Source organism: Pangasianodon hypophthalmus, chromosome 3 (genome assembly GCF_027358585.1).
Source record: "Pangasianodon hypophthalmus isolate fPanHyp1 chromosome 3, fPanHyp1.pri, whole genome shotgun sequence".
Taxonomy (NCBI): domain Eukaryota; kingdom Metazoa; phylum Chordata; class Actinopteri; order Siluriformes; family Pangasiidae; genus Pangasianodon; species Pangasianodon hypophthalmus.
Window position 1 is genome coordinate 12,119,373 of NC_069712.1, and position 288,358 is coordinate 12,407,730.

Consider the following 288,358-nt stretch of genomic DNA (forward strand, 5'->3'; position numbering starts at 1 on the left):
ACATTATTTTTCAGATACAATAAGCCACTAGACTGTGGTGAAAACATGTGGTAGTAGATGATTTTGTCCTACAAAAAAATGGCTAAAGAACAAGTTTAAAAAACATGAAAAGTCTACTGGATAATAAGGGCCTATTGATGGAACTCGAGTGTCCCCGATCTGTCAGAATCCATATAGTGGAGGACACAGCCTAAGTTTCATCCAAGGATAATTTATCAGCTGAAGCCATGAAGGCTCTGAGAAACATGGGTTATTATCCTGAAAACACTGCAGCCCATTGAAAATGTAGCCTGTAACAGTAAAGTGTATCGCAGAGAAAGAGAAACATATTGATAAAGTGGTAGCCATGCACCTTAACTATTAAATGAATGAACACATAAAGGTTTCTATACATCATCACTTCAAAGTTGTTTGAAGTATGACTGCATGTACTACTACAATTTAAAACCGTAGTAGTAAATATTAATCATGAAACATAAAATAACAGATAAACAAGCTTAAAGCTCAACTCGACAACTGTTAGGTGCAGAGTTTAGATTGTCACAAAAGGGCAAGCAACAAATCAATAAGCTTTATTTTACATTTAGCTAATATGATTATAAAGCTGTACAATTGTAGTCAACATTAAAGGAGAAAAGGACACAGTAGACAAAAATTTTCTGCTCTCATCCCTTCTGCCCCGTCTTTGATCGTGGCTCGCTGTTACAGCTCAGGACTGTGTGCAAAAATGAAGATTTATTGCCTCGGATGGCTCAGTGGTCCACACTGACTCATTTGTTCAGTGCAACCTTTAGAAAGTTTACTGTTCCCAGAACTCTGGTACTACAGATGACACCCCTGGAGTTTTTTCCCACTATGCATAATTACTCCTAAAGTACTCTAAAATGTTTAGCAGAAGTGAACTTTTAATAATTTCATTCTCAGTTGGGTGGACACAACATGCTTCAGCACCCTGCAGAGCCTGAAACACTCTGGGGTATATTTATGGACACCATGCACATTACAAAGTAATTATACTTTTCATAGCATGTCCACAAAGAAGCATCAATCCCACTGTTATTAATAGTCCACAAACCAACCCAACACAGTCGTGTTTACTAGAGTGACTTTAGCTCCTGATCAATATTTTGGCATTGATTCTGAGCAACTAATTGTGCTCTCTCTATAAGGTGTATACAATGGGTTTTTAGAAATTAACATTGCAGTATTGAATGGAACAGGTTAGCAATGCAATATTTTTGTTTACACTAATTACTCTTTTTGCTCCTGTTATTTTTGTACTTGAAGAAAAGTATTCAATATTGCTTGTGTGCTGTGTAATCATTTCTACACTCTTTGAAAAAAAAATTAAAGGTTCTATATAGAACCCCACAATAGGGTTTAGGAAGCTAAGAACCATTAACTATCCAAAGAACCATTGAAAAGTCCTTCTGGGAGTGTATGCAAAACCCCTAAAATACAAGTGCATACTGAACATTGTTTCTCAGAGGTGTTCCAAAATAGGAGTTACTACCATGGATTTATGAAGTACGAGCTTAGAAAGAAGGTTAAATCTAGAAACCCCTTTGCTGTTCCTCAGGGAGAAAAACCATAAATGTTCTAAGTAAAATGTTAAAAAGTTGTATTATCAGGCTGTATCTTCTTGAGACAACAGAGACATTTTTTAAAGATTGCTGAGTGGTTAAGATGTTGGACTCCTGATCGGAAGGTTGAGAGTTCAAATCCCAGTACCACCAAGCTGCCACTGCTCAGCAAGGCCCTTAACCCTCAACTGCTCAGTTGTATAAATGAGATAATTGTAAGTCGCTCTGGATAAGGGCGTCTGCCAAATGCCATAAATGTAAATGTAAATGTAAATGTCTGTATAACACACTATAAGAGTAATCACAAGGTACACTACAGAAATTCCACAGAAACAAAAGAAATAAATCAACTGTGTTACAAGCAAAAATTAAAGGCACACTTTCAGATCCGCATGATTTCCACCATCTAAGATCTCGTCAGTCAGCTAACTGTGACGCATCTCTTCACACAGCTCCTGTAAGTCAAAACTCATTTAAGTCCATCCATCCATTAGTGCCAGCTGATGAGCAACACTAATGGCTTTGACCTTCATTCAATTCATATGCATAATAAGAAATATTGCCCCTCCCCTGGACTAGGATCAGGGTCACTGAATTTTTCCAGTCTTTCTATAAATGGCTGCTCAGCTAATTATCTGCATTGGACATTTTCTAACATTTCTCTCTTCTGTGTTCTCACTGAAAACCACAGTTCCATTATTCTTTTGCATGTGTTTATTATTATTATTATTATTAAGCATGTGTATTGAAATGGACACTTGTGTGCTACCTAGAGGTTGCGGCAGAACTGCTGTGGATATAGAGCAGGAGTGGGTAGAGAATCAGAAGCAGGAGTAGTAAGCTGTGGAATTGACTGATTCAGTACTTTTATAAGTTCTCAGGACTGGAAGGGAATCTGTGAGGTGCAGGTTTATGTGCTACATGACTAAAATATTGAGAGAGATCCCTGCCAGTCTGACAGAGCAGGCCATGTGTTTCTCAACCTTTATAGTCAGCAAGAAAAGGCTATGAAAAAAAAACTCTATGGTCTGCTGCCCTGATCTTAAAGTCCAGTCCCAGTGTGTGAAAAGGTTAGATGCTGTCATTTCAGAATAATTTTTTGCTTCATCCTTTGATAGCAATATTTGTCAGCAAATATCTGAGTATCTCGTCATTTCTCTTCATTTTCTTGTTTGTTTGGTTGGTTTGTCAATAAACTTGTAATGCCTATACTGTATGTGACCTGACCAATGTAAAACATGATTGGAAAAAAGCATAGAATTGTAAAGTTTTACTCTAAATTTTGACTAAATGTTTGTGCTGATATGTAGAGTAATATACCAAAGCAGCAGATATTTTCATCGTAAAGGCTGTGCTGTCCATTTAATAAAAATGAGCATTCATTTTCGTGCATTATTAAAAAGGTTCCAGTGCCCTTGTATGTGATCACCATATGACACAGTGCACAGAGCTATAAGAATAATTAGAATAAGGATGTGAATACAAGTGGTCTACCTATGTGATGTAGATAACAAGCGTTTAAATGTCACATATGGTGCGACTTATGCGTTCAAGATCAAAATTGCAATAATGTGCACAAATCACAAATTTGAAATGAAATGTTATTGAAAAGGTTCCCTTGTGCATAGAGATTTCATGGACGGTTTTATTAATTATGGGGCTTTAAGGGAAGGTGTAGGAAAATTAGATAATATTGAGGCTTGAAAGCTTGAAAACTATCTCATATTGCACATTAGTAGCATTGCACACGGTGGCGTCTGCTGGACTGCAATAAATACCATGTTAACAAGTGAAAATATTGTGAATATAGTAATCAATCTTCTATTTCCTGTTATTAGATTACAACAAAGTAAATATAAAATTATTTCCAGACATTTTTTTTTACCAATTTCAAGCTTGATATAGTTTTATTGGCAGATGATTTTGCTAATTTTAAGCATTTATTTCTAGAAAGAAGAATAGAATCAGAAAATAGAATAATAAAATATAAAGCTTGAAATTAGTAAAAATGTCTAGAAATAGGATTAATATTCTTACATTTGGTTTATGATAATCTTGTGATAGGAAATACTAGTTAAATTCAACTATATTCAAGATATTTTAACTTGATAAGATTTTTGCAGTATTTGCAGGTGTTGGGGCTTAATGCCAATGTGGTGCTCCAATAAAGAGCGAGTACAATGTGAACCAGTGCACATATACACAAGCAAACAGATCTGAAAGAAATGAACTTTCAGTGGGATCAATTGGCTGAGGTTGCAAGAGCTTGTGCTTATTGGGAATGGCATTTACACTGCAATAGGTCATCTCTGCAACACCTCATTTGCACACAGAAAATCACTGTAGTTTACTCCTTTATAGAGTAATCTTTTAGATGAGCTTAGGAAGAGCATTTTTTAACATTACACGGTGGTTTACTTTGTATCCATTTATTAAGAAATAGCTTCACAGTTGATCTCCTCTCTTTGTTATACTCACTGATGCTTAGTTAATACAGGAAGTTTGTCTTATTCTTTCATTCATTCATTCGTCTTCAGTAACCACTTCTTTCTGGTCAAGGTCATGGTGGATCCAGAGGTGACCAAAGCAAAAACAAAAGCAAGCCAAAAGTGTTCAGGTAACTGGCCATGGAGAAAAGGACACAGATCATGAGGACACTAACATATTCGCTATACTCAACACTATTTACACAAAACTTTAAATTGTTACAGGGCATACCAAGATGGTTTCATACGTACAATTCATTCCTGCATGACTCAGTTTGTTAGAGATAAATTTAATATGAATTTATATATTAGCTGTTTTGCTATATAAAGCTGTTTTGCTGTATGTTCATTGTTAAAAGTGTTATACAAATAAATATGAATTGAATTGAAAATTTATGGCAGTAAAGATTAGGGTTAGGGGCAGGTTAGTCCTCGAATGTTTTCTTATGACTTCATTTGTATGAAACTCTAATCACATTACCTTTTCAAATTCATATGAATTACTTATGAGATCAGGTTATAAGATTTAATGTGAGCATATAGTTGCCATACAACTTTATGAAACGTCATGAAAAGTAAAATATATCTGACACTCAAGTCACGTATGTTTCTCAGTAAAAGCAGTAGTCCAGTAGTGCATCAAACAAAAGCTGCATTTGACTTCTGTCTTCTCTTTATTCTTATATGACACATTAAATCTATCTCTAATCTGAGGAAATATATAAGACTTCACAATCTTTGCAGTTTTTGAAGCAAAATATACAAACTATGTCAAACAGAATACAATAGAGAATACGAACACGGCCAAGCAGCGAATTATTTATAAACAAAATATTTACATCCCCAGATAATTTTAGGGAATTGAAGGCTTTGTGTTTTAAAAAGTATGTTGTGCTGACTGAAAAGTGCCATTTGTCTGTTTAATACGGTAAATGTGTGGTTAGGTTGTGTTAGTTAAGTAGTTCTGGGGACAATTTTTATGTAGTAGTTGTACTTTCTGTATAACACAGCAACAACAGTTTTATTTGAGTTCTCAAATCTATATATAGAATATCATTAAAAATAGAAATATTCAAATCTATATAGATACATATATACCACACTGCATGTATATGTGATAGCAGTTGAGTTTTTGTTTAAGTTTAGGTCACTGTAAAGCTTGAAATCCTCATGAGTAGATGTTCATGACACCATGATGCACTAATGTTTGTCATGTGTATCATGTGTACATTATTCTCCAAAAAACACTCAATCACTGTTAACTCAATCATTCGCACATAGAAGAATAATCATTTTTTAGTTTTGTAGTGGATAGGAGCCTGATCTCACAAAATCAAACAAACATGGATGATGGTTGTTAAATTTCATATTAATGAATATGTAAGAGGGTAGTATAGCAGGTAGTGTTGCAGCCTCCCAGTCCCCAGTATGATACTAAGCTGGGGTTACTGTCTATGTTCAGTTTCTGCGCATGTTCTTCCCCCGTCCGTGTGGGTTTCCTCTGGGTTCTCCAGTTTCTTTCCACCTCCCAAAAACATGCCAGGAAATGAATTGGGTACTATGGGTGAATGTGTGTGCATGGTGCCCTGCAATGGACTGGCGTCCATCCACTTCCTGCCTCACTTCCAGGATAGGCTCTGGATCCACTGAGACACTGACCAGGATAAAGCAGTTACTGAAGATGAATGAATAAAATCGTAAGAAAAGGGACAAACATTTGCCCCACATGTAACTCTAAGCTTAATCTACCTAATCTACCAAACTGAGTTGACTGAATTGTTACACATCTGCAAATGTGGATAGTAAATGGATATCCTTTATGATCGCTCACTTAATCGCAATTAATTCTGAAACTATGGCTTGAATAACCATTATTCAAAAGAAATATATATATAATACATATATATATATATAATCTAAAGAATAAATATGGGGGGGGCTACTAAATATTTTACAGTGACAAATATGCTTCTCTACTGGACTTCTGCAAGCCAGTGGAGAAGCATATTCAATCACCATATCATCTAGCACTGTGTAGCATCTTACTGTGTACTTCAAATAGTTGGTTTGTATCATTGACTGTACTAACAGATAATTGAATTGTAGGATCTGTCACGGAGACATACAACATGTAGTGTATGTAGAGAGGGTGAGAATAAGAAGTGTCATTTCTGCTTCACAATGGGGTTAGTATTTGCTTTCATAACACATTACTGGTGTTCTGGTCCGCTCTTGTTGTATTAAGATATAACATATTTCATATTACTGTCAAAAAGTAATTACTGTAATTATTGTCTTATTACTCCTTTTCAGCTCTACCTCTTGAGTGGAAATGAATGCATAATTTAAATTGATGTGGAAGATATCAGTGAATTTTATTTTTTTTCCGGGGGGGGGGGGGGGGGGGGCACATTAATGCACACAGCATACTTTCATTAAGAGGCTTACATAGAAGAACAAAATTTATCAAGAGCTGCAATTAACCAACTCAGCAGGTATTCATTAATTGTGTTTATTCTAAGACCAGGTTGCCATGGATACCTGTCACTACTCTTACATATAATAAAAGACAGAACAAGATAAAGAGGAGTGACAGGTGCTGAGAGCCCTTGCACTTGGGTGGACCACATGATCTGTACTCAGCAGGAAAGGAAGTGAGAATGGGTGAGTTGATCAAACAATCAAGCCTGCAGGGTTGAGGGTGAGACTAACACTCACACGTGAAAGGTAGAGTGAGACTAACACGTGAAAGGTAGAGAGGGAAATTTCTCGTGTATTTTAGTCATGCCTGTCAAAACATACTCAAATGCTCTAGGAAAATGATTATATGAATGCGTGTCTGCATAAGTGCCTGCATACAATAAATTATCACTACTATTTCTCTCTCTCTCTCTCTGTTGAACTAGATGTTACTCCTGCTGCCTGATGAGATGCCAGTGATCCTGATTCCTTCTTCCCTCTGGTCTTACTGATCCATCCTGATGCTTGGAGGGTCCTTCATGGATAGCCTGAAGATTGCCTTGAGATTGCTGTGAATGGTACCACATGGATACCCTAAAGATGGCTGTAGATGGTCTCACTGGTATAGTCTAAAGATTGCACTTACAGAAAACAGTTTATGCCCAAGTCTCATTCATTATTCAGTAGATAACTTCATTTGGATACTATGGATTTAAAGCTAAAAAACACAATTTTCTGGGCTCCCTCATTTAGATAATGCAAATCACCTATGTGTAGTTTACACCTCCTAGGTTGCCAATTTTTTCTTGAGTAGACATTTCAGACAAAAGGTTTTTCAATACCACACTGCCCACACCCTCCAGAGTGCAAGTTTGAATCCCAACAATGCCACAGCCATCCATGGCAGTTGGCTGTGCTCTCTGGGTGGGAGGGATTATATATGCTCTCTCCCCTGTTATTCACAGCGACACTAGCCAGTCATGGGGGTCTGTGAGCTCATGCATGCAGAAGGGGGTGGATAGCACGTTCCTCTGAATATGTTACAATGCCCTGTGACTCAGCATGAGCAGCAGTTCGATAAGATGCGGTTGGCGGCTTCATGTGAAAAATTCCATTAGTTCTGAAAGGAAACCACCCTGGTGGTCCTTCACTTAGTTGTAGACCCACTGTTACATTTGTGCCTACCAGTGCAATTTAAATGTTTGAACCTGTAAGTAATAAAAAGAGCCTGAATAGTTCATGCCAAGCTCACACAAAATTCACTGAAATTCACCAGACTTACATTTGGAATCTGACTTCTCAAAAATAATAGCCCAAATAATGATCCATGATTTGCTGAACCATTTCATAAATTATTCTTGCTTTGGTGAACTACTTGATGCTGATAAACAGCATCATGCAGGCTATTAATATAGCTCCACTAGGCTTAGGCAACCACAACCTGAGAGATTTGGACTGTATTAGTGGTTACACACTTTCTGGGAGGCTGTGTATAATGGAAAGTTCACAATCTTGTTAAGAAATTAATAAGCAAAAGAAAGTCTTTCTTAGGAATCCATTAACCACTTGAGATCCTAAAATATTGTTCTGTTCTTCTCTGCTTTAGTAGTTAGTAACTATAGTGAAGCGAATAAGATATACTGTATATGTAGCTACAAGGGTGAGGAATGTAAGTCTGGACTCAGGATGGATCCTCTGAGTTTAGACTCCACCCTTATTCACATATTTAACATCACTGGCACAAACAATTAAAAAAATAACTGGAGCTGTGAGGCAACAACACTAACTTCTGCACCACTGTGCTGCCACCCCAGTAACACATGAGGGAAAAAAAGAAAGAAAGAAGAAATGAGGAAATGAGAAAAACTATTGGTGATTTAAAAAAAACAACAAAAAAAAACAAGTGTTTTAATAACAAAGCATTTAATGTGAATTTATCACATTAAGCAGCCCCTCAGTGTTATGTGGATTATGAAAAGTATTTATTAATCCTGGAGCAGCTAGTAAAAGGTACTTTATGTTTTAATGCCATATTTATATGCAGATTCAAGTTTGAGATAATATTTTTTGGGGTACTGGCTAGATATTCATACAGATATTCATGATTTTCCCAAAAAAAAAAATTGAGTTTTGCAAATGGGTTTTACAAAAACAAGGTAAAAATAAAATCAGGGAAACTGCAATATTCTCATTATTTATCATAATTATACTGGATATTTCTGTTGGTTTAAGGCTTCCATGGATACCGCATTGTTTTGCCTTCCTTTGTTTTGTGGTGCCAAAATTAACTCGAAGAAGTGCTTAATTCAGCAGATTAAACTTAATCTTGCCCAAACATTTATGTTTACACCAACCTAAAGTTTGAAACAAAGCCCAATACCAAGTAATTAAAGAAGTTAAGTTGAAGAATGATTTTAGCTCATAGGGAAGTTAGTAAAGTGACTGGTCATTCCGGTTCAATTTGGTATACCTGGTATATCTTATAATATAATCATTTCAGGAAGTACTTTAGTGTTGAAAGCCCTGCATGTAACACTCCGTTCTCAAGCTTTAAATGGTGTTACAGCTCTCACTAAGGGTGTGAAGGGATTTTATCTCTCTCAGGACTAATCCACAATGCACAGCATCTCTGTGTGATGCTCTGTGGAGCTGTGCCCACCAGTTCATCTCTATTAAGGAGCAAATGAGCCGTCATCTGTGCAGAGAGGCGTTCAGATGGGGATGAATGGGATGTGGTTCTTGTTGTTCCCCTCTGCTCTCGCTCAAAGGATAGCAAACATTGCAGGAAAAGCTTGTCATCATAAGTGCAACTTCTTAGGAAGCATTAACTTAGGCATTAATTAAAAACCTCAAATAGGACAATAGGTCCAGTTTAAAATGAAACCGTTAGTGGAAATTGATCTTTGAATTCTTTAAAAATTATAATGCCAGATAATTGCATACCAATTACATTTTTGAGCTGTATTTCAGCTTGTGAATATCATTGATACATTTTAAGTCTTTATAGTGCACTTATTTTATACTCCTATATATTGTGGTAGCATCCAAGAAATTTAATCATTTTACTGCATGTAGTGCACAGAATGAAGTGGTGAAACGAGTACAAACACACTGACTTGAGTAAAAGTATATAAACTACCATTGTACACATGTTTTTGTGATGTCACGTTAAAACAAATGATATGCTATAGCAGTGCTTACTTACTGTAATACAGTATTAATGAGTACAGTATTTAACACAACAGGCATTCACTAATGAACACTGAAGTTTAATACAAAGCTTTCATATTCTAAAACATCAAAAGCGCTAGCTAGCTAGTCTAGCTCACTCAGCTAGCTGAAAGCTTACTTGTACATGTTTCCGCAGGTCAGATATTGAGCTGTGAAGTGTTGATATCTCCACAGGTTCTGGCTTGCATAATTTGCAGGTTATTATCACACTATTTCCCTTGAAGTGTTTAAAACTAACGATGTGTGATAAATTGGACCAGGGATGCTCATCTGTCTCCATTGTCTCTCACACTGCTGCTGCTCACTAAGCATTTGGTCCTGAAGTGTAGACTTTTGGCAAGAAGCTGCTTTATTTTGATTGTCTCAAAATTGAATTATTTAAAATTTGCACACAATTTAATTAAGTATAAATGTAGCAAAGTCAACTATTTTATTTTAAAAAACTCAAGTAAAAGTACTATGATTTAATAGTTAATTAGTAATTAAAGTACCATTACTTTGAACCATGTACTCAAGTACTATAATGACAGTACATGTAGTTTTTTTACATGTAGTTTTTTTTTTTTACTTACCACCCCTAAGCAGAATGTGATGCTATAAGTGTTATGGTATGATGGTTGTACAGCTCAAAGAAAAGACATGTTGAAGGTTATAAAAGTTATAAGACATTATTTCATGAGTGAAGTTTAAAGAATGTTTAAATTAAATGACAATACATCAGTCTTTGTTTATGTGTGTTATCCAAACACCTGTATCTAGCAGGACAATTCTGATTCAACAAAAACTGTAGCAGTAAAGCTACTTAATGAGTTCAGCAGTTATCTCGGCAAGCACTGAACTTTTTTATGAACGGACATAAAGCTAAGGACATAAAAATTCCAAAGATTAAATTACTTTGAAAGATTTAAAAAGAATGTGAAGTTAAAAGTTAAAGTGCACAGACAGCTACAAACTGCAGGTATCATTCTCTGCCTTTAACAATAGCCACTGATCATTTAACTAAGGTTAAAGGTTAAATGTGCAAAGTTTAAAGGAAAACACAACTCTGTCCATCCATCCTCCATTCCCAATTTATTGTTGATTACCTCCTGATCCATTTTATGCTGCCAGTGTAGGGAATTAGGCCACAGTGAAAAAATTAGCACAAAGCAGGCTAGATTTTAAAATAGATGGGTGCACAAGACTGTTTACTCATCCATCATGATTAATTAGCACACAAAGTATACTAAAGATCCAGGAGTGGATCATGGAGTCCACCTTATTTTTTATTCCTTTGGCTGCCCTACTTTGCGTATGTGGTCGTTGTTTCCGGTTCTTATTAACATTATCCTAACACTCACGTGCAATCCAATCTACCTTCTTTCAATTTTTCCTAATAAGGTGTTGTGTTTTTGTCTGCTGCTCATTGTGAAATACTACATGTTGTATTTCTTATATAGGTTACTCCTGGCTTTCTAAGTTCATTGTTATCCCAACTTCCAAGTCCCTTGTTGTTGTTTTTTAATTTTTCTTTTAATACCATTTTAGCTTTTTCCTAGGTCTGACCTCTGCATGTATTTTTATTTATGAATATAAAAGATAGTGTTAACAGGTGTAATTTTTAGCAAATTATTTTGTTTCTGTTCAAGCATAATGGATTATTTTATGGCCAGGTCCAACCTGGGAAGGCATTTCAAAGACTGATGAATGTTTCTTCAAATGATCACTGGTTCATTTCCATTCATGTAGATTCCCTTTTTGCCAGCAGATTACAGAAAAATTATGGTCCTCTCAACCAAATAGAACAGTTGTTGGAGAGCCCTAATGTATTTATTAAAGGATATAGTCAGGAGTATGGAACAGTATGGGAGATTGTACAGGCTGATATTTAAATGAAGGATAGTTACTGACCAGGAGATGCAATTATATGTTTTCCAGTGGTTTTATCAGCCACTCTTACAAAATTCTCAAGCAGACCTTGTAGTACTTCTTATGAATAATAATAAAGCTGTGTTCTGTGTTTACTACAGATGATGTATGAGGTCACTTTTTTTTTCCAAATTTAGAGTTACCATTTATTTCTTCTTTCATGTGCTACAAAGGTTTATAGCAGTTCTTGGGCTGGTGCAAAAGCTGGAAGGGAGATTACCATCTTGGGATGGCTGCTGAAGATGGGCTAGAAACTGCTGATTCCAACCTGAGTGTGGCTTTTGAGATGGTACTTTATTAGTGTATTTACATATTATTATACATTACTGAATATACTTGACAAATTATAGGAAAATCCAACATAAAAGTGTTTATCACAATCCACTAGAACGGCTTTCAGTCACAGGCTGTACAATTCTCTGGAACTTTACATGGAATATATTCCCTCAGGTGGTTCCTCAGGTTTTGATGATGGTATTGGAGAATGTCTAACATGTTGTGACCTGGTCAAAGCATATGACTTACAAATGTATTTCTTTTTAAATGAAAACAGAGGGAAGCACATCAGTCAGACCTTTTATCATAGAGTTTTTGCACATAAATTGTTGTTTGATATGGATACAGTACCTGGTAGTGGACCAACTGGGTGTGTAACAGGAGGGGATGAGAATATGCCAAGCTTAATGTAAAGTAGGCCTTCACAGTGCATTTAATACTATTCATCATGTTGACGTGTGTGTATCTGAAATGAATGCTTGCAAACAATAGCAAATCCTAGGTTCACTGGTTCACAGAATGCATTACATCCATCGTAGTGCCAACACTAGTCTTCAGTATTCATAGATTCAGATAACACAATATTAAACTTGTCTAGTGCTTAGTTGCAATAACAAATACACAATTCATGGGCTATTGTGAAATATTTTGAAATTTATAGTTAGTTAGAGCTGTCATACACACCTGGGTCAAATCCTTAAACCTCACAAATTTGGCCTGTGTGCCATTTACAAGTGAATGATTTTAACATAAAAGAAATCTTTTAATTATTTTTCTATTTTTGCACTTGTGATGCTCTAAAGAAAAATCAACACACTGTGTAAAAATGAAGGTACAGGTTGCACAGGGTGCAGGTTTTTAATGGCTTTTTGTTACATATGACATTATCCGAGAGACATCAGGCATCTTGTTTTTTTAAATGAGAAAACATGCACAAGCGTTGAGCACATGCTGTATTAATCACAGAATAAATAACTTCTAATAGTCTACGCGCTTAGAAAAGTATACTTAAATCAAGAACCCTTAAGGGTTCTTCATTTGAAGGATACCCTTGAGAGGTTTTTTTTATGAGTGTACAACAAACAATTCAGTTAATCGGTCCATTAGAACTACAGCATGGAGTATTAAATTGACATTCATTATACAGAACCATGCTGGCACCATTGTTTGATGTACCGAAGGAACACAGGATAAGCGCAGCAGCCATCTTGTGTATGCGCACATGTAGTTACAAGCTAGTATAAACCCAGCTGTAGGGGTGATCAGGATAAAATTTCCTGTTGCTAATGCTCACAGATCTCCCTATATCTTGCCATTTTTTAAAAATCTTTTTCCAGCAGCTGCTGGCTATCTATCTTGGACCTTAAAGTGTAGTGATTTTACATGTAATTTATTTTCTTTTATCTGGTTAGCTTAAACAAAAGCTGGCATTCATATGAAAGTAAGCAATAAAATAATATCTTTGTCTGAAAACTGAATTAAAAGCATTTGCAACATAGTTTTTCTGAGGACCTGTACTCCATATAGCAGCCTCACCCAAGACTGTCAATACCAGTGACCAGCAAAGCTTAAAAATTATTTGAAACATTTCTTTTGACATGGTATGTTGTTATCATCACTTATTTCTGTTAGTTCACATGAGTATATCATCATTCGTGGAAATTAAATATTTGCTTAGACAAATAATATGTCAGGGAAGGCACAGGGTCCCTTGTCTGTGTGGGGTTTCTGTGTGTGTTCTGACCGTTCTCATGGTGTCCGTCTAGGTTCTCCAGTTTCCTCTCACCTCCCAAAAACATGCTAGAAGCTGGATTGGCTATGCTGAATTGCACCAAGTGTAAAAGTGTAAGTGTTGTGAATGTTTGTTTGCGTGGTGTCATGGCATCCTATTCAGGGGGTGTTCCCACCTTGTGCCCAGTATTCCCAGGATAGGCATCGAATCAACCACCACCCTGACTAAGATAAAGTGGTTACTGAAGATCACTGAATAAATGAAATCATAAGTCACATGATTGTAGTGTATAGTGTAAACCAGGTAGATCAGTGTTTATAAAATTAGTGTTCAAAAGGTAATGGAATGGGTAAAACCATGGGCCTTGTAATGTGCCATGATATTTAGCATTAGACATGAAGATTCTAGCATCTCCCAAATAATGGCTGTCAAATTGTCCAAGGAAAATTGTGTAAGAAAACAGGCAAATCATCTAAATACAACTTTGGTCACATATTTGATATAAACAGCCAGAAGGAAAAGAAAGCATGACTGCAGTGAGCACAGAAGCACTAAAGACATTTATCAAAAAAAAAAGGCCATCTGAAAGATGGCCAAAGAAAGATCCATCTGAATGTGAATAAACTGAAGAGATCTTTTGAGTTTATTCCCAATCAGATGGATCTTTCCAGCTGGATAATGCATCATACCTAAAGAGTTTTCAGTGATATACTGGCCTGCACAGGAACCAGTTCTCAGCACTAAGAAGGTGCAACATGCTCCTAGACAAGTATATCTACTGTGAACTTTAGGTGGGTGGAAATATTAATATAATTAAATGCATACAGAACAAAAGAAGGTCAAAGATAATGATCCACATAGAACAATTTCTGAATTTTAATTTAATTAGGAACTTTATTACAATGATAAGAAATGTGGATGTGTTTCTGATTCTTTTAGCAACTTATCAGATCAGGACTGTCAGAGATCTATCAGAGAATGAGGCATTTATATAGTGTGCAAATCAGATTAGGCTCTGACTCAGTGCCAGGCATTAGTCAGATTTAGAAATGCTGTGGTTTGATACAAATTCAGACAAATGTATAATATCAGAGATGTCGTTTTCATGTTACACTTTCTAAATAATTCTCTGAAGTATAGATGCTTGTTTACTGTTCACCTGTATTTTGTTCAATCCCGGGACTAAACTTACACAAAAGTAAACCAATAATGCACCCACAGCTCATACAAAAAATAATTCATGGGACCTCAGGTAAAATTTCCTGTCCTTGATGCCTCATATCTCCCTTTATCCAGGCAGATTCTTCTTCAGCATTACTTCAGAGCTTCCTGCTTTGTGAAGCAAATTCCACAGGAGTCCAAGATCAAAAACAACATTTTTCCAGCTGTCTCCTTTGGGTCCTACAACCCTGTATCATCATACTCCCCATCCTATGCACAGAAATGGGCTCTGGCTTGCCTATAAGACACTACTGTCTGCTCCTTTAAAAGGGCTACGAACTGTTTTTCTAGTTGTTCAATCATTTCACATTTTAGGGCATAGTTCTTATATTCTAATCCAAACATAGTATTATTTCACAGTTGTAAAGGGTTGTAAAGACTTGATCTTTCTTTAAGATTTCAAGACAATTGAAATCCTGGAGGCTCAGAGTCTAATACAGTTTGTTAATTTTTCTGCTATACCAAACTAAATCATGTCAGATCTTTTTCCACCTTTATGTGGTATAGCAACCAATAAAATTAAAGTGAAAAACAAATAGAAACTTTTTAGGGGGGAAAAGTAAAAGAAAAAACTCTAGTGTGCATTTTATAATGGAAAATGTGACTGTGCTCAGAATTAACCAATCACAATCAAACTCATGATGGGATTCTGAGTAACTCCAAATAAAGATCAGCTGTTTCTGGAGGATCTTCACATCTTCTTGGTTTCATCTGACTGCAGTATCTCACTGTCAGAAGGTATCGTTTAGGAGAAGGGTACAAAAAATATCCAAAATATTAGATGGAACACTGTGAAGGTGGAGAAAGTGGGGCATCACAGTGACATTACCAAGAATAGGACGTCCCTCCAAAATATACAAAAGAAGAAAACTTATCAGGGAGGCTGCCAAGAGATCTACAGCGACATTTAAGATGCTGCAGGAATATCTGGAACACATTTTGGCACAAAACCTGCAGGTCTCTGTTAGACAGCTGAACATGAAGAAAAATTTTTACCTTCGAGCATTATAACGACCAAAAGCACAGTTCCAAGTAAGCAAAAGGAATGGCTTCAGAAAAAGATCAAAGTTTTGGAATGGCCCAGTCAGAGCCCAGATCTAAATCCTATTGAAAACCTGTGGAATGACTTGAAGAGCGCAGGAGATCCCCTCACAATTTGATAGATCTGGAGGTTTTTTTTGTTTTGTTTTTTTTTTTTTTTGCAAGCAATAGTAGAATAAAGATTTTGTTTTGTTTTGTTTTGTTTTTGTTTTTTATGTATTTTTATTTTTGTTTCCCTAAACGTTTTTTTTTTTTTTTTTTTTTTTTTTTTCCCCTGCTTGAGTTTTGTTGGTTGCTATATCACAGTAAAGGTGCAAAAAAATCTGCAAAATTTGTCCTGGATTAATTTTTTTACTTTACAAAAACCTGCAATATTAACAGGTGACTTAGACTTTTTATATCCACTGTATATATGTATAGTTAAATGTTTAGGTTTAGTCCTGGCTTACTCTATATTAATATTCATAGATAAGAGTGAGTGTTTAAGTTTAGTCCTGACTTACTGTACAGTATTGTGCTTCATGCACATTTTTCTCAGACCAGCAATGCTCTGTATTAAATATCTCAGAGGTATTTATAGGAAAAATGCATAGTGTTTGCTGCCATCAAGTGGTTGATCTTTTAACCATGTGCAGGAATAGCTTCTGAATTCTGTCCCATTAAGTATGTCTACAATTCACAATCTCTAGAATTATTTATTGGCAGAGTACTGTCATTTGGTTTATCACTGGCTATTTCTGGTCACTATAACATTTGCACCCAACAAACCATATATTCAGAGAAGATTTCTATTTCTATTTCTATTTCTATTTCTAAGAAGTCACCTATAGTTCAGCCATAACTGTATTTTTTGTGGTTTATCTAAAGATTAAGATGTTTATTTGCTAGCTCTGGGCACTGGGTGGCACTATAACCCAACTAAGACTCGAGCTGCTCACTGGTGGATAGATCTGGAGTTCCAAACTCTTTACAGTCAAGGATACTTTTAACTTTTTTTTATTATTGTTGTTGTTATTTTGTTGAGTTGTTTTTCCCCTTAAATTAAAATTGAGGTTAGATTCCAGTTGGCATTATTTTTAGCCATAATAACTTTAGTAATGATGGGTGTAGTTTTCACCATAGCAACAAAATGAATTACAGGTGCCTGGAGGTCCCCCAAGCCTACTTTGAAAACCACTGGAATAAATAATATTGCATTGAATACACTAGGCAAATTTAAATGCATTATACTAGGAAAATGGAAAATGTGCCAGCTGCGTCTGACTTTGTCAGCTGATGGCCACATGGACACTTTCTGTATACAAGATCTGTTTAACCTGTGTGCCATTTAATAAATTCTTCAGTGTTACGTAATTTAATAATCATAGAGATACACAGAGGTCAGTAATTACGATGTTTGCTTTAAATAAACTTTGTTTCACCCAACACCTAAACAATCTAAGCTTAGTATCAGGAGGCTAACATGTGAGTAAATCCCAGAGGGTAGGCCTGTGCTTATCGTCGTTTTGGCAAACACCAGATGGTAGCCAGCACCACACTTCAGTACATTTTACTATTCAAGGTTAAAGATATGCTATAGGGTAAAATCAAATTTGCACAATTTTTTCAGCCTCAAATTCAGCTGATCAGTCAAGACTTATGTTTCTGTTGTTCCACCCTGGAGTTATAATGCTTTCTTAGCTAACAGGTCAGGAAAGCTTATGACCACCCATTGACATCATGCCAGCTGCATGCAAGTGCATATAGCATAGCATATGTCACACTGCATTATTTAATCTAATTGTGGGGGATACAAGGAGGTTGCATTCCTACACTGTAATCTTCTACTGCAATCTACTGCAATCGCCTGTATGGTAAAGTATTGAACCATGGAGCAGGAAAGCATGTGGGACTCGTTGCCCATTAGCATGTGTTTGCCTTTACAGTAGGAGCAATCCTGTAAAACAATCTTAAATTTACTTGTAAACTTTCCATTTAAATGGATTTTCTTCAGTTGATTTGAGGACCTGTTTGCTTTCCCAACAAGCACTAATCCCTCTAAAGATGTTACATTCATTATTCATTTTTCATCATTATTCAAGTCATTATTTTTAGGCATTTTTATGACATATGAAAATTTTTAATAAGGATAGCTATGTTTTGTATATTTGCAATGAACTCATAGCCAACACTGCAGAATTGTACCACTGGGTGGCTGTAAAAGCCTGTACATACAGGGTATGACCCCTTCTGCAACAAGAATGGAAATTCTTTCAGTTTTAGCCAAAGATTACTGCTTTGCTATACAAGTGCTTAAAAAACAAAAAACAAAAAAATATGTTTTTGCTTCCTTGCTTGTTTGTTTGTAAATTCGTGTAGCTAAATCGTTTAGCTAAAATGATAATATTTTTATTAATTATTTAGTGTATATAAAATTTATTCTTATTATTCTTATTATCCGTATTATTATTATTATTAGTAGTAGTAGTAGTAGTATAGTTGTTGTATTATATTACATTGTATTATTATTATTATTATTATTATTAGCAGCAGTAGTAGTAGTAGTATTGTTGTTGTATTATATTACATTGTATTATTATTATTATTATTATTATTATTATTAATAATAATAATAATAATAATAATAATAATAATAATAATAATAGTAGTAGTAGTAGTTGTTGTTGTTGTTGTTGACTCTTAGACAAAGGGGTTCCTCTGGTGTTCTTTGGAAGGAGAACTCTTTGTTCTAGGGTTATATATAGAGCCAGTAAGGGTTCCCCAAACAGCCAAACCAAAGACCCCTTGAGGATATCAGGTGGATATTAGGTGCAGTAGTAGCAGTTATTACTGTTGCGATTAATTGATGTTTTATTTAGTTATTCTAGGGTTCCTGGAATTAAATAATTAGTTTTATTAGGTTGCTAAACGCATATCGCATCAATGTATAAACTGTCAAAAGGAGGAATGCAGATGGAGCAGTGAGACGAGAGAAGTGCCACTGTGAGCCTCTGAGCATGACGCGAGGCAGCCAGGCACGAGCCTCCTGTCTGTGGGCACAATCAATAACTGTCACTGGTACTCAGGCTGCTTTCACTCCCAGGTGGCCTAAAAATGCAGGAGTATTTTTGCTACATATTAAAGTTTAAAAACAGCTGTATACGTTGCTTCTCCTATACTCCTTAATTAAGCGTTAAGTGTTTTCCTTCACATGGCTTCTGCATTATAACCCCAGGTTTTTTTCTTTGCTCTACGATTAAAAAAAAAATCACAATTTTGTATCATTATTTAATGTTCTTATTATTTAATATTATTTAATGTTAACTGGGAGCATGTCGGGCAAAATTTCTTAACAAAAATATTTCTTGTAACAATTATTAATTTAAAAAAATAAATAAAAATAAAACGTTACCTTGAGGGAATGTGCTCAGTTCACTGAAACTAAAGAAAAAGTAAACTCCGTATTAATAATAATAATAATAATAATAATAATAATAATAATAATAATAATAGATTATGGTATGATCTGAGCTGCAGAGTTCAGATCTGCAGTGATCACACTGAAATAACAGTCTGATTAGATCACTCCAAACAAAACTCAAAAGTAAGACTATTTCTGTGGATCAGTCTGGAAAAAAGGTCTTTTATATTCTGCTGTGTTTGTTTATGGTGGAAAATAAAGATGTTATTGTGCTTCTTTTGCACCAGGCAGTAAGTTAATGAGAATCCGACATGCATTTTACATTCTATATGCTGAACTGCCTGTGCCTCTTTAGGCAGGCAGTGTATACATGTGGGAGCGTGTGTGTGTGTGTGTGTGTGTGTGTGTGTGAGAGAGAGAGAGAGAGAGAGAGAGAGAGCTGGAGTGTGGAATGGTAGCAGATGTGTTATCATGGGGATTTCCTCCTCCCGTTTGCCTCTCTGATTGATTGTTATATTTCAGCTCAAACAGCTCGAGCCTCTTTAAATGTCTGCACAATTCAAACACTGCGCTCTCTGCTAAAGCCCTGCTCATATTACATAACACACTCACAACCCGTGGACACACAAACTGCCCATTAAATCCTGATGAAAATTATACGTTAGCAGGTCGTATACATGATTCCCGTAATGTTTATTTTATGAATAACTCTTGCTTTATTAAGCACTGGATAACAACACAACAGTTTTTTTTTATTGTCTAGGCTACATTTTCCATTAGAAAAATAACGAACTGAATTGATTACGCGTTATATTAAATAATATGCATTTGTTATTGTTATTTTGAGTATCAAATATTTTTCGTTCCAGGCTCACATGTGTAACCTTGTGCACTTTTCCACTGCATGGCATTTTCCACTATTTGATTCTTAATCTACATTCTCATCAGCCAGTACTAGCTAAATCCCCATCTGCTCTCTATGTAATAATATCTCAACCTACTATGGTGTTATCATTATTATTATTATTATTATTATTATTATTATTATTATTATTATTATTATTATTATAGTAGTTACTATTTAGAAGCCCAGCTACTATATTTTATAGTCTCTCAGCTTACTATGATTTATTTTTATTATTATTATTATTATTATTATTATTATTATTAATCAATAATAATAATAATAATAATAATAATAATAATAATAATATTGTTGTTGCTATTTAGATGCCCAGCTACTATATTTGATAGTCTCTCAGGTTACTATGATTTAGTATTATTATTATTATTTTTATTATTATTATTTAAAAAGACCAAAATACTAAGTATACTAAAATTCTAAAAGTCTAACAAATGGTGCACTAAAAGAATGAGTGCATGACTCGAAGCTAATGACTTTGTGTTTCTATTAGAGCTAACAGGCATACAGCATGGCTAATGTGATTTCACGCATGTTTACGCTGTGTGATGAGAAAGACACAATCAGTGTCAATGAGCCTGAACTAATCAGGGAAGTGTTCGGAGGAGCTGTGAGGAGCTGCAGTCACTGCTGGTGGAGGTGACTGGGCTGTGCAGCACTCCTGATCCAGGACAAGCTCTGAGCAGCTTCAGCATGAAGAGCAGCTTGGGCTGCGTGTTAGCTCACACCAAGCTCCAATAATGTAAATAACACAGGAGGGTAAAAGTGTAAAGCATTTGCTTTTTTATTTATTTATTTATTTTTTTTTTCAATTTGTCGTCTGTAATTAAATCATACTAATTAAATAAACATTTGTAAACAGCACTGAAAAAACCCAGCAAACTCAAAACAAAAAAAAAGAGAGAGAGACTAGCTGAAACTGCAGTCCTGCTTAATTCATTAGCAGCAGTAAACTGGTCACACAGCACAGTCGTATCGAGGTTAATGTACTTACATTGTCAGCTGTAATGGGTCATAGAGTAAATGTGTCTTTTTGTCAAATCTGGAAACAATGATTTTCTACAGTATGATGCGTCACTAATAGTGCTACAATAAGAGCTTGATAGAGTGCGGCTTTGTTCAAGTGACGCGCACGCGGAGCGTCCCGCTGTTTGCCCTCCAATCACAGCGCGCCCTCACTTAGCCCCTGTCCAATGGGAAATACGCGCGTGCAGGTGGCGGCGCGGTTATCAGAAGCTCCGGCTGCGCGAGCATCATAACACAGAGTCAATTTAGCAAAGTGAGTGGAGCTAATGCGCGCCATCAAGCGCGGTGAAATATTATACACGACCTCCAGCTTCCGACTGCGCAGCGGATTGTGGATCGCGACGCGGTAACACACACTGAACTACAGGCACTTCTGACCGGGGACTCGCCCGATACTCGGGCAGACATTTCTGTTGTTTTGCTTGTTTCAAACTTTTGTTTCTAGACTGAGCAGCAGCGCTTCGTCTTGGATAAACTTACACAACTTGAGTTGCACTGTGGGCAGTTGCAGTTGTCGCACTGGCGCTTGGTTTAGAGTTGTAAGGTTTTGTTTGGGGTTCAGTTTTCACGCGCTCACTCCGTGGTTCATGCACACAAATGTTAGCGGTGGGGCAAATGGATGCTAACAGGCAGAGTGCTTTCGTGTTGGGTAGCACGCCACTGGCTGCGCTTCACAACATGACCGAGATGAAGAGCTCGCTGTTCCCCTACACGCTGCAGAATCCCGCGGGCTTCAAGGCTCCCTCTCTCACCAGCCTCAGCTCACAGCTCCCGCTGGGCACCCCGCACGGAATTAGCGATATCCTGGGAAGACCCATCACCACGGCGGGACAGCTGCTGTCCAGCTTTCCGCGGATAAACGGCTTGGCCACTTCCGCCGGGATGTACTTTAACCCCGCCGCCGTGTCGCGCTACCCGAAGCCGCTGGCGGAGCTCCCGGGCAGAGCGCCGATCTTCTGGCCCGGAATGATGCAGAGTTCCCCGTGGAGGGAACCGCGACTGCCCTGTCAGGGTGAGAGAACTATCTGAACTCGCTTTTCACACCTTCTTAGTTTTCTAAAGTCTAATCTGCTAATGCAAAATTATGCAAACTGGTAGAGAGCACCAGGATTTAGATTTTTTTTTTTCGTTTTATTTTGTTGAATAGAAATGCATTGCAAAATCCTCATACATGAATTCACAAGTAGACCCAAATGAGCAGTGTAAAGAATAAATTTATACCAATTCTTCAACTCTACAAATATTATTACATTAAAACTGCAGAACTGTGGAAATGTACAACTGGTCATCCACCGCTGTAGGAATTCATTCAACATATTGGGACTGTATTATTATTATTATTATTATTATTATTATTATTATTATTATAAGTATAAATTTATTATATTATAAATGGGAGGTAGAACTTTATAACACATGCTTTGGGGTTGTTTTGTGTTGCTCTCTTATTCCAGTTCGTGTTCACTTTACTGACTAAAATCAAGGCCTCTGAATTTAGCAACCTTTAAAAACAAACCTGTACTTAACTAAGAGAAAACATTTTGTCTCTTTCAGCACAAGCAAATATAATGCTGGACAAAGACGGGAAGAAGAAACACTCCAGACCAACTTTTTCGGGACAGCAAATTTTTGCGCTGGAAAAAACCTTCGAGCAAACCAAATACCTGGCCGGGCCGGAAAGAGCACGCCTCGCCTACTCACTGGGGATGACCGAGAGTCAGGTCAAGGTATGCACCAGTCAGATCTGTGCTCTCATACTACTGATCAAAATCCAAAGAAATAACGCGCGTGAATTCCATTTTAACTCTGGGCGACCTTTTTAAGAAATATAGGCCTGCTCATGATAGAGTTAAAATTACTATTTTAAAATAGCTATCAAAATGTCCCTGATAATTATTATTATTATTATTATTATTATTATTATTTGTTGTTAGTTATCATTATTATTATTATTGTTGTTGTTGTTATTATTATTATTATTATTATTATTATTGTTGTTGTTGTTGTTGTCAGTCATCATTATTATTATTATTATTATTATTAGTTGTTGTTATTTGCAGTGATGAGTGTAATGCATGTAAATAAAGGCTTAGCAGTTAAAACAACAGATTCACTGGGATGGGCTACATTACTAAATCAGCTTGGTCCTATAGCTATATATTTCTTAACATGTATTCCTGTATATAAACGTCTTTGAGGTTTTCAGTTCCAGCAGAACCTCTCAGACTTTCTCTGCCTGTAAAATGTGTAATGTATGAATCTGTCTTCACCAACATGCAGGTCTGGTTTCAGAACCGCAGAACCAAGTGGCGCAAGAAGCACGCAGCGGAAATGGCCACCGCCAAGAAGAAACACGACTCAGAAACGGAGAAGATGAAGGAAAGCTCGGACAACGAGGACGACGACGAGTACAACAAGCCGCTGGACCCCAACTCAGACGACGAGAAAATTACGAGACTGCTGAAAAAGCACAAGTCTGCGAGCCTGTCGCTCATGAGCCCCAGCAGCAGCAGCTCGGACACGTTGTGATGCTGCGCACAGACTCTTTCTCCTGAGGAACAGCTGAGGAGCTTTCAGAAACCTAAGCAGGGTCCACACAGGCCTCTGAGCCTCCTACTGCTGCCAAAAGCGGAACTCACATGTATAGATTTTCTACCGATAAATAAATTATGTTATTAAGCCGCCAAAAGGACATGGCCACTGTGCACTCATCCTCTCCTGTGGCAGAAACCTTCCTTCTCTCCTGTCGCAGAATAACCACGTCTCTCACTCCTGTCCCCGTTTCACCACTTGAGTCTTACTCCGCATCCGAGCTGTAAATGATCATGTACATAGAATTTGTTCTAACAGTTTTAACAGTGTCCTCTCCGGCCGGCTCTTCTCATTGAAAAGGACTTGAAGTTTTAGGGCTACCTCTGTAAAAACAGATCCAGATGGAGGGTTAAATGCTGAATTAAGAGAATATTATTGCTTCCGTGCTGAAGTAAGAAAACCTTTGTATTATCAATAAATTATTTAACAAGCTTATGTTTTAAATATGTCTCAATAGATGTCATTTCGTTATTTATGTCTTCAGATGGTAGCATGATTAATAGTTTGCCTAATGTAGGCTGTTATAAGGAACAGTAAGACTCTCAGTCATTTAACTTTTTGGTGTGTGTGTGTGTGTATGACTCTAGAAATGGCTATATAGACAGTTATTGCTCAGCTGAGGGGAATTAGCCTGTTAGTTTTATTTCCACTTGGAGAAGTGATAAGCAGTGTTCATTAATAAATACAGGGGAAGGAAACTGTTTAAATTACAGAAGTAAGATGAAGATAAGGATAAATGTTTTTTTTTTCCTTCATGCATCATTTAAATGCAATCTGCTTCACAAATTTGGATATCTATAGACTCAGTACAACTGAATCTGCACTTTAATCTTAATGAGAGGGATTTATATTTCTCTATAAATGATATTCTAATTAAACAGGCTGTACAGATAGTTTAGTAAAATTCGATAGACAAATATATACAAATATTAGAGTAAATTTCGTTTAAGGCGCTAAACTTCAAAGAAAAAGGAATAAACTGCAGCAAAGATCATGATGATTCATTTCTTAAATCAAACTTATTATGCACACACTGAACATTACAGTCTTCAGGGGAAGGAAATAGAGATGATCAGTGCAGTGTCTGAATTTTAGTGCACTATTTGGGATGCGGATATTTTGTAGTGGCCGAATTCCCAGTGGACAGTTTACATTCCCTGGATGTTTTATATTCATCATATTATTACCCATAATGCACCGTAAATCCAACGTGCAACTGATGTTAGAGCAAGGCATGGGGCTTTGGTTCAGCTCGGACTGGTCAGGCTGGATACTCAGCTGTAAATCAGTGTCAGTCAGTGTGATATTTAACAACGACTCCAGCCAACAGGTGCTTGTTTGTTGTGTATTCAGTACAGAAAAATACCTCTTCAAAGCGCTTTATAGTATTTTTGTGGTTTCAGGTTTGAATTGGATATGTACCAGGGGTCATGATAATGTGTTTCCGGAGCACTTAATTCAGTGCAGTGTCTCTAGCAGCATTAACGCAATTAAAATGACTAAACATAGGGAAATAGAGTATTTTTTTTAAACCAATAGATATCACAGTCAGTCTTCCCCAAGTGATTACTGATAATGTTACAACTATTTCTATATATTAGAACATGAAAAAATTATTTATTTATGCAAATAAGACTTCAATCACATTAAATATGTGTAAATTTGCAGACTTAATAAAACCAAAAATCTAGTCTTTGGATGATGTTAGATATTAAAATATTCTTGTCACTGTAAAGACTATCTCAAGTGAAACAGTTGTAGGACTACAGAACAGTTTGTTTCTGTAAAGTTCTTTATTGTTTAATCAAGAGAACCCCAAGGCCTGTTATAAACTGTTGTTTTTTTTTTTTTTTTTTGTCATTTTAAAGTATAAAATCTAACGTAAATCCGACGATTATCAACATTTTTGTTGATAATTTCCTCTGTAATATTCCTCTAAACAGGAATAGGAATAATAAATAAATAAATAAATAAATAAATATTAAAATTAAAATTAAAATAACATTTTATGAATGCAGATCAGCAAGAAACTGAGATTTCTGATTTTGAGGAAAACGATTTTTTAAATACAATTTGCTCTCATGTGTTTCCACTTTAGCAAGTGTGGTCTATAAGGTTTCCAAAGGAAACTGACATTATATCTATATCTCATAATGACACATACTGATCTTTAGAAAACAGTCATTTCAGGGATCTATGACACAATGTGATAGTGTCAAGTGGGCGGGGCCAAGTTCGTCATCAAGGTTGCTGTGCTTGAGATAAGATGGTGTGATTTCATCATTTTAATACTACAGTTTACAGTTTAAAAGAAGACATGCTCTATTATATATATATATATATATATACACACACACACACAGACAAACAGCTTAGCCCAAAAGTCTAAAATTAATGATTGACGTGACCAAAATATTGTTTCTACTTGTAGTGTCTTGCCTTATTATCAACCTGTTATCGTAGTAGACAATTATATGTAAATGTTTGTGATATGAATGTGTGGCAGTAATGACAAACACTCAGTTGTTCAGTTCTAATGGATTTATTGCTTGAAGAGGCCAGGCCACCCATGCAGCTCAATCTCTATCTGCTATTACAGAGGGAAACACAGCGCATCACGTGACCGGCGGGAAGGGGAAAGGTTACTGAGCAGTGTCCAAAATGGCATACTACCCTACTAAATAGTAGGCTACTACTAAACAGTACGTCGAAGTTTTTGGCTAATAAAATACATTCGTGTCGTCTAAATAACGTCTTAATTTCTCCCAAAACCTCACATTAATGCAATAAATAGGCCTGCAATGTCAAAGTAGTAGGCTATTTCACATTTTAGTTAGCGCACTATTTTGACACTATTTAGTAGGCTATGCCAGTTTGGGAAGCCACTCTTAAGACGACATGAATTTTTGCTGTAAATTCATTCTCACTTACGGTGATTTAAATGAGGAAAAAATAAAGAAATCCAAATATCAAACTACCTGCTTCACACGGCCTGTGAACTATGTAGTGTACTAAATTAAAATCGATATGAGGAAATGTCGGCCGGCTGCTAATCGCCATTTTAAAGCTCTAACGAGCAGCGAGACAGGATTAATGATGAAATAGATGGAGCAACTCAGGCCACGTCCCAAACCGCACACTACACCACTCTAAAGTGTGTCTCAAAACAGCGTGGCGTATTTTGGAACACTATTCACTCCAGCAGTATGCGGTTTACGGCGTGACCATGAAAAGCGACCGGTTTCCTCCTACCGACTTCACAAATTCTTAACACACACTTGTCTGCTGTGTACAATATTCGGCACCATGACGCAGTAACAAAAAAAAAAAAAAAAAACTTAAACAAAAAAAGTTTACATTTTTTTTTAAAGATACCCAAGCCTATCTAAAATATCACATTCAGAACCATATTATTACACAGAAATAAGTTAGGATAAGAATAATAATGCAATAACCAAGTGAGACTGCTATATGAAACAATATCTTATATAGCTACTTGCATGGCCTATGACACTGGTTAGAATAGCTCAGATAGGCTACATGAAAATCATATGACTGCAGAAAAGGTGCACTTCAGATGATGTGTGTTTTAATATATAACTATAACTATTCAAATGGTTCAGCTGACAAGCGGCAGGTTTCTATCCATACCTCAGTGTAATCATTTTGGTAAGAATCATAAATTATTATCTCTTTAAAAAGTACAGTATATAAAATGAGACTTGGTGGATGTCAGAGACATGGCAGTGTGTGCTGGGCACACGAGTCAGCAAGGACAAATCAAAAGAGCCTAAGGAAAGAAAGGAAAGGAAATCAAGCAAACTAATGTGAACTGCTGAAATGAGCTTAAAAAAAAACCCTAATCTAATCCAACAGAGAAAGACCGCACAAGCTCGCCAAAAGAGAAAGAAAACAGCACTAAAAAACATCAACACCACTATATAATAATCCAATGTACAAATAAACCTAACACTATACATATACAACATCTTTTTTGCATTGCACTTCTTAAAACATCTTACACAAGATATGGAAGTATCTTCTATAATGTAGAGGCATATCTAAAAATCGCAAGTATTGTCTTTAAAATATGTAGTACTTCTGATTTTCTATTAGAGTTTTGGCAACAAGGCTATGTCACATAAGAAGAGTTGTCCTTTAAGTTGTTTGTCACTGTGTTGGTGTTCTGGGAAAAGGTTGCAGGAGAAGTGTCCAAGGAGAGAAGGGAGCGGCATGAGCTGTGTTTTTTGTGTGTGCGTGTGTGTGTGCTTGATGTTCGGTGTGTGTTCCTGAATCTTAAATCACTCTTGGGCACATGCTGCCATTTCTATCGGTGTGATGGCTTGCACTTGTGTCACTACGACTGGTCAGTCCTGCTGAAGAGTCTTATCAGGGTTTTCTGTGAGTGTGTGAGAGAGAGTGTGTGTGTGTCCAGCTGTCTCAGAGTTTCTCACAGGGTCGCTTGTGGTGAAATCCCCTCCATTCTTTGGCAGCATATATCTAGCCAATTAAAACAGACAGACACACACACATACACAGAGAGAGAGATTAAGAAGTCACACATGGTCATTACAACCTACTTGAACTCTAATATTATGACATGATTTAAAAAAAAAAAATGAGAAAACAAAAAATAATGAAAGAAAAAATATTTACCACATCACTGCATGACACAACACTTGTGCTTATTTGCATTAGGTTTACCTGCCCCTGTGGTTAATCGAAAGGACAGGAAAACAGGCTGCAAAACATACAGACACACACAAAAAGAAAGAAAGAAAAAAAAACAAAACAATCAGTAACAGCTTAGTCAGCTTTGACTCTTCCATGTGTGCACATGGGATACTTTTAGCCTTTCCCTATATCTAAAGCAGAGGTGACTGTGCTGTTGATGGCTGTGTGTGGCTCATGCAATATTTCTTGTAGTGACCTGACTGTATCTCACACACACACACACACACACACACACACACACACACACACACACAAACGCAAATGTCCAGCACACAGAGAGCTCTCACGGTCTCCATGCACAATTTGGGCTCATATGTAAGAGTTGATCACCTGGTGCATTTCCAATGAATATCAACATTTTGCCACTTTAAAGTGTCATAATGTGCAACACTATGTTAATGTCAGCATGTAGAAAGTTTTTGAAGTCTTTGGTCAATAAGATAAAAATGAGGGATGTTTAGGAGGTGAGCGTAATTCAGGCTATATCATCAGGATGAGATAATGAGGTTAAACAAGCAGAGATGGAGATGAATCTTTTCTGTAAACTGTTTCTGCTTACCATTTGTTTTCCGTCTTTCTTTTTTTTTTTTTTTTAGGAAGCAAACATGTTAAGCTTAACTGACAAACTCAATGTAAATTTGTTATATAGCAAATTAAATACAGAAATTCAGTCAGATTCAAGACTTGCAGACTCTTACACAGACTCATACTCAGACACACAATTACACATCACACAATCACACAATCACACAAGCCAAACTTCACAGACAGTCACAGACACACAAACCCACTCCCAGTCAGGCACACAGTCTCCCTCCCAGTCAGACGCACAGTCTCCCAGTCAGACGCACAGTCTCCCAGTCAGGCACACAGTCTCCCTCCCAGTCAGACGCACAGACTCCCAGTCAGACACACAGACTCCCAGTCAGACACACAGACTCCCAGAGAGGCAAACAGAGTCTGAGTCAGGCACACTGGCTCCCAGCCAAACTTGCAGTCACAGATTCCCAGCCAAACTTGCAGTCACAGACTCCCAGCCAAACTCCCAGTCAGACTCACAGTCACACAGACTCATTGAGAATTGGCAGCCAGACACATGCTCACAACCATACGCTTGAGGTCAGAGACTTACAGTCAGACTCACACACAGATGCATCACAAAGACAGGGTTACATACCTTGTGGTCCCCCATACAGACATTGGGCCCTATATTGTCATATGTTATTGACTTCTCCTCAGTCTCTGGCTGTGAACAATAAGTAAAAACAAGCGCAAAAAAATAAGTAAAACAGTGCATAAGTAAATGATTACTGCATTTACCATGAAGTCTTAACAGTTTGAACAGACAGAAAAGATTTTGGCATTAGAGCACAAACATGTTGGATATATTGACCCAAATAAATTCCAGATTAACTTGGAATATTGTGAAGTATATTACCTAAAGTGATACACAAAATAACACATGAACCATACCACTTCAGACACATTTCAACAGAAAATTTGTTTTTGATGGAATAAAGATTTACAATTATTGTTATACTGTATATAGCGTATGCATTCACAGAACACCTTTCACTTTTCAGCATAGCTGATTAAATTTAAAGTAGATGTTCCCTTTTGATGTATTCCCAGTTATTATAGCTAAATATCATATACATAGAACGTATATGTATAACAGATGCTCTATGTGTATGATATTTAAGGATAGTAACTGGGAATACATCAGAGTTCCTAGCACCAAAATGTTTCGTCCAAAATGGCTAAAAATGACACATTCAGGTTTAGCTGAAAGAGGGAAAATTCCAAAAGATTAAACACAGCAACCTATTACAAACTGATGCTTGAATAAGTACTTGAGCCTACTTAAGTAATAATAAAAAATATGGCAGTGCATTTGATTTTCAGTTTTCTTTATTTCACACATATTTTCATCTATTGCATAGGTATTAGTATCTGTTTGGGTTAATGTATGTGGTGGATTCCAGCAAACAGCTGGTAACATTCTAGCTGCAGTGAACCACTGAGCCATATCATTAATTGAGACCAAGTTGAGCAAAAAGTAATTTAAGAACAAAATATTAATTTAATATAAATTTGGAGGAGTGAATGCTGTATTTATACTCACTAAGCACTTTATTAGGAACACTATACTAAACCTGGGTACTGCCTCCCTTTGCTCTCAAAACAGCCTCAATTCTTCATGGCAGGGATTTCACAAGATGTCGGAAACATTCCTTTGAGATTCTGGTCCATGTTGACATGATTGCATCACACAATTCCTGCAGATTTTTCAGTTGCATTTTCATGCTGAGAATCTCCCGTTCTACCACATCCCAAAGGTGTTCTACTGGACTCATATCCGGTGACCGGGAAGGCCACTGAAGAACACTGAACTCACTGTCATGTTCATGAAACCAGTTTGAGACGACTTCTGCTTTGTGACAAGGTGCATTATCATGCTGGAAGTAGCCATTAAAAAATGAGTAAATTGTGGCCATGAAGGGATGCACATGGGCAGTAACAATACTCAAACAGGCTGTGGCTTTCACACGATGATTGGTATTAACAGGCCCAAAGTGTGCCAAGGAAACATTCCCCACACCATTACATCACCTCCACCAGCCGGGACTGTTGACACAAGGCAGGTTGGGTCCATAGATTAATGCTGTTGGTGCCAAATTCTGACCCTACCATCTGTGTGCCTCAGCAGAAATCGAGAATCATCAGACCAGGCTACGTTTTCAACTATCCAGTTTTGGTGAGCCCACTGCAGCCTCAGCTTTCTGTTTTTGGCTGACAGAAGTGAAACCCAACATGGTCTTCTGCTGTTGTAGCCCATCCGCCTCAAGGTTCAACGTGTTGTACATTCTGAGATACTTTTCTGCTCACCACAACTGCATAGAGCGGTGATATGAGTAACTGTCGCCTTTCTGTCAGCTCGCACCAGTCTGGCCATTCTTCACTGACGTCTCTTATCAACAAGGTGTTTCCGTCCACAGAACTGCCACTCACAGGATGTTTTTTCTTTAATGCACCATTTTGAGTAAACTCTAGAGACTGTTGTGCTAGAAAATCCCAAGAGATCACAAGTTACCGAAATACTCAAACCAGCCCGTCTGGCACCAACAATCATGCCACAATCAAAATCACTGAGATCACATTTTTCCCCCATAATGATGGTTTATGTGAACATAAGCCGAAGCTGCTGGCCCCGTATCTGCATGAGTTTATGCATTGCACTGCTGCCATATGATTGGCTGATTAGATAACTGCATGAATGAGCAGGTGTACAGGTGTTCCTAATAAAGTGTTTCGTGAGTGTAATGGATATTTTGAATAGAAAAAATACAGGCAATTAAAATATATCAGTATAACATGGTCTGTCTCTGACAGTTCTATTCAATCAAATAACAGAAAGCTTGTATAATGTAGATTGCAGTTTCCAACCGGAACTAAAAGCTTTTTGAATACACACACTCAGACTCAGAACATTACAGTCGACCTATCTGTGAATGCTGAGGTGTGCTCAAACAGAGTGATAAAAAAAAGAGGGCTTTCGAAGCACAAAATTCATTCTGAATGAACTTCAAACCAATAATATAGGAGCATACAGGTCATCCTTGCACTATGATCCGATAACACAAACACACACCCACCCCAAACACACACACACACACACACACACACACACACACACACACACACACTAATTCTACCTTTCCATCTCAGGCTACGCTTCAACATTCCCATTTGTGCGCTAGGGGGTTTTGCTACCAGTGGCACAGATACATTCATCAAAAAGATACTTGATAATTTACAAAGGCAGCATAAAATTGTGGATTTTCGGCCTGCGTAATCTTTAGACAGATAAACAAATTACGGTAGGGGCCGGGGCTGCGGTGACGCGCACGCTTCACCGAGCCTTCATTACGGTGCAGAGCGCGGAAGCTCCTCAACCCGCCGCTGCAGGCAAACCTTCAGCGTGTTAGGGCTCGGCAAGCAGAAAATAACACGGCACAGAGCTAACGGAGCACGGCATGATCGATGACGCTGCGCACAGCTCTGTTTACGGGTCCATGTCTCAACAATCTGTACCACTTCTGCCTTCGAGAGAGGGAGGGAGATGGAGAGAGTTACATAGGGAGACGGCATGAGTGAGAAAGAAAGACAGAGGTATAGGGTAAGAAATTGAGGGATAGAAAGGTTGAAATTAAGGAGAGATTAAGAAATGGAGAACTACAGACCAACAATGAAAGGAAGAAAGAAAGAGAGAGCTAGAGGCCAAAGAAAGGAGACAGAGAGAAAGACTCAGCACCCCATAAGCTTATGTAATCTAATAAAGGATATCTAAATGAACTACTAATGAAGTGTGTTTGAGTTCCTTAATGGGTATTAAGAAAACAAAATGTGATGTTAACTGGCTGGTGCTTTGCACATGTCTTTCTCTAAAGGGCTGCCTGTTCCGTGTGTGGGAGAAAAAGAAAGAGAAAAAAAAAAAAAAAAAAAAAAACAGCCCAAAAGCCAGCCTAATATGCTGCTCCCTCCAAAAGCCTTTCCACTGCTCTTGTCCATCCTTATCATGGCCAAATGTACTGTAATATTAACAAAGTAACATCACACAATACATTTTTTAAAAAGTGTTATTACAACCAGTTTCTTTAAACTGTTCTTTCACCAAGGTCCTAAAATGGTATCATATTATTCCTTTTATTGTCACAAATAAAGAATAGATATCTGAATGAATAGGATAAACTAAGTCAATTGATAACCAGCAGTAACTGCAATAATAAATACACAACATATATTTAGAGAGTAAAAGGAACCTAGGGTTAATGTTAAAACAGACCCAATAGTTACGTGAATAAGACATTAGACATTTCTGTGGTGATTTGAGTGTGTGATTATCTTTGGGTCAGTTTGGGACAGAATTTGACTCTAAGAAAATTATTTCATTTGAATAGAGATTACTTAATGTAATGGTTCACCCGGTCGGTAGTTGTTGTATGATAGGGGAGAGCTAGCTAATCAAAGGGAACTGACAGACTAAACTTTTTGGGGGGAGGGGGGAGAAAATCATGTAACAATGCAAACTACTTGACTACTGCCAAACATCGGAGGCAAAGCTGCTCTTTTTCCACATCTGTTAGAAATGCCTGAGATCAAGACGAGAAAGCAAATGGAGTGAGAGATGGGATGACAGAGACTCCATTCAGACTTGGTATGAACATCTGTCTCATGTGCTCGGATCACAAGTGGACAGGTGGACAGCAGTAAGTACAGGTCTGAATGAGGTCAGATGGCGTCTGTGATCTAATCACTCAGACCACTTGTAGAGATGGTCTGGAACATTGTACATTTGTATTTGAAATGTTTTGTGGTGTGGTTCATATCTGGGTTGATTTTCTAGTCCAAGACTTGGGTGTTTAGCCTACACTGGTTATATCACTATATTAAAACCTGCACTATCAGCCATGAGAAGTGTCCTCTCTTTATTTATGACAATATATGAAATAATACGAGACAATTTTAGAAGCTTGGTGAAAGACATGCTTAAGGAAATGACATGTCTTTATTACTGCTTCATTAAGAAATACTGTATGATGTTACTTTTGAATATTACAACTCATTTTATGACCGGACTTGATGTTGAGCTTTAAAATACTTGTAGTTTATAGGGTTTGAAAGGGGAATGTTTTAAGTTTGGCATTTTCATTTAACCACACAGTCCGTGGACTGTGGCACGGACAGTATGAGTAAAGCAGTTTTATCAAACAACCTGAGTGTCCAGTAGTTTAATTACAAAACAATGATCGACTGCTAAATATGAACAGTTTGTTTGAGTTTATTGGGCTGCTTTTTTATTGAAGTGATATTGGGTTGCTTTTGGCAGATCTGGCAATCCTTCTAGTTATGAAATTATTATTAGCGGTCCCTAAAGATGCATTTGTGGTGCATGGAAATAACAGGTGTGAATGGCCTTCCGTCTCAAAGTACACTTGTGAGCAGATCGTGTGAGGTGGATGTTAATGCCAAGTCTAAACCAAGCCAGAGAGAGACAGAGAAAAGGATAGAAGGAGAGAAAAGGAGTTTACTGTTCTAGTACATCTGAGAGCAGCTCTTGGCCTGGCTGGCTGCAAGTTGACTCAGAGAGAGCAGCCAGAGTAACAGAGATCTGCCCAGCTCGATGGAGACTTATGAAGCTTTATAAAGCAGACATGCGTGCCTGGCACTCTATGAGAGCAGGCCTGTATATTCTGCCAGTGTGGACAATGAGCTTTGCATGGCAGATGAAAGTTTACATATTCAGCACCCGCTCCATCTGTGACCCTGGCACAGCATAAACTACCGGTGAGAGATGGAGAGAACACGGATAGAAATGTGGGAAAGTTGATGGATACGGAGCTAGAATTAGCAGAGATGAGGACCAATAACTGGTCACACTAAACCGCTTGACTTAAACTCTTTAAAAAAAAAATAATAAAAAAAAATCACTGCATATTTTTTATATCAAGTTCCCCACAGAGGATTTGTGTTTAACAGCCTAAACATCTATCTTTAAAAAATCGTGTGGTGCAGTTTCATTTTTCATACGCTCTGTGAGTTATGCATGGTGTAACTGTATGAATGGGGATTTAATTTAGGCTGGACTGACCTTTACAACCAGGTCTTTGGCAGAAGAAGACATGAGGATGCGGTCACACCAGGCAGGGCATCGCGTATTCATGTACTGCTTCCCCTGACTGCTGTCCTCACTGTACGGGTAGCTACGGACACACAAACGACAAGATTGTACACAGAAGCCACAATGCACAGGTCATGTCATGAATTTTAGATACCACACATCATCTTCAAATAACAACTGCATAAAAGAAATTCATCAGACACTAAATTCTTACACACACAAAAAAATTCGGCCTAAAAAAGGAGTGGAAATAAAACAGAAAGAGGTTTTAACTTAAAGGAATTGTGGAAAAGCACATTGTTCCTTAAATGCAGTCAATCAGGAATAGATTTTGGTGTCCTTTTCTATTTTTGGATTAGAGGCTAACAGGCTACAAAGTAAGTGAAACTTATGACCAGCCACTTATAACAAACCATCGATTATTAAGTGATATCAATTAGGCTTACACAAGTGATCTATAAAAATAAATGCAAACTGCATGAAGCTGAAAACTGTAGTGACAGGCAGTTCAAACGTAAAATACCTTGATGTGAATTATATCCGAATACTTTCTGAAATACTTACAGTATATAACTATATAAAAAGAATCTAATTTGAGGCAAGTCTGTAATTGTTGGCACACAGTTTACATTCTAGTTATTTAGAGTAATATGCTTCCATTACTTATACTTGTTCAGGGTATCTTCATGTATTCGCAATTTTAATTAATTCCCTCTGAGATAATTTTAATGCCTAAAACAATAAGAGCAACTCTTGTCATGTGATATTTCTCAAATTATAAAAACAAATTTAAGCCCTCCATGGTTCATATGATACGTAAAAGCCATTTAATGTCTTTATTTCCAGAAAATTGATTTATTGCTTTCTTATCCTTTAGCTTTAACTTGCCAACACCTTGTTATTTCATTATCTGTATCATAATCTGCATTGTTCCATCAGCTGAATCACATTTTGGCAAAACTTTGTATAAATTAGAAATTCCCACAAACTGTTCCAAGAGATAAGAAAATCAGTTGCAGGAAAAGATGTACAACTGGCAGGCAACCAAGGAGACCAGCAGAGCTGCTGTATGGATGAGGTGGGTCAAAACAGGAAGGCAAAAAACAGTGGATTTATGGGACAAGCAACTGTACAGATTGTACGTTGAATAATTCCTTTTGCACATTCACTGATAGCTCGTGCAGATGATTCTAGTTAAAAGGTGCTAGTTTCTTGTGTAAACGTAACTACAGAGAAACTGAAAGTGTGTGTGTATACATGCTTTTCATTAATCATATCCTAGTAAACAGTGTATTAAAATGAATGAACCGAATCAGAATTTCACTGACCAAAGCTCCAGCACTCCAGCTGCTAGGACACAGTCACTTGCTTAGACCAACTGACCAGAAAAGACACACAATATCACACAGGCTGCTCTGATGAATCCCCTCATTTAACTAAGGAGAATTGGCTCAGTAAACAGAGACCTGGCAACAGCTCATCCCATGCAGCCCGGGTCCTCCACAGCTGCCACTTAGCACTCCATCGCTCCGGCCAGCTCCATGGTGATGGCAAACTCGAGAGGGTCAGGGGGCAGAAGCGGGCAGAGCTGCTTAACGCACATCCGGCTAACACACAGCCCCCTGACCGGGTGGGCAAACACAAGCCGGTTGGGGGGCTTTGCACAGGGCCCGGGCGCAATTAGCATTGATGGCGCTTTAAACATGTGGAAATGAAGGAGTGTTTTGGTATGTTAAAGAGGTGCTAAAGAGATGATTCGCTGGATGAAAGAGCTGAGGAAGAAAGACAGAGTGCATGATACAGGAGGATAGAGAGAGGGGAAAGGAGGATAAAAAGGGATAGAGATGCAGAGTGTGGGAATTTGGGCGGGTAGCATGGGGGGGAGGGGGTCTTCAAAGTAACCACAGTGCAGCCTTTCTTCAGGACGGACCACACAACCGAAACAGGAAGTATCAGGAGCAATCACTGAGGCTGATCAAGCAGCAATGGCTAAAGAACTGAAAAGCACGATGGTAAAGTTAGACTAGAGCAGAGAGGTGCCTGTTAAAGGTAAATCAGCAGATATGGAACATCACCACCCCAAAATATGCCTAAAAGTTCATTTGGTAATACTTCATTTAGGTTACAAAGATTTAAAAGAAAGTAAAAATAGAAAGTCTATTCAATCTTTCAAGTCTAAATACAAATCTGTACATAACTTCAACTGTCTGGTTTGGTTCACAGGTATTTTAAACTCAGACTTTTTTTTTTTTTAACACAACAGACTTTTGTGCCTTTCTGTAGTCTGTGTGTAATTTGTATTTGTGTATTGCATACTTTTATGCTACATTACAATTATGCGGACAGTTGCCTACTAAGAAAATATTGTACATCAATCATGTGAATAAAGTTAATAAAACATGGCTATCACATTTAAGATATAAATATTTCTTAGTTTTACTTTCACTAGTTTTAAAAGAATACTGTAAAGTTTAGATGATTATGACAAATGATAATTTAAATGTTTCTCTGCACTGAGAAAAGAACTGAGAAATCTCAATCTAAATGCAGCTGCTGAATTCATACATACATTCATACATTTGTTCATCTTCAGTAATCACTTTATCCTAGTCAGGGTTGAGATCTGCTCAAGACCACACTGCTCAGGATCTAGCCCTATCCCGTTAGTACTGAGAATTCATCGAGGACAGGACGCCAGGACATCGCACACACACATTCACACACTCATTTACACGTAGGGGCAATTTAGCATAACCAGTCCACCTACCGGCACGATTTTGGACCGTGGGTGGAAACTGGAGAACCTGGTGGAAACCCACGCAAACACAAGGAGAACATGCACAGACAGTAACCCGAGCTCATGATCATACTGGGAACTCTGGAGCTGTGAGGTGGCAAAGCTACCCACTGTGCCATAGTGCTGCCCAATTTTGTAAATAAATATTTAAAATGAAAATCCAACAAATAAATACGTAAATGAAACATTAATTAAATAATCCATGTTCATACACTCCTTTATCAGAATTTTATGAGAGGGATTTTGTTTAAATGTCCACTTATGTAAGCGGCACTCTAGATTTTCTCTCTCTCTCACTCACACTCACACACGTACACACACACACACACACACACACGCACGTGCATGCTCAGTCAGATAGAGCTGATCTAGATTACACTGCTCTAATGCAACAGCAAACAGCGGTTCAGTGCAGTAGGGCGAGGTGATGGATGTGGGTGATTAGCACACACAAACGTATCTGCCAGAGTAAACGGCCGGCCTGGGCGTGCGAACCGGAGACCGTCAGCCGCTATCAGGCCCTTATTGCCCATGGCAAGACTAATTAGGCTAATTAATGGGGCCTCTGCGATAAACTCAACAACCATCCACCTGTGTGTGTGTGAGAGAGAGAGAAAGATGCAGAGCAACAGGTTGCTGTGTGCAGTAGCAGTATCTATAGGAACACTTTAAACAATAGCGCAAACAATAGCCTGATAAGCTACCATTACAGTTCCTTAAAAAGTAGGTAAAAGTCATGAATGTATGGAGATAAAGTGGCATCTGTGTGTGTTCCAGAGGGATTCCACACACAGCTCTGAGGTTCAGGCTCTAATGAGACCTCTTCTTCCCTCAGCTCCCCAAAGCACTTAGTGATTCCTCTCTGACAGTGACTTTAATGTCTGACTGACTCCTGACATTATTGCTCTTAATGTCACTGTCTTAGACCTGCATGTCTGAGCAGCATGGGGACAAGAAGTGTGTGTGTGTGTGTGTGTGTGTGTGCCTCCATGGCAATTTTTTTTTAACTGTTACACATCCTATCAGATCCATTATCTTGTTCTACATAATGACAAATAAGTGACAAGCCAAACAAAGGCGCATTGAGACGGACTGTGTGTAATCAGGGCAATATAAACTGGTTAATACAGACAGGAAAAGGCAGGCTGATAAGAGACAAGCTATTAATGAATCAATGTTAGGGGTCATAAACAGTATTTAAAGATGGAAATCACCTGACCTGTGCTGTGCTTGGATTGGTAGGAGTTACTAGTGCTGTTAGTCAAAGGCAGAGCTGCAGAATAAGACTGAAACTCATACTGAAAAGTAGTGTTTGTTTGCTGTCGTCAGTGGAGTGAAGAGAAAACAATAGAGCCAGAGAACACAAGTGTAAACACAAGGGATGTGACCGAATATGAATACATTTATTCTGAATGAACAGATAATGTGTTCTAAACAGAAACAAATAGAGATTTTAATAGCAGGTGCAGTATTATTTTTTTTTTTTTGTCCAGTGTCAGTGGTTTGCTCCACTGGTTGAGGCCGATTATGAACTTGAGTCATGTAGCTGAGGTTGAGGTACAGTAGAAGTTCAAAAGTTCAATAAAGTTATGTTCTGCAAATTTCTATTTTTGTTATATCTTGTGAATGAAAAGTGACTTACTTTTCCAGCAGTCCACAGTGATAGGGTTTAAAATTAAATTAAATTAAAAATATATTTGCAGGACTAAACAGATACAGATGTCACATTTTTCTTCACAAAAAAGTCACTACCTAGTGTGCTTCTGTCAGTGTCACATACATTTACCTAACATTTAAAATAATAGATTAAATAATAACGCAAAATAACAAAAGCCATTTTAAACCATTATCATCATCTCTGTACCACAGTAGATCGTAAAAATAGTCAAAATATTCTAAATGCCTGTAAAACTACTAAAATATCCTCAGAACTTCTACACCTTCACCATATTTATAAAAATCATCTAGATATAATGTATATGCCTGAATATGCAAATTGGAAATTGCTACGTTTTCCTACCTTCTGAAATAGCTAGCTCACAGGGGGCAGGGTTGCCATCTAACAGCTCGAGAGTTCACAATTCAATCCTGAGCTCGGGTTACTGTCTGCGTGAAGTTTCATATGTTTCCCCTGTGTCCGAGTGGTTCTCCACTCTCCTACTGCTCTCAGGTGGACCAGCTATGCTAAATTGCCCCTAGATGAGAATAGGTGTCTGAATTTGTATGTTCATGATGTTTTGTGATGTACTGGCATCCTATCCAGGGTGTATTCTGGGTTTATTCCCAGGCTCTGTATCCATCGTGACTCTTACCAGGATAAACCAATTACTAAAGATGAATGAATGTTAACAAAGTCAACCCAAACATAAATCTACACAATCAGAATCAGACATCAAAGACGTGTTAACCATTTAAAAATCACATTTTTAAGTGTAGGGTTACATTAAGAGCTTACAAAAGCACTACACAGACCATAACTATCCTTAACAAAGCTACTCTCAAGCTTGTCATTAACCTTTGTCCATGACCCATGTGCTAAAACAAAGATTCCCTTTCACAGGGACTAACACAAACATCTTTATGTTCATTTGACCAAAACATGCCACTGAGGGCTAATAGATAGTCCTATGCTATTCACTGTAAAGAACTGTAATGATTAATGTCATGGCACTTACGCTTCAACAACGTCATTCAATCGCTGTCCACATGCTGGAGGACAATAGTCCAGATATCTTGCCAACATGCCTGTCCAGCTTTATTAAACATCTTTGACATGATTGCACTGGAGTGAAAAGGAACATTTCAGTGTGTTGGTGGTAAAAATAAATAGCGTGCTTCACACTTATGCACATCAGTGCATTGGAGAGCTGCCCGTCCATGGGTGACGTCACTCAATAGTTTCACAGGGAGACTGGTGGGAATTGGGGGCGGGGGGTAGGGGCATAAGAGCAGTGAGATGGATGGGGTTTAGGCTGTTACACAGATAGGGACAAACCATGACGGTGACATCACCTCCCAGTGTCCTTACAATGTCAAAAAACAGATTGACAAAACCATCCCACTATTACAAAACAGCCTGCAGTCAGAGTATACAGCATGATTCACAATTTCAACCTTTTTGCAGCCAGGTATCCATTTTCAGTGTAATAATTGTTAAGCATTAAATTAGAAAATAAGCAATTTCATACATGAAACAGTTTAGTGTGATTAGTATGATACGAAACCACTGAATTCAAGTGACCAGTAAAACTGTCAGTTATAAGAGTTAAAAGATATATCAAACTTTAATGTCATATATTAATCATAATGTCATTAAAAAATGTGTGTTGTGGCCCTTCACATACTGAAACTGATTTAAAATTTGAAATATATTTATTTATAGCATTTAAGGTTACGCCCAAAAGTTCAAAAGGAAGACAGTAGATTTAAAGATTTCATTCTGACTGCATCACAGGAGCTTCACAGACATTTTAAGAACCCGGTATCTGATTTCACCCTGAACTGAGTAGACGCATGTCCGCTATAGCACATCGATATCCAACAACTTGATCAAAGCCTGAAAGGTTTTAGGCAAACTGTTTCTTTTTACCACTGAGATTGTTAAACCGGCTCCTTACCTAGCATGGTCTCTAAAGGGAGACAGCCAAGGCAAGATTAAAGAGTAAACAAAAACATTTTCATGTCATTTTGGTGAAATATATTTATGGTTTAAAATTGAGGTGTCAAAGTAAGTAACAGGCAGGAAAGAAAAAAAAAATTGGCCAAAGTCAATTTTTTCAGAATTTTTGTCTGTTTGACAGAATTTAGATGCTGGTCTGACAGCTTTTCCCAGACCACCAGGCATATATTATAACTTATTAGGTCCTAAATCTATTTTAATGCCATTTGACAGTTCCAATATAGACTGCATTTACCTCCTGGTTATACATCAGAGATTTGGGGTTCTCTTGAACCCCACTTTAAGAATGTGAGACACATTCTTAACATATACAGCAAATCTGGGTCTACATTCCTGGTGGCTGCCTAAGTAAGACATGCCATATTTATTGGTAAGTACTGTGTACATCAACTCTGGAACACTTTCTCAACACAGCAGAGGCCCAGAAAACTCCTTATGAACTCTACTGCAGCAAGTATGGATACACTAGTTGGATACACTACTAAATGGATTGTTTATATTTCCTCATTTATTATAATACTAATAATAAACTGCATGCTTTGTTCATTATTGTAGTAAAAATGTCAATCAATAGCAAATGTTTTTGACTTACAGTACTAAAAATGATGTGAGCTTCTTTTGAGACCTATAATGTGACAATACTGTAGTTATTTCAGAAATTATGAAATTAAAAAAAAAGTCTTGGTAGTGAGCTCAGATTTTATGGACCATAATTTATTTTCAAGGCTTTTTCCCGGGTTGCTTAGACTTGTCTAAACACTGGAGGTTTACTCGTTCAGCCTTTCAGGTGCCTAACATGCCAAACCTCAAACTGAGCTGAGAGCCAACGCCACACTGCTCTGTCTATGCCCACATGGCTGGAAGGCATAGAAAGTACAAATCACAATCAGAATTGAGCCATTGAGTTGAGGTCACACTGCAAAAGAGTCACTTTGCAGCTCATCCTCATGCAGCTGTGCATTTTGAGAGATGTATGCTAAAGTGTTTGGTGCTACACCACTCATGCCTGTTCTTATCATCAGTAAATGGTGAAAACATAACAGTAGGTCGCCTCTGACCCCTGCTGGTCTCACCTTAAGACCCTGAGCTTGAGCTTTATACTGCCTGTCTAGACTTGGCAAACAAAAAGACACGGGCCTGGAGCCAGCCGCTCAGTGAAAACATATTTCTCTGTGCACATATCCATCTGCCCCGCTTGCTCTCTCTCTCTCTTTCTCTCTCACAAGCGTGCGTGCACTTTCTCTGTGAAAGGACCTTTGAATTGGAATTAGAAAAGAGCGGCATCCACAGGTCTCTCGTGTCCATTTCCCGTAACCCAGTTAGTGCGGAAATAAATAGAAACTGCTTCCTACAGGTTCTCATTATCCTCTACGTTCCCCCAGGCCAAATTTTCCATTCAATTTCCCCATTGATTTTACATAGAGAAGACTACAATAAAATCATGCAACTCTTAAGCTAACTGCGTTCCTTGTGGATCAATCACAATATGTCATTACAGAAAGCTAATAAGAGCAATAACAGAGATTACTACACTGGTATGGCTGTAAAACAGCACTCTCTGCAGCACTGGCATGCATCAGTGCCCAAGACTGGGGTTTCAGCAGACTTTGAACTTTTAGTCAATTATTAACACCCATTTCCTTTTAGATTTGTTTTGCATATGAGTCATATCAGCTTTTTATCTGCTCTGATATACAATCATACACAATCGCAATCATACATGCATTTTCATATGGTTCCAGTGGACGTCCGTGTGTGCATTTGAGTCATTATGTGCATGTGAGTATGCAAAGTGTTTTTGTACGGAATAAATGAAAGTGTGTGCGTGTGTGTTTGTTCCACAGCTGATTGGCGCAGTCGGTCTGGCTCCAGCACCAATGTTGGCGAGAGAGGGCCAAATTCCACACTCTCATGCCTCAGTACTTAGCCTTGTCAAGGGCCAAACACACATGCACACACACGGCCTAGGTCCTGCTCTGTGAATGTGCACCTTGTAACACATTCTTTAAACAACAACTCACACACAGTGTGTGAACAGACAAGGAGCAGAACACATGTCTCCTGCTCTGAGGTGTCAGTGTTATGAGGATGAGAGCAGCCATGACCTGGAGAAGGATCACCATGCAGTGGTTGTACAAAAGTCCACGTGAAGAGCGCATTGATTGACTGTATAAAACACAAACCTTTTTTATTAAAATTGCACATCTACTAAAAACAGTCCACTTATACTAAATGTCCTTGTGAGCAGATACTATAACAAAAGTATTATTAGTTCTTAAAATCATTTAACTACAGTCAGTACTAGAGCTGTGAAGTGTACTTGAATTTAAATTAGTTAAAAGATCTAGTTTTTAAATGCATTTGAATATGAATTTAAATACTAATCAGCCTATATTAGTATTATATCACTACAGACATTAGCAGTAGTGCTCTGCTGTGACTACACCAGGGAAGGAAAAAATAAAAAAAGTCTTAATGTTTCAGATTAATTTCGTCTATCAACCCAAGTAATGTGCTCTTGTTACTTATATTCAGTTTGATATTATTACATTTCCTAGGAAAATATAATCTAGCTTCTACAACTTTGTTTTTTTTTTGCCCTGAGTTTGTTATGATTATGGCTTCCTATTCACAACACAGGCTCACTACATAGGCTATTACATAATTATTATGTATTATAAAAGCCTTGTAGAACCTATCTACCTGTATATGCCCAACATAATATCTGAGATTTGTTTGTTTTTTTTAATGAAAAAAATGATTATTATTTGCATGTACTAACCCTTATACATAGGGAAGGGCTAGAATTAGGGTTAGGATTACAGAAACTGAGACTGTGATTCAGTCACAATACAAAACAGTGACTAATAAATATCTGTTTTAATTGTAATTTAGTTGTAATTGAGTTAGCTCAATATTTTTGCTGAATATTTCGCTCAATATTTTTAATATATTATATTAGAAAATGAATAGATAATTTAAAAAAGAAATAAATGCCATAAATGACATGCCTAAGTTTACAGATTGGGGTTTCTAGCATGTGCGTGTAGGGCAAAGCAGATACAGCTGAGAATGAGGTGATTGAGAAGAGTGTGTGTGTGTGTGTGTGTGTGTGTGTTTGTTGTTCTATGGCCCTGTGCAATAACCTCACAGATGGTCAGGGGTGTTTCAGGGCTGTCCATGTGATGGAGAACAATCACTGAATGCTTGATTGCTCAAGAAGCACCAGGCGCATCTGACAGGAGATGGGTGTTCAGCGTTCGCACACGCGCACGTCTGTGTGTGTGTGTGTGTGTATGTGTGTGTGTGTGTGTGTATGTGTGTGTGTGTGTGGGCTGTTTAAGTTTAACTAAGCTGTGTCTTTACTCTCACCTCTGACAATAATGTGGCTTGTACCAGACACTACTTGCATCAAATCAAATTTTATATACTCCTTAATGGCTGTGGATTTTTGATTCATCACAGGCAGCGGCGCGAGAGGATCATTTGCATCCTCTCCTCGCACTTCACCATTTCTCAGAGTGTGCCAGATGATTCAGGATTATATACTGGAGACAGATGAGAGCAAAAGTCACACAGTGTAAAAGCCCCATAAATCCACCTGTCACTTATGCAAAGCCATGTAAATGGAGTTAGCTGATTAAGACACAGACGTTTAAAGATACACACGTATGCCGCACACACTCATACACACCCCCAACGGCCCCTCCTCACATGAGCTAGTGGAGCAGTTTATCAAGTAATTATTGTTTGATTACATCGTTTCATTATCTACACTGATTGAGTCAGCGCTGACGCCAAAGGTCAAGCACCATTAGCGGTGCGATGCTTCAGGCTGCTGCGCTGGGAGCTTCTGCCCCCCTGCTGCCTTTCTGAAAGGCCTAATTGTACATTCATTTGTTTGAAGAAGAGGACACACAGAGAATGACTGCAATAGAATATTAATGCTGTTCTGCCTCACATAAGCATTATTAGGCAAAATCAGAGGCATGTTATTTCAGAAGCACTGAGGGGAAAATCTGCTGTCTGTCCATACAAATTACTCAAATGAGATGCCATCAGAAAACAGATACTACCAGTTTGAAAATTCCAGATGTGCTCTAAGAGAGTTTAGGAAAAAAGTATCAACAGGTATTGTCCAACAATATGGATGTACATCATCTAGACTGTGTCCATGCTATGATGCCATTATTTTGTCTCAGTAAGTGATCTCTCGGTGTCCTAACACCAAAACAGTACTCTTCCGTATTTATTCAATTAATTCTCACCTCCTTATAGTTAATTAAATGGCTCTGTGAAAATGATTCAACCAACAGTGAGTTAACAGCATATGGCTGTATTTAATCACCAGGGATACATATACATCATGAAATGAGAGGAGAGGAAGTGAGGATAATAAATCATAATAAAGAAACAGGAAATGAAGAGGAGGTGCAGGAGGATAGAAGAGGAGTTCATACCTGGGAGGAAAGGAGATCTCCAGCTCGTGCAGACGATCCTTAAAGACAGCCTTCTCTTTATCAAACTCTAATAGCTGTGGAGAGAGCAACAGATTTGTAGAGAATTAATTTCATTTTGAATTAAATGAAAAAAAATTAATTATTTTATTTAGCCAACTTTCTGTGCTTGAATGTGATCTCCAGACAAATTAAAATTTATGTTAAAATCTGTCCTTCATTTTGTGGCAGCAATAGCATATACAGTAATGGAAAAAAGAAAGTGCCCCCTCTTCTTCAACTCTATGTTTTTATTTATCAGGGCCTAAATAACAATTGTGTGGTCCTCACCAACTTCTATAAACAAACAAATAATAGCAGGTGACAACAACAACAACAACAAAAAACACAACAGATTTCAATGTGTAGTCATTTTTTCCAAAAAAGTAAACCAACATTCAGAACCCAGTTGGGAAAAATAAGTACATCATTCCTATTTCCACAATCATTCATTAAGAGAGTAATTAAAGGTAAGGTGTCAGTAATAAAATGACCCCAGAGAAGCAATCGTTGCTTCTCATCAATCTGAGAAGGATATAAGGCCATCTCCAAACAATTTGAAATTCACCATTTTACAGTGAGAAGCATTGTTTACAAATTGAGAGCCTTTAAGACACTTGCCAATCTTCCTAGGAGTGGGCATCCCAGCAAATTCAGTCAGTCTGTATAATACCCAGAGATATAAAGAAAAACCCAAGTGCTACATCATGTGATCTACAGGCCACTGTAAGCACATTAAATGTTTATGTTCATGACAATCGGAAAAATATTGAACAAGTACGGCTTTCAACAAAAGTTCTCAAACAATATTCTTTGGACTGATGAGACCAAGGTGGAGATGTTTGGTCATAATGCACAGCACCACGTTTGGGGAAAACCAAACACAGCATATCTCCAAAAATACCTCATACCAACTTTTAAGCATGGCGGTGGAGGGGTGATGATTTGGGCCACAGGACCTGGAAACTTGCAGTCATTGAGACAACAATGAACTCCACTTTAAACCAGAATATTCTTAAGACAAATGTGTCCAGCAGCTTAAGCTGGGCCAGAATTGGATCATGCAGCAGGACAATGGTCCCAAGCACACCAGCAAATCAACATCTGAATGGCTAAAGAAGAAAAAAACAAACCCCATTGAGATGCTGTGGTGGGATCTTCAGCTGTGCATAAACAAATGCCCTCAAACATCAATGAACTAAGGTAATGTTGTAAAGAAGAGTGGGCCAACATTTCTCCAAAACGATGTGAGAGACTGATGTACTCCTACGGAAAATGTTTACTTCAAGTTATTATTGCTGAAGGTGGTTCTACATGTTACTGAATTATAGGGTGTACTTATTTTTTCCCACCTGGTTTATGAATGTTGGTTTACTTTTTGGGAAAAAGTGGTGGATTTGAGTGTGTATGGATGTCTGTGTTGGTGTCAGTATGGATGTGCACGTTGGTGTGTGTATGGATGTGAGTGTTGGTGTGTGCATGGATGTGAGTGTTGGTGTGTGCATGGATTTGAGTGTTTGAGTGTGTATGGATGTCTGTGTTGGTGTGTGTATGGATGTGAGTGTTGGTGTGTGTATGGATGTCTGTGTTGGTGTGTGCATGGATGTGAGTGTTGGAGTGTGTATGGATGTGAGTGTTGGAGTGTGTATGGATGTGAGTGTTGGTGTGTGTATGGATGTCTGTGTTGGAGTGTGCATGGATGTGAGTGTTTGAGTGTGCATGGATCTGCGTCTTGGTGTGTGCATGGATGTGAGTGTTTGAGTGTGCATGGATGTGAGTGTTGGTGTGTGCATGGATGTGAGTGTTTGAGTGTGCATGGATGTGAGTGTTGGTGTGTGCACGGATGTGAGTGTTTGAGTGTGTATGGATGTGAGTGTTGGAGTGTGTATGGATGTGAGTGTTTGAGTGTGCATGGATGTGAGTGTTGGTGTGTGCACGGATGTGAGTGTTTGAGTGTGTATGGATGTGAGTGTTGGAGTGTGTATGGATGTGAGTGTTTGAGTGTGCATGGATGTGAGTGTTGGTGTGTGCATGGATGTGAGTGTTGGTGTGTGCATGGATGTGAGTGTTTGAGTGTGCATGGATGTGAGTGTTGGTGTGTGCATGGATGTGAGTGTTGGTGTGTGCATGGATGTGAGTGTTTGAGTGTGTATGGATGTGAGTGTTGGTGTGTGCACGGATGTGAGTGTTTGAGTGTGTATGGATGTGAGTGTTGGAGTGTGTATGGATGTGAGTGTTTGAGTGTGCATGGATGTGAGTGTTTGAGTGTGCATGGATGTGAGTGTTTGAGTGTGTATGGATGTGAGTGTTGGTGTGTGCATGGATGTGAGTGTTGGTGTGTGCATGGATGTGAGTGTTGGTGTGTGCATGGATGTGAGTGTTTGAGTGTGTATGGATGTGAGTGTTGGAGTGTGTATGGATGTGAGTGTTGGTGTGTGCATGGATGTGAGTGTTGGTGTGTGCATGGATGTGAGTGTTTGAGTGTGTATGGATGTCTGTGTTGGTGTGTGCATGGATGTGAGTGTTGGTGTGTGCATGGATGTGAGTGTTGGAGTGTGTATGGATGTCTGTGTTGGTGTGTGCATGGATGTGAGTGTTGGAGTGTGTATAGATGTGAGTGTTGGAGTGTGTATGGATGTGAGTGTTGGTGTGTGCATGGATGTCTATGTTGGTGTGTTTGGCATGTGTGTGTTGATGTGTGTTTGTGTGTCCTTTGACACCAGGCTCTGTGAACACACATGACAGTAAGTGCCTTTCCTAACAGTAGAGTGTGTGTGTGCACGCGTGTGTGCAGTGTTCATCAATCATGCTCTCTCCCAGCTGCACACACTCGGAGGGAGTTGAGCTCTCGTCTCAGATGCAGGGATGACTGAGACAAGCTAAAGTCATTAATCAAAGCAGAACAGAATAATTAGCCTGTGTGTGTACACATTAATTATGGGAGAGACCAACAGGTAAAACTGACGCCTGCATCACTGCCTCAACTGTGTGTGTGTGTGTGTGTGTGTGTGTGTGTGTTTTAGCTATATAGAGAAAGACATCTATGTGCTCCTGTATATGCCTGCATAGTTTCATTACTGTACATTGTGTTTGTGTGTCTGTATTGTGTTGTGTGTTTGGACTGGCTTTGTGCTTCAAGAAGAGCATCCATCACATTACCAGAGCTGGACTCTTTCACACACACACACACACACACACACACACACACACAAGATGCAAACTACATGCTTGAGTGCATATATGAAATGAGTTTTGTGTATGCCCAGGAGAAAGACACTGAGTATGAGTACAATGTGTGTGTTTCTTAGGACAGGTGTCTGTTTCTTAGAACAGGTGTCTCTTTCCTCTGAAATAAACCTGAGTGAAATTAAACGCAGCAGTCCATCAGGAAAGTTTGTGTAATAAGAGGTGGCATAAGTAAGAGTCTGTGTTTTGCTGGTAAGTGAGAATGTGTATGTAAGTAATGCATTCAACAAGACAGCCTGAGGGCCAAAATTTCACACTACATTTCATTGTGGCTCAATTGAGCAGAATGATTTGCCCCTCTGATGGGTCGGCAGTAAAAACCGAGCTTCGTCCAAGTTCAAGGGCCTGCTGTTTTATAGAGGCTTGTGCTGTTTATCAGTTACCACTAACCTTGAGGCTCGAAAGGGCACAGAGATCACAGGGCCGGTGCACAAGACAAAGGCTCAAATGAGGAAGTACCACCAGAAATAAAAATAAACGTCAGCATTAGCTCAAAATGTGCACTTCGCCTCAATACGCTCAGCCACGTAAATCACGGTGGCTTTGATTGCTCGCTAGCCGGAGACTATTGCTGAGCCTTTCTGGAAAACCGCACAGTGAAATGTCCCCCGGCTTTCTGGCGGCTCATGCTATGTCCCTTGCCATAATTGTGCTTTGATTTATACTTTGTCAAATACGGCCCTGACAACATCGGCCGCCATTAAATGCCATCAATAAGAGCTGGGTGAGAGGTCATTTAATTTGATTTTTACGCCACACACTTTGCCTTCATTGCACGGCCAATATGGCCCCCAATTTTTATGATGTATTCATTATTTTGTGCCAAAACGATATACTGTCAAGCGCAGACACGAAGGAGAGAATGGAAGGTGGATGATCGCCACATCCCAAACACCTCGCACAGAGTTACCATTACATTTTGAATGGAAATATACTAGGGGCATACACGAAATTAAAAAACAAAATAAAGACAAAACAAAAAAACTCCAAACAAACAAACCGAAAAGCCAAATAACACAAAATTACAAATAGTAAATAAATAATATATAAACAAACAAATAAACATCAGTACAAACATATAAACAAGTTATAAACAAACAAACAAATAAATAAATAAATAAATAAATAAACAATCAATACAAACATAGCAAGTATGCAAACAAACAATACAAAAGTACAAACAAGTAATAAACAGCAATACAAACATATAAACTAGCAAGTAAAAAAATAAATAAATAAAAATCAAACAAATTAGCTCATTGTTTAAGGGCATCATGTCGAAGAAACAGTTTAGCCACAAGTAAAGTTCACACCGCGTTTTGAATTGGACTTCTTTAGTGCTGTACTGGAGTTAAAATACCTTATAAGAAATAGAAGTCTATGCTGAACTACTCATTTGCTCACCTTTGAAAAGTTTCTGTTCCTTCCAAGTAGAGTCGGGACTGAGTAGACAACAGAAATCTTCTTTATTTATAAATTTAGATATCATTTTAAGTGATCATAAGTAATGATAAATATGTTTATTTTCACACTTTAATTAGGTATGGTCAGTGGTCAAGTTTTGGGCAGCGGTTTAGGTTCAGTTGCCACTTTGACCTTTCCACACGTGTTTCCTGCCAGTCAGAGAAAGACACTGGAACAGTGTGTTTGGCCACTTCCGCTTGCAGAACACTGGACTCACATTAGATTAGTGCTGCTTTGCTGCTTAGGCTCCCTGACAGATAAAATATGGCTGGACCTACACAGAAGAGCCATGTTATTTATTTATTCGGACTCTTAAAAAGTCTTGAGACATGTGGTGGCCGAGGACGCGAGGAGCATGAGCAGCCTGACAGAAAAGTTCATCACTTGCTCCACTCCTCCCTCCCTGCGCTCTCGTTCGTCCCACCGGCTGGCCAGCTACAACAGATAAAGTTACAATAAAGAGATACTAAAACAAAATCAATGGGAAGATGAGAGATTGAGGGTGGTGGTGGGTGGGTGTGGGGGGGAGAGTACACTTAGCGCAGTCCTCGACTGCTGAATGTCTCAGCCGAATGGTACACATACTCTCTCTCTCTCTCTCTCTCTCTCTCACACACACACACACACACACACACACACACACACACTCCCCCTCAGCAGCAAACCCCACGCCCCCTCGACGCAGCGGTCCCCGGAAAATTTAATCTTCCCAAATCCTCATCAGAGCTCTCCATCCTCTGCACCTGACAGCCACCCGGATAATTAATTATACAATTTCGATGGGAATATCGACTAAACAAAGCTATTAATCATAGCAAAAGTCAATAGGCATGGACACATTCAATCATGTCCCCACCAATGATTACTCCTCTCAAAATACAATAATTATTTTCAAGAGCTGCCTCGAATTAAATTTCTGTCAAGCCGGTACAAGTCTAGTAGTTGATGAAGGATGCAATGGATTTTTATTTATTTATTAATTTTTTTCCCCTTTTGGGAGGGGAGGAGGGACATTTGTCGTTTTGGAAAGGTAGTTTGTTTCATAAGGCTCATAAGACAGTATGTTTAACTGGAACATGACCATCAGATTATCTCTTGTGAGCCATCGAGTCATTCATCTTACTGCTCTCCAGTGATGTGAAAGAAAACACACACACACAGACACACACACAGACACACACACAGACACACACACAGACACACACACAGACACACACACACACACCTATACAGGGACCAAGGCTTGAACACACACTTTCTCTACTGAATGCGTACTAGGACAGTCACCTCCTGTGTTTATAGCCAGGAAAGTAAGGACAGACTATATTTGTTCATTAAACAGGCCTTAAAGACAAGTGTGTGTGTGTGTGTGTGTGTGTGTGTATCCATATGTACATACATACAAGATAAGAAGTTTCTTGTCAGCTCTCAAATGCTCACAAATCCTCACAATATGTGCCTAATTATATTAACTATGTCATAAATGGGGCTGCACTTTCTAAATACCTCTTTTTGACACAAAACAAAAATTTATGAAAACATAAAGACCCTGTTTGATACATTTTGTAATAAAATCGAACAAATGAAGCATTAGGATAAACAGAGAAATCATAACTCACCAGCGTTCCATTGTTTTCCCGGAAAACATCCTGGTTAATGTAGTTAAAAAGCTTCTTTTCGAGTTGTAGCACAACCTACAAGACAGAAAGCAGAGCCGAGTCTATACTACCAGCTTCCAAGATAACAAGGCCACCACTGTAATATAAAGTCATGGGAGAGTTTAGGTTATGGTGCTTATATGTACATTACTATATATGTGATGGTCTTGGAAAACTTGTCGAATGATGCTCTGGCTGGATTCTGGCAAACAGCCAATTAAATAACGACAGATTGGGTTTTGGTCAAAACTGGGTTTTTCTGCCTATACTTCGACACATCTACTTTAAGAAACCATAAATATATTTCACCTTATTCTTGCCTAAGCTGTATTCATACATAGCTCATATGCGGTAAGATGCCAGTCTATCAAATGCAGTGGTAAAAACAGTCTATCTGTATAAATATAAAGTATAAAACCTTGTTAGTACACAGTGAATGTCAGGTTTTTATCAAGAGAAACAAATATAAACCTAATCATTTCAGTTTGTAATGAGATACTGGCTGTCAAAATGTCTGTGATGCTGCAGCTGGAATGAAAGCTTTAAATTCAATTTTCTTCCTTTTCACTTGTGAGGTTAAGCAGATTTTAAAAGGCTGTAACTTGTGGTTGAGGTATATGCCAAAGAGAAACATATTTCCTGTAGTGTTCAGAAATATACACAATAGAAAATGTTAAAATTTGACAGTGTGAAAGGTTTTCCCAGGTGGCCACATGTATATATAGTTTAAATATATAAAATTATCTACTGAAATAAAGTTATTCAGGCTTCTAATATACTAAGATTTACTTAGTAATATACTAAGAACAGTTTTCCACCTGCTCTCTGACTGGCGTGAATCTCAAATAAATAGCAGATGCTCTGAAGAAATGGGTAAATAATTGAAATCTGATTTATGGTGATACGAAGATGAACTATTATAATATTCTAATAGTAGTGTAGTGCTATTGTGAACGATTTTAGTAGTAGTGTGATGTTTGAGCATGTATATGGTTTGCAGTTTTCACCTTGCGGTCATTGTCAGACTCGCGGAATATGAGCTTGTCCACTTCGTTGGTGTCTGCAGTTCGAACCGTCTGCATGGTGGCTGTAGAACACAGACTCTGGAGGCACACAGAGAGAGAAATGACAGATGAAGTTAATAATAGAAATAACAACTAGGTTTAACAAATATTGGATTAATATTAGATGAACTGCCTCTACAACAGTATGAAAGCTCAGGTTAAAAATCTATACACCATTGCTGTAATTTATTTAAGACATAATTAAGACATAAGACACATAATTTTCAACTTTTCTGTAATTGCCATTTTAAACCACTGAAGGGTCACAAACTATGAAACTACTTATAACAATGCAGCTACTCTCATAAACCATAAAAAAAAATCCAAAATGAAAAAATAATAGTCAAAATGGTTCTATCACAAATCCTATACCTATTTTGACTATTATTTTTTCATTTTGGATTTTTTTTATGGCATTTATGGAAATTGGTTCATTGCTTCCACAGACTAGCTACAAGGCTATAGACATTAGGTCAGAAAGAGGAGATATTTTTTCATTTTGTTTAGTACATGACCTAAAGAAACGGCTTTAAAAAAAATTGATGACAAAAACCAAAATATGCCTATCAAATTCAAAACATGAGTCTGTGGCATTAATCAAAAGTGTTATTGTGAAGCACCAGTGCGAAAAAAACATAACCCCTTCAATTTATCTTATTTATAGCTATGAACTAATTATTAATGTTATTAATTTTGCATTAAAAAGTAACTGATGTCATTCAATTATGTTTGTTGCCTTTGTAAGCAAGAACTTTTATGTAACTGGACCTTTTTACACATTGTAGTTGAATACTCCTGGTACAAACCATTATAAATTCCTATTAAAGGTAAACATATTTCAGATGTCATACTACAATATCAGCCACACCCCTATATAACTAATGCTGCAGTTATAGCCAAAGCTAAGCCAGGACCTTTATGTAGCATATCGAGTCCAAACCACCCCAATAACACCCAATGCATTTTAATGATTTTGAGGAACCAGAAATGGAGAAAAGAGCATCATGTCCCTCTGGCCCTCTTTATGTCTTGGTATTGTCCTGACCCCCGAAGACTGTGTGCGCGGCTAAATTCCCTTTTGTCAAGTCTTTTTAACAATTAGTTAAACATTCGACCATCTGTGTTTGAAGACAGTTGAATGAGGTAAAGCCAGTCCTGCTGGTTCCCATCCCACAGGCCTGATTGAAATTCAAAGCACAGATTAGTTAATTAGGTCAAGCCAATATAGCAGAAAGGGGAAAAAGAAGGCCCTTTAGAATGAAATGTCACAAATCAGGCCAGCAAGCTCACAGAGCTGTGCCGCAGATTAAAACAAACAGCGGCAGAAAAGAGAGGAGCAAACCATCTTCCCTCGCTCCTTCTCCCCCTCCTTTCTTCCCTCCATTTGGATGCTTTCTAAGCTCTAACAAATCGCTCCATCTTTTGCTCATTTGGGTCCAAGCGCCAGCTCACGGTGCTCCCTTTGCAGCCTCAAACTAATGCGCTTTACAGGGTTTAAGCTGCTTTGAGCCATGAATAAGCCCAAGAAAAGATCTCCCTAAAAAGGCTAAAGGCAGAGATACTCAGCCTGACAAAGTCATTGTAGCCACACACACTGAGACAATGCTGTGAAATTGATCTTTTTATGTTCTCAGAAATTACTGCTGTAAAAAAAAAAAACATAGTTCAGCTAATAACTAACAATAGTTAGTCTATAAACTGAAAGTCAGTGACATTCAATTTAAGAAAACAAAACACTTTTACGAAGGTTGGCCAAGAAAATAAATACAGAATGTAAAACTAATAATTTTATTTAAATAAGGCCTTTCACTTAGGGTTCAGCTTTTAGCTCTCTTCACCAGAACCCCTCCCTCTGTCCTTGTCTCAGCCAGAGAGTCAGCCAAGCAGAAAACTCTCGCCGTTTCAGACGGGCCACGCTGCCAGAGCATCCTTACTGAAATTAAGAGTATCCATTTATACAGAGTACAGAAGCACAAAATCCATTCATGTTTAAATGCTTTTGATAATCCATGGGGAGCAGGATCTGCCAAGCGCTGATGATGTTTTTGTTCTCACTCACACACATACACAAGGCATATACTCTTACTTCCTTCTCCTGGTTGTGCAGCTAGCCTTTTTCAAACAAACTAAGAATTTAGGATTTCACGAAAAACAAGAAAAATGTCACTACTTTTCACTAATGCAGGACTTGATTTATATACCGTACTGAATGATAAACACATTGAGAAGCATCTTGTGACCTTGGTATTAAAACGTTCTGTCTGAGTTAAGAATGAATGGGGGATAATACTTAGGTCACTTATAATCCTAAGTGTCACAATCTCCAGCTGCTTGTGCCAAGACGCTTTTTGTCTCATTTGGAGGCGTGAAAAGTGAGACCCCTCAGTGGAGATCAAGACTGTCATCCTTATTCATGTGTTCACTGATGAACAGCGAGTCACAGGACGCCTCTCCTTAACGGTGATTAAATACTATAAATCAATCAATCGCACAATCGCAAACACACAGAAACATGCTAACGTAAGTAGTGCTGTCATGCTGCAAATTCTACTATTTTTGATTAATGTAGGAAAAAGGCTCCAAATAAATACATATTCTATTTGATCTTTTATGTATTTTTAATTAAATTGAAATTATATATTTCTGTTATTAATTACAAATAACATTTTGTTAGGGATACTATAGCGATCTACATAGATTTTGAAACATTATTATGTTTTACCCTATGTAGCGAGCATAGATAGTGAATAGGATTTAGCATATCTGTTTGGTGAAGGAAAGGTTATTCCTGCCAGATGTGGATTTAAAGCATCTCCCTCTCTGCGTGGCTGAAGGAGCAGGTGTTTGTGTGTGTGTGACAGAGGAGTCTATAGGAACACACTGCTTTAATCTCTCTGTATAGTCAAAGCATCTGTAAATGAGCAGTGCGTTATCTCTCATTGATGGGATTAAATAAAGAAAAATAAATCTGTAACATACATACATACATACTGTACATACAATAAATTCAAACACAGAAATCTGCTAAATTAAGGTAAGCTTTTTCCCATTTTAACCAAGAAGAAGGTAAAATTTTTCTTCACAAATTTTTGTGCTTAGGAGAGCAAGAAAATGCTGACTACTAATGCTAGTTACAATTTACTTGAAGGAATTTGACAATATTAAAGACCCAGGCCACTATATCTCACCTTATTTTGTCTATTCAACACTTGATTCCATATGATTCCTTTTACCTAGTTTAACCTTATGCTATTGCTTATGAGCTCACTCAAAAGCAAGTGCATCATGATTCTCAGGGCAAAGGAAAGCCTGGTGCTCTCTGCTAATACACACTATAATGACCAGAGGACAGCTGCTGACCTGATCCAGTCATCTAATTGTTGATCATACATCACAATCAGTAAAGTGACAGAGCTAGAGTGATAGACAGAGAGAGAGGGAGGTTGAAGTTTGGTCTCTGGGTCAGTCCAGCAACCTCAGTGAGAGTGTGAACACAGAAGTCTCTTTCAGCTGCCCATTAAAAGGCAGCATCTTAATAAATTAAATCCTGTACACACTCACTAACCCCCTTTAAATGATATTACCCTAACTCATTTTACAGCAACTCGGCTTTTCATTTGATACTCTAGAATGAAATAAAGAGCTATAATACGTGGGAGAGAGGAAATAACCAACTACAGACATTTGAAAGACTTCCTCAGGATACTGCAAGCAAAATATCTATTGATAACAAATTATACAGTATATGCTAAAATACTTCAGAAAAGAGAGATACTAACCCTGAATTTATATTGAATGAGCTGAGAGTAGAGTATCACTGAATAAATCCCACCACAGTAATTTTCTAACACTAGCAATTTTTTATTTCCTAAAAAAAAAACAGTATATGCGTTTTATCCATTCTTAGGTATTTTTAATGTTGAGGAATGTCTGCAAAACATTATATATTATGCATCTTACATTACAGCAGCTATAGACAGTTCCTTCGACAGCTTCTTTTTTTTTCTTTCTCTCTCTCAAAGTTAATAATACAAAAATGCAGCTTGTCGTACTACCGAAAAACCACAAAGTACAAAGCCTACCTTCGTATTGCAAACATGAGAGGAACAGTTTTACTTGTAACTGTTACAAAGTACTGACACTGGAGACTTCATCCAAAAATGCTAAATAAAGTCTCCTCACACAAACAACTGCACACATTTTTAATTCCATTTATGTGAAGTGTCCAGCAAACAAGTTCCAGTGCAAATTGTTTCTATAGGAATGATAATGTATTAGAATGAGTGCATTAATAATAACCTGTGATTTGCCTTACAGCTGAACTACTGTCCCAGCAGTGCTTTCACATAAAATTAATCAACACCTTCTGACCAATCAGAGTGCAGCATTCAACAGTGATGTGGTATAAATACAATATACACTATAGTACAGTGTGATATTGGCATTGTGCATTAATGTAATAATGATGGGTACATCAACGTACAGATGACACAGTGCTGAAATTCTGTGCTACACTAAAGATAAGTGCTGGGTTTCAGTCTAACGTGCCTACTGTGGTTGAAGACACTGCTCTGGAGGGGGGAAAGGTCACCTAGTACAGTCCTACAAACACTCTTCATTAGACCTTATACTGTGCAGCTCTTCTTTCATCAATGGATATTGATTCTCTTAAACGGTTATAAATGAGCCGAAACGATTGGCTGTAAGTAGTTGTGGAGTGTGTCTGATGGGGGACAGTTTGGAGCAAAGCCTACACTTAATGTCAGATGCTCTTTAGAGTGTTAATCCCATCAATGAGAGAGAAAGCACAGCTCAGTTACAGATGCTTTGGCTATACAGAGAGGCTAAATCAATGTATCCTCACAATAAATCCCTCTCTCAGAACACATACCTTCTGCTTCTGCAGCCACACACAGCTGGAGATGGTTTCAGTCCAATCATACAATTGCCCAATACACACACACACACACACACACACACACACACACACACACACACACACACACACACACACACACACACACACACAAACCAGTACAGTACTTCTGTACTGAATGATATTGTTAAGAATAATCCTATGCCTAACTACAGTAAAATAATGTCTTACTGTACACTCTGACATATAGTGTTTTAAAAACATAATTCTTTATCAAATCATGATATTTTTTTTGCAAATGAATCATATTCTCTGTGGACTAATAAGGCAAAAAACAAGCCACAATTTATTATAGTAAAACTGACATTAAGATGATTCACTAAAAAAAGAAAACATTCAGTTATACTAGTTAATTATCCAAGTTAAAAAAAAGTCTGCTAGTCTCATAGGATTGTCCATATTGTTTTGTAACTCTGGTTATAAGCCTGTGATACAGAGGCCTTACACTGCATTGAGCTGACCTCTGAACCTCAGAGCCTCCTCCTGTAGTCTTGTTCCATCACTCAGAGCAGACGTTATTGATTTCCAGCTCATAACTCCTCATGCCACCACTCACTGCTCTGCCATTACATCAACATGATGAGCCATTGTGTATATTTATGGAGCAGAATAATTAGATCTCAATTAAAGAGCGAGAGAAACAGCGAGGTGTTAGAGTTGATGGGTCTCGATGGTGCTGTTTTAGAAATGTTTTTCTGTCACTCCACTGGGTTTGTGGCACTTTGGGTTTGGCGCTTAGAGTCAGAGACCCTGTTGGCAGTCATGGTTCGTTAATATTTTACCACCAATGCTCATAGTGGAGCTGCCAATTCTCTCCAGGCAGTGCCAATCTTGGCAATGACCAACATTATTTCTGGTACAGGCATTCTCAAATCACACACGTTCAGGATGAAGACATTCGCTCAGTATCACTACAATACCCAATGCTGTAACACCTCTACTTTCATTGCCAAGGTACAGGAATATGTTAACACAAGGATTAACCCTATGTTGAGATATTCCTGCAGGATGGATGGTTACCTCGCTGTTGATTTTTTTATTTTTTTGAAAATACAGAATAAAATCTTCCATTTCATCTACATTTTTGGCTTTTTTGGCTTCCATTCCATATACTTTTCTGGCTCAATCAGTGTATGAGATTTTATCTAAAAGTAATTTTCAAAAATATCTTGGACTACTTTTTCATGGGGAGGTGGGGTAAAGTAATTATTACCAGAGTCTCTGGGAATTTAGTCCCATCCAATTCATGTCGCTAATTCCTGCAGTAAGAAGCACAATTAGGAGATTTGATCTTTTTGTTATACATACGCACATGCAAAGAGACTTTTATACAAAGATTTCAAAATAAATACTTCCTTTAATTTTCACCCCAGGGGTACATAGTTTTAAATGGTCAATTAATACCAAACCCAAAAGTGATATTTTTATACTAGGTTATCATATGGTGAAAATTTCAAACCATAACATCCCTGGCACTCTTGGTGAATCATTGTTCAATAATATAGGCAGTTAATAAGTAGATAATATGGCTTTCAATAAGTTCTGTAGCTTTAAAGTGACACTACATGTCTCTGGGTTGATAATGGCAGCCAAGGTGGCTATAACAGGCTTCACCTTTCTCTTTCTCTCTGTCTCTCTCTTTAATTGAGATCTAATTACTCTGATCCATAAAAGTTCACAATGGCTCATCATGTTGGTGTAATGGCAGGGCAGTGAGTGGTGGCATGAGGAGTTATGAGCTGGAAATCAATAACGTCTGCTCTGACTGATGGAAGGAGATTACAGGAGGAGGCTCTGAGGTTCAGAGGTCAGCTCAATGCAGAGTAAGGCTTCCATATTGTGGGCTTGTACCCAACATTACAGGACAACATAGATAACTACTTCAGTTCTAAAAGACTTGCCTCTAAAAAGATATCTGAAAACTATACAACTAGTCCAAAGATAATGCGATTTGATTTAAAAAAAAAAAAAAGCATTATTACTATAACTTTGATATATATGCTATAATATAAAGACCAGAATTACTGTCCTTGAGTAGCTGATGGTATAATAAGGCTTCCACAACATCCTGCAGCTTTGAAGGCCCTCAGTGAAGTTAATGATAGCCAAGGTGGTGTAAGCAAAGGTCAGTCTGTCTGTACACTTAATGATTCTACGTAGAACCTTTCAGCCCTTTCAAAAATGGCTCCAAGCAGAACCCTTTAGGAAGCTAGAGCCTTTAACCATTCAATTTATCCTTGGAGGAAGCTTTTCCAGGAAGTTAAGCAGTATCCAAGAGATACTTGCTGTCTCTGGCTAAGTAATGACACATAAGGCAGCCTGTAAAGATAATCAGGTTTCCCCGGTGTTTTAGGAAATACATTTCCAGTACTTTTTCATGACATTTGTTTCCACAAAGCTACAGGTTTTATTAAACTACCAGTAAGCAAAATATTAATGAAATCTTGCTAATATGCGACAGAGACATATTTTTTGTAGCCTTTCTGTACCTGGAATTCTGATACGGTGTTCATACGACTCTTACAACAGGTAAGCCTATCAATACTCATTTTAATTTAGTCCCTGATCATCAAGGACTAAAATATAGCTGCATATTTTAGCTTATTTTCCACTATTGCAGTATTTTTTTATATCTGTGGAAAAAATACACCAAATTGTGCAATTTCAGAGGCTTTATAGTTCACATTACCCATTTCCATGATTTCAAAGGTATTTTGCATGGCCGGAATGCTGGTCTATAAACATCCAAGTTTTTTTTTTGGCAGATTTTCCAGAATACATGGAATCATAAGGTTTGAAAGGACAAGATACGCATGCTTATAGGCTGTGATATTCCAGCTCTCTTAGCTTCTTACACTACATCTAAACCTGACAATACACCCAGTTGCCACAGGATTAGTCATGTGACCCAAAGTGCCTAACTACACCTTTTACAGTCCACACTCTTTCCAAAAGTACATCTGCATGCCCATGCACACACCTAGCTATCAGTTTGTGAGTGAAGGAGAGCTGGACAGATCACTCTGGGCGGCCATGTAGGGGGTGTGTGGGTAGAAAACAGATAGCAGGATAAAGGGGAGTGAGAGGTGGAGGGGAATGCTGCCTATTCATCTTAGCCAGTGGAACATCTGGGAAAAGCCCTCTAAAACAATGGCATTGGGTCTCTCAGCTAGCTGACGGTCCTGGACAAGCACGTTTGGCCTTGCCTGCACAGAATGGACAGGCCACAAATCATCTCAGCACAACAGGGGTAGGTGGGGAAAGCCAGTGAGGTGATGTGTGTGTGTGTGTTCCCTCTGGTATTTAAGTCTCAAACAGGCCCATTCTCTAGGGCCCGGCAGGACAAATTGGCCAGTTTAGGTGGCTTTGAGAGGCAGTGCAGCGCGAGGAGAATGGGACAGGCCTGAAACACAAGGAACAGCCCCATAAAAATTCATCACTTTGACCCCTTTGACCTTCTGCTGCTGGGGGGCTCCACATACACACACACACACACACACACACACACACACACTCTCTTAATGCGACGAGCAAGCAGTGAGCAAGCATCTCATCATCACACATAACACAAAAAAAAGTCAGCTTGACAGGATGAAAGTTTTTTTTACCTTCTACATTTCCATCATTAAACGTCTCTAATTTAGTAAAGTAGATTTGCTGTAAGAGCATACATGCTGCTCACCAAACACACAATAGCTAAAAAGAAAAGACTTCTTGAGAGGAAAAAGCCACCAGATGCTTCATTGTGCCTGAGTATGTGTGAGTGGTGTGTGAAGTAAGGCACTAAGGGGTGTGTATGTTCTCCTCGCTGTATTAAGCAGAGAATGAGCAGGCATTGTTTCACTCCAGGCTTTTGACACATTTGTGCCACATGTACAAAGAGAGCTAATAGAAGCTTAAACATGGAGAGGCCCTGATCACCTCCCCTCCACTGCTGCTGCTTCAGTCCACAGCTCCCAAACCAGTCACCACAGATGTCCACAAACTGTTTAAGTCTCTCTGCATCAATAAAACCAAGCTGATTCGCAGTTAACCAGAAGGCAATAGCAATGGGTTCTAACATAGCTCAAAGTAGGACTCTTTCCTTACAGTGAGCTGGAGAGATCATAAAAAGTGCCATTCCATCTACACCCAAATACAGCCTGCTGCCTTTTTTATACAGTCTGCATGAACGTCCAAAAAACAATACTGAAACACTCATTTAAACCAACAACCTATCTGCTGCGTTGCAAAAGAGTATGTATGAACCTACAAAAAAATCAAAAAGTCGCATAATCATACTCTCTACTGGCAGCAAACACAAGTCCAACTTTCCCCTTCTCAAGGCTAGTTTCTTATTTTTCAAGACAAATCTATAAATATTCAGGTTTTGTAGCACATCTGAAAAATCATATCTTAATCAGACTGTAATAAAAGACAAAATGATCTCAATCTAAATGCAGAATGAAAAAATAAATAAGGAGACAGAGTGAATCTATGACTATCATCTCAGACTTCTTTACATCTTCCCAAATGTTGCAGTGAAGGTTTTCACTAGATCCCTACGCCAGTGCTAGTTTATCAGCCATCTTATTTTGTACCACTAGTTACATTTCAGATGAGCTTTAAAAGCTCTTCTGATTTTTTATAAAGTCCTACATTATCAGGCAGCACCAAACATTTCATATAATAAACCACTTCATATAACAAACCACTGTCTCTTAGTGATGTTCTTATAAGCAGGATGTCATTTTCCTAAAATCAAATTTAAACGCAAGGGTGAGCTTGGCTTTGGTCATCATCGTGCCTCAGCTTATTTTTTTTTTCAAGTATTACGTTAATGGACCCTTATTTTATTACCCAAGAAATAAATTATTATATATATCTATATCTCTATTCTCTCATTTATCTCCTGATACTGGTCAGTTTATTTGTGTTAAAAGTGCACCATTTGCTGTCTTATTGTTTTGCTTTTAGAACTGAAAGTTTGTTTTTAAGGACAAAATACATAAAAACTTACTGCTTATAACTAGAAATACTTGTGTTCTATAGAGTTATGAACATGCATTACTTGATCACAGGATAAAATCTTCATGTGAACTGCAGTACTGATAATAGTTGTTCACACTTTCCTACATATGAATTGAAGACTAAGTTCAAGCTTATAGAACAGAATTACACAGAATAATTCTGACACTCGAGCCCACAGAGCCTACAGAAGATGTCAACACTGCCATTGTTATTGGTTATCTATAAACCCTGAAGCTGGCATCAGAATACAAATCCCACCACATTGTTTCATAACTAACATGAGTGCAACACTCTTGTACATGTGTGAGAGGCTCTCCTCTCAGAATACAAAGAGCTCAGTCTTCTGAGGTCTGTTTAATGATAAATTACTCCACTCTGTCACTTCATTCAGGAGTCATTTAGCAGAAAGCCATTTTCAGTGAGGGAATATCACACTTAATAAATTCACAAACCTTCTCTAAAAAAGCAAGAACAAGGTACCAACAAACACGAGCTTTCTTTCAGCAATCTATTAGTCTTTACAATCCATTATCATTTAGGTTGAGAGCGGTTTGGTGAGTCATTTAGCATCTATGGAGCTGCGATTAACAATTAGAGATTTCGTCTTAATGAGCAGCTAAGCTCGACTTCATTACTGCGCTAATCAATGCAGACGATCAATGTGTGTGAGACTTTTTTTTTTCTTCTACAAGCAGTGGGATTGTTATTGCTTTTATTAATACAATTCAAACTCAAATAAAATAAAGATGTCAACTTTAAACTTTAATTTTCATAAATGCTATAATGATGATGTAAATTAACATGGATTATTGTTACATGGATTAGTAATTATTATACGACAACACTGGAATTCTTGAAAATCTGAATTCTTGAATCTGACTGGTCAGTTAATTTTCTACAATAGCAGCTCTGACACTAGCAGATTTATATTAATGAACTCAATTTAAAATGTTATTATAAAATTGTTAATATGCTGAAGGTTACTGTATGGAGATATTTATTGAGTCTTGAGTGCCAACACTTTATAACAGTGAGTAAGTTTTCCACCACAGGAAAAACTTCACGATAGAGGATTTTGTGCTTTGTGGTTTCGCAGTAACAAGACTTTTTTTCCTCTTAATAATTTGAAGAGAAATTAAAAAGAAAGGGTGGTGAGGGAACGACTGCTTATATGCCTGCTAGAATGTAAGTGATAACTAACTTGTCTCACAAATGCTCCAAAACATTACATGTAACTATAAATGGCTGAAGAGCACAACATATCATTCATTAATAAATACAAAACTGTAATCGTTGTCAAACTGCTGTTGTGTGAGAGAAATAAAATACTTGCTGAAAAATAATCAACTTCAGGGTAGTGACAGCACTCTGCTGTGCACTGGGTAGTTTTGTTGATTATTTTCGTAATGTCCTGTCGTGTTTTATTCCTTACTTAAGATGAGCATCAAAGATCGTCCAGGTTTAGACATACCCACAAGGCAGCAGACCGAGATGCTGATTCTCTGATGCACAGGACAGCACAGACAGGGAGACATGTTTTGGCTATAACGGCTATTACTACATTAATATGCGCTATCAACCGAAATTATTCAAGATGAGGATGATTATCACCCATGAGATGAAGTATGTCTGAAAAAGTTAATGCTCCCACAAACCTCGTTAAGGTTAACTCTTTTGTTTATCCGGACAATGATCCATGTGTCCCCTCTACTCAGATGGCCATGATGGTGGCAATCTGTGTCTCAATAAGAGTACAGTCTGAAAAGACAGCACACAATGCTGTCCAACACACAATAGCCCATGATTCATTCCCAGCAACACCCTTTAATTTGTTTGCACCATTTCATTTAAATGATCCTCTCCAATCCTGCTGGGTGGTGATCCAAGAGAGGAAGAGGGGGGTGGAGGGAGAGAGAGAGAGAGAGAGAGAGAGAGAGAGACAGAAAGTATAGTCTGAGCCTGGTGCATGGTGAAGTGGTAGACCCCTATCATGTGGGTGGGCTTTGTGATTCGTTTTTTTAACCAATTTTTCATGCCCATCCCTCTTGATGTGACCCTACTGTGGCTCCTTTATGGAGCTGACAGGCCGGCGCAGGAGAACATGCTGCCCTTCTGATAGCATGAAATCAGGAACAAAAGCCCCCCTAAGACATAGTGGAGAGGAGAAGCGGTGAGGCGCGAGAAGCTGAGGCCATCCCCCGCCTGGCTCCCTGGATCTCTCTCTCTCTCTCTCTCTCTCTCTCAGCTTGCCCTGGATGTCCTTCTCTCTCTGCATAACCAGCTGTTAACTCAGTCCTGTCCTTCAGCTCCCATGTGCAAGAATAGAGTGAAGCAAGGCACCTTACTTTCTGTTCCGCCTTCTCTAAGACAAAGCTCCAGCTCCTCTTAAGGGCCTGGCAATATGGCCATCACCGATAAATCAGGAGAGACTTTACACAAGAGGCCATGAATTGTCAATGTGGCACTTAATGGGACCTGTTAAATATGACGGGGTGGTTTGTGGGAAACTTGTGAATGAGAGAAGAGCCAGTGCCAGACATGTGTAGAGATTGTAAGTGCCAATGCTGGCTTTATGGATCCGCACCAATATGGTCCAATGTGATGGAGGTGTAAGTGGCACTGAATAAGTGTACCGAACCTGATAATCTCTCCACCCCTCCATCTTTGCTCTACCAGAGGGGGAGAGAGAGAGAGAGAGAGAGAGAGAGAAGATCCTGATCTAAGAATACTTCATAGCTCCTTCTGTTTTCAACCACCATTAAAAAGGAAAAAAAGAGAACATGCTGGACTTGAGTTACTGAAAAAGACAGATTGGTGCTGCTGAACAGAAAGCAGACTTCATCTGTTCGAAAGGAAGTGAAGTGAACGTGCTTCCAGATGCAGAAGGCTTCCAACCCAGAGGGGGTTTTTACAAACTACCCTGAACAAAAGCAATTTATTCATTTTTTTCCCCTATTTGTTTCATATTCACTCAAGTGCATCTAACACCTAATAGTTTCTCCTCAATGAAAAGCACATTTGTCTTCTACAGATAATGTTATGCAGATGTAAAATTCAGGCTTTGGAACATTTAGCAACAGAGGAAATGAAATAAAAGAGCAACATAAATGTTTAACATGCTGGGAAGCATCATAAGTAAATTTTTCTTTAACGGGTATCACAAAAGTCACTGGTAGGAAGCCAGAGGCAAAAAAAAAAAAAATTCTGACAACTGGAAATGGCATGAGCAGTGCTTATGGGACAAAAGTGAATTTTCCAGACAGTGATAAATGTTTGTCACTTGAATGTCACTTGAATTGTGTGGGTTTAATCTGAACCTCAGTGACCAAAAAACAAGTATAAATTTCATCAACTTTAATCTAGTCTTTAATAAAACTGAGAAACGTGTTTTATGATACTAAATCTCTAATCTACATTTTGACACTAGAACTGGAATGAATTCTGAGGGTGGAAAATAAATAATAAATAATAAATAATAATAATAATAATAAATATCTCTAACTACTTCAATAAATACTATGGTATACAATTAGTCTAACATTTAAGTATGAATTGCATTCATAAAACAAATCTTTGCTGCAGGCATAGAGAGGACACCTCACCTTTTTATGCTGTAGTCCCGTCTAACTAAATACATATATTAAAAAAGACAACTAAAAACATCTTACTAGATGAATGAACATTAATTTGGATTCTCCACCTAATAAACAAAATGGTATGTATGGTATGGAAAGTGCACATAAATAAATAAATTAAATAAATCTCCATTGCAGACAACAAATATAGCACCAACTGCAGGAAAAAAGAAACCAGGTTGAGGTTTAACATTAATTCATTAATGCTTACAGATGTTCTCCAGCACACAAAACCGTTTCTTGCATAATTTTTCTTTCAAGAACTTGCTGGTGCATATGAGGCAGCTTATGTTAATGAGCATTATTAGTTTAAGAGGCAGCCATCTCAGACCACCCTGATGTCCTAACCCATGGTAACTCTAGACACTATTTTGTGAGAGTGATATTGTATTCTCTTCTTCTTGGACAAAACAGACTTGTTCTGTCCCTGCTTTGTTTCTTAAAGAGCCTTTCCTGAGCTGAAAAATGTCTAACTAAAGAACATTCAGCCAGTATGGAAGCACTGAATTGAGATATACAACAACCAGGTTAGCCAAGAACAGCCAGTGGACTACAAAGAAAAAGAAGGGGATGAAAAAGTTAGAAACTGGAAAGGATGTGAAAGAAATGGTGTGGCATAAATGCACACCGGTCAGAGGGATGGTCAGTTACAGGGAGCGCTATCTGATGTTTAAATGAAAGAGAATCACTCCATAGTATGAGTGGGTTCTTATGGCCGCTCTATTTAGCAGCACCATACAGTCCTAGCACAGTGTGTGTGTATGTATGTGTGTGTGTGTGTGTGTGTCAGAAGCTGTAAAGGCATCCAGTGCCAGGCACCTCCCTCACCCCAGTCACCCACCCGTGCCAGCCTCAACCGTGGAGCCCCACACAATGGGACCAGGCCCCAGGAGCACGCTCAACCATCTCAGAGAGGAACAGAAGGCAGCGGTTGTTCTTCATTCTCTCCGCTTTTTAATTACGTCTTGATCAAAGCCGCCACACGCTCCTTCTCTATGTGTGGCTCTCTTTGTTTTAGTGTTATTAGATGGAGAGGGAGAAAGGGATAGAGTGGGAGGGACAGAGGGAGAGAGAAAACAGAGAAAAAGAGAAAGCAGTGTTTGTTCACGCTTGTGGCGTATCAGCCGAGGTCATCAGAGAGATCATGTGAGTTTATCAGGAGTGCTAGTGCATCAGGATGCTTATCATTATACGGTGACAGTCCTCTTATTATTATTAACACTTTTCTCTGTTCTGGGGAAAGAATGGAAAACCTGTTGACTCAAAACTCACTTATAATGGAAGTCTAAAGGCAGGTGTTGGGGCAGTTAATAAATGTTTTATGTGGATGTAAATTAATACGTAAATATGTAATATGTAAATTAAATTACAAATATTTATGTAAATATGTAAATCTGTATATCTGTGTCTTCAAATATCTGTATTCGCATCTGAAACAGTGGGTGTAGCCTAAACCAAATGGTTTTTTTTTTGTTTGTTTGTTTTTTATTTTAATTAAAAATCATTTTAATTAAATATGAACCCTATGCCTCTGGGTATACAGGAAAAAAATAACAGGTAGAAATATCACTGTCAGCATGATCTGTGAATTCTGAGAGTTCTTCAACCTCAGCTACATCCCTCAGTTCATGTAGCTATTTTTTTTGTCGTTTTTAGTTTTGTTTGTACCTGCCTGCAATATTTTCTAACAAGTTCAGTTCTATTTCTGAAAAATACATAAATAAATTGGTATCCTAATTCAAACCCTGCAATCTCGAGCAAGCGGTTACTGAGAAGTACATTCATGTGGTATTTATTTGTCCTTTGAGCTTCATATCTGACTGCTTGCCTGCGCCTGCTTGAAAGTAAAAACCTAGTAGTCACATACTTTAGAAGCTTAGCGACAGAAAAATGCCCATAGACTTTTTTAAAAAGAAAGAAAGAGTTTTCTGTCTTTTCTCAGTACAGGGAAAAAGTGCAATTCATGGCCATGATATTAATCCATGTGCTACAGAAATGCTTGGATAGACGTACTTAAATAAACTGATATTAATAATGGATCTTAATAAAATAAACAATCTAGCATTATTAACTCAGTGATGGAGCAGATGAGCAGAAAATAATGATACTCTTTCTAAAACATATTGTCTTGTTTTAAAAAGCACATTTAGAGCAGAAACTCATTTAGGGTTTAACAAAATAAAGTACTGTTTTCAGATCATCCATTGGAAGCAAATATATGCTCTGTGTGTGTATGTATGTGTGTGTGTGTGTGTGTGTGTGTGTAAGGGCTGGTTTATCAGATGGAGATGAGAGTCACTATCTCTGGGGTTGAGAGTCTCGTAGAACAGAGGGCCAATCAGAGCACGCCGAGTGACTAATGGATGGATGCGTCCCAAAATTAATTAGCCTGACTAATGTAGTGTACACTTAATTTCGCTGCCTGCCTTTTGATTTATGGCAGGCCATGTGCACAAACGCAGCGTGAAATGGAGCCTTATTGTCTGAGGAAGATTTCACCGGTAAACACAGCCATGGCCCCATAGACAACAGCGCACCAGACGCGGCACGGCCTTCCAAGAGCGCTGTAAACAGATGCATATGGACACACAAACACACTAGCAAACATTCACCTGTACAAACAACACACACTTTTTCCTGCTATGCACATCTACAAATAAAACATAGGGTTAGCAAAAACACATAAAACAAGCACACACGAAAACACACTCAAGTCATAATCCATTCTTCTGCTCGCAAAGACAAACAGCGCTTGAGTTGACTTTGGCATCAGGAGTGTGTTGTAAAGCTCTTCAAACAGTGAAAAATGTAATCTTTATTACTGCACTTGTCACTAATGAGCAGTTTACAGGCCTCATATGGATCAGGGATTGTACACAGCTCCACCTTTAATTTCATGCTGTTCAGCCCACAAAACAATGAGGACAAAGGCAAGAAACATTGATTCATGTAAAGTGCCGCCTCCTGCACTTCCTCCTGCTGCACACAGGGGGCGCTGAGACTCGCGTGCTAAACACGGAGCCAGTTCGTCCTCTCAAATCACGCTCTTAATGACAGCAGCCAGTGAGAGCAGCGGGTAAACTCCAATTAAAACAAGCGCGAGTTGTGTCATGAGGACAGTAGATCACGTCAGTAATTAACCTCAGAGCTGGCCCCTATCAATCCCCGACTTGGAACGGCCCGCGAACCACACCATTTTTGCAGGAATTAAATTTACATTCTATTAAGTTTAATTAGGAGAGATTTTAAATATACTGGAGACCAGCAGCGGTGCTGTCACTATACCTGCTGATTCACTACCAGCCGAACCCCGGGGTCCTGCTCCAATCCCAGCATGCACTTCAGCCGCTTGGCTGTGGTCAGACCACAGCTCAAAGGTGGGCACTGTCCACTCTCCTTTACACATCCGCTCTATATCTTTCAATCTCCTTCCAAAATCTGTATCTCCAAATAAAAGTGCTCACATACACCCACAGGACATATTGTTTTTGGCAGCGAATCTAAGAAAGAATTCAACGGATTTTAATGCCAAATATTTTTATGAAGAAAAAAAAAAAACAACAACAACAAACAGGATTTACAGACCTGTGTTAAGACCACACCGTTTTATGACTGGACCTACCCTTACCCCAATCTCTTCCTGTGTCTCTCACTATAAGAAGTGGGACACAGGGACAGTGAGTGCAGTGGAGAGACAGAGACAGAGGAGAGTGTGAGAGAAGAGCGAAGGTCCAGCATTAGGACCCACATGGCTCCATCTTTTGTCCCCAGTGAAAAGCAGTGCTAAATGGGGGTCAATTGAAGCCAAGTCCCTTCTGTCTAACACAATTACTAGAGTTCCCTGTTCATGTGTGTGTGTGTGTGTGTGTGTGTGTGTGTGTGTGTGTGTGTGTGTGTTATAGGAAAGGGGTTGGCCCCATGCCTTTGGTTACTGATCCTGCCGCTCAAGCACTTCAGGAATGTGCCACCTGTATCCAACCACCCCTGCGCCCCGATCACACATACACAGCATCACATGGGATTCCTTCCCAGACAACCCCAGGGCATGCTGGGAAAGAGGGGTATCCTGATTCTGAAGACGGTGCAGAGGTGTATGAGGAACAGGACGGTTAATGAAGGATATTTTTACAAACGTGTTCAAATAAGCTGAATAGTGTAGAGTAGAAATGCACAACACAATGCAGACGAGTTTCGAGGAAAAGAAATCTTATTACAGAAACAGTCAGAAAGTAGACTACAGACTACTATAACTTATTCACAGATATCAATGAAAAAATATAGCTGCACAAACACTTGCACAAAACTATCATGTGTGTGTCTATACACGTGTGTGTATAAGATTAGATCTACATTGTACCAAAAACAGTCAATTCTTAATTCAGTTATAATTGTTTTGTTGGGTAGATTTTCGAATTTTAGACCATTTAAAAAAGGTCACACTAAAATATAGGTGAAATCATCACCATCAAAAAAAAAAAAAAAAGATCATTCTAACAAAGTATGAATCAATGTGTCAAAAAAAAGGCAATTTGAGGAATCAGAAACTCCCTCATAATGCACTAAATAATGTCATTTTCTGGGTTACTTCAGAACAGAATTACACATCAGGGTTGCACAGAATTTAAAGATATTGCTGTTTTGTGTGTGTGTGTGTGTGTGTGTGTGTGTGTGTGTGCACACTTGCACAAATCACAAATTTTAAGCTGGAAGTGAGACAGAGTTCACTCTATCAGCTCTAGAACGACCACTAATTGTTTTTCTGCTGTTAACTGTCATGGAACCAGCCTCATGCTCAGGCAAAGACACAAGTTCAATTTAATAGTATTTACTTCTTTATAGGTAACTTAATTTCAGTGATGACAAAAAAAATTAAAGCACTTCAAAATGTATTTACGGATGCTCTACAGCACAACTGACAAACTAACTAACTAACTAACTAACTAACTAACTGCAATAATAAAATAAAATAAAAATAAGTAAATACACAAAAATATGACCAAACAAATAAAAATATTATTAAAAAATAGTAAAATAAAATATTTGCAATTTTCGTGCAACTTGAACGAATTACATTTCCCATATATTCACACTGAGCTACCTGCTGCTGAGCTAGCAAAAATTACCTTCAGCATTAAGCTAACAGCTAAAATCTTAGTCCATGTAAATCTGAACATAGGACACTATTAAAATGAAGGCCTGTGAACACGCTAATGCACTGCGTTCACTCATATTTACCTTGTGTCATACTGGTGATGTACACTGTATTACCTCATGATCATGATCATATCAGACGTGACTTTTATTCAAAGCACCTGAGACGTGAGGCACAAATCAATCCAATCACACAGAGCTGAGGGTTAACAGAATATCTCAGCAAACTCTGTGCAGTTTTCTCTTTACCCCAAATCTGTCAGTTTTGTGTCTAGTGTCTGGTTTTGCACTGGAGCTACAAGTCTTATGTCGCCAACAATAATGACTTAATGTAATATTAAAGACTAACGTGTGTGATTTTGGATGTAACTCATATCTGAATGATGCAAACGTAAACGGATTTAAGGTGATAAAGTATACTTATGTCTTGTGGGGAGGAAATTAGCTGACGTGTTTGTAAAAGGTTTGTATCGAAAATGTTTTAATGCAGCACTCCCTGAGGCCAAGTGCCTGAACTGCAGCCTCAGGAAAAGAGAACAGATGAAGACTATTATCTCGTTTACCACACAGGATGAAGTCCTTCCTGCATCATTAGAGTTCAGCAATTCAGCTGTTCAACAATTCAGCAAGAAAACAATTCAGCTATTCAAGAAGCCCTCCTTCCCTTCTCCTCCCCTCTCCACTTTAACAGTGAGAACCTCCTCGAGCAGGACAATGACCTGGATCTATCTGTCTCTCTCTGTCTCTCTCTCTCTCTCTCTCATGCACACCCCCCTCTTTCTAACCTGGTTCATTACAACCTACGCATGTATTAATAAGATCTCCAACAAGTGCAGCTTGAATAAGAAATAGCATCCACTACGCATTAGAATGACAAAAAGACAGAATGAGACAGACAGAGAGAATCCTGCACTCATCAAAATGAAGAGCAGACAACGTCCTGCCTCCGATTTTGCCGTGGCATTTTACAGCTGGAGGATTTATGGCTCATTAATGTGCTTACTACTCTCCCAACCCAGCTGTGTTTGCTAACCTGACTGCAAGGTGCTTTGTTATGTTACAGGGTTGTTCTCCTTCTCACACGCACACACTCACTATGTGCTAATGAAGGCCCTTATAAAACCAGGCACTCCTCAGTGAAGTGGTGATTAGGACGTCATAAAGCAGATAATTCGACCACACATACATGAGCTTTGTGGGTTTGTGGATTAGATCAGCAGCCTATATGTGTGTGCATGCATAGGGTGAGAAAGAAAGCAATGAAAGTGTTAAAAGTCAAGTGGTGAAGACATGTTGCACTCAGGATAATGGAGGTTAAAGAGATACTCCGTATTTTCAATCTAATCTCTGTGTACTAGCTCTGCAGCGTATGAGTGGTTAATATGGAGTAACTACTCATATGGGACATCGCCCTGTACTGGGGAAACAAAAACAGGAAAAAACAGATTTACTCAAAAATTAAAAATAACCTACAATGGAAGTCTCAGGGCAGTTGTACAGCAGTTAGTAAATGTTTCTCTGAAACAGTTTTGTAGATTTTTTAGTCAAAGGTATTTGGAAATTAAGTTCAACTTTTTTGTGCAACTCAGTAACATGTCTCAGTTTCTGCATGACACCTCACGGATACCACAAACCACAGTTGAGAGATCATATGTGAAATGTTATGTGAAATGGCCCCTATCACCAACTGACGACAGTATTGGCTAATTTTTTGTTTTTTTTGGGGGGGGTATTTTGATGTGGTGCAACAGGGTGTAGCCATACATATGTAACGTGGGTCGTGTACACATAACCTCACTACATCAGAATAATTAGGGAGCTGGCTATGGGTCAGCTGTAGCTGCAACTGCTAGCATTAGAGTTAACTTTTTAAGCATTACGTACCTGTTGACAAGGTCAGTAATGCTTGCAAAACTGAAGTCGGGACTATAAATAAACATAACGAGCTTGTTTAGCTGTAACTAAGCTCATTATAAAAATTGAAATAAAATTAAATAAACTATGCGTACATGTGCTCGGTGTTGAACAGCAGTGGAAATACTTATTGAATTCTTGTATAGTGAAGTCGGCCTGATAAACAACGCGCCGTTTCATTTTCTTAAATTAAACCCCTATTCATGTTTTGAGAGAGAGGACATTCATGGCTTTATCTGTTCAGCAGAAAGGACAAGGGAAGCTAAGATGCATCAGAGAAAGATGTTTTGTCACTCTGCTCCAAAATCAGACAGCAGGTTATAAAAGTTCGTATAGGATACAAAACAAGCGAAAAGGAAACACATATTATGAAATACAACACACTTTATTTTCGTCCATCTTAAAGCTGCAGACGCCATGTTTTTCCCGACAGACATTTAAATCGCATGACTTGATGATGATAGTTGGAATCTCTCAGCATTCCCAATACTACTGTCAATCGTCCCAAGCCTACCACGTACGCTTTGGGAAAGTCTAAGTAAACATAAAACTACATAACAATTTTGGTATAATATTTTCTCATTTTTGTTGCATCCTAATGTGAAAGCAGCAGTATTGTACTTGCATTTGCAGCACTAAACATTTTCTTGTCATGTAAAAATAAATTCACTCAGTTTTTGAGCCGATTTCAGATCAGACTTCAAGAAAGGTATGATATAATAAAGTAGCCAATGTTCATCACCTCATGCTTCCACACACCTGGCTAACTTTAACCTAAATTTCCAACTGTTGTCACACACAGAGTTGGGCAACATGGATTTGATCTCCTTCTGACTGCCAATATTATTAGTGTACATATTAACTGATAATAGTATTATAGTATACTATATTAGTACTTTACCTTAATAGATAACTGAGGCACACAGATAATGTCGTGATTAACGAATGCAGCTCATGAGACTTATTTTTGGCCGCAGCCAAGAGACTTATTTGTGGCCCAGCTGTTGATAAGGTTGAGAAATACTGGTGGAGGGTAATAGTTGTAGTTTTGAATTTATGCTCAATAGACATGATTTATACCTGTTTATTAACAGAATTTAACAACCGCCCTTAGATGTCTGCTATAAACGAATTTTGAGTACACAGGTTTTCTGTACTTTTCACAGTTTAGTGAAAGGTATCAAAATTCTTGTCCATGGCAATCACAGAAATTAAAAAAAAAAAAAAAAAAAAAAGTGGACAGAAATTTAAAAAAAAGAAAAGAAAACATGCTGGAGTATGCCTTTAAGCTACACTTTTACAGAGATTCCTTACCTCTATAACCTGCTTTGAGTCCAGCCTGAAGTTAAAATCACCAAAGAGGAAATATGGCAGCTTCTCATAACGCTGATCTGTGATCCTAGACAGAGAAAGAGAGAGACAGTGGTCATCAGCATAGTAAAAATCTGATTCTTGTTGGTATCTAATAGCAAAGCAATGATCATCAACTCATTTTCTAGGGAGTCGTCATCTTAGAGAATTCAGTTACACCTGACTCCAACTGAGCTGATCTGGCTAATCGAGTATTGGGGCAGGTGTGCTGGATCAGCGCTCGAACCTCATTCTGTAAGAAGGTAGATCTCCAGGAACACGGCTGGGGGATCACCGTGGCAGTGTTTGTGAAGGGAATAGCACTCCCTAGTGGAGCATTCAAACTGCACTGACACAGTGAGAAAGAACTGAATAGAAAGCATGGGTTCACACACTGCTGCTGATCTAAAAGTGTATGTCTGCTACATGTTTCTCAAGCTGTCTAAATGTGTAGAGTCCTAAAATGACACACTGCTAACCCTCTCTCCCTGTGAGTGATAACACACATCTGAAAACAACGGTACGTTTTAAAAATGAGTCCTCTTTCCATCAGTGCATTAGTGTATTAGTGTATTAAATGCCATTTTCTCCAACACTCCCTGGAGCACTCTGAGAGACCCGGACGATTCATGGAGTCCTGAAGTCATGGAGCGCTTCCAGAGAGCACCGGGTCTCTACAGTGTTCCCCGTTCTGTCTTCTCTTAATAAACACTCCTCAGATGAGGAATAATTAACTCTCCATACCTAATCATTTATTTTGTGTGTGTGTGAGAGAGAGAGAGTGTGTGTGTCAAAGAGTCTATGAGAAAAGAGGTAGGAAAGTGTCTTCGTCCTGGATTAATTGGTGTGGATGCTATGGTGGCTAATCACTGGGATAAATCTCCCCCCCTGCTCCCACTGCCCAATATCACTGTATTTATGAGGTTGTAGAGGACGGGTCTCACGCCGGTGACTCTGTTCCAGGACGGTACTCCCAGGGAACTCTAGATCTATGTACGTTTGAGCAGGGGGTGGCAGGGTGTGCTATTTTATATCTGTCTGAGTGCTGTTCAGGAGTTGAGGTTCAGATGGGATTCATTTTGAGAAAACTTTTCAGTCGTAAGCTTGAAGGTTGACCTCAAAACTATTTTAATAAAAAATTATTAAAAATTATTTATTAATTTATTGGAATTTGAGAACATTGTTACAACAGAGTAGCCATACAACCGAATATGAATACATTATTCTGAATGAACAGATCATGTGTTCTAAACATAAACAACTACATACAAATAGGTGGGGCACTATTGCTTTTTTTTGTTGTTGTTGTTTGTATTTTTTTTAGGAAAGCCTACCAGATAGGTTGAGACTAGAGGTATGCACTGGGAATTGGCTCCCACGGGAATCATGAGAACATGAGCGAGTGGCCGGATACGAACCTTGTGGGACAAGCCAATACCATGTTTTTTTTTTTGTTTTTTTTTTTAAACATGAACATGGAAAGTTCATTCATTCATCATTCGACAACTGACTGATCAGGGTCACGGTGGTCTAAATTAGGCTACTAGTTTGTTTATAGGATGTGGAACAAAACCAACTAAATAAATTAGAAAATACTGGGAGCAGGAAAAATAAAAATAAGAACTGTGCATGAATCTCGAGTTGAGACCAAGAGCTTGAGTGATGTAGCTGAGATTCAGGAGTCAGTATTCACAGTATTCACCATGCTGGCATTTCTACCTCTGTTTTTCCACCCCGGTGTTTCCAGGGGCATAGCGGTATGCTTTTTAGAGAGAAAAAAAAAATTCTGGATAAGGCCATAGTCACTTCTGGATTAAATCCAAACGTAGATATGGACATTTGGCGCACTAAACAGATACAAACAGTGGTATTGTGTTACACTTCTATGACAGTGTACACTGCATATCAATTTATTGGATTTGTCTAGTCATTAAACCCTGCCATTACCACACATACAATGTGTTGTTCATGCTGTCATTTCAAGCTGCAGTCCAAACAAGTCTCTAGCACTTGAGAGGGTTTAAAGAGTACTTCTTTATGATTGGGTGCAAGGCATGAATCAATAGTGACAGCTCCTCCTCTTCTAATCTAATGAGTGACAGTCACTTCAGCCCATTAATCCATACACACACTCGCTCTCTAGAGATAGACAGCATATATGGATATATAGAACATGACAGGTAGACAGACAGGCAGGCAGACAGACAGACAGACAGGCAGGCAGACAGACAATGATAATTAGAGGCACATATTCCAGTTGCCTACAAAAGCATTAACTTATAAACTTAGTAAAATTAAAGACTTTTATGTTAACCAATCCTGCAGAGGAATAATGTACATGCCTTTTTTTTCAGTTTGGATTCAGGACCAGCATTAATCAGCATAGTATATGACCTGTTAGTGCCTCTAAACCTGTTTCTCTGCTTGTTCTTATTGGTCCTAAATCCTCACACAGATAACCGTAATATACTGTTAAATAGGCTTGAAAATGTTGTAAGCACTATTGGTCAGGCTCTTGCCTGGTTTCCGCTCAGTGACTGCTTGACTGTTACCTTTTTTTCAGTGTAAATAATGGGATTATTCTGAAATATGGTGTTCTTCAAATATTGTTATAGTATAGATACCAGAACAATTTTTAAATCCAGGTTATTTATTACTATTACTATTTATACACTACGTAGCATACTGTGAAATGACTAGACCTTACCAACCACCTGTACATTTAATTAGCTTTTAGAGTAATACTTTAAAGGTATATTACATACATCTTTCCAGGTAAAAGGTACAAAAGATGTTCCTTTGAGTGTACACAAGTAACAGTTAAAGGTACAGTTTAGTGCCTTTTTTTCTGTGTACATTATCTTATTGTTACTGATACTCTTAATATTATCTTAAGTTCTTATATTCTTATTAAGATACAGCTTTATTCAATATTAAATGCATTTTATTACTTATCCTTCTCCCTATGACTGTTTGCTTCTCTCTCTCTCTGTCAAGTTTACGCAGATAACCACACCGACTTGCCTCCATGTCATTTGAACCCTCTGTTCTGTTACTCTCACATAAAACATATCAGAGAATAAAAGAACCGAAGACAATGACACCCAAAAAGAGACAGAGAGCTAAACAGAGATAAGACAGAAGAAGTGATTAAGCTGTAGAAAGGAGTATGAAGAAATGGCAAAGGGGAAAGTGTGAGCTCTCTCACTTTCTCTCTCACTCTCTCCCTCCTTCTCGTGATGCATGTTGGGGGAGTGGGTCTGGCTTTATCCTGCTAACAGCCATGTCTAATGCGACAGGCCGGCGTGTTTTGTCCTCGGCTCTAGGTATCAGCGGCGGGTCAGAAGGTAACCCTCTGTTTGCATGGTACTTTCCTAAAGCTCCCAGCGCTTGACTTTTCCCCCCCCTGCCCTGGGGGCCCCACCTGACCTGCACATTACACACAGCGCTGAGTGTGAATGGGCTGTAAGGTGGGGGGTCCTGGATGCATCCCATGATCCCCCTCCCTCTGTCTCTACCCCCACATTAACTGCGTCATCAAAGTTCATTCAGGCAAACTGTACTAGTGTCACATACACTGAACACAATGACGCAGTCCTTTATGCAGACTCTAAACATGCTATTCCATGAGTCCAGAAAGAGTTCGAAAAGCTTTTTTTTACTGCTGAGTAGAGTGACTGTGTGGGTGTGGAGTTGTAAAGTGATTTATTTAGGCTGTACTGGAGCTATACAAAGGCTATGGTCAAGCGCTAATTTATAACTAAATGCTCACTGCTCCCAGGGTCTCAGCCGTATAGGCACAAAGCTGAAAGAAAACTTTACACACATAGCTTTGCTCTTTTTCACATGCACACACACCTTCCTGATACCCAAATGTGCACACTAGAGCTGGCACATGGAGTCGTCTACTATCAAATACTATTTTCCTAATATTCACATAATCAAAAGATAAACAAATAAATAATTAATCAATTAATTCTAAGGATTTCTTAAACTTTTTGGGAAAATGAGCCTAGTGTCTGTCACCTGATATAAGAAAAGAACTCTGAACATTGCATTCTCTGCATTCTATACTTTATTTTCATATTTTTAAATAATATATCAGCTTTTTAATTCAAGGTATAAAATGAACAAACCATGCATCCTGAAACTGAAACTGCAAAGTAGTCAGAATTTCCACCAGGCATTTATTGGAGTTACAAATATTTTTTTTAATTACATTTGTGCTACAATATGATTATGTTATACCCCATGTAGTGAGCATACAGTATATAGTGAATAGAAAGAATTGGGATTTGGCTCAAATGTGTGTTATTCACTGGTAAAGATGATCTGAAATTATTATGTGGATCTCAGGGAGCCTAAGAAACAGACAAATCGAATAAATACCAGCAACAAGAAAACATCGCTGTGGGCCAATAAATGAAAACGAATCAGGAGCACTGAAGTTTAATGATTTGTTTAGGGGTTTAAATGTATTTATTCAATACAAACAGCTAATATTTGTTAATGTGACTGTGGCATTAATATTAGATTCCATTTATTTTAGGACAATCCTTATACACGCACAGGTGGTATCATGCAATACCTTTTCTTACAATTGTGTTTCTCATGCCATTTTTACTCATTTTTATACACTTTCTGTTATTATGTTTGCTATTGTTAAAATGGAAAGCAATGTGTCATTCTCTGAGACAGTGTACTCTCATGCTGTCTCGAAAATGACACTGCTCTTTCCTTTCTATCAAATGAAAGTGCTGCGTCATTGTTGATGCAGGATGACAGTACTGACAAATGAGAACAGAAGAGATCCAACCTCCTGGAAATCCAGAAAGCACAATATCTATTTATAGTTTCCATTCCTTCTCTTTCTCCCCATTCCTCCCACCTTCTCTCATGAATGCACAGAAATAAGAGTCGAGTTGTGTAATTCTGCTTGGCATACATGCCGGGCACCCCGGCTCTGCTGTGGAGACACAAGTCACTCCCTCAGGCTCAACGCTGCCCCCTCCCTGATTTAGTCAGTGTGTCTGATTCACAGGGAATCAGGGCAGAATGTTAACACTCTGAAGAATGTGATCGCTGCCAGTCACCTCACCGCCCCAACTGGAGGCCCCCCGAATGACCTGTGACCTGCGGAAGTGACCACCCTCTAACTTTTCTGAGCCTGCTCTAGGTTCACTTGTGCCTGTGTGTGTGTGCGTGTGTGTGTGTGTGTGTGCGCGCATGTCTAGTAGGGGTTGTCAGTGAAAAGGGAAAGGATCAGCCAAAATGGGGTCAACTATGACATTTCCTTAAAGGCAATTGAAAATGTTATTGTCTCTTATAAGTCAACCTGGCCTACACAATCACTCGGATGGTTGCTCTTTTTCTCTATACAATTAGCACCCCCTTTTCCTCAGGCTTCCCAACATATACCTAGCACACATCTTTGCATTTATGGGCCCACAGGTTCTGTAGTCTGTATAAATATCTCAGCATAATTCTTTTTTGATAAATGTGCTGTGTTTCTAAAATATCTTTTTCAGCTTACAAACTAGCCTTTTTTTTTTTTTTTTACAACCAACTGCAAAAGCTACAGCAACCAACAACAAACTGGAACAATTATATTCATAAACAACTGTTACACTCATAATCAGAGAAAATTAGCCTACACAAGCTACAAGAGAGAGTCAACCATTTTCTGTTTACACACGACTATCACTATAATCCTCAACACCATTACCTTAAAAAACAATGTTTAAATTATGTTATTTCACTTTGGCTAATAATGTCATTTTGGCTATTATAAAAAGTAAAAAAAATAAATAAATAAATAAATACTGCTGGCACACTGCAGTATCACAATGGCCTGATGGGGGCTGTGACCCAGGCTCAAGACAAAACCTGACAAGACAAGATCCACCTTGCGTAGATATTGCCACCTATGGACGTTAAGTTCATATACATTTGCTGAACCAGAGCCATGAGTATGAATAAAAATATACATACAAGGATTCACTGTACTGAAGCAAAGTCATAAGAAATAGAATGACTAATCAGAGTAACAGAACAGCTCTAGATTATATGGTATAAATAACTGCTTACATTTATCCTGGCATGACAGAAAATGACAGATTTCTATACTGGATGACATCCTGGGCTTAAAATGAGACAGTAAAATTTTTAAAAACATGATGTTTTTCAGTATGTCTGTTAAATAAATATTAAAAAGTATTCTCTTACAACAGGAAATATACCTATGGGATGTTTAGCAATACGTGAGTGTGTGTAAGCAGGGGAATTGGATTGCTGCCAGTGCTTGAATGTGTGAAACATATCTTAGCCTAACTAAGCAAGCTGATAACACTAAAAAGACAGAATGAACTTAGGAAATAGTGTTAATGAATTGTTCATGTGTGTAGGAGAGAGAGAGAGAGAGAGAGAGAGAGAGAGAGGCGAGAGTGGGCGGAGTCCTGCCTGTAGTATAAGACAAGCAAGGCAGCTGATAATACTGCATGAGAATCGTGTTTTAGGGTTTTGTGTGTGTGTGTGTGTGTGTGTATGTGTGTGTGTGAGAGGGAGCAGGGTGGGAAGGAGGTCTGGCTGACTGATTAACCTTTGACCCACTGGGCCTCCCAGGGTGAGGAAGCAGTTCACAAAGTCACTGCTGATCGACATTAATACCACATCCAACACAGAGCAACGGCTTAGAGACTGCCACACTACCATGCTAAAAGCCTTTCCTATTCACAAACACAGACCCATAGCATAGAGCTTACTGCATTACACCTTTTAAAGAGTTTTCCTTTAAGATACCAAACCACATAACTACTACAGAGATAAAGAACTCTGATGATGTTAGCTCTGAACTTCCAGCAGCAATCTGTATCAATCAGAACATTAAAAAAAAGATCAAATTATTTTAAAGAATAATAACTCCGACATGCACTACTTCTATGGAGACTACTTCTCCATATCCATTCAGCTTTCTGGAGGGTCTCCATTACATCCACCAGGCTGCTCTTGTCTTTCTAAGTCTGTCACTATCTCTAACTCTGTCTCATGCTTTCTCCCTCTATAACTCGGTGTCTCTCTCCTCCTCTCTCACTGTCGTTCTGGGAAAAGCCGAAAAGGGAAAACATTTAGATTGGAGGGCTCTTTGAATGGGGTTGACAGTTGACTGATGACCGTCCATAAAGTGACAAAGAATAGCTGTGTGGCAGTCAGTGCAGCCCGGCGCTTCCCCCTGGGAAACTAATTGCCCTGAATTGTTAACGGCAACATTATTTTTCTGCCAATCACACCGTTTCAATGCCCCGAAAATGAGCATGAAACAAGCCTTTTGACTGAACAGAAAAGTTAAATGTCTCCAATGTTGATCAAATTAACTTCAGCCTCCTGACAATGGACTATATTTGTGTGAAAATAATGGAGAGGGACAAAGGGCGTCTTTTTGCCAAGATTTCACAGTTGTGATGTAAAACTGTTGCGCCCTGAACCCGAGCAGCTTCTCTGAAAAGAACAGCAAATGGAGACACATCCACTCACACAAAAGCTGAGCCTGTAGGGAGAGAAGTTATTTGCTCGGACATAGCTGCTGAATATCTTCGGTGTAAGGGGGGGAATGAAAAAGTCAAGTGATAAAATCAATCACTATTAAATGTAACATTCTCACCATTTAGCGTTTACCATCTATAAATATGTCATTTATTTAAACTATGATTATATGTTATATTTTCCTTCTATTCTATTATCACCTTATTCTTTATATACACAACTAAATTACATGAAATGAAGCCAATCCTCATGCTTTAATAGAATATAAAGAAATTCAAGTTGACAGTATTTTATTTGAATACAACTAAGAATTTTGAGCTTAAAGAAATAATGTAATATAAAAATATAATGTACAATATCGTAAGACAGAAAAATAGAGAGACAGACAGAGAGAGAAAGAAAGGGATCAATCCAGCTAAATGCTATAGTCTTTCGGCATTGTTCCCCTGAGGCCTTTAAGCAGTGGCGAGATAAACAGTGTTTAGCAGCTGAAAGGGACAGAGGAAAAGAGCTTATCAGGTGTGATCTCAATGGGCTGGAAGCTGCACATTTAGCCCTCTGAGGAGATAAGGGTTTAGAGGATGGGCCTCCTTACACAGCGACTAAAGGCACGTCAGTTCAGTGAGGAAATCTCTGCACTTAAAACGCAGCAAGAGACTGAAAACGTAGTGAATTCTCACTCAGAGAGAAATGGTAAGAGCGCAGGAGATGAGGAGCAACCAAATGGGAAAAGGGGGCAGAAGGAAACACTGTGGTAAAATGGAATGGCGAAAGAGGGGGAGGTATGACTACATACTCTACCCTCTCCCTTTTCCTGCTCTCCTTTTCTGGCCTAGAAGTCATAGCAAAGGACAATGGGCCCAAAAGCTGGTTCCCAACGAGCTGCTGAATAGCCACACTGTTGGTGGTAGCACTTCATTCAAACGGCTCCACAGCCACATTGTCCTCCTCGATCGGCACGGGAGAATAGAGTTTGCTGGTGGCTGCCAAAAGGTTAGCGGCCCTGGTGAAAAGAGCCGAACATCATTCACTGGCCCTAACAGAGCCGGGAGGGGGGAGCTTTTGTACTCTGCCCTCCCTTCTCTCAGCCCGTCCGGATCTATCAGAGTAAGACTGCGTTTCCATGAGTGATGTGCTGTTACACTCGGTAAACCAGCAGCAGGAATGAAACACACTCCCACCTCAATGTTTTAGTCCCACCCACAAGCCTAAAATACAACCAGGACCTCCCCAAAAAGGGCAAAGATTATACTTTCGGCACCTTTTAATAAGCATCACTATAGACGTTCGAGATGCTGCACAATACATGCAATTTCACAGAATAAACAACAGAAACATCTGCAAGGCTTGTAATGACTTTTCTGGCTTTGTCCTTTTACAACACTAGACTGCTGGGAATCTGGGTGTATAAGAAAAACAGCACTGAGTTGGCATGACTGCACTGCCTCAGAAATATGAGCCTAGGTGTAGTATTTATGAGCCGACTTTTAAAAATAAATCAACTTCACAAACACTGAAAAAAAAAAATGCAAAAAAATATGGAGCAAATCCTCAGTGTAAGCAGCAAGGGGTCTTTTTCATACTTCATTATATCCATAAATCCAAGTAAATATGGCTTAATAAAAACTGTAAAAGGTGCAATATTCCTAAAGCACCTCCACTTGGCTGTCATTATAGCCGCTCCATTCTTTCATCAGACGAGAAATCAAGGAGGGAGCAGGGGGAAAAAAAGGATCTCTGAAACATAAAAGCAGGTCGTAACTCAGGGTGTCAGACGCCTCGCTGAAATATGCCAAGCATATGCATGCAGTTATTCAAAGTGGATTTGTGGTAATGCCATGGAAGTCACTGTGTGCATTCAGATTCCATGTTAGAGAGTGTATCATGATGGAAGGGCAGCACTCCCTCACTAACACACACATTCACTGCAGTCTATAAGTGATTGGACAGTGACACATTTTATGATGTTTTGACTCTGTCCTCTAGAATTATGAATTCGAAATGGAATTATGAGGTTAAATATCATTACATAATAAATATATCATCAAATACATCAGTGTTGGTGCACACTATGTATAACAAGGACTTTGTCTTCTACACAACTCATTCACTATATTAAGATGGGTGACAAATTAAAAGAAAACTAACAAAGTGTCTCAGTAAGGTGTCAGGACAGCATAAGCCACCAGAACAGCTTCAATACACCTTGCTATAGTTTCTACAAATCTCTTGAACTGTATTAAGCATCATTCATCCAAAATATAGTCCCTCAACTGTTGTTTTGATGACGGAGCAGAGCAGAGCAGAGCAGAGCAGAGCACTGTCTAACACAGTGGTCCAAAAGCTCCTATAGGTGTTCAACGAAGTTGAGATCTGTTGACTGTAAAGGCCATAGCATATGATTTAGATAATTTTATACATTCAGTAAGCCCTCATGTCCTGTGGATAGGGGGAAGGATCATCCTGGAAGAGACCACTAGCATCAGGAAAGAAATGTTTCATCATAGGATAAAGGTGATCAGTCACTAGACCCCCTTACTGTAGTGGCTAAACATTCAAGCTTGTACAGTTCTTTTCTACACATGTACACATGCACTCACTCACTCACTCACTCACAATCAGTGTCCAATTACTAACAGACTTTTCTGTGTATAAGTATTCAAAGTATATTTTGTGAATATATTAAAGATGGATTACCAGGTGAGTAAATCAAGGTGCATACAGAGTTATTTAGATATTCATATATATAGAGTTAAACACTCTAATGGTTAACTGCATGAAGACTAACTGGTAAACTAGTAAATAAAATGTTGTGCCATAACTCATTTTATCCCTTCCCTTTAACAAAAGTAATGACTTCCATTGGACTAGGCAGTGCTGATACTTTCACACTGGACTAGGCAGTCTAAACACCAGTACTGAGATCTGCTTACAACTTCGTGCTCTGTGATTAATAAAGCCTCTGTGCATTATGTTTCACTCTTAAACCAACTGGCACTAAGCTGGTTGAAGTGCAGCAAGGAAAGCTGGTGTTGCATAACTTGGACATGCATCAAAATATTGCAAGATGTGATTTTTTTTTCTTTTTCAGGGCTATTTGTTCCTCTCTAGCTTCTCATAATAAGGTACCAAAAACCATAATAATGGTTTCAGTTTAGAGTGTTTGACTACCAGTGCACACTCCTATCCCACTCACTCTCACTCTTACCTGTCCAGAACATAGCCGAGAGCTTTCTGTCGTGTGCCTGAGTAGACAGAAGGGCTGTTTTCCCAGGCCACCAGGTTGGAAGCATCGTGGAACAGGTGAATATTCACCAGGTCAAAGGCACTGTGAGCACAAAGTGAAAGAAACTGTGAGCCTAACTTTGCAAACCAACACAGAAACACAATACACAATATAAAAATAAAACCCAATGCCTTTGTCATTTGTTATAACATCACAGGGTCTATTTTGCACCAACAAGTGTAATTTGCTCTTTAATGTCAGCAATTTGCTATTTTGGATTGTTGAAAGTCAGTTATTTTGCATGTGTGTACTGCTTTTCTTGGCACTTTCATGGCATGAGAGGAGCTGATCTGATTGGATATGGCAGCAGTACCCCTAAACACACCTCTTGATAACGTATTCTTTCAAACACAACCCTTTCTACATTTGCCATGTTACCACCTGCACCAACCTGCACTACCCCTAAGACACAAAAAAATATATAAAACACTGACCTTATGCTTTTTTTTTTAGCTTGCACTATGACCCCAAAAATAGAGCCCTGTATATATAAAAAAAAACATCAGTAATTACTCCAGCAGGAAATCTAATTTAAATACTTCATGTATTCCAGTTCATAAAGTTTGCTCTTTGACCCTTCATGCTTTGACCTTTACCACACCACACAGTCTATAAGCAATACAACATAAACCATGAATGACTGTGTACTCTGCTCTTACATGACTGCATGCTCGTACATGCCAAAGCCACTAATCTGGTTAAAAGTGACATGTGTAGAATGCTATAGATGCTTTCACAGTGGCCCTGCAGCTAAGCCTGTTATTCCTCTGTCACCATTTCATTCCACCGCACTCTCTCTCCATCTACCTCGTGTCATCCCTCTTTCTGGAACAGAGCCCGGTCCCTGTCTCGCATCATCCCTCTATTCCAATCCCCTATTTCAGCCCTTTTGTCCTGTTGTATTTCCTCTATTAGATTACCCACACAGCTATCCCCCTTCACCCATCTCCCCATGGAGAAAACCTTTAAGATCCTGCACATGCAGGTGCAATTGCATGTAATGTTTTCTGTCATCTGTCAGATAGATCTGCTTGACTAACGTGATTAGTCCTAATCCAATCCAACCCTTCTCCAGCAGCTGGAGTGAACACACGTGCGCACACACACACACACACACACACACACACACACACACACACACACACACACATATAGGGAACGGATATTTCCTAGTTACTGGGGCCAGCTACAGTGTGTCTGTGTGTGTATGTGTGTGTGTGTGTTTGTGTGTGTGAGAGAAAGAGAGAGAGAGAGAGAGAGAGAGAGAGAGAGAGCATGTAAAACACTCACCAGTCCCCCAGAGCCCAGCGAGTCCTGATGAAGCCTTTTCTGGACCATTTGCACTGCAAAAGAGCAACACACAAGGACAGTGTATTAAGCAACAACATTCAAGACTGTCCCAAATCAACTGAAGTTTCAGATTCTGACTTTTTCAGGTCAGGAGAAAATATAAATATAAAAGTTGGGTGCAGAAATAGACTAAAACTGGAGTGACCAAATAAAACGTTTACTCGTTTGGCAGATGCTAGTATAAGGTACAATTGAGACAGGATACAACTGAGCAGTTGCGGTTAAAGGATCTTGCTCAAGAACCTAATAGTGACAAATTGGTAACTTGCAACCTTCTGATCAGGAGCCCAAAGCATTAAGCACTGAGCCACCTCTTCCTCACATTATGTAAACTAAACCATGGTCAAGTATGCGGTCGGGAGTGTGGTGGGTTTACATAAAGACACTTTTCTTTTCTATGGGAGATGAAGAACAGACCCATTCTGTTTAACTGTTTAACAAGTAATATGTTGTATTCACTAGACACTTTTTTTTAAATGTTGAAAATGTTTTATTGTTCATGTTAAACGTTCAATTTATTTCAATTTGTATTTTCACAGTTCTACAATCTTGTTTTAATTGTATACTGGGACATCAAGATTAAGCTGAAATAGAAGATTGTCCCAGGAAATACACTCTCCTGGTCATTCAAAATACTCAATATTGGCCTATTCAGCTAAGCAACATGTCAGAAATCAAATGAACATCTTGTTCGGAACAACTTCTTTACAATGTTCTGTGTTTCTGTGATTTCCTGTACTTATTTAATTTTTTTATCATCGACCTTGTGAACTCTGACCCTCAAACATGTACCGACTGCCCAAACCAGAAGTGAGCTTTCTCTGTCAGTCGCTCAGTCAGTCGCTCACTCACTCAGTCAGTCACTCACTCACTCAGTCAGTCACTCAGTCAGTCACTCAGTCAGTCACTCAGTCAGTCAGTCACTCAGTCAGTCAGTCACTCAGTCAGTCACTCACTCACTCAGTCAGTCACTCAGTCAGTCAGTCACTCACTCACTCAGTCAGTCACTCACTCAGTCAGTCACTCACTCACTCACTCACGTCAGTCACTCACTCACTCACTCACTCACTCAGTCACTCACTCAGTCAGTCACTCAGTCAGTCACTCAGTCAGTCACTCACTCAGTCAGTCACTCACTCAGTCACTCAGTCACTCACTCACTCACTCACTCACTCACTCACTCAGTCAGTCACTCACTCAGTCAGTCACTCAGTCAGTCAGTCACTCAGTCACTCACTCAGTCACTCACTCAGTCAGTCACTCACTCAGTCACTCACTCACTCAGTCACTCACTCACTCAGTCACTCACTCTCTTACACACACACACACACACACGCACACATCGCACATGATTTACCACACAGTGTGTTATTAAATGAGAGACAAATTGATCCTGCAAGCGTCCTCATTTCCAATGCACTGCCAAATAAATAACCGGGCACTCGCGCTCCCTCTCCCCGAGCTTCTAATGGGGAGTTAACTGCTGCCGTGAATAAACTAATTACAGTCCGGGTCACATAATTACAAATTGACTAATTTTATTTAAAAAAAATCTTGAGGCAAATTAAAAGCATGAGAAAGATTTGATTGTGCCTCACATCTTTCAGAGCACATTAGGACAAGATTAACTGAATGAAATGGAATTACATTAGCATAGTTAAATTAATCTATAAGCTACAGAGGAGAGGGAAAGCAGGTTTTAGTCTTAGTCTGAAAAATGAAATGTTCAGGGCCACTGCCTCTAAAGGAATAATCCAGCGTTTTACAAACTTATCTCTGTGTATCACATCTGTAACATATAATTTTGACACACATCACTGTACTGTGAGAAAAAACCTGATTTAAAACTCACTTATGGGTGTCTATGGGCAGTTGCTGAATTTTGTCAGTAAACATCTTAAAAAAATGCGCCTTTATAAGAAAAAAATGTAAAACTCCAACCATAAAGGTCACAGGACGAAACATGCATGAGAAAATGTCTTACTAGAGTTTTGTTTAACTGTCCAACACTGAAGCAATACAGTAAAAAGCAATTTCAGTTTCTTATGTTCTGCCAAAGGTTTTACAGTATCAGAATGAAACTGATGCACTTATGTGCCTGAGCTACACCAGGGGTTCCAACACTAGGGATTGGTACCCCATGTGGGGGCACTTAATTTACAAATGAGGAAGTGAGAGAAACTCATAGTCTCATTTATTTATTTATTTACTTATTTAATTATTTATGTACAAATTATAATTATAAATATTGCTCAAACTACAAAGACAGATTTTGTGTGCTACTGTTTTGAAATATTACCAGGAATCTCATTCAAACAAGCCACATGCAAATGAAAAACGTAAGCACTATTTTAATCTTTTTCACTATTAGAACTAGCATAAGAAAAAAAATTGCTCATACATATACCTCTACTAGTTCCTCTACAATACTGAGTGACTGATTGAGTGGAACAACAAAAGTTCTGAAAAGAAATGCATAAATATGTATACTGAATATGGATTTACAGGTCCTAATTTATAAATCTGGAATAAAATAAGTAGGGTGGTCAGAAAATTCATAATGGGTAGCAGGAAGTTCATAATGTCCATCTGGGGTCATTTGGCTTAAAAACTTTGGGAACCTCTAAGCTACACTATATGTTAGTAACACAATAATCAATCATCAATAAATTCTACAAAATTCACTTTTTGACATTAACGATTGCCAGTGAATGCCCTAAGACTTCTATAATAAGCTTAAAAATGTTTTTTTAATATAACAAAATAACTATTATCATCAACATTTCTTAGTATAGAATTAGGATAGAATCAACCAACAAAAAGCAACTTCTCCAGGCACAGTTCACTCTCACATTCACACCGCTGACCTTAATACTGATCATACAACTCAAATCTTATCCTGTCACATCAAATGACCTCAGAGAGAGAGAGAGAGAGAGAGAGAGAGAGAGAGAGAGAGAGCTAAGGTCTGCTCTGACCACTCTCTCAGTCTGGCCAGTGGAAGGGGCATCAGATGTCTGTTAGAAAGGTCAGTGGGTAAGAGGTGAAATTGGCTCCTCGGATAGCTCCAGACCACTGACAATGATGAACGGGTGTCCAGAAGAGGTCACCATGACTGGCGGCTCATGCACGTCCGCCCCACAAACCGAGAACAGCAGGGAAAAGTAGTCATGCGGAAAGATGAGGCGCAGGGGCTGAGCAAGCGAATGGAACAGTCCATAATCTCATATCTGCCCCATATCTGATGACTCAATCATTGTCTAAAGCCAGCCATGTCATGATTCCCAGCAAGAGGTTGGGGGCTACGCGGCTACAACGCCCATACGTACTGCCCTTTGTAGTGTTGTGCTTGAGAAACCCCATAAATAACAACCCCAGCTGGGTCTGAGAGACATGATGGAAATGTATATGGTTAGAAATGCACGGTGAGTAATAACTAATACTCACAACGGGTGATTGATGAAGCGCCACACAGGGCTCGTCCATTACTCTTTATTCTATCATTTCTCTTGCTATGGAAATGGTCATATTAAATGAAGAGTGGAGGAGAGAAACCTAAAATAGGATCTTACAAGACAAGAGAGGATTTAGAAGAAAGAGCAACTCATTCAGTACTCAGTACTCATTCAGGTCTAAAGTGTGGTTTAACACATATGGTTCAGACACACATGCACATTTCACCAAAACTGACTTAATATATTACAAATCTAAATATCAATTTATTTTAAATCAAATGTGAATTTTTATTTGCTTGGCACAATTTCTCTAAACACTGTGAACAATTTTCAATAATTGTATCTCTAATACAGAATTTACACACAGGACATTTGGCCTGGAATAACTAACGGAATTAAAAGTGCCATGTGTAAAAATGAGCCAAAAGCTCATTTTGGTTCTTGTCATGTGACTGCCATCTTTGATTTCGATCTGTGCACACACGCACCTGACACCAGATTCTATTTCTGTTAATATTTTTACATTGCTTATATCTGAGCTCAATATATACAGCATTTTTCAATTTTCAACTGCTATAAAATCAAAAGAGATGGCCTGGCTTCATTGGGTATCCTTTGAGAACAAATAGAGAAACAAGCAGGGTAAGACAGGTGACTAAACCCCTGCGCCAGTGACCTTGAAGATCTTCGAAGACGAACTCTATGACCAAAAAGAACAAGCAAAGCTCGTTTTGTAATTATTCAACAAAAACCAGACAGAGCATCATGTGTCTGAGTCGCAAGAGCACATGACAAAAAGCCTTCTGATTCATTCAAGTGAGGATCAAACCTTCCCATAAATAAATATAACAAATGTAACAAATGACCGCATGGCAACGTGACTTAAAAGGATTGGGGTAAGCTGGAGAAATGACAGACCGCCGTATCCATCAGCTCGACCTTTCACAAACAATGCGCCCGGCGGTTTGTCCACTTCCTTCTGACTCGGCTTTTCAATTAATATCATCCCCTCACTTGGCCACCACTTAGAGTCATAACTCACGGCTGCAGCGGTTTTGCATACTGGGAGGAGAAAGTCATTTACACTGCACCCAAACGGTTCCTGAAGAGGATAAAGGGTCAGGAGGAAGAAAGGGCATGGTACAGAGATTAGGACAAAAATACACAGCTACAATAACCTATGAGGCAGTGGCTAAGAAATAAGCAGGAATTACTGATCAATTCACAAATATTATTCATCTCTGAAGAAGACAAAAATATACAGGTTTAAAAGGGATGGTGTGATGTCACCAGGCATTTTCTCCTTTGCCAGTAAAACCCCTTGCCTGTCAATCGAATGGGGGGATGAAATTCCTCCTGTCATCAAGAGGTTATTAGTATAATCCAGTTCTTACCAAAGCTAACTAGGCTTTCATCACTTTCTCTTCACTGTCTTGTCAAATTAGCTTTATCACATCAGCATATTCTTGCATTAAACCCAAAGTTTGCTATGCCTGATGACTTACAAAAGTCTCATCCAATGCTCATTTCTCTTCCTGTATTCGGTTCTTGTTTAGGTTTTAGATTTCCCCGAATGCAACGTCACTTAGTGGTTCTGCCACACTTCAGACCCAGATCCAGAAAAGGATCAAAATCCGGCTGTTGCTGGACCGGAGCTGCGTGTTGCCCCGGATTTGCCGTTAATAGGATTCTTTTAGAGCAGCAGATGGATGGCGAATCTGGCCGGTTTCATCTACTAAAAGAGGGCATAAATCACGGAGTGGGGAGCGGGGACGAAGCCTGGGTTATCACCAGCCGAGCCACCTCACCACAGCCTTGCATTAGAGCATTAGTGAAATTAATTCATCTTTCATAAGAGGTCTGAGCCGTATCCGTGATCTATGATAACAACCAATCTCTCACTACGTAGAGGGTCGCGTGTGTGAGTGTGTGGTAGCGTGTGCGCTCGAGGGTAAGGGAGAGTCCCTGTCCAGGCTAGACTACACAAATCTGCGACTTTTAAATGAGATAACATTATCTGGAGTGCTGCTCTTGAGAGCATCATCTGAGATTCATAACACAGCCATGAAACATACATAAATCAATGCGCAAACTTTGTTTTCTCATCCTTTTTCCTCCCTCTCGCTCGTTTTCTGCACCAGTCAGTCAGCCTTGCTGTTTTTGTTTTGCTTGTGTTCTGGTAATTATTGTGAACGGTGTAGCAACTGAATCATAGTAATTGGTTTTAGATCATGTGGAAATGTCACATTTGGAGGCAGGGGGAATACAGAGGGAAGGTACGAGGGTGTGTGCGCGCGTGTGTGAAGGATAAGGAAATTGGGAGAGGCCCGTGAAAGGCCAACTCTGTCTGCTTTTGCATATATTTGCTGGGCCGCGCCGCCAGAGCGTGGGTAACTGATGAGCTTCGAGAATCAGCCTGACACACGGGCACCCGCACTCTTTATTACTGTAGCAACCTCACACACACACACAGATATCACTACATAGGGCAACACACACACACACACAGATATCACTACATAGGGCAACACATAAACACACACACACACACACACACACACACACACGTAAGGATGGAAAGTCAGAAAAAGCAGGAATATGTGTGAATCCCTATATTATAATAGATGTGTATTTCTGGTGTCATTTGGAAAAGACATCTGACATGCAGCCAAATGAAACATTAATTTCATCATATGTAAAATGCAACAGGCTCTAATGCCGTTGCTTATGTTTTCTTGAACATCTGCACATCTGTATGAAATGCAACGTGCATTCAAATAACATCTGCAAGGAACACCTTCACACTGACACAATTACACTTTGGGGCAGAAACACCATCATGATAAACAATCCCACAGAAAAAAGACTAAAATGTTAGACGTTACAGTTAAAATGTTAAAATTTATCCTTTATTATTTGCGACACTGAAAATTTTAAATTTATCCCACGGATAGGTTCAGTGTAGCAAATATTTCTCAGAACCAAAATAGTATACAGCATAATAATGTACAACACTGAAATATATTTCTTTACTCTCTATTTTACTTTCTCTTTTCGTTTTAACTCAAATATTCCATGGCACAATACGTATATATTTATATCACATCGCTGCTCAATCCTAATTGATCGAAAGGTGCGCATAAGTGGTGGTGCTGCACATAAGCAGACTTAATAAAAATGTGTAATTGTTCATATGTAATGATTTCTGTGAGGAGATATTTGTTTAGGATCTTTGGAAGCAGTCTCCAGTATCAGCACTTTGTAAGAGAGTCAAAGGGAAAGCTGTAATTGAGGAAATTACACAGGAAAGTCAGGAGAAAGGATGTTATTGTTCCTCAGTAACATGAAAAGCTGCGTTTATATATTTAAGAGAGAAAATGATGCTGAGAGAATGAATGATTATAGCTGCTATAACGTAAGCGATAATAGGAACTAACTTGTTTTGTGGACTTTCAAGAGCATTACATGTAACTATAAATGAAATAATGAATAAAATTAAAAGAACTGAAATGCATGAACTGAATAAAAAGCACAATGTATCATTCTTTAATTAACTAAAAATCACAATCACTGGCAAATTGCTGTGGTATATGATAAATAAAAGACTTTGAGACGTGTTGTTATTGGAAAATAATCAACTTCAGGGTGATAACAGTAACTCTGCTTTGCATCGAGCCACACCACACCACCCCACCCCATCAGTGATTATTTTCCTATAACAGCATGCGCTATCATGTTTTATTCCTGACTCATTGGTCTTACTAGGGCGGGGCAACATGACAACATGTTATCAATGTCACAATATATTATGTCACGATAACTGTTCTTGAGAGTATTGAGATTACTGTCAATATTTCTGAAATATATATGAACTGTATTCTTTCTTACAGTAACGACTACTAGTTTATATGTCAAAATTTGTTTGTACCCAGTTCCTTTATTTCTAATTCACACTCCTATTCCTTGTCCTATAGTTTGAATAGCAGGGTCACATTTAAAATAGTAGACTGCAGCTGTTGGAAAAATATTCTGATGCATAATTTGTATCATGAAAATGTCTTCAAGTATTGATCATTTTTACCATACATCTTATCTCTGTTGTGTGATTAAAAATATATTTTTTTTTAGCTCACTGGTTAAGCAACATTTTCATTAATACATATTGTGAACAATTAATTTTTTTTGTAATATATAATGTACATACTAAATTGAAATAAAACAGAGAGGTGTTTTAAAATTTGTCAGTCACACAAATAGACTTTAGGATTAGTGTGTTTGATTTAAGGGCAGGCCAGCACTGTAATGGCTGTAAAAATAGAATTATGGTTTTATGACCATCATTTTCTCCAGCCTGGAAAACTCCGATAATCACACGAAAGGAATTCAAACGGATTAAACAGTAATGAATGTGAGTAGAACTTGTAAGCATGTCATATGGACACAGGTCATAGTCATTAGGATCGCAGATAACAAGTGATGCCAACAAGAGGAATAAACACACCTCAGGAAAGTAGTCTTGAGGGAACTTCTCTTTCTCCAGCATGGACGTGCTCTCTAAAGTGTCCGAGTAGATCTCTTTGCCAACCACCTTCTTGAACTTCTTGGCTAGATAAATACAAACACAAGAGTGAATTGTCACAGGGCTTTACTTATCGAGAAATTAATCAGAGATGGGAACTACGCTGAAAAACAAAGACTGAACCATTTTCAGACAACTGCTCCACCTACTGGTCTTAAAATGATTAAGTCTTTCAAATTAGTTGAAAGCTGAGCTCTGAGCTTGAAGAGTTCAAAATGTTAATACTGAGCCAAAAATTTACTATGTAAAATGTGGAAATCCAATACTAAAAAATATGTTGCTATTCAGCATTTAATAGGACACACTCAAATCTAAAAATTGTTTTTGTAAAGAAAAAAAAAAAGAGACTGTGATTACATGACATGTATAGGCTGCTTTCCCAGCTTCCCTCTGGGGAAATGTTGAGGAAATCAGTGTGTGAGAGCAGTGTGTGGGCCCTCGAGTCACTCTGGCCTCCTCTCTGTCCTTCACGGGGGCGACAGCGGCTAATGCTGACACCCGTGTAATAGCAGAAGCTTTAATTAGTGTGACCAGAGGGACCCACGACCTCTGACCTCAGTAGCTGATGAGGTCACCTCTAACCATCCGATATCTCAAGCATAATATTATTAGCGCTGCCTGAAATCTCATGAATTAAATTCTAATATTAATAAGCGTCACCGTTCATATTACTAACTCTCTCTCTCTCTCTCTCTCTCTCTCTCTCTCTCTGGATGGCTTTTTTTCCCCCAGCTCATGCTGATCACACTGGTCTAATGGAACTGGCAAGGAGTGTGTGAGGTGCCTTATTTGATAGGAAGCTTACCTTTGAAATCAAACTGGTGGATGGTTTTTAAGGATTCGTGTACAAAGTAGCAACTTCCTAGTGCCTGCATGGAGGACGAGAAAGAACAACAAAAAAAAAAGATTAAGAGTTAAGATACAAAATCCATGTGTTATGCATAAATAAAAAAAATATTTATGCTATATATATATATATATATATATATATATACATACATACATACATACACACACACACACACACACATATACACACATATATACATACACACACACACACGCGCGCACACACACACACACACACACACACACACACACACGTGTGTGCGTAAAAAATAACCATCATTATCATTATCATGTGACACTGAATGAGAGGAAGTGATGACATTTTCCTTTAGAACACCACACTCCACTTTTCCCATGTGAAAACACAATACAGGCTCTAAAAAAAAAAATCCATGCACCTTGCGTTCCCCTTTCTTATGTAACAAGTTCACTGCGCTCAAATATGACATGTAAATTATAGATGGACCCGATTCTGTCAAAGTATTCTGAGCCTTTCAAAGCTGCCCGAGTCAGACAGTGTTTAGCATGACCAAAGATTTACTTCAATAGGATTATATTCTTAATTTTACTGAACAATCAGATAGTTCCCAGCCTGTAGCACCCCAAACAAACTTGGCAAGAAGGAACGGGAAAGAAAAAAAAAAAAAAAAAAAAAAGAACCTCAGCTTGAGGGATTTGATCCGGTTCACAGTCCACTGGCTGCTTTTTGCTTTTGGAAGAGCTTTCTCTCCTCATACTCTTCAAGCAGCAGATAAAGCCAGAGAGCCGAGTTCTTCCCTCTCAGGCCTCAATGCAAAGAGCCTGTGCTCTCAATGGTCCTGTAAACCTCTGACACCTCTACAGCTCCACAATACAGAGGGGGTCAGTATGAGACGAAGTGCACAGGAAGGGAAGGGTGAGAGTTACATGAGGACCGAGCCAAACAGCTGCTAAGAGCAGAGTTTGGACCATGCAGAGAAGTAAAGTGATAGAGGCAGAACAGAAACATTGTAAGATAAAGGAGGTGAGGAGAGAGCAGATGAAGAAGCAGACGAGACTCTGGGTGAGTGACTGAGCCATACGCGGCCCTTGCATTATGTATGAGGGCCGCATATCCAGAGATGAAACATTTGCTGATTTGTGGAAGGCACAAAGATGAGGTCTTGTCCATCTCCGTGACACATCAGATCAGGCTATCCAGTCCCGTTCCGTCGACGTATGGGCCAGAGGAGGGCTGAGAAATAGATCACAGCAACGTGTGCATAACACACTGGGTGACAAATTAAAGGAAAAACCTGAATAAATGAGCAGAGAAACAAAACGAGTGCAGAAGCTTACATACAGATGTGCTGTATGATACAACTATACAATTATCATTCTACCATGCCGCACTGGGGCATGTATAAAAATCCTGAACAGAACCAGTTCATCTTGATTTTGGATCTTTGGTAAAAGGACTTTGAAATAGGATTCATCTCATTATTGGGGCTGTTCAGCTGACTGTGTTTCAATAGAAACAGTGACTAAACTGACATCTGGATTTAGAGCTACAGGAAAGAAATCAGTGCACAGGGACATTGGGGTCGAAAACACACATTTAATGCATGTAATGTGATATGCAAGGAAGAATAATAGAGAAAGTGTTCTTAAGGTGACCGACAATGTTAATGCAGGACATGATCAGACTCTCAGCAAGAACACTCCATCTCCACTTAGACGGATGGAGATCTGAAAGTTTAGTGGTGCAAAAACCAAAAATGCTAGGCTATAGAGATTAACACTAGGTGATATGACAATATAATATTGATTTCACGATAAAGTTTGCCACAATATGTTTTTCTGAGATATTGTAGTATTGGAACTTTTTTTTTCTCATATTCACTATTCATTTTTAAAATATTTTCTATAAACAAAAATGACTTTTAATATAAAAGAAAATTTTGTAGACATCAAATAAATTATTAACTTTTTTTTTTTGTTTTTTTTTAATTTTTTTTTTTTTATTTTAAATGCAACACTATGCATGTATTTCTCCGAAATTGTGAGCTACCCTATATATCCAATATACATACTGGATATCGTAAAAATTGTTTCCGAGAATATGAAATTTTTTCATATCATCCACTCCTAACAGAGATGTAGAAAAGTGAAATGGTCGGGTGAGTCATCTTAATGTAAGTATGGTGCATGTGAATACCAAGAGAATGGTACATTATATTTATTATTCATATATTCTGATATACATTCACAGAGTTTACAACAACACTATGTATACTGTATTCTGCGCTGTTGTTCTTGTTTAATTTGCTCCAGTGTACACTACAATATTTTGCACTAACCATTGTGTATATTACCTTTTGGAATACCTCTCTTCTTCTTGTCTATTTTATTTTTTATTTGTATTTGTCTATTATGCCAAAACCTTGTGAGCTGCTAAACAGTCTTTCGTTGTTCAAAACAATGACAGTAAAAATCTAGTCTATTCTATTCTATTCTACAGGCCTGAAAGTTTAACCCCAACAGTGAAGGATTCGTGTTTCTTGTGCTGTAGGGACATTTTCCTGGCACACTTTGGAACCACTTTCCCCTTAGTGGAAAGGTCACTGCATGTGGTTTTACAGAAAATTAATACTAATATCTATACTAATATTAATAACAGGTAATAACTCCTTTGTTTCACAGAGGCATTTAGAGGAAAAATACATAAGAAGAGAGTTTAAAGTTCTAACATGAAATTGTCAGAATGGTCAACATTATGATTCTATCATCACGTGTAAAAATAAATAAATAAATACATAAATAAAAGTGAATTTTTATTTACTCTTTCATTTAAGATTAAGAACACTGTTGCATCAATAGACACTTATTAAAGCCTTCAACTTAACAATAATACAGGTAATAACTCAAATCTTTAGGGTTATTCCTTATCGTTCCTTATCTAACCAGCGCGTCCTTGAGTCACAGTAACAGGTAAATCAGCAGCAGCTGCCCTCTCCCAGTGGAGCTCAATGCTGTGTTAGTCACTCTTTGTTCTACTGTCACACAAAGCTATAACCAAATAACCTCTCTGAAAGCAATCATCGCTAATGGCATCGTCATGATTACTTTGAGCAAACTCCAATTAATCACCTCTCAAATAAATGGTAAACAATTGCACCCAAGCAGCGGCCTGAGCCGTCATAAAAATTCTATACGAGAGTTCTAATAAATATTTAACGTCAGAGTTCAAACCGACTGCCTCGTTTTCCCCCCTCGCTCCTCCCCTCCTCCTGAGCCAGGGCGCTCTTCATGAAGAACCTATTATATTAGCAAGCCACAATTAATCCATTTGTCTTGAGGCATGACAGCCTCAAAATATTAATTGGAGCCAGAGCGCGCTGACAGGAAGTGCTTATCTTTTTACCCGCTGCATTACAATGACCCGCATCAAGCGTATGTTTGTCACGTCCTGCATTATTGATTACCTGCCAGATTCACTTGAAATAATTAAAAGTATATTTTACATATTTATAAACTGGACTGTCACGATCACTACTTAATTTTCCATTAGTAAAATACACTCTATTAAGCGCACCGGGCGGGCCAGGGAAAGGACGGGAAAGGAAATGAGTAATCGCAGTAATTGTAGACAGAAAGACAATAACTGGGCTATAAAAGGCAGGTTTTACAGCCGGCCCTTGGAAACCTCTCTCACTCTCATTCTTGGCCACAGGTGGAACACCGCACCACAAGGAAAACAAACGAGAGATGAAGCATAATGCAGTACTGTGTCTGCATCACACCCTGCTAAATAGTACTTTCCGAAATTAACAACAATGGGGGAAAAAGTAATCTTCCTCAGACTTAATCGCCTGAAACGACTCTTGGCAGGCTTCTGCACAGTAGTACACTACATGCTAAGCTCTGCTGGAGGTATGCACTTACTGAGGAAAAAGAGGCCAAAATCTCATGACCTTTAATGGATTTTCTGCATTCTATTTGAAAAATGAGCCATAAAGCAAACATAAATGTAGTCATTTTTTTCACAGCAGTCAGAGCGCTGCTTTTTGCCACAGAGTCTGAATGCAGACACACACACTCAAGTGTGATGCTTGTGGGTCAGGAGCTCAAGGCGAGGGTCAGGCTGTTAGTCATGTACAATCATGTCTTTAGTTAGGTCAGTGAGGGAATGCAATATAAAAGCTTTTAAATGGAGAAAAAGTGCAAAGTAGACTTAAACAGGGCACAAGTGTTTCTCTTTCAGATTAGCACACGTCAGCTGCTCATTTTAACTAAAAGGTAGTAAATGGCTACTAGCCATAACCTTGAACAGCACCATACCTGCTTAGCTAACATGAACATCAGTAGTTTTGCTCAATATTGAAAGTGAGACTATAAAAATAATTCAATAAATTTAGAAACAAAATAGGTTTATTGTGTTTATCACTTTAAATCAGCAGAAAACAGACATAAGGCAAACATATTGTAAATTAGAAGCCTGTATTCTGTCACAGATAAATCTCTGACTCAAAATAAGACTGCTTCTTTGGGATCATTAATTCAGTGGAACTGTTAAATGCTAAATATAAATACAAACATAATTATGCAATGATTCAATGAATCAATTAATCAACAGATGAATGAACGACTCAATCAATTAATAAATGTATTAAACAATTAACCAATAAGTAAAGAATCAATGACATTTACATCCAAATACACAATTAAAGCATAAATGAAAAACTAGGGATATAAAGCACCAGAGTCAATAAAAACCAAAATGATCTCAATAAACACCACAGTTATGTTTAAGGAAAAGAAAAAAAATTGATTCCATTCTAAAAAGCAATTCATTGTATAGCCCTACTAGGACACTGCAACATGCTGAATAAAGCAGGCACGGAGCAGCTCAGAGCTTTAGTGTGACTACATGTAGCTCTCTGACTATGTGAAATTCTCAAAGTGCCCTCGAACCTCACGCCACAGATTTTAAAATGTCAGCTACACCTGCTGCCAGGATTCAATGTGTGGTGAAGTTATTTTCAAGCCAATTACGAAGCCAACTTAATAATGATGATCACACATCTAGGCTAAACACGTATATAAAATAAGAATTGTATGATCAAACTCATCTTTTCTACCACACATACACAAACAGGAGTACAGAGTTTGTGACACGTTTGAGTCTTCATGTCAGGGGAATGCTCTCACACACAGACAAGAGCCCCTTCAGGCCCTGATGGATCACTGCTGCATCCGGCCTGCTTGTAAAATAAGCGCTGGTGACGGAGGAACTTTAAATGAGAGTTTTGTCTGTGTATCCAGTCAGGCCTTCCTGCAGCAGATGAATAATAGACAGCGTGGCTCAATACTCTGAATACTCAATCAATGAGTGAGGTGCTGTTTGGCAAACATATATGGCTAAGGATTGGAGGAGGGGGAGGCAAGGGCATCTCGATCTGTATTTCTCTGCTGAAAAGCCACCCTGTTATTGATGCTCTGTCTCTCCTCGTCTTCTCTCTCTCAGGGTGTTGTGATTGCTGAGGATGACAAACAGCCTGTTTGTGCAGTATTGGAGGTTTGTGCAGGGCTGCTCGAGAGGTGCCGGCTCGCTCTGGATCCTGAATAACAAGTGCTGCTCTCTCTGGACTCTGTGCTGGGCCTGGCTTTGAAGCCTAACTCACTTTGGGCCTGTTTTAGAGTCACTGTGACTTTGATCCCTGGTTGAAATGATGTTAGCTCGTGTTAGTTACTCTATAACCTTGAAAGAGCATTGAATGAGATTTCATGGTGTATGATTGAAATAAAGAGTACATTGTAGTCCAAAAGGAAGTCTCCTTATTAGGCTGTTTGGCCAATAAAGCAACCTGGAAAAAAGGCCAAAAAAGCTTTCAAGCTGTTCCTGCATGACCATGGGAGCCAGAACATGCTGGGATTTGACTCAAAGCAGTATTAGTTCATTTCATAGTCACTTTATTTGTTTGAAAATAGTCAAAATCAGTTGTAGAACCAATAAAAAATTTCTATCTTAGCGGGAGAGGTGGGGCTTTTCTAAAAAAACTGAAACCTATCTGACGTCTCACTAAGAAGAATGCTACAGCCCATCAATCCTGTAAAAGCTGTTCTTTGCTAAATATGAACAAATTCTTGTGTGTCAAGTTAAGTACATTTTCTTCAGTGTCTTGCTCAGCCAGGTTCTGATGCTCCTCAGAGATGTTAGTAAAGTTTAATGAATGAAAAATTAAATGCAGAGTCAAAGCCAACACGATGCTGCTCATTAAAATGTCTGTTGAGAAGTTATTACATTTGAATTATATCTATAACCAAGGTTATGTGTAGCATCATACCTATAACCAAGGCCAATTTTTACAATTATCAAGGAATTTCCTGGGGTCTCAGGGAGGACTAGTGGTTAGACCACAGCGCTCTCACCGCTGCAGCCCGGGTTCGATCGCTGGCAGTGCACTCCCAGTGCTGGTCCCAAGCCCGTACAGAACTGGGGAGAGTTGCGTCAGGAAGGGCATCCGGCGTAAAACCTGTGCCAAATCAAATATATGTCCACCAATGATCCACTGTGGCGACCCCTAACGGGAGCAGTTGAAAGAGGAACAACAACCAAGGAATTTCTTGAATAATTTTTTTAAATATCTGAGTCATTTTGCATCATCCTGAAGAAAACGACAATGTGTTACAGTACCCCTGATACCCTGACATAAAATATATCACAAAATTCAGTTTTATGAACATTGTAATTTGACATTATGATTCATGAATTATGTTTACATCTTCCAGATGATGACCTATTTTACTATACATATGTTTATTTTTTTTAACCCTAAAGTTAAAAAAAAACAAAAAAACATTTGTTTTCTACTATTCACAAACACATACAAGGCATGTTTAAAGCCCATTTATTACTCTGATATCCAGATACAAATATTCCTCTTAGATACATGGTTTCAACAGCACAAATACTTTTGGAGTTGTGATGCCACCTCTTACTGGCATACGCAATCTGTTTCCACTGTATTCAATCAAAGCGCTTAAATCCTACCATGTACTCCTCAAGGCTTCTAACAACTGTTCTTGCGTCAGTGAAAACTTCAGTCATGGCTCAGTAGGAGTTCAGGCAGACAGACAGTCAGAGAGACAGAAAAACAGAAATAGAAATGGAGAGCAGTCTGAAAGAGTGCTCCTCTCATTTAGTTAAAACGCTCCCTAAACTCCAGTGGCGTGCTTGTATGATTGATCTGCGAACCGCTGATTTTATTTCCCCTTTTTGTGGAAAACGTTATGGATAGGTCTAAACAAGGCGTAATTGGCCAAACCGGCTGGCCACGCAGGACCTGCCAACAATCCAGGCTGCTCCCGGGGTTGGCCGCCCGGCCGGGGAAATATTGTGCATTAATTTCATTTAGTCTCTCCTTCCAACATCCAATGGTACAAGTTAATTAAATTGCTTGTCCATTGTGTTCATCCACTTACAAAGTTAATGATATTGTGCAGGAGGATTAAAGAGCGTTTTATAAAGCGTGCAGGATGGGAGCTGGCAGCCTCTACATTGCCCAGTTGAACCCTGTCAGTCGGCGAGGCCGGTGGCCCCCGTAATTAGCAGTGAAATGGATGCTTCCATCTGCCAATTTCCTGCCAGGCTCATCCGTCGTACCGAGGGCCCCTCCAACCTGGCCGCCCGCATGGGTCTAAAGCAATAAAGCTATCTTGCCAATGACATTCAACCAGAACGAATGAGAACTGGGGGGGAGAAAAATCATAATGCAACTATACATAATGTGAGTCAGACTTATAAGGAGGCATTTTAGAATGCCAGATTTCTTTTTCTTCCCTCCATGACACAGTTTTCTAATGCTCAAAACCAATTAGGTCCTACAGTACCGGTATAGGCCTGTCTAGTTTGAATAATATCATAGCAAAATTCCTTGTTGGGGTCATTTCATATGATGTATTAAAGCAGGACCAGTTTAGTTCCCGGGGCCAACATTGGACAAATCTGACTATTACTCTAAGCACAGTTTATACTGCAAAGTGAAGTGCCTGTAAAGTTGTCAAAATTATGGTGGACGAGAAAAGTCTGAAATTCTCCTTACTTGCACAAAATATGCCGAGGTTTTACATACAACATCAGTGGTTCTCAAACTGGGGTCAGTGAAGCACAGCCTGGGGTCTGTGATATTTAATTTAGTTACGGTTAGTTACAGAAATTCACAACCCACCATTATCAAAGTTATTATATTTATTATTGAATTCTTATAGTTATTAGTTATCCGCTGTACCTTAGATAATGTAGCCCCACTTAGAAGAAAAACAATTAAAGATAAGAAACTCGCTCCGTGGTATAGTGACCACACCCGCTCTCTAAAACAGAACGCCCGAAAGCTAGAGCGTAAATGGCACCAGACCAAACTCCTAGCGTTTAAAATAGCATGGAAAGACAGTATTTTAGCCTATAAAAAAGCTCTAAGGCAAGCTAGGTCCACTTACTTATCAACGCTTATAGAAAATAATAAAAGTAATCCTAAATTCTTATTTAACACCATAGCAGAATTAACTAGGAATAAGACATCGACAGAAATTTCCACAATAACAGCATACAAAAGTAATGATTTCATGAAATTCTTTGATAGCAAAATTAAAAACATTAGGCAGGAGATACAGGCCCAAAGTCCAAATTATACAATAGACTGGGAGGATAGACTAACCATAGATCAGAGCTTAGAAAGTTTTACTCCTCTTGAAGAGAATGATTTAATCTCGCTCATCTCTTCTGCTAAATCATCAACCTGTCTATTAGATCCGGTACCAACACGTCTTCTTAAGCAAATAGTTGGAACCGTAACTGAACCCCTGCTTAAAATAATTAACTCCTCACTGAGCAATGGGTACGTTCCAAAATCACTTAAATTAGCTGTTATTAAACCACTAGTGAAGAAACCAGACCTTGACCCTAACAACTTAACTAACTATAGGCCGATTTCAAACCTTCCCTTTCTATCTAAAATACTAGAGAAAGTAGTAGCGCAGCAGCTAATTTCATATCTACAAAGTAATAATATCTATGAACTTTATCAGTCAGGTTTCAGGCCCCACCACAGCACAGAGACAGCATTAGTCAAAGTAGTCAATGACTTGCTATTAGCCTCTGATCGGGGTTGCATTAGTCTATTAATTTTACTCGACCTTAGCGCAGCGTTCGACACTATCGACCATAATATCCTTCTTCACAGACTGGAAAAGGTCGTAGGAATTAAGGGCTCAGCCCTCGACTGGTTTAGATCTTATTTAACCGATCGCTATCAGTTTGTAGATTTAAACGGTGACCACTCAGCACGTTATCGAGTAGAATATGGCGTTCCGCAGGGTTCAGTCTTAGGCCCACTGCTTTTCACGTTATACATGCTCCCTTTAGGTAACATAATCCATAAACATAATATTAGCTTCCATTGTTATGCTGATGACACACAGTTATACGTCTCAGCTAGGCCAGATGAGAATAGCCAGTTAAAGAAAGTTGAGGCATGTGCGATAGACATAAGAGACTGGATGCTAAGCAACTTTCTCCTGCTAAACCCAGAAAAAACAGAGGTTCTGGTACTGGGACCACAAGCCGCTAGAAGTAAGTTTAGAGATCACACTGTTACTTTAGATGGTCTCTCTGTTTCAAGTAGTCTAACAGTAAAAGATCTCGGTGTGATTATAGACTCTAATCTCTCATTTGAGGCGCATGTAGATAATGTAAGCAGGTTAGCATTTTTCCACCTCAGAAATATTGCTAAGATTAGAAATATACTTTCGCTAAGTGATGCTGAAAAACTAGTCCATGCATTTATCACGTCCAGATTAGATTACTGTAATGCTTTACTATCTGGATGCTCATCTAGATGCATAAATAAGCTTCAGATAGTTCAGAACGCAGCAGCGAGGGTCCTGACTAGGACTAGGAAGTATGAGCATATCACGCCAGTCTTATCTACATTACACTGGCTCCCAGTAAGATTCCGCATCGATTTTAAAATATTACTCCTAACCTATAAAGCATTAAACGGTCTCGCTCCGCAGTATTTAAGCGATATGTTAGTACCTTACGTTCCGCCGCGCCTACTTCGCTCTAAGGATGCAGGCTGTCTATCAGTACCACGCGTTGCCAAAACCACGGCAGGGGGCAGAGCTTTCTCTTACCAAGCCCCAAAATTATGGAATAGTCTCCCAGTTAATGTACGTGAAGCAGACACGGTCTCAGTGTTTAAGTCGAGGTTGAAGACTTATTTATTTAACCTAGCATTTAGCGACTAGTGTTTTTATCAAAGGAGTAGATCTGGGGGACTCGTGGATGTTGAGTTTTATCTCCACACGGTGACTGTGAGTGTACCTAACCACTTTCCTTCTCCTTCTGCCGAGCTACACTCCTGAGCTGCCGGTGATCCAGACCTCCCCCCCTTCACTCTGGACCTGTCCACCGGCAATGCTTCATACCGCCACGAAAACGCTTCAGCTGTTTTCCATGGACTACACCAACACACATTGTGCTCACACACACGCACACTACAGTGTAAACCCATATGAGGATGGGTTCTCTGTTGAGCCTGGTTCCTCTCAAGGTTTCTTCCTATCACCATCTCAGGGAGTTTTTCCTTGCCACCGTCGCCCTGCTTGCTCATCAGAGACGGCACACACACACACTTCACTTTACTTTTGTTTGTGTAAAGCTGCTTTGAGACAATGACCTTTGTAAAAAGCGCTATACAAATAAAAATGAATTGAATTGAATTGAATTAGACTGTTTAATTGGTCCCTTGAATTTAATCAAAACCTCAGTAACTCAAAAACATAAATAATATCATCTTGACCCTAATGTGTCCTGCCAGTGGAAAGTTCAAGAATAAAACACTCTATGGCTCTAATAGATAGAAAATATATAATTGTCTACATTTAAATAATGTTCAAAGAAATAAAATCTGAACTTCGAGGGGTGCATGAATTTATTTTACAGTTAAAGAGGTTACAAAATATTTCAGAACCCCTTGCCTTATGATGCTAAGACCACGGCTCATGGTTTAATCAGCTTTCATCTTTGCATGCACACAGTAGGTACTGCATGAAGTATTGCATGAAGAACAAATATACACACATGACTAAGGCCATCAGTGAGTCTGCAAACACAGGCACCATATACTCAGATCCACAGGTCCTTCCACAAAAAGCAGTCAACGGTTACAGATACCACATACAATAAATCAGTCATTCCACCCCAGATAGCAATCAACAGTTTTCATATATTAAAAGGACAACTACTTCAGTGAGATATAATATCTTGATCACTCCCTGAAACCTCAATCCTCAAATAAACCAGTGATTTAAGTGGCTGGCATGGTGAATAACCACTCTCTCTAAGTAAATATGAGCCACTGAGCTAATCTCATCATCCCCCAAAGGCCCCGCATATCTGATGAATATTATCCACGTTATTAGATTTGCCAAAAAAGAAAAATCAAAGGCTGAACAATTGAGGGATCCATTAGTAATTAAAATGACATTACCTCGCTCTCTCTTTGTCCACTTCATGTGGCATTGCCAAGACCATCATTTGATTGTTTCGAATGCTGGGGGATAAAATGCTTTTAATATACTTAGGCTCATTAATGTAAATCATATTCCACTATGGATGTCCAATAATTAAAAAGAATATTTCAACTTGTGTCATTTGTTTCTTTTCAAAAGGTATCCTCATTAGATAGATACTTTTAGAAATGACAGGTCTAAAAGGCCATTGATTTTTCTTTATTCTCTGCTTCTGAAAATATTGTTAATGTTGACATCGAATGTTCATCAATCTAGATTATCATGCTATTTAATATGTGGCCTGCTCCTCCGATCGTCTGTTATGCATCTGATTGGATTAGGAGTGTATCAGAGGGAGGGAAAGCTACAGCCTTTTCAGGGGATTAGGAGACATGGATAGGACATGACAGCAAGGTGTCACATGTAATCAAAATCTAGCAGAAGGAAAGATGTACTAAGTTGAACCTGGCTGGAATTGCAGTCTTCTGTGCAATATAAATATGTGGATCAGTTTCTTTATAAAGGTTCATATAGGAAGTGCTTGCTTGCCGTCTCTGGGTTCTCCAGCTTCATCAGTGAATAACAGGGCACGTCACAGCTAGACAACTAATCCGAGAATATATGCATCCAAGCTGAACGCATATGCCAGTTTCCCATCACGTAACGCAACCTGTGAGAGTAGGAGGTGGTATAAGCCTAAACCTAGGCTTATATCATTTGATGTTAATTTCTACAGGATTACACGTGAACAAAAACACAGCGAGTTTGTTTTAATGGCAGTCTGTACGCTTAAACGTGAGCGTGCCAATATTTTAATTTATACTGAAATTACAGAGACGTCAGAGTGCAAACTTTATCAGATGGTAAGGAGTAACATATTTTCTGTGGCTGAAGCTCAAACGATATTCTACACTATGCATGTAGGACACTATGTAGGGAGTACAGCACCATAATGTTACCTTATATAGATCGCAAACAAAGCGACTAGGAATTTGGGATTCACGATAACTAGAAGATTGCAGATTTTATGCTTAAATCACGGTTAAGAAATGTAAAATTAAGCTAAAAAATGATAAGAAAATATTAGTATGGACACAATTTAGAAATTTTACTGTATTATGTGGGATAAAATTGTGATGTTGCTGCTTAAATCTGCCAGAAAAAGTTTGTTTTGAGAGAGATAGAAACTTTAACATGCAGTCACTACACTTTTCTGATTCCAGCCAGAGACATTGGCTAGATGAGTCTGTGCGATTGCTCTTGACCAACGGGCTACTTGCACTTAAGGCTTTGACGTATTGCCGTTTTGAAATCTCATGCCTCCGGTAGCACTGTTTACATTCGGCTGTATAGCGAGACAACAATGTCCAACGTTTGGGTTTTTTAGTCTTAGACAAAGCATACAGTCTGACACTTTTCTCTAGCTTACTAAAAGGAGCTTTGCAAGTGTTCTTGCATATATGATAAAAGTCACTGACAATCATTTTCGGGATCTCCTGCAGATACACAGGGTGCAAAACGGCGCTGTTGCCATTACGGTAGACGAGCCGGAAGCAGAAGTGCCATTTTGGTTATTATGGGAAAGTGTTTGTGAATGCATGTGTAGCCCATTGAAGAACAGCACTATCTGTAGCTCCACCTACAGTATTTGTCATGACTTGGCTCGCATTATGCCTGGCAAGAAGGATAAACAAATCCAGTACAGGTACTTCCGTATGGCACAATACATCAACAAACCAAAATCAGAAGAGCAAATCAGAAAGCTCTAAATTCCAAAGTACAACAAAACGACAGCAAAACCAAAAACACAACAGCATTAATTCAAAACAGAAACAAGAGAGATGATGGATGCTTACAGTATGAGACAATATGAGCCTAAATTAATCTATTCATGCTTTTATTATCTTTATTAAGGGCAGGATGTTATTTTACATATGCTGTCAGCTTTTCACAGCATTAATAAGAGTATGTGAGTGCTAAAACCTGCCTAAAGAAAGCTGGGTTATTTAAAAAAAGAATTATTGCTCACGGTAATACAACTAATTTGGCATTAAATCATTTTTGCTAATCTAACGAGGTAACAGACTGAAAAAGTGCAATTCTTTTTCCTTGTAGTAGTCATATGCCACGGCCAATCAGCAAGTTATGTGAACAGGATAAGGATCTACTGTTTCCATTTTGAGTTAACGCTGCAGTGTTTTTGTTGTGTTTCCAAATTTGCCGTTGTGTTTTTGGTTTTGTTGCTTTGTTTTCTGACTTGGTGTTGCATTTTTGGTTTGGTAAATACTGTGTAACATTTCAAACTGAAACGCTTCACTATCAATAACTTGAATGAAGTCCACTGTATAGACAATCATTTTCTCTTTTTTCCACAGGATTGGCATTACCGGTAGCTTGTATTTAATTTCATTCCCGTGCATTCACTACATCTTAAATGTCTTGAGTAAAGCCCAATCCACAAAATCCTCCACCGCAGGTCTGGCAATAAAATTCCTTATAGAGCAGTGCCAAAATGGCCCTGGACACTGTCCACTGCAGGTGTGGAAGTGTCTCTGCTGCAGATTGATTAGGCATCTCTCTGGCACTACCCTGACAGGTCGTAGACTAGGCAGGCGATTGGCGACACAACCGCAGGAAGTGCCTTTGATTCAAGCGTTACATCCTAGTGGCCTTGCAATGACATACTGTCCCCTCCAGATGTCCAATTCGATACAGCTTTATAGCAGTGGGCCACAATAAAATATACTGCTGAGACATCTTAATACCATACATCAGTCTGTTTGGGGAAAAATTTATCAGTACGTTTCTCATTTTCTGATGCTGTCCTCTCCAATCACACAAGGCTATTCCAAAATGAGACCACATGGCCCCTCCACAGTACCACTACATTTATATGACCACATATTGCTATGCTCAATCAAAACATCAATTGTGGAGCTGTTTGGCTTACAATCCAGGAGGGTCCGTACAAATCAAGTTCCAGGTTTAAAGTTTAACCTCAGGGGACGGAGTATAATCTGTCGCATTTTGGAAAGCCACACTGAATTTTCAAGCCTTAAAGAGTTGGCTGAGAAAAGGTATCGTTCCGCGAGCGAAGCCGGCCTCCTTTTCCACAGCTACTGTCAGAGGCGTTTTCGCGACACAAACAGTGAGCACAGAGCCGTGAAGCTTTACAGGGAGCGGAGAAAAAGCCGCTCACTTTCCCTCATCTCCGCTAAGTCCCGGCTCCGGACGGTATTTGCTGCGTCTTTGTCTTTATGTAAAAGCAGATGCCTGCCGATGATGTGTTATGTAAAGTTGGCCGGGCCTGAACGGGATATCCTCCATGCTAGCTTAGTTATACTTCAGTGCATCGGCAGAGAGGACGAGGGAGAAAGAGAGGGCATGGGGAGGCTACGCTGGCAGTTGGTAGAAAGGTTTCTCTGATAGAAATTATGCCATGCAAGAGGGTGGGGGCGGTATATAATAATAATAATAGTGATTAATAAAAAAAAGAGGAGTTTCTGTACGCAGATGTTCTCTTGAATCATAAATAGGAGTTGTTCCCAGCCTTTCGGGGGTAAAGCCAGAAAACGGGCAGAAGGAACAGATAGCAGGGAGGCAGAAAAGTCTGGAAAGTTCTTTAATAAAACCCATTGTTTAGCACCAGTGCCTCCCATTCTTATATTTTATATGGAACTCTACCACAACAGCCTCATTCTACTCTTTCTCCATTAGTTTAATATATGGTTCAGGTTATAATTTTCTGTAATTCTGCTTAAACTGTCAAGAAGGCAAAACAAACAAATATCTTAAAATGCATTAATCAGCTTTCGGATTGTTGAATGGGAAAAAAAAAATCATCTTTCAGAATGAAAGCGTTTAGGTGTAGATTAATTATGCCAAATCATATGGCAGAAATATTTAGCCAGTCATTTATCATTTTCAATGTCAAGGTACATTGAAATGTCTGATGAACTAATATTCTAATCTGTACTGTTCAGTACACTGTGTACTTAGTGTGTGTATGCTTTTAATGATTAACTGACAAATAACGTATCGACTGTACAAACCTGAAATCCTATTCAAAGTTACCATCTGTGAGATATAATTGTATCCATAAGGCCATCCATTTTAAACAAATTCTCCTGAGTATAAAAATTTTATATTTTATCGGAAGGGAACAGTGTTTGGAGTTGTGAGAGTTCTCAATCGCTTGAGAGCCTCTTAATTGGTTAGAGACATGAGATTTTTCTCAAAGAATGAACCCGATACATGTCAGAACAAGCGAGGTAAAAGCGCAGGAATGTAATTAGGCCGTTAAAATTAAGGAGCTGAATACAACTAAAAGAATATAGCATCCAATCTAATTACAGGAGCATTTAACGAGGTACTAATTAACTGAGGATGGCCACACACAAGCAAGGCATTGTGGGCAAAGCTTGTGCATGAGCTGCGCTGACACGGGGAGCCTTTGTTTGTGATTAAAGTCCGCTTGGAAAGCATTAGAATCTGAAATATGGTTATGTTTACTTGCTGGCTTTATGAGTGGTCTTCTCTGTCCAGAACAAGTTCACATGGAGGTTTCCCATCTTGGCCAGGTGGCCTGTGAATGACACTCATTCATCTCAATTCCTTCTCTTCTTCTATCTCGTTCACTCACTCTCAGGTGCAGTCAATCTTACAGTAAGATACAGCTGTTGCTGTTTGCTCCGAGTCACATGGCTTACCATCCGAGCACACTTTAGCCCTACACTGATAAAGGCGCCCATTCAGGAAACATCACTGGCTCCCAATTTCAGTCAATTCTCCCATACAAGCACAAATGTTCCCATGTAGCAGTTTTTTTTTATTTATTTTTTATCATAAAATCTCACCCATCACCAATAATGCAATGTGTCAGCTCATATTTGACCCTTTTATTAGCATCCTTTATGAGCAAACTCTGTCTTATGATCCTCATAACCAGAAAAGCACTCTCTTCCAATAATCTTGAATACACTGTATTAATTTTCCTGACAAAAATCAATTTAAAAGGGGTCCAGACGAGAGAAGAAGGAGCTCATTATGGGTCTCGGAGATGCTATCCTCCCATATTAGGAGCATCTAGTTCATTTACAAGATACACTTTGCTGCTGTTAGGACAGGGTGCACGACAAAGTCATTGTTCATTCCCCTGACTCGGGTTAAGAGCCACTTAAAATCAATTGGTCTGTGAACATTTAATATTGTTAGAAAACGAGAGGCTAAAACCATTCCAGTGATTTGCTGTGTGTTTATCTTCCAATAACCACAGCGGGAAAGCTTATAAAGCTAATTAGTTTTTGCAAAGACCTGTAAGGAATATGCATCACAAGAACATTTAGGCAGGATATGCATTTCTCTTCCACTCATTCATGTATAGCAGACTATAAATAGATTGAAGAATACCAAGCCTGGGCCAAGACGTCTGTTAGGTTCAGTGAGGGATGATTAAAATATGCTATATTTTGACAGAATGCATTATTATATGAGCCTATGTTTAGCTGGATAACTTCATTGCAACACAAGAATAAAGAGAAGCAGACACAGAATTCGAAAATCAATCACAGACAGAAGCCATCAATTAAACCAGAAGCTAGAGAGAAACGTAGGGAGCGACTGAATGAGAGCAGAGGAGCAGTCAAGTCTGGTATGTGTTCAAAATCTGATGCACAATACCTGCTAATTCGATTAAGTGCTTGCCGTGAGTAGTGCCTGTGGTTATGGGTTGATGTAAATGCACAGCCAGTTGAGTAAACATTGCACAAGCATTAGAATAAGGTGATTGGATAAGAGAGGAGAGTGAAAGGCCCAAGGCAGAACACATAGACCCCTGCCAAGTCCATTATGGGTATTGAAGACATCCTACAATCCAACAGCACGAGTTTCAGATGCCAGAGAAGTAAGATGGTGGTGGTCAGGGTGCATTTCATCCCTGAAATGGTTCCACCTTTGGGGCACCACAGCAAAGGTAATATAAAATGGAGATAAAAACAGAAGATGAAAAGTTCACTTATCTCCCACGTATACAAATATATCTCGTTAAATAAATAAAAAATAAAGGGCAGTGAGAACAAGGCGTGTGCTTTGACATGAACACAGGGCCAATGTGAGAACATCATGTCGCTTTCATCTGCAATTTTAAGAAAACGTGGCCACTAAATACGGAACTGAATACAAATACATTATTTGAATTGAAGAGAAAATGTGTGCTAAATGGATACAAACTACAAACTTAATAACTGCCAGGCCAAGAGTGTGATGGTTTAAATTAGGCTACTAGTTTGTATATATTTTGAGGAAATAGAACCAACTGAATTTGACAGAAAATACTGCAGACGGGTACAAACTAAAATAATAAGTACAAACAAATAAACGAACAAAAATAGTCTGGTGCACATCTCCAGCTGAGACAAATAATGAACTCGAGCTGAGGATGAGAAACTGTCAGAGGCAGAATTCACACATCATGTTGACAGTGCTGGCATTTCTACATTCAAATATGATGATTTAAAAAAAAAAATAAAAAAAAAGATACAGATAAAGATACAAAAATACAGAGAGCTCGATCTCTATCAGGTGAAACAATAACTTTGCCATCAATCGCAAACATTAAGTAACAAAATCCAATATATCCTCAAAGACAATCAGCTCTCCTTGTGTGTATTCTCAGTAAATGTATGTAAGGTCACTACCTCTAGATATAATTAGAGGCTGTCTGTCAAAAAAACCCATCATCATTGTTTCTCTTACCTACTAAGAAATGAGAAATGGTTGGGATTTAAAATAACGATTTATCTGTGCTATTAACCACACGTACGTGCCATATCTGCACCCGGCTGTGCTCGGCCTCATGGGAAAGCTCTCCTCTCTCGCCTCAGAATCACGAGCAACCAATGAGAGAGCAATGAGAGGAAACGAGGGAGGAAAACACACTTGTCCTCAGTTCACAATGTTGGGATTAGGGGCTGATGGCTCCCTGAAGATCCCCCTCCTCCTACATGAGGCACCTGTGCAGGTCCGTCTGTGTGCAGTGTGAGAGTGTGTGTCTGTGGCAATATATATACACTTTAGCAGTGAAAAGGTCAGGCCAGCAGGATGAGACGGGCAAACACGACCGTGCGAGACCCAGAGTCCAAGGATGAATCACATGAGACCTGGTGCATGGCAGTGAATGAGTAACCCAAACCCCATTATTCCCCTCTTCCCCGGCACAGCCTCAGATTCATGCTGCTGCATGCTGCCAGTTCATTAGCAGGAAATATCATTCTTATCCTGACGGGCCCCTGGAGGCCCCCAGAGGACCTGCAAACCGTGTTTAATTCCACATCATCTGCTCCACCGAGGGCCTTAATATGGGCCTGTGTGATCAATACTATATCACTGTAAATTAAAATGACAATTTAAAAGTAATTAAGCTGCTCAATGCTCGATTCAAATGTCATTATTTGCGCAAGAGGGGAAGCCGAGGCTGCCGCGTATGCTCTAAAGTGTGTGTGTGGGTGTGTATGTGAAGTGTGCTGCTTACTCAAATATATTAAGTGGTGCTACGCTATCTGTCCCTGAGACTGCTAGAAATGATATGACGGAGGTCTTAACAATAGCAGATGAAGTCTCCACCTATGACATACTGGGTACCTCAGGAGGATAACCCAATCACAGCAATCTGATTTAGAGCTCCAAACCCAATTAGAGCAGTACCGGATGAGAAGTGACACGAAGAGAACACAGAAAATAACCACAGTTGAAAGAGAAAGTGGTTTTTCTACACACTGAAAGAGGCAAACGTGGACAATAAAAAAATGCCATTATGTAATAAATAACAGTCTAAGGTAATTTAGTTATTTATTACTGATGTTCCTCTCAATGCATATTGAGGTCATTTTAAAAATTGGTACAGGTTTCATGATGATAAATTCAATGGTCTGTGGTCATACAGAGAACTATTAAGGGATTTTTCCCTAGACATTTCAAGTTTTTCCTTTACTCTTACTACAAATATTAAAACAGTTATTTGGATGACTACTGTTAGTTTTACTCAGATTATTATTCTTTAAATAACTGTACATTTGACTATGGTTTTTGGCTAGTTTTATACACAAAGCTGTGCGCACACTTCACCGAATTAACAGCAATTAGTTAAAAACAATAAGAGCAAAATTTAAAAACAATAAGAGAGACTGGGCAAGGCTGAGCATTAACACTCTGAAGTGCACTAACGGCATTACATCTGCTCCACAAAGCTCTTTTTTTCCTCAAATGACCCAGAAGATAGTGTAAAAGGCTTCATGTCATGTATGATACTCTGTATTTGCAGACCTAGTGGGCCAGAGAATGTCAAGAGAGAATGCTAAAACAGCTAGAGAAGGCTAGCAAAGTTATAAAAGGAACATGAAATGAATCCAGGACAATATCCTCCAACTTTACGTATCAATATTAGAACTGTAAATTCACACAAAGACTCACACGTACTGATGTCAAGGTGAAAACAACTCATTCTTTTAACTCTGAGGACAGTCACTGCTTGTCCTCAATCTCTCACGCTCGCATTTAACGGCTAATGGTCCATATGCTAAATACAGCTGGTTCTGTTGATCTGAAAGGTGACTGATAAAAATTCAAAACCATGATTGTAATGCTGAACAAGCCTCAGGCCCATCACTACTGACTAAGACGAAACATCTGGTCGTTTTTTTTGTTCACTTTCTGCGCGACTCTCCTTGATCAGGGAACTGCTGTCCGCACTTGAGGGCTCTTCGAGTACTAGAATGCATTGGCTTAATGAATTATTAAATGGGAGTCAATAATGAATAAATAAGAAAAACAAAGGCAAGCTTTGGGTATTTAATTTGCAGAGGTGGCACAGAGCATTGCTAATGAGCTAAGCTTATAGCCGCCATGGGGTTCAGCTCTTAGCCCATGTGGGTTTTTTTTCTGCATGCTCTTCTAAACGCAGAGTCGATCCATCACAGGAGCTGTTGACTTGAGTTTCTGCAGTCAAACGTATTAATTATCAGCTTGTTCTCAGCCCCAGGGGTAATGATAGAGGACTCTTAATCAATGCTCATTGTCACAGCTACTTTTTATGTGGTTAATTGAAAACTGGTGACAATGGAGGAACTTTTTCCAAAGTGTTAAAAAAAAGAGGCCACATTTTAAACTACTCTTACTTGCTGTTTTTAATTGAGTTAAGTAAAACACTGCCACAGGTTAACTACATGGTTTTAGTGCCTAATATTTGGCAACCCTTTACAGGAACATCCAGGTATCAAGGTTAATGTTCTCATTAGGAGAAATGAAAGCAGTCTAAACAACACTAGTATATAGTTAATGGTCACCATGACCCATGACAAACATTTGTCTTGCACATTTATTAAGACACAAACATAATATTTATATCCAGCATACATTCATGCCTATGAATATTCAAGGTAAGGCAACATTTAAGCATTTAAGCAAAAATGTTGATGGAGCATAAACATATATGCGTATATATTCACTGCTGTTATTAAAAATATATATAGAAATAATAAAATTGCCAAGGCCACGCCCCCCCCCACCCCCCACCCCCCCCAGTAAGCTGCCAGCTCAAGGGTAAGCAAAGTCAGTTCAATATAATTAAAGCGAGCCTTTTAGAGGACATCACAATTTTAAAGGCATCCATGTATACAGGAAATGCACACCTTTATATCTCTTTGCTCATACAGCCTTGCCAAGGACATTGGCAAAAAATTAAATGCCTTTAAAATGCAACCACAGAGTGAGTGGGGGTGTATAGATGGCATACATTAAATCACAAAGTTTCAATCAATATATGAAACTGACAACAAGAGAAGACATGCAGAGCAGGTTTCACTTGATCATCTCATCATGTCCTACTCTCCTATAAAGTCACCGTTGATGAAAGTGGTTCTCTTATGAAGTAGGTTTAAGTTAACCAGACTAGCTGGTTTCTCCTGTAAAGTAGGTTTGAGTTAATCAGTTTGGCTTCTCATGTAGAGCAGGTCTGAGATTTTCAGATTGACCCATTATAGTGTTTTATGGTGTTTTATAGCATCTTTAAAGATTTCATCAGACTGGCTCTGCTTTAGAGTAGGTTTTTATTTTGTCAGACTGAGCCATGGTGTGATTTGAGGTGATTAGACTGGCAGTGCTATAATAGTGCTGTAGGCTTGATTTAAACAGGTTTGAGTAGATCAGGTAGGCTCTGCTGTTTGGGCAGATTTGAGTTGATCATATGGACTCTGCTGTTTGGGCAGATTTGAGTTGATCATATGGGCTCTGCTGTTTGGGCAGATTTGAGTTGATCATATGGGCTCTGCTGTTTGGGCAGATTTGAGTTGATCATATGGGCTCTGCTGTTTGGGCAGATTTGAGTTGATCATATGGGCTCTGCTGTTTGGGCAGATTTGAGTTGATCAGACTGATTCAACTGTTTGGGCCGGTATGTGTTTGATCAGACAGATTCAACTGTTTGGGCAGGTTTGAGTTGATCAGACAGGCTTTGCTGTTTGGGGAGATTTGAGTTGATTCTACTGGCTCTGCAGTTTTAGCAGATTTAGCTGATCAGACAGGCTTGCTGTTTGGGCAGATTTGAGTTGGTCAAACGGACTCTACTGTTTGGGCTGGTTGATTTTGATTAGACATTTTTGCTGTTTGGGCAGATTTGAGTTAATCATACTGGGCTTGATGTTTCGGCAGGTTTGAGTTGATCAGATGAGCTTGCTGTTTGGGCAGGTTTGAGTTGGCCAGATGGGTTCTAGTGTTTGGGCTGGTTTAGTTAATTAGACATTTTTACTGTTTTGGCAAGTTTGAATTGATCAGATGGGCAGTGCTGTTTGGACTGGTCTGGGGTGATCAGACTGGCTATTTTGTAAAGCAAGCTAGATTTAACCAGACAAGCACTTGGTAGTGAGGTTTCATTTCATCTTGATAAACTGCCCCTTGCTAGTGACTTGATCAGTGCCCCTTGCTAGTGATAAAGTATCCTCTTGAGTTACAAGCCTGACATAATCAGATGGGATCCCCCTGTTGCATGCGTGTGAGGAACAGATTCTCTATTATTTCTTTTATATATCATACTATGCATCATATTTTACATATATACTTGAGTTGGAGATGGGTCTTGGTAAGCACGACTGAGTTCATCAGACAGGCTCTGGGGTTGAGTCATGTATGAGTTAATCAGATTGAATTTTCTTTATAGAAGACTTGAATTGATCAGCCTGACCCACTATAAGCAGGTTTAAGCTGATCAGACTGGCTCTCTGGCTTTAGTAGGGGTCTTAGTTGATCAGACTGAAGTATATATATGAGCTGATCATCCTGCAGTGGCAGTAAAAAAAAAAAAAAAAAAAATGGAGATGAGCTGGCCAGTGAGATCTACACTACACTTGTGAGCAGCTCTAATCTCAAGCCTCCTTCTCAACACTACTGACAGCTGCTGAGAGATAAGCACTGTGCACGAGCAAGCTTTTCATATCACGAGCACCTGGAGTGTCTATTCGTATTTGAGAAGAATGGTCACGTGATCTGGTCATGCTCCCAAAAAGCATAATCTCTTCCATAGAGACAGAGAAAAAGAGCATGAATTCAGGTTCTGATGGGGCAACAGCACTGACAAAGGGATCAAAATTCTCACAAATGCATCTAGCTTGCAGGAGTGAAAAAACATGTTGTTTTGGATGTTCTGTTTGTGCATGTGAGTGTGGAAGGGTGAAACTCTGTGTGTGTGTGTGTGTGTGTGTGTGTGTGTGTTTTAGAAAGGTCCCATTGGGAGGCAGCCTCTTTTTTCTCTAGAGAGCATGAGTGTGAGAGGCTATAATAGCAGGGAGATTATGGAAATTAAACCAGAGAGATTAGCTAATGGGAATATAATAGGCCTGGGAGCCTGGGTCAACCGTACTAGCCTCAGCATGCAAATGAAGATGAGCTGGAATCAATACGCTTTGGGAAAATGAGGGGACGGATCAGAGTAAAACCCTGGGATTCGTATCAAATCACTGCATAGCAGATCATATTTATAACATACACACTTTGACTTCATTTTTTCTGTATTTTTGCACAATTCTGCACAGAATTCTGATAGATGTTTGATTATCTTAGGCACAACATGGGATAAGGCTATTAGCTATTTGGCCTAATTTGGCCTCATTCTCAATACCAAAACTCACTGGGCTCAGGGAGTGTTTGGCAATACAATTCTGTGTTGATACATTCAAGCAAATCTAGTCGGAATTAAAATTTGCACCACTGAAATATATCTATGCACAAGTTATTGGAAATGCTTGTTGTCAGTAAACAACACATGGGTTCAATAAAATACAACAGGTAATAAGATAAGAACGTATTTCAAATCCAATCCAGTACTCACCCGGGATTTCAGGTCAGCATCAGCCCTGATACCGATACACACAATGGGATTAGTACATTCCTAATCTGAATATCATGTTGACACACCATATGTTTCGCATATTTCTTTCAGATGGCAGCACATCTGTGCTCCTTACACAGTACTAAATGCCATCATTTTGTTACAAGCTACACATGATATTGACTCAATCAGTACTTTTAAGGATTGGATCTAATTTGAAAACAATATTTGTGCTTGGTCACTAAAATGAAATTAAAAGCTGCCAGTTAGAGCAGTTTCCTACTGCAGCTTTAAAAGCTATATCTAAGTATAGTCCAAATATTTCCCCATATCCTTCCCACAAATATTTTCTTTATCTGTGCATTTCTTTTTGCAATTTTGCAGCTATAACTCAGGACACTTGTGTTCGGCTGGATTTCCTCTGCACAACCTCTCCTCTTTCCCTCTTATTCTCATTCCAGCCAGCGTAGCAGGCCCATCCATCAGTAGCTGGGCACAGGACACCTCCTGCCTGCTCACAAATGCATGAAGCCTGCAATAAAATTAACCTTGTGGCAATTGTTTTCTCACAAGTTTGATGGTCCGGTGGCAGCTCATCTGTTAGTGAAGGGATAAAAAAAAAAAAAAAGAAGAAAAAAAAAAAGTCAAGCACAGATGTGCAAAAAACGATGAGCACAGGGCCACGTCGCAGCCGAGCTAGCATAGGATTATTGAGTCGAGACCCAATCAATCAGCAAGTGAGAAGACAAAGAACAAGGCATATATCTGAATGATTATTCAGGCATGTAACACAAAGGGCTAACAATGCCACTGCTGGAGAACTGAGGCGTCTTAATTGGCCATTTGTTCTCATGAAAACTCTTACTTAGGAAAGCCAGAGCTACATATCAAAGTCACAAAACCAAGGTAGATAAGGTTAAATAATAAAATGTGGTCATGGGTGGGCAACATGGCAAAAAATATCATATCGGGAAACGCTATACGTACCGTATATTATATACTGTAGGTTGGTTAAAAGAGTGCCAGAAAAACAACAGCACAGCAGCACTGCCAGTGCTTCATGACAATGCGACAATAAACATATATATAATATTATAACAAATTATTTTGCTTAATACTGAAATCATCAATATTAGTAGCACAACTATTTGACCAATTTGAGAACAAATAGCACTATATTACTTCATCAGCATATCATTTTAAATTAACAAGTAGAAATCCTTTAATCAAAATAAGACCAGACGATAAGACTTGAATGCAAAAATATAAAGACAATTAGAGTCCAATTAATTTTACAAAACATGGGGAATGTGGAGCAAGTGATTTAATGCATCAGAGTTATTCAAAACTGTATCTAATGCCAATAACCCAATAATCGGGTTTGAGAACAAAAAAAAAAGAAATTGAGTAAAATATTGCCTTAGCAATGCATAAAAAAACCTGGAAAACCTTGAATTACTTTATTTGATGTCTAGAAAAGTAAAGTATTCATCATTTGGTACACCACTATATTTTAAAATCTATTTGGATATTGTGAGTGATAAAGGGGTACTGGTGCTAATGATGTCTTCAGTAATTCTCAAGATTATCGATATTATGTAAGGAATAAAGCACAGCAGCGTAATCTGTTGCAGCCTGATGCACCCCAGATTGTCTATTTCTCTATAACAGCACGGTAATTAAACAGTAATTTAGCAAATGATTACATTTTAGATACATCACTTTTTATTATTTGTTTATAGTTACATATGTTGTAGAATGTCATCCAAAAAAGTTAGTTCCTGTTATCACTTATTTTATAGCAGCTATAAACATTCCCCGATCAGCCTCTCTTTTGTTCTCTCTTTTACTTAATAAGACAAAAAACACTTGTCATGTCACAGAGAAACAAAAAAGTTACTTCCTGTTATCACTTGCATTATAGCCGCTATAAACAGTTGTTCCCTCATCAGCCTTTCTTTTCTCCCCCTCTCTCTTTTAGTAAAAAATGCAGTTTGTCACATAACTGAGAAACCACAAAGCCCCCTATCATGAAGACTTTCCCAGATCGGAAAACTTGTTTCAAAATTACAAAGCGCTTAAACTGGAGACTCCTTCCATAAATTCTAAAGAAACCTCCTTGCAAAAGTTTTACTATATCAGCAATTACACAAGCAATCCATTTATGTGGCACATCTGCCATCATGTTTCTGTGTAAGTTGTTACTATAGAAGTAATAACATACTTGAAAAAGCAAATTAATAATAAATAGCAGAAAGAAAATTGTGGAAAATTAATCAACACCTATTGACCAATCAGAATCGAGAATTAAACTGCGCTGTGGTATAAATAATCATATGAATAAAGTTAAATCGGATTTTTAAAAATCTTCTAATAATTCTGTGACACAATTAGAAGGTTTATTTTGACCCATGTGATCCAAAAAGGACATCATGTAATACTGTACACATGTCTACTGCTACATGTACTGTATAATGACAACGGAACACTTAATGACCATTCAGACAACATTCTCTGTGAAGTGTTAATGTGTGGTTGTGCTGAGAGACATGGAGATATACACGACACATCCTCATATTTAACCACACACTGATCATATTTACACACCCCGCAACTGCAGCCTGACCTACTGTCATCAGATAGAGATAGAGAGATGCCCCAAGTATGTGTGTGTGTACGCAGGGAGTGTTGTTGAAGACATAGAAAGATGGGGGGAGGGCTGAAAAAAAATCCTTCAGTGGGTGTTTATTTGCTCTCAACACCTCCTGAGCGATCAATATTTTTAATTTGGGACCGAGTTATTATTTTTCACATCACTGGGCTGGGGAGCAGAGTAAAGTGGCTCATATTTTAGCGTTAAAAAGATCGATATGACAGGCTCACCTTCACTGGGCTTCATGCTCTCTCTCTTTCTCTCTCTCACACACACACACATATATACACACACATACACACACACAGGAGTCACACCAAGGGCCACGCACCATAATGTACACAGAGCAGCAGGCCCCCTGCACGCTCCAATCACATCATTATCTGTGTCTGGCGAACACGTAAACACACACACACCCATCTGATTTACTCCTCACCCTATATCTTGATGCCCCCGCTAAACTAATCCAACCATATACACACCACTTTATCAGCCTGGTTTTATGAGGCCCCTGGCTCTGCACCCGTGTGTGTGTTTGTGGGGGGGAACAGAGAGGGAAAACACACATAAGTGGATGTTATGGGCTCATTGCTGCGATAGTGCCGAGGAGAGCGTGAACTCAGATTCCACAGATTAGGCTCGCTATAATAAAGGCATTCGTTTTCCACCCCTCTGTACAATCTATTAATTGTGTGTATATTTCAGCCCAAATTTTTTCCAGTGAGCCCCAGCTTGCCTTATCCCCTTAATAATTCACTTCTGATGGCAGACTCATCGATTGGCGCTCAACATATGTCTAGGGAGAGAGTGTGTGCGCGTGTGTGTGTCGGGGTCGGGCTGAGTGGATGTGTGTGCTGTGTATTTGCACTCCTGAAAGCTTGACTGATGGCCTCGGAGAGTTATGGCGCTACAATATTGCTCCACTGACATCTCCTCCATTCAAATAGCCTCACTGTGCTCTGTACTTCGCACCATATGAGAGCCTATGGAATTAGTTTGCCATATTTTAACCTGGTTATGCATGCGCCAGAATGTTTTGACAAGAGGAAGAAAAGTGTGTGTGTGTGTGTGTGTGTGTGTGGCTAGCAGCATTACCCTATGCAGTTGTTACACAGCTTCCTCATGACCTTACCACATCAACCTCAATCCACTTCTTCAGCACAAACGAGGCACAGATAAAGAAACGATAGAGAAAGAGCTCTCTGCATGTGTGAAATATTACAACTGAAATGAAAACACTGACAAGCCATCCTAGCTCCACCTCTCTGTTAGAACTATATGAATTGTCTTGTAAAGTAAAAGTAAGAACTGAGGCAGCTCTGTTCTGACTCAAGGTGGTGCTATTTTCAGGGCCGGAAAAATGTAAACAGAAGCCTGAAATTAAGAAACTAGCCATATCCAATGCATAGCAATATTCTGAATCAATACATTATCCCAGGAACACAAGGTATGAGGTGGGAATACACCCTGGATAGGACGTCAGTCCAGTCAACACACACACACACACACACACACACATTCACATTTAGGAGCAGTTTAGAATTGCCTCTCCACCTTCCAGCATGTTTTTTGGTGGTGAGTGGCTCATTATAGATTTTTACAAACCGCATCTTTAAAGCATTTCTGTGCAATTTATTGGCAATAGTGACTTTAAGCAATTGGAACTAAATCTGTGTTCAGTGCTACGGAGGAGTGTTGTACAGTCTTTGGCTAAGAAAATGTCATTTATATAGAAGGCAAGAGAAAATAAGTTAATGAAGCCGCATCAGTAGATAAACTAATCTCAGAGGAAGAGTTTATACTGTTGTATGATGCCAGCAGGTCCATTAACTTGGATCGTTATGAGCAGAGGCTGACATATCTTCAGAAAAATGGATTACATTATGAGTGTCTTTGATCAAATTGCTCTGAATGCACTGAAGATATAGTGCGATTATCTAGTGTAAATATAATTCTAATTCAACACACATTAAAACATAAAATGACTCGACTAAATATTTGCGTGTACATCAAACTGGAGTTTTTGCTCTTGTAGGACCAAGGCCATCAATTCTCAAAATCCCTCATATTGTCCTTGATACAACGATGCCAAGAAAGTTATATTAATCTATATAACTTATATAAAAAAAGAACAAATCTATATTGTAAACTCTTGAACACAAACAGCAAAACTGGCTAAATTGGAGTTGAGGTAAGAAAGAGAAGAAATAGGGGATTAGCAGACTGCTCCAGGTCTTCCTGGCAACACCACCACCAATACCCCTAGCCTCTCTCAGCTCTGTGCGAGGATAAGACAGCATGTTAACAGTCTTCAGCTAGCTGCCCAGGACACACTGACACACTGCTGGCTTCTAGCCATTACTGAGATAAAGTTTCATGGCCTGACAGAGTGTCTTTTCCTGTCTTCTCGATAACATCTGCTGCTGTAACACAAATGTTTCAGCAGCCCAAACACAACTTACACCAGGGAGATAACATGCCTTGGTTTACTCTGAACAGAGCACACACACTCTGACACTACCAAAGACACGTGTTTATGTCGACTTTCACTGAAGGCTTGACTGATTTGCACTGTAAGGACTGCAGCTATGAAATCATTACGTTTTAGTGTCTGTGCACTAGATGAGAATATTAGCCTGGATCTGACACACATATGCAAACACAGTAGTTAAATATTATCAATATTTACTGAAAATCTGTCTAATTTGCAGGTCTGTCTAATCCTATGCCCAGAGGAAATGTCAAATTCTGTGGCAAATCAGACAAGACACTAGGACAGATTACGCTGTCACACAGAGCTGATCCTTGTCACTGTTCAAGATCCACAATTCCTGTCACACGATAATGTCTCATTCTCGCTCCAATTCAGCCGCCGCTTATCTGCTGGGTGGGAATGAAGACGGACAAGTTTCCAATTAAAACGTCTGGGAGAGACAAAGACCTTCAAGAACTACAGCTTGCTTTACTGCCAGACATGTAGATTGGTTTAAACACATGTAATAGGTCATGCAGCTATAGAGAGTGATACACAGACACATACGGTGGTAATAAGAGGCAGACATTAGTGCACATCATTACCCATGGAGCCTTGGGGCCCAGGGGCAGAGGTGGATGATAAATATTAATAGAGTGGAACAGGGTTGACGGCGAGCAATGTGATCTGCTCGCCTTTTCCTAATTGACATTTTACCTGCTGTATACCTTAACTAGGCTGTAAAACAGCGGCCCCTGTCACTCACTCACCGCTCACTCTCCTCTCACTGACAAGAAAACACAGACCAGAACAAGAGGTATGCCTTAAAATGAATTCTATTATTATAACTGCTAGCATAAAAATATTACTGATTCAAAATTAATTAATTATCTAACCAGAAGCCAAGCAATCTTTCAGACTAGATCTGCGACTAGTGATTATTTTGATAATTAATTAACAACATTACTGATATTTATGTGACTATCTGTCATGGCAAATTATCACATGCGTATATAGACCGCTTTTTTGTGTATCAGACACAAAAGTAATGTTTCTGGTGTTCCATGTACGGTGGCGTCCAGAAGTCTGAGAACACACTGAAAATCTGGGATCTTTTTTTTTTTCATTTAAAAAAGAGAAAAACAGAAAATTTTAGAATCTTGAAATATTTAAAACAAAGAAAATAAATATTCAAAATCTTGCACTTTTTCTAGGTCCCTAATTCAAATGTAAGCAATTGATCATGTTAACTGCTTTGTACAAAAGGTCAGATTTTCCTCATCACTGATCTCTTCTATTGAAGCATGTGTTCAGACGACACTCCGATGGATTTGATTTAAAATGGATCATAAGACCAAGGTTTTGCACAAACCTGTGGCGTCCATGCCAGCTCGAGTGCACACTTTCATTAAAGCAAAAAGGAGACATACTAAATGCTAAGAAAATCTGATATTCATGTAAATATTTCAAAGATTCTATTTGTCACTCAAGTTGTTGTCAGTAACACAGTTTGCAAATTGTATTAAATTAGAAAAGAATGATAAACTGGTGGTCTTAGACTTTTGGACCCCACTGTGTCTTTACTGGTTCCATACACCTTTTTGCAACTATATTTCAGTGTGACTAATGGTCCTTTGGAAGAGGCTCTTACCTGCAGTTCAAGCCCTGTTTCAATTCTGCCTAGATAAATTCAAAATAAAGACCGATATGCACCGGCTATCTTGCCAACTTAAACAGTCAGAGGTTAAATTCATTTTCCTTGTCATGTCTGCAGGAGGTGAATCATTTTCAGCGCGAGGAATCGACTCCAAGTCCTTGTGTTTGATTCATACATGGGATCGACTCCCAGCACGAACCCGAAATCACCATGACTTGATGACTTGGCTCACAACATACAGTATATTTAAATACTTATTTTTGTACGTTAAGGAAATTAAATTATGCATCGTTTATCAATGCTACTGCATCAAAAAAAGTAGTTTAACTACTTATAAGCTAGTTGATTCAAATCGCATTGCTACTTGCTTCACTATGAAGTGAAGTGATATCGCGCATGCCATAGCATTTTCTAATTAATTAAATGCTAGTTGTAGTTTGTTGTTATTTTATTTTTACATAATTTAAATTTAAATATAAATAATTTAAATATTCATAAATCCTGCCATTTTTTATGAGAATAAATGTCTACAGATGTTTCTAGGCCATTTTAGTAGTTTAATAATCATATAATAGCTTATTTTAAAGTTTTAAAATTACATGATCAAATGAACATAAATTTATCCCAAAGCACTTGATTCTGATTGGTCAGAAGGTTTTGATTAATTTCCTATAAACGCAAGACAAACCACAAGTTTATATTAATGTACTTTTTCATTTATATAGTACTGCTTCAGTCACAGATATTTAAACATAACCTAGGCCTAATAATAAAAAGATAAAAAAAAAGATGTTTGGTTTTTGAACACAAAAAAGATAATTGCTGTTATGATGACGTTTTCTGTTTTTTCTGATATTTAACATTTATGTAAGGAGTCTCCAGTGTCAGCACTTTTAAAGCTGCCCCTTTAAGTCTTCAGGACAGAGGACTTTGCGATGTGTTGTTGTAGGAAAATAAACACCACCACCCTGTCATGTGCTATTCTGTAGATAATCCATTATTAGATAATAAAAAGGGTTTAATCAGGTAAATTACCTGAAAAACATATTCAATAGTTTTTATACCTTCTCCTGGGTTTTGGGGTTTGTGGGCTTTATGTGTAATCAGTGAAGAGGGAAAAAGAGAACACCACACTGCCCTTAGGCAAAACACCTCCCGCTCTTACAGTACCTCCGCTCTCATTATCTGGAAATTGACAGCTTGACCAGACAACAAACAATTACCCTAGAGTGAAAAATCGAAACTGGGAAAAACAAACGCCACATTGTCGCGGCTAAATGGCACATGCTTTGTATGCCTAGAGTATTGAGGGATTTATTGACTGTGTGATACACTGGAAACTTTCTCATTGTTAAACTGCTATATTATGATCGCACTGCGACATATTGTGAATGCATCGTCCTGGTGAACCTTGGATTCAGCATGACATGGTCTAAAACTGCACGCCTGGTTTTTTATTACAAGAATGACTTGCATATTGCTGCCTCTGGTGATATGAGTATTGTGAAAGTCAATGTTAATTAATAATCCACATAATTGTACAGACCTAATAACTTTACAGGAAAAATGGGTAATAAAGATCTCACCTGAGAATCTGGTAGCAATTAGATCAGCTTATATTATATAATATATATTTATTTTCATTAAAATTTATTATGGCTTTTTTTATTATGCCCATCCCTTGATGCACTTGGTGCATCTCTGGCTACAATAAGCAAATGAATCAAGCAGTAATTATTGGTAGCAGTGTGCCATCTTGTGGACATACTATGCAACTGCATTTATTCCATTTAAACTAAACCAAATTAGGAGCCTGGACAGACAACTGAAAATGACACAAATATGTACAATACTGTTGCTGCTGGTTTCATCTCAAAGAATAAACAAATTAATTTTTGTGAGTACTTGCACAGAAAACCACAAAATTAAACTTTGGGCCAAGACTCACATGGTAGTCACACATTGGGCGGAAAAAAGGAAATGAACACATTTTCGCCTACATAGACAAAAATAATTCTGCAAAATTATGCCCTACCAAATCAGACAAGCACCTGGATAAGCAAAACAAAGTGAGCAGTACAAATCTGGTGGCTTTATGTCTTTAAAGGGCCACTATGGTATACATTTTTTAAAATTCATCTATCTATTGGAATATATGTTAGATTAGATAATAGATATGTTTTCAGGAGAAATTTTTTTCATATTTATGAAAGAAGTCACATAGTACAGAAACCGTGGGAATCCACAGTGACTGCATGACGTATCTGGGCAATGCATGTTGGGTAATGCAGGAATCAAATATGATAGCTTTAAACACAAGAGCAACAACAGAAACTCACTATGATAGAAAGAAAACTTACTGTGAAGTGCTCCTGGGACTTGTAGTTCTCGTCGAGGTAGACACGGGCTCTGTTGTACTCCTTCATGGCGTCGCTGGACAGTAACTCTCTGACAGGAGAACAGAAAAATTAGCTAACAGTTAATGCACATAACACTACAAACAAATGAACCGCACAGTGGTATAATGTTTGGGTGTTTTTCACTCCTTCATGAGTTTCCCTCAGTTTATATGACCAAGAGAGGGCGCCAGTGAACTCTCAAACAGTGTGTCCTCTTGGATGGGGAATACCTCTGATAAATCTCCATCAAAGCAACAGGACAAATCCAGGACATACAGAAGAGCTATCACTTAATCAGAGGAGGACAGAGGTTTACATCACACTGGAACTTTTCTGGAATACATTCACCTCCTTACATGCAGTTTCTGCTCTAAAGCGACAGTGAAGGCGGCACTAGTGTAGTTTATACACAAATTCGAAATTTGCACACAGGAAATTTAAATGAAGATGCCAGAATTTCAAATAATAGTTAATAAGTGTTGACACGTGACTGGTTCCTGCATCACTAAAGAGAAGGTGCAATAAGGTAGTTCAGAAACAAATAAAAACCCTGGCACTCCTTTAATTATGTAATCTTGTCACTTCCCTTTATTAAACTCCCATATCCATGATACTTGATGGAAACGAACAGTGATTCACATTGGCTTTTGCTGACATTTAGAAATTTGCTAAACATTTAAATGGAAGCAAAGTCTGCCAAATGACGATATGTAAATGGTTTTATGGGCACTAAAGATGTCAGACTGAATTTTACTGGCCAAATACAATTCAAGGTTGAGAGCAAATGCAATGCATTTGAAATGCATTTGCTGAACTTTCGGGCTAAATATCTCCATCATGTGATGTAGAAAAAGAGCTCTCAGTAAACCTTAACACTTTCTTTTCAATTATGTAGAGATTTCCCAATTAAATATTAAATAAATGAAAGCGTATTTCCAATATGTTCTTGTTTCTATGGCTGTATCTCACATATTGGTTTATTGGGCACATACGCAGGTTCTACAACAGTCTATATATGTGTAGGGAATTGACTGGACGGCCTAAAAGTGTTGAAGGTGCTTAAAATAAATCCAATAATCAAATCAATCAATAAGCCTGCATGATTTTTACATGAATCCTGGGTAGCACAGGAAATGTAAATTTAAAGATATATGCAAATGACACAATAAAGAAATAAATAAAAATAAATATAAATGTGAACATGTAAAAATGCAATAATGTTCATTTTCAGTGGTTTACTCAATATAAAAAAATGACAGCCTCATCAATATTCATGTATATATTAAGCATGTTCATTTTGTTCACAGCCCTGGCTTGTCCTGTATGTAGGGCAAAAACAATATTTAGAAACGCCGTCCTACAAAGCCACTTCTTGCGTGTGTTTGAGGACTTGAAGTGAGCTGTCAGTCACAATACACATGCCCTAAATAGAGATTTTCAGAGCAGATCTTCCTTCAGAAGGAGAAAGTAACACACTTACTTGACGAAGCTGTCCACGTGTGCCATGGACTCCTCGTAATTTTTCCCGCCCACTTCTTGACAGTGTAATGCCACAAAGTGTGGTTTGTGTGTGTGCACCGTCTGTAAAAGAGCACACATCGGTGGCAGGTTAGATCAAAACATGACACGATTACATCTGTCTTAACATATCTGATTTCTGTCAGATTTTTATCGCGAGTATCATCGTTGCACATTAAGAGTGACCAATTTGAATTTGTTTGACCGTAGTCGCATTTGCTGACATGCATATTGGACCCAGGTGTGTGTATGCTAAAAAGTGCGGAGCATGCAAATTTCTGACTTCGAGAAGCACATACGCTGAATAAGGCAAGGGAAAAAAGCCATGAAATCTGATCCACATGTCCGCAAATCTTTCTGTCTGATTCAAAACAACATAACATGGCTTTACTACATTTTAAAAGCTGCAACTTGTGTAAAACACAGAATTTGTCGTGACGCTAAATAAATCATAGTGTGTTTTCACACTTGGTCTGTTATAGATCACTTCACATGGGTCTGAATTCATTTGTTGTGTTCACACATGCACACAAAATGCTGAAACATCTTCAGAAGTGGTCCGAGTATGGTTCGTCTGTGGTTCATTTTGTGGTCCACTTGATTTGTGCATTGTGTAAACAAAGTGGTCTCATCCCGCTTTACATTCTGCTTTGTAGATAAAGAAATTGAGGGTTGCTATACATACATAGCTCCAGTTTTCTGTCACCTAACACAAAAACAACTAAAAGGCCTTTCCTTGGGGTCATGCGGTCCAACAAGGTCAGCAGTGTTAGGCTGCACCATGAAAGATACGCTAATAGAGCCACTGTGGCACTGTGCTACAGTGTTTACGTTGTTACACAGCAGTAATAATAGTATTGTGCAAGTGACAGGAACAATATGTACTGTATAGTACTATGAGCATACAGTGTGTGTGTAATATATGTAGTGCATGCATGTATTTTTTCTACTCCACCAGCTCACATCAGTCACTAGCACTATGGCATGAAGCGTGAGCTGATTTTGATGATTCAGCATCAAAAATACGTCTTGCCTTTCACTTCAGTTCTGTCTTGCCTCTTTGTATTTCAGCCAAATCATAACATTTCAGCAAATGATAGCATCATGTAAAGCAATGAATGAATGACGCTACAGTGTTACCTAACTATTATACTGGTTAAAAAAAAAAACAGTAATGGTGTGAACAAGTGGTCTGAGATCTCATCAAATATCCAGAACGACAAAGTGTAGGTTCTTTCAACATATTTCAAAATAATAATACATAATTAACCTTGAAACTCTTAAGTCTGTTTTTAAAAACAGAGCAAATCATTGTCATATGCTCTCAACGACTTACGCAAAGCTGTACAATGATAATGTGACAGGATGCAAACAACAATACTGGCAATATGACAATATTATGATATGACAATACTTGGAGACATATAGGCAATTATCAAAATAGTCGTGTTGCTTTTTTTTTTTTTTAAAAACATGCAAAAATCTGAGATTAATAATACATCTATTTACAAAAAAATGGATTGTACAAACACTGAAAAATACTGAAAATAAGTGAACAAAAACAAAATCAATACTAAATTTGAACATTTTTAAAGATTCAGTACAAATTTAACACCTAATCCATTGCTTCTAACCAAACTTTCTAATAGTCATAAAAATGTTGCATCGTGTGTCGTGACATTATTATTTTTTCCACAGTATCGATATTATATTGTCATATTACCCAGCTCTACTTGGGATGTCATGGACTGGATATTTCGGACTATTCCACTCATCAGGAGGATATTAAAGCCACAAATCAGACAGCACGTCTAACAAGAATAAAGAAAAACACTTTCTTTACAGATCAGCTCTGTGTAAGCGTATATGAGTGAGACATGCAGAGGGTCTGTGTGTGTGTGTGTGTGTGTGTGTGTGTGTGTGTGTGTGTGTGTGTGTGTGTGTGTGCGTCACCCTCACGGGTCTGGGATCGTTTAGACCACAGTGTGTGTTGTTCATTCTCTGGAAGAGAAACAATGCATCAGGAGATCAGCTACAGCATGCGCACGTATGGAAAATATCAACACGGCTAATGTGTTTATGCAACTGTGTGTGTGTGTGTGTGTGTGTGTGTGTGTGTGTGTGTGCGCGTGTGTGTGCGCGTGTGTGTATTTGTACTCCTGAGGCCCCGGGCACTTAGCTCTCTCTCTCTGTAAAATAACCATCACACGCCATCCATCATCACCCACACACACACACACACACACACACACACGTACATACACACACACAAACAAACGGATGAGTACAAAGAAAGATATTAGAGTATAGCATATGGACATTAAAGCATATAGAGAAAGCATATAGCAAATAGAGCTCTACTTAAATGTACAAAACACACACACACACACAAACACACACACACACACACACACAGTACACAGAACATTTCACTAAATTTCAGAGAAGCACAAAGGCAGTGAGATGAGGAGTAAAGAGACAGGGAGAAGAATCAGACGGGAAGGAAAGAGAGAGAGAAAAGAGACAGGGAGGAGAGAGACAGAGGAAAGTAAAACAGAGAGTAGAGACAGAAAAGAAGGAGAGAGACAGGGAAAAGAGGGGTGACGATGAGGGGAAAAGTAAGAAAGAGAAGATAAAGTAAGAGAGACAGGGAGAGGAACAAGAGAGACATGGAGAAGAGAGAAGGAGAAAGACAAGAAAGAGATAAAAAAAAAAGAAGTGAGACAGGAAGAGAGGAGACGGAGCATTTCAGCTATAAACATCAGTGTGTGAGTGAGAGAACACGTCCTGATGTCTGCCCCCACATGGCTGCGCTTTACACTGCTGTTGCGTATGGCTCTAGCAGCTCCTCGTGACTCGTAACAGAAAATCCATAGTGGAGTGAATTACAGCGCTCACACACACTCTCGGGGTCAGGGTGCTGGATGCTGGGCAGGCTGTACGAGCGTCACTCAGGATTTGTGATTCTCAGGGGAGCGTGAAGGCACACGCAGGCTTTTAGGTCGACTCGCACCCGTAGCCTGCATCATTCCCACTAAGAGGCAAATCAAATAAAGGTAATGTAGAGCAATAACACTATGGATTTTCCATCAGACTGCCGTGTGCCACTTAGTGCAATGACCTGCCCTAGACCCACACTGCATTACATCTGCACAGCTTTCAGCTAACACTAGTAAGGTCAACACTATCCGTTCCCCCTCCACTGCGTGGTGCCAAAGAGAGCTGTACGCAACACTGTTTATTAACTCCTGAAGATACTCTGATCACACCCACTTCTGCAAGTCACTCCAAATAAGGGTGTCTGCTAAATGTGAAAAATCATATTTTTCTGCACAAGGTAATTTCATGTAAAACAAGTTGAGCATTCTTGGTCTATGACAGCTGAGGTTGGGAGAAAGGGGAGATAAAAAAAAAACCATGGCATTCCATTATGGGGTAATCTTACTTTTCCCACCATCCTGTACTCAGTCACAGTCAAAGCCAAAAAAAAAAAAAACATTTAGAGGAGGGAAACTGTCACTAGGGATAAAGTCTGACATGGCCAGACTTGGTCTCTAACAAGAAAACACATCTGGAGTGAATTAAGCCCAAACAACGCTATGACCACAAGCTTCTCCTCAAAACCCTGCACCAAATTTCTGTAGTCCATGAATTAATAACCATACAATAATCATGAGCAGGTTGTCTTCAATATTGACTGGCTTAGAAATTTAAAACCAAGTTTGTTGCCCACTGCGTTCCCCCCCCACACGTCAAGCCGAACTTTATCCCTACTGTCTAGATCATGCATTCTCTTTAGAGACCACAGCTGGCCCCATACGACGACTAGGGTTACAAACTAACATCAAAAATGTTTACTTTTAATTTCTGGGGTTTACCCTGTGACATTTTAGTGGCAGGGTGGCGCTTCCTCAGGCTTCACTGATATTTACAGTGTGTGTGTGGCAGTCTAGCAAACTAAATAAACACACTGGTCTGCACTAGAGAGTAGGGCTATGTGATATGACAACATAATATCAATATCATGTCACAATAGGCTTTATTATCAAAGATACTGTGAAATCTTTTTTATTATTTTTTATAATTACTAACTGACGTTATAAAGAGATTACATAAAGAGGTTATCCTGTTATGTGAGAATGGAAGAAACACATACGTACAAATACAAACAAGCTGATAAATGAATGTAAGGGAGGCACGCTGTCCGTTATTATCTTCGCATTCCCACGTAATTGACTGTAAATACACAATTATGCTCTGTGGACTGAAATATAGAATGAGTGATACATCATAAATGCCGTGAGTCATGTTTTGTGTTTGCACTTGGAAAGTACTAGCATAAGTGTGTCTTCAGGTAGATCACGGATGCAGGACAGTATGAATGTTTGCCAAAGAGGAGTGTTTTATTCCTTTGACTGTAAAATGTTTATACTCATTCCCGTGTACTTTATCTTCTACTAATTACTGTTTACACTGGGGACTAGACACATTATGTTAGATGGGCAAACAGTCGAATACACGTTACAGATATTCACACCACAACTTTCCCATCGCATTAGTAACCAAATCTCGAGGGACATCACAAGCAAAACTCACACCTACGGTAAATAACATCACTGCCTAAATTTACTCTGTACATTGTGGCTAAAAGTATATGGACAACTGACCATCACGCCCATGTGTGTCTTCCCCAAACACAAAGTTGTTCCACAAAGTTGGAAGCACACAATTGTATAGGATGTCTTTGTATGCTGTAGCATTAAGATTTCCCATCACTAGAACTAAGAGGCCCAAACCTGTTCCAGCATGACAATGTCACTAAGCACAATGCGAGGTCCATAAAGACATCATTTGCCAAGATTGGTGTAGAAGAACTCGAGTATCCTGCACAGAGCCCTGACCTCAACCCTACTGAACACCTTTGGGATGAACTGGAACGCTGACTGCACCCCAGGCCTCCTCGCCCAACATCAGTACCTGACCTCGCTAATGCTCTTGTGGCTGAATGAGCACAAATCCCCACAGCCACACTCCAAAATCTAGTGGAAAGCCTTCTTAAAAGAGGGGAGGTTATTACAACAGCAAAGGGAGGACTAAATCTGGACTGGCATGTTCAAAAAGCACGTGTGAGAGTAATGGTCAGGAGTCCACATACTTCTGGCCATATAGTGTAACTGCTATCGCATTGCGTCTGGGGTGTAATACTCAAATTTTGCCCAGGTCTCATCAGCATTTCTGTGCACATTTTAAGGGCCATAATGTAAGGCTATTCATTTTTTAACATATTAATATCTACTGTTCAACATTAATAACCCAGGCTGTGAAAGTAGAATAAGATATTTTCTCAGAAAAAGAAAGGCAACTGTATGCACTATGAGGCTTAGGTGATTTTTTTTTAGGATTTTTTAAAAATATATCTCTGCTCTCAAAATAATGAAAATGTATATAAAACGTTAAGAAAGAGTTTCAAAGAGAACTCACACAGGCTCATCTCTGCTAAGAATATACATCTCCGTAGTCTCCAGTCTATTTTCAAAATTCCTCTACACTGGGTGATACGTTTTGGATTCATTCTGAGTCTATTACTGTGTCACACTAAAGGCCAACACCTCACTTGTTTCTGAATCTCTTTTTTTTTTTTTTAACACCCTGGTCTAACTGGCATCAAACTCTTACACCCTGGTCTAACTAGCATCAAACGAATTCTTGATAATGTGTAAATGTTTAGTAGTAGGTACTATGGGCCATTTCAAAATATTTTTTCATCAATAACGGTTCTGAAAGATGTCAACTGCACTACTCACAAAACTGCGGACATTCATTCACTATTCAGTAAGCACTTTATCCAGGTCCGTGTTGCGGTGGATCCCAGAAATACTGGGCGTGAGGCGGGAATACACCTTAAATGAAACGCTAGTCCAACACAGTACCATGCACATACACATTCACACTTATGAGCAGTTTAGGGATATACATACACCAACCTGCATGCTTTTGAAAGGTGGAAGGAAACCTGGAGAACCCAGACGAAACCCACAAAAATACGTGAAGAACATGCACAACTCCACACAGACAGTAACCCAAGCTCAGGAGCAAACCGACGACCCTGGAGCAGTGAGGTGGCAATACTACCTGCTGGCTCAACATGCAAAAAAATTGCAGATACATTGATATTTGTTGTTTGTTTTTCTATTAAGTGTGTTAAAAAGCCTCAAAAAAGCCTCTTACACTGTCTTATTAAAGTTGAAATCCTGAAAAAAATGTGCATGACTTTTTTTTTTTTAATTAATGTTCCTTTTTTGTATCTGTGCATAATGAAAAACATAATAAACAATTACATTAAAAAAATTATGCTCATAGTTGTAAAAAAGAAAAAAGAGGACAAAATACTAAAAGAAAGATTTGATCAGTCATTCCCACATGTTCATTCACTCATGCTGAATAATCAATCTATTCCTAAACTAATGAGTAGTTTAATGCCCACCTCCAGCTCATTGTAACCCAGCCCTGAACTGCAATATTAACAAATTACACCAGCCCAAGGCCATTTGTTCTGGCTCACGTTGTCAAAAAATAGCACAATGACAATGTAACTGCCTAATTTGGCAATATTGGGCATGTTGCTGGTGCAGTGATTGGAGTTTACAGATTCACACACAAAACTACTGCAAAAGAGTTTTTAATCATGATGACAGTTGAGCAAAGAATAAGAGACATTCTTACTCCGGGAAAGCTTTCTGACCAACTGCTGCACACTGGGTTTCAATTATCTTTGCATAAACCACCAAGAAAAATAGAATCTGCAAATGCAAATCACTGTGTGTGCACCAGGATTGACCTCTGCACCGGTGGAATTAGGCAGCACTTTTGCAAAGCCAGTGACCACTTTTTTTTTTTTTTTTGGCCATTTTACTTATTCAAATCAGGTCGCACATCCAACATCAGCTTCCCAACCATGAAATTATGCCAGCCTAGATGCAAATCAGGTTATGCTATACCATTATCAAACTCAAACTCAGCATCACCAGACAGACAGACAGACACACACACACTCACACACCCCAAGTGTATATGCTCTGATTTATACAGATATAACCTAATAAACCAATCTGCAAGACACACAACACACATGAATCCAACATCATCCCTGTAAAACTCCCAGTAATAAAACTGTGATGGATATTTACACACTCTGACACACACACCCACAGTGTAGCAGGGAAGCAGTATCAAAAGCATGCATAAACACTGATTTAATTGGGTAACTTCAATACCAGTTTCTCCATCGTTGTAACTCCCAGTTGTGTATTCACAAGAAATAGCTAAACAGCTAACTCTCAGTTAGGGCTGGGCAACATGACGATATAATATTGAAATTGTGATAAATTATGTTGTAAATATATAAATTATATTGATATGATATCCTTTACTGAGACATCATAGATATTGTGATATCTTTTTTAATCATTTTTAAGAATCGTGATTTGATATTTTTTTGTTATATCTCCCAAACCTACTGTCAATAGTTACAGTATGTGAGATATTCTGCTGAAGAGCCATAATTCCACACTCTGGTAAACAGTACTGGAGCATCAGGGCAAGATCAGCGTGACTGTGTGCTCCCAAGCCGTCAGACTCATAAACAACAGCCCCCTTCACCACTTCCACCTCCGCCTTCCCCTTACACACACTGACACACTGAATACTTGCACGTTACAGGACGTACCTGACTACACCAAAGTTCATCAACACTTAATTTGCACATTGCCCTAAGTTCATAAATATGACCAAGACTACATTTTTTGTTTTTTTTTTATATTATTTTTTTTAACCATCACCTTTATTTTACTCTTAACAATAGTTTTTGTATTTCCTATTTGTATTTTGTTCCAATGTTCCAACATCCTGCACAACACTGCACAAACACTCTATAAACGTCAACTTCCTAGTGTTGTTCTTTTCTCGTATTAACATTTTGTTATTTTTTTTTATAAGTTATCTTTTATTTTCCACTGGAGTATCCGTGACTCATGAGAACTTTAAAGCTAAGAATTGTATTGTACATTGAAGCTTGTGCATATGACAAAGTTCTTAAATATTGAACCTAGACAATTGAACTAAAATATTCAATTATGAATAAATAAAAGAAATAAAAAGTAAAATAAAATAAAAGACAAAGTTTGGCAATTACTGCACTACTGAACATTTCTGTGCTAGTAGAGCAGTGACTTCAGACAGAGAGGACTATTATTCAACATGATCCTGTTATCAATCGATGGTGTAAACCAGGGGATCTCAAACCTTTTGAATCCCATAGACCCCCAATCACATGTTTATTTTACAAAAAAAACTGAAGCCAGAGAGTTATTTTTTAAATTTCTGAACCATGTTTATATTAAAATTGTCATTTGATTCCAGTTGAAATGATTTATGGGCATAATAACTTTGACAATGGCAGCTTGTGATTTCTACCACTGTAACAAAATTAGAAAATCGTGAACGCCCTGGCTCTGCTCCATGGACCCCTAGGGGCCCCGGAACCCATTTTGTGAACCATGGATATAGACCAGTGGCGGTTGGTGGTTTTTAAAATAGAGGAAGAAAACGTGACTGTTATTGAAGCATATAACTATATATCTGTATGTGTGTTTTGTTTTATCTGTTTCATTTGTTGGTCTGGCCTCCTGTTTAATTCTCAGTCTCTTCTCATAAGTCAAAATGCTTTTCCAAAAAATGGTTGACGAAATTAGCAGTCACGCTAAAAATCAACTAAACAGCTAACTATCTTGCTAAATTTAACTGAAGAAGGTAGTGAAAGCTAGCTAGGCCTATAAATAAAAAAAAACAAAACAAAAAACAATGCTTATAATCAAACATAACTTTTTACTTACAATTTATTTACAATGTTTATCAATTACAAAGATAAAATAACACGCTATAGTTCTTGTTTCAGTCACTAGCAGCTGGTTACGAGGTTCTGACCCTTTGAGAAATCTCCCAATCATACGGAGAAGCTGTATTTTTTTGCTAAAATATTGAATTTTTCCAAGAGTAAGGAATAATATAGACACATTTCTGCATTTAATATAGAAATATTTCTTTGCTGCAGTGAAATTTTAGGGGATGCCAGGATTTCCATGTAGTCTTAAAGCAACTGCCTGTGGTCTAGACTGTTTTATGTCACTTGTATGTCCTATTGTGTCTCGCATGGTACCTGGGCAAAAAGGGTAACCAAATTCAGCATGGGTACTAACATACAGTGCGATTCGCTTGGCAGTGGAAATTGCGACAACGTGCAACATCATGAGTAATTTGCTGAGCCGAGCTGCTTCCTCCAGCGGAAAAGCTCTATTTGGTAGCATACTCACACAGCATCTTTCTCTGACCTTACATCAACCACATATCAAACTTCAGCCCCATGCATGAATGGAAAAACCAAGATACTTTATCACAAAGACGATCTTTATAAGCGCACTGTGCTCCTTTATGTAGTGTAATCAGAGGTACAAAAGCACAACTTCATCTCTTATCAACTGCATACATGGACCATAAAGATCCAGTTTTACATGAGATACTGATAAAACACAATCTATTCTCATCTCTTATTACATTTCTTCCTGCACCTAAGGTTCTGTGCCTGAGCTGCATACATGAGCTGAGCTAGCGAGAGAAAGTGTGATTTTATATGTCCAAACATACACTTGCAGCGAGATCATAGTTTAGAGATTTACCAGTCACCCGTGGTGTTCTCATCAACAGAGAGAGAGAGACAGAGAGAGAGAGAGAGAACAGGAGAGAAAGAAAGAGACAGATTGTGAGATTTCCATGACGTCATGCTTGTGAGGCCTGGTATGAGCAGGCCTTCCCAACCTCTCTCTCTCTATCTCTCTCTCTCTCTCTCACACTCACACACACACACACACACACACACACACACACACACACACACACACTCAAGACAAGAATCACTGCACACTTGCATTCCAAAACACCATTTCTCTCACCTCCATCACATCACAGGTTTTTTTTATTATGGACTGAATGAAGCGAATTGAATAGAATTTGTATTACAGCCTACGCTAATGGTGGAAAAAGAGCATTACCACCTCATCACACTCCACTAGATTTTCATAGGCCACATACACAGCGCACACACACCCATACTGTAGTGCTCCAGCAGCACACTCATGTGTAGCACTGATTAATGAAAGACACTCATAACATGCTCGTTGTGACACTTGGAGCACCACAATGTAACAAGAAGTGCAGCCGTTCTTGCTGAAGTTAATAGATAGCAGCAATAAATCTGCTTGACATTAAACTAAATGCATTTACACTAGTTCCTGGGTAAAGTGTAAAGGAGTGAATACTATCCTACCATGAAGATCTGCTGAAATGTATAACTACATATAGGTGATAATCCTCATGCTGTAAACTTTGTAGCATCATTAACATGTAAAATCAATAACATCAATATTGTTAGCTATTATAATGGTAAAGATGCTAGTGTTAGCTATTAGACTGGTAAAGATACTAGTGTTAACTATTAGACTGGTAAAGATGCTAGTGTTAACCATTATAATGGTAAAGATGCTAGTGTTAGCTATTATAATGGTAAAGATGCTAGTGTTAGCTATTAGACTGGTAAAGATACTAGTGTTAACTATTAGACTGGTAAAGATGCTAGTGTTAACCATTATAATGGTAAAGATGCTAGTGTTAGCTATTATAATGGTAAAGATGCTAGTGTTAGCTATTGGACTGATAAAGATGCTAGTATTAGCTATTATAATGGTAAAGATGCTAGTATTAGCTATTATAATGGTAAAGATGCTAGTGTTAGCTATTAGACTGATAAAGATGATAATGTTAGCTATTAGACTGATAAAGATGATAATGTTAGCTATTATAATAGTAAAGACGCTAGCGTTAGCTATTATACTAGTAAAGATGCCAGTGGTAGCTATTAGACTGGTAAAGATGATAGTGTTAGCTATTAGACTAGTAAAGATGCTAGTGTTAGCTATTATAATGGTAAAGATTAGAGTATCAGTTTATATAGCTATTATAATAGTAAAGATGCCATTGTTAGCTATTAGACTGGTAAAGATGCTAGTGTTAGCTATTAGACTGGTAAAGATGATAGTGTTAGCTATTAGACTAGTAAAGATGCTAGTGTTAGCTATTATAATGGTAAAGATTAGAGTATCAGTTTATATAGCTATTATAATAGTAAAGATGCCATTGTTAGCTATTAGACTGGTAAAGATGAACTGTGAGGCCAAGCGTCAGTAAAACAGTGAGCAGTTAGAAAAGCTGAGGCACATCTCTAACAGCAGAGGCTGAGGGGGTCCAGGAGCAGAATTCTGTGTTTATTTTGTCTCAGGGCAATTTTAGTGCAAACACATACACACACACACACACACACACACACATACACACACACATACACACACACAGATGGCGGATGGAGGACACTGAGCTACTTGATCCAAAGTAAACAAAAAGGGTTTCCATATTATCTAAACTAAACTGACCGCACCGCCACATTTGTTGTGATGAATATCACTTCCATAATTACACTCTTCTCAGTCTGCCTCCCCCGCTCATCCTTTCTTTGTTTACACATCTCCATGCGTGCGAATTTAGGAATAGCTGTCATTTAGTTTCCCTTGAGACAAAACACCTCTGAAAATCTGATTTAACCAACATAAACGTGCACATGCACACATACACAGAGAGATAAGAGATAAGGAGAGATAAGGAGCGATGCAGTCTGCCTCTAAACTCAATTCAACAGGAGCTGCAATACTTCCAGGGAAGTGTTTCTCTGTCTCTCTTGTTAGGACCTGATCAATATACAAGTTCCTTAATAACAATAGTCAATATTAAGATCCCATGGACTTACTGCCATCTGTGGAACTCAAATGTCTCCTTTTACAATCATTTACAATCATTTTGTATCTTGTAGACTTTAACTACACGGATTTACTGTTGTAGTCAAATGAATCTCTCACTAGGGACTGGAATCTGGTTGGTGTATGTCACGTAATATGCAAAACAGCTCATAACACTTTACATTCAGCTCCCATGATGTTCACTGTTTTCAAAAGAAGCCGCTAACTGTGGCAGTTAAAGAAGTGGACATTTTAATACAGGGTGTATTTTCACTGGTTTAGAAAGCCTGCTATCTAGTAAACATGGCCAAGAACCACCTTCTTTAACTGGAAAAGGCTATGTGACCAACACTGAAACCAACCAATCACAGACTTTTCCCTGAGCCTGTTGAATGTCTTGTTTACTTCCCACTGAACCGCTTTAAACAAAACCCTTTAAAGACAAAATGCGAACTAATTTTCAACCCTGTGACAGCACTTTCCTCCCAAAAGCTAATTGAATATTCAAAGATTTATTTTCCCATCAGACGCCGATATCAGACACTCCCATGTAGTGGAAGGCAGAGCATCTCAGACTATGACTACATTTACACTGGCTAAAAATCTCATGCTAGTATTACAAGGTCCTTTGTAGCAGAAGAACCTGGTAGATAGAACCTTAACATACTATTATCATAATCTGAAACCTCTTGATGTAGTTCAGCACTGAAATATTGTGATCTGGTCATGAGCACAGCATCTGTCATATTGTCTAGAGCTTTGTTTTGAAAGTCGAAGTGGACAATGAGGCAGACGAAGGGGCTCTGCAGGAGTGAAGTGACTTTTCCTGACCTTTCCTCTGCTTCATAGCTGGATTAACGCGTGTCTGTGGAAAAAGGTGCGAAAGCAGACCCACAGCCTGGCATAAAAAAACAACACGGATCTGCTTTAACAGTCTCTTGTTCCTGCACACCACTAATTCTCTCACTTTTACATGGTATTGTCCTTTCACTGTGGAAAGGCAGCCGTTTTTTAAATGCATCTGTATTCTTAAACAGATTATACCGGGTAATATGGAGACTAACCAAATCTCTGGTCTATAGGCAAATGTGTTCACGGATGTGATGTTGTTTTGAAATCCAATAATGTGTAGGGTGCTCTAATACACCAAACACAGAAAGCAGGATTGCATCACTAGGATTCAAACTTATACTGAAAATCTGCTCATCTGAAAGTTCAATGTTCTTGAGAGTTCTACATTTTATGTATAATAAGCATATAAAAGTATATATGCTTGTAAAAGCATGCTGGCTTATTATCCCTGGCTATCAGAATTGTTTGGTCCTTAAAACTGGTATTGGTGAGTGTTTTTATATTTGGCTATAATGATTCTACCACCTTCACTGTCTCTGTTTTTCACACTCTCTCTCTTTATCACATGCCATCTCTCACTCTCATATGCTGTTTCTCTCTCACATACACCGCCATTACAGGTCTCACATCTCTCATACTTAATATGTACTCAGAAACAAAATTAAAAAAATAAAATAAAAAAAAAGCGATTTGAGCAACTATAGTAATAGTTTCACAGCATTCCTTGGTAATATATGGCAGACCAAAAAAGAAAACTGAATAAAAATCCTATTTTTGGCAGAATGATTAAAAGTCACATGGTATTGTGCCATGTAACAAATTTACTATGGTATAAAAAAACCAAACTTTAATAAAATAAAAGCATTGCAAAACACAGCAGAGGACACGGGGTTACAAAATTACAAAATTATGTCTTATTAAATTCAGCTTCTGCAATGCTGAGCTATTTTGGACTCAATTCAGTTTTTGGAGTGTGAGCTTTTGATATTATTACTTTGCACCCAATTAGTCAAGTTCAACAAGCTGTGGCTATTTTTCATTTGTTAAGCCAGTCGATGTGATCTGCGATGAGCTTAAAGTGCAAAAAACAGTTTACAGAGAGTGGAAACAAATTTCAGTGTGTTTGATATGTAAATAATGTGGTGGCTGAGGTTACCAGCTATAAAAGTGTTGCCTTTCATAATATGCAAATGCACTGTTGCAGAAATCACCTGTGTCATTACTAAGCTTGGCACTTAGCAAGATAAACCACACTCCTGCATTCACAGGCCTCTAACCAGCTCGGCTTACCCATAAACTATACAGCTCCAGTCTGAAACAGGAATATTGTCAAATGCTGCTATTTATTAGATGTACCTAGTTATCTACACTAACATTTTCTTCAGGTAAATCGACTATACAGGTGCACTTTGCAGAGATGCAGTCAATGCCACTGGACTGAGAAATTATCCAGGTGACAGTAGTTCTGATGTCAGGACACTGATGAAGAGCTAGAGGCAGATTAACAAACTGTGCATGGAAAAAGATAAGATGTAGTCGCTAACTGTACCTGCACAAGGTGGACTAACTCTTAGTGAGTGTACATAGTGTGCACAACAATGCTGCGGAGCCTGATACACTCACACTACTGCCATGTTAGTGTCACTGCTATGTATGTATAATGTCTGCTCAGTGGTGGTCTCATATACTGGTCATTCATGGTCTTACATTTAACTGGCAAACTGGCCCCTCTGTGTATAAATGAGAGAATAAGTGGAACAGAGAAATGTGTTCAGGAACAGCTTTTACACTATTACAGCAGATCATTGTGCAGTTCTATGGCTGTGAATCTGCTTTCGCACCTTTTTCACAGACATGGCTCAATCCAGCTGTGAAGCAGCGGAAAGGTCAAGAAAACCTGTTTCACTCTTGTAGAGCACCTGCTGTCTTGTAGCCTAAAATCAAACACCATATTTTAAAGGTGCAGTAGTCAATTTTTTTTTTTAAATTTCTTACCAGTACAAATAAACTGAAGTAAATAGAAGTAGAATATGATAAAAAAATAAAAAAAAAAAAAAAAAAGAATGGATTGTGTCATGGCTTCAGCATCTGGAAAACTGCATGTTTGTGTTTACATGGTCCTCTTGTCAGTCATTTTATAGACACTCCCCAGCTCCCCCTTCACTCCGCCCCATTTCAGTCTGAAATCAGCAAGCGCCCAGCACAGCCAGGTAATTCTCCTATGAGCAAAAAAATCACTCTGTGCTTTAAAAAATATAAGGACAAGAAACACAGTAAAACTAGAATATACAATAGCAGCAAAGTCAAGGGGATGAAGCTAGATGCAAAATTAGCAGCACTGCTCCTGGACAGGTATGAAAAGCCAATCTGTATAAATCTTTGAATTGTCTGTATGGCCAGCTTTACATAAAAATCAAGTAAACCAAAGGTTTGTGGACATCTGACCATCCCAGACCGTGAACAACGCATTCCAGACTCAATCCCCTTTGCTGTTAAAATAACCTCCACTCTTTTGGGAAGCTTTCCACTAGATTTTGGAGCATGGCCATTCAGCCAAAAAAGCATTAGTGAGCATGATTTTTTGCAGTCAGCGACTGCACTTGTGACCATTCTCCTAAATCATTATGAGCCTAATTTTGTGTTTTGTTTAGTGTTACAACTTGGCTTTCAAGCAGCTGAATGTCCTATCTTTTAGCTAGAGATGTAAATAATGCAAATAATGCTAACATGCTAATACTGGAGCTCAGAGCTTATACTGTAAGCGCTTATTACAAAAAAAAAAGGACACCAACTGCACTTGTGAACATTTTCATAGATCAGTATGAGCTGAATTTTGAATGCTTACAGAGTTGTAACTTGGCTTTCAAGCAGCTGAATGTCCGAGTGCATTTGGAAGTGATGTCATGACAGTCCTTGCTACTGCTAACTATTTTCAAACACTAGTTTGAACCATTGTAGGTTCTGGAGGCAGAAATTTATGTACATGGGTGGGACTGAGAGGTGGGGCAGTCTCGAGGAAAAAAAATTATTCAATTCATCTATTAGAGACATAATCTTGCCAATATTTGGCAAATTTTGCCTAACGCACCTTCAAACAATTAAATAAGGCTTAAGGCTGTTAACTAGTCTCTGTCAAATACAAGATTTTTTTAAAACCAGATATCTTTGTTTTCTTTCATATTTACAACAATTACAGTCAGTCCATACGTATTCGGACAGTGACACAATTTTTTGTAATTTTGCCTCTGTACACCACAATGGATTTGAAATGAAGCTGTGATTGAAGTGTACACTTTCAGCTTTAATTTAAGTTTTTTTTTTTTTTTTTTACATTTTTTACATTTTCATAGGCTCAAAAGTAATTGGATAATTGACTGATAAGCAGTTTCATGGTCAGATGAGGCCTGTTTCATCATTACATGACAAACTAAGAAGATAAACAGTCTGGAGCTGATTTCAAGCATTGAAATCGCATTTGATAGCTGTTAATGGGAACAAAGCAGACCAATCAATGAGACAGCAGAAACTTTATGAGTGGCCAAATCAACAATTTGGTACAGTCTTAAAAAGAAGGAATGCATTGGTAAGCTCAGCAACACCAAAAGGCCTGGAAGGCCACGGAAGACAACTAAAGTGGATGAATGTAAAATTCTTTCCGTGTTGAAGAAAAACCCCTTCACAACATCTAGCCACGTCAAGAACACTCTGGAGGAGGTAGGCGTATCATTGTCAAAATCTACAATCAAGAAACGCCTTCATGAACATAAATACAGACGGTTCACCTCAAGGTGCAAACCGCTGGTAACTCTCAAGAAGGGAAAGGCCAGATTAGACTTTGCTTAAAAAAAAAAACTCTTTAAAAAAAAAAAAAAAAAAAAGTCTGATGCAAGATTAACTTGTACCAGAATGATGGGAAGAAAACAGTAGGGAAAAGTTTGTCAAACATGTGGAGGCAGTGTTATGGCATGGGCATGTATGGTTGCCAATGGAACTGGGTCACTGGTGTTATTAAACGTACCACGAAAGCAACCCAAAGGCTTCTTAAGGCAATGAAATTAAATGTTCTTAAATGTCCAATGACCTCAACTCAATTGAACATGCTTTTCACTTACTGGAGACAAAACTGAAGACAGAAAGGCCCACAAACAAGCAGCAACTAACCTGGCAAAGCATCTGAAGGGAGGAAACTCAGCATTTGGTGATGCCCATGGGTTCCAGACTTCAGGCAGTCATTGACTGCAAATGATTTGCATCCAAGTATTAAAAATAATCCTAATATTTATGATTATCTTAGTTTGTCCAATTACTTTGGAGTCTGTGAAAATGGAAGGACTCCGTAAAAAATGGCTAATGGCTAAAAAACGATTAATAAAATATTTTTGTTAAACCCCTTAATTAATGCTGAAAGTCTACACTTCAATCACATCTTGACTGCTTCATTTCAAATCCATTGTGGTGGTGTACAGAGGCAAAAAACTGTCCAAATACTTATGGACCTGACTGTATATTTGGCTCTGTTGGAACCAACACATAAAACAATATTATGCAGGCGCAACCTTTACATGGAATCCTACTACTAGGAAGAATACATGCTAACGGAGCTGCTTCTTCAGAATGGAGGGATTTTAAAGTTGAAAAAAAGTGAGGTGAAGCAGGTTCTTATAACCCAGCCAATCAGGTCACAGTTCAGAGAGCGAGTAAAAACAACCAGAATGGAAGAAGAGTGCCAGTGGGGAAAATTAGATTAACGCAATATTTAAATTAATGCAAAATTAGCAAGTGAAAGAGATATTGCAATGCTGAACACTTTCCCAATCGTAGTCGGCTAAAGTTCATTTATAATAATGGTGTCTTTTTTTTATTATTGTTGTTTTTTGAAACTGGTAGTAGTGTTGATATAATAATAATAATAATAATAATAATAATAATAATAAGGATAACTCAGTGGCAGTATTATTATGGTTGAAATGTGGGAGTCATGTGAGGCCCATTTTTCATGAACCTATACAAGTAGCAGTTTAGAAAAAAAGAACAATTGTACTTTTCTTTTAACAAACAGATTATTTTAATCAGATCGTCCTGTTACACTTATACACAACTCTCTTTTTGCAACCAACTTCCCCCCCAAGCAGGCAATGGAAAAAGCTGTGGTTTTTCAAACGCTTGCTACCAGATCAAAGGCGGTGTGTGTGTGTGCGTGTGTGTGTGGGAGAAAGAGTGAGAGAGAGAACCTGCAAAATGCATATAGTATTCATGCCTGAACAACGAATCTGAAGCAGCTATCTGTGCGATCAGACAGCAGACACATTTACGGCTGCATTCTGACACACAGAAATACTGTTGTGCATGACCCTCAAAAGCCTCACTTTCTTCCACATACTTGAGCGCTTCCTCTCAGGCCCCTACTACAAAGACCACCATGAGGTTAGCACTACAGTGTGTGATGTCATACATGTGAACAGCTCGACTGGGATCAGCTCAGACTACTAGGCTATAAGGTCATGGCCTTGTTCCATTCCTCTGTTTAGTGACCTTCAGGTGCTCGCCTCCTTATAAGGCTTGTAGAAGAGCGACTTGGGCGCTTACCTGATAGAACTCCCGCAGCCATGTCTTCTGAAGGTTTTCGGGCTGGAAGGGGACAGGAAAGAGAAAACAATGAGACACTGAAACTGTAAATGTCAAGCAGAAAGCAGTTACTTACAAGTGCTGTGTCTGATCTGGGATAATGTAAACACACTGCAGGTGGTTTTAAGTCAAGTAGAGACAAGCAGAAACATGCATCACTGTCAAGCCTGTAGATCATGCTTATCCTCAAATTGAGTAACTCTACGTCCAGCATGAACGTAAAGTCCACGTAAATGGATCTTGGTTACGGAGAGACATCTACTGATTACTTCTACCTGCTAGGAGTGTGTGCGCGAGTGTGTAAAACTATACTACACCACATTCACTGGCTGTTGGCCTGGTTCTCTGAAAGCTTACATATTACACTGTACTTCATACTATTCATTTCATATAGTTCTTATATTCCTATATTTATTTATTCAATTTAGAGAATGTATAGCTCCTACGTGCCCGAATCACAAAAAAATTCCAAATGGCTGCCAATAGCAGTCCACACTGCATTTAAAGCTAATGTGTTTTACATTAATGATGATAATCGTTTAAAAAGGCACTGGCTCAAACCTTTCGTGAATGATGCAGTCATTACTCTGAAGAGTAGTGACAAAATACCACTGGAGATCAAGGTTTTTTACAACTCAGCCACAAGAAATAACGCAGTGTCGATGAACTGCGAATGTCTCAGGTCACTTGTTAGCCATGTTTAACAGACTAGTCTGTAAATGTCAATCAAGTCACTTGTTTGAGTTGATATATAGTTAAATGTAAATTAAACTATATACAAGCCTTTAATTTGTTTACAATGTGGCACACACGAAGGCTGGCTATTAGCCAAAATGTATTATTCCTTTTTTTTTATTTTTTATTTTAACTCATATTTTTGTGCAAGCCGTGACATGTCTTAGTCACCACTGAGCTGTTTCAATCTCCTATGACTACAAAATTATAAAACTGTTTGTATTTTAACCCACTCCAAAACAAACCATACACTCTGAGCAGCAGTAGCCTAATGCACCTCCAGCTTAGTGAGTCTTAAAAATAGCATAAAATCTGTTTCTTCGCTCGGTTTAGAACTCTGGTTTGATCCAGAAAACTATTCCCAGGAGCAAAGGAACTGCAATTTGAGTATTAAATATGGGGAAAGAGGGGAAGAGTAACAGAAGGGAAGACAACACAATTCCCAGGGGTGCTTGAACAAGCTTCTCCCTCTCTCTCACATACCCACTTACACACACACACACACACACACACACACACACAAGACTGCACAGCTATATAAGGACATGAAAACTCAAACGTGTTATTAGTCAGGGTCAGAAAGACAGCGTGTGTGAGAGTTAAAATTGGGTACACTAAATATGGACAGTAAGGCAGCAGATACAAATGGCACTTGTGTGCTACCTGTATGTCTGTGCAACTGGTTTGTGTTTGTGTGTCAGGGCTAAAAGATACTAGATGCATATCTGTCTGTTCTCAAAAAAACCTCCTGAGACAAAATGGATAATGCTATTTAGCTGATTATTTTTGAACTCTCTCCAGCCCTGTGAATGTGTGTTTCAGAATTAGAGAGAACAAGCCGAACCCTTGTCCAAAGTTTTCCCAAACACTGGACTAACAACCGGCCGCCCACTCACACAAAACTACCCAAAGCTACAGGAACTTTCACTTCTTTCCAAGATGTGGGTCACAAACTGGATCTTGTCTTTACTTACTAGCCCACAGGGTTTTCAAATAAAATATACACACGTTGCACAATACACTCAGATGAGTGCGAGCCGTCCAATCAGACTGAACAGGAAAATCATTGTGGTTTGCCAAGATGCTTTTTCAGTATGACAGAAAATGTTAGCCTTTTGTTCACTAACTCATCACTCATAACTCATGCCTCAACATGCTTTAATATCAGGAATTACGCAGTATGCAACACGCAGATAGTAAGATTCTATCCTCTGTATTTTATGTTTAATGATTTAAGGCATGTGATATCCTCACTTCTTCCCAAAAAAATCCATCTTTAGAAGCACACACTCAGAAAAATGACAAAGTACAGACATCCCAAAACAAGCAGTCTGTCAGACGGCACTTACGAACATCTTAAGAGTCAATTCCAAGAACTCCCCAGACTGCCACTTTAGCATCTACACTGCGCAAATGATAATGTGTAAAGTAAACTCTTTTAACAACCTTCACAACAAACTTCACGGCAAATGCTAAACTGAAAGATAGTTTATAAAAGTGCACACAAAAGCTTTGCACATTAGTTCATAAGATCACTTGCTTTATGCTCACAACAATTAGAAATCGAAGCCTGGATGGCTTCTGCCTGCATTCAGAGCTTTGCCTCTTTAAAATCTGCACTATTGCTTCCAACAATAAAAGTTCTAAACTGAAATGAAAACCATGTTTTTATCTTTATTGGGGCTGCACAGCAATTCATTTCCCTTTATACCTCCTCTTCATTTACTGCGCCCAGTGACCCTAGACACTGTATTACATGACCTCATGTGTGGCACGTGTACAGAAGAAAAGGGGGAGATACATTAGAAAAATGACAGTGAACTTTGAAATGGACCCAAACGTCCATGTGTACTGAATAGCAACAAATTAGTCCTAAACTAATGTTTAAAATTATGTACTGAATATTAAACTCCCTAAACAATGTCTGTATGTAGAAAATAAATGAAAGGGAAGAGTGTGTCATTGATGCACACACCGTCTCACTCAAACTCACCAGTCACACATTATGCAAAGAGCATGTTACTCAAAAGACAAAATTTTCACAACAGGTGGCTTACGAGATACAATAGGCAGAAGAACAGAAACACTGGCATGATTAATTATTTAAGCAGCCGTTAATACTGTGCTGACATACTTAATATATAAAAAATATTTCTTTTCAAAAGGGTGCTTTTATTTGTCTGTAGCAAGTGCTTCCCATGGAAAAGATAAGTTCCAGTTTAACCAGCGGCTTCACAGTTACACATTTATAAAATAGACCTGTTAAGGGGAAAAAAAAAAAAAAAAAAAAAAAAAAAAAAAAAAAAAAAAAAAAAAAAAGAAACCACTAACCACTGCATACCGAGAACACCCCACAAGACCTGCCGTTTTGGAGATGCTCTGACCCAGTCGTCTAGCCATGACAATCCGGCCCTTGTCAAAGTCGCTCAGATCTTTACACTTGCATATTTTTCCGCACTTCTGAGACATCATCTTCGAGAACTGACTGTTCACTTGCTGCCTAATATATCCCACTCCTTCACAGATGCCATTGTAAAGAGATAATCAATGTTATTCACTTCACCTGTCAGTGGTTTTCAAGTTATGGCTGATCGGTGTATACACACACACACACACACACACGTCACAATATTATGATTGCAGTCTTGTGTAAAGAAATTCAGGATATGCGATGATCATATCAGAGTATATGTGACAAACATGAAAAGCAGGAAAAGAACTCTCATGTGCCCTGTTAATTAGTACTTAGTAGCTGTCCAGATACTTGTGTTTTATCATAGTGATAAATCATACAGACATTTAATTACAGATGCCACTCTCACTGTGAATAAAGCTAAACTGATATTTTTAGATGCATTTGTATTAGTTCTCAATTATTTTAACAGATTTTCCCTTCAGAAAGTGATAATACATGTCCCTGGCATCCCCAGCATAAGCCTATGAAACTTCCACTACCTCAGTCTGCTCTGCTACAGTTCAGTAAAAATACATACACACACACACACACACATATATATTATATTTTATATACATATATATATATATATATATATATATATATATATATATATAAAATATGAGAGTGAGAGAGAGCGCGCGCGCGAGAGAGTTACTTCCAAAATTAGTCAAGAGTGATTAGTAAGAACTGATCCTATTTCAATCGTGCAGCCCTAATCATTACTGAAATCTTTAACCACTTGCTCAGCATGTAGGTTAAAAAAAAATTAGATAACAGGAAAAAAAGCCCAGAAACATCATCCTACAGTCTACTCACTTACATCCTCATCAAGAACTCAAAATTTTCTGAAATTGCATATCTGCATACCCTTGTCTCCTGATAAACTGGTATAATAACTAGCAATATTTTTAAATAGTTTGCCTTTTCGCATAGGTCTTTACGAGGCCCTTACATTTTGTCATACAATAACCGTCCCTGTCTGCGTCTAATATACCACACATTTTCAAATGGTTTATTCTGTTTCTTAAAAACTACGTGACAAAAATACCGCAGTGACATTTTGTGCACTTTGATCAGTCGGCTGGTAACTCAAACGAAAACCCTTAAAATGAGTTAATCAATCATAAAGCTTTTATAAATGTCAATGAGTTTGAAATCTAGGTTGATTGTGATACTATTATTACTCTATCATACCAATTGGACCTAAAAAATATAATTTTTGTACCATGAGCAATGCACTTAATGCTAATTGAGATAAAAGTTATTCAGCAATGATTTATTTGGTCACAACACAAATTACATCAAGACTTTATAAAAAAAAATAATAATAAATAAAAAAAATAAAATAAAAAAAAAAGAAGAAAAATGTGAAACTGCCTCATAATGACAATACTTAATTCTGATCCACATCATGTCCTGGACTACATGTAAAATCACAGAGCCTACAACTGCAAATATTACGCAAATTAATTTTGTGTATTGACAAAGAACCAGGTGTTTGCTGTCGTATGTATTACTTGGCTCTTGAGTCTTAAGTCAGCTTTATTCATTGCTTGACTGACTGCTTCGTTTTTATTGTTTTTTTTGTTTTTTTTAGCAATACTGAGTCAGACCTTTTGTTACGTTGTGGCTTTCTGTCTCTGGTTACAATGCGTGTGTGTGTGTGTGCGTGTGTGCGTACGTGCATATGTGCGCATGCGTATTTAGCTGTGGCTGTGTCTAGCTTTTACTTGTGGCTGGTCAGTTAGTGGAAAAAAACACAACAATTCTATCGTTAGCAGTTCTGTACTCGGATTATAATCCGCCAGATGAATGAATGTAATCGTAAATTTGAAGTAAAAGCACTGGTACGTTCAACAGTAGATCTTCAACAGTTGCAGGATATCAGTGTTGAAGAGCAGTGACCTTGAGCAGCTGTGTACACAGGGTCGCTCTCCTCTCCACCGAGTGCTGCTCTCGAGAGGATGAGTGCAGAAGTAGGCCTCACTTCCTCTGGGGTTTCCTCCAAAATGAGGTCTGCACCTTCTCTCTTTTAAGCATCAGTTAATTTGCTACTAATTAGAGATGGGTCTCCACTGAAGGAGGGCTAAGAATACCTCTGTAACTCGGTGAGGTCTCCCTTAATTACTCTGCCAACCCTTCTTTTTTTCTCTCGCTTTCTCTCCTGGTCTCTCTAACTCCTTCTTTCTGACCCAGTTCATTTTTAGTCCTCTAAAATTCAACTCAAACATCTGTTGCACACTTATAAAAAAAAAACAAACTCAAAGCATTTTAATACTTTTTAAGAATTACCATACGGACACTAGAACAACCCTGAAATGAAGGCAAATATAACATGTATTAATTCACAAAAAAATAAAACTAAAAAAAAAATCACACAGAGGTCCAGTCATTTGCTTCTCATAGTTCATGCTTTCAACATACCTGATGGCAAAGAAATTCCTTCTTAATTTCAACACAAGATCTTAATAAATGGCATGTTACCAAATCTCTCTAGTTATTCATTTTTATTACAAATGATTAGCTGTGTTCTAAATCAAGGATTTAAAAACTGTGATCAAACTTCTTGATCTTGTCAAGAAATGTATATCAACTGTGTGTAAAGAACCCACACTAATTCTGCCAGAAGAGTTCCTATTAGTAAAAAAGACATCGAATCTAATGCATGACTCATTCAGTACAGTGCTCCTTTTACTGCTAACAGTGCTTCTGAGATTTTCTAAGATAAAACTGCATTAATCTCCAGTGCATCCGATCAGAATGTCTTTCTATATATAGTACTGTGCAAAAGTCGTAGGCATGTGTAAAGAAATTCTGTAAAGCAAAGATGCCTTAAAAAATAATGAAATGAAACATTTCTATCAAAAAATTGACTATAATTAATTAGCAATTGAAAGTAGGGGGGAAAAAAGGCAATATCTGGGGTGACTACACTCACTGAGTCAGTTCCATGAGGTACATTTACGCAGTTTAATCAGAATATTGGCTTGCAAGTTTTTCCAAGCATCACGGAGAACGTGCCACACGCGCTCATACAAGACAGCCCTCATTATGTTTTGAAGTGGTCTGTTACATAAAATTCCTTTACGACATTCAAACATTTCTCTGTAACCTTTCTTTTTTATTAAAAGTGAATGTTTAGAAACCTATTTGCTCTTTCTCTGCTGACTAATGCACTAATGCAGAAGACAAAAAAACAAACATAAGACAAAAGTTGTGAAAAAAACAACTGCGTGTTAATGCAATCTGGTCCTGGTATTTTTCATCCTCCTTCCATCTTTTTTTTTTTTTTTTTTTTTTTTTTTTTTTTTACTGGATTTACAGTTTCATTTTCATTGTCTACCTGCCTCCTTGATCAACAGTTAAAAAACAGTGCAACAAGTTACATAAATCCAATGTCAGGTACAGAAGAATGTAGAATATGTAAAATGTGAAAAAAAAATTGTACCTAATATATAACATATACAATGTATTTTCAGACATCTTATGAATATTATATATCTATTTTAAGTCATTTTAAAACTTTTCAAAGTTCTGCAGGAATTCTATCTTAAAAGACAACAGCGAGGAGTGAGTAGAAACACTCTAGAGGCACCAGCTCTCTAAAATCAATATAACCACTGCCATTTGCCAAAACAAATCCAACTCATTTAAAATGCACTTTAAACAAATCCAGCTCATTTCAAATGCACTCACTGACTCATTCACTCACGTATCCTGCAGTATAGTACTTGCAAAAACATAAACCATGAGGCTGATTTAGACGCCTGAGAAATAGTGTGCAATTTGTTGCGAAGCAGTGAATAAATCTGCATTATGCAATACTCGTGCATAATAAAGTGAAACAAAAGCAGATCGGACTTGCTAACTTTATCCTTAATGAGCAGCTGAGAGACAAACTGAGAGCGTGAGAAAGACAGCAGTCATGTTTCCCTCCAAATATCAAAATCAACTTAAATGACTAATGAAACTGTTTCAAAAACTGTAGGCTAGGCCCTGCTGTGATCATCCTTTCCGCTTAGAAGAGTAAACACGCCATGTGCCTGGTTGTACGTCACTTCGTAGAAATGCTACGCTCCTTACTGGAAGCATGGAAAGACTGGATGAGCAAGGTAATCATATTGTGCAGGATTTAATCTCTCTCTTGGTTTTGCTAATAGCCACTATCCTTTTGTTCAGTAAATCAAGGCAGGATGTACTGCCTGATTTATTCTTGGACTGGAAATATTTATCATCATTACAGGATCTTACCGAACTGTACAGGTTATATCACATAAGCTCCCCACACAAGAAATTAGTCATATGTATCATTTCTTTTGTAATACTTGGTTACGCCTCCCCTGACCACAATAACAGCACTGATCCTGTCAAATAAGGATGTCACCATTGTGTATTCTTTAAAAACTGTGACAATGTTATGCAATTATCCATCGTGATAAATAATGAGATTGAACAGTATGGAAAAATTCCTCATGGTAACATATTTGGCCATAGTGCCCAGGTCTACACAAAAGGCAACATCTGGCCAACAACTAGCAATCTGGTTTTTTGCTAAATTAAATTCTTCCAGATGCATAAAACACTGCTATTGGACTTTTTTTTTTTTTTTTGTCTGGGCAGCTTATTCTGCAATTCTTAGCTCTCTTGGTGTGTTTGCATTGCGATTTTGCTCAACATCTTTGTTCTCACTATACACCACATGAGGACAGAAAGTCCCTGGTGATTTTGTTTTGATGGTGTGATCCCTCCTGACAGACCCCAGAAGAGAGAGCAGCGTGACACTGGCACGTCTCTACACCGCGTGTGATTTTCAGAGCAGTGCTGCAGCTCACAAAGCTGTATACAGTCTTCTTTACAGCAGTTTAGCCATACTGTGATTCCACTGCCCATTCGCTAACTGTTTCCATACTGCATAGTGTGAGTCTGCCTCTGCGGTAGCTGCTGCTAAACACACCTACTCACTTCTTGATCCCTGCTGAGGAGTGACCTTCCACTTCAAAAGCTTCATTACTTAATCACTGCCTTGCTGTGTATACTGCCCAAGTGCCTCTAACTCACATCTATATTGCAGGAAAGAAAACGATTAAAAATAACCCTCGGGCTTAAAGCATGCGTTTGACAAAAGTGAAGTTGTTTCAGTATTTAGTAGAAAATTAATTACACTTTTCAGAGCTCATTCCTGATACTGACCTCCTCTTAGTAACAATGCCATGTTATGCACAGAGGGTGCAGTTGTGTTTTTAAGACAAATTGTGTCCCAAACATGCGCTAAGATCCGTGTCTGTGTCAGTTAGAAAATATGTTGGATCTAATCTAATGGCACCCCGGAATGTCAAGTCAGTATTAGCCCTGTTATGTTCGGTATCAGTGCATACGGAATACCGTAATCAATATTATTCAATGTAAGCTGTTCTAATTCTGTTCCAAGTCTTATCATATCATATTTGATCATATTCAAGGCTCTTTATAGGAAATTAAGCGGCACATTGCTACCTTGTATGTCTGGGATGCATGTGTATGTGCGTATGTGAACATTCGATTTTATAGCTAGTACATTATTACAATATTTTTTAAGAATGGCATAACATTTTTGAAATGTTATACTGAGAAATTAATATTGAGTAACTGACATTTCAGACACAATATGGCCAATTTGTTTATGTTTGCTCCGCGAATGGAATTAGATCCCGAAGAAGCCACACTCACCGATAGCTGGCTAGCTAACTCACAATGCTTTGTACATTCCCGTTAAAGGTGAATTCCGGTGAAATCGGCTTCCCTTCTTTCTTTCCATTTTCATCTGACAAGCTTTCATATTTGAAGTCATAAGTTTTATTCACGAAAAATGTATCGCTTGCCATGTCCACTGACGATGTCACTAAGTAATAACGGTTTCAGTGGGACTGTTGCTGGAAGTGGAATTTTACGCTGCGAATATAGACGAGCAGAGTGATACAAACAGTGAAACGTCCCAGTGCGGTTACACTAAATATAAGCACTCTGGGAACGCCGCTCGTCCAATCAAATTAGTGGACTGGAACTAAGTGTTGTATAATCTAAGCATAAATCAGGTTTTTTAAGCATGTTTCACAGCATCCTATTCTCTACTGACATATTACGCATCACTAAATCATTGTCAAGTTTAAACAAGGTTTAAACAAGATCAAATGTCTGCATCCAGAAACTTGCTCAAAAGATTCTGACAACTTCTTAGTCAAGGTTCTGATGATCTCCAAAAACAGGTTTGCTAACTCAACAGCATCAAAAGCAGTAAAACGTAATAAAGCTGAAGCTCAATCAGTGTTGTATGGCACAAGTTTGAGCTTGTACAACTAGTAAAGAAAGCCCTATAAATGCTAATGGTCTAAAAGCAAAAGAAATACTTCCTTAACCATGAAAATTCCCTGCACACAATTTAGCAACATGAAACACCAGTCACGTGGATAATCAAACTCTACTGTCTTCGATAGTGGGTACAGAAAACCTTTACTTCCTTCCTAAACCTGCAGAACTCTCTGCTCCTCATGTTTAATAAGAAACCACCAGGTAGAAACCCAAACCAAAACCTAATCGTAATTATGCCGCTGTGAGAAGTCACAAATACCCTAAGCAAATGCTATACTAAAAATACTGGCGCATAATACCAGTGTTTCTGCTGGTGCATGAACAGACACAACCCTCAATCACTTCCTGTACCTGCCAACTGGATTTAAATAAGAATGATGACAATAAAAGGGAGCAAATTTAAGAGAGAAAAAGAAAATAAGATACCATGCAGCTCTGGCAAAGCACAGTGGTGATATAATATCTCCTGAAACATAACCATTAATAATATATATATTTACCTAAAAATATCCTTACTGTCTCAGGTTACGCGACTGAAATATCTGGCACAAATTTGAATATTTTTTGCCATTACAATCCATTTAAATGTGACAACTGGATGATTTATACTTAAATACTACGAGCGACTATATTTAATTTCAGTATATTATATCAGGTAACAAGAGTGGCAATACAGTCATCGAAAGAAGCCTGTCAGAGTTTGATCTCCTCATCACGGAAAGGAGGCTGCGCAGTATCTGGGGAACATCAGCCAGGCTAAAAATATAGACTGAGCAAGGACAGAGCACTCCAATCCAGGCCGAGAGGGAGACAAAGAGAGAGAAAGAGCAATCTCTGTTTGCTGTCTTTCCTTGTTTGGATTGTTATGGAGTGTCCCTCTTCAGAGAGGCAAGCTAAAGCAATCCTCAGCAAGGGTCACTCATTACAGAACTAATTAGGCCGAGACCATGGAGAGTGAGAGAGCAGATAGAATTAATCAGTGGCCTTGACCCACTCTTCCTGAGACGAGTGAAGACATGTGGGGACGCTGCTGGAGAAGGATCAGAAGATTGATAACTAACACAAAACGCTTGCTATCGGTATGCACATTTTGGTATTATTAGTACAGGATATGACAACACACTTAGCCTAATTGTGATAATGCTCTCCAGGAAGTTAGTATGGAAAAAGTACTTGTAAATACACACTTGTTTTAGTCTAAACTATGAGGTCTGGTTGATCTCTGGTACCACATCATTTCTCTAGAAGACAGAAATTAGAGATTTTCCTGAGTAAATATCTAGAGCTACACTAATGGAACATCATTAGACAACCTAAAAGGTTCCTAATGCTAGGATGTGGCTTTACCAGGAAAACAGGATGTCTTGTGGGCTCTTTTACGACCACCACATGAACCACATGGGCTTTATGAAAACACTCAAACGCCAGATCTGAGATATTCCTGTCCACTCCAGCTTCAGTCACAGGTGCTCAAGGTTTTACAGTTGGAAACATTAATTGAAAGTGTTACGTCATACAAGCTACTGTGGTTTTTCTCACTTATAAATTCTGCTTTTAGTGTGTGTGTGGTCTTGGAGAAAACATAGGGTGCGTCCTGTCGGTTAGAACAGGGAGTGGCATGAACCTCCAGCAGTGGGGGTTTACAAAATTTAAAGTGGTACCAGGGACAAGGCCACCACATTAGACATCGTCAGATCTATTTATTTCACCGTTATCTTTTAGTATTTATGGAGATCATGTGAGATCTGAGGTCAGAACTTGGCTCAAAGCCTGTTCTGCTTGACCATCTGACATCTAATGTCTTCTTGGATGGGCAAAATATTTTGGAAATGACTATTACGTGGCAGCATGGTGGCACAGCAGGTAGCATTGCTGCCTCACAGCTCCAGGGTCCTCGGTTCAATCATGAGCTCGGCTTACTGTCTGTGTGGAGTTTCTGTGCATACTCTACCTGTTCTTCTGAGTTCTCCGGGTTTCCTACCACCTCCCAAAAATGTCTCAATAGGTGGACTGGATACACTAAATTGCCCCCAAGTGTGAATGGGTGCGTGAATGTGTGTACAGTGTACACGGTGCCTTGCGATTTACTGGCGTCCCATCTAGAGTATGTTCCCGCCTCACCCCCAGTGTTCCTGGGATAGGCTCCAGGAGTGAGTGAGTGAGTGAGTGAGTGAGTATTATATGAACTATGCATATGTATCTGGGTCTATTTAATATCAAATGAATGTGTTTTTCCAATTTGGGCTTGTAATGCTTATTCATAAACACTTTTATCCACAGAGCCAAACCCAAACCATCACAGGATTCATTAGGATTCATCCTGGGTAACAAAAGCCAAGAGAGAGATTTGGACACATCACACGTTCACGTGGCTTCTACAAGCCAAAAAAAGGCTCAAGTGCATGGTTAAACTAATCCCTGTGGTTATCTGACACAGTTATTTGACTCCAGTGAAGCAGACAGAATAGCTTTACTGAGCACTAAAACAGAGAAGGAGGTTTAGTCTAATTTAAGACTACAACATATGACAAGTTCACAAGGTTGGGCATGAGATCATAACACAGAGGCATGCTTACATCGTCAAAGAAACATTGTTTTATACAGCATATTAATTTCTTGGCTATTGCCTGGGCACTACACCAGAACTAGAGGAAAAGGAACTGATTTCATGTACAAATCACATTTTCTCCAAAGGATCCCAGTAATGAGAAAAGCATGCAGAGTTGAAAATTCCATCCACAGGGAGTTCCACCAGCAAGTAAGGACAGTCCCTCCTCATGTTTCCAGTAAAACTCTATTGAATCGGGGTCTCATTTCTAAACTCACAAGCACTGAGTTCAGGAAGACTCCCCTATAATCACACACAATAACACACAACGCTACGCAGAAATAAGTTCTAAACAATGGTCAAGAAAGTTGTCCTTGGGCAAAGAAGATAAAGGAGAGGTAAGCAAGAATTTGCCCTGAAGAAATGTCAATACAAACAGTAGAAGAACAAACCCTGCTCCTATATGACCTTTTCAATCAAGAACATAGTCACAGCCTCAGATGCTCCATCCACACGCCATGAAGCGTCTGCTATCTTCGGTACACTTTTTCTGGCCACAAGCTTCAGAATGTAAACTAGGGCTTTATCGTCACACAGTGAACTTTCTGGGGGCAAGATATGGTCATTGCTTTAAAGAAATGTTCACAGAATCTCAATTTTTAAAGTTAACTAGTTTTGTTTGAAGCAGCTAGTGGTGAGAAAATAAGATAATCTCATATGGTTTCCGACAGGCAACAGAAAAACAATCTGTGGTAGGTCGCCTGCAATGTCAGTAAAATAGCCTCTTGCTGTGGAAATAAGTGGTTCTTGGTCACTTTTATTGAAAAAAATGGCAGACTCTGGCTTGGTGAGACCCTCAAGACCATAACCACATAATGAATATTTGGAGACTCAAAGAAAATTGGACATCTATATCTGTCCACATCCTTTGATTTAAATGGCTGAGATTAATATAAATAAACTGGCATTAATAACAAATGGTGGAACCTTTTGGATTAGTTCTTACAGCCTACTGCAAAGTGGTCATTAGGGGTGATAATGTAGTCACACTTGAGTACTGGGAAGCATACATCTTCCTAGTATACATGGTGGTTACAGCACTGTGTTCAATAATAATTTATAATCTTGCGACACTGGGAACAGGTTCTTCAACAATGTGCATAAGAAGAAAAAGATCAAACTCCTGGAAGTCTTAAGGATTGAGATCCCACACTTAGAAGACACTGTCCTAAAACAATAAAAGCATGTAGAGGAAGTTCAGTTCTCTGCCCCACTTCTCCTTCTGGAATATTTAGTGTCTGAAAAACAGTGATGCTGATTTCTCCAACTTTGGACATATTCACTTCTCAAGAGGCCACATACAGGCTCACAAGGCCCCAGCGGACCTGCGCAGGACTATAGTTAGTCCAGGAGTCACTGGGGTCAATTTTGTTTACTCGTTCAGAAGTAAGGATGTTACGGTTTGAAATTTTCAAGGTATGATAACATCATGGTATCATGATATTAAACCGACCGTTTAAAACTACAAGACAGTGGTGAACATTAAAGAAAAAATGTGTTTATTAAAACTGTAACTGATTATACAGCCAGAGCATCTTCACTGCAGTTATTTGCGTAGAGAAACAGAAGTCTAAGGTATGATGTAGGGATTCGTACTCCAGAAACAGGGAGTTGCAATGTTTTTGGGAAATTGCAGCCAGACACAAAACAGGATGAGAACCACTTGAGTAAGGAACTCGACTGAGTAAAAAAAAATGAACGGGTAGATGGTAATAGATGGAAATGCATTTTAAGCAGCAATTTGAAAAAGTCAGTTGTGAGGTACTCATCCTCATATACTGTGTCTAACTGTGAAACTGTGACCCTATTCTGCAGTATGAAGCATGAAGCATTACAAGTAAGAGCCATAAACACTCATAGTTGTGCTTGGTTTTAAACATATCACCCACACTTCTGATCTCGGGTGATCTCAGGTGTTTCGAGACATTCTGTCACACGCTTTAGATGTTATGCTCTGATCATTCTTGGCACAACAACACATGTGGATGTCTCGTTAATGTGTGAATTAGTCTCAGATGTGATTTAGTCTCAGCTCAAGTCACACCAAATTACTGATTGTGAAGTCCACTGTAACTTCGCATCAATCACTCCCAGTCACTGCCTATCCACGATGACAGAGACTGTGATGCAGTGCTATTGTTTCAATTTTAGTGTTATTTTCATATAGCAAATGAAAAGAAAACTAAAACATGAAAAGAAAACTAAAACTTTCTTTTTCCGGTCTGAAAAAAAAATGGTATCAGTGCATTCCCAATAACTGTATTTCACTCTAAGTGTATTATTTATAATAAGGGCTTGTCCTTGGTGTGTCTCCAGACAGTTAAAGAAATAAAATGACACTTCCTGCTGACTTTACTGAACTGCTTAATGTCTTGGTCAAGTCTTCACTGTGAATGAGAAGATTGTCAACTTATTTAGAGTTGCACTGGACGCACCCATTTGCTAGCCAATATTATGAACACATGTGCCAAACCAGAGCCACTAGCAGGTACTCATATGACCACTTTTATTATATTGCTTACACTGAAGTATCTTTAAAAGTTCATAGCTTCATCTAAACCATTATTAACAGTTTAAATCCTGCATAGGCTACACTGTGAAAGCTACACTATATGCTGGAAAGTTTGTGGACACCTGACCATCACACCCGTATGAGCTTGTTGAATATCTCATTATTTCCCCCTTTTGCTGTTATAATAACCTCCACTCTTCTGGGAAGGCTTTTCACTAGATTTTGAAGCATGGCTGTGGGGATTTTCCAATCAGTCACAAGAGCATTAGTGAGGTCAGACACTGATGTCAGGCATTCAACGTTCCAGTGTTACAGGTCATCCCAAAGGTGTTCAGTGGGGTTGAGGTCAGGGCTCTTCCACACCAATTTCTGCAAAAAAAGTTGTTTCAGTGAAGGGAAAGTGTAATGGTACAGCATACGAAGACATTCTAGACAATTGTGTGCTTTCAGCTTTGTGGCAACAAGTTCTTGTTCAGAGACCAGGAAAAGAAAGAAACGTAAGGAAGTATCGGTACAGGAGGAGTCTACGGGGTGTTTACAGCTACTACGGTGGTGTATTTAATCATTCATCAGGAAAAAACCTTTCCATGCACAAAGTCAGCATGGCGCCAAGACACCTAAGCAAAAGGAAGAATATGAATACTCTGTCTCGCGCAAGAACAGACAGTAAACAGGAAATGGTTAGAGGCGTTATACAAGAAGAGGTGAACGACTCTGTACCTCCTTTATACTACAGTAGGGCACCATCCATCTTCAGACACTCCCTAATTACTCTCAGTCAGCTGTCACAGTTTGTGACACAGCCCACAAAACACAGCGATCCATTGGCCAGCCTCGGTTTCAACTCTACCCTTACATCCTGATGCCTCAAACCCACCCGCCAGTCTGTCCACACATCTTCCTCTCTTTCTTCTCCTGTCTTATCTCCTGCCTTTCTCCAGAACACAGCATCCTGTTTGCTCTGCAAGCAGGACAAACATAGTCTCACAAGAGGAACACAAGACATTTCACAGGCTATCACATTTGCAGTGTAGCACTGATATCTCTGTAATTGGGCTTTTCCTGTTCGGGAGAGGATGCGAGAATGAGAGAAAAACACTACAGTTGTGCAGTATGGAGGTTGCTAGAAAACAAGATCATATTACACCAGTTTTAGCATCACTCCACTGACTGACTGCTGCCTTTAGAACTGACTATAAAAATGTAACAAGTAGTTTCACATGTCTTTTTCCGATAAATCATGTTCTAAATTCTTCAAATCATGTAGCACTGGATTTCTCCATATACCACATATGAAACTTAAAAAGAGTGGTGGAGCGGCCTTTTGTTTTTATGCACCAAAAATCTGGAACACATTACCATTAAACATTCATCAGGCTCCATCTATTCATCCAGATTTATCCATCCAGATTTAATAAAACAGCTCAAAACATATTTTTTCACTTTAGTCTTTAATTAGCTTTTATTATTTTTTATTACTTTTACTGGCACGTTATTTATACATATATTTATACTCCTTTATACTTTTTTCCCATTTCTTTTTTTTTTTTTAACATCACCCAGTAAATCATTTCGAGCTGCATTTTAATAGTATAAAATGCATTGTATAAAAAGTTTATTATTATTATTATTATTATAATTATTATTATTATTATTTGAGAATGCCAGGGCAGCTAGCCAGGCTGGGTTTGGGTGGTTATCAAGCCTGGAATAAGTTTGATTTAAAATTTCTCACAAAAGAAACAAGGCATCTACTACAACAGCTACACAAACACGTGGTTCATTTGCCACTTTCCAGTGAAATCCCTAAATGACATGGGCTAAATCGCCAACTCTATGTCAACTCATCAATCAGCCGAGGTTTTGACTGATTCCTGAGAAGCAGCTCAGATCCTGCTGCAATTCAGAGCATGTGTAGATCACATTGCGGCAAATCAATACTGAGATAAAACACTTCTAATGCCGGATTTCTCAGAAGCAACAGACCACACTCAGGCACTCCTGAAGCAGCAGAACAGTTCAAAACCAGAATAAAGTGCACGGAAAAGAGTGCGGTCAAATTCAACGGAAATAGTCCTGTCGTTAAAAGCAGATTCTGCCAGACAGGCTGGCTCGCTTAGGAGTCTCTGGGTCGGGTATGCCTTTTGTGTGGGAAAAAAAAAAAAAAAAGTTATATGAACTTATTTGAGTGTTTATTTCCATGACCTAGTGTTTGCCCAAAACTTCATATGAATTTGCTTAAAGATTAAGGACGACCATATCTGTTCCTGGAGACCCTGGCACCAGGCAGACCTCGCTGGCATGGCTGCTTTCTCCCCAGTGACACTTTCCCACCTGTTGCACTATTAAACCCTGCACAAATCTAATAACACCCAGTTCATGCTCAGCACACAAAGCTCATCAGCGTTGTAGCATAATGTACCCATGTTCCACACTTCTTTTACAAGACAGCTGTCTCATTTATTTCTGATCAGGTGCCAAAGCTTGTAAAAAGCTGGTGTTGCCTTGCCTCCATGAGCTTTTGGTATTTACATTTGGAGAGGGGAAGACAAAACACATTCTCCATTTGTCTAGCTGCATCACGTGACCATAACATGAATGTAGGCTTTACCTGTGTTAAGAACTGTTGTCTGTTTTATCGTTCTGTGTTTTAAACTCGGACAATACCAGGTTTCATTTTGATTTTGCTGAACGACAACAGAAAAGAGCACTTCTGGAGTGTTACTGAAGAGTGTTACTGAAGAAAAAGTGAAGAGTCTCTTTTCACACAGGATATGATGCAATCTTTACCAACATGTCAATTCAGACAAGGTTATAGGTTACCTGGGGTTAATTCTACTGAAAATTAAAATAGGGTGTAATCTTTCCAGATGCGTATATGTCCAGTCTTAAAAAAAAAAAAAAAAATGCCAGTATGACGGATTTGGTAGAACTAAAATCCCAGTGATACTTCAGTAATAACTGCCTTATCTCACCTCTCAGTATAAAACTAGCCTAATCTGAAAAGGACTTTAAGAAGATATTTATGAGAATAATATTTCCTTAAAAAATCTCTTATACTGTCAGTAATTATCACATTAGCATTATACGACGAAAGAGACAGTGGCAAGGAAAAGTGTGGCACACCCTAAAAAAAATGGACAGAAATGCGCTCTAATCTGTATCTTGAAAAAGCCAGTGGTGAGGTAACCGTCAAATCATTTGCTGTGATTAACCATGAAACCGTGACACACAGTACTCAGATCACACTCAGTTCATTGGCTCACCATCTGCTGCAGGGTTTATTTTTGACGCTTTGACTAAGGGTTAGGGTTTAGGGTTTACAGTTAGGGTTGATGGAGCTGTAGAGCTTTTGATGTTTCAGTAGGAGTTAAAAGACCAAGTGTTTTCTTCCTCCACAGCTGGACTCCACTCTATCTTTCTAAAGAGAAGGAGGGTTCACAGCGAGGCTTGATGGAAGCAGATGGCATGAGCAGCACTTCAGAGAGGCCTGGGTCTAAGAGCAGGAACACAGCCTAACAAGTGGCCTGTGTAATAGAGGACCGTGCTATGGCTTCATGAAATGTAGAACGAGAGCACTGAGTTGAGGAAAATGGGCTTCGTCCCAATTTCACAGGGCTAGTTTCTTTCTGTTGTCCATATACACTGAGTTGCCAGGTTATTAATCACTAGACTGGTGGCATACATAAACTAGCAGCTCAGTATTTTCAGTGAGTGTGGCCTAAAGCAGAAGTTTTTTTTTTTTTTTTTTTTTTTTTTTAAACAGACTGCTTTTTTAATCCTGCTTACACATATTTTTGGTCATATGTTCTCGTGACAGTTTCAAATTTAGTCAGTTCTATTACTTACAGCATAAACAAAAAACAGTAGCCAAATTTAAACCTCTGCAACCCTCAACAGGCAGTTACTTCACTTTCACGTTAATGAATGTGGTCTTTCTTTATCCTGCAAGCTTCATATCTGACCACTCACCCACGTGAAAGTAAAACCCTCCTGCTCATGTGACTTTTTTTGTCGTGTTCCAAAGCATCCCAGTACCGATGTACAGTCTAGTCTCATGTGCCATGTCAACCTTTCTGGCAAAAAACAAAAAAAAAAAAACCCAAAAAATAGCGCACCTCTTATTCTTAGTTATTAGATAGGAGGTATATCTACCAATGTGCAATCCACGCACACTCACGCACACAATCTATTATTAGGTACAGAGATGTAGGAAGTAATAAACTGGAACCTCTGAGTGATCACAGGAATAAATATTTCAGATCTTTAAAAAGCTTTTTGGCTGCAGGGGGAGCTGACAGTAGGGGAAAAATGAACCTTAGCTAAAACAACCCCAGAGGGAAACTCCCTTCTTTGGAATGCACTAAGCCATGCCATTTCAGCCTAACACTCCAAAGCGCATACATGCAGGAAGCAGCATGAATGCACAACAATGAACTAACAGCAATAAAAAAAGAACTCAGTAAAGTGGTGGGAAAAACAACAGAACTTCCAAAAATCCAGAGTGAACATCATCACTTCCACAAGATTTAATGGCCAAGTTATTTTTCTCTCTTTTTCTTAAAATAGAGCTCAGACTATGACATTACTCAGAGTGACATGAGTTGGAGGGTGTCTCCGAGGGCAAGCTCGGGGCTTTCTGAAGGAAAGGATGTCTTTAACCGAGAAGCTCCACCGCTGTGGGATAAAAATAGGCCCCGGAAAAAAAGGGAACAGTAGGTTCTACAGCTGCTGCATTGTTCCAAAGTGGAAAATGGAAAATGCAGTTACCAGTAAACAGCATGCAAGCGATAACCTTAGTCCTGACCAGCAAGTCACAGCAGTCAGTGAGGAAAAACCGGCACAGATCTCAAAGTTCACTTTAATACTGAAAGCTTGATATGCCTACGCATCCACCAAATGTATATTCACTATGCACTGTCGGTATGTGCCAACATTAAATTTCCCTGTACTGAAATGACCATTCTTTATTTCAATTAACAGTGATATCAATAAACTTATTTTCAAAATATTACCTGGTTGCCTGTGCCTGTTCTTGCTACCCATTTTGATCACGGTTCAGTGTCATCACATGACATAACCACTAGTGAGCAGTCCTTCTAAGAATTCTTAATTATATTCACAACTAAATAAAACTACAGCTTGACATTATGAGGTTTGCTCCTGCATTGAAGCACGCTACCAGCCGCAAATGTTGGGAAATATTAAGGTCTATCAAATTGTATAATATAGTCGATTATCACTATATGGCAACATGCCTACAATCCTATAACCCTTGCGCTCCACGATGAACTTGGGCCATACCTCTGAAATGGAAAATGCAGAGAGCAGGTAAACAAAGAGTAGAGTGATAACTCCTCACTATCCTTCAGGCCCTTTGGTGGTGATAAGCCTTCCACAAGAAGAAAGGGCCACTGAGACATCTGAACCACAAAAACACAGGTTTGGCAAGAAACGTTTCAATCGCCTTCCAATTTTACTTCAAGTGACAAACAAATTACAGTCATTGGAGATGGGACATGACTCACACTGCCCTCCCTGCTACTGACTAGGAATTAATTAGCATAGGTTACGCAGATTAATTAAAGCTTCAGTGTTTTTGTGGATTCCAGACACAACCAGCAACATACAACCAACAGCATTCGGGCAGCATGACTCTACTCAACTCTGCAAATACATGACATTTTCTAGGCATGTTTCCAAAACTCCTCACAACTGTTCCACTCATGCAGAGTGCAAAGGAAACAGGAGGCACTGTGACTTTGAGTTTAGGTGGAGTTGCTTTGGGGAGAACTTTCATGGAGAAATTCTCAGAGGAAATGTAGGTGCAATTAAATATACCCCCCCCCCCCCCCCCCCCCCTATCTGTAGGCTATCTGCAGGCTCTCTGCTACTACCACAGAGACAATGACACCAGAGTTGAAGTACATGGATTACTCTACTGTGTGTGTGCATGAATATACAAAACACAGATGCAAAGCAGGGGTTAATGTATTGCCAACCTCTACTGAACATTCGCCATAAATGGGCACCTTGTGGCAAAGACAGAAATACTGATGTTGGTCCAAGAGTTCTCTGTTATGGTTATGCTAATGCTTTCCATGGGTGAGACAAACCAGGACCACTAAAACAGACACATACACACTCAAACACAGAGTCAAAAACACTAATTGGCTGTCATGTACACTGCAATCCTTAAAGGTTAAGTGCCTCTTTCGTTTTTATCTTATTTAATGGCTGATGTTGAACGTCTCCAAGAAAACATTGCTCCCATCACTCCCAACCTTTATAATCCACCTGACCATGTTTGTCCAGTAAATGCAGCTGTTATCAATGCCAAAAACAGCAAAGTACAGATACTTATAGATATTTTCCTTGAATTCTGGAATAGCTTTCCTGTCAGTATTTTGTAGAGGTGGACAATCACTAGCCTGAGTGCTTGGGACGAGCAGATTTCATGTCCAGGCTCATTTTTTGTTGTTTTTTTTTTTTTTTGGTAGCTGCCCAGTAGACAAGTAGGATCACCAACCATAAAGAGAAGAAAAAAAAAAACCTTCCTATTTATTGCAAAACAAACATTTTTACTGGTATGCGTCTATGTTTAAACATAATGCACTTCCTGGTGGTGTGACGCACCACAATGCTGTAATTATAGCAAGTGCTTCTTCACCAGAACAATTTTTACTAGGCAGATTACTTACAGTATACATTAGTGTATGACAAAAGATGTTTTTAGGAACATGTAGGTATGTGTCACGTATCGAAAGGGATATCTTCGCCACAAGTCTGGTCCTTCTTGTGTTTGTATGCCAGAAATACCCTTACAGTATACTTCAAACAGGAAGGAAGCTATAAAAGAAAAACTCTGTCAGACATTTGACGTTGCTGTGACCCCAGACAAATGCACAGACCAATGGACGAACAGACAGAAGGACAGACAACCCACAGCCATCAGGGTTTCAATGATAATAAAAAGTCCTGTCATAATTCTCCTCCTAGCACAACAAACTGTCACCTCACAGTTAAACATATGGAGAGAAAATAAAGTGCCAGACTTGAATAATACCTTTTAGGTCTGACATGAGAACACCACATCCCACTGCTGAAACTTTGCCTGACATTTTGTAAAGGGTGCAAATGAAATGTACCAGATGATCATGTACTCAGTTGTTTCCCTTAGTCTGTATTAATGCACCAGCTAACTAGCTCACCGTACTGTATTACACTATGTTAGCTACCACTTTTTACACACTGGAGTTTTCACTTACCTGGTGGGCTAGCTAATAAATGTATCAGTTCTTCTCCATTTGGGACGTAGACACTCTGTTCAGTCAAGGATGAAGCTGAACTTCCATACCCATAGAGGTAAAGGTGGTAGACCAACGAATAGAGAGTTTTTATGAAATAATGCAGACACTCATTAGGCCCCTATGCACTATTAGGCCCCTCATTGCACAGAGGTCACATGACTATAAAGACGCTTGCTCCGTCATCCTTGATTGACCACTAGCTGTTGAACTAATTTGCTAATCTCTTTACCTGTATTATAATTCAATATATTGATATATTTATTACTAACACTCATTGTAAGGTTTTGGTTTCTTCCAAGAGTTCATAATCTTTCTACCTCTACCTGAGGATGTTTCCTTGTCCTGAGAAGGGTTGCTGACTTTGCATTAAGGCACTGATGTTTATAAAGCTGCATTAGGACAGTCCGTACTGTAAGAATCACTCAATTTTAATTCCGTCCACACTCATTTGATTCAGCCTGCACCACACTCACACTCAGGAAATCGTCAAAACAAGCATGGAAAACAAGTGCTCAACAGTCCCTCTTTAATGACTTGGCCAGACAGCCATGTCACACTCCTGCACGATAAAAGTGTTCCAAATATAAAGAACACAATTCATCTCACAGTGAAGGCAATAAAGTTGTGTGAATAAAACTAAAATAAAAAAAGAATGTCTGACATCAGAGCGCAGCTCATAAGGTCAAGAAAACACGGCTATAATGTTTTCACACTCAAAAGCAGGAACATTAGTGGCATATTTTGCTATAATCAAGACTTGGGTCATTCAAACCTGCAGCCTTCAAACAGTATTTCACTAGAATACATGCATTTCCCAAGCTATTACACAAAATTATATATTTAACAAATCCCACATACAATGACTTTGGTGGAATGTACATTCTGAACACTCTTCATCTTGCCAGCATCTTCTCCCTATTTGTAGCATGCTATCAGATTGTGCTGGTGATTCCTTTATAAATGACCAGAGGCCATACTGACTGTGTCATTTACGAGTCCTCAGCACAAACAGCCTTCAGTTCCTTTAACTCTGAATCTTTCCAATTTCCAGACATTTCTCCTTTTATTCTTTGTTGACTTTAGGATTTCCCTCCTGCTGTTGCTTTACTATTCCCTGGTAACAAACCAGCTTCTGTCCAAACATGAGCCCTCTTGATAATTTCCAGGGAACTGCACTAGGTCTTACCCTGCTGATTGACACATCAGTCTTCTCAGGACCTGTATGTCTCAGGACATACACAATTAATTACCAATTCCTTTCAAGTTCTAATAAGAGTGGATGTGTAAAAGAGGCTCTATCGATTTTAATATTAGGGATATATTGATCTAATGCTGGGTGACATGGGCTTACTGAAGATAAACGAATGAATAAATAATGTGGATATCAGATATTGGCACAAAAGGCTGGTATGGTATTGGATTTGACATATTCTGATATCCATGTCCAATTGAAAATCATAAGAAAATTTGTGTTAGTACGTCCCAGGTCAGAGTGAGAAAGAAAAAAAGAGTGAGAAAGACCAAAAAAGAAAGACAGAAACAAACTGGTTATAGTTATGGTGTCTCTGAAGACGAGTAAACCAGGCCACAGGCCAGTGACGAGGATGGAAATAGAGCTAGAATATAGTTAATAAGCTCTAGGGTCCAGTCCTAACTATACACACACACACACACACACACACACACACACACAGTATAACACACTTAATTCACTACACAGCTGCTCACCACATACACACTCATCTACACTAAACAGTAAGGATGATGCAGGTGCCCTCTGTCATCATCTTCTAAACACACATAGGCAAGTATAAACCCGAGGCCTAGTTTACACCACCACAGGTCATTGGAGTGGATGTGATTTGATCAGACTACACTGATACACAGTGTTGAATGTTGACATGTTTATCTACAGGTCAAGAACAAAGGTCAAGAGCAAATTCAGGAAAAAAATATCAACGCCTGGAGCAATAGCTACACTAGACAGTCGTTTTACACTAATGTCAAAGAATCATTTTCCATTAAACCAGGAAGAAACACAAGCCAAAATAATGTCAGACATCCTGTGGAACCACTCATTACGTCTGCCTTCTTACAAAACAAATTAATGCTCCTAAGTATAAAAAACAGATATATTACTCATACATATCCCAACCACGAGGACAGCAAATGTCATAAAATCCATTTTTAATTAAATAAACACTTTCATGAGGTAACCTGCACTTTTTATTCGGAAACTCTGAACTCTTGGCTGATCTCTAGCAGTGTCATATTACTGAATCATAACAAGCCAATCGGTCACCTGTCAGCCTCCATGATAAAAGTGTGTGGACAAATTTCAAGCAAAATCAAGCAGGTTTCTCGTTCTCCTTCTACCTGCTCTCTCTCAAAGATCTGTCCATTAAACAGAGTCAGTAACACAAGCACTGGAAAAATCAACAAAAACAACCCAGACGGAACAGGATCAACTACGCAAAGTAGCCGAAACCAGCCGTTTGTGCGAGTATGTAACTTGCTCTCTCTTGCATGCACACACTCTCCCCTTGGCTGTACTAGGCTGTGATTAGCCCAGCCCTTTTTTAAGTGAGCTCTGTCTTACGTCTTTCATTCGTGCTTCATGTTTACATTCCATCGAAGCGGCACGTCGGAACATGCACGGCAAACGGAGAATATGAACCATGGCTTGCACGCCCTGCTGTATCTGGATACTGTAGTAAGAAGACACCGAACTGCAACTCAGAGGTATAATAAAACACAGAAGTCCCAGTTCGGCTTATTGTGAGCAAGCATGCCAGGTCTCAGATCCTCCCTCTGACAGCTCAGTGTGGATGGCCTGAGGAAGTGCAGACGACATGACAGACGGCAAACCATTGGGGCGCACTGTATACTCCCAGTTAATCCTAAATAATAACTGCAGGCACAGTATTAGTCAAAGTCTTTGAATGTGTGAGAGCTTGGGGCCATTCATTAGCTGTTCTAAGTTTAATAAATAATAATAATAATAATAAAATAATAATAAAAGCCATGAAAAAAAGCAGGTGTTACTGAACATGCCCTAACATAAGAAGAGCTGCTATAAGATATGCAGAATACCATTTATCTCTACCAGGACCGAAAGAATGCGCGCGAATGAAATTTTTAATATATCTAAATAATTTAACATTCATCATCTCTTCACCTTGAGGAACATATTGGCAGTGGCACTTACCCAGCACTTACTACACCATACTAATGAATACAAATTATAATACAAAATATGCCTCCTTTCTTAAACAGAAATTCCACGATAGCAAAATTTGGCCACTTTGGTTATATTGTAGCAGCTACTACCCACAGCAGAGATTGAAAAAATCAGTACAAGCAGATTTCTGTGCCCAGGCTTTTAGTGTTTTTGTTCTTATTTGCCTGGCAGAGAAGGTTCAGCAACCAGAAAAAGAAAAAGAAAAAGAAAAAAAAAAAACACTTCTACTCCATATTGACACTTGCAAAATGAAATTTTTCATTTGGTATATAGCTAATTTTAACACACTATGTTAAGTATGTTTAATCTTAACACACTTCATAGCGACACGACACACCTCAGAGCTGTAATTAATGAATAACTTTTTTTCTGAATACCACCCCCTGCTGCACTGCACATATCGGCAGACACGCAATCTGGCTGATATTTAATAATGAAGGTGTATTAATTAGCATGCATGGGGGTCCCTAGAGGACTAGTGGCAGTTTAACCACCCCGGCCCGGCTTCGATTCCCGGCCAGGGAACCAACTCCAGCCACTAGGGTTGCATACGGCCGTGCACTCCCAGTGCTGGTCCCAAGCCCGGAAACATTGGCCGACGACTTGCTGACTTTTTGCTGAGGGCACACACACAATGTGCTACATTATAAACTGTGTTAGAAGAGGATAATCATCATATACTTAATTCAGGTCCCTTAATCTGTTTAACTAGCTAACCATACTTTATTGCGTCACATTAGCTACCACGTTTTGCCTAGTCAGTTTCCAGGCAATGAAAACATGGGACTGGGCAGCACTCTGGAGCTTTTACTTGCTCAGAGGCCTAGCCGATAAATTGCACATTTGTCCACCCCTGCATGGCCCTCACTTGATTTCCAAGTGCCATCCATCTTAGTTTGTTTAAGTCACACTGTAAAAGAAGTGTGATTATCTGCACCTCGCTTTGGGAGGGTGTGTATTTGACCACAGCCTTCCCACATTCCCTAGACGATTCTGACTTTGGAGCAATGCCAGACACTGACGTACGCCAGCTTATCTCACTTCCTTACCTGAAGAAGGGCTCATTTCTTCTCTGTCACCCGCTATCTGAGTTTGCATGGCAGGTTCAGTGATCTCGAAGGAGAAGTGTTTATTCTCATGTCTGTATTTCTGTGTGAGCAAAATTCCCTTTGACCACACTTATTGGAAACATGAACTTCACAAAGAACATATCTGTTTTATTAGCTGCACTATCTTCACTTACATTAGATGTGAGTTTATTGCTAAAGGCAGCCACTCTTGTTTGGAATTTTGTTTGGGAACCTGTGTTTTTTTTTGCAGAACCCTGACACTGGAGTTCACACTGATCCTGCACAAAACATTCATTCCTACTAGACCAGGAGTATTCAACTAAAATTTATAAAGGTCCGGCTACAAAAGATGTGCTGCTTACAAAGGTCCGGATAAGCAACTAACATGACTGAATAGTGTTAACAGTTACCGTTTAATGCTTAACCATCAAAGAGTAGCTTATGGCTATAAATAAGATGACTTTTCTTTCATCGTCATGCTCCCGATCACCACTTTTGACCAATGCCATGGACTCTGAAAAGATAAGATGCATCTGTTTTGTACTTGACATGGGGAGAAGAAAAGCTGTCCATTCATCTTTAAATATTCTGATTTTGTTGTCGACTTTTTTTTCATACATTTTTTAATGAAATGAAACATCTATGAAAGTCTGTGAAAATTCAACTCTCCCTTTTCTGAGGTAATGTCTTGAGTCTCTGGCCTGATGATCTTCCTTCAGAAAAATAATTTACATGTGAAATGCACGTGATTGGATAAGTCGGAACAGAGGGTCTGCTAGAGAAGCCAAGTTCATATTGAGAAAACTAGAGTCGCTGAATTATAGCTACTTTTTTTCCATACGTTTATCAGTTCTGTTACAGTAGGCTATTATTTTTCCAACTACTTGGTTTGGTCAGCTGCAGTCTGCCAGTTCATGACCCCTGTGCTAGACTGATTATCCTAAGTATCACACTGGGCTTAATCTACAAAATAATGTCACGCACTCTGCTGCAAATAACTATACTATTTGCTTCCTGTTTCTGTAAGAAAGGAATGAAAGTCAAGTTAGCCCTTATTCTCAATATCACTCATCTCTCAACAGAAGTGGGTGTGGTGTAAGTACTCCAGAAGTGGTGGAGAAAATCTACCAGATGATTACTCAATTTTACCCATTACAGAGGAAGTATGTGCCAAGGATGTGACTTATCTGTCATACGAGAATTGTTTTGAAATCGAAAATAGTTTTCTGGATATGATTCCAAGATGTGATTTTTCTCATCTAAAAAGAGAAGCTCGAATGTTGCTTGCCTCAGTGAGCCATATGAGATGCCAAGACATGTTTTGGAAAACTTCTGTAATAAGTTTCTTCTTGTTAGAGAGTTGCATGAGGAGTGTGACATCGGCCAACCAACATCACTGCAATCCATCAAAACTTTTCTGCCTTGAGGACCAATTAGATGTGAACGCATATCGACTGTTTTCTAAGACATAAAGTCTTTTGGACTTTGCCAGTTCCTATCGGTTCCCTAAAGTCTGCATAGCCAGTGTCTGTCTTAAGTTATTCTGTACCATGAGGAAAGTTTCGTCATGGTAGCTGCGAGGGGAATAGATCAAAAGATTCAGTCAGAGTCCAAGATTTAAACTTCTCATCTCTGGAGTGTTTGGAGACAGGCAGAAAAGGCACTTTGGAAACACATGCTGATTACTTCAGCATTTGGAATTCCAGATTAGTCTTTCCCATTGAAATTCCAACTCATGAGCAGCCAGATATGGAGAGGAAGCAAAGCGCTAATAAAAATAACATAATCTTCCTTTCATTAAGTTTCCATCACAGCTCCAGAGCCTGAGACACTCTCCCAACCTCCTTCTCCCTCCCGAAAGCCACAAGCTGACGTCTTTTGTTCGTGATCAATTACTATTTCTTTTTAACGCATCCAGACTTGAAAGGCTGCAGGATGAAGATGGCGTGCGTTAATTTAGTGGCGGATTTACCGAGCTGACACTTTGCTCTTAAGAATGTCAAACGTCCTCAACTGGCTATTAAACTCTGGAAAGTCTATGTGTGTCAAAACACATGGTCTCATGTTCCATTACTAACATCCATCTTAAACCATTTGTTTCATCAGGGAAGTGCTGAAAGTGCTTTGTGGCCAAGCAAAACCCAGCAACCTACCTCTGAGGCCAGCAGTAGCCTTCTCATCACGCCATTTAGCTCTTCAGCAGAGCGCGTACACACACACACACACACACACACGCACGCTTCGCCCTGCATGCGGACTTTCACCTCTTGACATGTGTGTACTGGCACACGCTCAATGTTTACCACATAGTGGCTAAAAATGAAAGACTTGTGGCCATGCGTGTATTTATTTAAAAGGGAAACTCAGCAAGTCTTTACAATGAAGTTATTGTTTGTGTTGGGCTTGCCCATTCGTAATAGCACTAAACTACGCAGAGGACGCATTCACTGCGACAGACCTTCTTTCAGATGACTTTTTATTAATGTTTATTTGGCTTGCGTAAATATAGCAGATCACTGGCATTTCTCATGAAAACAGGGCAGAAGCAGACTGTGCTAATGAGGCATCAAGGGAAATCGTGAAAGAGAAAGAGAGATTCAAGTCAGTGAATTTGCTCTGACAAATCAAATAGCCCATGTTCCAAACACAAATTAATACACTTCAGATCGAATCAAACAAATGTTCGCCAATCCTGCGCTATGCACAAACAAACGCTTTGCATTAATCTTGTTTTCCTGCAAACGTCTGTTTGAAATAAGGGACATGACGGCAGGTTAAAAATCACCCTCAGTCTTCTTTCCACTGCCTTTCTTCTGCTAACAAGACTGACAGTCACTTTTCAGTTGTTCAGTTGTTGGTGCTACCCACAAGTTTACATGAAGCGTCGTTGGTTACGGGATTGTAAAACCACGCAAGAGTGATGTGAATGTTTTTTAATGACCTTGTAGCGTCTTTACTGTCCATTAACAGTTTCAGCTCTGTTTATGTGTAACTGGCAGCAGATAAGAGTCACATAGTTCATTGTCTTCAAGCTAAAGTTTTTTTTATGTTGTCCTGCAAAATGTTAGGTTAGGTTAGGTTAGGTTTATTGTCATTAGATTAACTTTACTGTCATTGTCAGAGTACGAGTACAGAGACAACGAAATGCAGTTAGCATCCAACCAATAAATTAAAATGAGGTAACAGTTTTATGGTGCAATAAGTTAACAGTGTGCAGTGGTAAACAGATGCATACCAATAATGCAAATGCCAATTAAGTTAAATGGAATCAATAAGAATTATGGTGCAGTTAGTTGAGATAAACAGTATACGGTAGTGGTAAGCAGCATGATGCATGCAATATGATGCAGTGGATACAAAGGCTATCTCTAGGCTATTTTAGGATGGCTTTCTGATTAGTCTTTAGTCCCTGGTGTGTTTTCCTCCTGAGTTCGTTTGGACAGGTGGGAACACAATAATCACATTATCAAACAACCAGTCCGAGAGCCTCTGAGTGAGGTGGTCACAGTCGGGTTCAGAGCGAACGTTGCATGTGTGATTCGATTGCAGTGAGAAAACGATTTGACTCTGAATTGAACCAATTGCAGGAAGTGAAACAAGCAGGCCGTGTATTTTGGGTTGTGAGTGACATTGGGCTAAAGGTGCAAACTGAACCAAAGGACAGAGCTGTAGTGCTGTGGAAATGCAATGCACCCTGGGTATTGGGACAAATTAAAAGAGAAAAACAGTGAAAGCATACACAACATGTTTTAAACTAGCTATTTATATAACTGCTTAATCATTTATTCAGCACTGACTCCATGTTCTCTGTGGGTTTATTGTGATTTCCATACAAAAAATTATTTACTCTTACCGTTGACATATTTCTGACCAATGACTGACACAAATGCCTTAAAATGTACACATCTCTCAGCCAATGTTTTTTTTTTTTTTTTGCTTTGTGCTTCATTTAATTATGCGCAGTACGAAACTAAACATAATCGATTGGCAAACAAACCGAAAGCATCAATGTCACTCTGATTCTGACTCAGCAAATGGGTTAATGAAAGTGCCCTCACGTACTGCAAATGTTAGTATTTGGAGCTTTAGCTACAAAATTTACATGCTATTTAAATTGCAGTTAAACGTCATTTGTACATTTTGATACGCTATCAGAACATTTGGGATAAAAACATCCTTTAGGCCAGTTCTTTCCAGGAACAGGTGTAATTCATCACAACATGCACTGAACAAAAACATTTGGGTTTGGCTAGCTTCCGCACACTGCGCTGCACTTCTGCGTATTCTAGTGACTGATTAACACACTAATGTGATCTCTTTCTGTTCTTTCTGGCTTTATTGCAATTTTAATGTGCATACTGTTAAATGGAATTGGGTCATCTAACATGCTGTGGGATCATGAGATGTGTTTGTGATACGATTACTCATGCAATGTTTCTTTTCTCATAAACTCTGAGCTCTGTAATATCTCTAGGAAGCATTGCGCCATTACAACATTACTAAAACTGAACACAGATTGTTGCTAATAACAGATCCACAGCGTGACTAACAATTCTCAGCTTTTACAAGACTATAACAAAGAAATTATCCACGCCTCTACAGTTTAAAGTAAATATAGTATCAAGATTTGTACATATAAATGGCAGTTAGCAGAGGTGGACAAATCACTAGCAGATATCCAAGCGATGCATTTTTCATTCACAGTAGCAAATTCAGGAAGCTGTAAATGTAACTGTCATCAGAGGGTGTTTGTTTTTGTTGTGTTTTTTTTTTTTTTTTTTTACTTCATTCATCCAACAACCATAGAAGGACAAATACACTACTCCCTATTCACTTTCAAAAAAGAAATCTTCTCACCTGATATGTTTGTTGATTTAACATAACACACTAATTTGTTCTCTATATATTTCTCTATTTCTGCACAATCTACGTAAACCCATTCAGTAGTCTGGCTGATGGTAGGAGCTATTTTTATTAGGCATATTAATTAGCTTAAACGCAAGCTAGGTGATCTTTCCAGTATCGGGAATACAAAGGGATGTGGAGACAGTGACAAAAGTGCAGTACAGCACAGCACAGTGCAGCATAAAGACCGTTACATAACCCGAATCCAAGCACACCATGGAGTAACCTCACATTTAAACACTTCATCGAGCAAAAATCAAGATGCTAGTAATGTTATGAAGTTATCTGAGGTGCTAGACTCACGCACATGTACACAGAACTGAAACGTTAGCCAAAAATTTCCTGCCTTTCTGCCGAGGGTGGAAGCACGATGCTTCATCAGCAGAGACGTTAACAGGAGAGGAGAAAGACTACAGTTACTTAATGTCCCCCCTCCCAGAGAAGTACTCTCCTGCATTAACGCACATAATCAGCTCATCATACTTTTGAGTTAAATTATATTAGTTGAAGCTTTTTAGCATAGTTAATTGGACATTGCAGCTTTCACTTGCCTGGCGGACTGACTAATGAATTTACTATTAGGTTCGGTATGTCAGTTCAATAAAGAGCAATAAAAAAAAAATAAATAAAAATAAAGAAATAGATAGTTATAGGAGTTGGAAATATAATCTATATTGTTTATGAGTGCTGCTTGTCCATCAGAAAATACACAACAGCTTCATTTTCTTCATATTTGAATAGGCAAACTGGAAGATCCCATTCTCAAGTTAAGTGACGCTCGTAAGATCCTTCTGCCACACACCGACTGTTCCGTCGTAACTGCATCATGCAAACAAGCTCTGTGGCTTTATGCTCCACATAAACATAAGCGGACTAAAATTAAAACCCTTCTGCACACTTATCTGACACACTATACTAGAACATTACATCCTGGCTCCCACCGTTTACACTATTAGGCATGTAGGTGGCAGCTCCAGCAATATTTGATCCATTCTGGGCTGCAGCCAGATCAGCTGATTTTCCTAAAGACAAGCGATTAATATTTCCTGAAGAGCATGAAACTCTTAACGGTGTTCAGAATATCTGACCTGCTAGGTACAGCTCGGATTTCTGACACATGCTAAATAACACACACTCACTGGAGAAATAAGCAAGAATAAGTCTGGTTTCAGTGATCAAAGTCCAAATTAGTGTTATGACCAAATGCTATGTGTGCTACCTGCTTCTTCTCGCCCACACACACACACACACACACACACACAAAGATCCCACTGACAGCAAGTGTGTGACGTGTGCTCACGATAAACATTTCAACATGCACATGTGAAAGCAAATCCAAAGCAAGCAAAGCTGAGAAAGTTAGGCAATGCAGCCATGTGAACATTTTAGTCACGTTCACTTGTTTAAAAAAAAAAAATTGGCCGAGGGAAAACAGTGATATCTATTAGACATCCAAAGTTCAGCAGTCATGACAGCAGAACTATTTTTAAACTAGGGTGGAGGTCAAGGAAAGGGGGGGAGGGGGGGGGTTCCCTCTATGTTTAGGACTAAAAGTTCACACACATAAGAGAGAAAGTGCCTCGTGCACTGTTTACACCACATTAACATTTGATACAGTGTGCTCAGCGTTACACAGACGGAAGCCGGAGTTAATTTCAGTTATCGGAAGAGACAATGCCCTATGGCCCATACACGGTCGTAAAAGATTTCGCTGGTATAGTCGGACTGATTACAGGAACAAACAGGTTGTATGACTGATTACGTATTGTGTGGTTAGAATACAGTGCGTCTGAAGCTATAAATCACAGCGTGTACCTCTTTGGAAGGACGCTATCATTGTCAGCAGTGGCAGCAAAATTGTAATTCTGCAATTCTGGCCACAAAGTGCGGAGCTGTGCAAATGGAGAAAGATGTTATAAAAGAAGAGTCGACACTGTGTCAGAAGTTTTCAGGTCATCTTGTACATTACATTATCAGAAGCCATATAACATATTCTTGTTCTGCGTTCCCTCTAAAGGTAACATCGAACAACAAGTCCACAGCTTGTTAGATAGATAGTAGTCTTAGTCCATGACCTAGTGAACCAGTATCAGGAGGTATTTACTGATTGAGACTTCACAGCACTTCTGTAAGTCACTCTGGATAAGGATTTCTGCCAAATGCCATTAATGTAAATGTCTAAATAACCAAAAAGGGAAACCACGAATCTCTTAAAAGAACAAAGAACATACACTGTTCATTTTATTGAGGAGTGCGAGGCTGGTTATAAAAATAAACTGACACTGGTTTTAATTAACTATGATTAGGGTTAGGGTGTCCGTGTATACTTCCTCAGTGTTCTCTGGCTTCATCCCATCTCTCAGAAACATGCCGGAAGGTGGGCTGGCTATGCTAAGTAGCCTGTGGGTGTGAATAAGTGTGTGAATGTGTGTGTGCACGGTGCCCTGCGATGGACTGGCACCCCATCCAGGGTGTATTCCCACTCATGCCCGGTGTTCCTCGGATAGAATCCGGATCCGCCATGCCCCTGACCTGGATAAAGCAGTTACTGAAGATGAATGAATGCAGTAATTATGAAAATAAACCTACGGGGGCTTTAAACAATGAAAATTTGACAACTTTAACAAGCTTTCCAAAAGTTTTGTGTGTGAAATAAGAAAACGCAGCAACAAATAAACGTACCATGTACACTTGTTTCATTTCCTCCACAGCTATCACTACTTATCAACCCTGAACTACATGATGGTGAACTAAATCATCATCTGATGCCATGATTTCTCTCGCAGCCTGCATTACACTGACCGGTGACAGAAACCATGACAGCACTGTATCAAAATGTGGAGCATGAATGTATCAGCAGTCTGGCATGAAGACTATGCTTTATGGGATGCCTCCTTTAGCCAAACTTGTGTCTTTTAAATTTTCACAGCCAGCATACAGGAGCAAGGTGTGGGAGGAGAAGGCAGAGCTGCAGTTCAGAGCTGCAGATCAAAACCCATCCTGACACAAGCATGCATCTTCATCTCAGCAGGAAAAAAAGTGTCTCAGAAAGCTTAAAATGGTAACTTTGCATCACCATGGCCTGAGAACAACACTAGTAGAGGTAAGCTAGGATGTGATCAGATCCACACACACACACATTTACATGCAGAAGCATGTCTGTATAAACACAGAGAGAAAGAGAGACAGAGAGAGAGAATGCATGCATGCATGTGGATCAGGTCAGCTGAGAGATGGCGCGTGCACGCAAGACTTGAATGACTGCTGCAAAACAAGTCACCAGATCACAGAAGCAGTGCAAGCGGAGTGGACAAGCCTCACATGAGACACTTACATCCTCGAAGAGAGAGCCGACGTTGGCCGTCACCAGCAGTATTCCCGTGCCTTGTGATGTCCCTTTCCCCGCCATAATTATTCTCTATCACCGGTGCAAAACAACAGGCTCGAACACAGAGTTGCGACTGGAAAAGCAGGAGAGGTGGAAGGAAAAAAGAAAACAAAAACAAAACGGTTTTCAGGAGGCCGACTCGGTTGTGAAAGGGAAAAAAAAAAAAAAAAAAAAAAAGCGTCTTGCTGTTAGAAACTGCAGTGGGCTCTGAGCGCGTACATTCTAGCCCTGCGCGTGCGTGTGGTGGCGAGCCTTCTCTCTCTATCTCTCTCTCTCTCTCTATCTCTCTCTCTCTCTCTCTCTATCTCTTGCGGCTACTTTTGCGCCTCTGCGGCCATCGTAAAAGTTTCCGTGTCAATCCGCGCTGAAGACCAGGCTGTGCTTCATTTCAGCGCGGGAGCGTTTCCTTGGCGATTGGTGCGAAAAAAAAAAAAAAAAAAAAACAGAAAGTGTGTCTCGCCCATAAGCGCGACTGCGCTCCGACCATCTCTCAGCGTTTGTGTAGGGGAGGAGGAGGAGGAGGAGGGGGAGGAGGAGGGGGGGAGGAGGGGGCGGGCCGGAGCCGTCGCTGGGATGACGTCACAGAGCCAGCGGAGATCCGCGCCTCTTAAAAGGGCAACGCACATCTGTCAGTCAGCGAGCGAGCAGAACTCCCGAGCCGACTCCCTGTTAACGATTAAAGCAGCGGTGCGGGAAAAATCATTCACCTGAGCTGCGGCTCAAATTGCACACTTACTGTACGTCTAGCTTTCAAGTGTAAAGGGGGGGCAGTCGTGGCCTAATGGTTAGAGACTCGGACTTGCAACCCGAAGGTGAACCTAAAGGTTGTGGGTTCGAGTCTCGGGTCCAGCAGGGATTGTAGGTGGGGGGAGTGAATGACCAGCGCTCTCTCCCACCTTCAATACCACCACTGAGGTGAGACCCTTGAGCAAGGCACCGAACCCCCAACTGCTCCCCGGGCGCCGCAGCAAAAAAAAAGGCTGCCCACTGCTCTGGGTGTGTGTTCACTACTGTGTGTGTGCGCACTTGGATGGGTTAAATGCAGAGCACAAATTCCTAGTATGGGTCACCATACTTGGCCACAAGTCACTTCACTATCACCATCATTAAACTGTTCACACTGAAAATACAACACTGCGAATGTAGATACTATAAGAACTTACTGCAGATGTTTTATTCGAACACATAACACATAAAGTATGCATTAGGGATTTAATAAGGGTCCATGAAAACATTATCCTGACTGAATAGATATTTGTGTCCTTAACAAATACAGATACAGATCAAAAATAGGATTTGTTTTTGTTGTTTTGTTTTGTTTGGTTTTGTTTTGTAGAAAGCTTGCCAGAAAGGTTTGGGTTTGGCTGAGACCTGGTTGGGATCCTGCAAAACGTGCGACAAAACATTTACGCATTTTTAATTTCATGCGAGTAAGCGGTCAGATATGAAGCTCGTGATACGCAGAAAGACCACGTACGTGAATGATGCATTTACAGTGACGCATTTACAATGTTCTTTCATTTATCTTTCTGTAAGTCATTCTGCATAAAGGCGTCTGCCATGAATGTAAATGTAAATGCATCCTTAGTAACTGCCTGGTCAGGGTCATGGTGGTTAAATGAAGCTAATACATTGTTTATATTTTGGGAAACCAACAAAATTTGTGAGAAAATGTTGCAGGCAGGTTCAAACAAAAATCATCTGCTGAGAAAGATTTAAAAAAAAAAAAAAAAAAAAAAACAGTCCCACACACAAAACAAAATTCTTCTGGTTTAGACCACACCCACTGCATGTTTAAATCTAAATACAGATACAGGCGCAAAACAGATACAAATGCAGGAATTGCGTTACACCCCTAGCACCCTTAGAACAGAAGAGTAAGACTTGTAGGAAATAAATGGACAGAACCAGGGAACATATTTGGCTGTGTCCCCAGCCAGGCCTAGCAGTCAAGCAGTATATACTGTCCTTAAGTTCTCAGAAATCATGCCGACTTACATTACATTACGTTCACAATTGCCAGCATTTCAGACAAAGAAAAAAGTGGTTCTCAAGGTGGGGTGAGGAGACCACAGCCAGGCGTTCCATGATTTTTTATTTTTTTTCTTTTTTTTTTTACAGTGGTGGAAATCACAACTCACCATTATCAAAATTCATCCATCCATTCATCTTCAGTAGTTCAGGGTTGCGGTGGATCCTGCACCTATCCCAGGCACAAGGCAGGGACACACCTGTGGATAGTACCACCCAGAATCCATGAGGATGACTGTGGATGTTCTTCCTCGGATAGCCTTAGGACTGCAATTGCTAAGAACAGTTTGTACTCGAGTCTCCATCACTGTTCAATACAATAAACTTTAAGTTAAAACTATAATGAATTCAGAAATGACTGTGATGCTCATATTCAAGTTCCTGTTAACACAATTAGCAGTTATTGACTATATAGTATAGTTATTGAGGAGAAATGATTTATTAAAATGATGTTTTCCCTTTTGAGTCTGGTTCCTCTCAAGGTTTCTTCCTCATGATGTCTCAGGGAGTTTTTCCTTGCCATCGTCGCCTCTGGATTGCTGATTAGGGATAAACTTAAAATTTATTTCCTGAATTTATACATTACTGTAAAGTTGCTTTGTGACAATGTCCATTGTTAAAAGTGCTATACAAATAAAATTGAATCGAACTTTATATATTTGGTGAAATATAGTATATATTGTTTGTTAAAAGAGGTGTCAACATAAATTATAAGAAACCCCAATTTGGCCAAAACCCTTTTTTACCTGCTTGCTTTAGCTACAGCGACATCCGACAGGTTGTCCTCGACCTCCACACGTATATTAATATCTGAAATCCTTATGAAGTCTGCATCAACACATTAAACATTCCACTCAGTTATGATTAATAAGACTGCTACTACTACCCTGCTGTGAAGTGACATTCTTGCTCTGGACTCACTGAGCTGGTTTCTTTGTAGACATTTTAAAAATTACAGGAATTTGTTCTGTGCTGCTTTTTGTAAAAATAAATAAATAAATAGTTGCACATCCTCCGCTATTGAGCTTTACTAATTTGTTCACTCATCTATTTATTACAGCTAGCAAGTAGATGACTGTGATATTAAGCGCTCAAGAACAGTCAAGTTATAAAAGCAGTTCAGCTTTTCTTCATCTCAGTTTAACACAACAGAAGCTGATTCTATGAATATGAGTGATTCACAGGGGTGGAAAAAACCATAACAGTCCAAAGGTATCTCTATTTAAACATACTCAAGTATACTTTTAACTGACCAAAAATGAACAATCTAGACATGATTTGTTGGTTTTATTCAATATTCAACTTGGAATCCATTGTCACTAAGTGTTCTCCAACAATTCTGGACACGTCTTTATGATAATTATACCAACCTTACAATAAACCATTGTACAGTAGTATTTAACCACATATGGTAATAGTGTGTTTGTTGAAGTCCACTCTTATTAAGAGTATATCTGAAGTATGTGGCTTGTGATCCTAAAATTTTATGACCAAGAATAAAGGAGGCTATTGATGTTTCCCACAGCAGGATGGGCAATCTACTAGAGAAAGCACTAACATTTACAGCATGCCTCATTGAGATTCTGAAATGGAGAGAAAGAGATAATCACACTGCAACAAGTTATTCAGAGTGCCCACAGCTGTGTCTGGCAGCACAAGAAGAGTGTGTGTGTGTGTGTGTGTGTGTGGGTTGGGGTTGTAGGGGGGTAGTTACTGTTGTTAGTGCAATACCCTCGATCTACTCTTGTGCATTTACTCAGCCTCATACCACAAGAGAGAACATTTGATCCAAGTATAGGGGAACCTCACCTCATAAAGTATTGTTGTTATTCCTAATTTGCCATTCATTGCGCTGGGATATGGAATATAACTCCTAGAAATGTCATTGCGGCTAACAAAGAATGAAAGCTGGCGGGGATCAGTTAGCACGATTTAATTTAGAAAGGAGATCCTACTGTTCCCCCACCCCCACCCCCCTTTTTATTTTTTTTTTTTAGCAGTATTAGCATTTTATAGTAGACATTCAATGCATGGTTATAAATGCATATCAGAAAGAATACATTATTTTTGTACTTGAAATGGTACTTTATCCTGAGTCTTTTTCACATGCTAAAAAGGAAACTTTTCCTAATACGTCCACCTAGTTAAACTATTACCAAATTGTTCTTCGGCCAAATCAAAGAGAAAATTGGCACCCTAGACAGCTTTAAAAGGGAAAGAAATTGTCAAATTTCCCATTTTACATCAGCAAACCCTTGCTAAGGCTGTAATGTGGCTCTGTGTGGGTCTTTGCATGATGCTGGGAGAGAGATTTAGGGGAAAACACACGTGCGCCAGTGGAAATGGGTCTAAAAATAAACGCAATAAAAATCCAGGGGGCTGATAACATGCACAGGTAATGTGTTCCATCAGCTCCTGCAAATACTACACTACTGGCCCTGAACAGGATATCCCAGTGGGAAACACACAGAGGAGGGGCAGGGGGGGAAAGAGTGTGTTTGTGAGTATGTGTGTGTGTGTGTGTGTGTGTTTGAACGTCTCTGCTCCATTGGCTGATAGCGCCCTGTGACTAGGGCTCTGAGCCCTCCCCTAGCACTCTGGGTAATGGAAAAAATGATGGAGGAATTCCAGTCTGAGAGAAAAAATGTGAACTTTGACCCTTCTCCCTCCACTGCTCAAATTCACTTTGCCAAAAATAGAAGGAAAAAAAAAAACATACGATAATGACGGGTGTGCTTTGGTTCTAAAAAACATGTGATTCAGCATTTTTACATTTTTTATGCATTTTTATGTATATGTCGAAATTATTACAAACGTAAACTTGTCTGACTTTATTAGGTTGTTAATACACATCACGGCATGGCTTCATTTTAAAATATGAGGCAAGTTTAGTAGTGTTTTGCTTCATTCTAAATTTGGTTCCTGCTGCGCCCTGCCTCTTTATTACACAAACACACACACACACACACACACACACACTATATAGAGTGCTTTGGAAAAACAAACACACTCCTGCTCCACAAATCAGGATGTGAGTTCTCGCGAAGCCAGGATTGAGTCTTTGTTTTCGAACAGGCACTGCTTTGTGTGTGAGTGTGAGTGTGTGTTACACTCTCATTGCTGCAGGGAAAAATGATTTTATTTTATATGTATTCGCCCCTTTTCCGCAGGTCAACAGGGTACAGTATACTGACGGTCTCTTTGTTTTGGGGTCTTACCACTTTGCTCTGCTGAGAAAGTAAGGCAAGAATAAAAAGTGTGTTATAAGCAAGTTCCTTTCTCTTTTAAATTGGTGGATAACAGCTTGAGCTAGCTTTTAAAGGTAACGATAATGATAGAGGTCACACAGAAAGAGAGAGACAGAGGTCTTGGGCTTCACATCTAAAACATCACTTGAGAGCAAAATCAGGTTCATCTGAAAGTAGACAATCTTCCTCTTTCTTCTTTCTCCATCCTCAGGGCACCTCTGTTCAGCCGAAACAGTGAGTGTGTCTATTTCCTCACACCAGAGGCACTAATTAACCCTGCATATGATTCCAATTTTGACCAGTCCACAAAGAGAAGAGGCACCCAACAGAGCCGTTAAATATCTGAGGCGATTTATTTCAGTATTCCTGTGGGCAGGCCCAATGTATTGCCCTCAGAGTAAAAGTGCCCTATTTCCACCCTCTCTCAGGAGCAGGCTGTAATATCCCCCTCCCCAAACTGCCCAACCTCTACGGCTAATTTGGAACATGGCATTCTTGTGGGAAAAGTCTCAGTTATTTTTTGCGCATGAGCTTGACAACCATGACCTAAATCCTTTTTAGTTAGCAATGTAGATCTGATTAGCATGGTGAAACTGACGCAATGCTTATGGAAACAGATGGTGTGCTACTTTTCCAAATATCGTGGCAATGCTTTCCGTCTGATCGTTAAAGTATAGGCCTACTGTAGAAGTCCAAAGAAGGTGCTATATAACTTTCACTACTAATATTAGTGTCATCAAGTTCTTTCTTATCATCAGCAATCTTCTCATTCATGTACAATGTGCTTAATGCTAGTGTTTCTCTCTCTATCTATCTATTTCTCTCTCTCTCTCTCTCTCTCTCTCTCTCTCTCTCTCTTGGTGGGGACAAAATGACCCCAGAAGGGTAGGAATATCTGACAGTTTAGAAATTATGGGGACATTGTGCGTGTGTGTGTGTGTGTGTGTGTGCGCGCGTGCCATGATAGTGTTTTGTTTGTCATCATCAGATGAAGACATGAATTTAAGGTTAACCTACCACTTAATCCATCAAATAATCTATGTAGAATAATAAATTGTTAAATTGCTCTTAGCGTACAAAGATATTAAAATAAAACCATTAAAACAGCTAGCCAGCTACTTAACTGCTAGCACGGTAGCTTGCTTTTCTGACAGGTAGACATGTATGGGCATTTACCTGTATTTAACAGTAGCCAAATCTGTAAAAATACCATTACCACCCATAAGTTTAACTTCACTAACTTGTTAGCAATGATAGCTAGATAGCATTCAGGTTCTGTGGCAAATATAGTCCTTTTATCATATCGCCCTTTAATAATTTGCATATTTTTTACCCGAATACTTATAAAGTCTGTTTTAAATGGAAAAAAATCTTAATTTAGCACTGTACTAAGAAATCTGACCCAACTACATATCTACAGTCAGGTCCATAAATATTGGGACAGTGACACAGTTTTGGTAATTTTGCCTCTGTACACCACCACAGTGGATTTGAAATGAAGCAGTCAAGATGTGACTGAAGCGTAGACTTTCAGCTTTAATTCAAGGGGTTTAACAAAAATATTGCATTAAGTATTTAGGAATTACAGCCATTTTTTACAGAGTTCCTCCATTTTCACAGGCTCAAAAGTAATGGGACAATTGACTGATAAGCAGTTTCATGGCCAGCTGTGGCCTGTTTCCTCCTTATATCATGATAAATTAAGGAGATAAAAGGTCTGGAGCTGATTCCAAGTGTTGAATTTGCATTTGGTAGCTGTTCATGGGAACTCTCAATATGCCGTCCAAAGAGGTGTTGATGCAAGTGAAGGAGGCCATCATTAGGCTGAAAAACAAAAACAGACCTATCAGAGAGATAGCAGAAACTTTAGGAGGGCCAAATCAACAATTTGGTACATTCTTAAAAAGAAGGAATGCACTGGCGAGCTCAGCAACACCAAAAGGCCTGGGAGACCACAGAAAACAACTACAGTGGATGATTGCAGAATTCTTTTCTTATTGAAGAACAACCCCTTCACAACATCTAGCCAAGTCAGGAACACTCTGGAGGAGGTAGGCCTATCATTGTCAAAGTCTACAATCAAGAGCCACCTTCATGAATGTAAATACAGACGGTTTACCTCAAGATGCAAACCGCTGGTAACACTCAAGAACACAAAGGCCAGATTAGACTTTGCTAAAAAACCTCTAAAAAAAGCCTGACCAGTTCTGATGCAAGATTAACTTGTACCAGAATGATGGGAAGAGAAAAGTATGGAGAAGGAAAGGAAGGGCTCATGATCCAAAGCATACCACATCATCCGTCAAACATGTGGAGGCAGTGTTATGGCATGGGCATGTTTGGCTGCCAATGGAACTGGGTCACTGGGGTTTATTGATAATGTGACTGTTGATAGAAGTAGCAGGATGAATTCTGAAGTGTACAGAGCTATACTTTCTGCTCAGATTCAGTCAAATGCTGCAAAACTGATAGGACAGTTCTTCACAGTACAGATGGATAACAACCCAAAACATACTGTGAAAGCAGCCCAAGAGCTTGGAAATTAAATGTTCTTAAATGGCCGAGTCAGTCACCTGACCTCAACCCAACTGAGCTGCTTTTCACTTACTGAAGACAAATCTGAAGGCAGAATGACCCACAAACAAGCAGCAACTGAAGATGGCTGCAGTAAAGACCTGGCAAATCATCTCAAGGGAGGAAACTCAGCATTTGGTGATGTCCATGGGGTCCAGACTTCAGGTAGTCATTGACTGCAAAGGATTTACCTCCAAGTAATAAAAATAATCCTAATATTTATGATTATATTAGTTTGTCCCATTACTTTTGAGCCTGTGAAAATGGAGGAACTCTGTAAAAAATGGCTGTAATTCCTAAACGGTTAATGCAGTATTTTTGTTAAACCCCTTGAATTAAAGCTGAAAGTCTACACTTCAGTCACATCTTGACTGCTTCATTTCAAATCCACTGTGGTGGTGTACAGAGGCAAAATTACCAAAACTGTGTCACTGTCCCAATATTTATGGACCTGACTGTATATAATCAGAATCAGCCATTTAAAAAGGAACAAATTGGGACTCGAGTAGGAACGCCAGGCCTCTGACTAGGCCTCCTACTTTGGGCAATTTTCATTCTTCTAGACAGTTTTCGTTCCCTAGCATCCCTTTTACAGCACCCTGCTGTTCTTTTAGAAAGAAGATAAGCTTCCTCTATGCCTGTGATCACATGATTTAATGAGAGAAATGTGTTCTTGGTAATTGAAGACTGGCTGAGGAAATGGCAATTATCGGACCAAGATGTTCAGAAAGAACCACTTATCATGTGCTATTAAAGGACACACTCAAACACAAATGTTCTCATCCGCATTCTACTGCACAGAGGCATCCAAACTGTATTATAGCAATATAACAATAAAACCCATATCATATCAACAACCATAGTTATTATAATATTATGTAAAAACCACACATACACACATTGTGTTTTTTTATAACACTAAATACTGCTTTGCATTAAAATGCAGCCCTGCCATCACAACAAGAGGCCGGTTTAGTAGTCCAATGACATGCATAATAAAACCATCTGAAATATTTGATCATGTTATGATGGTCAGAATTGTAGGCCTATCCATCAATTTACAATTCATCAGATAAGTTTAGATTTCCCCTATTTTGTAAAATGGTTTGATCTAATGTGTCTTTATTTGCATGAGCTTTCACACCCACTCAAGCATTTGTGGCTGATTACAGACATTTTCTCATACATGTAGATGGCCTCTGGCTATTAGTTCCTTTAATTCATGCGAGTTTGCTAAGATGTCATATAAGGGAAGCACATAAATGACAAGAAAAAAGAAAAAAAGGAAGAAGAACTGATAATTTACCAGTACAAATTTTAATGTGCCATTTACACTTCACAGATTGTGTATTTGTGTGTGTGTGTGTGTGCGTGTGTGTGTGGGTGTGTCTTTCCTTGCGGGTCCTTTTATGTAATAAGCAAAATACTTTAATAGGACTTCTGTTCTGTTAACCAGCAGTGAAACTCTTGTTAAACAATGACTTTATATGAGCACCCTCAGCTCCTCATGAGGTTATCCTTAATTCACCTAAACTCTTGGCCCAGAACATCATGAGTTGTTCCATCTTGTGATCTACCATTTATTTTGATTATAAACATTCATCTATAAACAGAATTAGGCTTTGCCTCTCACACATGGTTCAGTCCTTCTAACTAGGAAAGAAACTTCTCTGCAAATGTCAAGTGCTCTTTGTACGCAAAAATCATCACTTGAAAGATACTCTACAAAATCTTGACACATGGTGTCACAACAAAAGTATATATTGACTAACGCTTTAACTTTTTGTTAGGACTTGCTGTCAGCAGGGTTTGAAAGGGATTTGGGAAGTGGAGGGGCTCTATGTCTTTCATGGGTGCCAACAATTTGGCAACAGTACATTCAATGTACTGTATGTGTTATTATATGTAGAACTTGTTACAACCCCAAGAGTCCAGGGGTGACTCAGGGCCAGTAACGTGGTCTACCAGTGTGAACAGGAAATGCCTAGCTAGGCTCGTAATCAGAAGGAGAGTCCACAACAATAGTGTTGTATAACAGAGTTTACTAGGTTTTTCTTTTTTCTATTAGTGCGGTACATTGAGGGACACCAACATACAAGACATAAGACAAGGATATTCGAAGTGGATATTTGTAACAAAGGGGCTGGACTCTGATGGTGCTAAAGGAAAGAAAGAAATATAACAAAACATTCTTCCCTATATTTGATTTTTACACACACTCACCTAGAAACAAAAATGAAACCAAAATGTCTAATGACCCTGGTCTTCTGTGATGAACATAAGTACAGGGGCTGGGACTCGCCTCTTCCCTAGGGTGTTTAGATGGTTAGTTTCCTATGTGAAACACTGAAATGTTATTTTCTGTGTTAAGGACTAAATTAAAGTAGCTACCATTTGGTGGCCAAAACATTTTTTGTTATTTATTTGTCAGATTTGGTTATAAGAATGATCTCAAAATATCTTACGGCAAAGACATATGATACAGTAAAGCCTTTAAGACTTGAAAATAGATGGATCTACCAACAAGAATTATTCCAAGCATACATCCCAACCATATTGAAATGGTTGTGGTAATAGAGATTCAGTGTTTTGCAAAGGCCACTTTAGTCTCCAGATTTGTATCTGGTTAAAACCTTTAGTCTGAAGTATAGAGGGCAGTCCAAAGGAGCTTTAATGGTTCTGCAAGGAGAGATGATGGTCCAAGGTGGGTGGGTTTGTAATGACATGCTAGCATACATTATCCAGGTGACTGTCACTGCCCCTGACAGTTAGGAAGGGTGAAATAGAAAAACAAGATCAGTTTATAACTGTGGTTCTGTGAACACTGGATAACAGCCATGGTTCCCTGTCATTCAGAGCCAGCACCGATCAGTCAGGAGCTCTGCAACTAGCTTCCATGGAAAGATGGATATATAACAAAAGTATTTATTGCAAATACTATATCATATAGACACTTCATGACTTTGTAGCATCATGTGCACATGCACAAGATGGTGTCAAGGTCAAACAGATCCACAACGTGGTGGGTATTTGGGTTGGGTGGGTATTTGGGTATTTGGGTTCAAACTTGATTTGGAACATGGATGAATTCCATATAAAGTTAATCAAGCAGATCAAATGATCAGACAGACACATAGTGCTTCTCTTCAGCCCGACAGTAATTAATAGGATAAAAAGACGTCGTTATAAGGTCTCATTTTTGGCATCTTTTTCAGATTATTTGCTGTTAACAAATGTCTAGAAGTGGATTGTTTGGTATTAAACAAAACATTTTTTTGTATTAAGGGCATCATCACTGCCAGTGGTTGTAAGAAAAGTACACAGAATGGTATGAAGAAGTGGTTTCTTCCTACTCAGACTGATTCATGCAGCCTAAATTAGAAATCAAATTAGAAATCATGAATGTAGATGCCTATCTGTCTTTAAGTATGTGCGTGTGTGTAAAACAGCTTGCCACACATCATTCTTATTATTCCATCAATGAGGCCTCGTGCTAATGCTAATGCATTGCCTGAACCAAAGTTTCATTGTAGAGCTATTGATAGATTTATATTTTTAGATTTTAGCCCTCTCATATAGTATCACCATCAGCCATCACTGGATGTCTCCTTTTGTCTTTCGGATGGTGACTGTGGCTGGTTGTGTATGCTGTAATTTGTTTTTTCATCCTGTCTGGAGCAGCATTTTCTCAATGACATCAATGTGATGGCAGTGAGTAGATGTCCATCTGGCTTTGCTATATCAATCTTTTAAAATGAATGCGTTATTAAAGAAATATTATCTGTATCTATCTATCTATTATCTAATATTTCCTATCTAATAATGATGATCTAATATTACCTGCATTATTAAAGATATATACTGCATTAAAGAAAGACAAACCAGCCTTGGAAGTATAATTTGCTCTGGATTTCACATTCTAAACATTTGCTTCTTAGGACTTTGCCGCACTGGATGGACAGTTGACAGACAGGTGGATGCAGTAAAACCCTCTTCTGACATCCAGCACCTGATTCAGAACATGACTGGATCTTTACTTTCTCAAAACTTCATACAGTGTTTCAGTCTTCCCGAAAGCCTTCATCCTTTTTCTTTGCTCTAGTCCAGCAGGAGTGTTCCCATGATGTCCCGCATGACCCACAGGATGTTTCTGTACACTTTCTCTCAGTTGTTTTCCAAAAAATGAAGGTTCTTCACTGTTCTGCTTTCACATTTTAACTGTGGACATCTCATCTCTGTAATAACGTGTCTTACTTCTCCATGAAACATTATAGTTTTTGGTTTTACTTTCACCTTTTGCAGGTGGTGAAGGTGGAGCTTCAGCATATATCTGTCTACAGCAGCTTGGAGATGGACAATTGGTGGGTTTTACAGAAGTAAAGCTTGAAGACTTAGCAGGTGAATAAAAAGAATATTGTCCAACAAGTTACCACACCAGTTGGTGGCTCAAGCACTTCGGCTTAAACGAATCATCAAACATTTCCAACCTAATTGCTATCTAATCTATGTCTCAGAACAGAAAAGAGAACAGAAAACCAGTTGCCTTGAAACATACTCATAATGGCACTCTTTGAGCATGACAGTAAAATGCAAATCCAAAACTACAACCATTGCACTGAAACAGTAAATGTCAATAAAGGTAAGTAAAGACCAAATTTACCAACTTTATGTATGTCTTATGTAGTTTTTTCCAACACCAGACCAGTACAGTAAAAAAAAAACTGCTGTTTACTTAAACTTTAAAGTTTTGTGATGCTCATGTGTGATCAAATTAGATTCAATTTTAGTTTCTATTAACTCACAGGAGTTATCAAATTACACATTCAGGGACAGATTAGAAAATCCTGGGCCCATGGGCAGGAACCTAAGCAGGACCCCTTTCCCACCCTGCTACTCATGAAGCAACGCCTCATGTGTGATAATATTTAATATTACATAAGTAGTGTCCTCACGAATGATAATATTTAGGATAATATTTAGTTGTGTTAGTGTTGTGTTTTTTGTTATACCAAAAAAATGTTTTAAAAGCACTAGAAGTGACAGATTTATTAGCTACAGCCAAAGGCAGAGAGAGAGAGAGAGAGAGAGAGAGAGGGAGAGAGAGGGAGAGAGGGCAAGCAAAACAGGCAACTGCTTCCTGGTTTTGATCCACTCAACATGAAGATGAAGGTGAGGAAGACCCACCTCAGCAGGTCACAACTTAGATCATAGCAATATAGCAATAAATAAATAAATAAATAAACAAATACTGTTAATTGTGGTTTAGATTGAAATTAGGCAGGAATATCATGGTGATTGAATGTTAAAGCTGTGGGAGCTTTAACAAGAAGCTTTATCAACAATGTAAAGTTGGTCCTCCTTTACAAGTGAGAAATCTGGAAAGTCACCAAGGTTCTCAACCAGAATCTGCAAGTCTTTAATAACAAATGCCCTCCTCAGCATAGGCTGGCCTGACTTTACCTCAAACGCCAATCTCTGGGACACGACCCAGAAACTGATCATCAGTCAGCAAATTTGATAGAATTAGTGGTCCTGGATCAGCCATATGCTAAGATGAAGTCAAGGAAACATTGCAAGGATGACCACAGACTAGAACCTGCAAGGACAGAGGCAATGATGGTGACTTGCTACAACCTGGAAAATGATGAGTCTAAATGAGGTAAGAATCAGGCTGATATGGCCTGAGCTGATGTACGCTGCCCAGAACTGAGTTCAATCTAGTAACATAACTTTGAAATTACATTCCACTGAAATACGATATAGATAATATAGGCAGGAATGTCATGGTGGAGGAATAATAGGTGGACTGAGGCTGGGGTGGGTCAGTTTAGCTTATTTGTTTGTGGCCTAAGGAGTTTTTTGGGTTTTTTTAGGGCACACAAGTCTTCAGCAATGCTCTGACTGTATCCTTAAAATAGCCAGCATCATTAGCAGGGACTCAGTGGATTAATATCTGCTCTTTGTCCTTTGGAACACTAGATGCTGCTAATGTGCACCATGCTGAAGTGTTGCTGCTTCAGAAAGCGTTATTTCACCATCATTACAAAACCATCTTTATGCCTTATGTTTATAGAGAAGTCTTTCCCTCTTTCCCTTCTACTTGCTAGCTATGTTCTAGCAGGAATGCATGACTGGATAGAATTAACTATTTATGAATTAACTATTCCTAAAAGAATGTAAATAAAAAGCATATGTTACTATTATTCATATTAAGATTTTTTTAATGAACATAATGATATTTATATATAGTTTGGCTGTTAACAAGAGTGATCATTAACCTGCAATAACATACAGAATAGTTGGCAAACAGCGAGGCTGGCCTTGGGGGGAAGAGGAAATAAATGCATAGTGGGGCTCACATGTCCAGGGTCCCAGGTTTGAACCTGAGCCTCCTGTGTCCTTGTCCTCTGGTTTTCCAGTTTCCTCCTAAATAGCCCAAAAACATGTCATTAAGCTAGGCAAAATTGCCCCTAGATGTGAATGAGTGTGTGAATATGTGTGCATGGTGTCTGTAATAGACTGCATCTCATTGAGGGTGCCCAGTTTATTCAGGATAGGCCCCAGATCCAAAGCCACCCTGCCCAAGATAAAGCAGTTACTTATGAAATGAATAAATGAATTTAGTTTTGTGCTTGTACTTTTGATACAAAAAGAAGATGCAAATAAGGAGCTAGTTTACATTCGCATTTATCCTTTTGGCAGGTGTAGGGCAGAAGTTTATAGAAACCTGTAGCTGAAGCTTAAGGGCCTTGCAGTGTTCCTTCTGGTTGTTTTCAAAAAAAAAAAAAAAAACACTAAGATACCACTTCCATATTTTGAGGATTAGAGTAGCTTCTGTAAATAGTAATGTGCACAGTGAATAATCCTCCAGAACTGGAAATATCAAAACAAAAAGCAAAAACTGTAAACCAAAAGTACTTTTCAGTGAGGTAAGTAGGATATTGATAGCGTTCTATCTTTGTCTTAAACTGGCCTCATTCTGCTTAGGGGAACTAGATATTTTCAGTTTCAGCCAACCTAAGAGAAGAGCTCCAGTTTATAGGAAAGTTTTGGCACATTATTTCTAGCAGATTGAATCAAGCGAACCGTTGCACAACAGGCCTATGAGTCACACTCTTTCCCTCCATTCAGAGAGAGTAACACTGCTGTGAAGTGGGACTGCTCTTAGAGCAAGCGGTGTTGAAATGGAGAAAACTAGTAGTAATATGACTAGGATTTCAGCCACAACTATGCAAATCTGATATAGCAAATGAAACTTTTAATAGCTTAAAATTGCATTTGGGTATTTGTGAGTTGCCCTGTTATTGCCTCTGTTCATATGCACAACTGGATTCAAGCCTTAGAATAACGTTTCATAGAAGTTCATTTAAGCCTATAATTTGTGGAATGTGGAAGTTATTTTGGTTTTAATAGTACAGCGTGTCCCAAAAGTCTCCATACGTTGGGGAAATTATGACTTTATTCACAAACCATCTTCTACATGATTGCCATTTCTTTGTAAACACATACGGAGTTGTTTCTCCCAACTTTGGCTCCCAGTTTGGCAGTAGTGTCATGTGTGATGTGCTTGCCATGTTTCCTGTTAAAGTTTATCGCATCCTTGTGACAGCTTCCCGATCCAGCCATGAGACTGATTTCAGTGCGTTCTTCTTTTGTCAAAGAGATTCTTAAAGGCTAGCAGAAAAAAAATATATAAAATAAACTATGTATGAAAAATTTTGGAAGACATTTTGCCAAAAAGTGTTAATTTCCTCTATGTATGGAAACTTTTGGGAAACCCTGTAGTGAGTTATAATCAAAATGGTTGTTGCAAAATTCCATGCATTTGCAGTTATATATTTCCGTTTATTATTGTTGAAACAGTCAAACTCTTAATACTCTTAAAATTCAAAAATACTAGCAATAGAGCAGTGTGACCACAAGCAACATAAGTCATCAGTCACTTCAACGGCTTACAGCTTGCCCCAAAATTGTACCTTTACATGCACACATACTCAGAGGGAGAGCACTGATGGTGTTTCAGCAGTATTTTCAGTGAGATGTGTTTCCACTCATATCTTGATTGATTGAAAACATAGACCCTCATTAGATTATTTACATTAATTTAGTCACTTAGTGACTTTCTCCTGGTCTGGGAAGGGGATGGTTATCTTGTGAGCCACAAACAAGAAAGCAAATTGAAAGGTTAGCAGACAAATAAATAGACAGGGCAAAATACAAGGTATGCATCCATGCTAAGTTCACCTGCTTAGCTAGTTCATCTGGATCACAGTCAAATTGCTACGTTACACCCAAAAAACAAAGCTGAGACATCAGCTGCTGTTAAAGCATTTACAAACATATTTTACAAAAATATTGTCTGTGCATGCTAAGGGAGGTGCTACAGTATAGCTGTCTACTTGTCAATCTACTTCACCATGTTTGATGCTAATTCAAAAATTAACTATTAACTTCTGCAGCTGACATGAAAAACAGTAGAAAACAGTGAATAGTAGTAGGAGTGCAGGGAAAAAAAGCTTTACCAGTAAGGATTATAGTCTTGCTTAAAACATGTCTCCAGCTGTTTGTTTTGATTTTTTGCTAATCTCTTTGGCATTTTTACTTAAAAAAAAAAAAAAAAATCTTCCACCATGTATCCTTTGTGTCTGGCCCTGGTGAAAAGTTCAGCTTGGTCTGATGAGCTACCAGCTGCCAAAACATAGACTGAGCTGGCCAAGCTGGTAGACCATCTTTGCCAGCTGATTACCATCTTATTACTTAACTAAACTGAACAATACATTTTTGAAATTTTCTAATAGCCTCACTGTTCTTTTTCTTTAAAAACTCTTCTTCAAATAACTTCTCTGTTGCATTAGTAGAAGTAATTAAGAAACTGTTTCCTTTCTATCAGCGCTTACCAGCTGGCAAAGAGGTGTTTCTTCCATTTCTGAAAGTTTCCATGTTTGTGATGGTCTCCCTTAGACGCTTCTCCAGCTCTGTATGAAGTCAGTATTTTCTGTTCTTGTCATAGCTGCTTTCCCAAGCAACAAACTGATGTTGGCTCAATGTCAGTTTGCTACCTAGGTGGCTAGGTTGGCCCTTCCTAAACAACACTGTGCCAACATTGGGCCAATGTTGGCAAAGGAGTGCTCTTAGTAACACCACTGTCAGAGCTGACCCAATGCTGGCCCAACACTGGCAAAGGAGTACTTTTCATTCAACCCTGCCAGCAGTGGGCCAACAATGGGAAAGGAATACTTTTCATAACAACTGCATAACCCAATGCTTGCAATAGGGCACTTTTTCTAAAATCCCTGGCACACCATCAGTTTGCTACCTGGGTTCCTGCTCCCACTGAGTCTTACTTTCACTGCTAATGCTAACACTAACACAAAGAATTAGTCTAAATAAACTTTTTTAAAGCTTGAAATAAGTTAATAATGTTATCCTGGCTGTTTAAAGCATTGCACAGCTTAAATAGGAATGTACAAATGAACTAAAAAGAGCATGTTATGGATACAGACGTGTGAGCATGTTACTAACTGACAGACTCAGCTGCCATGATATTTAGGCCATGTTTTAATGAGTGTTGTTAATAGCAAAACATCATTAAACCAAGTCAAGTCAAGTGGAGTTTATTAGTCATTTCAAGCATATACAGCCAGTTAGTACATAGTGAAATGAAACAACATTTCTCCAGGACCAAGGTGCTACATAGGACTAACACAGAACAACACAGAGCTACAAGGGACTACATAAATTTATACATAAAGTGCACAAGTGCAAACATGTGCAGACAGCACAAGACAGTACAATGACTACTGGGATAGACAATGGGCACATTAAGTCCCAGTGCAGCGCTGACCAGTACACAGTTCTATTAGAAAGTGAATCCAGTGACAATAGTGCAAAAAGAGTACAATATAAGTTGCTGAAATAGGTGTAAACATAAGAAGTAGCAGCCTATCATCATCATCATCATCATCATTAAATCATCATTGAACCTGGAATTCTATTTTGCAGGTAAAGTATAAAACAAAAGTAAATTTTTTTTTCAGTCAGAAAACAAGAGGGATGCAAAATATTGCACTGAACTGTAAGGTCTATGGGCGAGTTGCATGTGAAAGTGGCTACCATTAATGTAGTTCACATGTTGTTCCACAAGATGACAGTGTTGAGATGATTTGGATCCACAGCAGGCACAAGAATCTGTAAAACTTCATTCAGCAGCCGTGTAGATCAGGAGCCAGTTTAGCTGATACAAACTGCAGAACTGAAGTGTGCTATTAGCTTGATGTATTACAGCTATATGTCCTTATAATCATAAACAATAAAAAATTAAATAATGCTTCATCATTTACATTCAGTAACTGTTTATCCTGGTCAGAGTCATGGTGGATCCGAACCTATCCCAGGAACACTGCGATAAACTCTGAACACTGGGAGGTGGAAATACACCCTGGATGGGACCAGTCCATTGCACAATACACACACATTCACACCTCGGGCAATTTAGCATAGGCAATCCAACGATATGGTTGTAAAAGGTGGGAGGAAACCGGAGAACACAGACAGTAACCTGAGTTCAAACTGGGGACCCTGGAGCTATGAGGAGGCAAAGCTACCTGCTGCGTCACCATGTCGCCATAACAAAGCTCCAAACAAGTACAAATACATGCATAAATTTTCATGTACATGCAACAGCTCACAAACACACACACACGTTTGTTTTACTATCTATGTGAGAACGATTAACCACAGCACGATTATTAATACTAATTAATGCTATACGTACACCTACATTTAATGTTTAAATTAAATTACCAAATTACTAAGTAACCAAAAGGAAACCTGTTGGTTCTTGTGTGTTTTTAAATAAATGCTGCAGTTTGTGTGGCAAAAAAAATGGGGCCCAGCCAAATGTACCCACTTTCAGTCCCCACCAAGGTATACAAAATACACACACACACACACAGACACACAGACACACACACCTGTCTAGGCCCTCTACCACACGTTTTAATCTGATATCATTAAGTCCGGAACACTGAGTCCATGTCCACTTAATTACGCTTTACATCTGCCATGACTCCCTTCCTGATTAAACACACTCAGTCACATCACTGATCCTGTGAACACACTGTACAACACAAATGTACACAAACTAACAGGAAACACATGAATGAAGGATTAACACATGAAATTAAGACTGTTTTTAGAACATCTGTGCATTTATGAGCTAGACAGGAAAATCTTTGGAATACCACAGTGGTAAATCCTTAATCTGGTTAACATAGCACAAAATATGTCATTTAATTAAAGCAGCTCTTGCTATTTATGAGCTTGACAACAAAGAGGAAACTAAGGCTTTTGAAAAGAGTTTCAAAAGACTTAGCTGCATTTAATAGTCCCATGACTTAGTGACATTTAAGGGTGGCATTCACACACTTATCCCAAAGTCACCATTTCACATGACTAATTTCATTCTATTAGATTTATTTACTTTGACTGTCCTCAAGGCTCGGAATCATACTGTAAGTGTCACAGTGTGACACATGATATCACATTAGTAGACCTGTATTTAACACCAAAAGGAACAAGGTCATTAACCTTAAAAGTGTTTAAATGTGACTGCACATATAGGGGGTAACCATTGTGTTAGGAGTTTGGAAAGTAGTGCTAGTCGGTGTTACTGTTTAGTCTTTTAGTTTAGTAAATGTAATATGATGCGTTTTAGATGCTCATTCTCAGGTTTTAGAGACACATATAGTATATTCAAAGCACAGACTTTAGATGTTTAAAGGTGTGTGTATAGAGAATTTGCTCTGGAAAATAAAAATAAAGTACAGTCAGGTCCATAAATATTGGGACATTGACACAATTCTAACATTTTTGGCTCTATACACCACCACAATGGATTTCAAATGAAACGAACAAGATGTGCTTTAACTGCAGACTGTCAGCTTTAATTTGAGGGTATTTACATCCAAATCAGGTGAACGGTGTAGGAATTACAACAGTTTGCATATGTGCCTCCCACTTGTTAAGGGACCAAAAGTAATGGGACAGAATAATAATCATAAATCAAACTTTCACTTTTTAATACTTGGTTGCAAATCCTTTGCAGTCAATTACAGCCCGAAGTCTGGAACGCATAGACATCACCAGACGCTGGGTTTCAACCCTGGTGATGCTCTGCCAGGCCTCTACTGCAACTGTCTTCAGTTCCTGCTTGTTCTTGGGGCATTTTCCCTTCAGTTTTGTCTTCAGCAAGTGAAATGCATGCTCAATCAGATTCAGGTCAGGTGATTGACTTGGCCATTGCATAACAGTCCACTTCTTTCCCTTCAAAAACTCTTTGGTTGCTTTTGCAGTATGCTTTGGGTCATTGTCCATCTGCACTGTGAAGCGCCATCCAATGAGTTCTGAAGCATTTGGCTGAATATGAGCAGATAATATTGCCCGAAACACTTCAGAATTCATCCTGCTGCTTTTGTCAGCAGTCACATCATCAATAAATACAAGAGAACCAGTTCCATTGGCAGCCATACATGCCCACGCCATGAAACTACCACCACCATGCTTCACTGATGAGGTGGTATGCTTAGGATCATGAGCAGTTCCATTCCTTCTCCATACTCTTCTCTTCCCATCACTCTGGTACAAGTTGATCTTGGTCTCATCTGTCCATAGGATGTTGTTCCAGAACTGTGAAGGCTTTTTTAGATGTCGTTTGGCAAACTCTAATCTGGCCTTCCTGTTTTTGAGGCTCACCAATGGTTTACATCTTGTGGTGAACCCGCTGTATTCACTCTGGTGAAGTCTTCTCTTGATTGTTGACTTTGACACACATACACCTACCTCCTGGAGAGTGTTCTTGATCTGGCCAACTGTTGTGAAGGGTGTTTTATTCACCAGGGAAAGAATTCTTCGGTCATCCACCACAGTTGTTTTCTGTGGTCTTCCGGGTCTTTTGGTGTTGCTGAGCTCACTGGTGCGTTCCTTCTTTTTAAGAATGTTCCAAACAGTTGTTTTGGCCACGCTTAATGTTTTTGCTATCTCTCCGATGGGTTTGTTTTGTTTTTTCAGCCTAATGATGGCTTGCTTCACTGATAGTGACAGCTCCTTGGATCTCATCTTGAGAGTTGACAGCAACAGATTCCAAATGCAAATAGCACACTTGAAATGAACTCTGGACCTTTTATCTGCTCATTGTAATTGGGATAATGAGGGAATAACACACACCTGGCCATGGAACAGCTGAGAAGCCAATTGTCCCATTACTTTTGGTCCCTTAACAAGTGGGAGGCACATATGCAAACTGTTGTAATTCCTACACCGTTCACCTGATTTGGATGTAAATACCCTCAAATTAAAGCTGTCAGTCTGCAGTTAAAGCACATCTTGTTCGTTTCATTTGAAATCCATTGTGGTGGTGTATAGAGCCAAAAATGTTAGAATTGTGTCGATGTCCCAATATTTATGGACCTGACTGTATATATACACACACATACACACACATACACACACATACACAGTTTTCGATCCTTGAAATGTTCTAAAAATACTAAATAAGTAGTAAACCCTAAAACATGTTTCTACAGCTGTGTCAGAAAGACATATCCATACAATGGGCCATATCTTTGCTTGACTCCGTCATTATACAGTGTCCTCCAGAACATGATATTAGCAAATATTCATATATATAAAGAATAACATATACAATAAGTGATATTTTGAGCTAAAACATACAAGGACATTGTATTTTTTTATTTACATTTTTTTAACATCTTACAAATAATATTTTGTGACATCTCTCTGCCCTGGAGAGAATAATGGCACTTAATAACTCCTTTGTATTCTTAGGTTTGTGCATGTGGACATTTCTCTTAAATTGAGACCTCAGGTTTTCAGTACATTTCAAATCTGAGACTGAGATGGTCATTTCAAAACATAGATTTTGTGTTTCTTAGCCATTTCCATTAGAAGTGTGTTAGGCTCACCATCTTGTAGAAAGCCCCATCTATGGTCAAGTCTGAACCTCCTGGCAGAGGTAGCCAGGGTTTGGGCCAAAATATCATGGTACCTAGCAGAATTCATGATGCCATCAATCTTCATAAGAGCCCCTGTATCACTAGCTGCAAAACAGACCTAATGCATCAATGATCTAGTGTTATGTTTTACATTGGGGTGTAAGGTGCTTTCTCCTGGTATGTAGTCCAGGGGTGTAGCTAAGGGATGGCCGGGGTGGCCAGTGCCACCCTAGAATGACCCATGGCCACCTCTCTGGCTACCCCAGTAAGATGTTATTATTATTATTATTATTAGTAGTAGTAGTAGTAGTAGTAGTGGAAGTAGTAGTAGTAGTAGTGCAGTTATCAGTGTTATGATTTGACACTAAATGCCTTGGTAAATCTTTCTGTGATGGCTAGTTTGAATAATAATGGAACACTGACTATGTCTCTGGGAAATTTCAAAAATTTCATCATTGTGCAATGGAGAAGAACAAGCAAGTTTAGAGCAAACAAACCAGAAGGGTCTGTTTGAATCTTAGAAACTTCTCCAGGTTTAGAATCGTCACTAGAAAGACTGGGAGCAATTCAAGAATCACAATTTGTTTACATTTATCTAAAATATTCCTTATATGTCAATAATTTTGCCACAATATTTTTTGAGAGAAAATACTGTTATTTAAAAATGTACTTTGAATGAGAAAGATAAATAATTCTTGAGCCCACTGTATATTAAATTGTTGTAACGAAAATACAAAAAGAGATTAAATAGTAAAACAGAGGACATGTGAACGTAAATTCTTAAAAAAAAAAAACTTCAAAATGTATGATTGGTGAATGATTTCTTTCATTCTGATTACACCACTCAGGCAGAATATGATCTCACTAACAGAAAGAAGAACTCCAGCCAGAATGTAACAGGAATAAAACTACACAAATCTACTATAGGGTGTATAGGATGTTTGAACAGTAATGTGTGACTACTGTTTATGAATAATATGTGGAGCACATAGTCATGTGCGAATTAGAGAATAGAAGATGGATGACTCAGATATGAATAGATCTTAATCTATGAACTGAATAAACCCACATGGACTTCGCACACACACGTTTGCCTTGCCTATCTTCCAGATGAATCACTCCATATTTACGACGCAGGTTGGCGCTGTGACATCTCGTGCACACACACACAAGAATCACCCAACACACTCCCTCACTCACATGCGCACGCACACATGGCTAAGCTCTGCCAAGGACACTGTCTTCCAAGTAAAGTGAAGAGAACAGGAGCTTTATTTTTTGTTCAAACAACATGGCTGTACTTCTTTATAAGCTCTCCTCAAGGTGTGGCAACCCTTTAAGACAAAGGCCAGACAGAGTGTGTGTGTTTGTTATTCCTCTCAGACCTGTATTAATCCCGTGTAACTCATTAACCTGAAATTACAGTGGTGTGGCCTGGTAGAAGCAATAAGGAAGCACAGGAATAAGCAAGACATTCAGTTTCTCTGTAAATCACATTAGACAGCAAAGCACATGAGCCAGCAGCTAATTCATAGCAGGGTGGATTCTTGTAGTATCCATGTCTTATAGCAGGGTGGATTCTCTTTCAATTAGAAGGAAATATAAAATGGGAATACAAACAAGGGGTAGGAGGAGCAGGGACACATTATTTACTTGCTGAAGCTGCAACCTTGTCTCTCTGAATAAAGAAAGAAAAGAAAAACTTAAGGCCAAAAAGCCAAAACATATACAAAAATAAGTAGTAAACCTGTTGTCATTGCAAACCACTGATTTTTGGTTTCTTTAACCTTTTCTCTGTTGATTTGGAAATATTTCTTGGCCCATCATCTTGTTGGAAGCTTTGTCTACAGCCAAGACTAAACCTCCTGGCAGAGGCACCCAGGGTTTGCGCTGAAATATGTTTCGCCATCTCCAAAGGAGCCTCTGGACCACCAGAAAGAAAACAGTCCCAAAGCATCACTGTTAAACCATTTCTTTTTACACAGTGTATAACAGGTGCTTTTCCTCGTATGAAGTCCTCTTTTCTCACCAAACATGCTTTTAGTCAAATCCTACCTCAACCTTATGGCACTTTCTCAGAATTTGGAAAAAAATGATTTAGTTCCTTGAAATATGACCTACAGTTGAGCTTCAATGGGTGATTCAGCTTATAGTAATATAGTAATATATAGTAACTAAAATTTACTTTCTACTTTCCCGTTGACTGTTTTGTGCTTAAACCCTTTTGGAGACAAACAATAAACTGACTGTTAAAATATTATATTTCATGGAAGTACAAACATTTTCATGCAATATGACTACAAAAAATCGATTGCCTAATATAATTAGTTTGCACCCATAAGCTGAAAAGCAACATCTCTTTGCAGATATTACCTTGTTACAGATTTGTTGTAGCGATTTGAAATGTTAAAAGAATATTACCCCATTGTTATGTTCTCAAATATTCAGGTGAGAGCTTTTGGTTGATGAGGTACAGGCTCTATCCATACTAAAGTTGATATTATGATTACCAGTGGTTGATTGGCAGTACAGAGGCCTGCTGGGACAATGAGCCTGCAGCTGTCGATTAGAGAGAAGCAGTGATGCTGTCACAGGCCCATGCAGCTATCCAATCAACCAGAAGGAGCCCACAGGGAATATGGCTGCATAACAGCTTGCCATTTTGACACATCACATGTGTATTGAGAAAAGCTTCGAGAGATTCCTGCCTCTGTAGTATTTATCTGCTCATTTGTGGGCCATTTATTGTGGTTTTATGATTACAACAATCTATAAATACATCAGTAACAGAAATACTTCAGTGTTTTTTTTCCACCGAATCTCTATCCACCACTGCTGTAGTGTATGTGATTACTACAAATGAGAATTGCAATTCAGGTAATGTTAGTCTAATCACAGAACCTGAATTCTATCATTCTATCATTCTGTTAATATTTTAAATACACAACTACATAATGCAAATTCAGAAATACAACCATTAAATTCTAACAATAAAAGTCTTAGATAATGTCTTACTAATGCTGTTCCTTCATAGTTTTATTCAACTTTCAAACACTGGAGCAACTATTTATGCACACATACATTTTCCCAAAGTTTTTGTGGTATCTGTATGCCATCAGACTCAAATAAATACTTTGGTAACACGTTACCATAGATTCCTCATTGTAAAAATTCATCTTATCTCCAAAAGGATCAATTATACAGATGTATAATTTATATATAATTTATGTATAATGTAGAGCTTAATTTACAAATGCCTTTAACTGAATAATTTATGGAAATCTTCATCTGTGTTGAATTGACTGTGTTGAATTGACTATAGTGCTTCAGGAGACACTGGAGTTAAACCATTTAGAGCTTTGAATGTCATAAGCAGGTCTTTGTAGTCAATGTGGAACTCACTGCATCTAGGATTTTTTTTTTGCTGTGAATTTCTGTTCATGGAAGCACCAATATTAATATATGTGCACTGGATACAGCCTTCTGCATTCTGAAATAACTGAAGCTGACTTAAAGAAAACTCAGGGCCACAAACCTACAATGAATTACAATGGTCTAATATAGAGATTATAAAACAGTGTACTAGTTTTTCATCATTATCATGTAGAATCAGCATGTGTTATATTGGCTATGACTGTCAAATAATAATATGCAGTTTTATAGATGTTATTTACATGAGAAGGAAATAATAAATCAGCATTTATTTTTAAGCCCTTAATTGTAGCTTTAGGTTTCCCAGAGTAGCCATTAACATGTTTGCAGTAGTATACAACATTAGTATTTCTGTTTTTTTATCAGATTTTAAGAGAAGAAAATTTCCGTTTCTTGTATGAGCTTTATGTCTTGTCTTGTTTACTTTACTGCTTAATGACTCAGAGATAACTATGCAGGAAGTAAGCAGGAACAAATGAATAATACTATATACTGTATGACCTCGGGGTGGGATTTAAAAAGAGAACATTAGGGGACCTAAAACTGAAACTTGTGGGATGCCATGTTGCATTTTTTTAGCCTGTGAAGAATCTGTAACAAATTGGCAACAATCTGTCAAGCGAGATCAATTAAAATGAAAAATATGATGGTAAACAATGTTAAAGTCACTGTTAAGGTTTCCTGTTCTTCTAAATACAGGGAAACATGCTGAAATTCTGAAATTCTTCTCTGTGGTAATCACACATAGCTTACAGATGTGCTAGATAGAAATGAGGTGAAAAGCAAGTATTCAGTATCTGTTAAAAACTGTAACTTTAGGTGATTCAATTCAGATATTTTAATATGATAAATATTAAAATAAATATTCTTACACACTATTGTGCTGACTGGCTCAGTGAGATTTGTGAGCAGAATATTCTGCAGAATACATTTTTTAATATTAAAAAACAGCTGAGGAGAATCTCATTGTGCCACACAAGACAAATTGAAGTGGCTTGTCTCCTGTGACTATGTCTGCTATGCAAGCCACAAAGACATCCCAAGACAGATTCTGTCTCATGTCACGGAAATGAGCTAGGACAGCTGGTATATCATTTCTGATATGTGGTAGCAATTCACATCACCTTCCTTGAATTTGCCTTGCTCTAATTTTCACATAGACTCATTTCCTTAGTGGAGATTTATGAATTTAATTGATGGGATGAAAAGTAAATTCCCTTTTCTATAGCATCAAAGTCTTCAGCTTCCTTTATAAGAATGATATGCATGTCTGTGTGTGGGTATACTTTGTTAAAAAGGAATACTGCAGGAAGACAGATGACTCTCTGTTATGGCATTTCCTTCCGTACCTGACTTAATAGCCTCTAATCAACTGAGTGACATTGCCCAGACTCAGCTTAAAGGCATGCACAGCTCTCATATTCACTGATCTGTGAGAGGAGAATGATGCAAAGGAGTAGAAATGCAGATAAATGGAGAAGCGTCTTCTCTAAAATGATTAGGGTTCTGAATAATAAAAGTATAAAAACTACAAATGGCTGTAAGCATTTGGCACAAATGTTCCTGTTTCTAATAAATTGACTCTATGTGTATGAATTTGTCTGTTTGTACGGCACTATTTAGAGTAGAGTCTATTGGGTTTTTTTTTCTTTCTGAACGCACACTAACCCAAGTCTCTCATCTAGCATGGTCAAAGTCATTGGTCAATTTGGCCTAATTCATTGGCTGATTTTAACTGATTAGAAATATGACGATTTCAACTACCACTCAGTCGAAAAAAAAAAAAAAAAGATTTTTTTTTAAATGGTGAAGTCTTGGTGATGGCTGATTCTCAGCACAAACACAATCACATCTTTGCATTTAAAACAGAGACTCTTGTTATTTTTCATTAAACTTATTTGGGGAGTTTTTCATACCAGCTTAGTTAGTGATGTCACTTAATTTGTTTTCTGGGGCTAAGCTAATGTGTTAAGCTAGTTAGCTAATCTTAGTGATGAACAGTGTAATTTTGATCTTTACATTTTGCTTTTGATAAAAATTGATGAAAATATGCCAGTGTAAATGGAGACCTTTGCATCAACCGTTGACAAACACAAGTCAGCTTACTATCAGTTAACCAGCTAGCTGTTTTGTTGGTAGCTTCACTGGCATAAAACAAAAAGTATTATTATTATTAGTATTATCTAATACTTTAAAAGTACACACACACACACACACACAGTATATGTTCAGTTTTTTGCATTTTCCAGAAGAGGAGGCTTTTAATAGTTCTGCTGTGAACCATTAAAAATAAAATTGCCTACAATTGAGGCCAAATACTTTATATGATAGACTAATGTATATGACAGTCACCTGCCAATTTACAGGCCAACAGATGTGAAGTCGAAACAAATAAAGCCAGCCGTGACATCTTTTCAAACTGCTGCTCAATGCGGCATCACATGGCAGTGTAACATGCTCAGAGTGAAGTGCTATCTGACCTCTTCCACATACGTAAGCTCACAGATGCGGACAATTGGCTACTGTCGCTGTGATTGACAGGAGAGGGTATGCCATCCTTCCCACCCAGAGTTCACAGCCAATTTTGCTCCCTTGGCCCCAGGCCACGGATGGCTATGGTGTCGTCGGGTTTCAAATTCGCAATCTCTTGACAAACGTTTTCTGTTGCACTAGTCTGGAGCCATTCATATTGCTGTTTTCTGTGGAAGAGGTCTCATTTCTGCAAGCTATAGTAAGGAATGACAAGTACATACAAATGCATAAATAAGAATGCCAGCTAACAGCTCAACAACACTTTTAATCCATATTTCCAGTATCACATTGCCAACGCAAGGTTTGTTCAGGTCAAAGTTGCTTTTTATAACAACAGTAATAACTATATACTGAATTTCTATAAAGAAATTAAATATTATTTTTTTAAAAATGTATTCATATTACAGAAATTACATTTCATGTAAAGACAATGAATTTTAATCTCTTTCACATTTACTGCTATCTTTTATTTGCACCCCACAAGGCAATTCCTCAAATATGTGAAAGAATTTCTCAGAAATATTGGTAACGTTGCTTGTCAGATAGTAAGATACTGTATATCATGCATTTATCCCTTTCTAGCAGTACAATGGCATTCCGTTCAACCGGCGGAATGGAAATCGAATTATCAGACATTTTCAATCAGTATAAACAAATGAATTATTTTATATTATATTTTATATAATAAAAAGGTTATAAGATTAGTCAGGTCACTGTTGGGTTACTGTGTGTAGAGTATCGTGACTCTACGTTTAGCTGCTGTTGAGCAGGGCGATGGGAAAGGGGAGGGGTGTGAGCCCCCTGCAGGGCAAATAGTTCACACCTCTCCACAATAACACTGGTACAAAGATACAACAGACAGCACAGCTAAAGCTTTTTCTTTGATAGTAAAACACTGTATACAACTTCCACAATAAAATTAGAACATTAAAAGCTAGTAGGCTAGGTAAAAAATTTTCTTTACAAAAACACTGCAAATTCTTAAAGCCCCGAGTGTCTATTTTCATATAAGCCATTAACCACTTCTGTGGAGTGTGACATCACAAATAAATTCAATGTTGAACATCCCCCTGCACCACAAAACAAGCGGAAATTCCATTTTTTGGCCTCAGGTAAAAAGAGTTAAAAATGCATATTACAATAGTACAACTGCTTCGAGATCAAACAAGATGGTCAGGATCAGTGCAACCTGGCAAACATCCACTGCTAAGCAATGAGCAGAATGGGAGGGATAAAAGTGTGTTTGCAGCTAGCTCTAGCAGCAGTAATGTGGTAATGATCATAGATTAAAGGATGAGCAGGAGCGGTCCTGATCTCCACCCAGGAGGCACCACAATTCACAGATGGGACAGCTGGAACCCTCACATCCACAGCAGGGTGTGACACAGGACTGAGACGCCACACTCACATCCTAATCACCACTAATCTGGACTGCAAATTTAACTGAAACTTTCCCTGCTCAAATGCCACCGATTCATCTCACCAGTTAATTGCCAAATTCAGTAGGTGTGTCAGGGCAGGGAAATCTGGACCTTCATGATATGACACTGGTGTATGATCCAGAAACTCTAACCCCGTGGGCCTCCTGCTCGGAGCCATTTGGATATGTAATTCATCTTCCAGATACACCTCAAATTTCATAAAGTATTGATTCTAAAATGTTGCAGTTCAGCTAAACCAGTGTTATGCTTATACTCAGACTCTACCTCCTGTATATTTTCAACACAATGAGTATTGTTGTTCTTTCCTCTGTATGACAGAAATATTATTACACATTACATGTTGCACAAAATATAAAAATATAGTCTTTTTTTTTATTTAACATGTAAACATAACAGAGCTTGATGGGGAACTGCACCTTGAATCTCATTGTACTAGTACAATGACACAATTCATAAATAATGATATTCCCCCTTTGAATTTGGTTCTTTTTTTACAGGTTTCTTTCTCAGTCCGGATCAGGGAGCTTTTCCTTTTTAACAGTCAACTTTGACATGATTATTATAACGATCTAGACCCAAATATCTGTGAAACTGCTTTGTGACAGGGTGATACTGTGCCCCTGGATCAATCCAACGTGGGTCTGCGTGGGATTCTCTCTTTTCCTCCCGCTTCCCAAAAACATGCCAGTAGGTAGAATGGCAGTTACTGAAAGTGAGTGAGCGTTTTCTTTGTGACAGTATCTGTTTTAAAAGCATTATGCTGTTGAAATCAAACTTTATCAGTTTTTTTTATTTAACTGAACTTAATTCATCAAAAAAAATTCATCATGTTGGACTCCAAGTCTGGTGTTAGATATTACTGTCATAACAATGTTTCAACACCTACAATAACATTTAAGAAAAATATTCAATGGTTTGCGTATTAATTGCTGATCGATATTGCTTAAAGGTATTAATTAGTGGATCAGTCATTATGATTAATCATTTTGTATTTTATAGCACTCCTAAAAATGTATTGTAATCTATAAAGTCAAAGGCCAATATTGTGATCAGTGTGATCAGTGTGAGTGAAGCTAAACCAACAATGGCAGTTTAAAATGCTTGACTTGTTGACATGCCTCTTCAATTACACTCATCACAGTCTAAACAGCAGGTTGATTAAATGCTACTGATGGGGCTACATGGTTCGATCATTTTGATTTGGCTACCTGGTGAATGTGTTGTATTTAGTCACCATGGAGAGGCTGCAGTGCTGTGCACTCCCGCTATTGTCTGGCAGGTTTTGATGTGCATGCACAGCTTTGTTCTGCTCTGTTGGCTAAATGAAAGGAGCACAGACCAGCTGGAGCAGATGTGTGTGTGCATGTGTGTGTGTGTGTGGGTGTTCATATAGACCCAAAATACAACTAAAACCCCCAGATTCATTCTACACTGACACACGACACAAAACACATTAGGCATTAACATTAACTGCCTTGGAAGTAAGTCAATGACTTTCCCAAATTAACTCAGAGGAAGCAAATCTGCATTAATGCTAAACATGTCTTCCACACAATGAGTTCACAATTACTCTTTAAATATCATTGATATTTGAATGACATTTTGAATCTGATGGGGTGTGTCTGCATCCATGCATGCAGCATGTATGCCAGAGTGTTGAAACTAGATGGATGCTTGTAGCTGATGTTGATGATAGGAGGTTTGGTGGATCTGATTTTCCACTAGATTTTCTGCTCATCCAAAGCTTCATTTCATCTCCACCCATGAAAATCTCCCCAAACCACAGCCAACACTCCACAGACTGGAATCAAGCCAGTCTGCTGATGGTTAGCACTTATAAATATCAGAGCGAATTTTGTCCCTATCCACCAGGCAAAACCTAGCCACTCAATACTGATTTAACATATTTTGACTTGAATTGAGCCAACATTATCTCATACTTCTCACAAATTCATGACCACTTACATGACTCCAGTGGTATGAAAAGACTGGGGCAAGGTTAGCATTTGTACCCCTTTTATGCATGAAATCTAATGAATTCCGACCATGCATTGGTTCAATTGGGTATCTTAAGGTGTTATTATACATTCCTACAAATAAGAACATTACACTGTATATACACCACTCAGAATTTAGTAGCCACAGGGTAAGAGCATATGTGAGCTTTTTGTGCTCATGCCCTTGGCACGGTAGATAAACTTTTCAAAAAACCTTACTTGCTGCTTTCTACCCAGCTTTAGCTTTACTCTGCTTACAGCCACACACATATTCGCTCAACTCACTGTTCAGAGAAAAAAAAACCCACACAATTATACATATAACAACAGGGCTCAGGTGGGCCATGTTAGTCATTACTCCTCTAGTTTGTCCCCAAACACCTCCATCCCTGTGCAGACCCATGCTAAACGTTAAGTCCCCACCTGCTACAAACTCATAAATACTGTAAAATTTGAAAATCTAACCAAGGAATAGGTCTAAGTGAATTAAATGTTTATTATGAAATGTTTAGTGAATTGAGAAATATTAGAAATTACTATTTTATTGGAACAGTCTAGAATTAATCTAATCAGTAAACAATCTTTTTACAATTAATACTAGGACTGTGCCTGAGTCTTTTATCTATAGGTGTAACAGGTTCACCCCCCAAGTGCACCTAAGTTTTAAAGTCACATTAGGATCTGAGAGTGACCAGGTAATGAGTGCCAAAAAGATTTCTGTGGATGGAACCCTGCAATGGACTTGTGTCCCATCCCAGGTGTATTCCTGTTCCTGGGATAGGCTCCAGATCCATTGCACAACCACCGCATACACACACACACACACACACACACACACACACGTATAATCTGGCTTTCCTGTTCTTGAATGTTACCAGTGGTTTGCACCTTGTTGTAAACCCTCTGTATTTACATTTATGAAGGTGTCTCTTGATTGTAGATTTTGACAATGATACGCCTACCTTCTCCAGAGTATTCTTGACTTCTGTTGATGTTGTCAAGGAGTTTTTCTTCACCAAGGTAAGGATTCTGCGATCATCCACTTTAGTTGTCTTCCATGGTCTTCCAGGCCTTTTGGTGTTGCTGAGCTCGCCAGTGCTTTCTTTCTTTTTTAACAATGTACCAAATGTACCAAATTGTTGATTTGGCCACTCTCTAATAGGTCTCTCTTGTTTTTCATCCTAATGATGGCCTCTTTCACTTGCATTGAGATTTCCTTGGACTTCATATTGGTAGCTCCAGTTGAACAGCTGCCAAATGCCAACTCAATACCTGATATCAACTCCAGACCTTTTATCATTTCATTTGTTTTGAAGTAATGAGGGAATGGACCACACCTGGTCAATTAACTTCTTGTCAGTCAATTGTCCAATTGTCCAAATACCTTTAAGCCCCTGAAAATGGAAGTACTTTGCTTAAAATGGCTGTAATTCCTAAATGGTAAATGCCATATTTTTGTGGAACCTCTTAAAATAATGCTGAAAGTCTACACATTGGTCACATCTTGATGGTTGTATTTCAAATCCATTGTGGTGGTGTATAAAGGCAAAATCACAAAAACTCTGTCATTGTCCAAATACTTCCGGACCTAACTGTATATATATATATATATATATATATATATATATATATATATATATATATATATATATATATATATATATATATATATGGCAGAGCTGATCCAGCAGCACTTCTCCACCCATGTGGATACATACTTTGCTGAGATCTCTCCATTCCTAATGAAAGATCATCAGTTTCCATAGCCACGGAAGTGCTGAGCTCACATCTGTGGACGGAAATGGAAATTTTCCCATCTTATTGGCCTTCTCCATCAACCACATAATGACAATGAACTATGACTGTGTTATAATCATCAAACGCAGCGATTTTTAACCATTGGAAAAATACAGCGTGATTCATTAGTGTAACTGCAGGATACAGCTGGCTCATATAAAGTAATGAAGCTATTGATATCTACATATACTTCACTTTAATGTAAAGCATTCAAGCTCATGTAGATGAAAAAGACCATGGAATAACCGTCAGCTCCTTTCTGTGTTTCTATTGTATTAAGTGCCCTGCATGTTGACATTTCGACTTTAAACACAGGAATGCTGCCAACACCAACATGTGCCAACTGAAGACGAGAGATGGAGGACAAAAAATATATATATACGAAAAAAGGCCCAGATGAGGAGATGTCTTTAAATAAAGGCCATGTTTCTCTACTAAAGAAGAGGCTGATACTGATTTTGGACTGACCTTTCCAAGAGATGCAAGAAAATGTCAACGCAAAGAAAGGCACAATTATAATGAGCTGTGGTGAAGTATCAAGGTTGGGCTATATGTGCGCTAGCTGGCAAAAAGAGATTTAAAAACATGCAGTGCATACTGACATCCCGAAGGGGATCCCATCCCCCAAAAGAAGCTGGAGCAACACCCTGGGGAAGAAGGGGGCTGGGAAGCGTGCTCTCTTTCTCTGGCTCTCTTTTAACATACTGACAGATGTTGTGTGTGGCCTAAGGCAGCAGGCCTGTGCTGAAGAGAACGAATCACTCAATACATCTCCTCCATTGCGCTAAACACACACAGACCCATCTTAACCACAGGGCAACGTAGTAAGCAACAAGGAGCCTTGCCATTTCCTGGGCTGCAACTGAACCCGCATGACCCTGAGCGATTCTTTAAGGCGCGGCCTGTGCTGTTTACCCAATCTGCTGGCTTATGTTAATATTTGAACCACTTTTGTGATCGTGCAAGGGTGGAAGTCTGAGTTTACGGCAGAGGGGGTTGGGTGTGTATGTGTTTAGTGCAACTTAAAAATCCGGACTGGCTGCAAGCACCCATGCACCCTCCTAAGACACAGTTGGGTAACTGTCATTGTTCCCCCAGCTGTCTCAGAGGCATCACTCATTACTTCTGTCACCAGAGTTGAGATGACATACCACAAAAAACACACTCAGACAAACATTTCACATTGGTACCTTGTGTGACACGTAGACACTTTCCTAGGCATGATTAACTTGTACATGTCTTTCTTTCTTTCTTACTATGTGAAACACTGTACTCTGGAATTATAGTAATAATTCCCTCTACATTGTTGACTATATTTTCTAGAGACATGCTAATATACTCTGTTTTGGGAAGTTAGCATGTCTGTAGATGACAGAAACTAGAAATGCAGGTAACCATGTAAAGGGAATTATTAAGATAACACCAACTCTTCTTACTAATATATTCAATTAAAGGCAATATATGAAAGTAATTAATGTATTGATTATTCCTTTAAGCTCATCTGCATTGAGATGAAAGCAATCAATGGGGCATTAAGCTCAAGCCAGGACTTTTAGCATCACTCACAGTGGCTACTGAAGGCAGGCTCAATAAGGCCCCAATGATCGGCCAGATCTATACGCCAGATCAGCAAAGCATGCTTGGCAGCCATCTTGGGGACATGCAAGGAAGAGAGTGAGGAGTAAGAAAGACACATGCGTCAAGAGACTTGGAGCTCTGCCAAAGCTCTGGTTCTGCTCTGCCAAGGCCACAGCCTGCTTTACTCATTTACTTGGGAAACATGGAGGGCAGCCTCTTCCTGTACACTGTACAACAGTAAATATATAGATAAAAACTTCGAGATTGTTAGTCTGCCAAGTTTATAGTGCTGCACTTCACTGAACCTCTCCAGAATAAGCATGAAGACTCTGTAAGTGCATCATCATGATGCTGATTTCAGGCTCTGAAATTATTTCATTAAGCATGCAGCCCTCTCACCAAGCACTTGACATGTATTCAAGGAGTTTGAAGTAACTTCTCAGGTCTGAATTAAACACAAGCTGGGGAGCTTAAACAGCAGACTCTTCATAAATCATGACTGCTGCATGTATGTAGGCATGCTGCCATTAATTAATTGGTTAGCTCCAGATCTTCTCACTTCACTGGCAGTGGCCCAGAGGCACACATTCTAAAGGATAATACTGGACAGTTGCCTGTTGATGGACATGGGAATAAAAAGGGAAAAACAGTCTTCAGTATCTTAAATTTACATTGCAAAGAACTTTTGGTTAAAAATGAACAACAACAACAACAAAAAACATTATTAAATCAGAATATTAAAATACTGTATAATATGATGTTCCTAAGCCGCTACGAGTCACCCTGGCAATACTCTAATTCTGTGTCAGTCCTGTATCAGGGATGTAGGGTGGAAAATGGCATCATACACCAGACCGGATACGTCAAATGTCTCCATGCCCATGTGAAAGAAGTCTGACTCGACAGTGACAGGCAAGAGTCAGCAGCCAATCAGGACAGAGAGAAAGATTAAAAGTGTGAGAGAATAAACAAATCAAATGGGAGCCTGTGAGTGAAAGGCTTCATATGGTACTATAAAAGAAAAATGGAAAGGTATGATGGAGTTTTAGTTTTTTATCTTGATGAACAGGTAAGACGATTATTTGTTAATAAATTGGTGGGAAGCTAATGAATGATAGCCAGTCAATTTGTCTTCATTGTGGAACTGGAAACCATCACTGGGTATGCTGTTCTAGAAAATTAAACAACTTAAAAAAAATATTTATTAAGCAACAACATGTTAATAGTTTTTAACAGTTTAGAGTTGCATTTAATATCATGGAACACTTGTGAAAAGAAGTTAGGTCTCTATCACTATCTCCCTTTTTTTCTCTCTCTATTAAAGCCAATTTTGACATAATAGAGAAACTGCACAGCACAAAGTTCTCCATCCTAGAGCCTTTCCCAGTGGTGGAAAATATAAAATGAATCACTGACTGAATTCTTCTTCCATAAATGTTAAATAAATAAGATAAATAAAAGAGATACTAACATGCAGAGAAAACCTGGCTGCACTAAAGTTGAGGGAAAAAAACACCTGGTATGAAGCCAGCCTTTAAGATCAGTGTGGTGGAAATCAGTCATGGTGACGAAGAACTTCAATCCATGCCGGAAATCTGTAGGGAGCAGGAAAGGATTGTGCACACGGTGCCTCTTAGACTGTCTCCATGTACATGTGGCCTAACTTTTTAGGCTTAACTTGTGGTATATACACACACATGTGGCTGTGTGCCAGCTCCGGTGGCAGGAAGTATACTTGGAGCCAAGGGGTCTGAACGGCTGTGTGTCTAGCAGTGTGTGTTTATGCATCAGCAAAAGGAAGGTGTGCTCAAAGGAAGCAGACCAGCACCTGTGGGAGAAAGAGAACAGGCTTGGGAGAGGAATATTAAGCTTGATTTAATCAGTGCTTCCTCCCTTGCTGATATGACAGATGGCCCAGGGCCTTGACAGGGAGATGGGGATCATAGCTGTCCCAAAGCTCACAGTGTCAAGTTGCACTCATCCTTGCTCAGGGGAGGAAAGGGAATCTCAATGCTGATGCTTATGAAACCCACATTGCTGACAGTTGCCAATCCTGGAGGCTCTGGAATTTCCAAGTATTACTATGAAGAGTTAGTGGCAGTGTAATCGAAGGCTTGGGAGAAGAGCTCACTTACAACTCAAATACTTGCCACCACTTGTACTAACTGCTCATGGAGAACTTTACAGAACAAATCATTCCTCAGCAAACCGGTTCATCAGGTTTAATGTACATGACAAAATGCCTGAGTTGGAAAAATGATGGTAGTTTAGCTTTTTTTTTTTTTGCATGCAGCTCTTAGTGGTTGACAATGTAACCAGCAAGAGAAGCTACTAAAATATTATGAAACTGATCTCCTCATTGACCTAAACATGGTCCTGGAATAACAGTCGTTTACAGAACCTTATTAAACCAAGCAAAGTCGTAAGATTCACAACATACACTATACTTTGAGTTTGTCGTGAGGTGAAACAATCATGGGTTCAAACTCATTTCTTACATTTAACCCTGTATGCATTACATTACCTTATCAACTATGGAGTTACACTGAATGCCAAACATTTAGTCACAATACTGGACTTTTTGTTACACTACATCTTGTGCAAAAAGGAGCAAGTAAAATCCACCATTAGGCTGCAACGCTTTTGCTCTCCCTCTCCTTCAGTATGCTAGACTAATGTATTTCAGTTTCACGTACTGAAATACACTATGGCTAAATTTGCCCAAAGAAAGCCATGCAACCCGATGTTTAAGGTCCCTCAAGAGACCAAGGCAGAGGACACTATTTTAAGTCTGGTCAGTTTTTTTATCCCTCTTTAGGATAAACTAGATAAAATCAACAACCCTGCAGTCACATACTACATTCCAAAAAAAAAGTGCAGCTATCCAATAAGAGTTAAAGGAGAACTATGAATTCTGCTGTAGCTGTACTATAGAAGTAGAAGTACTATGAGTTGGGCGAAGATTTCATCAGTATCTGTCGGTGTTATACAAACTAGTGCGAAAATAATACCACATATGTCTAATAGAGTCTAATTAGAGCCAGTGTATTAGTTCGACAGGATGTCTTTGTTAAAAATGTAAAAAAATAAAATAAAATAAAGTTTTTAAGAGCTGCTCAGAGTCACCCTAACAATCCTGTAATACTAATACACAGTTAGAGCCGTACCAAGGCTGTCACGGTGGAAATGGATTAAAATTTTTACTTTTGTGTTACATGAAAGCTCATCATGTCCATGGAGAAAACCAGTAAGCGTTTGAAAGAGTAAATCAAGTGAACAGTAGCAATTGAAAGGGTCCAACACTATAAGAAAATGGATTCATTTGAGAATCATTTTAGCTCTTTTTTTTTTTTTTGCTCAACAGGCAAGTCATTAATTTGTTCTCTAATTTGGTTGAAATGATAGTCAGCCAATTTATCTTCAGTGTGAACTTTGTATCACTACACAGTTGTTGAGCTAGAGAACTCATGATAGCTGGCTAGTGAATAAAGAGTTGTGTTATACTGGGCAAGAGTAAGTCATCTGAAGCGTTTGCTTGCCCCAGTGTATTTTATTTTTGTTTTGTGTATTAGCTAGTGTGCTAACACTACCAAGCCCATGCCTTAACCTTTTTGACAAGCTGGAGAACAAAATACACAGGTTAAATGCACAAATGACGGCGATCATAGATGATGGTTTTGTTCTTTACAATGTATTTAGCTAGCCAGTTAGAGTTAATGGGCTAGCTCTCTTGGCCTCTGATAAGCACTTTAACCACCTCATAATGAGACATGAGCAAGCCTACACAGCAGCCTGTTGGTAGAGAAACCGAGAGGTTTTGCACCTTCACCTAATACTCAGTAACTGTGACAGTCATGCTACGCTCACAATCTATATATTTTTTTTATTCTCATGTTTCTGTATTGAACTCACAGCAACAATAATTTGTGAATACTTCCCAAATTGTATATTACCATACTAAGTAGTTTGTCAGTACAGCACTTAGATATACTACTTGGCATGGATTATGCGGTTTGGGATGGAGCCCTGAATTCTCTCTGAACTGACTTGGCACTCTCAGCCATGAGATTAATCCATGTAGTGGAGAAGCGTGCAACAACCCACATTATGCAATGTTCTCCCACAAGTTGCTTGCAATAGCATTTTTGTAGCAGAGAGAGTGAAATCCCAAAATCTTACATCCAGCAAGTTGGCAGTTGAGATAATATAAACTTTGCTTTCCAATCTGGAAAAGAACAAGCCAGCAAGCAAGAGCATTGTTTGTATATTTTATTTTATGTACACCATGTAAAAAATTCCACTGATCTGAGGACAGTGTTCGAGTGTCTCTGTACTGGCACTCGCACAACTGTCCTCCTTCAAAAACCATTTCAGGAAGGAGGAAAAAAATTGATCCGTAAAAAGTACAAGAACCTACCATTGAAATGCAGTGGTGAGACGCTTTGCGCTTAGCAGTGAGCTTAAAATATACCTCCGCTTGGGTTTGGCACCCTTCCCCCACCTCCTTTCCTCCCTGGTTTCCATGCCCTCACTGAAGTGGCTCTTTAAATTCTCAAGGCCCTAAAAGGTCAGTTGCTGACTAGAAAGACTCTTTCTTCTCCACCTGAAGGAGAAACAAGTCAACAAACCTGCAGTGTAAATGCATTTCAATTCTGCTTGGTGCCCGGAGCACACAGGTATGGAATTCATAGTACCATAACAGCAGGTTTATGTTTTTTTTTTTTTTTTTTTTTTTTTTTTAAAGCTTTAATAAAGATGTGATGCATAGGAGTATACACTTCTGTCCATTTCTCCAGTGGAAAATTTCATTTATAGGGAGACGGTGGTGGGAAGGAAAACAAATGCAGGTTGACAAAACGGACTAACCGCAATAATACAGTGTACACAACTAGTTCCTGAAAGCGTCTTGTTTTCTCATCCATGTCCAAACCTGATAGAAAAGAAGTCACTTTTCAGGCGCCGGGTGTGATAGTCGGAACCAGAGGGCTGCTGAGAGCTTGTCCGCAGTTCATAGCCGTAAAACTCTAAATTAGTGTTCGTTGTACGAGTGTCCAGCAGGCCACTGAAGGTACAGATAAAGTGCTTTTCTTTACATGACACATTAAATAATTAAAGCAAGTACATATGAAACTCTGTGATTCTCAAACAAGCCATGACACAGTTCCCAAGGCCCTCAGACCAAGAGCATCAAAACATCGTAATAAAAATGAAAAATAAATGAGGAAAAAACGGAAAAAATGTTACATTTCCTCAAAGGGACAGGCCATTTGAAGAAATTCGGCCCTCTGGTGAAAATATATCTATTAATGACGACATACTGCATGTTTTAAGACCTACACAATGATCTCTAGATGCAGAGGATACAAAACGTGTTTCACATTTTCAGTTTTGAAAGAAAAAGGAAAGAGACCTTGGAGTAAGCCATGTTATTTACCATCATATGGATGTCCGTCTTTTCCTGCCTAAGTGGACTAGATGAATGTCACTAGAGCAGGCTGGCTGATGGTATCCATGATGGATTCATTAGCTATAGTAACTCCGCTGACAGGCAGGAGCTCTACACCGACAGAAAACAGCAGCGGTGGGATCAATCGTATGAGACTGTAGCAAGGTCGCCTGTGCTTCACCGGCAATAAATACATTCGGATTTAGTGTTGAGCTACTCATTATACTAAAACAGAAGTCCTGAACAAATTGATAGGGTAGAAAAACAGGTGGAGAGGAAGAGTTCTTCTCTTGTGTTTCCCAGATGTTCCTGCCTGCTTGCTCCCTCAAGCCCTCAACTGCTCTGCATGGTGGCTGATTACTCCTTCCGGGCAGGTGAAAAAAAAAGCACCTTCACTCATGAGATCTGTAGCAAATGCACTCCGTCCTGGTTGGGAATGACAGGAGGGGAGCACAGGGTCCTGAATCCAGCCAGAGTCCAGCCTTCCCCTCTTTCACTCCTGAAACACAAAACATACGCCATATCAGTCAACAAACACACTCTGGACTGCCACTTGTATGTAAAATGCTTTTTTTGGGCCTCAATGGTTACAAAAGAGAAAATGAGCACAATGACCTTTAAAAACAACTGGTATGGAAAGAATATATGGAGTAAAGTACAACAAAGCAATAAACCAGAGTTCAGTTTACAAATATTCTCAATGAAGTTAATGAAATAATAAAATATTACTGTTAGAAAATAGTTTACGAATAGTGGATATTTATGTTTATGTCTGCATTGCTGCCAGAATTAATATTTTATCCATTATGACAAAGATAATCTTAATGTACAATTTTAGCTTCTAAAACCATACCATATATGGTTATTAATACTGGCCAATAACAATGTTTATAGTAGCTTAGCTCCATTTCACATACTTGTCCAGCTTTCCCACTTTGAAGCAGGGGAAGAAACGGCACATCAGCACATTGCGAATTTTAGTGAAAAAAAAAAAAATTTAGGCCCAATGATATCATCTGACTAGACAGCTTAACAAAAACTTCCAATTCATGGTCCCTTTCTTTCAGACAAAACATATATGGTATCCAACTAAAATGAAGAACAGTCACTGAGTCAATATTTAACATTCACAAGATCAGGGCCAACATTCACAAAAATACTTAGGCAAAAAGTAGCCTCTAAGTCACAGACTTGTGGAAAAAAAATGGGTGTGCTAATCCTAAAATAAATTAATTTTTCCTGTCTAAGAACGATTTATAAAAAATTTTTAGCAATAAAGGTATGTCCTAAATAAGTGCAAAAACTAAGGACACTTAAGTCACTAAGATCAAATCACAAATAATCCGAAAGGGCTGCTGCAAACAGTGCAAACAAATTCATGCGCTTTGATGTATTTAATGACAAGCAGCTTTAAAAAGGTATTGGGATGGGCTCCTGAGTGGCGTAACTGAAAATGCTGCAGTCATCTCCCTCTCCCCACTCTCTGTTGTCAAATACAAAGAAACTAGCCGATCATGAGCATATGTGAACTCATGTATTTGGAAGAGGGCAATGTGTTAGGCTACCCTGTGTCGCAGTATAAGTAGTTTGAAAACATGTGGTTGGCTGGCTTCACGCGTCTCAAAGGAAGCATGTGCTAGTAGACTCTGGACTAGTGATGATAGCTGGAATATATTGACAATTCCTGATACTATTTCAATAGCTATCAAGTTGGATGATTTAAATGTCTGTCGGAGATTTTAGATACACAAAAAACTAATTGTGTTGTATCTTGTAATATGTGTTTCCTTTTTGCTTATTTTGCAGTCCTTTACGAACCTTAATAGACTGTGACGTCTGACTTCAGAGCAGAGGAACAAAACATGAAGCATCTTAGATTCACTTGTCCATCCTTGCCAAACAGACAAAGGCAATCCAAGTTTTAATTTGCAAAACATGAAGGGAAGCTTAAGAAAGTGAAACAAGTTTATCAGAGCTACTTCACTACACAAGTACTGCCATTGCTGTTGACAGTAATGCATGCTTAGTTTATACAATTTTATTTCAATTTTATAATGAGCACAGTTACAGCTAATAAATCCTTAAGTGTATTTACAGTCCCGACTTCAGTTTTGCAAGCATTCCTGACTTTGTTAACAGGTAATTTAAAAAACAAACAAAAACCCTGATGCTAATGCTAGTGACTTGCAGCTACAGTCGACTTGTAACCAGCTTCTGAGATTTTTTACCAGCTGTAATGACGTAACGTGTATATGACACACGTTGGATCAAAATTGGGGGAGAAAAATGGGGGAAATACAAAGAAAGAAAAAGGTATTGTGATGATTATGGGAGCATTTCAATGATTGTGGAGCTTTAAGTGTGCTCACATCACCTATTAAACATCACTGGAGATTAAACACAACTGTCTACTACTTAGCTACATGGAAATTGCAGTTATGAGAGTGAAGATGAACAGCAAATATCATTCGCAAGCAGTGTTTAAAACGCCTTCTCCAGACTGATATTTAAATCAATCATTGCTACTGATGATGGCATTTGATTAAATGACAGTGGCATTTATGGGAGCTTTTAGGTAACTGTTTTCATGCATGAAATCAGCAATACTTTCATTTTCATTGTCTTTTTATAACATTGTGCACTGAGTTTAGTGTGCAGGCCACTACCACGCCAGCTGTGAATTGCTATTAATGAAACATGCAGTCCCCTGTAACAAAAAGGTTGACCCTGCCCTTACTCTTAGTTTCAAAACTCGTTGTTAAACGTTTCATGAATAGGTTTAAAGATGAAACTCTTAGGAACGTTGATATATTTTTTTTAATATGGGCCCAGAACTTAATAAACAGTGACATGGCTCCAAGAATAGATCAGACCTATGAACTGAAAATTTAAGATGGAAAACATTTCTATGACACATTGTATTGGTATTGGTATTGCTATGCTGGAAAACCTATAAAAGTAATAGTGTTATAGTACAACAAAGAATGATGCACGTGTCCACTTGCAGATTCTGTTGCTGCACTGTAGTTTCTATGTTTAAATAGGTTTCGCTATGGCTGTTAAATTAAATGACCTAAAACTGCCTCCACACCTTCTGTGTACTGTGTTCAGTGTCCTGTCTGAGGCTGCTACTCACCTCATGTCCTCTGTCTTTTGTTTGTACTAACACTTGTCTGAGGCTAGCTAAACTACATTTCATTTTACTATACACCCCCGAGTGTGTGTGGGTTATGACAATAAAATTTAATTGAATTACTAGCAAAGAACCTAGCTCACTAGCAAGGAACCTAGCTGACATTGGCAAATAGCCTAACAAGCGTCAGATGATTTACAATTTGTAATGTTTAGTTTCTCAAATAATGCAATCAACAAGAATCCTAATGTTGAATAATGTTTAGAAGTAAAGTCTTTCACTGGGTTGTCCAATTGGCTAAACACTACATGGCCACCAGATGCATTCACATAAAGGCCAGATTTGCTTAACCTTTGCTGCTGCATGGCGAGCCACATTACTCCATCCTGCAATTGGTGTCATTTGCCTCAGAAGACTTCAGAGAAACTAACAGGATGTTGCACAGAGAACTTGCCTGTTGACGCATACTGTTAGAAAAGAGTGCTGGAAACGAACATCGAAACATTCAAAATTATTTAAAGAAAACAGAGATGCAGAGATGATGCCTCACCTATGTTTCGCAGTGTGACAGCAGAGAGGTGATCTCAGAGCTCATGTGGCCCACTGCTTTAGCCGCCTCAATGATGGCGCGCCGGTACATGCCCTTTTTCTTGCGGTTGAAGCGCAGCCGGAAGAACTCACGGAAGGGTGAAAGTTTAGCCACGGAAAGCTGTGAGGTGGTGGGCGAGCCGAACCAGGCCACTTTGGCTTCGGGCCATGGTGCATCTGCCTCGTCCTCCTCTCGCCGAGTGCCGCTAATGCTCAGGATTCTGGCTGGCCACCAGGGGAAGCCATGTATCTTTCCCCAGACTACATCACCAACGGTTACAGCGTGGCCCTCCTCCGTTATGCACTTGCTCATGCTGCGCGTGTGTAACCTCACAGTCAGCGGTGGCACCGTCCTACCCTCGGCCCGTGATGCTGATGATGTCGTCGACACCGAGGACGATACACCAATAACATGCTCGCCGGGTGCTAGCTCGCACAACTCTGGCGATGTCCCATCCGAGCTGAATGATTTGGACTCGTCCAGGCTGTCGCTGCTACACACTGAAAGGCTGGACGAGTCTGCCTTGCGCTTGCCAAAGTTGATGAGGAGCGTGAGGTCACCGTGCCGCTCAGTTTCCTCACCTGACCACAGTTCCAGAGCATTTTTATCCCCAGAGTCCTCAGGTCGGGCCAGACCCGAACCAGGAATCCTGGGACTCCTGCGCCTTGCCTCCCCCACCAGTTCTGCCTCATACACAGACACACGCTCCACACCATCCCCACGGGACTTTAAGCGGATTTTGGGTGATGGGATGTCCTGATCAGTCAGCTTTGGGAGTTTGAGTTTGGGGATAGACACAGTAAGGCCAGTCCGGATAGACTCGATAGCAGATCGTGTCTCTTTTCTGGGCTCGCGGCTGTTGTCATGCTCCCCGAGCCCATTCTGCATCAGCTGCTTGGGGCAGAAGGGCTTCACAGAACCATGAACTCTGGATGGGATTTTCATTACCTCCCCTTTCCCTTGTGGAGTGCTATAGGAGATCTTTATCACCGGGCTGTGAGGTACTACATCACCGCCCGGGAACTTCTCATCTTCCTTTCTCTCTTTTCGACAACGCTTGCTTTCATAGCATGGAGCCTCATCTCGTCTCTTGGTTTCCCTTGTGGCATCTCCGTCTTCCTTCCTGAGTCCTTTAGGTGGGGCCTCCTTGGCATGCTCCTCCCCTTGTGGTGCATTCTCCTTCCTGGAAGGCTTGGTCACAGCTGACCCATCTTTACTGTCCTCGTCGCTGGTGACGGTGTTCTTGCACTTCTCGCACAGCACCTGCCTAGGTCGCAGTCTAATGGTGCTAATGGTCATGCGGCCAGGCTCTCGAGACCTTCTCTTCTTTCTTTTGATTGGTCGGGGTGGAGGTTGAGGAACCCATTGACTGTACGTATGACGTACCCACATGGGCTGAGGAAAAGGAGCGCCCTCAAAGTAGGGAGGGTAGGTAGGCTGGCCTGGCTGTACTGGGATGGGTAAGGGGATGGCAGGAGGCTTGTCAGGCTCCGTGTTCTCATCCTTTGGTCGCTGGGCTGACTGAATGGCTGGCTTGGAGCATGGCTCCTCATTCATCACGTCAGATTCCTGTCTGGATATGAGAGGCTCTTCTGACTTTCCTACGACATCTGGCAGGCAGAACAACCCAGTCCTAGATGGAACAAAAGAGAAAGCCTATAAGGGCAGTGAAAAGGTTCTGAAAGCAGTGTGAAGAAATCACAGGCTCTCGGACAAGCTCAAATGTGTTTATAACTGCAGAGCTACAAATCTGACTAATGTATTCAACTGATTTAAAAGATTGTTTCAAATAAACACATTATGTAGTGTAGAGATGGTTACTAAACTAGTTCTCCACTTGAACCAGCTCCAACAGGAAAAAGAATAGTACTGCAAGTTGGAAATCTCATTTTGTTTAGTAGCAGTGATTTCCTACTCTGAAACACTGTGTCGCAACATGCAGAGAGTTACCTGTAGTCCCTGGAACTGAAATTCCAGGTAAAGCACTGGCAACTTTGATCTTGATAACACAGCACTACAAGTCTAAAAGCTTACAAGGTGCTTGAACTGAATCAAGTTACTAATCTGTCAGCAAGGCAGAATAAAAAAGGAAACTATTATGATCATTAAACCTGCATTGTGAGAACTGTTTGAAATATTCTATTTTAAACCTAATTATAAAATGCAGTACATTCATACTAATGGTTAGCTATTCATCTAACTGTCTTATGAAGGACAACAGTAAATCAAATTGAACTATGAAACACTGGGCCATTGTCTTTCTTGAAGAGAAGTCTGACCTCAGGTTTGTGCTGCAGTTCAGTCCAAAAATAAATTCACACGTCCTCTTTGTGAAGCACAGCACTGATGTGTGTAGGGCAGGAACTCAAGACCATTTTGTCACAATCAGTGAAGAGTGGCTGTAGTCAAGACAGCATACTCAGTGGCTCAACTCTGTCAGAGACAGCAGACAAAGAGGCCAAGAGGCCTGCCTCACAACAGCCCCCCTCCACTCTCACTGAACAAAAACAATCCCATCAGCCACCAGGGATGCAGCAAGGGAGAGCCTGGAGATTTGGTTGTTTTCACATCCTGCCTGATATTTGATTGTGTGGTGATTATTAATTAATCCCTAAAAGAAAAAGCTCCCCTCCCCTCATGCAGTCCTTTGAGACCTCTGATAAAAGAAATACCTGTCTAATGTGTCTTCAGAAAAAAAAGAAAAAAAAAAAGCCATAGGTACAGTTATTGCAGGCCTATACAAACATGTAGGCCACAATATTTTTCTAATACAACAGAACTTCTGCACGATCTGTTTTTTAATGACTTGACATTTGTGATATCTTTTGTGCCTATTCCATTCTAACATTCATGAAATATCAAATGAACAAAGCAATTATTTGGGAAAGGTTAGAACAGCCTGACCAGCCTGATGGGAAAGCTGTACAAATTGTCCTGGCCATGTAGAGGATAAGAGTTTCTGAGCAGCAGTGACTCAGCATCACTATGATTCAACCCATGCTGCTGACACAACAACAATTATCAAAATACAGGAAATGACAAATGATATAACAATGGGGAATGAGGAAATGAAAGAAGGTTTTTGCATTATAAAATATCTCTCCCAATAACACAGTACAAAGAAATGAAGCTATACCAGAACAAAAATCAGAGCAAACCGGATTAGACAGATAGTGAGATGGCCAAAACTTGCTTTGCACAATCACTGAATAGTGTGGGTTCACGATTGAACACAATGTTTCCTGGGGGAAAAAAATTCTAGACATAAATATTTTAAGATCAAATTTAATACATTCTTAAGGTCCTTAACAGTATGATTAAAAAGAGAAAACATGAAATTTGATCTGAATTACAGAGGCTATGAATAAGGGAATGTTTAACAGGGAACAGATTTAAAATCTTAGTGTCTTGGACCTTAACTGGACAACAAAACATTCATACATTTGCCACAACATTCTTTGAATTGGGTTGGGTGACATGGCAATATGATATTAATATATAACAGTATCAGTATCATGATACACTTTTGTGTATCGACTGTCATCAGATTTTGGTGCTTTAAGAAAACCATCAGTCACTGATATGCTGAATGTTAAATTAGGATTTCACCCTGTTTTGATCATTAAATAGGTCTATTCTGATGCCATATAAGAGGTGAATAAAAGTCATTTAGAATGATATGGCTCCACTGATTTAGTGACCCTAGGAAACAAAACATCATGATACATTTTGTGTATTGTAGTGTTACAACGTCATATCACGACCCACTATATAGAAAATATATTGGTTCAATCTACAACCTCAGAAGAACTTGCATAGCTTAAGAAGTTATTTTTTGCTAGAAAAAAACTTGTTTCTCTGGAAACTTTGTGTACCATACTTAAACGTATCTATCTATCCATTTACCTACCTATCAAAGTAAATAAGGCCAAGTATGAGAAGCAAAAAAATCATAGGCTTCTGATGTAGCTATAAATACGCAGAGTGGTTTTTAAAGGCTACTGTGATATAAAAAGCAAAGGCTAATTTGTATGACTACATGTATGATTTATTTAACCTTTATTTAAGCAAGGTAAGCACACTGAGACATAAACCTGGCCAAGTAGGTAGCACAATGATTACCACAAACAACATTCAGACACAGGACATAACACCACATACTGCAGCGCTGCAAAACAATGAAAACAATTTCACACTATCTATCCTATATCATATGTCCTGCTTAAAAATACACGTTACAGGTATATGTTAACTAGAAATATATGTTACAAGTTTAATAAAGGTCATTAGCACTGGTTTGGTCAGTGACACCCCACCTGTCTTTGTCTTGAGGAAAGATGGCCTTTCCAGCAGGTTCAACTTCTCTACTCTAATGACCCACTAAAAGAATAAGCAAAATTGCTTTACTGATTGTTCACAGTATCTACTATGTGTTAAGGGAAATGTGTCTAATATCCAACTGTGAAGCTTTTGGGTAACAGCCTGATAATAAGAAAGGGGAACACACACCGAAGGCAATCTGCTTCACATGTGACTGTGGACAAGTTCCTTGTGAAAAGTCGATTAAAAACGCCATGATATTAACCTCACGAAGAGAAGCTAAGCAATGCTGCATATAAAATACCTGGATACAACATGATAGACCTGGCTTTTATTCCACTTCATCTGAATGAGAGCAATTTCAGCTAGCAGCCACAAGCTATAACAATGAGAGATTATCCTACCCTGGACAATAAGCAAGAATAAACACAAATATCTGTTGATATACATGAAGTCGAGAGCGCGTTCACAACCACACAGTGTAAACAATATACATTATGTGAACGCAGCATTATCTGATTATTAGCTCCACATATTTTACAGGGCTAAGTGGCTAACCTTAGCTGGCAGGTAATGTTACTGAATGGACCTTTTTTTTTTTTTTTTTTTTAAATCATATTCGACCCTGACAAAATTTAGATATGTAGGATAAAATTCTGTTGGTGCATATATTTGTATGAGACATGAACTATGTGTGGAATAACATTTTGCTGTGCTAAAGTCTCCCTTGGCTTTGGATAAATAGGGGGCCTGCTTGTCTTTGCCTGGCCTCTTCTTGATGGATAGCGTTTGCTTAGTTAGCCAAATTAGCTTAGCTTAGCTTATGGCCTTATCAAAGCAAAAATAATAATAGTAATAATGAAACACACTCACTTTTTGTTGCAATCGAGCAAAATCCCGGTGTAGCTCCTATCTCGGTAAGTGAGCGTCACCACCAGTGTGTCATTCACTATCTGTTCGATGGTGACCGGAATCCGGGAGCCGGCCCGCAGCTCCTCGGCCGCGGCCTCCATGTTTCCTGGCTGAAGTGTCCGGCTTGGCGCTGCTCGTTCCCGGGCGCCGGAGCCGCGCGCGTCGGCCTCAGATCCTCGCTCCTTCTGCTAGCGAGCACGGGAGGCTACACAGGGCCACGGAATGACGCCATCAACCCACCGGCGCAATTACAGCCGCGCGGCCAGCCGTGACATCACAAAGAGGCGAGAGAGGAATCCGTGAGCGCGCGATCCTCCGCTTCAGCTCGCGTTTCCTTCTCATCCAGGTTTCCGCGTTTTGGGAAGATGTTAACACTCTAGAGATCACCATGCATTTAAGATCGGCTTTGCCAGCGTACCCCTTCCCGTCAACGACATACAGCAGCTTTATCCACTGATCAATAGCACTAGTTATTTATTTGCTAATAACTTATTCTGACACATGGATTATGAGATAAGCATAAGATCATCATTTCAAAGATGTTGCTTTAAATTTGGACCTATAGATAATCTATTGATAAATTTTATGAATTGTGTGATTAAATCACACAGATGAAATTACAGGCGTCTGTCAGGTTACAATACAAAAACCAACTCAATAACATATAAAAGCCTGTGTCATATTCAGCCTTGTCTCAATTGAGTTTAAAACTGATTTGATCACACGCTTTATATGATAGTTTGTTTGTTTGTTTGTTTTTTCCAACATCAGTCCAGTAGGCCCTAAGCATAAAATGGCTGACTCCTGAAGCACTGATTGAAGACGACAGTGAACACACATGAGAACCGCGCCACCGTATGGTCAAACTCAACATCTTTATCAAGACTGGAACAGGAATGAAGCAGCCAGTGCACTCCCACTCTTACACAGTGCACTGTGGTGGCCTGTAATACCACAGCCTGGACAGGTGCTAGCAGGTTATTTATCATACAGTGTGGGCCGAGTCTTGTTATTTATCATAAGCAATTTCCCCAGTGAAGGCACTCAAACGATACTCCAGATCTTTTGCTCGTCTCCTTTCTGCAAGCTCCATCTGCAGCTGTTTTACCTTGCACAGAGAAAAAGAAAAGTCAGTATCATTCCAGTAGTTTCTTTCCTTATACCTTTACATCTCCTTTCCATTTCAAAATGTAAGAATACAAACTCACAATGCAGTTTCAGGGTTAGTTTTCACTGCATATAGAAAGTCAGTGTTTAGTTTGCCAGCTTGAGAGAAACTCCCCTGGTGGTAGTTGATATTAATCAATTCAAACTTGTCACATTTTAACCTATCATACCAGCTATCAATGCATATTTCATAATGAAAAGACATGTATATATACTGACCTAGCGTGCACACACAGACATCACAAACATGTACTCATAAAGATGACTGTGCCTTTTGTATTCAGCTGCAGAGGTATTTACACTTCTTCATTATTTGCACACATTGAGGGCGCAGCTCCCCTAATGGTTAAACTCTATAATACGATTGTCCTTACTAAAATATATGTAATGAGTTTTGATGTCTGCATTTAACCTAATTTGTAAATATGAATCAGAATGCGCAGACGTGGACCTTTTTCAGCTCATTAGTCCATTAACTGAGTAATAGGTGCTTTTGTGTACACGAAGCACTATGAAGCACTGATGTAGATGCAGAGCCTTATTGCTCTGATAAATTTGATAAATTATGATTTCATTAAACAAAACAGCACATCCATTACTTTCTATATATACTTACGTAATGTCACTTTCAGTAAAAACGAAGGATTGCAAAAGACAAACCTATTGGACAATCCTTTCTTCTCTTGAAGAACATTTTGTTTTATTTCTGTTTTTTTTTTTTAGGTTTCTGAAAAGAGAATTTTTATTGCAGCCATCTCAATTACACTCAAAGCACAAACAGTTATATACTATAAACAGTTTAAATGGCTCAAGTGCCAATTTTTCCATACACCATTCTGTGTACTCGCATCTGCGCTTGTTTCTATGCAACGTTGATAAATAAGGGCCATTATCTGTGTTTTCTGTCTCCCTTTTTGTGTGCCTATGTTTGAAAAACTCTTAGATCAGTTCTTCACCTCCTCCATCTCCTGAGCCGCTGCCTTTGCCTCCTCCGCAGATGAGCCTCGGGGTCTTCTGCGTCTCTGCTGCATCATCTTAACATGAGTCCTGATGCGGTGCTCAAGCTCTCGGTCCCTTGCCTCCCTTAGGACACAAACACAACAGACAACAACATAAATGAACACACACCTCACTGACTGCTCATCTTGGAGTGGAGGAATTAACGTGATTAACATGGTAAGCTAATTTAGTGAATTAGTTCTCTTCATTACTTGAATAGGTTCATTTCAGTGAGTTCTTTTCAAGTTCATTTAAGCTCTAAAGCAGCCTAAATTAAAATGGCCAACTCGTTTAATCAATCCAAAAGTGTCTGCATGTGCCAACCATGACCACTAGAGGTCAGTATTGTAAATCGTTTGCTGTCCATGGTTCTACCAATGAGAACCATGTATAACTATGCAAGTGAAAATGGCAACTGCTGTGTTAGACACTAGAAATAATGTCTACTTAAAGTTTTTACTAGAAAGTCCGACTTTTAAAGACACATCTCAACTGCATACAATCTGTTTTTCAGTAGCATACAGTGTAGTTTCAGTGGCGGAGGGCGTTAGGTATTACCCATTATGTATTGTGAACATACAGTAGTAGTTTTAACTATGAATGTACTAATTCCTTTTTTTTTTTTTTTTTTTCATTTTTTGACTTGGTAATATCAGCTCTAGTGTCATCTGATGTCTTATACTGATATGATACTGAGTTTTTGACTTGAAAAATTGCAAGAGCTCTATGAGGCTGTGAGGACGCCCTGTTTACCAAATATTTTTGCCAATATGTTTGTCAAAATTCAGCTAGTTGCTTTCCAACTGTAACATTAAAATCATTGTCTGAATACACAACAGTGCAAAGTGCCATTCTCAATACATTCTTTCTGATGTGGTATTTATAGTACACTATGCAGTGGTCTACTCTATCACACGCTTGCATATGAAATACATCCTTAGTACCTGGCCTCCTCTGTTTCCTTGTGTGTTCTTAATGACGTCTGTTGAGTGTTATGGGCTTCACTGTGTGAGTCGTCATTCAGAGCCTCGCCAGTGTCGTTAGGATTATTGGAGGATTCAGCAGCATTCTTCAGACACTACACAAACAAGAAGCAGTTATTTCATTCCTTTTTCTTTTATACTCAAATGACACTCATTAACAACAACATCATTTGGAGAAGTAAAAGAAATATATCAGTCAAATTCAAGATGGTATATACTCCTCATAATACAGGATTTGTCCAGCTATATACACAAAGATTAAGACTGGAAAAAAAACATTTGAGGTGATTTGCAGTCGGTTTATGAGGTGTTTCAGTTTCCTATGAGAGGGGTTTGGTTGCTTGTACTTAAATGGGGCCCAATATTTTGTCATTTTCCCAGATACACACACACACACCCAATCCAAATAATCAGCTATTTTCGTGTGAGATTACCAGCTGAACAGGGGCTGCATCAAGATGGGTGTCTGACTGCTGGAGGAAAACTGACTCTGAACCCTTGCTAGCTAACACTGCGACTATCCAGGACGGAGCTGTGAGGACAAGTACTGCGACCTTATCTTTTTCAGAGTCTTTGCAGAGAAAATAAAAAAGAGCACTGCAGACACTGCTTCATTACACCCTGTACTAAAAAAATCCATCTTCACCGTTAGCTGAACATTCAGTGAGGGCTGTAGGAGAGACCATCTTCCTGTTTATTGTCCTTCTGTACCTTATAATATGATAACAGAAAAGAACGTTCTACCTCTTCTTTCCGATGTCTCTCACTCCTGTCCTGCTTGTGTTCCAGTATTTTCCTCTCCTGCATGATCTTGGCCTGGTTTCTCCACTCCTGCAACAGCTCCTCATTTCTGAGACACACACCCCAGAGAGGTGAGAAGTTATTTATATAAGAAATGTTCTTTTTTATTATTTAAAAATAATTTACAGGCATTTAAAGCATTTCAATTATATGTATATATATATATATACACATATGTGTGTGTATCACCTATCACCTGTGTGTTTTATGTATTTAGGAGTTTTAAGAGTTTTTGCGGTTTTATTTTGCTGCAGTGTTTATTTACATATCTCCGAACAGCTTTGTTAGGCAGAATTTTAAGGTCTCTCTTTGTTGTGCTTAATCATATTTGTTATTATATAGTTTTGCATTTCTAACACTGCTACAGATTAGTCAAGTAAGACCAGATGAATCGATGCTATTAGCTAAAAGCTCTCTTTCTGCCAAAATGAGATATAGCAAGGGCTTGGGCTTAAGTCTCCACTGGACTGAAACCAGCTCTCATTTGTCAGTAACATCACTGTGTCTGGAGCATGAGTTGATTCTACTTAAGTTTCAGTACGCAAACTTGAATTCTATAGGAAAACTTTGTTGTATAACTTACTCGTCATAATTGTTATCAAGCAACTGCTGCAAGGTGGATTTTGTAATGAGTTTGTTTCTATACTGGTAATAATCATATCATTTTAAACATAATGTAGGTAAACTGTGATTCACATTATTGCCATATAATTGACCTGTGTTGCTACTTTGTTTTGGATTCTTGTGTATATTTCTCTTGCTCTGCCCCCAGATGGAATAAATCTGCTTGGCTCTGTCCCTTTTCCTTAAAAGAGGAGCTTGGGTTGGTTGAGGGTAAGGGGAAGACTTGCCAGAGTTTTCACTGTAATTGCAGTTCACTTCATAGCCTCTTAGAGGGCTCTAAAAATTACAAACTGCTCCTTTAAAAATAAGGAATATTTTCAGACATACTTCCTTTTTTGTTCTAGTAAGGCTTGTTTCTCCTTCAACTCCCTCATAGCAGCCAATCTTCTCTCCGCTGATCCCTTCCAGGTCTGTACATCAGATGGAGGAAGCTCTGGGAATATCCCTCTTGTTAACTCTTGGGCCCTGTGATGTAGCCATTATATATTTTGAAGACTTACTTTATTGTCATTCAGTACAGTGGTTTACTCTCCACTCTGTTATTCTCATTTATTAAATCAAAGGCCTGCCTTTTCATGAAACTTTCAACTAATATACATTCAGATACCTATTGATGGATGGGGGATGAGTTCTGTGAGATCTGTCGCCCTCTGCTGCTCCTAGGTGGTGTTGCGGCGAAATGACCGGTGTGATGTGCCCAAGATCTGCCCTGTCCATCTGGATCATTTGCTGCCTGAGCTCCTTGAAGCGCTGGATCTCCTTGTCATCCACCTCAGACAGATCCAGGCTAGACTGGAGAACCTCAGACAGCGGCAACTTCTCCACAGCAGGCATGTCTAAAGCTGAGGACCAGCAGGAGTGAGTTTTTATATATAAATGCATGCAGCCACAAAGAGAGTACTGGCATAGCATGACCTCTGAGGTCACCGGAGAGCAGAAGCCTGTTTGCTGTAGCTAAAACGTGAAATGAAAGGCAATCTATTGTACTGTAACTCTTTTAGGAATTCATTACAGTAAACAAGCGGGCAAGATGACATTCGGTAATACAATAAGAAAAGAAGATATCGAGCTGCAGGAAGTTGTAAATCAATTACAGTTACAGTATAACAGCATCACAGGTTTCTGGACAAACAAGCAATTTTCAATCCAAACTGATTTCAACATGTTTTCTCTGTAACATAGTTTAGGAGTGTATTTAGCACGTGCAGCCCCAGAGACGGATACAGGGCAGTGCCAGAGGTTATCCATCATTTTCATCCAGCTAAAAATATTACAGGGTCGCACTGTGCCATGAGCCAGTTGAGCCACACGCGTCGTCTCCAAGGGAACAGAAGTCACACTGCTGAAGCAGAACCAGGGCAGGAAGCTATTTTTGAAGCAGGCCATCCTTTTTATGCAAAGCCACAGATGGTGAGGGATAACACACACACACTCAAACACACACATACGCAGACATTTATATACATAAACATATGCAAGCACACACACGCACACACAGGTAAGGAAATGCTTGCATTGATTTTGCTGGCGTACAGACCTGTGTGTGTGCTGTGCACACTGAGGGGCCGCTGAGCCACGGCTGTGCGACGCAGGAACTGCAGGATGTGTGTGAGACCCTGCTGCAGCACTTCCTGTGGCGGGAACGAGACGGGACAGTTCCTCAGGCTCAGAGCTCGTAGTGTGATCATATTACCTGCCAGGAAAAGACAGCAAGGAAGGAGTTGAAGGAGCAATTGAATTCCAAACCATCTCAGGACCAGTCTAGAAGTTAATGGGCAACTTATTTAGCAAGAAGCTTTTATATTATGAGTGCTGCTCTTGTGAAGGATGACCATTCTGTAGACATTATTTCCTGTCAGTGATGGTCTAAAGGGAGTTGGACATGATAAAGAGCGGAAATAGACGTGGGCACCAACTTTCCCGCAATGAGTAAGCTGTCGATTTTCATTCTGTTTGAGTATTAGTTTTAGTAGCTGTCATGAATCCTGAATTCTCAATAAGAGATTCGGTATGATTTCTCTGATTGTGTGCTCACAGAGTATGTAAGAATAAATCCTCCTGTTGTGACTGTAAGTTTCATTTCACAAACATAAAAGGCTCACCTTTTACAAATTATAAATTCTTATTCAATAGCCATGACTCCAGGGTATAATCTAATAATAATAATAATATAATGCAATTTTAATCATTTGGTACACTGCTGGGAAAAAAATAGATTACCTTGATAAAGAAAAGTCATAGTACCATGTGATCTTAGAACGTACCTAACTCTACTGGAAGTTCTGTAATAGGGTTCCCCTCCAGCAGCAACGTTTTCAAGCATCTGAAGAGATCGAAGGACAATATGATGACTGTGGTTAAGGTAGCAGCAGAATAAACACATTCAAGGTTTCTCCAGTCAGTACTAAATCAGGTATGCTAAATGGTGTGTCCAAGCTGTTTTTGCTGTACCTGTGCTGACCGATATCAGCAGGAAGACACGTGAGCTGGTTATTTCTCAGGTCCAGCCAAAGCAAATATGGCAGCCTGCTGAACAGATTGTCTGGGAGACTGGACAACTCATTTCCTTCAAGATACAAATTCTTGAAAGGAAGTGAAAAAGAAAGTGTAAGTGTAAGACAGTGCAATACCATGGTAAGTTCATGTAGCTCTCTAGCAGGGGTGTCAAACTCATTTTTGGTAACAGGCCATGTTACATCATGTAGTCAAATGTCAACTGGGCCAACCAAGAAATTCAGACCAATAACACATTATCATCTCCTTTTAAATTTGATCATTTATCAGGATTTACTTTCTGCATGCATAAACTGATATAGTTTGTGAACATATATTACCTATAAGACATCAAGATATATCAGAACATATATCACCTATAAGACAATTCAATTCTTTACCAAAAAGTATATATTGTGTATAGTTTATATATACATTAAGGTCCAAAAGTCCACACTCTGAAAATCTGTTTTTTTGTTGTTGTTTTTTTTAATTTAAAACTGGAAATAACTGGAATTTACAATTAACAAAGAAATTAAATGTTCAATATTCTGACTATTTATTATTCAAGATGCTGTACAATTTCTAGGTCTCAATTTAAATGTAAACAAATTTGTGATATTGACCATCGTAACGCCTTTGTGCAGAAAGTTAGCTTTCTTCCGTGAGTCTTATCTGTTCTACTGAAGCATGAGTTCAGACGACCCTCTGATGGATTTGAGCTAATGTGGATCATAAGGTTTGTGTGGAGTCCATATCAACTCAAACATAGACTGTCAATAAAGCAAATGGGGGACATACCAAAAAAAAATAAAAATAAAAAATATTGTACTTTTCAGTGAAGTTGTTAATGATAATATAATTTCTAATGGAAAAAAAACTATTTGTATTAAATTAGAAAAGAATGCAAAACAGAAGCATTCTCACTAGTGGTGTCAGACTTTTGGGCTGTACTGTATGTATAAAACCCTTAACCTCTAAATTAGTTCTTCTGGCAAGAAACATGGATACAGCTTGCTAACGAAGAATTACATATCATTAGTGCATTTTGTCAGTAGTTGATTTCAGGGGTGGACTTAGCACTAAGCAAAGGTAGGCAACCGCCTTGGGGTCCCAGAAGCCAAGGGCCCCCTAAATTTGCAAATGATATATATTTTTAAATTATTAATGCTAAATAACGGGCCCCATTCCTATATTTTTTTCCTAGGGCCCCTAATCACTAAATCCACCCCTGGCTGAGTTTATGGTCCTGCTTTGTTTTGCTCCATTACAAGTAACAGATATCAACTCTCTTTTTTCTAAACTTTCAATTCAATTACAGTCCATAAAATAATTTTAATTTAGAACATGGATTCTAGATTAATTTGTTTTGCGATCCTGGCCTGCAGGTGGTATGATTAAAGACTGATTATAACTGTATGAATCTAAGTGTGTAAACCCAAAGACACTAGCAGCAATGATATGTAAGCATGATAAACATACTCATAATTAAATCAGTGTAATTCATAACACAGTGCTGTGTCCTTGTGTACCTTGAGCAGGGTGTACTTGCACACATAATCTGGTATGACCTTCAGCTTCTGTCTGCTTAGATAAAGGATGTCGGATGAGTCATGATGCATTTGATGCTCTGAAGAATCATCACCTCGACGCACAGAGGCTCGGCTCGGAGATTTCAGAGCATTCTCACTGCAGTCAAGACTCAAGTGGAGATCACTCAGGTCCTCTTCCAGAGCTGTCATTATTCAGCCTTATATAATGTGCTAACTTTCCATGCCCGTGCTGATAAAGACACAACTTTGCAGCGGAGTGAATTATAGTTATTTAGACAGGACTTTTGCAAGTTAACCTAGCTAACTAATTAGCCTAGCAACTTATATCATGCTGCAATAATAAGGTTCTGTTTTTCTACTGATTCGAAGCGCTGAGGGGAATTTATAGTCGCCATTCAAACCTTAAAGCCAGACTTAAAAGCCAAAAGCCTGCTTTCACATGTATTCCTTTTCATAACGCGCGTTTCCTGCCCTTTTGTGATGTTGTGAAGTGTTGCTATGGTAACGTGCCAAGAAAGTGAAAGAAAAACTACGGCGTGCGGAAGAAGCCAAAAAAGGTCAGTCTAGTGTTTTGCGTTTTCACGACGACGGCCGAACGAATGTACACCAGAGTTACACACAGTTATTAATAATATATTCCAGTGGAGTCTCAGTTAAATGGCGTAACCACGAATAACTGTTCTTTAACAACTTTGATATAATCATAAATCATATAATATTTGTTCATCTGAGCCATTAGACATTTTTCCTCCTCAACTTTCCTCCCAGAGAACCCATACTAGTTACAATGTGTTTAATTTATATATATATATATATATATATATATATATATATATATTGCTTCATCATATTTCTTACATATATATATATATATATATATATATATATATATATATATATATATATATATACATATGTATATGTATGTATGTATGCAAGCAATATGATAAGCTTCATTATTATAATTAATAATTTATAATAATATTTAATTTATAATAATTTATATAATAGTTATATAAAATATATATATTCTACCCTATCTGAACCTTGTTAGGATACCCATAGAAATCCATATGAACAAAATGTAACTGAAGCATGTTCCCATTTATATGTTGCTTTTTTAAATTCACATGAGTGTTTAGGAAGTAGTCATACTGTTTCCTTCCTTCCTTCCTTCATGTTTCACTGGGATGTCATAGTTAATTATGAATATGGGGAAGATTAAAAAATTGCACACAGACTGTAAATATATAAATTAGGCAAGGGCTATAAAAATACCTGCATGCCTTAAAAATGCCCATATTCACTGTTAGGGCAATAATTAAGAAGTTTAAAACAAACAGCTGTGTAATGAATGTGTAATGGGAAGATGGCACAAAGGTATTGTGTATCCCTTGCACAGTGAATTAGGAGATGGATTAGAGAGGCAAAGAATTTCTCAGAGGGTCACAGTTGGAGCTTTGAAGATGATAGTAGCATTTTGGGTCTCCAAATCTACAATTAGATGCCACCTCCATGCAAGTGTACCTTTTCTTTTATCTTGCCACATATATAATCATCTGGAGTTTGCTAGACATAACTGGAATTTTGACTGGAACTGAGTTTTACAGTCAGATGAGACAAAAAATAGCATTTTGGCAACAAACTCTCAAGGTGAGTTTGATGTAACAAGAAGGATGGTTAAAAGAAAAGAACCTAATCCTCACTGTTACATATATTGAAGGATCTGTGATGTTGTGGGGCTGTTTTTCCTTCAAATGTCCTTGGAACCTTGTTAGGATACATGACAGGATACATGATTTTAAATGAAAATCTGACTGCCTCTGGCAAGAAGCTATTAATGGGTCTTCCAGTAGGACAATGATCCAAAACATAAGCCCAAATCCAAACAAAAAAATTGTTCAATGACCACAGAACCAAGCTTTTGATGTGATCATCCCAGTCTCTTGACATTGAAGACCTGTGGGGTGAGCTGAAGATGACCTAGTGTATAGGAGAAGATTCTGGGCTATTATGTTGGCAAAAGGAAGTTGCACAAAATACTAGATGCAGGACTGCCAATCATTGGAAATCATGTGGTTTTGTTAAAACATATATTCTGGATAAGTTTTTCTTCTTTAATTTACTTCAGTTAAAGATTTACTGAAGATGAATGTATTAAGGTTAGACTTCTTTCATACTGTCTATGTGAAATTAACACATTTATTTCACAAACCTTTTACCCATCTCTAGCAAGTATGCCAATAATTTTGTATAACAATAGTAGTAGATATTGATCTCCACCTTCATTGGGTCATTTCAAAAATAATGTGCAGACTGCTCCTTGAACCGTGGTGTTAAGTGGCTTAAAAAAACCTGACATTTTTACTTAATTAATAGCCCTGAGGTTCTCAAACATACTGAGGATCCCCTCAGTACAGATTTGCTTTATGAACATAATATGAACAACAATTCAAATATTCAAATATTATTATTATATTTTTAAATTCTGTTTTATTTCTGAACTTTTTACAGACACATATGCTATTAGCTTATTATTATATGACTACTTACTTGGGTATTGAGTTTTAGATTACCCATTCAATTCAAGTGTCCAGTCAAACATGCTGAGTACTCTGGGTATTTTCACATATACTAGTTTTTAAATGAATCATACTCACTCCAGTTAAAGTGGACCTGAAAGGGGACTAGCTGCAAATGAAATCAGGGTTTTTGGTATTCAAAATATAAGCAGAGTCAAAAGAGTACTTGGTTCTCTTTCTGAACATTTTAGAATTGATGAGATCTCAGACCACTTCTTGTTCACCACAACTCCTTTACAATAGTGTAGTAGCTGTGTAGCACTGAATTATGCATAGTGTCATTCAAAACGGTTGCTTTACATGATGCTGTCATTTGGCTGTGGATGAAAAAGAGAGAGAGCAAAACAGAATTGAAGTGAAATGCCAGAATCATCTGGGGAAAAAAAGAAGCAATAAAGATTTTTTTATGCTGAACTATGAAAACCAATTCATCCTTCATGCCACAGAGCTACTGACTTTTTATGTGAGTCATGAGAGTGATTGGCATAGACCAAACACACACATACAACACATATATTACAGATTTACTATAGAAATATACAGTTACTATTGTTCCAGTCACTGGCACTTTATTATTACTATTACTGCTGCCTAACTACTTAAGCTCACGCCATAATTGCCAGTGCCACCGTTCCTCTATTAGCCTATTCTACCTAACAATTTACTGTGTGACCCTGTGAAAAGCCATCTGAGTATTTTCTTTTTTTTATTTTTGTTAGGTGATATAAAGCTGGAACTATGTACAAAAGTGCCAAAGATTTGTAGACACCTGACTATCACACCCATATGAGGTTCTTCCCCAAACTGTTGCCACAAAGTTTGAAGCACACAATTGTCTACAATGTCTTTGTATTCTGTAGCAGTAAGATTCCCTTCACTGGAACTAAGGGGCCCAAACCTGACAATGACAATGTCCCTGTGCACAAAGAGAGGTCCATAAAGACATGGTTTGCCAAAGTTGGAGTGGAAGAAATCAAGTGGCCTGCACAGAGCCCTGACCTCAACCCCACTGAACACCTTTGGGATGAATTGGAACACTGACTGCACCCCAGGCCTCCTCACCTGACATTAGTGTCCGACCTCACTAATGCTATTGTGACTGAATGAACACAAGATTCTACAGCCACGTTCCAAAATCTAGTGGAAAGCCTTCCCAGAAGAGTGGAGGTTATTATAACAGCAAAAGGGGACTAAATCTATAAGGAGATATTTAATAAGCATATGGGTGTGATTGGTCAGGTATATATATATATATGGTGTATGTACAGCAACCCACAAGTTCTATATCCATAAAGCAAATGCATAAATCAGTAGGCAGAAGGCATCCATCCTTCTCCAGTGAAGTTGAGTTAATGAAAGAGACCAAGTATGGAAAACATGCTATAAGAATTCCTTATGTAATGGTAACTGTAACACTTTATTTTAAGGAACACATATTAGGGGTAATTAACGTCTTGTTCCTTGTTCAATAAAGCCTAAATTAGATACTTTAAATGGTTTATTCACTATGAGTTAGACTTTATTCATCATAATTCATAATTGGGGATGTTTTATTTAAAAATGGCTAATAAACACATTTTTAGTTGTGATAAATTATTAAATGCCCATGTTATGCAAATTGTTGGGCATGAATTAATCATCTAAATTCACGTCATATTAGTGCATAATGGGCAAAATGCTATACCCGTAGGCTCTATGTGGTGTCAGGTGACTTCTTCAGACATCTGAAAGTGCTAATAAAATTCAAATACTTTTTAGGTAATGCTGTATATTGTTTTTTTTTTCTTCAGAGATAAGGCAATTGTTATTTCATAAACCATATACCATAATAGTATATATATAATATACAAACCTATTTTGCTGCCATAAAGACATGAAATGATCTTGATTTTAGACTATAGGATGCAAGATTGTCTTTTTGAAAACTTGTTCATTGTTTTTTTTTTTTTTTCTAAAACTCCACTTTAGAATATAGAACACAGTGTAGTATTAGTGATTTATTCAGTTTTTATAAGCTCCTAAAGTCATCTGCATGTCACTTGATGCTATATGGAATCTACAGGTATAACATGTTACCAGTTATAGACTAATAAGAGATGAATTTAGAAGATTAATTCATGCACAATAATTTACATAACAGGGCTTTAATAAAACATTTTTTGCTTATTATCACAACTAACAATGCATTTATTAGACATTTTCACATATCAGTTCACCAGTTATGAACCAGTACAAGTGTTGATGAATAAAGTCTAATTCATAGTGGATGAACCATTTACAGGTGTTTAATTTGAGGTTTATTGAACAAAGAATAAGACCCTAATTAACCCATAATATGTGTTCCTTAAAATAAAGTGTTACTGGAGTAACTTACATTTGTGTGTACTTGTGTGGCTTCATGGAAAAAAAATATTCAGTGGTTCAGTAAATATGACATAAACAAAGCTGTGATTTTTACAGAAAAAAAGGAAATTATTCAAATTACATAAATGCTTAACATACTGAATTAATTCATGTAAATATGTGGCTAAAACCCAAAGTGTATGTTTTACTTCCTTCCTTCCATCCATCCATCTTCTGTACCACTTATCCTACACAGGAGCCTATCCCAGGGAACTCGGGGCACAAGCCGGGGGACACCCTGGATGAGGTGCCAACGCAGGGCACAATCACACATACACACACACCCCCATTCGCACACTACGGACAATTTAGAGACGCCAATCAGCCTTGCATGTCTTTGGACTGGTGGAGGAAACTGGTGTACCCAGAGGAAACCCCCGAAGCACGGGGAGAACATGCAAACTCCGTGCACTTGAACTCCCTGGAATTGAACCCCTAACCCCAGAGGTGCAAGGCAAACATGCTATCACTAAGTCATCATGCCCCCCGACTTTACTGGGTTAATGTTTAATTTTGTAATGTGTAATGTTTACTGAAGTAATGTTGAACCAATGGCACACTAAAGAAAGGGCATGGTTTTTGAACTCGATTTGCACATATGCACACATATATATTTAAACCGATTTAATTCTAGAGTTATAGATGGGTTGTTTTCAATATTTCTTGTTTTGTGTCAGCTTTAAGGCCTAAGGCTATTGTATTATGAAATATTTTGAATATTTAGAAATGACCCTGATGCTCTTATTCATAAAGTCCTGGTTACACAATTAGTACTTTTTGACTACACATTTATAGAAGGGAAATTATTTACAATCGTACTATTCAGTGACACCCAGATGAGGATGGGTTCCCTTTTGAGTCTGGTTCCTCTCAAGGTTTCTTCCTCATGTTGTCTCAGGGAGTTTTTCTTTGTCACCATTGCCTCTGGCTTGCTCATTGGGTATAAATCTATAAATTTAAACTTTATATCTGGAATTTATATATTTCCGTAAAACTGCTTTGTGACAATGTCCATTGTTAAAAGCGCTATACAAATAAAACTGAATTTGAATTGAATCAAATTTCCATAAAGTTTTCTTGGTTCACCCTCTTTGTGTTTCTCAGTCAGCTGTATGGTGTGTACGTACACACAACTTAGTTAATTGATCATCTTGGGTTTTGCTAGTTGAGATTTTATGAAGGCTGATGTCAATGCATTTACTCATTGACGTGCAACTTCTGGTTGGAAACATTAAAGGTGTTTGTAACCATTAAGTAGTAATGATGATATTTAAATGATGTGTACTTTTAAAGTGGTTTATAACTCAAATTTGAGTAAAATGTACTTGTAAAACAAGAAATTTGCTAGTTAAATTTACTTAAATTTCTTTAGGAGAATAATACTTGGTGCCATGTAAACTAAGCATTAAATATGCTTAGTTAAATTTATTAAGATTTATTTGTGTGGAAATTGTTACTGCACCTTTCTTGAGTAAATTTCACTCCAATATTTTTTTCAGTGTTGTGATTTGCTGACAAGCTGACTATGGTTCCTGGACCCCCGGGAGTCTAGAGGATCACTGGTGTAGCTAATAACTACTGAGCCATTGATGCCCATTGAAGAAAAAAAAAATTCACAGGTTTTCATAGGACCATTTCATATTTTAGATGTAGCAAATTGGACTGTGTTAAAATAAGAAAGAAAATACGAAAGTTTTACGAAATGATGAGTTGATACAGTTGAGATCATAAGTTTACAGACATCTTGCAGAACCTGCAAAATGTTAATAATTTAAAAAATTAAGAGGGATCATAAAAATTGCATTCTGTTTTTTTTATTTAGTACTGCCCTGAATAAGCTATTTCATATAACGGATGTTTACATATAGTCCACAAGACACAATAATAGCTGAATTTACATAAATTAACCAGTTCAATAGTTTACATACGCTTGATTCTTAACGCTGTTTGTTGTTACCTGGATGATCACCTACTGTTTTTATGTTTTGTGATAGCTGTTCATGAGTCTTTTGTTGACCCTTTTCCAACAGCGGCTATATGATGTTGAGATCCATCTTTTCACACTTAGGACAACTGAGGGACTTATACACAGCTATTACAAAAGGTGCAAACATTCACTGATGCTCAAGAAGACAACACACTGAGCCAGGGGGGTGTAAAATTTTAAACAAGATGATCAGTGTAAATTGTTATAATTTTGTTTAAAGATCTTTTTTTTTTTCATTTAGTACTTCCCTTCAGAAGCTATATAAGATATTTACATGTTTCGCAGAAGACAATAACAATTTACACTGAGCATCCTGTTCAAAATTTTACACCCCCCTGGCTCTTAATGTATTGTTTTGCCTTCTTGAACATCAGTGAATGTTTGCACCTTTTGTAATAGTTGTGTATGAGTCCTTCAGTTGTCCTCAGTGCGAAAAGATGGATCTCAACATCATATAGCCGCTGTTGGAAAGGGGTCAAATATGCAGAAGATGCCGGAAAACCAAATAATGTGCAGGATCTGGAGGATTTTTCTGAAGAGCAGTGGGCAGTTTAACTGCACAGGACAAATAAAGGACTCTTGAACAGCTATCACAAAACATAAAAACAGTCATTGATCATCCAGGTAACAACACAGTGTTAAGACTTAAGCGTATGTAAACTTTTGAACTGGTTCATTTGTGTAAATTCAGATATGATTGTGTCTTGTGGACTGTAAACATCTGTCATGTGAAATAGCTTATTCAGGGCAGTACTAAATAAAAACAAAATGCAATTTTTAGGATCTCTCTTATTTTTATTAGAATTTTTTATTATTATTATGAGCATTTTGCAGATTCTACAAGGCATGTGTAAACTTCTGACCACTACTGTATGTCAGATAATGAGAAGGTCTGTTTTCCTTTGTTCCAGTGGCGGAAGTGGGACTGTAATAGGTTGAAGTGGCTGGAGCAGTAGAGGAGGGGCTGAGAGAGAGAGAGAGAGAGAGAGACAGAGACAGAGAGAGAGAGAGAGTGGATGAGAGGAGAAGAGCTTCAGAGATCACCACTCAGAGAAAGCAGTTCACACCGAGCTCTACACTTCACTTCCATTCTGCTCGCTCTTTCCTTCTCGCTGCTCGTCTTTCTGTCTTTCTGTCAGTTCGTTTCTTCACAAACTCGGGAGCAGGGCGTTATTTCCGCTCGTGGAGAAGAGATGCTCGAGCTCGGACTGTAAAGCGCTGTTTAGTTCCGCACCGCGCGAGGAATGCCATCTGAGCCTCAATGTTTCACTGGGCCAAGTGGAAGAAGAGGATGGGCGCGAATAGCTCCTCTAAGAGACCGGTCTTCGACGAGAAAGAGGACGGTGAGTAGTAGCTCTATCGCCTGAACTCCTACATCCAACACCCCCGACGCGTTTGAGCACGCACGTGCACTCTCTGGAGTTGCCCACCTTGGGTTGGGAGGTCTCCTTCACTTCTGCAAGGCGAATGATTGAATAAGACATCTAATTAACATGCAAGATGCATTTTACACATTGCTTCACACGTCTTCCTTAAAATATAGCCCTTTTCACACATTGCAGAATGTTAGAAATTACTTAAAGCATGCAACACATTACAGGACTTTTCAAGTAACACATACAGATTGTTCCAACTTTAGTCCAGAAAAGATCATTCAAGCTACTAATGTTGAGCCATATGTCTACTGTCTCCTTCCTAAAGATTATTTACATTGCCTTACACTGCACACCGCCTTATAGCATGGTAAAAAAAAAAAACATTCATGATTTATCCTCCAATATCTCTCCAACCGTGTCTAACTGCCTATTTGAGCTGTATTGCATTCTTTTCATATGCATAGCTTATGCTGCATAGCATGAATTATTAGGCAGCTAACTGATTAATTAAGGGGGATTAGTTAAATCTGTCAAAACAGAGCCACTTGAAGAGCTGAAGCTTCATAATGCTGAAAAAGAATATTTGAGCGTTGATTGATTTGAGTGCTTTTCCTCATGTGCTTAAGTCAAATCATATTGCAGACGAATGTTGCATTTACAATAAACTGTATGCAGGCATCTTGATTAGAATTTCGATTTTGCCACAAAAGCCAAAAAAATGAGGTCACATCTTAGTAGGTTTTTGATCATGCGACTCCACTGGAAAGAGAAAAATGGAGATGTAGGATAGATGAGCTGATAAAATGTAATGACCCATTTAGTTACATTGTAGACCCAGAGCTTTTTCTGACTATTTCATTTTATTTAAAAAAAAAAAGAAAAAAAAAGAAATTATATATATATATATATATATATATATATATATATATAAAACATAGCCGGGCCACCATAAGCTGTCAGAACATCTTCAGTGCATCTTGACATATATATGCCTAGACAGATCATTTTTCTCCTTTGTGCAGGTATGGATCTGAGTCCCTGTCTGGGCTGATTAATTTCTTGAAGGCTGGATGAAACTGTTGTTTCTGTACTGGGTTGTGTTCTCACTGAAGTCCAGATTGCATTTATACCTAATACATCTAATACACCAAACTTTGTTTGGTTCCGCACCCAGCCACTAAAGCAATGGATGTGTTTTGGTTCATTTCTGCGTTCTGATCGAATTTAACCCAAGGCACTGGAAACAGATAGAAACAGTCAGTGTTGGTCATTATGGTTGGCTAGAGAGGAATGACTTTAATTTAAAAAGATGCTCTGGGCTAATCCACTAAGTTCTAACAGCCAGGTTATACAGTGAAAATCTTATAAATAGCAGAAATAACCTACTCTGCTGAAGAGCTTTTGTTGATTCCACCCTTCTATCTGCATCCTGATTAAAAATAACCTAAAACCAGGGTACTTTGCAAGGGTATTATTTTTATTCTCATCAGATTCTAATGATAGTCTTAACTGTTATTACTTTACTGATCTGTATGACCAAAAATGTGATTACACCTCATGCTCCATACAAAAAAAGTGGGCAAAAAGGTACATGCTGTGCTTTCATTAGATGTCTGAGCTCTTTATATCTTGATATCTCTATTACTGTCATGTATCATATATCTTTCTAAGAATTGTTAAGGACAAATTGACCACATTGTTGCCGCTGAACTCTTGAATTACAGTTGTAAAAGTCTGATTACAGGGCAGAAATAATAAAAATTGTGTTATTACCTCATTACACGCAGATTGTAAGTACATTTTATTCATAAAGCACATTTTAAACAAGTTTTTTAAAGTAACTAAAGATAACTAAAACATAGATGATATTGCTACACAAATACTAATCATCTAATCTGACCCATGGCCAACAAATTTACACACCTTGGCACTACAAAGGTATAGTCACCCTTAAGCTTTACCTGAAACTGTGGAAATGTTATCCTAGATACTGAAAGAGGAAGGTCTTTAGACTTCTGCACAAAGGAAGTGGAGGCGGAAGCTCATTCCACCAGCGAGAAGCCAGGAGACTACAGCAATGATCCTGCATTGCAGTCATGTTTAGACCTCAGAGGAGGACATGTCAGTTGCCCTGAGTTTGAAGACCTGAATTGGCATGCGTGAGTGCATAAATAATGTGGTAGAGAGCCATTTTATGCATGGAATGCAAAGACGAAACTTTGAAGGAAGCCAGTGGAGTGGCCTCAGTAGAGGGGGTCACATGAGAGAACTTCGAGAGGTTATGAACCAGGCAGGAAGCAGCATTCTTTATGCTCTGTAGAGGAGATATTGCATATGAAGGGAGATGAGCCAGCAGAGAGTACCAACAGTCAAGTCTAGAAATAACTGGAGCTTGTATAAAAACTTGAGCATATTCTGTATTCAGAAAAGGCCATATTCTTCTGATGTTATGAAGAAGAAATCTGCAGGATCTGGTGGTTGATGTGAATTGATTGGAAGGCCATCTGACTCAAGTGAGAAGAAACAAGGGGCCTGTTGTATGGAGGGAAAACCGAGTCCAACCCAAGAGCTGTAGATTACTGGAAATCCAGCTACCATAGCATACTCAGAAATGAACAGCACATGGTATGGCAAGGGAAGACCATGCATCCATGCTAGCGGCATGTATCTACAGGCCCAGTAGTTGGATAGACGGTGGAATATGTAGAATACTCGGAGGAGACAATGCACAAAACCAACCCAGCAAGGAGAGGGATGCTACCACCAAACGGAGAGAAAAAATAGCTCATAGGGATGATGCAGTGAAGAATGCAGTACATAATTACTAATATAGGCTAGTAGTGCTAGGAAGGGAAACTCAAAGCTAACCATAAGGACACCACAAAACTCCGTAGCATTATATGAAAATGTGTTCTTAATCAGAGGCATAGCTACAGGACAGGCAAAACAGGCAATTGCTTGGGGTCCTGAGTTTTTAGGGGGCCCCTGAAGGCCAACAATAAGTCCATTAAAATGTCAAATCTCAAAGTGCAGCACACCCCCAAAACTTCCAGTGGATAATGTACAACGCTACACCAAGAACCCCTTCTAAAGGGGGCTCCATCTTGTTAGCATGTGGGACTTGTACAAATTAAATTTGTCATGCTTTTCCAAATGAAGAGAATTTACTTGGCTGGAAGCCAGAAAAGAAAGAGAAAATGTGAGGAAGAGGAAAAGAAGAAGCAGATCTGTGGTAAGTGGTGGAGATAATCTAATAATGATATATTAAGGATGATAACTGTAGGCTAAGCCATAATATAAAGTAATGCTAGCTCACCATTATGTTGGCAAGCAAGCAGCTAGGAAGGAGTTGGTGCTTGGTTTGGAGCGTGTCAATTATGTAAGAAGCTTTCTTGGTAGAATTCTTCATTTTTCTTCAGATTGTCTTGATAGCTTGGTCTTTTAAAGTATATACATAGTACACTTTTTTACTGAACCAGTAATGCAGAAGTCATAAAATAAAAATCAAGACAAAATTTGTATTAAAAATTAGGTTCCCTAAGACTTTCGCACGGTACCGTATGTACAGGAAATGATCTTAACAACAACGGATGAAGGCATGAATGACTTTTTTAAGGCCTTGAAAGGAGAACCTTATTTAATTTTAGAAACGTCCCTGATTTGATCCACAAGAGAGAGAGAGTGATAATCAAATCTAGAGTCAGAATCAGAAATGAGTCTGTGCCAGAAAGCATGGTTAGAAGCAGAAATTTGCAGGTGTTGACTTCCATAGGTCAGGTGTGGAGCTGTTAACATCTCACTTAGAGTTCTTTCACACTTTCCCGTTCTCTTCTCTCACTTACTTTCACTCTCTGTCTGTTTCTCTCTTCCTGTCTCTTTCTCATTAACTTTAATTAACTTGCCCGATGACTTTCTTTGTCTCACTATTCCCGCCTTGTTAGATTTATTTTTTGTCCCTCTTACACTCAAGCATATAGGCAGGCAAACACACACACACACAAAGAGAGAGAAAGAGAGTGAGAGAGAGAGCGACAGGGAGCTTTCTTTCACACTGTGATGGTGTTATCTACTCCTGCCCGTGCGGTGTTGTGATGCTCTGTTTAGGCTGGCCTCTGGCAGCATTTCAGTCGCCAACTCTCCACACTCTTTTGCTCACCTCTCCCAACACACATACTGAACGACATGGCCCATTATGGGTGGCTGCACAAATAACCACCAAAAATAGCATATCCAATACTCTTTTGCTAGGCTACATAGGAATACATTCATGTTGTTATTTCAGGCATGGTGTTGTCTCATATAGTCTGATCCTTGTTTTCATCCATTGCAGAACCTACCATATTTAAGAACATATACGGAGCCCCCCTGGTTTTTTTGTCCTAGTTGAAACCTTTTTAAATTCCCCCAATTTTGCACATGCAGTATATATGATAATTACTCTAGTTTCTCTGGAAACAATGTGTTTTCAGTTCTTTGCCTAACTTCATTAGAGTATTCTGCTGCAGGCCAATTATCCTATAATGAAATTCATCCAGTGGTCTTCAAGGCTGAAAATTTTTAATGCATCCCTTTGAGGCTGCTTCAGCATGGATGAAGCTTATTAATGATAGCACCAACAAGCCTAGGAAAGTATGTTTCACTTAAGTTGATTTCAGTTTCTACTAAATTATATATAATTTTATATATTTCGTCCATAGGTGTATTAAACCATTTTTGATTTCTTGTGCATAAATTAATGATGAATGATGATGAACAAGACACAGCTGGCCAAGAAGAAACCAAAAAGAGCAGACCTGTCCAATTACTTTTGGTTCCTTGACATGGGAGGACTATGCCTTAAACGGATATAATTTCCACAGGTTTCCCTATGTATGGACAGACAAATCCTAGTTTTAAAGGTATAGTTAATGCTTTTGGTGTAAATGAGCTGAATCTAAAATTAGAAACAAACTTACAAACAAACAAAGCCCTTCCCTTCAGTGTTGTCCCTAAAACTATGACCCCCAAAATACATAGGCACATGCTGCATAAATGCATAAAGTGTAAGAGTATGTTTTTTGTATTAATAGTTAACATGATTGGAGAGACCTGGGTACTGAATCAAAAATCGCTGACTCTGTTTTTAAAGTTACATACTCGTTGCTTAATTTTATATATGATGCTTTAAAATATACAAAACCAAAATAACAAAAACAGTGCCCAATTACTTATGGTCTACACAGTATACATTGAATAGTGGCCGGGTTTGTATTTGACCCATTAAGCTGAATTGTTAATGGATCATTTTCATGCATTATTGACTGAGTTAGTAAGAGTATTGTTTCAGTCTGTCTATGAAATAAACATGTTTAACTATATTTATTATAGCGTTTACCTGGTTGTCATGATTGTATATGTTTTGAACATGGCTGTCCAATGGGGAAGACTGTAGAAGAATTAAGATTTTCTGTTCTGTTCATCCCTCCTACTTTCCTCCTACTTTCCTTCACATCACAAGCTGTTATTTCACTGCAAGCACATTAATATTTTTATCGGCACACTTATTGCGATGATGGTTTTCGTTTCAGTTGCTGATGAGAGAGCTCATTCAATAATTGTAATTGCCATGCTGTAATTGCTTCCACTTCAGTGTTGCTGATTGAAAAGCATCACCATCCCCAAGCAGTTGTCATGAATCCGTCACAAGTGATGTGAAGCAGGTCATGTTGTGGCTTATTCGGCTCTCTTTGCTCACGTGAAGTACTGGATTTTTTTTTAGGCAGAGTGCAGGGTCAGAATGTTGTGGCCCAGCAGCTAAAGTGCTGCATTATAAAAATCGTTTACCTCTCAGAGACTGAAAATGAAACTGAGGTACTTTACTCTCTCCATAGCAGTTTTGTGAGCTAAACACCACTCATGTTGCGTGACAGGAGCGATTTCTCTCTCCCGCTCTGTGACCTGAAATTTAATGCCGGTCAGGATGTCAGGTCTGGGGGCTGGGTGTTCCCCTGGCAGCAGGGGGAGCACGTAATCAAAATGAATAAATAATGTGGCTCAGGAACACTGCAGTCATGTCTTCATGTCTCTGCTAGCTGGGGGAGAGCTGAAAATGGAAAAGGTTTATCATTTTAGGATGTGTCATTCAGAACAGAACCACTTCTGTGACTGGAAACAGAAAAGGCATCACCCTGTGGGCCAATAGAAATGCAGGATGCAAATGCAGTAGACACAGTTCAGGATTTTGGCAGAGTTTAAGCTGTATATTAAGAGGGGCTAACATTGGATATGTAATCATAATGCATTCAGAGCAGAACCAGATGCCTGTTTTGGACTAGACACCAAACATGCAGCTCAAAGTCTTTGTTTACATGAGAAGATTTCATCAAGCCAGAAGCATTCATTTTAATTACAGATTCTGAATGAACTGTTTATATGCACCCTAAACTCAGCACTCTGTTGAGTATTTGAATACATACACATTAGATGTAATCAAAACCAAATCCAAAAGATCTGAGTCCTGTTAGAGTGTATCATATGGCTATGTTCTATTTCAACCATCTTAAACATCACGACCAGGGCGGTGAGAATTGCTTGAATAATTTCTTGTGTGCATTCACATGCATCCTTCTAAGACACTTATGACACAGTATTTACAGTAAATGTCTCTGTCATATAGCCATCATTCCCTTTCCTAGAATGCTAGGAACTCTGTTGTGCCCATAACCATCAAGGTGGACTCCCCTGTTTACATTGCTAGCTTTGTTAGCTTCATTCAATCAGCTGTTTGCTAGTTAGCTACTACTGCTCTTTGTTGTTAGCAGCACAGTAGCAGTACTCACAGTACTCACCTCCCTTTCTATCACTGAGGTCAGTTTCCCTCTGAATCATCTCTTCCAAGTTTTTACATTCCCTACCACCTAGCCTGTGACCAACTCCCCCTCATGTCATCAGAGAGAAAAAAGCCAGCCACTACAAAAAAGCCCCCCGCCCCTCATCCACCCCCTGGGACAGAACAACCCAGTGTATGATAGGATAGTCTGCAAACCAAATGGGAAAGAAAAGTCAGGAAAGTGAAGTATGAGGTCAGTGGTGAGTTCTGAATAATTAGGCACAAACCTGTGATAGTAGTTCACCATCCTCAGGCGTGGACTCATTTCCTTTTTGCTCTTGGGTTATTCGGGAATGCACCTGCCCATGACCCATGGATGCCCAGATATCATACCTCCACCCACTGAATCTCACGCTTTGTGAAGGCCTGCCTACACATGCTGCATATGCTGCTGCCAATTGTTTCTATAGATTATGATGTTATCTAAATAAGCAGTGTTATATGCCCTGTGGGACTGTAGTACACAGTCCATTGAAACATGGAGATGTTTCTATCTGATCCAGGAGCTCTTTAATACGAGGCAGTGGATCAAATTTTGAGGCATCAAATTTTGAAGCTGTATTCGTCTGGCAAAAGTCCACTCAGAAACATGCCCTATTCACCTTAGGCACAAGCACAATGGGGCTCTTATAGTCACTGTGTGACTCCTCTATTACTTCCATCTCTAGCCTTTTCCTCCAATTTCTTCTGAACCACTCTTCTTTTATGTTCAAGAAAGTGATACAGCAGCCTCTGCTATCTGGAACAGAGAGAGATGGACCTCCAAATACGATCTGTTTGCAACTCATCTCTCTCTGCCACTGCTGTCTCCAGAGCAACAGGGAGTGCCTGCCTTCACTGTTTAAGGAGACTGATGTGGTAAATCTGCTGTATGTTAACCATTTGTAATACATCATAATTGACTTCCACAACCTGCTGCCTGATACTGAAGGGTCCTTTCAACTTGATGAGTAATTTTGAGCCAGTGATGTGGAGTAAACTCCTAGTACAAATTGTCTCTTTTGGGAACATCATAGAACTGCTGAGCAAATTCACCTGCAATAAGTGACTCAGAGTGTGGAGTTTTGCTCACACGTCCAGGATGTACAGAGCTTCATTTTCCTGGATGTTGGACCATCTTTTCAGCTGGCTTTACTTTTGTCCAACAACCCCCCTGGCTTCTGCCCATATAATAACTCAAAAAACTTCTGGCACACCTCCCGGTCCACAGATAACAGGGCTTCTACCCCATTTATCCCAGTTCCAGCTATCATCTTGTACAGATCATATTTTATGAGTCTTAAAACACTCTTCTAACCCAACAGTCTGGGAGTGGTAGATGCTAGTTTGGATTGCTTTGTAAAGTTTGTAAAGTTTACATAATGTATGTGACATAAATGAGGTGCCCTTATCAGTTACTGACTCTTTCAAGAGATCATGCCTCTCAAGTCCACAGACACATTACTTTGGGAAACCATGTCATATATTTCATGACAACCAATAGAAAGTGATATCTCATAGCTTGAAAAGATCCATTCCAGCTCCTTTTTTTAAAGGAGATTATGATAAGGGGAAGAGGGCGGAATGGCATGTCTTGGGTGGCTGGTAGTTTCACCAGCTGACATTACCACTGACTGAAACGGGCCATTAACCAGTGTAGTGTTTTATCTGTCCATGTGTGCCTGGCCATTGGGTTATAATGAGCTGTGTGTAAAAGCACTTCTCTGCTGTTTTTTGGGACCAACAACTGGGTCACAATTTCTCCCATTTGAGTGTCCCGGTTCGCTCCATACAGCATGTCATTAATAACTGAAAAATGTGGAAACCACTGATTCTACCCATGTTGCACAGATTTCAGCAACTAGGCCACTGAGTCCTACTTGTGACTCGATAGCTAGCAAGGCCTTGGTTTCCACTTCTTATTTTGATAGTGTTCAGAATACTGTGGCAGTTTCCTCCCAAGGGGAAGAGATTTGGCACCCCGAGCCAGGTCATTTGTGCTTGTGGCTTTGACCCCTCAGGGTGAAGCCTGAGGGTCGCTAGCTAACGACGGCTCCTAGTACATGGGCCTTGTAATGTCTTTATGTGGAAACTGTTCCACGAATTGTGTGCACCTCACCGACTAGATAATGTGCACTCCCCAAAAATACTAACCTTTCTTCAGGGACTGCCAGACAGTAGCCAGTTCCCCAGGTACAGTGAGGGGAAATAAGTATTCAGACACTTTTTGTTTTTGTATTTAATATACTCCCAGTGCATATATTCACTTCACATTTACACACATAATGTCTTATTATGTATAAAAATGAAATTGATAGGGAAGAAAGTAATCAGACACCACACTATTTATACACAGAGGTTACAAAAATTGGAGTTCTATAAATGCTGCAAAAAATGTTCTTGTGTAAATTGCACCAGGTGTCATATACAAGACATTGTCATTGGTTGGGAAGACCAATGCAATAAGCAATCAACTGCACTGCAGTCTCCATTTCTAGACCCCATGCAAAACTCCTTTGCTGAAAAAGCACAGAGACGCATGGCTAAAATCTGCACACAAGGATTTAGATAAATCAGAACAAAAGATGGAGCAAAAATAGGGCTTGGCATATGATCCCAAGAATACCATACTCACAATGAAGTGTGGAGGTGGGAGCATCATGATATGGGGCTGCTTTTCTACAGTACAGTACTAGCATTACATGTCATCGACGGAAACATGAATGGAGTGATATACTGGGACATATTAGAGCAGAAATATATCTCATTGGCCAAGAAACTGAATCTGGGGAGAAGATGGATGTTTCAACAAGACAATACCAAACTTACAGCCAAAATAAATCAAGACTGGTTTTAAGCTATAATTGTCAACAATGGCTTTGCAACAAAGTGGTAATGTTGTTAATTTGTTCCAATACTTTTTTCACTATCAATTTTGTTTTCTAAATATATTGTTTATGCTTATGAATACGTACGTATTTATTCATATTTATAAGTACAAAGTCAAAAGACAAAACAGGTGTAAATAAAAGTGGATATATGTATTCTGTTATTTAATATACTGGAAGTATATTAAATAGCAGAAAAAAAGTGTTTTACTAGACTAAAAATAGGGTACTAGATATTTAAATTTACTTACTTTATATTTACATTTCAATTCACATTATAGTTACTGTACATAGCTATCTAAAATTGGGCAGCTCTCCTTTCAGGGTTAGAATGAGAGACATTGCTGTGTGTGTTTGTGTGTATATTTTCTATTTTGTTCAATTATGTTCTCTGCCATAGTCAGGTTATCATCTGCATAAGAGGTGCAGTGAACTACTGAGAAATAAACATGATAAATACTCCTGGCATAGCCTCCTGGTTCAGAAAGCTTGTCAACGGCTACAAAAAGCTGTCACTGATGTTAACAGCCTGCACACACACATTCACTCTCACACTCCTGACGCACCTGTGTGCTGTGCTCTGTTACCCCTGCAGCAGTAAACAGGGATCTGTCTTTGAGATTGGATGTGAAGGTTGAGAGCTTGATGGCACTCTATATTGCACATATCCTCAGCAGAAGAGCAGTGCTACTGTAGCCCAGGCTGAGATTTTGACAGGGCCAAACACGGTGCACCAGACTGTGGAGACCGCAGAGCAGAGCTGTAAACTACGAGAAGACTGAAAGAGGGATTGTGAAATTATGAGGTTTGGAGGTAATTATTTGATTGTCATCCTGACTGGGATTCTACTGTATACTCAGAAAAATGGCTTCGTTTTAAATGGGTTCGACTTGGAATATATTTTAAAAGGATAAATTCTCTATCGTATGGTTCTACAGCTGGACAAATGAATGAACATTTTAGTGCGCTAGATGGATCTATTTTGAGGGAATAAATAATGTAGGTAAAAACTGTACTAAAATCTTGATTAGCATTGTAAACCCCAAGTTGGCTTTTCATTGCAGTTGGTGGAAGCTAGATTTCTTTAGCAGCTGTGCTTGTAATATTTAGCATATGCAATCACTGTTCAGCACAAACCTACATGTGCAATACGCTAAACCAGTGCAATAACTGTGCCATAATGTGAATGTGAGGTTGTATGTGACTGTATGCATACATGGGTATATGCATATGAGTGTGTGTGTATGTGGTTGTGTGTGTATTCCCTCTTATATTTTCTCTGTTGTTTACTATAAATATGGTCAAAATTTCAGTTACTGTGAATAGCTCAGCGAGTAAAAGATTTCCAAAAGGTATAAAGTTAAAGATTAGACATTTCTTTAATATTTTAAGCAAGATTACTTTTTTATTTCCATCTTTTACAGTTTCAACAATAAAAAAGGAAAAGGGCCCAAAGCAAAGGTTTGGGCACCCTACATGGTTAATACTTAGCAACACCCCCTTTGGCAAGTATGATCGCCTGTAAATGCTTTTTGTAACGAGTTTTTTAAAGAGTCTTTCAGTTCTTGTTTGGGGGATTTTCGCCCATTCTTCCTTGTAAAAGACTTCTAGTTCTGTGAGATTCTTGGGCTGTCTTGCATGCACTGTGCTTTTGAGGTCTATCCACAGATTTTCAATGTTTAGGTCAGGGGACTGTGAGGGCCATGCCAAAACCTTGCACCGCTTGAGGTAGTCCATTGTGCATTTTGTGGTGTGTTTAGAATCATTATCCTGTTCAAGAAACTATCCTCTTTTCATCTTCAGCTTTTTTGCAAATGGTGTCATGTTTGCTTCCAGAATTTGCTGGTATTTAATTGAATCCATTCTTCCCTCCACCAGTGAAATGTTCCCCATGCTACTGAATGCAACACAAGCCCAAAGCATGATTGATCTACCCCCATGCTTAACAGTTAGAGAGGCGTTCTTTTCATGAAATTTTTTCTTTTTTTCTCCAAACATACAGTTGCTCATTGTGGCCGAAAAGTTCTATTTTATCTTCATCAGTCCACAGGACTTCCAAAATGCGTCAGCCTTGTTTATATGTTCATTTACAAACGAATTTTGTGGTGAGGAAACAGGAAAGGTTTTCTTCTGTTGACTCTTCCATGAAGGTCATATTTGTGCAGGTGTCGCTACACAGTAGAACAGTGCAGCACCACTCCAGAGTCTGCTAAATCTTCCTGAAGGTCTTTTGCAGTCAAACGGAGGTTTTGATTTGCCATTCTAGCAATCCTACGAGCAGTTCTCACGGAAAGTTTTCTTGGTCTTCCAGACCTCAGCTTGACCTCCACCATTTCTGTTAACTGCCATCTCTTAATTACATTATGAACAGAGGAAATGGCTGCCTGAAAACGCTTTGCTATCTTCTTATAGCATTGTCCTGCTTTGTGGGCATCAATTATTTTAATTTTCAGCTGCTCAGAGGAGCCCATGGCTGCTGATTATTGGGACAAGTTTTCAGGAGGCAGAGTATTTATAAAGCTTTGAAATTTGCATCACCTGACCTTTCCTAACGATGATTGTGAACAAAACATTGCTCTAACGAGCTAATTAAGGTCTGAGACCTTGATAAAAGTTATATGAGAGCTCAAATCTCTTGGGGTGCCCAAACTTTTGCATGACGCTCCCTTTTTTACTCTAAAATTGTACAGAAAAAAATGATAAAATAATCTTGCTTAAAATGCTGAAAAATGTTTCATCTTTAACTTCACGCCTTTTGGAGATCAGTTCATTTCTACTCAATTATTCACAGTAACAGAAATTTTGACCAGGGGTGCACAAACTTTTGCATGCCATATATATATATATATATATATATAGAGAGAGAGAGAGAGAGAGATAGATAGATAGATAGATAGATAGATAGATAGATAGATATTCATCTTAGTTTTTTTTGCAGGTGCTATATAAAGGAATTATATACTGTTCCATTGGGCTATATTTTGTTTTATTGTTATTTTAGATAAACGTCACCGACAAATAAATAAAGAAATGTAAAGGAGTTTCAGTCTAAATTGAAATCATGATTAGGATTGTAAGCATTATTGAAATTTTCTAGTATCATATATCTTGTTGTATCTTTCTGAAGATGGGTAAAAACAGTCTGGTGTCAAGCACTAGAGATTAGGGGTGATAGAAAATGTGCTAGAATGGTTTCTTGCACAGTGATATCAGGATGTACTTACTCACGTTTATGGCTGAGTGCTATAACATTAAAGAGTCTTTCAGCCTGCCAAGGCACTAATTGCAGAAAAACAGAGGTTGTGCACTCCCAACAAAAGGGAGTAGACAATTTCCAGTGAGGAGAGCAGCAGTGAAACCTGATTATAGAGCTTTCCATTGGTGAATGTGTGTATGGACCACAGTTCCTAAAATAAACAAGCACTACTAAGCTGAGCAGAAAAATTAGCACAGTGATTCTGTCAGCTCTGGCTCTGCAGACACAGTGAAGCTGAGATGCAAGAGCCTCTTCAAATGAAAAACCCATCTGCTACATGTCCTTTATCGATCTGACCTGCTCCCACAACACAGCAGCCCATTCTAATGCAATCAACCGCGCAACATTGAAGTGTCAGGGGAACACTGAGAAATGAAGCATACGTTTTTGATCATAGGCACTCATCACTGAGGTCTCTATCTCTTGTTAGGAACTCTTTTAAAAATAGAGACCAGTTTCTCTTTTTAAGAGATGAGTTCAGAAAAGGCCAAATTGAAGGATAATAAGTAAACACACATACAGATTCAGTAGATAAGTATATCCATAAATGCACATGCAAATATACCTACAGCAGACACCAAAATACACACAGCAGTACACTCATACAGTTCAGCTGCAATATTCAGTATTTAATATTCTGTAATCTGAAGCCTTTTGGTTTTTGCTACGTCTGTGTCTCAGAACGCTGCCAGTGTGTCACCCTGACATTGAAATGAGGAGATCAAATAATGCTCACACTTTAATGTTTATGTGCTAAATATGGAGCTGACAATTATGCAAGGCCTTACTGTTTTAATAAATGCTGTGTGATGCTGCTGTTCCATGTGTTCATGTTGACATTTCAATTCCAAAACATCATTAAAGATTCAGAGAGAAAATGACTGATCATCTGCTTGTGTCCTTACCCAAATTGAAAAGAGAGTGTGGTCTGAAGGCCAGCCATTATACTGTATTGTTCTGCAGCACACAAAGAGAAATCAGTGCAAGCTGATGATAGTAATTTGAGTACACAGAAGTCTCAGACATATAGTCTTTTAGGTGGAAATCTGAGGGAGGCGCATGTCTTGGTTTGACTGCAGTGCAAAAACAGATCTAAATATAGTGTCATTGACAGTTAATGTTTGTTGAGTCAAATCGATTTCTTTGATCCTAATTAGCTGGGCTGTAAAAATCTAGTATTTCTAGATAATCCTTCTTCCTCATCTAAGTGCACCAATTCCTTTTCCAGCAAAACACCCCCACAACATGATGCTGCCACTCCCACTCTTCACAGCTGGAATGGTGTTCTTCAGACTAAAAGCCTCACCCTTCTTCCTCTATATGTAGTGCTGATTATTATGTCCAAAGAGTTCAGTTTTAGCCCTGCAAAAGGCTAGATCTCTGTCCTAGTGATCACCAGCAAACTGCAGTGTGGCTTTTTTGTGCCAGTCTTGGACTAGGAGCTTCATTCTTAGCCTTTCAGACCATGGTGATGTAGGACACAATTAATGGTGGGTGTACATATATTCCGTACCTGATGCCACTAACTCCTTTACCAGTTCTTTTGTCGTTGTCTTGGGGTTCAGTTGATTCTTTCGGCCAAAAGTTCTTACACATACAGTATAATTTTATAGGTGGAAAACAAAGGGAGGCTTATATCTTGGTTTGACTGCAGTGGAACAGCAAATCTAAATATAGTGCAATGGAAAGTTACTGTTCCTAATTAGCTGATCCTAATTAACTGGGCTATAAAAACTCGATACATCTATTAACACACACATAAACACACCTAGAGAATACCCCCAAATATCTTTATATGGTGAGACACAAACAATATTAGGGTGTTTCTGCAACTACAGGCACTTTAATGTCCCACACAGTGGAACATTTATATGTCCTTACTGTAACACTGGCCAAATGACTTAACCCTCTGTACTGTTGCAGACATTTTCACTGTTTTTGATTATAAATAACAAATATATGGTCTGCTACATTAGCTTTAGCAAAACATTTCTTATATATTTGAATTCAACATGAATATCACATTGTTTAATACAAGGTCTATTTCAAAACACATTAGTCATAAGCTCTAGAGTACGGACATACAGAAAATATTGATATTTAAAAAATGTGATATTTACCTTGCTTTCTTGTGAATCCAGGGTCACCTAGATAAGGTTTCCCAGTCTCTTGTGAATGTAGTCTTTTACTAACTTATGTTTCCATGGAAACCAAATTTGTTTGGCTTTGAAAAAACTTTACATTAAAAGTGAGACAGATATATTGAGACATATATAATACCTATAAAGAACAGGTTTATTTCATTTATCTAGTCATGGTAATTTTCTGTTAAAATGGCAGTTGAAGTGCAACACTGGAGCAAACACCAACGAAGAAAAAATATAGACAGAAAACTGTGAATAGTAAAGTGCCATGGGTGTACTTACTTCGTTAGAGGACCTCAGCAGCAGCACTTGACAGAGAATGAGCTATGCAAGACTGATTGGACTTTTGCCCAAGGAATTTCATTTGCCTAGCATTCTGAAGTGTTGCACTGAACTTTTAATGCAAAAACAAAACCATGGAATTTAAGATCAAATCTGGTAGTAGTAATGCTGAGATGGTATTTCTGCATTGCTTTGATAGACTACTAAGCAATTCTCTTAACAGTGCTGTTATTCTAGCAGATTTCTTGTCATACTGCCTGAAAATGTAAAGTTAATGTAAGTGGATACAATTATATACAAAACTGTAAAAACTATGAAATTTGGTTGTATGATTATTATATTTAATTTGTTTCATACTGTCCCACTCCAAATAAGCATATAAAGCATTATATTAATAAGGCATATTAATATACAAAGCATAAAGCAGGTTGAATGTAGTTAGTTTTGAATGCAGTCTAATACTAATTATGTGAATTTAGTTTATTAGTGAGTTTAGCATCATTTCTTTTATTGGTATATTTCTGAATTTGATTTGGTTTGGTCTTGTACTCTGCATTGCCCTAGTTAGTTTTTGATATTGCCTGACCATTTGGTTTTAATAAACTCTATCCTGCACTCGCATCTGTCGAGTCTGCACATTCATGACGTTGGCCATGAGGAATAGTTGTTATGACAGGGATAGATGGATACTCAACAGTACACAACAGTATGACAGCTGATGACAGGGATAAATGGATACTCAACAGTATAGTTGCTAAACAGCATAAGACTACAACTTCAGTAATGAATGCACATTTGAATCAGCGGGGGCACAGTGGCTTAGTGGTTAGCACTGTTGCCTCACACCTCCGGGGTTCGATTCCCGCCTACACCTTGTGTGTGCATTCAGTTCACACGTGCGCATGAGTTCACATGTTCTCCCCATGCTTCGTGTACTCCGGGTTTCCTCCCCAGTCCAAGGACATGCATTGTACGCTGATTGGCATTTCCAAATTGTGTGTGTGTGTGATTGTGCCCTGCAATGGGTTAGCACCCCGTCCAGGGTGTCCCTCGCCTTGTGCCCCAAGTACCTTGGGATAGGCTCTAGGCTCCCCCACGAACCTTTATAGGATATGCAGTCAGAGAAAGGATGGATAGATGGATTTAAATCAGCAACTCTGTAATAAGAATTAAGCTTTAGAGAACTAGGGGTGCTACTTGGAAATGTAGTTCTGGTTTGATCATATGTTTTTGTAGTAACTTGTTTGAACAGATTGTCAGGTTTTCTTTTTTAGTGTTTGTGCAAGTGCACTGCCCTTAAAGAGCTGTTTTTCTATTTGAGTCAGTGGGGGGTCTGTATATGTAGACTGACTGCTTGTTTATCATGAGATTCCTTAATTGATTAGGGTTTCATTTAGACACAGATGCTACACAGTCCTGTGATTTATGGTGGAACGTGTCTGGCTACCTGCATCATCTACATACACATTTGTCTCATTATTCTGCAAGAAAGCTTTGAATTCAGCTATATAAATTATATAAGAAAATACATATGTCAAATAGGTATATCCTTGACAATAATTTCCATTATGTCCTGGATAATGTCCAGAAATTCTCCTGTAATTTACTATAGCTGCAGTATGCAAATGTAGTACGTCATCAATAGTTCATTATTTATGTAAAAGTGCGTTATGGATAGATTCATTGGTGCAAATGATTTTATTCTGAGGATGCTTGATATTGTTCTGTGTTTGTCTAAGCTTCAGCAAACCTCAAATCCACGTGAGCCAGGCTGAATTTTCACGAGTCGCTGCATTCAGATTACCCATCATGCACTGGCACGACACAGTTTTGTGTCTGTGGGCATTTGTGCTTAGGACTGTGATTAATAACGAAGAGCTTATAAAAATCACATCACCTCAGTATGCATAATTAATGACAAATATGACTGCACCTCCCAGCACATTTATTCAGTGACAATCCTGACACTTTCTGACTGCCTGAGAAGGAGCAAGACACGTGAAATGTTCTTTCTGACACACACCTGATAATAAAATGCCAGAGAGGAAAATGCCAAGATAATATAATCACAATGTAAAATATAAAAATATAAATATAAAATAGTCAGTAATTACATTAATCAACCCAAGAATATGAAAACACACACAAATCTCACAGGTGATATACTGTATCATAGTATACAGTGTCTTTCAAGCTATACTGCCTCTGCCTAATTTTCTCTACGGATGCTTGCTGATGGATTTGAGTTTTGTTTCGTAGAACTCTGCATGTTTTAAGTGGGATGTGCTTTCTGGAAGAGAACATTTATTAGTGCTGTCAGGAAGACATTAGAAAGTGCTCTGCTTTGTTCTCGCTTCTACAGTTCCCGTACTTTTAAATGTCTTGTGTTTGAAGCACCTGCCAGAGATGCATAAACAGCAGATATTGCACTCATTAGAAGATCCTCACCACAGGAGCCGTGTTCTTCTTCGCTGAACTAGACACTCTTAGGTGTCATCTAACTGCTGATGGTCTGCAAGTAGAACAAATCAGACAATGTTTACTGTTGACTCTCGTTATGTCACGAAAACATACTACTACTCTTCTTGTCAGATCCTTGCTTTAATTACTGCAGGGCAAAAATGCAGCATTGAATTTCTTGTCTTATGGCTCTCAGTCCATGACCAATATGAAAGATGAACAGGGGATGAGGAACAGGGGAAATTGGCAGCCTGGTGTAGCCCTGAGAGCTGTTTTCTGCTTGATGGTGTGTGTGTGTGTGTGTGTGTGTGTGTGTGTGTGTGTGTGTGTGTGTGTGTGTACAGGGAGGAGGGAGCATGACCCGATGTGGCCATTATCATTAGTCAGAGTAAGCTGCAGGGCAGAACAGAACTCGACATCTCCATCCCTGGATAGTTCCTAATGACTTCCTATGTGGGCTCTCAAGCTGTGGGCTCTTCTCCTCAAAGATCGCTCATATTTGGGCTGCAAATAGTTTCATGAGTCAAGCAGTTGGAAGCCAAGGCTCATTAAAACAAATGTTTTTGTAGTCTGGCCAAAACTTTTCTTTTCACAATTATTAACTTTGGCTACTTTTGCACAGTTAAGTTTGGTATAATATGTAGAATGGAACGTATCCACTCTAGGTATGGTCACATGTTTCAGTGCAATACAGTGAACTGTGAACATTATTATTTTTATTAAAAAAAAATTACTTGTAGAGTTATCTCAGGTTATGAGCTCATCCAAACAAAATGGTGAATTCTAGTGCAACTGTATTCACAGAAAACAATGCTGGTATCATGGGAGTTTTTCGATTTACTGAAGCAAACAGGCAGTGCCCATTAATGTTGCATAACACATTTTAGCCTCCGATTAAACAGTGTTACAGAATTATTCAGAATGTTCCAGCAGCATCACAACATGTTTTTTTTTCCCCAGAGATAGTGTGGTTTTAATAACTTAGCACACAGATGACAAGAACAAATGAGCAGCAACATCTGTCGATGGTTATGGTTATGGTTATGAAAATGCTCTATGTCAAACTAATCTCAGACAATGTGTGCACATTTGTTTTAGGGTTATGACAGTACTATAACGGCGTTAGGGCTATCGTTGTACAGAGTAACATATTACTATAATCTGGATACATTTCCCTGTTTTCCTTGCAAACATATTGCAGTTACTTAATTAACTGTGACATTATTGCTTCTATGTTTCTAAGGAAATAATATAATTAAATTGAAAGAATTTGATAATTGAGATAATTGACATGGTCATTCAGTGAATGCAGCATTAAAAAAACTTTCCGCTGTTGTGAATTTGGTAACACTTACTGTGTAACACAATATAGGATTGCATAAATATCTAATAAAGCAATGCTGGAGAATTTATGAAAGGCTGGAGTCATATATGACGTTTACTGTTTTATGCGACTGTTTTTTACATAAAAAAGAGAAGAGTGTACCACCTTCAATTATTTTTATGGGTTGAGTGATTTGTATTTTTTTTATTATTATCTTTATCTTGCAAGTTTTTTTCTGACAGCACATTTATGGTACTTTGAGAAAGCTGCAGAGGGTATACATAGTATTTCCCAACAGTATTATAAATTCAAATTTCATTACAACTTTAATTTGAAGGTTTCTTTCAGACTTCATACGTAAGTGAAACTGTATTGGAATGGTGACTTATTTATAATTTTGAATGCAAATGGACCACTCAATTCAAATCTTTATGAAATATTTTTCCAATATATCATGATTGTACTGTTAGTAATTGGCAAAAAATAACTTAATAAAATAAGATAAGATTTAAAACAATTACAGATACAACAGCCTGAAACAGTCGTTGGATAAGTGATGGTAAGTGATGTCTCTTCTCTCTTTCATGTAAAAACAACACAGTATTGCTTTATAAAAGATTTATGCAATGCTTCTTGTCATGAATTCCCTCTTTCAGTGGATGATGCGGTTCCCAATGTGATGAGTGCTGCTTTCATGTTGTTTATTTTTTCACATCATGTGCTTTTGTTTCTGTTCTAGTCCTGTCTCTACCCTCGTCCTGACATTAGTATGTTACCCAGTTGTGTTCACCTGTTCTATGTTTGGTCATTGATGAGTTTGTCAGTGCATACCCTGCTGTTTTTTTTTTTAAAGTGTTCTGTTACAAAGTCTCATTGAACGTTATCTTGCGTTTCTAAGCCTTGTTTCATAGTTTTGTCTTTCCTAATTTTGGCCCTTGCCTGTGCTCTGCTCCCTCTTTGGCTCTCGGGTAACGATTCATGGCTTGCCCTTAATAAAGCACGTGTACACTTGTGCACTGTCAGGAAGTCTAAGCATAAAAAACATTTTGAATACTCAGATTAAGTCTGTGCTATCACATACGTTTTGAGCCACAATACATTTCTTTGGGATGACAGTGCCCTGAGTAAAACCCCATGGGTTTCTGCCATGGAAACGCTGCCGTTACATGTTAAATAATTAATGGAAGGCATATGTTCAATGCCAAAGAAATCACCCTGGTACAGTCAGAATACAGGCTTTCACATTAAAGCATTGTAACTGGTCTGGTTTATTGAAGTCTTCACTTTGTATGAATCTGCTCAAAATGCAGGGTCAGATTCTGATGAGGAGCCAGGGGGATGAAGAGGTGACATTTACCGATATCTCAGTTTATTTTAGCTTCGTACTTGAGATGTGTCTCACATACATTTAACTGGATATGAAGTAATGGCATGAATAAATGGCAAGGCACAAACAGTGAGTCCAAAGCAGTGTACAGAAGTGTCATAGAAGTAGCACAGCTCTTTGAATTAAAGACGGGAGATTGACTGTATCCTCAGTGCTAGCTGTGGATCTGAGCAAAAGAAAGCTCAGTGTGCCCAAAGGAACAAGATTAAACTTATCCATGATGGTCTGTTCTGACCTACATCTCTGAAATCTAAATCAGAGACCAGAATAGCATTTGTAAGGGATAAAATCACAAAAAAATGAGTATTCTTTTCATATGGAATCCCATATAATGTACATTTGACTCATCAATGCACTGGAGATATAACAAGAAGAAGATAACTGGAGATTTTTTATGTCTGCCTTTACAGGTCAACAGCTGGCCTGCCTGATGCCATTCATTCATTTATTCATTCAGTTATTCATTAGATTTAATCTTGGTCAGTGTTGCAGTGGATCCAGAGCCTGTCCCAGGAACACTGGGCGCAGCCCAGGGCACAAACTGGTTGGAACGCCAGTCCATCACATGGCACCATGCACACACTCATTCTCTCCTAGGGGCAACTGGAAAGCTTTTGGGAATGGGCGGAAACTGGAGAACCTGGAGGAAACTCCTGGACTAGGGAGAACATACAAAGCTCCATCATACAGTAAATGCTTTAAATATTTGATATGAATATGATGGATGCTCATCTGCATTCTTCACCCAATTAAATGCAATTTATCTCCATCTTGCACAGTATAGATATGTTCCATGGAGCTGCCTTTTTACAGGTAGTTCAGAATGTAGCAGCCCACATCCTTACCAAGAAAAATAAATTCAGAACATATTAACCCAGTCTTATTCAAGATACAGTTGTCCTGCTTATTACATTTAATCCTCTGAAGGTTTAGCTCTGGTCTATCTTGCTATAGCCCATCAGAAGGACTTAACTGAAGCAGGCCTTCTGTTAACCTACATGATCGCTCACTGCTAAGAGCCTGGACGACAATTTTCTTACATCAACTCTAAACTCTGGAATAGCGTTTTAGAGGATATTAGGATCGCAACCTTTATATTTTTGAATCCAGATTAATATAGCTTTGTTTAACCTGTCCCATCTGTAGTTATTCGAGCTTTTATTTTATGACTTGTAGTAATTTTCTTATTTATAGATTTATATTCAATTATTGAATAAATGTAGGTTGTTTTATTATTCTCTACTATTATAAATACTGTGTTGTCCTGTTTAATCTCAAGATGTTGACCCAAAATTAAAAAGTGAGAAACTTTTAATTTGATTTAACCAATATTTCAGAGGTGAAATATCAATAGGCATTTCATTTCTCTGAAAAAGTCTTCTGGCTGTAATTTGTATATTGTTAAAATACCTCACAGCTAATTCTAATATTTTATTATATATTCATAAATGATTGTGTGAGATGACACATTTGTTACCATTGCCTTCTCTTTATGCAGATTAGTGCCTGTGTTCTGTGTAATAAATCTGATTCTCTAGACAAATGACATCTCTGCATTTGTTTCACGGTGAGAACTTTCCCAGCAGCTTCCATTAGTAAGCACTTTATGATGACCCCCATTAGCAGCCCGTTGAAATTGATGCTTGCATTCTTACACGCTTTGGCTTTAACCCAGTAGGAGTCATGCCAATAACCACTGCAGCCTCAGCCTTTCTACTCTGTCTCTCTCTCAGCAGTATCACAGTGGTGCAGACTCAGCAGTATCTGATGTTTTAGCAGCAAGTTTGGAGCCAGATATTCACCACCCATGCCAAGTGTCCATGCATTTCAAATTCTGATAAAAGGTGCACTTACCTGATTAGGGAAATATAGAGGCTTAGATGGATGGAGCATGTATGGAGATGGTCACTGTATTATACAATTATTTCTATTGATTTTAATTGTGATTTCTTTGAATTATGTTTATAGCTTGTCTATACTTTTGATAGGTTTTTAAATTTTGAATTTTAAAATTAATGGGACTGTAGCTCAGTATGGTAAGGTGTGCTTTGAAGAAGAACCTTTGGCAGCAATTATAGCTTTGAGTTCTTGGGTATGTCCTATAAGCATTGCATCCTGGATATGGGTGGTTTCTCCCATTCTTTCTGGCAGATCCTCTCAAGCTCAGTTGGATTGGATTGGAGGTTTCTTCACAGATGTCCAGGAGCCCACTGAGGACTGGACTTTGGCTGGGCCACTCAAGACATGTCCTGCTGCCACCATGCTTCACCATAGGGATGGTATTACCAGTTGATGAGCAGTACCTGGTTTTTGCCTGACATAGTGCTTGAAGTTCAGCCTGAAGAGTTAAATTTTTGTCTCATCAGACCAGAGAATCTTTTTCCTCCTGCTCTCAGAGTCCTTTAAGTGCTTGCCATATGCCTTTTACTCAGTAATACTTATCTAAATAAGGTATTTCAGTTTTTGATGTTTAATAAATTTGCAAAAAAAAGAAAATGCCAAAAACATGTTTTCAATTATTGTGTGTAGATTAATGGCCAAAAAAGAATCAATTTAAATTAAATCTATAAAAATATAAAGTGTGCAAAATGTGAAGGGTCTGAATTCTTTCCCAGCCCACTGTATGATATCTTTGGTTCAATCCCAATATTTCTCATATGGTTCTAGTTTTGGGCAGTGATATCTCAGTGATTAAGAGATTCTGTGCTAGGAACTGGATTTCAAATCCCAGGACTGGTGGAGAGCCACTGTTGAGCTCTTGAGCCATGCCCTTAACCCAGAATGTCTCTGGAGATCCTGTAGAGTAACTGTCCCTGCACTCAAAAATCAATATTTTTTTTCTTGGGATTACAGAAGTATACTGAAAGTCTTGTATTCAAATATGAATATTGCTTTTGAATACTGATTGTGTACTTCAGCTACAGCAACAGAGCTCCCTAATGGTTTCTAACACTGATCCCCAGTGGTTCACTGCATCCAGTTGCATCCAGATGTTGTGCATATAGATGTTATGTAAATATGAAAGCTTATACTTCCCTTGAGATTACATTCAGTGCAAATGATAGTGTGTCACTTGGTTTAAAACCAAACAGAGCAGAAACAGAACAGTTTAATGCCAGAAAAATCTATTAGTTATCTAACTAAAATTGTATTAGATTCATCTTCACAAGGCAGAACTGGGCAAACAATTCTTTATTTAAATTGTGCAGGATAAATCATTAGTAAGCAGCATGAATTAAATGATTCAGTTCAAAATTAAGTGAAAACGTAAGGGCAGGAATGTATCTGATTGGTTGACAACTTTTGGCAGTATAAAAACAGTTTACTGTATTTAAAATTCAAGCACGAGATGAACAACGCCTGAACGTGTGAGCAAATCTGAACCTGTTTTTGTTCATGAACAATGCGATTACAGGCACAAGTTTTCACCTATTATATCAGAAAAGAAATCAACACCTCTCTCCTGAGGCATTGTTTTTATCAGTGGATGAAAGGCTTCTAAATGAAAGAAAAGGTACATACACACAACAGTGTCAAAGACAGAAGAAAAGTCAATGATAGGTACTGTATAACATAATAGAAAATAATAGAAGATAAGTATAGCGCAAAGATTCATGTAACACAAATTACATCTATACTATCTGGAACGGTATGTTACCAAGACACATGTACATATGTTCATCATGCATTATTTCATTATTGTGCAATAAAAAAAATTCAAAATGCTTCATTAGGTAGCCTGCATCATTTGGCCATATTTACTCTCAAGTCTATATTACCTGTAATTCAGCACACTATTTTCCACAAGCAAATCCATGGGCAATTTAAGATTAGTTGAACATATGCAGGGGATGCTATATCCAGATGTGGTGTTCTGCCACATTAGATATGACAATGTACTAATACAGTAAGCCATTAGGAAACAGTCTTGTGAAATATATATTATTATAAAGCAGACAGTATTCCTGCCCCAGAAGAAGAAAGACCTGGTGCTTCTGACAGACTAAAAAGGTCAGATTAATGAGTAATATTGATATTGATGCCTTAAAGCAGTGACCTCTGAGATAAAAGAGACTGCAGAGAGGCATGCAGAATCGTAATACATCCTCTTTGTAGTCAGGCTTCTCATTTTTAATGCTTGCTTCTGGTGAAATCCTGTCCCCGCAGGACTGACACACCAGTGGATCCAGACAAACAACATTTTACATTATATTGATAAAAAGATAATTTGTAGGTGTTTGCGAAAAGCAAGAGGGGAGAAGAGCACGAGAGAAGTGTGCACTTAAAACAATACCAATTATGACTCAGTGTAATAGAGAAGCGGCAGGATGGTGCATGGCTTCACAAGATATGGAGTGTGGACCCAGAGGGATTCTTCCCCTGATACTGACTTCTGATTCCTCACAAGTTTCTGAGGGTCACAGAAATATTTCAGTAACATGTCTGAGTCAGCCCACTGTATTTAGAGCTAATGGTGTAGAACACAGCACGCTGCTGAGAAGTTAGCACAGAAACAAAGGCAACTACCAAGAGATTAATACGCAAATAAATAGTACAAATAATATATTTTTTAATATCTTTAAATGCATACTTTGCAAGCTGGAGGTATCTCAATGGAGATATTTCTAAGTAAGTACATATAGTACACAAATATCAGGTATATAGCAGTACATGAATGCTTGAATGTCTATTATGTAATGTTACAATCATTATTACACAGTTTAGACCTGCACTCACCTACTCCTTTTAGTCAGATGTGCGGTTATTTAATTGAGCAGTTTGATTATACCACTATAATGTTATGTCATGTTGAAGTACACCTGACATTTTTCACATCACTCACTATGTTCTTACATATTTAACGTGCAAAATATTACTTGTAGTTTCTACTTTGTTATTTATGAAATTCTGAGAAATTATTGCAAGTACTGCAGTAAAAACATGTCAGTGTTCACCTAAGTTACTATGTACTTTCAAATCCAATATGCATAGTATGTATTTGTAATTACCACATAGATTTATTTTAAACACTAGGTATTTACTGTGCTACCACAAAGTCTGCTACATTGTCTTCTTGAGAAATAAATTCATTTCAGGTCAAAGTAATCCACTTAAAATGTTTCACTAAAAAGCAACACTACTGAAACTGAATTTTACCAAATGTTTGTGCTGATCTCAGTTTCTCTAACAGAAATGAAAAATCATTCATAAAGATCATGTCATATTGATCTGTTGGTTAAACACTGACAGGTAAATATGAAGTCATAAAGCTATTTAAGTCCCTATCACATTCTCTTTACTATACCTCCAAGACACATAAGGAGGATCCTCAAGCATGTGAACAAGATTTTTGTGTCTTTTCCATTACCTGCTTATATTGCTAATAATTGAGATGAAATTAAGATAGAATGGATATTTGAAAAAAAAATTGCATAGCTATAATATCAAATAGAGTTTGCTTGGGTCTATGAAAAAGAGAAGTAAATCATAAGTAGCCTATTGTAGGCTAGGTCTTACCAAAAAATATTCTTACATTACATTATAACTTATTAATGACTTTTCCACTTCTTTCCTTACAGTGAATTTTGATCACTTCCAGATTCTCCGAGCCATTGGAAAGGGCAGCTTTGGGAAGGTAAGTATGCATGACTATATCCAGTTAATTTACATACTCAGGCCAAGATCCACCAACCTCGTCTCCCCTATGATTTTCTTTTGGATATAATGGAAGTTGTGAATAGTCATTGTTATGGGCTGTAGTGAAGCCTCTACAGTTATCCTAAGCTATTTTTGGATTTTTGAAATGGACAGACTATAGACACTAGAATAATGACCATTTGGTAATAGTATACAATTAGGAAACAATGGAATCTTACAGCTTGTCAAAAACAAAAGCGAACTAGTGTTTATTGTTACCATTAGTGCCTATACAATCACTGTGAGGGGGATAAAAATAATACATATCAGTAAGTCAGGGTAAGCACATGTCTTATTTACTGCATTCTTATAATTATGTGACTTCAGCTAATGTATGGCTTTTACCACACACACACACACACACACACTATGTATGTAGCTATATATATATACTGTATATGCAGATGTATTAAAAGGTTCAGTGTTGACAATGTTTCCAAAGAAACAGAACATTCCCTCATCAGCTATGCAAGCTGTAGGACATGGGAATTCTAAAAACTAAAATTTGTAAAGGTCCAGCTACATCAAATTCCATTCTTACAAAGATTTGGATGAGCAACTAACATGACTAAGTCATGACAACAGTTAGCTTTCAATGCTTAACCATTAATGATTAGTTAACAGTTATAGATGTCTTTTTTTTAAACAAGCTATGTCTTTAGTTTACTATTCAGGCCAGAGACGGTAAATAAAATGAGAAATCTGTGAAAGGCTTTGAAAACCCCCCTTTCTGACCTAATGTCTCTAGACCTGTAGCTAGTCTGTGGTCCGATGAGCTGCCTTTAGCTATATAATTCACATAAATGTGATTGGATAAGCCACAGCATAGGATCTGCTACAGAAGCCACGATGGTTCATATTTGGTTCATATTTTGAAAACTAGTGTTGCTGACCTACAGTTAGTTTTTCTTCACGTTTATTGGTTCTGCTACAGTATTTTTTCAAGTGCTCACTTTAGCTTGCTGAAATACAGTATGTTGCTGGGTCCACATCTGGAACGTGATCTGCCAGTTTACACCCCCTGGTGTAGGAGTGAAACTCCTATATGTCATGTATATAAGCTAGATACTTACTGTAAAGAATGTTTATTAATGGCGATTAATTGTGAAAGTACAGGATGGTGGGCTCACCATATTCCTCAGTGTTGTCACCTCAAGAAGCGTGAGCTGGAAAAGAATGGTGGGGGATTTGGGACAGACCCACTATGACTCAGTGTTCTCTTTATGTCAGTTGCACATACAGAGAGAGAGACTGAGAGCTGTGCTGTTGGCAGAATGTCACTATGGCTCATCTCTCGGGGAGTTTCAGTGTCTAATTACTTCAGTGTTCTCGTTATCTGAATGAGATGGCCTGCTTAAGTGGGCCTTGTGTAATTACATTAGGATTTTCGATTAATCTGAACCATAATGGTTAATTAATTTCACTGGATTGTTTTTGCCTTTTATATTTTTGCCTAGTTCTAAGTGATTTTGTGCCTGTGTCTCAGTGGGCGAGTAAGAATTATGGTTCATACTAAATACCACCCTTAATAATAATGGAGTGAACTGTTGTCTTATATATTGTTAGTGCGTCCCAGTAGGGATGTGTACTGTTCAGTTCTTTATCATATGCAAATTAGAGACAGCACTTTTTGCTAATGTGATGCAAATGCAAATTTCATCTATTGTTTTTACTCTTCACGGAATCTGTTTTCATTAGTAAGTTTCTCTCAGCGATAAGCAGAGATTGATCTACTCATTGATCCTCATTCAATATAGCAGATACATTCAACAATGCAGAGACAAAGATAATGTAACACTGATTTTTGCTTTGTATTTATGTAATCTTTTTAAACAAGAAATATCAAGTACATTATTTTACTATCTAAAACAGTGGTTGTCAAAGTAGGGTCTGTGAAGCATAGCCAGGGTGTCCATGATTTTTTAATTTAGTTAAAGCAGTGGAAATCACAATCCACTATTGTCAGTGCTATTATATTGTTTATATTGAGTTCTTATAGTCTCTAATAGCATTTTAATTCAAAGGATTTAATCCAAAACTCCATACCTCAAAAACAAGTAGGCCTATAAATAATGTAGACCTAGTGTGTACCGTTGTTGAAAAGTTTAGGAATGCAAAGCTCTATGGCCTCCAAAAAGCTGCAATGCACTGTGTTCTGACACCTTTCTATCATAGCCAGTATAAACTTTTTCAGCAACTTGTGCTGCCATAGCTCTTCTGTGGGATTCAACCAGACAGACTAGCCTTCGCTCCCCACGGGCATCAGTGAGCCTTGGGCGCCCATGACCCTGTTGCCGGTTCACTGGTTTTCCTTCCTTGGACCACTTTTGGTAGGTACTAACCACTGCATACCGGGAACAGCCCACAAGACCTGCCGTTTTGGAGATGCTCTGACCCAGTCATCTAGCCATCATAATTTGGCCTCAGATCAATATGCTTGCCCATTTTTCCTGCTTCCAACACATCAACTTCGAGAACTGACGTTTCTCTTGCTGTCTAATATATCCCACCCCTTGACAGGTGCCACTCTAATGAGATAATCAATGTTATTCACTTCACCAGTCAGTGGTTTTTATTGTTATGGCTGATCGGTGTATTATATGTATATATAATATATGCCCTATATTACATATATATATATATATATATATATATATATATATATATATATATATATATATATATAAAATCATGGCCTACTGATGGTACTATGGTAATATATGGCATACAATGGTGTTATGACTAATTTTTCCAGTGATGAATCTTAAATTATGGGTATTGTAGTAATCTGACTGATCCTGTTGCTCCTGTGTATTATCGAAGAATGTTTAATTTCCTCCTCCTTCCCCTCCTTATCCTCTCACTCTTCTTTGTCCAATCTGTTTGCTCTCTCAATTTCTTCATGCTTTCATACAAAATTATTTATGAAATAAATGGTCTGTTTGGAGCAGCACATCAGCATACATGATGGAGTACATTACCATTTCAATGCACGTTAATTTTCGTCCCAGTTTCTTTGTCTTTCCCTTGAGGCAGTTGTATTGTAATTGTGTTTCTTCAAAACAGAAACAGGCCATGGTAATGATGCAAAAGAGAGATTGGAGGAGTGAGGGATTGAGGGAGTAAATGTACTGGGGCTGTGGTCATACATTTGTACACAAGTTAACACATCTCAAAATGATTTTCTGCTTAATGAGAAGTCAATGTCAGAATGATAAAATAGCAGGAATGTGTTTACATCTGTGTTTTTGTAAAGTGATACTTGTAGAACAAATTTATACATGCTGTAACTACTTGATACCAGTCCTCAGGATATTTTAATAGTGTAGGTCAGGAGTTGAATGCATGTTTGAACTCCTGAACACCAGGAAAAACAGTTACGAATGTCATCATGTCATTATCTAACCTGAAAAAGGCAAGCTGGTAATTTCGCTGTGTATGAAAAGAAAACTGCATCATGTGCATAGGTGTTTGTCTAGCTTAGCCACAGTAGATAATGAACCAACAAACATGGCTGTCAGTCTGTTTAAAGACATTTTAATCGCTAGCTTTGCTAGTTATGTATGCTTGTCCCATGCAGTGAATGTTGTGCTTTGATCAAGTTGTTGGTTACAGCCCATAGCAAAATAGAGGTAAGCCTAACAGATTAAGTTTGTTAATAAATGCCAGGTATAAAATTATCCAAGATGCAGACAGGCCATTACCAACACTGTAGAAATGGCAGCGTACGCAGTTGTAAAATTAATCCAACAGTGAAATAATGAATTAATCAGTGATTATTTCAGCACTGAGTATGTGATTACTACAGCATTGAATGAAGTCAAGTCAAGAGTGATGATGAGGCTCCTGTTTTTAATTGCCGTGACTGACATTTACCTCAGGAAATGAGAGAGAGAATGTGTGGATGATGCTGATTATCAAAGTGATTGCTTGTTGATAAAGGGTCACTAATGTTGTTTTTCCGTAAATAGATTAGGCTACAAATGTAGAGGTAGAAGGGGTGTTTGCCTGATCTAGCAGGCAATCTGAGGAGATCAGAGTTATTGAGGACTCCACATTTAGTTTACAATGCAATTATAATGAATCCTCATCATCTATAAATGTTATTTTTAAAATAGAAAACAAATGAAATTATTATTAAACATGGAAAGACTGCTGGATGGGCGGGACCTCTAAATAGCCTGTCAGTCTGTAAGCTATGAAGAAAGGTAGGTAAAAGGTTAGATATACAGTACAGTTGAGACCAGAAGTTTACATACACCCAGGCTAAAGATATTCAAACTCAATTTTTCACAACTCCACTTCATGTTTCTGTACATTTCTGTATTAAGTCAATTAGAGCATCTACTTTATTTTCATAAGAGGTAGTGTCAAAGTAATAGTTTTATTATAGAGATTTATTTCAGCTTTTAATTACTGTATCAGATTTTCAGTGGGTCAAAAGTTTACATATACTTTGTTAATATTCTGTGGCATTGCCTTTTAATTGCTTGAACCTGTGGAGGGCTAGCCTTCGACAAGCTTCTCGCAATACTTTGTCGCAATTTTTGCTCATTCATCCTGACAGAACTGGTGTAACTCAGTCAGGTTTGTGGGCCTCCTTGCTTGGACATGCTTTTTTAATTCAGTCTACAAATATTCAGTGAGACTCAGTTCAGGGCTTTGTGATGGCCACTCCAATTCACTTTGTTTTATTTAAGCCATTTTGTTACAACTTTGGAGGTATGCTTAGGATCATTGTTCTGCTGGAAGACTCAGTTGTGACCGGGTTTTAATGTTCTGGCTGATGTCTTGAGGTGTTGCTTCAGTATTTCTTTATAATCCTTGTTCCTCATGATGCCATCTATTTTCTGAAGTGTACTAGTCCATTAACCAGCAAAACACCACCATAACATGATGCTTCCACCCCCGTGCTTCACAGTTAGGATGGTGTTCTTCGGATTAAAGTCCTCACCCTTTTTCTTCCATACATAGAGCTGATCATTATGACCAAAGACTTACAGTTTTGTTTCATCTGACCAGAGAACACTCCTCCAAAAAGATGGTGATCACCTGCAAACTTCAGTCAGGCTTTTTCATGCTGGTCTTGGAGTAGAAGCTTCTTCATTGCACAAATCAAGTCTATCAAGTCATGGTGATGTAGGACTCTCATAATGGTGGATGTACATACACTATATGGCCAAACGTTTGTGGACATTTGAACATCCCATTCCAGGTTTAGTCCCCCTTTGCTGTCATAATAACCTGTACTCTTCTGGGAGGGGTTTCCACTAGATTTTGGAATGTGGCTATGGGGATTTGCACATATAAACCCTCATATAGGTGTGACTGTGGTGTCCACATACTTTTGGCTATACAGTGTAGATGCCCTAATTGACATTATATGAAATGTATGGTAGCATGAAATGTGTAGAGTTGTTGATAAACTAAGAATGAATATCTTTAGCCTAGGTGTGTAGAAACTTTTGACCTCAACTGTAGTGCTCATTGTGCTATTTATTATTGTTTGTATTTTGTTTATTAAATGTTCAATTTATTAGATGTTAAATTCAAATAAAATCAATAAATAGTAGTCGCTTTTAGACAGTGTGTTGGTGTCTCTGATTTTTAAAATGCAGTTTGTTTTAATGCAATTTTGGAGATAATCATACTTTTAAAATGCTTGTGTATTTGAGATGTGCCCAAAATAGAAATAAATTTCAGTTTGGGAAAACATGTACTTCTCAAAATTTTATATGGTAGAAAATGTACAAAATTTCACCATGTGAAGGGTTTTCCCAGGCCACCACACAAATGTGTCTGAGTCACCCAGAATCAGCAACTTGTGATAGGGAGGTAACCAGAGTGACTTGGAGATCCTTTATCCCTGGGTATGAGTCAGCATGAAATGTGCCTGGTTGTGTGGAATAGTCCACAGAAGATCCAGAGTGCTGTGACTCACACAGTAGTTGCACTGATGTGGAGCTAGACAAAGGAGGCAGGGCTTGTGAAGGAAACTCTGGACAGTGACCATGAAAACCCTTTTTATGTGATAGCACAATTAATTTCACACTCAAGGTTGTATGGCATACGTGTCCAACCATTTGGACATGAGTGTTTGCCTATTTATGCTCAGGGTGGATGTAGGAGAGTATTACATAATTCATAACGTCCTTGATGAGGAAGGTTTGTTGGGCCAGGAGAGGAGGAATGCTGCCATGCGGCAGACAAATGCTTCAGGTTTTCCCTTTCACAAACAAATATATGACAGTATATTACTGTTGAATATATTGACTAGTATAGTTCCATTTTCTTTCTATTTTCTGATACCATTTAAACAGAAATGTACACAATAACATTTAAGATAGTGAAAGATATGCATAGAATCTACACCAGAGTGTATAATTTCCATCATGTGTGTGTGCATCCATATTTACACTTACTGTATATTTGTGTGTGTGTGTGTGTGTGTGTGTGTGTGTGCGTGTGTGCATAAGAGGCAGTGCAGGTTGCCATGTTTGCCTGTGGTGATAAAAGGGCTTCTCTCAGCATGTGAGGTATGTTTTAGCATCCCTCCCCCCTGCTCGTCCTTCCTCTTCTCTCCCCACCACTCAGCCATCACCCACAGCCCATCACTTAGCAGTGGGTGTGTTTCTGCACCCTGCTGTGATGTATGGGGCATGATGTGTTCCCGCTGTGAATTTCACAGCCATGGCTCATCTGTGTTCCCTCCATTGAGGAGTAAACTGGGTAGATAGCACTACTATCCTGTCAGTTATGGCAGTGAAATGTCTTTTTAAGTACACATGGGAGTAGTGAAGGAGTCATCCGTCCTTTGAAACATCTCTGAGCAACCTGCGTGAGCTCAGCTTGATGCAGTGGAAGCGACGGGAAAGATCACTCACTCAACGGCATCATCTACACTCACCAGCCATTTTAAAAGGAACACCTGTACCACTGCCCATTCATACAATTATCCAATCAGTCAATCATGCGGCAGCTGCTCCAAGCATAAAATCATGCAAATGCAGGTCAAGGGCTCCAGTAAAAGAACAGCTGAAGATTGGGAAAAGAGCGGCGATGGTTTTCCAATTCTCAACTGGCCAGTTTTGGTGAACCTGTGCCAAGTGTAGCCTCAGATTCCTGTTCTTGGCTGACCAGAGTGGAACTCGTTGTGGTCTTCTGCTGTTGTAGCCTATCTGCTTCAAGCTCCAACATGTTGTGTACTCTGAGATGGCATTCTGCTCACCATGGATAATTGCGTGAATGAGCAGGTGTTCAGGTCTTCCTAATAAAGTGGAGGTGAGTGTACCTGTATATGCGAATTATTGAAGAAAAAGGTGTGGTTTGTAAAGGATTATGGGTACTGCATTGGTTTCAGAAATCTGAGTCAACTACCAAGAACCATGAAAATGCTAATAATTCATATCATTTAATTTGGCAAAGTGAAAACAACCTATCAGAATTTTTTTTAAACATCTGGCAAGATGGGCGTGTGCTTTAAAACAACTTGCATGTGGATTTTCTGCATTCACAGCATTAAATAAATCACTGGATCAGCTCGAAATGTGCCAGATGCTGTCAGACATGGACAGGTCAGTGGAGATGTACAAATGTTATAATGTATAATGGACTTTTTTTCTTTAATAAAACAGGTCAAAACAGTCTAACATGTCAGGCTAAAAATCAAAGTGAAATAACTATTCAGTGTTCAAAAAAACCATATCCATAACACAATGTCAGTACCAAGGGAAAATCCAAGGGGCAAAAATTGGAGAAAACAGATCAAAAGTCACACACAGGAAATCAATAGTAGCCAAAAGGTTTAGAAATGCAGGCTGAAGGAAGCAAATAAGACTTACCAGTAAACAAACCAAACTGAAAATTATTTGATTTGAAGAGGTGATTAGTAAAAGAGGATGCAGGTAAGTGTGAGTAGTAAGCTGGTGAACTTCAGCTGGTTGGCTGGGTGGTACTACCCCTCCTCGGGCACAGGCCACTGATAAGGGCCCTTCCTCCCATCCCTGTCCTGGACCCTTCTGTCCAGCTGGCTCCAGGAGCAGCCCAATCATTTGATTTCTGCCTCCAGGGCTCGTCCTCTTTTCCTTGGGGAATCGAGGTGAAGATGTACTGGGTGAAATTTGTGGTAGGCTTGTGGAGCATATGGAAATCTTCTTTTGGTTTCTTCCTAAACCAGCTGCTGTCCTGCCCTCTGTCATACCTCTTCATTTCTGATGGTGTTGGGCCAACGGATCTGTATGATCCTCCGTAGTGTTGATGATGGTAGTTGACACCATGATCCACAACACCTAAGGTCCGTAGCTTAAGACTGCTTTGGGCTTTGGTTTTGGACGCAACAGAAACTCGTTCCCCGATCTTCAGGAGATCGCGAGTTCAAATCCTGATGATGACATAGCCATTTGTGGACAGGAGTCCAAGAGAGAAAAATTGGATGGGACTCTGGGTTGGAGGAATGATGTTATTGTCTCATCTGTCAGTCACAATGACACTAGTCAATCATGAACATCTGTGAGATCTATTAGAGGGCAGTTAGCACTTTCCTCCGAGTGTGTTCAGCTGGTCTGTGGCCGCCCTGCATTAGCAATAGTTCAAAAAGTTGCTGGCCTCACTTGTCTGAGAGGAAGCACATGCTAGCCTTCACCCTACTCAGTTGGTAGTTGTTGCATGATAGGGGAGAGATAAGGTAGAAAAATTGGGGGCGGGGGGACTGATTTGACATTGGTGTTGAACAATCTTACCTTTGTCCAGTGAATCTGTTTCCTGCCTCTCTTACATTGCCAATTCTTGACATTGGCATCTGTGCCTCCTGGCTTGTCAACGACACTGCTTCCCAGACAAGCTCGGAATAAAAAAAAAAACTCCTCAGACCTATTATTATACACATGCAATACAATTAGATTTTGCCCACAATATAAGGAAGATCTGAGATCATTTTATATGCATATTTCAGACAAGTTAGAAACAATTTAGATGTGAGAGATCATCCTCAGATATCCTGTAACACATTAAGTGCTTTTCCCCCATGCTTTAATAAATTCAAATCAGAAATGATGAGCTTTTTTGTCAGAGATATCTAATCGAACTGCTGAGAATTGCAAAAAGTGTGCTTTCAGTTAGGTACAAGTGATTGTGCTGCAGTACCCCTGGAGAAATGTGCTGCTCTATGCCCACAGGCAAGATGAAGGTCTACACCCATCTCTGTTTGGTGGATGGATAACAGGCTGGCCTGGTTTTTGTGATCATTATGAATGTGACAGATATGCAAGCCTTTGTTGAGGTTGGTGAAATTCTCACATGCAAGTGTGTAATGATTATTACATTTCACATTTCTCGTTTAGCTTTCTGTATATCTGTAGGATCTGTAAACCAACTAAATCAATCCATGTTTTAGACCAGAAAAGAACTCAGTTTCACACAACACACCATTGTGAAGATACATAACACATAAAAGATGCATTAAGTAGTGACAGGTGGATGATGCACTGTGTAAATAATAGGCATGTTAGAAATATTTAAAATAACACAGTGTTTGAGTTCTTTTCAGAGATGTCTTCTGTGAAACAATGAAAATATGGCATCATAAGGTAATGCTTTCAGAAATTCTCGATTTTTTCTCATTTATATGTTATTGCTTGTCTTAGAGTAAGTTTCTTAGTTGTTTTTTAAGTCACTTCAGAATGTTGAAAATTTCACATTAACAGTAATGTGTGTGTGTTTTGGGGTTGATGCTATGCCTCACTGCTTTGCATATAGCATCTGAGACCTAGAAATACTTTAATTTCTACTGCCTGTCGCTGAAGATATAGAGAGGGCTGCTGAGGAGAAAGACAAATTAAATCAGAGGAAATTATTTGTCTTTGCAGCTGACAAGCACACTGGGGTTTGAAAAGTTAAATTAACTCATATGGGATTCTCATCATTTCCTGTATCCATTCAGCTGTGGTATTGTGTGTGTGTCTTTAAAGAATTCAAGAATTATTTATTTTTACTGTTTTACTATGTGGTTATTATTATTTGAGACTCTTTAAATATGAGTTGCGTCTTACATATACAGTTGTAAAAAAAAAAGTTTTAAACCCTCTTGGAATTATTATAATTACCTGAATTATCTTGATTTTTGCAGAAATGGTCCCTAAAATGTAATCTGATTTTTATTTTTAAAAAATAATAATAAATAAATAATTATAGAAATATTGTATAAAATATTTTACAGTCCTATATATTTATTTGAACGGTTGAGGTAAATTATGAAAAAGATATGTCAATGTTTATTATCTACTAGAATCTTTGTTATTGACAATAACTCCAGTCAAATGCTTTCTGTAGCTTCCTTCAGTTGATGTATTTTTTTTGGATGTTTTGAACTACTTCCTTCATTATCTTATGACTGAAATCAGGGCTTTGTCTCCATTGTAACATGCAGTTGTTGCCATTTTTGTTAGTGTACTTGTTTCAGCCACTCTATTGTTGATCTCCCCCCTTTTGAATTTTAGACCACAGGTAGACATCCTCCTGTAAAAGCTCCTGATACATCTTCAAATTCACTGGGCCTTTGATGAGTATTAGCCATCCAGGCCCTGAGGCAGCAAAGCAGCTCCACTCCATTATACTCCTACCTCCACGCTTCACAGATGGAATCTAGAGCCTGTCTCTCTTTTTTTTTTTTTTTTAGCCAGCTAACTTAATGCTTAGTTTCATCTAATCCTGGATTTTCTGTCACACAACAGTGGACTTTTTTATGAGTGAACTTATACTTCATGCCTAGTCTGTCCTGAAGTAGGGTAAACTCAGGACAACGGAATATAAACAGCCACTGGACAAAGCAGCTGTCAAAAAGGTGACATTTATTCAGTGAAATACCAAATCTAGCTTCTTCAGTACACACTGGATGTGACCTTAAACAATCCTTTAAAATCCCCTGGATTTAGGATCACAAATTGTGAAAAGATCACTTCACATTACAAGGATATTTACAGATCACTGAAATAAATCCTTTGGCTTTCCACAATGATATTTTCTATCACTGTGATGTAGAATTTCAGCAAAGTGAATGTCATACCTGTACCGGTTTATAGAGCATCATTTTGTAAATGCCACCCAGGCTAACTTTCTGAATCACCAAGACATGATTTAATTGCCTCTGTGGTCTGAGAATGCCTTGTAATCAACCACTAGTTAACCTTTATCTCCCACTTTACTTAAATTACATAACCTCTAAACCACATATTACCTGTTTATATGAAAATGTTACAATAAGATAAACTTGTGAAACCAAAAAGGATAAAGAGCCAGGCCTTTTATTTAGATCTGTTAATATTTATTCTGTTCCCAGGATAGACTTTCTGAAAACGAATGGATAAATGAATGCATGATTCTGTTGTGGCAACCTTAAATGAACTAAACTAAAGAAAATGCCTGCAGATCCTTTACTGTCATCCCCAGTTTCTTTGTCACTTATATAAGGATTGTACATAGTCTGTTTGCACTGGTATTAGTAAGACACCCACTGAATTTCTACCATTTTTAAACTGTTTGCCTGACTGTGACCTGATGGACACACTCTTCTGGAAAAAAAAAACAGCCTAGGATCTTTTTGCACTGTATTGTAAAGAGCTATTTTTTGCAATTTCATGGCAAAACCTGCTCCTGAACTGGTTGGAAATTACTCTCTATTCAAGAGGCCATTATCATAGAATTGTCCATACTTTTCAACTGACCTTAATTGTTTATCTTTTATATTTAGTGAAGATGAATGTCTT

The 288,358-nt window shown here is 38.7% G+C and overlaps 5 protein-coding genes and 1 long non-coding RNA gene across 9 annotated transcripts in view; 3 read left to right on the top strand and 3 right to left on the bottom strand.

Annotated features, from left to right (window-relative positions):
- Window positions 1–21,274: 21,274 nt before the first annotated feature.
- Window positions 21,275–24,322, top strand: nkx6.2 (NK6 homeobox 2). Its single transcript, XM_026936532.3, has 3 exons — window positions 21,275–22,298; window positions 22,841–23,013; window positions 23,567–24,322. Exons 1-3 carry the CDS (start codon window positions 21,884–21,886, stop codon window positions 23,813–23,815), a joined length of 837 nt encoding a protein of 278 aa, XP_026792333.1. The 5' UTR covers window positions 21,275–21,883; the 3' UTR covers window positions 23,816–24,322.
- Window positions 24,323–26,401: 2,079 nt separating this feature from the next.
- Window positions 26,402–184,789, bottom strand: LOC113540195 (inositol polyphosphate-5-phosphatase A). Of its 4 annotated transcripts, XM_053232840.1 has the most exons (17): window positions 184,250–184,787; window positions 182,731–183,447; window positions 149,693–149,734; window positions 131,320–131,420; window positions 129,801–129,888; window positions 96,709–96,772; window positions 95,826–95,929; window positions 87,810–87,862; window positions 86,442–86,561; window positions 75,659–75,743; window positions 53,642–53,737; window positions 52,596–52,670; window positions 46,231–46,304; window positions 35,265–35,376; window positions 29,790–29,858; window positions 28,583–28,619; window positions 26,402–28,378 (listed from the first exon to the last, which is right to left on the bottom strand). In XM_053232840.1, exons 4-17 carry the CDS (start codon window positions 131,343–131,345, stop codon window positions 28,329–28,331), a joined length of 1,053 nt encoding a protein of 350 aa, XP_053088815.1. In that variant the 5' UTR covers window positions 131,346–131,420; window positions 149,693–149,734; window positions 182,731–183,447; window positions 184,250–184,787; the 3' UTR covers window positions 26,402–28,328. The 4 variants fall into 4 exon arrangements, with proteins under 4 accessions (XP_053088815.1, XP_026792310.1, XP_026792316.1 ...); XM_026936509.3 differs by lacking the exon at window positions 182,731–183,447; XM_026936515.3 differs by lacking the exon at window positions 182,731–183,447 and having other exon boundaries at window positions 28,535–28,619; window positions 184,250–184,785.
- A 38,411-nt stretch (window positions 184,790–223,200) lies between these two features.
- On the bottom strand, window positions 223,201–233,713 carry pwwp2b (PWWP domain containing 2B). The gene is made up of 3 exons (XM_026940020.3): window positions 233,308–233,713; window positions 228,076–229,747; window positions 223,201–224,891 (listed from the first exon to the last, which is right to left on the bottom strand). The coding sequence occupies exons 1-2, from the start codon at window positions 233,445–233,447 to the stop codon at window positions 228,076–228,078; spliced, it is 1,812 nt and encodes a 603-aa protein (XP_026795821.2). The 5' UTR covers window positions 233,448–233,713; the 3' UTR covers window positions 223,201–224,891.
- A 607-nt stretch (window positions 233,714–234,320) lies between these two features.
- Window positions 234,321–242,721, bottom strand: LOC113542467 (leucine-rich repeat-containing protein 27). The gene is made up of 10 exons (XM_026940033.3): window positions 241,946–242,721; window positions 240,372–240,502; window positions 240,185–240,243; window positions 239,458–239,613; window positions 238,528–238,762; window positions 238,248–238,385; window positions 237,240–237,345; window positions 236,457–236,590; window positions 235,470–235,596; window positions 234,321–234,454 (listed from the first exon to the last, which is right to left on the bottom strand). Exons 1-10 carry the CDS (start codon window positions 242,153–242,155, stop codon window positions 234,356–234,358), a joined length of 1,395 nt encoding a protein of 464 aa, XP_026795834.3. The 5' UTR covers window positions 242,156–242,721; the 3' UTR covers window positions 234,321–234,355.
- Window positions 234,345–238,234, top strand: LOC128318023 (uncharacterized). The gene is made up of 4 exons (XR_008301459.1): window positions 234,345–234,475; window positions 235,457–235,689; window positions 237,285–237,367; window positions 238,069–238,234. It is a non-coding gene; the product is annotated as an uncharacterized LOC128318023 (long non-coding RNA).
- Window positions 242,722–249,852: 7,131 nt separating the features above from the next.
- Window positions 249,853–288,358, top strand: part of LOC113542347 (serine/threonine-protein kinase 32C) — an 82,683-nt gene continuing 44,177 nt past the window's right edge. The window contains exons 1-2 of the mRNA XM_026939817.3: window positions 249,853–250,281; window positions 276,482–276,537. Coding sequence (XP_026795618.1) covers window positions 250,200–250,281; window positions 276,482–276,537 — 138 coding nt within the window. The 5' untranslated portion in view covers window positions 249,853–250,199. The remainder of the gene's footprint in view (window positions 250,282–276,481; window positions 276,538–288,358) is intronic.

Bases quoted from the DNA above. Each gene is read 5' to 3' on its own strand.
- LOC113542467 (XM_026940033.3), bottom strand. From the start codon at position 242,155: ATGACAGCTCTGGAAGAGGACCTGAGTGATCTCCACTTGAGTCTTGAC. The intron at 239,614-240,184 runs GTACGTTCTAAG...TTTTCCTGGCAG, and splicing joins AGAACTTCCAGTAGAGTTAG to GTAATATGATCACACTACGA. The intron at 235,597-236,456 runs GTACTAAGGATG...TTGTGTCCTAAG, and splicing joins AAGGAAACAGAGGAGGCCAG to GGAGGCAAGGGACCGAGAGC.
- nkx6.2 (XM_026936532.3), top strand. From the start codon at position 21,884: ATGTTAGCGGTGGGGCAAATGGATGCTAACAGGCAGAGTGCTTTCGTG. The intron at 22,299-22,840 runs GTGAGAGAACTA...TGTCTCTTTCAG, and splicing joins ACCGCGACTGCCCTGTCAGG to CACAAGCAAATATAATGCTG. The intron at 23,014-23,566 runs GTATGCACCAGT...ACCAACATGCAG, and splicing joins TGACCGAGAGTCAGGTCAAG to GTCTGGTTTCAGAACCGCAG.
- pwwp2b (XM_026940020.3), bottom strand. From the start codon at position 233,447: ATGGAGGCCGCGGCCGAGGAGCTGCGGGCCGGCTCCCGGATTCCGGTC. The intron at 229,748-233,307 runs GTGAGTGTGTTT...TGTTCCATCTAG, and splicing joins TTGCTCGATTGCAACAAAAA to GACTGGGTTGTTCTGCCTGC.
- LOC113540195 (XM_026936509.3), bottom strand. From the start codon at position 184,324: ATGGCGGGGAAAGGGACATCACAAGGCACGGGAATACTGCTGGTGACG. The intron at 52,671-53,641 runs GTGAAAACTGCA...TCTGTCTTGTAG, and splicing joins AGTCTGACAATGACCGCAAG to GTTGTGCTACAACTCGAAAA. The intron at 46,305-52,595 runs GTGAGTTATGAT...CTCTCTCCACAG, and splicing joins GGGAAAACAATGGAACGCTG to CTATTAGAGTTTGATAAAGA.